Below are 288,358 nucleotides of genomic sequence, written 5' to 3'. Positions count from 1 at the left end.
TCAAGGAACTGTCTGTTGGATGCCCAGTGTGAGGTGGAAAGTCAACACGTGTTTACTACATGGGGTGGAGGTTGGGACATTTCCTCTCAAAGAACCTTGCAATACATTTTGATGTCTGTGCAGAACATCTGTAGCTCTCAAGGGCAAGTCTGGACACCCACAGCTCCAGCCAGGGCACTGCAGTACCTAAGCTCTTAAGGGAGAGGCAGGTTGACCTTAAAAATGAATTGTTAATAAGTGTTTTTTTTCTTTTCACACAGACTTTTGTGTGTTTATTCACTGAGCCTTCTCTCCAATTTATTTTAATATATGTATGCATGCATGTATGTATGCATGTATACACACAATTATTTGTATTGTGTGTATGGGTGATTTTCTTATATATACCTGTACCACATGCTTAGTACTGGACAATCAACTGGTGTGCTCTTCCCTGGAGAAGAGCACCTCCTCCACTTCCTGCTTCCCTTGAGTGTCTATAGTTCTTTATGTAGGGTTGAGGCCTCCTAGGCTCTCCCCCATCCAGTTTGGAATGCCCATTGGTGTCACCCTTGTTCAGCTCATGGCTGGGCAGTCATGTCAGTGAGACTTTATGGGTGTAATGACGTTAGTAGGAGACACAATCCCACAGCGATCTCCCTGAACCACTGAAGCTCTTGCAATCTTTCTGCTCCCCTTGTCCTCAGTGCTTCTTGAGCCTTAAGTTTGGGAGTGTTTTGTAGATGTATCCTTTGGGACTGGGCTACACAGCTCTGCATTTTGATTGATCATGCTTTCTGTAGTGAACTCCATCTGTTGGAAAAAGAAGTTTTCTTGATGAGGTGTGAAGACTACACTCATCCACATAGGATTCCCCCATCCTTGTTTATTTTTTTCTCTTTTTAGTAGGTTTTTTTTTTTTTTTTTTTTTTTTTTGTCATTGAGAAGGCAGGGCCATAGAAGCCCATAGGCCCATTAGCATTTCCTTCACTTGAGGAAATAGTTCCTTGGTCCAGGTTGTGGTCTGAATGGCCATGGGGAAGCACACCAAATATAAACTCATCATTTCCCCTCTATCTTCTTTCTGTTACAGCATCCAGTGTGTCCATCATCCATTGGAGGTCACCTTCCAGAAATGTTTCTTTTTTTTGGGGGTGGGGTGCATTTCAAGACAAGGTTTCTCTATAGCTTTGAAGGCTGACCTCAGACTCACAGATATCCACCTGTCTCTGCTTCCCGATTGCTGGGATTAAAGGCATGTGCCACCACTGCTGGCAAGCAATGTTTTATTTTAGGATTTTCTTTCTGCAGAAGGGACATAGCCACTGAAGAAGAACCCCTCTCTCCCTCCCAGGAAAGGAGATCTATGGGAAACACCAACAACTAGGTCAAATCAGATCTGCATTTCTGCCCCTCTCCTGCCACCTGGAGCCCTCATGCTGTGTCCTGACCTCTGTGCCCCAGCTGGACATGAGTCTGTTTATCTCAGCACACCACAGTGTCCCCGAGGACAGGAAATACAGCTTGTCTTTACACGACTTGACACAACAGGAACACATTCAGTAAATATTTGGGACTCATAGCTCTAAGTGCTGCTGAAACATTGTCACGCGTGCACATCTATCACTAAGAAATATCACTTAGCAAAGTGCCAAATATATGCCGTTCATGACTTAATCTAATCAGCATAACTCTGCCGTGGTAGCTGTTGTCATTTCTAGTTTGCAGGTAAGAAAGCCCAGGGCATAGCGATGAAGTCATCTCCTTCTTTGGGAGTTGGTAGCAACATCAAGATTTGAACTCAGGGTTGCCTGTTCTATGAATCTGTGCTCAGGATTTATTCTCTCCATCTAATGACAACTTTCTGTCACTGGAAAGGGACTTGACTTTTTAAATGTAACTACCAAGTGGTGTCTTTGCTGCAAGTCAGCTTGTGAAGAAGAGGCTGCAATGAGCATCGGTTGGCAAGGGGGGCACCATGCTCTCCCAGTGTCTTTCTTCATGATTCACTCCCTGGTGTCCTTCTGTCCCCCAAACTGGACCTGGTGCACCTTGGCTGGCTTGTTCTTTTAGTGTTGGCTCTATTCTTGGGTAGAGGCTCCATCCCAACACAACACAACTGGGGACTTCAGTCAAGTGAACTGGGGTACTTTGTTGTACTTGTATGTGTCAACAGAATGCTGGTCTGAGAACACCTTGTGTACCTTTTTCTATCCTTCTTGGAGCTTCCAACCCGGGGCACGGGGATGAGGCACAGACAGACGTTCTATGGAGGGGGTTGCAGTGTGTCGCAGAAGCACACAGGTCTCACATAGACCTTGAGAGCTGCAGAGCTCGGGCCGCCTGTAGTCTCTGTGAGAGACCAAGAACGAGCAGGTTAGCGTGGGCGAGGCAACAGCCTACCAAAGCCTCAGGTTATAGTGAACAGCTTAGATTCAGAGGTTGAAAATTTCCATTTTCCTTCAAAAGTACAGCTCAAATGTTCCAGAAAAAAGAAATCGTCCTTCTCTTCATGCCTGAGTTTCATACTCATTCTCTGGCTCCAGCGACAGACACACCATCTCCTGCCTCCTGCGCTCTGAGCAGTGGTTGCTAGGCTCCAGACCTTCCACGAGTTGCCTCCTGTAATGGGGTCACTGAAGGACTCTGGGCCACGCTTGCGTCACTTAGAATCCAGCTCCATTACACCAGCAAGTGACAGGTACATTTATCTGCTAGATATTCTCACTCATTAACAACTGGATACCCAAGTCAAAATTGAGTGGGCTGCCAGGCTCAATTCAGAAGTGTGTGTGTGTGTGTGTGTGTGTGTGTGTGTCTGTGTGTTCTCAAATAACGAACCTCCCAAGTGGCTTTTAGTTACTGAAAAGTTTCCTGGAAAACTTATTATGTTTCTTGTTAATTTTCCCCTGTCAATAGTAAGCAAATTAGCTGTATTTTCACTTACATCTTTTATTGTGCTTTTCCCTTCCTCCCCCTTCTCCACCCCTGCTCCCTCCTTTCCTCCCCTCACCCTCCCCATCTTGAATGTCTTGATAGGTTTGATTAATGTCTCTGGGAGAGGAACAGATTAGTTTTTCCTGCTCTGTGATTTGCATTAGCGCAGAGAGCGCTGCAGCTCATGTCAGAAGCCCTGGGCCCATGGCTTTGCTCCTGCTTGTGACCCCGACATCTGTGTGGGGCAGAGCATTATGGCACAGCCTCACTTGTAATTCAGCCTTCAACGTGGTCCCATCACTATACCTATGATCAAAGATGCAAGTTCTTCTGTTTTTCCAAATGCTGGGAGAGGCTTCCCCAAATGTCCCATCTACTGTCCTCAAAGCAGAACTCTTCTCTCCATTACGCACGATGTCAAATATTGCACGCTCAATCTTGTCTGGCTTTTCTTGTTTTTTTCTTATTCGGGATTTACGAGGGAACTCTGCAACCAGCTTCTGCAGTGAAGTGCATCTTCCTAAGAGTGGGTTCCCCCCACTAAATAACAACTCCAGAGGGGTCCCTCCAATTAAATAGTAACTCCTCCAAAAACACAGCGCTTGTTTTTCAGAGCTACAAACATACCGCAATTTCAGTCTGATGGACTGTCAGTTATTTCTGCTGGAACCAGAGAGGGTAATGGCGCTGCTGGATAGGCTGCGGTTCATATTGCCCATGGAAATGGGTATTTCTGACATTTGCTTTGCTGTCTGGAGGCAACTCTGGGAGCCTAGAAAATGTTGTTCTAACAGAGTCCACCGTGGTACATTTTCCACCAAATTACATTAGCATATATAACTTGGGCTATTGATTTCTTCTTTACTTGTTTCTGGGCAAAAGTCCAGTTTATAACAGCAGCACACACACACACAGACACACATGCATGCACATACACAAGCAGAGCCCAGTTTATTGTATGGTTTCCTTGAATTCAGAGACTGGTGAAATGACCCAAGAAGACTATGATTTTTTAGTCTGCACTTCTCCGTTTAAATCGCTGTGAGGCTACTCTCAAGCCAACTATGATACAAGCGTGCACAGTGCAAACTGGAGAGGCAGGATGGGTCAGAAGACCATTTGCAATGTCATGGAGTGTGTACTCCTGCTAGAGACCTCTTGTCAGGCAGCCGGCAGTGCTGTGCATAAAAATCCCCTGGGGCTATATTATCCTCATTTGACAGATGAAGAAATGGAGACTCGGTGAAGCCACTTGTTCCAGGTCACTGATGTAAGTGCAAGATTTGTGACTATTTCATTTAGAAAACAGCAAGTCACCCAAAGGTTAACCTCAAAGCTACCGTATGACCCGGTCAATTATTCTTACAAACACACCAAAGAGAATTAACAACATACATTCACAGAAAAACTTGCTCACAGATGGTCATAGGAACATTGTTTGTGGCATACAAGATCAGGAACAGGGCTGGGGAGATGGCTCTGTAGGAAAGGCGTTTATACCTGAATTTGGATCCCCAGAGCCCGGGTGAAAGCTGGGTGTGGCTGCACCCATCCGTAATCATCCGTAACAACAACACTGGAGGTTGGGGTAGGCATGGAGACAGTGGAACCCTGTAGTTTGCCAGTCTAGATAAATCAGTGAGCTTCTGTGTCAGTTGATGTGAGAGAGAGAGAGAGAGAGAGAGAGAGAGAGAGAGAGAGAGAGAGAGAGAGAAGCGAAATGTGATAAAGCTATAACAACACACCTGGCATCAATCTCTGGCATGCACACATGCGGAAGCACACACACACACACACACGCACGCACGCACGCACGCGTGTGCACACACAAAGCAGAAACAGTCCAGAGTCCATCAACAAGTGAGCCAGTGAACTGACATCTGTCAGTACTGCGGAAAGTGATTGACAGTAGAAGTAGAGGGTCGGATGCACACTGTTATGGATGAGAATGTCCCCCACAGGCTCACGTGTCTGGATACTTGGTCTTCCATCTTTGGGATGTGGGTCCTAGCTGGTGGCAGGAGATCGCTGGGACGAAGTCTTGACTGCTATGTCCACTTCCTGTTCCTGTCTAGCTCACTGCCTTCTGCTTTGGTTGCCGTGAGAAGCAGCAGCTGAACTCTTCTGGAGGCACAGAACCATTCTGCTCGCCTTCCCAGCCATGGTGGAGGGTGTCCCCTGAAACCGTAGACCAAAACAAACACTCCTCTTTCTGGCTCCTTCTGTCAAGTGTTTTGTCACAGCAACAAGGAAAGTCATCACCGCACATGCTAAGCCGGGATTAACACTGAAAAAAAATGACATAGCAAAAGGGACAAGTCATAAAGACCACATTTCACATGATTCCACTGTGTGAAACACCCAGAATATATAGAAACTAGAGTAAGGGATTTGGTCATGGAGGGCTTGGTGCAGACAGAGATGGACAGATAATGAACTCAGCATTTCTTTTTTTAGGGGGACAAAACATCTCCCAGAATTGATTCTAAGTTTGTTTCTAAATGGCTTCTAAATTCCTAATTGCTTCCAACATTGATTGTAGCGATGGCTGTACAACTCTGCTGGATATGCCACACATCACTGAGGGAATCAGAAGTCAGAACTCATTCAAGAAGATGGGTTTCTGTTTGTTGTGAGTCAATGGTTGTGTGCAGGGCAATAGATGTTTCCAGCTTACTGGGTTCAGAGAAGATCAGGACAATTAGAGAAGCAAGAGAAAGGCAGACAGTAAGTATTCAGCCCTTGTGACATCTTAGCCTCAGGTACACTCTCTGGTGGGGGATGGAGGCACAGCAGTGAGTGCTCCAGATTGAGGATTAGCTAGTCGAGCAGGGAGGACAGATGTTGACATAATCGCAGTAGGGAACACTGGTCAAAGTGGGCAGGAGGCACAGAGGCAGAGGGGTTAGTGATGGATTAGGGCAATCCGTCTCGTGGCTCTCAATGTTTGGTCCTTAAGCGCCCAGATGAGGGCATTTATGACAGCAGATTGTCTTCTCTCTCCCTCAAACTTTCAGCCACATACAGGGACTAAGAAGTCTGGTTGGGGAATTCCACGACTGTGTTTCTTCCCTCGCAGTTTGGTAAAAATGAAAGGCTCAAAAGGACAAAACAGACAGAGAGTAGCAGGTCTTTTATTTGGATTTCTTGAATATCGGGCATAGTTCCACTCTTAGGCATATGTAGTAGAGACTTGATCAGGAGATAAGTCATGGGAGGGGGTGGGTGTGTGGCTTGCGTTCAGATTGTATACTCTCTTAAATGTTCATCACATAGAACCTTAGAAAGATGTTGGCTATCAGCTGTTGATATATGTGAACTGTGAGATTAATAGGTATATCTGTCTGGGCATATGCATTACATATAAATACCTAAATAAATAACCAGCCTTCCTAGTACGAAAGGGCCCAAGGGGGCCCAAAATAAATGGAGAAAGAGCATGAAGCCTATGCTCATGCCTTTGTTCCCTACACAGTATCTGGTCCATTTAACAAATATTTATTCCATCTGAACAAATAGGTAATGCGTATTCTTGCTGCTTTTGAGGATGGCACCTGAGGACCTTCAGGTTCTAGATGTAAGTATACTCTCGGAGAGCTTAATCATCTCTGCCAGGTGCTTCAAGTCTGTCTTGTGAAGAGCCACCCAGAGGATTTGACATGTGACCTAGTAGGCCAGCCACACTGTCTTTACTTTAGTGTGCGCTTGGGAGCTTCTGAAGCATGCGGCTTCCAGGTGAGAAGTTGCCATAACTGATTAAGCCAGACATGCTGGGGTACAGCCTCGGTGTTGGGGGTGCTGGTTTTTTTCTCTTCAAACACTCCCCACATGATTCTAATAGGACACAGGGACAAAACCATTGGATTGAGGCATTGCTTGCATTTGCAGGCAAGAAAGTGGCTGGTAGTTGGCAAAGGTGAATGGCAGGTGTCCCCAGCATAAACAAACACAGAAGTGCCAGTGATCCTTTCAGAATTCTAAGCTCATTTTGTTCATTTATTTCAAAGTTTTAACTGATTTTTATTATTTTTTAAATGGGCATACCAATTCGTGGTTTCCTTATGGTGTTTTCATACATCCTTTGTTGTGGTTGATTATCTCCACTGTCCCTCTGCTCTTGTGTTTGTCCCCACATCACACTATGCCCACTAATCTCTCTTCCCCTTCCAAGTCACATCCAGTGTTACTTTTCTGAGTTATAGCTCCAAGACTGGACTGAGACTGTCTTCATGCAGGAGGTGAGCTTCACTCATTGGACTGGTTACCACTTAATTTAGCTAATTTTGAGTGAGACCAGAAGGGGAGGGCACCAAGGCATCCTGGCATTTCCAATCCTTACTTATTGAAATTGTGGGCTGGGCCTATGAAGGACCCTGTGGTCATTTGTGAAGGCACTTGTTTTCCTGCCATAGCTTCCTGCTGCTTCCCAGGCCACACCAAGAGTCTCTGGGGAGTTGGTGGAGTGTGACTGTGATCATGGTAGCAGATTTTATTTTGCTCTGAACCAAACAGAGGAGGGAAAACGCTCCTATATCTCCCATAGGAGGAGGGTCTCTGTCAGCGAAATAGCTCTGAGTACTCTTCCATTAGCAAACAGCACCCCTGAAAAAATACACCTGGAGTTTCTATAAGCAGCTGAATCCCTTGAAATCTAAGCTTCCCCTCAGGGAAGGAGGCTGTTGAGCTCCACACTGAGTTTGTGAAGACCAGGGAGGAATAATATCGGCTCAGGGAAGGGACATTTTCTTGTACCCGAGTCAGGAGAATTCGATTATCCCCATTTGCTCTGCTCCAAAAGGCATTTGAGCTAATGCTCCCCTGTGCCTCCTGCTGCCCGCCATCTCCTTAGGACTCACTCTGCAGCCCTGCCCTAGCTGGCTCTGCTCCTTCCCCGTGATTCTGTTGCAACCATATGTGCTCGATAGAATCTCTCACACAGGCTTATTCATTTTTGACCAGCTTCTTTATCTCGGGTAGTATGTCACAAGCACTCAGGACTATAGCTGTTGATGGTACTTTCACAGATTTAAGATGAAGAAGCAGGATCCATATAGTTCCAGAGTCAAGGAAGTCTGATAGCCGGCCAGTGAAAAATACCAGGCTGTTGGAGAGAGGAATTTTACTCACTGGAGCTGGCTTGGACTTTAGATATGAAACATTTGATTTATAGTTTCTATTTCGCTCTGATAGAAAACTCTGCTTATCCTTACTGGAAGGTCGAATGTGTTGGGCCTCTTAGCAAAGGTAGCTGTTAAAATGTATTTCACATTCAAGGAAAGGGGCTCTTGTTATTCACCGTGTTTCCATTTTAATTATAATTTTCCTGGCATCACTTTTAACAAGAATAACCTAAGGCCTGCAAGGAGTGATTTCCCTTAATCAGTTCTTAAGCCCCCTCCCCCTCTAAGTAGCTCTACAGCTCTTACCGCACAGATGAAATGAAATGGAGAATTGAGCAATTACCTGGCGAATCTGAGCACTGTAGAGTCAGCAGTCAATTAGAACAGTTCTGTTACAAGTCTCCTTTCCCCTCCTTTCTTCTTTTTCTCCATACAATTATGACCTTAACTCTTCATACTCCTGGCCAGCATTGAAGGTTGTCCTCTTCATTTTCTTCCTCCCCTGGCCCCAGACTCTTTTCTACATGGTTTCTCTCTTCTCTTAGCTCAGCCTTTGTCTCTATCCTCTTTGCAGAGAGACTCCAGACTCCTTTTCCCCTCAATTCTGAGCTTAGGTTCGAGCATCTTCTCATGCCAGGAAGACCTTTGAGATCTCAGATCATTTCTTAGATGCTAATCCACATCGGAGAAGCAGTACTTGAGCTCCTGAGCGTACACTCCCTTGGCCTTCCAGGCAAGAGCTTTATACCATGGGGTCTCAAACACTTGCCTTTCCCCATGGTGTAAAGCCCTTGCCTGGGTTTTGACTTGAGATAGTCAGCTTGGATGATAGCTCTACCTTCAGCTGTACTTGCGGTTTTTGGGTGAATTTGAACCTCTTCTGGACTAGGGTATCTTTCTGGGATGAGCTGCCATACTAGAACTTAGTTATCCATCCACTCACTCAACACATGCTTATTATACACGCACTGCATGCAGGACACCCCTCTAGGTACTGGGGATCAGGGCTTATACACTAAACATGTTACAGACTTAGGAAAAATACAGCTGTTTGTTAGTATTGCTGTAACAAAGGACCACTAATGTGTTTTTGATTTTTTAATTTTATTTTAGTTTAACCACAGAAATACATTGCTTTACAGCTTTTGAGGGTAGGAACATGAACCTTTAAGTTTTGCATAGGGATTATTGATTGGTTCTTTCTGAGGAAGAGCCTTGTTAGGCTTTTCTCCTAGGTTTGTTGATGATGTCTTCTCTCTGTGTCTCTTTACCTCATCTTCCTGTTGTAATAGGAGCGGTGGGCTAAGTTTCTAGCACCCGGCCGCCCGCATGGCTAGCTTATGTCCCGAAATAATTACACGGAAACTGTATTCTTTTAATCACTGCCTGGCTCAATAGTTCCAGCCTCTTATTGGCTAGCTCTTACATATTGATCTAACCCATTTCTAATATTCTGTGTAGCACCATGATCTGGTAGCTTACCAGGGAGATCTTAACCTGCATCTGTGTCTGGTGGGCGAATCATGGCGACTCCTGACTCGGCTTCTTTCTCCCAGCATTCTGTTCTGTTTACTCCACCCACCTAAGGGCTGGCCTATAAATGGACCAAGGCAGTTTTTTTATTAAATGAAAGTAACTCCTCCATCATCTTCCTTCTCTAGGTATCTTTGTCTGCATCTAGATATGACCCTTTAGGAAGACACAGTCACAGTGATCACAGGCTGCCCTACTTAAATATGACATCGTCTTAATTTACTTAATTATGCCTGCAGTCACCATATTCCATGAAAAGTCATAATTCTGAAGTCCTCAGAGTTCAACACGCAATTTTGAGGGGTTTGTAGGTCAACCTGTGACAGGGTGCATCAATTTGTGGGTGAAAAATGGTAGAGATGTATATGGACATTACAGACCCAGTGCCAGGTACGGTTCACTTTACTTTTGGGGTAGACACATTTTTAAGACAGCAAATATTTTTCATAGTTACAGTTGTGGTCCAGAAACTGAATTTAATAAGCACTTACTATGTGTTGATTACTTTTTGGTCATCCACATGCATGACTTCAATCCTGTAAAAAAAAAATGGAGGCATAGATAGATTAAGTGAACACTCTAAATTTATAGATAATGATGGAGAAAGCTGACCAGGTTTAACAGTGGACCTTGCCTACCCTGGATCTCTTCAGGGATTAAGATTCTGTGCCTACTGGGGCATGGATTACTATGTGGGAACCATTAGTTGCAAGTTGTCTCTTGCTCTACATGTTGGAATCTCTGCCCCATATATCTGGGATTGGAGAAATGGCTCAGTGGTTAAGAGTACATGCCACTTTAATCATGAGGACCTGAGTTCAGATCCCAGCACCCACACCAGGTGGTTCATAAATGTCTGGAACTCAAGCTCCAAGAGATATGATGCCCTCTTCTGGGCTCCGTGGATACCCAAACACATATGTGCACATACACTCACATAGACAGACATACAGACGACAGACAGACACACACACACCTACAAGAAATAAACATAGATGCTTTTATAAATAAAGTACAGTTAATAAAAACTCAGAGAGAGAAATTGGGATTCAATCTGAAGATCAGAAAAGCCAAGTAGGCAGCCACTGGCTATTACCTCAAGCTCAGCCTGAAAATGATGATTCTGCCTCCAGGAAACCTCAGAATGAGATTGACTGAGACGTATTTCCTTCCATATTATAATCCTCTTTAGGGCTGGGATTAAAGGAATGCACCATTGGGACTAAAGGCATGCACGGCCCAATTTCTACGACAACTAGTGTGGCTACTGGGATTAAAGGTGTGTGTCACCACTGCTTGGTCTGTAAGGCTTGCCAGTGGGGCTGTTTTACTCTCTGATCTTCAGGCAAGCTTTATTTATTGAAATACAAATAAAATGCCAATACACTCTTCTATCTTTCTTTTTTTTTTTCTTTTCTTTTGGCTTTTCAAGGCAGGATTTCTCTGTGTAATAGCTTTCCTCAAACTCACAGAGATCCACTTTCCTCTGCCTCCAGAGTGCTGGGATTAAAGGTATGCACCACCGCCACCCAGCAAATAAATGCTTTTCTATATCCAGGTCTTATTTATCATTTTTACTGTATCTCTCCAATATAACAATATTATTCATCTGCTACCTTAGTGTGTGTGTGTGTATGTGTGCGCGCGTGTGTGAGCCTACCTGTGCCCAAGGATGATGATGAGTATCTTGTCTTTCTCCACCTTGTTATTAGGAACTCCTACATTGAATAACTGCGTATGAATAAAGCATGTAAAGTAATAAGGTAGGACCCAGCACAGCTGTGGAGGACACTGCAGATGTTACAGCATTTTTGGTTGTTATTACCCTAAGTAGAGCAAAGAGCTCTTTCCAGCTCTAGCAGCGTGGCTCTCACCTCCGGGTTTGCTTATGGTATTAACTTCCTGCCAGAACACATCAGTGCATCCTTCCCAAAGTGAAGACGATCCTGTCCCGAGTTAGCTATCAGTATTTCATGTCAGGGTGATGTTTACTGCGGAGGTGGAACCGGGCAGGGGATTTGGAGTGGAGGGCCTGTGTCTTTACCCTGGACCACAGACAGCTCACAATTTATATTTAAATTGTTATCTCATTTGAAAAAAAATGGGGAGGATAATTTCCTGTCCAGTTTGCTTTGGAGATTGTCTTGGGGTGATGCAAGATAACGCACTGGGAAGTACTTTACCTCAGCGTAAATCCACGTGATGAAGCAATAGGAACAAGACAGCAGGCACAAACATGAATGTTAGTGTGTTCCAGGCTCAGGCCCTAATTATTTGCTGGGACTTAAGTTATTATAAAAAAAAAAGTTCCTTCGGTTTCTCCATTTGTGAAATGGCAAGAGTAATACTGACCTTGATTGGTTCTGGGAATTAAGAGGGTATTTAAGAGCTGTTGACTCATGAAACTACAGGCCACCATCTTGCCTCTCCCTCAACTTAGTCACTAAATCAGACAATGCAGTTGTACTAATTGTCCATTACAGCCATAGCAACTTGCTGCAAATTTATTGGCTTAAGCCATGCAAATTTGTTACCCTCTGCCTGTATCCTCAGGTGGGAAGTCTGGTGGGGTTGCCAGTTTTCTCGACTTCCCAGACCCACCTGTAGCTTCATGGTTAGCAGGCTCTGGGGGGCATCAGCTTCCAGACTCCTTCAGGCTGTTGGCCAAGTTATGTTCCTGTTGGTTGTAAGGCTGAGGTCTCCGTTTCCTTGCTACTGGGGGACTGGAGCGGTTCTCAGCTTCTTGTGGCCACCATGCTGCCTCCCTTAGGATTCTGTTCCTCTAGCTTCAGAGACAGCACTGGCTTTTGAGAACTGGTTGGAAGGTCTCTTCCATCCTGTCTTTTACACCTCTTTCCTTTCCAAGGCCCATGATAAAGTAAAGTCCATATGCCCAGGTCGGTCACCTTAATTTCATTTGCAAAACACTCTTTATCATGTAACCATATTGTCCCAACATAGCACGATTGCAAGTTCTAGGGATAAAAATGTTGGCATCTTTAGTGGGCAGTATTCTTTTTGCTGAAGCCAAAAGACTTTACTCTCTCTCTCTCTCTCTCTCTCTCTCTCTCTCTCTCTCTCTCTCTCTCTCTCACACACACACACACACACACACACACACACACACAGAGAGAGAGAGACAGAGAGAGACAGAGATACAGAGACAGAGAGACAGACACACATGCAGACACACACACACAAACACACACACACACACACAGAGAGAGAGAGAGAGAGAGACAGAGAGAGAGAGAGAGAGAGAGAGAGAGAGTTTTGCATTTCTTAACTGAACCAGATCAAATATCCAAGGTACTTAGCTTACTGCCTGGTGTAGAGTGAGCTTTGGATCAATATTAGGTCCTGTTTTTATTGGTGATGGCAGCACTCCCTTGTCTTCCCCTCAAGTCAGAGTCCTTTTCCTTCAGGCTGTTTCTAACTTTGGTTCTCTCCAGAAGCACTTAGCTCAGCCTCTGGTTGACCAGGGTGGCTCAGTGTCACTTTGAGGCATCTCTATAACATAGCATTTAGTTTGTGCAGCTTCTTGGTCTATTTTTTCTAACTCTTCCAGAGTTTTACTGAGTATAGAAACCAACACCTCTCCTGGCTTCATCTAGTAGAGTATCTAGTAATAGTGGATACTTAATAAATGTTTGTTGAAAAAATAATGAGAATTGATTGTACTTGTAAAAATAACTGGTCCAGTGATGATCAGTTGGAAGCATCCCTTAGCATCAACACTGAAAGCCATTCAAGGAAGGAGACTATGTGTGCGTACTGATTCTGTGCTATTGAGAGCAAGTCATCACTCAGAGACTTCTTTTTCTTCCTATAAATAACTGTATATAGATATACATTTATATAATTAAATCTATATTCCACATATACAAGAAAACATACTATTTTGTCTTTTTTCCTTTTTTTTTGCTTCACCCTCCATTTAGGTCCTTTCTCTCCACACAGTTCCCTTCTGTTTCATAACATTTATAAATAGCAATACTATACTCTGGTATCTAGAGTCCACACATTAGAGAAGGCACATGATATTTGCCTTTCCGAGTCTGGCTTATTTCATTTAATATAATCTCAGTTTTATGCAAATGACAAAGATTTATTCGATTTTCCCCTTTTTATGACAAAGTCTCATGTATCTTGGGCTGGCCTTGAACTTGTATAGCTGAAGACAACCTTGAGCTGTTGGTCCTCCTTCCTCTACCTCCTGAGTGCTGGCATGACAGGCATGTGACACCATGCCCAGTGTATGAGGTGCCGGGAATTGAACCCAGGTCTTTGTACATGCTAGGCAATCATTCTACCCCCTGAACTACATCCACAGATAATTTTCAATTTGTATATAAACCAAATTTCCTTAATTATTATTATTTTAAAGTTTCATTTAGTATATTCATTGTACATGGTACTATGTTACATAAAGACATTTTCATACAAGTATATATTATTGAGCCTATACTCCTCCTCCTTTCCTCCCTCCATCCCCCACTTCCCCTTCACTAGTTCCCTTTGTTCCCTGAGTTTCACTTCTACTTTCATTTCATAATCACATACATGATTTTATACATTTATATAAAACATAGAATAAGAAAAAAACCAAATTTGGCTTAATTTACTTAGTATAATTATTTCCAGTTGTATTCATTTTCCTGTATATAATATATCATTGTTTCTCTTTACGGGTGAAAAAAATCCCAGTGTGTATATATTCCACATCTTCTTTATCCATGTTCCAGCTGTTGGGTGCCTGTGATGCTGCTGTAATTTAACTACTGTAATTGGTGTTGCAGTAAATGCTGATGTACAGCTGTCTCTGTAGTGTAATGTTTGGAGTCCATGTGATGATGAACACATAGGCTGGTTCCATGTATTTTGTGTGCAAGCCTCTCTGTGGTACCTTCCGGTCTATTCCTAGGAGTGGAACAGCAGGGTCTCGTGGCTGTTCTACTTTTAGTTTTCCGAGGGACGTCTGCACAGATCTGTAGAGGCTGTACCAGTTCCCATTCCCGTGGACAGTGTGTAAGGCTTTTGAACATGAAATTGTTGTATTTGTAGCTTGTCCAGGCCCAGCTTGTGTGGAGGAAGGCAGCTTTAGAATAGCTGCAGAGTCCTGGTAGCTAGTGTGCTTGAGACTGTTAGGACGATTTTGTCACTTTCTCTGACTGCATCAAGGAAAACAACAACAAAACACAGCTCAACTTACTCCTCATTTGCTAACTCATTGTGACTTATTATGTCTAACAGTAAAATCAGACCCAGGCTTGCTCCTTCTAGAAACTCACAAGCAGCTCTTCCTCCTGCTTTTTCCATCGTTTGTTTTCCCCAACATGCTGAATGCTTACTTTCTATTCATTGTGTGAAGCGTCCTCCAGCACCTCAGGTAGTTAGCGATCAATAGTGATCAGACAAGAGCCATGTTCTGGGGCAGCGTATGTACGGTAGCTGTGTGTGTGTTAACATTTTCTCTGCTTCACTTTGTCAACCTGCCCATGTGACTCCATCAGCCGGGAGGCCAGGCGCCTCCTGCCTGTTCCTCGATCCCTTAACAGCTGTTTTGAGCTTGGCTGGGCCTTTTGCAATAATTGCTCCCATTCAGGGACTTTGGTCTTTTGATATTTATTTTTAGATTCAATATAGTCTCCATTATTTTAAAGGAACAGTTTTATTGTCTGAAACAAACAACCACAAATGAAACATTGGAGCCAAATCACAGGCCTCAGGACCCAGATGAGGAATAAAGAAAAATTGTTTATAGCCATAAATGCTTTCTTTGCAGTTTTCCTTCTGCCTATTGGGCTGGGGCACATTTCCTACCACCACAGACCAGTGATTAGATATCAGATTATGTCTTGATGTTATAACTGTGCTGCTCTCTGATGGTAGTGTGGGAATTCCAATTTCCTCTGGATTCAGTGCCCCATTTTGGAGTCAGCCAGGTTAGGTATGACTGTATGTCCTACAGAAGGATTTCTGTGCAGTCAGCTCTTGATGGCTACCTCTGGTTGACCTCCATTGTACTTTAAATACACACATACATACTTGATGTATGAATGTAGAGTGTAAAATGTACGTAGAACATACATTCAGCAAGTATGTGTTTAACACCCAGTGCACTGGGCACTGGGCAAAGTGTCTGAGAGATATAGAGACACATAAAACATTTCCTGATTTCAAGAACCTTGTGATCTGATAAAGGAGTTGGGCTTACACATGGAGTATAAAGAAAATCCGACTCCATGTGTTAATCCCACTGAACGAGAGTAAAGACCATCACCCAAATTTTTGATTGAGTTAAGCAAGTTTTATTTTTTATCAGACAGGGCTATCTATAAAGCAGGGTTGAGAATGAGAGACAGTGGGGTTTACATAGTTTAAAAAAACCACCAGATTTGGGGATTTCCAAGAGTTGGGGGGAGGTTTTAGTAGGAACCTGACTAACATTTCAAAATTATTTGGCGGAGCATCTTATCAGGGTGGAGGCCAGGATATGATCAGGGCATAATTTGTGGAACATGTCAAATTCTAGAAAATGGGCCAAGACATGATCAAACTTGGAAAACAGAATAAACTTCTTTTGACCTGTAGTAAGATGGCTTCTGCTCTTAAGATGGAGTCAGGTTGGTCCGTCACACGAAGCCGCAGCTCGAAGGAACATTGAGTGCCAAGTAGGCAAGAGAGTTAGCACTCGGTCCTGCACCAGTCCTTGGCTCGTCTGGCTTACGGTCAGTACCTCATGTGGGCACAGCCCATTTAGGGAAGGTGTTGTAATTAGAAATGGGCAACAAGAAAGGGGTGAACCCAGAGCTTTCTTGGTCCCTTCTGCTCACACTCTGAGCAGAACTAGACCCGAGATGGGTGACTTCAGGTGTGGTGTGAGCAAGAGCAGCAGTGATGAACTGCCCATTCACAGAAACAGCAGACAGACGCGCTCCACATAACAGTCCCGAGACTGTGAGTGCACGTGTCCTTACATGTCGCCTCAGCATTTCACCTGATCCCGTAGCTCTTGCTCCATTGGGACTCCTCTTGAGGAATCTGCTCTCCCACCTCGTGTGTGAACAAGCTCAGCTGTAGTTTACAGGCACCTTGACTTGGAGGCTGACTTCCGCCCCATCTCTTTCATTGGGCTTTCCTATTTTCTCTCAACCCATCCCAGCTGTCACCAGTGTCTTCTCACAACTTCATGCATTTGCATTGCTTTTCTCTCTGTAGAATGAGCCTTATAAGCCTGTTTTCACTTAACGTTTCAACCTACTCTTCAAGACAGCACAAAGGCCAATGCTTTAGACAGCATTCCCTGGGCTTCTTAGGCGGTACCTCCACCACATTTAAGCATACGTGTCTTATTATTTATCGTTATCCAGGTATTTGAATTTGCGTCTGCTCCCAGATGCCAAATTCTGTGTTCAGTTAGTCACTTTTTGACCCAGTGGCTTAGCATACTGTCTAGGATATAGCTAGAATTTAATAACTACTTTTTAATAACTGAAGTAGATTTGATGAAAAACTCTAAGGAAGATGTAATATAATAGTTGTCATTTTATATATAAAAATAAAACAGGCCCAGTTGCCACAATGAACATTAGGCAAAGGAATAAGAAAACACAACATGAGCAGAGCCTGAACCTTCTTCATCAGACAGGGAGAACAGAAAGGGTTGGGGTACTTTGTCATAACTGGTCCTGTGAAATGCCCTAAAAATATATCTGCACTAAAAAATTTATGTACACTGTGATTTACCCTCCTTCTGCTCCTCTTTACATATGGGATGTCAGAGATCAACCCCAGATATCATTCTTGAGGAGTTCACCCCCCTTTAATAATATTAGAGTATATATGTGTTTCTGTGTGTGCTGGTGAGTGTGTGTGTGTGTGTGTGCGCACACACATCTGTGCGCATGTGTGCACATATGTAGAGACCGGAGAACAACCTTGGGTGTCTTACTCAGAAGCCTTACCTCATTCATTTAGAGGCAGGGTCTCCAACTGAACTGGAACTCGTCAGCTGGGCTGCACTAGGTGGTCTGCAAGCCCCAGGAATCATTGTATCCATTTCTTCACCGTAGAAGCCTGTGCTGCGACACCCACTCTTTTTTAACATGGGTCCTGAGGGTGAACTCAGGTTCTCATTCTTTCCCAGTAAACCTGTTACTGACTGAGCTGTATATTTAGCCCCGATTTTCTGTTTTCCTATGCATTAATAAATCATCCATTCATTTATAAAATACAATTTAATTGTCTTTGCTCTGTCAGGCATTGTTCTAGGAACTGAGGATAGATCAAGTAATACAGACCATGGTTCCTGTGTACCTGGAGCCTACAGCCCGGTGTGAAACACAGGGAATAAACAAAATAGAAATACAATAGAGTTGGGAGAATTAGTCAAATTCTCTCTGTGTGTACATATTTTGAATGTAGAATTGGCAACATTTACTGACAGATTTAGTAGGTCTGAAAGAACAGTAGAAGAGCCGTAACATCATTAGAATTTATGACTCGAGCAACCTGAAGAATGAAGTTGTGATTGGTTGAGGTGGAGTAGGCTGGGTACAGAGACGTTGAGAAGATATCAAGGTAAGTTTCAGATAGTCATTAAACTCTGATTGGAGACAGACAATCCAACATCCAGCAAAGTGTGGCTGGTATAAACTGGAGACCTTGTCAGTGTGGAGACAGTATTCAAAGTCAGATACTGGGTGAGGTCACCCAGAGTATCCCTGTAGATAAATGCTGGAGCTTGACTGTGATCTGTCCCCCACATACTCGTTCTGAACACCCGGTGCCCAGATGTGGTACTGGGAGACATATCTGAAGGGGGCTAGCTAGCAGAAGTGGGTCACTAAGGGAGGACATTGAAGGTGACATCTACTTCTTGTTCTGACCCCGACTCTCTGCTTCAGTGCCATGGAGGAGCTGGCACCAGGTGAAAACCTGCTACTGTGAGCCCTGTTCACCATGGGCTAAACTGCTCACCATGCTTAGCATATTCTAAATTGTGAACCAAACAAACCACCCCTCTCTTAAGTTGCTTATGCCAAGTCCCTTGCTGCAGCAATGAGAAAATGAACCAATCTGGGGAGGAGACTGAGAACTAAGTTCTGAACTTGGATTCACTTAGCCACTTCTCAAATTTCTAACTCTTACACTCCCTGAGGAAAATAAACACATTAAAGGAATTCTTCTAAAGTTACTGGACTGTGGAACACATTGTCACTCTGCATAAATGTTCCTCTAGGCTTTAAGGTGGCCTATAGAAACAAGGCAGAGAAATTCCGAAATTCTCGTGGTTTTTTTTTTTTTTTTAACTTTTATCTTCTAAAGAATAGGAGGTTCCTGGAGGATTTAAGAGAAAAAGTTATGAAGAGATGTTTTGATGTGCGGAAGGTAGTTTGGAGAGGGGAGTCAGAGGAACAAGACAAAGGAACAGGTGATTAAAATAATTTAGGAAATACTGAATTTCTAAAGATAGTGGTTGAGACTGGAGACAAAGGGTTAGATAAAATGAGTGGAGAGAAAGTTGAGAATCTATAGGTTTGGAGACTAGTGGAGGATGAAAATGATTCAATACAACTAAAAGGGTTTGGCTCAGGTCAGATTTTCTATAATATTTTTGCACCCCTTATAGAGGTCTGACTTTTCTAGGGAGATGGAAGCAAACAGCTGTATACCAGAAAGGGCATCTGTAATTTTCCCAAGCCTAGCTGGGTGAGCCAGTGAGTTTACAGGCATTGCTTATAGCACCACGACTGCCTGAAAGACAGCTCTATCATTGGAAAGTGCAATACTGGGTGAGGGCACGAGAAAGGGGATTCCCGAGGTTCCCTCCCAGCCTAAAGGCTGCTCCACCGAAGAGTATTCATCCTCTCTCAACAATTTTAGAAGTAGTGTGTTAACCATTGGGAAAGACCTTGTTTTGAGTTTCCTGAGTTTTGTAAGTTTTTGTTAGCTTCCCGAGTCTTATAAATGCCCTTCCTCCCTCCAGGAGGAAGTATTTCAGTTAGGTGGAAATAGAGCCATTGTACTCTCTCTATCCCTTCCTCTAGATCTTACTTTTTCTGCACTCTCTTCCATGAGAGTCCCCGTGTTCTTTGGGGGTGATGGTGGTATGAGAGAGATGTAGTGGTGTGATACCAATGTCTGATTTTCTTTTGTAGTTATGGCTGAGCATAGGGCCACTAAGCTGCAGCTTCAGTAGCTTGACTGGCTTTGGGCTGTAGTAACAAAAGCCTTATTGCAAAATCAAATTTACCTCCATGATCAAAGCTGACAGCAAAAATTATATATGTATGTTTCGAAGGCCGTTTGATGGACACATCACATTCACTTAGTGAAATAATAGCAGTGTCTTCCCCAATGGGGCCTATGATCTCTCCAGCTACAGGTCTTTGCCTTGGTTTATAGTCCCAAACATAGATTCTCTTTTCTAGACTGATCTTTAAATCCATTAGAAATCCGTTGGTTTCTCCTGTATCTGTGTCACTATTGTACCAACAGACACATTTTATTTGGCATGTTGGTAGTGTAGCATGCCAGGCCCATAACTGAATAAGACTGTTCATGAGAATTCTTCACCAGTAGACTTTAGAATTTTCAGGAAATACAAAAACTAGTCAGTAGGGAGTGAGTTTCCAGGTCAGTCCCAGTTCGAGTTCTCCATTTTCCGCTGCCCTCCTTCTTCATCATGTGGCATGTGTGGTATTGCCACAGATCTCCCCAACCTTGATGGGTTGGTGGCTTTGGCTTACCTTGTTACCTCAGCTAATGTTCAGGAGAAACAAAGTCAAGCTGTATCTGCTGTGTTTGCTGATAAAGGCAATGTTCCAGACCTGGGCTGGCAATGTGCCGGCCACTCTGTCTCCATCTGCCATGTCTCCCACACCAGACAGTCTTAACCCCTACTATACGTTCCGGAAGGGGAGAATGTACCCTGGAGGGATGATTGCCCACTCCCAAGACAAGTATAGGCTTCTTCACATGTACTACTTACTATTTTCTCCTTATTTCGCCATGTTGTAAACGGTTGCTTAGATTTTAGAATCTCCTAGAGACTCATAAGCACAGATTTTGGCTTTTCTGTTATTTTCTCTAGGTACCTCTGACTTGACACAAATATTGCCACATTTGCCTTTAAATTGTAAAGATTGACCTGCTTGTTTGTTTGCTTTGCTCTCTTCTCTCTCTTCCTCCTGAGTGCTTTTGCAACTTATGACCCCTGTTTGCATGCAGGGTCTAAATCATTCAGATCCAACAGAGCCTCTCTCCTACATAAGGATCATATCCCACCATAGGGCTTAGCAATACTGTTAAAGCTCCATAACCAGTTCCAATGTTCCCCTGAAACAACTTTATTAACTCTCTGGTAAATACAGTGCTATGAACTGAGCGTCACACACCACCTCTCTCATGCTCAGCTCTCTGTAATGCCTCTCTTTCTTCTGTTGCCTTATACTCTTTGATATTAATGGGGACCTCAGTTGGCAATAACCAGGCATATTTGATGGCTGTATGACCTGGTATTGATTTTCCTTATGTTTCCTCATATGCTGTCTTTGTCTCAAGGAGAAATAAGTACTCATATTACCTAGTTTCTCCCTCTCCATAGAACTCAGACTGACTCCACCCATCACCATGTCCTTGCTTCTTATGAATTTGCTCTTATTTAAATATTGTTTCCATTTCAGTCAGTTCTAATGTAGACTATTTCCCGATACTGGTATTTTATTACACTAGTCCACTATGAAGCACCCCATTTCCGTGTTGAATCCTGGATTTCTCATTCCTCTGTATTAAAGGTCCAACCTACGGGGTGTCTTCCATTGCTTCTACCGTACTCTCCCTCCTTACTTTTGATTTTCCAGTGGGTTTCAAATCTTAAGATCCCAGGAAAGGCTCTTTAATACAGCTCTAATTTGTATTCTCTTCCCCTGCATCCTGCCAGCAATAAGAAATGGCAAGCCACTACCTCCATCCCATCTTTTCTTTTCCCCTACTTTTCTTGGCAGCTCAGAGTCTGGTTCAGACAACAGCATCCTTTATTCTTTGTAATTCTTCCATTATTTGGACGGGTCTGTTTGGGAACATCTCAGACTCAGTTGGGAGGACAGCTCAGCCTCAGTTGGATATGTTATCACTCATTGCAAAGGTTCTACAATTGCTTTATAACTTCCACTCCCTTCCCATGAGATGCTTTCAGGGATAGCAATGTCTTTTCTAGTCTGTCAGTTGTTCGGAAAACCCCTGTATTAATGGGGCAAACCCTAGTCATCAAACAGGAGACATGCCACCTCATACTACATAGACAAAGATGGCTACCTGGGGGTTTCCTCAAGGATACTCCACTCTCTGATGGCCTGGGTTTGGTTGCATGTCTTCTCATTCAGAGGGCATGAAACCTGCACAATAAGGAGCATATCATCGTAGACTACACAGCGAAAGGTGATCATATCAACATTGCCTCCGCTCTCAGATCAATTCAGTTGCATATCTCATCAGCCAGTTGTAGAGAGCTTGCGTCTACTCCTCCCTAACTCGGCATTGGTCCCGCCAGTCCCTGTTTGGGTGTCAACTGTGTTGCATGGCTTTTCCTGAGGGGACTTGAACACGAGACTACTTACCCCAGACGAGAACCACTGACAGACCACATAAACAGTTCTACCCCATCTAACTTGCTAAGTCAACCGATTCACTGTCCCAAGGACTCAGGCACAAGATCCAGACTGATGGAAAGGTGGTACCCAGGGCTTTGCATTGATTCTGGATGGGCCTTGATGGCTAGGAAAAATAAGATGAAAGGGACAGGGAATCAATAGGAAGCCTGTGAGCTTAGACGACCACTCCTATTCTATAACTTCATTCTTCAATAAATGGGAAAATGGAAAAAAATAACCAATACGGTTTGTTTAGATTTTTCTGTGTTGAGTACTGGCAGAGAAATTCTTGAATTCCCTGGCTATTCCATAATCTCTGCAGAGGGTGGGTGGCCCAAGAAGGGCGAATGATGCTGGACTTAGGGTTTAGATGTGGATTCTCCAGATATTGAACATATCCAGGTGAGCAAAGACCCTAAGACATGCCGATGAACTTACCGTGCTCATGGCTGGGTGAACTCATACGTGAGAGCCCCCTGCCACATAGATGATCCTTGCTGAAAAGGAACGGATTCTTTCAAAGCCAGAAGAGGAGGGTGCACAGAAGAAAGAGATATCCCAGAAGAAACTGAAGGGACAGTACTTATGACATGGGAATAAATACAGCATGAAATAATCGCAGATAAAAGTAAAAAATAATACATTTTTACATTTCATTTGTGTATTATATTTTCTGATTACCTACTATTAATTGTAAACTTTGAGAAGAATGAAAAAGTCCACCAAAGTATCCTTCATAGAAATAATCTGTTAACACTTAGGTCTCTCTCTTTCTTCCAATTAAATAATTTTGGATCTTTCTCTATCTCATCATATATATATGTATATATATATTTCCTTTTTATTTAATTTTATAACAGTGATCTCAAAATATTAAATTTGATACATAATGTTAGCTGGGGAAGAAGTCTGAAATATATTTCCATATCTATAACATACAATTTATCACAAAATTATTTAACAAAATACTAGATTCACATTTTTGTCTTTGTACTTTTTCTTGCAGTAGACAACACACTAATAAAACTTTTGTACTTCAGTTTTTTTGCTTGTATTGCTGCTTACAGCCTTTGGACGGATTCCTAGATAGCGAATTGGTGGGCCAACAAGTATGCATATTTTTAAGACCTTTGCTACAAACTGCCAGGAGAAAGGTTGTGGCAATTAGCACTCCAGCAATGCGAGATGGGTCCTCTTACCATCCTGCTGATCGTTAGGCTTCCTCTCAATGCCCATGAGTTTGATAGGTGCAAATGTCATCTTCTTGTTTTGTATTTGCATTTCTTTGATTACAAGTGATGGTGAACATTTATTTCCTATGTTTACGAGTCATTTGCATTTTCTCTTCTGGGAATTATCTAAATGGATTCTTACACCCCACAAACAGCAACTGCTAAACAGAAGGAAATACAGGAAGCCTGCAGCATGGGACTGTTGCCACGGAGCCTCAGCACATGGCTCAGAGGTGTGAGAGCTGGGCAGCTCCTCTCACCCCCTCTCTCCTTCCTATTCTGATTGTTTCCTCTCCAGTCACGGCTGCCACATGCCTTTCTCATGCCTTGGTCTCCCTGCAGACACGAAAAAATATTAAGTTAGTTTAAAAAGGATTTCGTACGTGTATGTAAAGCATTCTGGCTACTCTCCCTGTCCTCTCTCAAGTCCCTCCCACCCCTATAACCCTTTATTTTTGATACCTGTCCCTTTCAAATTCTTGACTCCTGGTTTTGTTTGGTGACAAAAGAAACTTAGTTTATCCATTTTGTCGCACCGGGTTCTAGCTGTGACTAAACCTAGAGTTAAGAATAGGGAACAAATGTCATCAGGGTTAAATTTGAGGTCAACAGCATCTCCTAGATGGAGGTCCATCTTCACCCTCTGTTAAGTTCCTGTGGCCCCTATACATTGAGGGCTGAGGTCTTCTGTAGCCAGCACAGCCTGTTGCTCCTGTCTTGGCCTGGAACTCTTGTCCTGCTGATAGAAGTTCAATTACTCTTGCCGGAAGCGTCCTTATTTATGTCACAGACACTGCATCACCCTCAATTGTCTGTTTGGCGTTTCGAAGAGGGGAGAAGAAAGACTCTAAATTCCCCCAAAGTCGGTGTTAGTTTTTAGCTGGCTGAGATAAAAGGCAGATTGAAATGGGGCTGGAGGGACCTGCCCTTCACCCTCCATCTTTGCCAGCGCTGGAAGCTCACATTGGTGTGTCAGGCAGCAGCTGGCAGGCTCTTTTATCATCATTAATTGTCCGCGGAGTTGTCACAAGGAGAGACTAGAATTCAGGTTTAATTACATCTGTATCATCTCTGATAAAGTTCAAGAGATTCTGGTGTCGGGAGCCAGGAGTGGGCTGGTGATGTGCCAAGGATACTGTGGGAAGCAGAGACCATGTGTATCCTTTGGGGAAAAGGTAAATCAGCTGATTTCTGGGGGAAGGAAGACTGGATCTTTCCCAAGAATGAAGGGAGGATGTTGGAGACATGGTGCCTAGCTAAGGGTAAGTTGGTTCACATGGAACAGGCTTGGGGGCATTCACAGGAAACGAAGATTCATTCTGGGAAACTAGTTTTTAATAATAAAAAAAAGACTTTTTTTTTTTTTTTTTTTTTTTTGTTGACAGTGACCTTCTGTCAGAGAGTGAAAACTATTTGGTTTTAAACCTATAACAGCACCCCACACCCCTTCTTTTATGAAGGGGTCTCTTGGTTGGTTCTTGATTTAGTTCTGAAAATGCCAGGACAGAGTGAGGTATCGGTGCTAATCTATCTGGCTTTGTCTGAAGAACTAAAGTACAGCTTATTGGAAAAGACGTGGTACAGGTGCCTGGAGCGTCACAAGCTCGTTTCGTGGAAATGAGTAAGGGTGAAGAGCCATCAGCGTACTTCACGATAGTGGCCCTTCCGCCCTGCTGAGTCACATGCCGTCTCATTCTGATAGTTTTCAGTCCTTGGGATCTTCCCTGTTTGCTTCCAGACCTTTGGTTAGTAGACAACGTCTGGATTTACACTTCAGGATAGAAAGCTTTGGCCCATGTTCCTTTTCTCTCCATCAGGACACAGATCTTAAGCTTATGAATGTTAACCACGTGACTCCATCTTAATTCCCACTTTCTGAAAGAAAACCCAAGACTGTTTTATAAGCTACTTCTTGTGGAATTAAGTGTTTCAAAAGAATTGTAAGGATCTAGCCCAAAAAGCACACTTTCAATGCTATGCTAATGGCTAAAGGGAGAGCAACGTATTTGCATCTTTTTTCTTTTCTTTTTTTTTTTTTTTTTGATTTTCGAGGCAAGGTTTCTCCGCAGCTTTTGGAGACAGTCCTGGAACTAGCTCTTGTAGATCAGGCTGGTCTCAACGTATTTGGATCTTCATGTCTTCTTTCAGCTTTTAAAATATTTAAAGAATAGTGGATCACATGAATGGAACCTGAAAAAAAAACTAGTAAGTAAGCATGTGTGTGTCTCTCTCTGTGAATACCTCACAACAAAAGAGGTTTGCACACATTCTAAAGTCCTCTGAAGTTAAAGTTTGTGGTCTTCATTCAAAATACAGAACTAATCTTTGCTTTGGATTCTACAGCCAGGAAGAAAACTCATAAGGCTAAGTTTGGAAAAAAGGAAATCAGACTTGGAGCTTTCAGCATTTGTGATACAGGCTGACTCAGAATAGATCCATAAGAGGCTTAGAATTCAGCACAAGAAGATTGCTATCCCAAAGCTTATATGGGATTCTGTGTTTCTGAAAGCCAGAGGCTCTATATTTGTGCTTTTGCTCTGCAATGCCAAGAACAGGGTAGATGCTCAATAAATATAATCTCACCCTGGAAAGTATTTGTTGAACATGCTAGAGAGCTTTCACAGTTTCCATATGCCTTGGTGGGCTAACATGTTAACTGAGGTGTGAGAAGAGGAGGAGGTAGGTGCAGTGTGCCAGATGAGCTCTTGAGATCACACTAGCTGATGGAGCTCATCAGAACTGCCTCCGGGGTAGAGCTAACCCAGCTCTCTCCTCCAGAGTCTGAGCCTGTGGGTGCTGGGCACCAATCTCTGGACTTACCCTTCAGAGAGAGAAGTAACAGCTTCATTTCGTCTTTCGTGTCTTCTACAAGTCCTTTTCATCTGTGCCAGGGCAACATGGACACCAGTTACTTCAGGCCACATGGCATTGCATTAGGAAAGCAATTAAGATGGTCTTATGTCACAGTTCAAAAACCAAACAAAATGCTGGGCAGTGGCGGGTGCACTTGGGAGGCAGAGGCAGGTGGCTTTATAACTTTGAGGCCAGCCTGGTCTACAGAGTGAGTTCCTGCATAGCCAGGGCTACACTGAGAAACCCTGCCTTGAGAAAACAACAACAACAAACAAAACAAAACAAAATTTTGTGATTTGAGCTTATTCTAGGCTGGAGGCCACAAATGGAGAAAGGAAACGTGAATAATATCTTATTCAAGCGTCTCTTCCCAGCATTCCTGACCTTCCTCCCACAATCCACCTTGCTGTTGCGGTCTTACTGGGGGAGTCACATACCCTGGCTTACACAGGATGGCCCCGTGTTGATTTCCTGGGCCTCATGATTAATGATTCTTGTATGTATCAGTCAGTTCTCCAGAAAAAGCAAAATTTATTATCTAACATACGCATATATCATAACACACATATTAGTTTTTATAGATGTTATATATAATGTATGTTAGGTAGAGCTAATAAAGACATTGATTTATAATATGTGAAATCAGCCAATTAATCAATTATCTCTCTATATGAAATGAAAGTAGATGGGGAATTTTGTGATGAATAGAGGAGGACTACAGGGAAGGGGAAAGGGAGACCACAGAGGATAATGGAGGAGGAGAAAGTCAAAATATCTATTTTCTTTCACATGCAACCTAAATTTAACTATATATACAAAAACTAACATTTATATGAGAAATCAGAAGGACGACTATTTGGGAAGAGGAGGGGAACAAGAGGAGGGGTGTTCTAAGTCAGCCAGAGCTTCAAAGTGAGACCCTGTCTCAAAACAAAACAAAATACAAAAGCAAACAAATAAAAATCTAAATAAACAAGAAAAGCAAAAACACAAAAACAAAACTAATATCTTGATTTATTTTGTGGAATTGGTTTGTATAGATGGAAGTTTCTGTCCTACCTGGTCTCACGGCTGTTCAATCCCAAAGAAACACACAGAGGTTTATATTAATTATAATATTATCTCAGGATTATCATTAACTAGCTCCTTCAACTTAAGTTAACCCATAATTCTTGTCTATGTTTAGCCATGTGGCTTGGTACCTTTTCTCAGTAAGGCATTCTCATCTTGCTTCCTCTGAGTTTGGCTGGTGACTGACTCTCTGCCTTTCCTCTTCCCAGAATTCTCTTAGTCTAGTTGCCCTGCCTATACTTCCTACCTGACTACTGGCCAATCAGCGTTTTATTAAACTAATACAAGTGACAAATCTTTAGAGTGTAAAAGAGCATTATCCCACAGCAGGTTCATGTGATTGAAACTGGAGATTTGCATGTCGGACTGGGGATGTAAAGACTCAGGTGAACTCTCTGTGTTGATCTAGAGACAGAATTCCTTATCTGGGAAACCCTGATTTTTGTTCTTAAGATCTTAAATGGATAAGCTGCACTCCATAACAAGGCTAATTTTATTTTATTAAATTCAATCGATTGTCAGTGTTTATCACATCTGTGTAACCCCTTCACAGTAACACCTAGCCTGATGTTTGACCAGATGACTAGGTACTTACAATGGACATATAATGTAAACCATCAAGCTCATCCTCTTTCTGAAGTCTCTGTGTATAAAGTAAATTACATGCTGCTCTCACCAGTTTTGATCCCTCTCAGTGCGTGCAGGCAGAAAATGGAGATAAGAAGAACATGTAATGTCATGTGTGTTGTATATATGTGTAAACATGTGTGTGCACATGCACATATATTTGGAGGCAGAGAGGAGAGACATGGTATGAATTTTTTAGAGGGTGTCTTAGTTTGGAGTTTGGGCCTTAATATAATCCTCTGAGTCAAGCCCCAGGTCTCGCGTCAGAAGAGCTATCTAGATGTTTTTAAACTAACCAGTAGGCCGGGCGGTGGTGGCGCACGCCTTTAATCCCAGCACTTGGGAGGCAGAGGCAGGCAGATCTCTGTGAGTTCGAGACCAGCCTGGTCTACAAGAGCTAGTTCTAGGACAGGCTCCAAAAACCACAGAGAAACCCTGTCTCGAAAAACCAAAAAAAAAAAAAAAAAAAACCTAACCAGTAGAATGAATGCTGCTGTCGGCACCTCTCTCTCTCTCTCTCTCTCTCTCTCTCTCTCTCTCTCTTAAACCAAGGCATTTAAAATAAGATCTGAGGAAATTAGGATGTCAAATAATCATATTTCTTTTATAATACCTAGATTTGAATATGTATTACAAGGTAAGCAGGCTTGAAATTTGAAGAAGAAAAGAAATTTCCCTTTAAGTCACTAAGGAGGACTAGGAGCTCAAAGCCTTTGGAAAAAAAGTTTAGAAGTTTGAAGAATTCATAACTCAAAAGAACTTGAGTCACATTTATAAATATGTAGAGCTAAGAGTAATAAAATAAGGTCCAATTCAGAGGCCCTTTTAGGGAGGTGCCTGGGAGATAATTAAAGTAACTTCATTCAGAACCAGTTTGCAATTGTCTCCAGAAAAATGGTTACTATGAGATATTCATAGACAAGCCAAGAAAATGAGCTTCCAAAGCCACACTGAAGAGAAAGAAAAGTCAGAAGAGATTGTCATGTGGTTAGGACAGCAGATTCTAGAGTCAGAAAGGATGGGCCTGAGTTGTGGCTAAGTAAATGATGACTTGGGAGGCCTTCAGGAGCATGCTGAACTTTGGATGCTCTCCTATCTTCACAGAGGAATTGGTATCTATCTGTCTCACAGAGCTCTTGCTGAAATGCTAGCAACATCTTTGGTGTGTAGTGTGCACCCAGTGAACGTTAGGCATTACTATTCAATCTAAATTCATTTCCCTAGGAGCATCATGAGCCAAAGACAAATATTTCAGATTAAGAGGCTAGGAGAAGAAACTAGTCCATGAAAGTTATTCACTGGAAGAAAGGCCCTTGGGCTGGGTATGGCTGTGCTTTTGACCAGTTACAAGAGAGACAATGGACTCTGTCTCAGACATAAAAGAGACAAAAATGAACACCAAAGGGTGAAATTCCACAAGAGAAGTGACTTTTCTTCTTCTGTTTTGTTGTTGTTGGTTAATGTTTAAATCTACTGAATTTTCTTATTTTGTCTCCAGATTGGAGAAGAAAATGCCACAAGGTTGTTTTACCTTCTGATCACGTGTGCCCTTTGCACACTTAATTCCTTATTTTTGGTATTCTTGCATAGTCTTCAGTGTCCCTAGCTGATGACCAAAACTAGAGAATGAGGGTGATTAGGAGAGAAGTTTTATACCCAGCATTCTAGAAGTCCACATTTCTGCTCATGTTCCTTTGCCCAGATCTTCATCACATGGCTAGGAAGTAAAAATCCCTGTATCCCGGTGCCAGGAAACGACTGGAGGGCATCTAGTTAGTCTGCCATATCATTTATTGATACATAATTAAAGAAGATTCTTTGAAAAATATCAGACAAGGTTTCATAGGATGTTTGTCTCAAGGTTGAGGGTTGTGATCATTAGATCAAAGCTAAAATTCAAGTCTGCATTAACCTGACAGCCGTGGAACTTCTTTGGCCAGAGTGGTCCAGATCTACAGTGTAGGCAGAACTTACTCCTGTTTGCTTAGGTCAGATGCTAAGAGAGTGATGATACTTGATGATTGTTTGATATTTCCATGACAACAGAGCCTTTCCTGATAAATTCCCAAGGTTATAAAACCCCCCTTTTCTGCCTAACCTGATCTAACTTGACATAATTCCCCTTGACATGTTTTAGTTTTCGCATTTAAGTTTGGATCAACAAAACATCTCTTGTTCTGTCCTCAGTCCCAGGCTCGTTGAGTGTCTATTAAGAAAACACAGTCCCAATGGCTTTGGGCTTTAGCTTTATATAATGCGGTGGCTTTTTACAGAACAAGACAGCATCAGTTCATGAGATATTCCTTGTATAACAATAATACAATGTCCTAAAGTAATAGCCCACACTAACACCCGTCAGTTCTCCTTTGCACATTCAGCTCCAGGAAAGGATGGGCTATATGTGTGTGACCCGATGCTGAGGGGAAATGCTCCTGTCTGTCCCTCTAAGGTTCAGGGTAACAGCAGAGCTGAGGGCTGTGTGACTTGGTACTGTTGTGGTCTAGACTAGACCATCAGGGACTCTCCCTTCACAATCTGCTCCGACATTTTCCATCTCTGGTGATGGACCAGATAATCATGATGGCTCCTTTCACCTCAGCTTCATTTGCTCTCTCTATAATGTCAGGGAAATGGCTTATGTGTTCTTCTAAACCCCTTCTCTGGTGTGAGCCCAAGACGAAGGGGAAGTATTCTAATTTTAATGTTTGAGTTTTAAAAACTCATCTTTTGATTTTGTACTGTAGGAAGGGTTATTAGCTGGGGATAATATTATCAAAAGGAAATTTTTAGTAAAGGCCGGCTGAAGGTATCCACAGACTCGCCTAGTGCCATTCGGCCTAGGTGGGTGAAGGACACCCACGGGCCAGCCTGGGTCCTCATAGTCTGGGCTGACTGAAGAAATACATAAGCCCGCCTGGCACCACAAGGCACCAGGGTGGTAAGTGCCATTATGATGGGGTGGAGAAATGGGGGAGAAAAAGAAGCAGAATGGTTCATGTGCTCTGGAAAGAGGCAGAACTAAAGAAGCAAATCCAGCGAGGGCCAGACTGATGTGGGTAGCCTGCTTGCCACCTGGGACCTGGGTGCTATCCAGGCCCAGGCTGCTGCCAAGGGCCATGTCTGAGTCCATGGTCCATACCACGGCTGGGGTTGACATCTATGACTCATGTTGCCACCAAGTGCCACAAGGATACCTGGAGTCTGGGCTGCCACCTGTGGACATGTTGGTGTCCAAGAGACATCCTGCCACCAGGGCCATGCCAATCTCTGTGGTCTACACTGTCACCTGAGGCCATGATGATATTTGGGCCTGAGCTTATGCCAATGGTTATGTCTGGGTCTGTGGCCCTGTAGCTGCCAGGGTCTGTGCTGTCTGTGACTTCAGTAACCACTGAGAGTCATGAGACTGGGAATGTGATCAGCCCCTGAGTCCACGTTGGTGTCCAAGGGCCATGCTGCTGCAAGGGCCATGCTGACCTGGGTGGCTCAAGCTGCTGCCGAGGGGATGTCTGGATGTCTGGATTTGTGGTCCTGCTGCAGCTGGGGTCTGTGTTGCTGTTCATGGCCTCTGTTACCACACAGGGGCCACAGGAACCATGGGTGTTGAAATCCGAGGGCTGTGCTGAGCTGGCCCTGCCCCTTGCTGGACTCTGCAGCAGGAGAGCTGGTCCTACCTCCCATGGGAGAGCTACCCTTCACCCCCACTCAGGAGAGCTGTTCCCACCCCTCACTGTAGGTGTGGGAGAGCCGGCCCAATGGCATGGGCTTAGTAGAGCTGGCACTGCCCCTCATCTGATGGGGGTGGTCCTAGCGGTCCTGACTGACCAGCTCAGCTACCACTCAGGTGCATATTCTGGGCCTTGGGTTGGCCCACCCTAACACCTACCCCATCTATGATCTGCTGGAGTACGTGAAGGGACTGGTCCTGCAGATGATAGCAGCAGGTCTCCAGGACTCAGGAAAAAGCAGGATGCCCGAGGGGAGTTTTGGTGAGGGTCTGGTGATGATACTGTGCCAGAGGCCAGAGGCCTTGAACCAGACCAATGGCTCACTGCAATGGGAATTTGCGAGTGGGGACAGATTGTGACACACCACAGCTCCAGATGCCATGAGGATGAAGGAAGTTGGGCTAGAGAGCAGGAAAGAGGGAGGAGCAAGGCTCTTGGTTTGCTTGTTTTATTTTTAATTAAATTTTTTGGGGTCTTCTTTTTTGAGGGATATGCAGCAGGGGTGAGGGGGTGGATATAGGGGGCCTGGGACATGAGGTATATGTGTATTGGGTGGTTTTATGTGTCATCTTGACTCAAGCTAGAGTCATCAGAGGAAGGAGCCTCAGCTGAGGAAATGCCTCCATGAGATCCAGGTGTAAGGCATTTTCTCAATTCGTGATCAACCGGGGAGGGCCCAGCCCATGGTGGGTGGTGCCATCCCTGGGCTGCTGATTCTAGGTTCTATAAGAAGGTGGGCTGAGCAAGTCATGAGAAGTGAGCACCCTTCCATGGCTTCTGCAACAGTTCCTGCTTCCGGGATCCTGCCCTGTTTTGAGTTCCTGTCCTGACTTCCTTCAGTGATGAGCAGCAAGGCTGAAGTGTAAGCCCAAAAACCCCTCTCCTCCCCAACTTGCTCTTTAGTTGCAGCAAGGGAAACCACAGCTAAGACAACGTGATGGGAAATTCCCAAAGAATCAATAAAAATTATGTTATTAAAAAAAGAAGAGAAAGAGGCAATTTTTATTTTTAAAGTTTTCTTTTTAAAACAGGTATGTATAACAAAAGAGTTTCTTTATGAGAGTTTTGTAAATTCCTCTCTTTATTCACTTCCCTTGTTCCCTCCCTTGTACCTCCCTCCTTGCTTGACCTCTCCCTCCTCCCTAGCAGCCCCTCTTCTGCTTTCCTGCAACTTAGTTAAGTGTAGAATTTGTGTATAAGGGAGAATGTGCACTGTCTTGTCTTTCTTACAGCGCCGTCTCCAATATCCCTGTTCCTGGAGCCTTTCTTTCCTGTTCTTAGCTTCATTTCCACTTTCATACCCTCTGTGCATGTAAAACTCTACAACAAAACCCCATCCTAAACAATATTAGCATCTAATTATCTTTCATCTACCTACTATCTGTCTGCCTGCCTATCTATCTATCTATCTATCTATCTATCTATTATCTATCTATTGTTCTAGTCATCCATCAGTCTGTCCACCCATCAATCTAAATTTCAAAAGGTAAACTTACTTTGTTCAAAATATATATTTCTGTGCTTAATCCCAGTCATAAAAAGTTCAAATTCCCAGGAAGAAGCAATAATGTGGACTTCTCACTTATGCCTCATATTGAAGGCTTCTTGAAACATTGTCTGCCATTCAGTAAACTGATTAAATCATGAGATTTCCTCACCTGTGGAAGCAAAGAGTCAACACTTACTCTATTTGTCACACAGAGCTACTTATGCAAGTCAAAATGAACTCATTCCCCATAGCCCTGGGCTGAGTAAGATTCTGCAAACATGCTCCCACATTGGTACTGTCCTAGGCTGTTAGAGCCGTGAAGAGCGCCCTCTTTTGCTTTGGGATTTTCTCAGTTTAATCTGTTTATTCTGGACTCTGTCCTTTGCTTGAGTTTAGGCCAATGGTGGCTTCAAAGTGCAGGTGAAGTTAGCTATAAGCAGGATTCCATTTGAGCACTTACAGAGTTTAAAGGGGACAAACCCAGTGTTCTCTTCTGTTGATCAGGGACAGAAACAAAGCTATTAGCTCTAGGTCTATGGAAAGGAGAAAAAAAAATCACTTTTCATATTGTGCAACCAACCCTAAATCAGGTCAATCTCTCCTTCATTGCTGGCTAATATCCAAGGAAAGAGGAAAGCTGATGTTTTTGTTTAGAATGGATTTTTGCAGTCTTTATAAACCAAGTCTCCTTGAGATTTTCATTAGGAGGATCATACAGTTCACCTCTTGTCCTGCCCTGAATCCTTTCTGCTGGAATAGCTGAGTGATTTTGAAAATTCTCCCTTGTTTAATTGATTGGTAAGGAGAGCTATTTTTGAATGTCACCTTCTACAAGGCAAAACTGAGATTGACATCCAGTTCAGATTTTGTGACCTTGGTTTATGCAGCACAGGGAGTAATGAGAATATGACTTTGATTACAGTTTTGACTGTGAGGAAGGCTAGGGAATGGGCATTCATTGGCAGGTGCCAGCCCTTATGAGGCACACAAAACCCATTACGTCACTGAATGTTGACAGTCTGCAATCCCGTGGAATGCATATTCTCTTATTGAGATCCAAGCAGCTTTCTCATTAGTGGCTGGTGGAGCCAGGATTATTTGTGTGAAACAAATCACACATAAAACTAATAACTTAGCATGATAACCATTTATTACTGCTTGCAAGTTTACAGCCAGCACGAGATTGCTCATACATTTACAGTCATCTTACCAGTGTATGGGTGTATGCCTAATGGGTGTAGGATGGCCTTACCAATGGGCCTGGGAGTTTGTTGACTGTAACTAGGCTCATGGGAGGAGGGCAGATGGAATTTTCTAAAGACAGTCTCATACATACACACACACACATTCCACGTGTATTTTTATAATATGACGTTGAGCTTTCTAATTTTTGTGTCCCTTTAAAAGATATTTATTCTTAAAGATTTATGTGGGTGTCTGTGTATTTGTATGCATGCATACCTGCTGACGCCTATGGAGGCCAGAAGAGGTCATCAGATCCTTTGGATTTGGACTTACAGATGGTTGCGAGCTGTCTGATGTGGGTGCTAGAAACTGAACTTGGTTCTCTGGAAGTGCAGCAAGTGCTCTTAACCGATGAGCCATCTCTCCAACCCCTCATCTTTATGTTTTTTTTTCTCTGTTGAATTCAAGAAAGTTTCTGTGACTTCCTTGACCAATAGCGAAGCAATACTTATTTAACTCCTAGGCTTAACCTTAAGAACTCTCAGATTTTATTTTCTTCTGTTTATGATGCTCTTGGAATTAACTATGATGGTGTGTAGAAGCTGAGTAGCCTCATAGAGAGGCCTTAGTTAGATGTCTAGTCAATATCCCAGCTGCAGTCTCAACTGACAACAGATTCAACACCAGATTCAGGAGCAATTTAATGATTGAGTAAACTGTCAGATGGCCCCAGCTTCAAGGTGCCAAGTTATTCCTAATGGTTGTGTCACTATGGATTCTGAGATCTCCCAGAAGATGCAAGACAGAGCAGAAATGAGCTGTCTCTACTAGGCCTGTTTAAATTGCTGTTTTGTAGGCACAAAATGATCATTGTTTGGAGTTACTGAGTTTGAGATAGTTTGTCACATGATAATAGATTAATGAAATAGAAAGCCATGTGACTCATGTTGTTTTGCAGGCAGGTAGAAGGAAGGAAGTAGAGAAGAAGGGAAGGAGGGAGAGAGGGAGAGAGGAGGACAGAGAGCCAAAGAGAGCTCGAGTGAGCTTGAGAAGCAACATAAAAGGTTTGCTAAGAACCTGGCTCAACATGTTTGGGCGATATATCTCTGGGAGGCTTGCTCTTTTCTGAAGGGAAATGGAGGGGAGTGGATCTGGGGGAGAGGGGAAGAAGTGGGTCTTGGAGGAGAAGGGAAGTAGGGGAAGGAACTAGGAGGAGAGGAGAAACTGATTGGGATGGAATATATGAGAGAAGAGAAAATAATAATAATTTAAAAAGAGAACCTGGCATATTGTTGTCATTTCTACTGTCATTTCTACTGGGCAAAAAAAATCAGGGACAGTCTATATTCAAGAGGGGAAATAGAGCTCCCTTTTTGATGAAGGGAGCTGAAAGTCACCTTGAAAAGAGCTTATACAAATGGAGGATTGAGCCTTGTGGTCATTTTTGGAACCTATTGATATATGACACCTCCTAAAGCTAAGGAACATTCAAGTCAGCAAGGGAAGTAACCCTTCAAATACTCCCAAACCTTAATGACTATGTTCTAGATAAAAAACTATAGAGATTATATTTTATAACCTTACTTGGAATATACATATGATTTAATTATGAACACACATGAGCATTTTAAATTGAATTACCCCCACAGGGTACTAATGCTTCTTCCAGGTGCCATAGTCTATCCAAGAACAACCGACAACCTCAGTCTTAGGCAAGGAACACCTCCCTTTGAGCTGTTGGTCAAGCATGTCCAAGAGACATGCAGGCTGCTGCCCTTGCTCTGGGTTACCTCCCAGAGTTTGAAGGTAAAACCCTTCAAGTGGAAGACACGGCAGACTTCGGTCCCAGGACTCAGAGGTACTGACTTAGAAGCCTCCTCACTCAGGACTAGCTCTCTCAGTGTCAAAAGTATGATGTAAGCTACAGTGGAGAATAGATATTAATGGTCTCACTCAGCTATAGAACATGCAGACTACAACAATGCCCAGCTTGGCAAGATTTCCCCAGTGGTGCAATCATAGCATTTATATTTTGGGGGTAACTAATCTCTGTCTAATTGGTCTTACAGCCTGCTCAGTAGGAGGAAACTGTAGCCTGGTACTGTAAGCCTATCCAAGAATCCCTGACTGAAGGGGTCGTAAAACTAGAGGAGAAGCTTTCACTGTAATTTCCCCAAGTCAGTATAGCGTCCCACGGTATTCTAAACACTTATCTTTATACCCCACGACAAGCATAGTTCTCATCTTTCATCAAAGAAGATTCTTTTTTGTAGAAGAGAAAAGACTACTACAGAGATCCACAGCTGGCCAAAATGCAGAGGATCAGTGACGTGGGGTGCCTAACCCTACTTGGGATATCTACGATAGCACCCCTACTCTGAAGGCTCAGGGAACAGTGCGGCAGTGGAGGTGGGGGAGGAAATAGTGTAAGAGCCAGAGGACTAGGAAAATTGCTTTGAGGCAGTGTCTCCTAGGCCTGACAAAGAGAGAGACATGCATAAACTCTGAACAATGTGATTGTCTGAGCAAGACCTACACAATGACCGTACTAGCTGATGTGTTAATGTGGGTGGGGAATACTCCACAAGGCCCCACACCTAGACAAAGTGCTACAGGGAGTCACTGCTGCTGAAGGAGGGTGAATCAGTTTTCCTTAGACCCCTGATAGACTTTTCAATCTTAAGTGGTCAATGCTAAAGTCATGCACATACAGGCAACACTAATTGATCTCAGTAGGGTGCGTGTGTAAAACAACAATAAGTACAGAAGAGGTCGTACATAGAGGGGGTGGTGGGTTGGGCATAGGAGGCGTTGGAGGAGACGAGGGAGACTGGAAATGATGAGTGTATGTCCTCATGCTTGAAATTCTCAAAAAAAAGTTATTTAAAAAAGTTTTGAAAAAAGGTTTAGGTTTTGGTATGTTCAGCTATATAGAATGTTTGTATGAAAAGACTTTTTAGTATCAGGGAAATGGTTGTGCAAAGGTTCATATGCTTGATCCGTAACACAGGCTTGTTGACCCCAGGGGATGCAGTAGAGAACACAATGCATATGTCAAAGCCTGATTTATATAGACCTTTTCATTTCTAGGTCTGGGATCACAGACATTAACTTCAGAAGATGGTTAGACTATCTACCATGAAAAGCCAGTTTCACTTTACAGACTGCATATTTAGATCAGGGTATATTTAGGGACTCTTGACAGCAGCCTGCTTTTTTTTGTTGTTGTTGTTGTTGTTGAATACTTCAGTTCATCACCAGTTCGCTGGGCTGGGAACATAGGTATGTCCTCTGGTTTAAGGTGAAATAAGAAAAAAGTTTCTTGGGCTGTTTCAGACTAACTCACTAGACTGAACAAGATTTACTGCAGGTGGGAGCTATTCAGACCAGCAAATTGTTATTAAATACTTGTTGGGATACAGTTGCTATCAAGGGGCCAAACAGAGACCTGGGTCTCCCTTCAAAGATGTTCATAGTCTTGTAAATCAGAAAACCAGCTCTTGCCACTCAATGTGTTAGATACTATGAGCATATTGGGGAGGGTTTGCTAAGACAGCACCACAGAGGAACACCGAGCATAGCCTGTGGGTTTGGAAGGATTCCTGGAAGCCCCTAGGATGAGGAGGAATGACCTAGATGTTGGGCAGGCTTTCTCTGCAGAGGGGGCACACTTAAGGACTTGGAGCATGTGGAGCACGGCGACAAAGGGTACTTCTGTGTGTATGAAAATGAAGGGAACGAACCAGACAGGAAACTAGGTCAAGGGAAGAGGCTTTAAAACTAGAAATATCTTAGCTGGGGTGGACTCCAGCTAAGACACTAAGCAACAGTGGAGAGGACACCTTAACTGGCCTTCCCCTGTAATCAGACTGATGACTACCTTAATTATCATAGAACCTTCAACTAGCAACTGAAGGAAGCAGATACAGAGATCTACAGTGAAGCACTGGGCTGAGCTATCTAGGACTAGTCCAAGAGAAGGAGGAGTGATAATATGAGCAAAAGGGTCAAGACCATGATGGTGATACTCCCAGATACAACTGACCTGAGCTAGTGAGAGCTCATGGACTCTGGACTGATAGTGGGAGAAACTGCATAGGACCAAATTAGGCCCACTGAATGTGGGGGTCAATTGTGAGGCTTGGACAGTCTGTGGGACCACTGGTAGTGGGACCAGGATTTATCTCTAGTGCTTGAACTGGCATCTAGGAGCACATTCCTTTTGGAGGAAAACCTTGATCATCCTAGATATAAGGGCAGAGGAGGGGGCTTGGTCATGCCTTGAAGTGAAGGGCCAGATTTTGTTGACTCCCCATGGGAAACCTTACCCTTTCTGAGGAGTGGATAGGGGAGTGGGGTGGGGAGAAGGTGGAGGAAGCAAGAGGAGGGGAGGGAGTGGGAGTGGGGATAGCTATGTAAAATGAGAAAATATTGTATTAAAAATTTTTAAAAAGAAAAAAAAACTAGGAATGTAAGCAGGCAGTGGTGGTGTATGCCTTTAATTGCAGCACTTAGGAGGCAGAGGCAGTTGTGTTGGAGGAGCCCACCTGTTGGTCCCTGGCTGCTCAACCCCGAAATAATCACACGGAAACTGTATTAATTAAATCACTGCTTGGCCCATTAGCTCTAGCTTCTTATTGGCTAACTCTTACATCTTAATTTAACCCATCTCTATTAATCTGTGCATTACCACGAGGTCATGGCCTACCAGCAAAGTTTCAGTACATCTGTCTCCAGCGGTTCTGTGGCTTCTCCCTGAATCTGCCTTCTCCCTCCCAGCATTCAGTTTAGTTTTCCTTGCCTAGCTAAGTTCTGTCCTGCTATAGGATCAAGACAGATTCTTTGTTAACCAATGGTATTAAGGGCATACTGAGGGGAATCCCACATCACAGGTGGATCTCTGTAAGTTCAAGGCCAGCCTGGTCTACAAGAACTTACATCTAGGACTGTTACACAGAGAAACTCTGTCTCAAAAACCAACCAACCAACCAACCAACCAACCAACCAACCAACCAACCAAACAACAACAACAAAAGAAAAACAAAAACTAGAAATGTAGACAAGGTCTTCCAGGGGAAGCAGAACAGGAGCAACAACTATTAGTTCTGATGGGTGCTAATAGTTCTGATATAGGCCCTGACCCTAGTGATCCTGATAGCCGCAATAGGGCTGGAGAACAGGACCTGTAAGGGCATGCTGTCTACTGAACTTCGCTTAACTGGATAGAATGTTGGGAAACCTAGAATGACATCCAGATTTGCACAATGTCTAGGTGGTGCTGTTGTATGACATGACCTTTCCTGGAGACATAAATATCTACTCACCCCAGACAAAGGTCCCACCACAGATCAAAGAACAGACACCACCACAGTCCAACTTTGTGAACCAAAGAGTTTTATTCATGTTACTGGCAGGAATATGGGTGGTGGATTACTTATGGAAGCAGGAATAACTCAAAGACAGAGAGTCACCAAAGCCCACCCCAGCATGGGTGACAGCTCACAAAAGCTGGGAACTTGGAGCACACTGCATGGCCTGAAGGCAGCTCAGCAGGTTGGAGAGTGTCCTTTCCAAGTGACTCAGTTTGTCTAAACTTCTTCCAGGCACCTGGGCTGGTCTCAGTCTTCTTTGCAGCTTGGTTTATCTGAGAGTTACTTTCAGCAGTCTTTTCTGTTTATAAAGTCTAGGAAAGGGAGGGACCCAGCGAATCTGGTCAGATTCAGGGACTTCCTAAAGCTAGTTTGATTTGTTTACTTTCTGTCCATGGGGGTTTCTCTGGGAAATGGAATGCTTCAATCTTGGATACAAGCACTACAAAAAAGGTACCACCATTATCTGATGGAGGGAAGCAAGGAAGATGCACAGGTTGGCTTGGGGTAGGCTGCAGGGAAGGAAGTCTATGAGACTCTAGTCTGAGCAAGTATCCTGAACACTTTAAGGCTATTTCCTGAATTGCCATAGTTCCCAATTTTTCATCTTTCTATTAATGATTTCTTGATTTCTGTGTTTTCTTTGAAAATCAAAATGGTGAAGCAGCGTCAGAGTCATTTTGTCCATAGGGTGAATTGTCACTTGTCTCTGCGATCTCAGGTCACACTGTATTCACTCCAGAGATCTTGCCATGTAGCCAGTGTAGTACCCCACAATGTCCAGCTTGGTGACCCAATGAGTGTTATTGGTGTTACTTACAGGAATCTGGGTGAGGGATTGCTTACAGGAGCAGAAAAGACTCGAAGACAGTTGCATCACCAAAGCCCTCCCTAGCATGGTTCATAAAGCTTGGAACTTGGAGCACACTGAATAGCTTGTAGCTCAGCATGTTTGATAATATACATCATAACACAGGAAGGTGACCCACTTCAGGGGTCTTGTCCTGCTCATCCTAGGGAGGTGTCATTGACTATCTGCCAACGTAAACTACTTTATATCTGTCCCCAAACTGAAGAGCTATTATATAGTTCTCCAGTTGCAGTGGAGGAAGGTTAGCTCCTTTGGCTTTTACATAAGTTTATAATTTAAAAGTTCAAATTTGAATTCGAATTCTGAGGGAAAGATATGAATTTCGTTTTACAGTTGAAGAAATCGAGGCTCAGAAAGTGTTCTCTATCTACTTAACGTGGTAGGTAGAGAACATGAGCCCAAGTCTCCCTCAAGCCCAACGGACCTGAGCAAGATGAGCTAGATGCCCAGATGCTCTAAGCAAGTTGGGAGGATTGGGCAGAGGTACCAGCAGGATGTGGTGTGACATTGGTGATGCTGGCTTCCCACCCCGAGGTGAGCACTGTCTTTGTGCTTCAGCTCTTTCCATGGCCAGGGGTTTTGTGTAGGTGTTGGATCTATCTAGTGTGCCCCTTGCTGAGGATGATTGGCTAGAGTGGAATTTCCACTGTTATTTTAGGAGCACTGTTTTTTAATAGACAACAGTGTTCTGCTCCTATGAATAGGTATTTTTTCCCTGTCACATCGTATATCTTTCCAGTTCAGTAGCTGGTGAAACTCAAGCATGGCCACCGTCCCAGGGCCATGTTTCAGGTCTGAAATCCATCAAGAAGATGTGCATTTAGCAGCCCTGCACCCACTTTCTGGGTCCACAGGGCTAGCGGTTTTTAAAGGAGGGACAGGATGAGGACATCTTACTGTATCAGGTATTCGCTTGGTGGGCTTTGGGGAGTACTCACACAAAGCATGCTGGCAAGAATATATGTTGTTAGAGGGTACCTTATGAATATTTGCTGACAACTTCCATGTCCCCAATGAAAATACAGGAATAATGTTATTCAATGACCGATCCCCATAGCTGCAAGATTATATCAAAATTTCCTTTTATTAGACCCCTCCCCCCAGAGCTTAATGAAAAACAATGACAGAGGACTTTTAGTGAGTGTAAAAAAAAAAAAAGACTCGAAGGGTAGAGGAGATAGCTCGGGGGACAAAGTGCTTTCCCTGCCTTCAAGGATGAGGACCCAAGTTTGATTTCCAGAAGCCATATTTCAAGAAGTCATGAACTCAGAATATACTGTTTGCAAAGAATCTATTAAAAAAAAAGAAGAAGAAGAAGAAGCCAGGCATAGTGGTGTGAACTTGTGACCTCACTTCTACGAAGGCAGAGGCTTGAGGATCCCAGGAGCTCACTGTTCAGCCAGCCCAGCTCACTTTGCCAGGTCCAGGCCAGTGAGAGACCCTGCCTAAAAAAGAAAAGAAGATGGGCAGAGTCTGAGAAATGATGCCCAAAGATGTTCTCTGGCCTCCAAATGTATGTGTACACATGCGTATGTGCACCCACATACATGTGCACTTACACACACGAATATGCCCACACACAATATGTTCAATAAGTAAAAGAAAAAATGTATAGGTAAAGAGATATGAAAAAAATTTCTTTTTGAGTAACCGTTGGACCGTGTCAAAGTCATTTGAAAGATACAGACCCATACATCGGGGTGAATATATGCCACATTCTCAGGAGATAAGTGACATTCTTTTCATTCATTCTAGGGAAAGATCTACTTCTAAGGACATTTCTAAGGGATAGACCTCCTGGGCTCCATTTTCCAGCCATGTGGTTGCTTCAGAGTCACAGAAGTTGAATACATCTTGAGAGGTGGCAGTGGTGGGGACAGCTGAGTCTCCACCCCAGCCAGAGAACAAAAGTCTCAGTCTTCAGTCGCAGGCCCATTTTGTGATCTTTCAATTCCTCCTCAGTCCAGTCTTCCGAGCAGGGACACCCATCAGGAGGACTTAAGCATAGCCTGGCACCTCAGGCACCTGGAGAATGATGACGTATAGGGGCCCAGCAGCTTCGAAGCTTTTGCAACTTTTATCCATCACTAGCTCCAGAGATGAAGAAATTTCAAGGAAGCCTGCTGGTTCTCCCACTGAAGACCTTTCAGGCTGATGTGGAGCTTGGAAGAAGGCAAGCCTGTGGACCATCACACTCCCTGACCCACGATCAGGCATCTGTTTTCTGTCCCTTTGAAATTCTAAAATACATACTCTCCAAGACAGTGGCTGGTATTTCGGCACTGCAGGCGACACTAGCTTGCACCGAATCCATAGGGAAATGCTCTGTTTGTTCGGAGTCCATGCGACTTTGAAAAGAGTGCCCGAACTCTGGCAGGAGAAGTCCCTAGACCCAGATCCTGCTGCTGGCAGAGTGACATTGAACAAGCCAGCTTGACTGTCTCAAGATAATTTCACACCTGTATGGAAGAGTCAGGCTCCTATACGGGAAATCTCACTTTAAGGTTTGGATGCAGTCAGACATTAAGAACAACAGTTACCATACACATGATGACTTGTGTCCAGTCAATGGCATTGGGCTAAGTAAGGTCAGGGCAAAATAACATGCCCTGCTGTCTCAAGCTCTGTAGTAAAATTCACGTTCGGAGCTGTGTTCTCCCCATCTCTGTCTTGTCATCAATGCCTCCTTCATTGCTGGCTGCATTTAACACTTCCATGAGGGAACTGCTGATTCTTGTCACCTTGATAAACACAAACTCAGATTTCGGAATGAATTGATACTTGCCCAGCTAGCCTGTCCAAGCTGCTCCTAGGTATAGATGCTGACCCTCAGCCCTCTGACTCCTTCCCCAGAGACGCAATACAAGAACAATAGATAGTAGCAAGGCTGGGCAGACAGTTACAGATGGTTTTAGTGTTGATAGTGATAATGATGATAAAAGCTTAATTACAGACACCCATTAGAATATCTGCTGTGGATGTGGATGCTGTCCCCATCACTTCTTTTATGCCCTGTGATCCTATACTGCAACCTTTTGGGATTCTACTTGTTAATCAAGCATTGGCCAAGCATGGCATTGATCACTCTGCCTTTCTTATGCATCATCCACTCTGCAGGATTCCCAGGCCCTCCTCTCAGAGCCATATATTCCCTTGAAATCATCCAAGAAGTCATGAAAGAGTATGTCTGATTATTTGATAGCCACAGCTGGCTGGCCACCTTTTAACATCAAACAACATTTTATTGGATAAGTAGTGATAATTTTATAAGTAAGAAAGTGTGTTTTGTTGTAAAAGAGCTTCCCAAACTGTTCCGTGGTCTTCAGTTCCAAGTCTCTCTGTGCCCTTCAACATCACAGCCAGGTTTAGTACTCAGTGCCACAGAGAGGGGAAGCCAAGAGGATGAGGTCCCCTTACGTGAAAACCATCTGGGCCTGGGTCCTCTCCTAATAGTGCAAACAGACTATTTCTAACTTGGATATGTTAGTATATTCATGCATTGCTAAACATTCAGGTGTGTGTGTGTGTGTGTGTGTGTGTGTGTGTGCACGTGCGCCCGAACGCGCGCTGAATTATATTGTAGACGGATGACCCACCTGGCACACATGACTGTCGGTGCTAAAAGCAGGACAACTCCAGGCAAATTAGGATGGTTTGTCACTTTAGTTGAGGGATGGGGTTGTAGTTATTTGGTTATTATTCTGGAAAGCAAGGGACTGTTTTTGACTAATGGTTTAAGGAGTAGGGTCAGATATAGTTCAAAGCTTGGGTCTACTACATGATATGAGATCCTGGGAACGTCACCCTTGGTACTTCAGTCTACTCATCAATAAAATAGTGATGCCAATTGTACTTACTTTATAGGGTTGTTAGAGATTAACTGTAAAGCCTGGTACACAGAGGGATGGCAATCACAGATAACCATTGTATCAGTATTCTCCCCGAGAAAGCATAGCCCTATCCTTGTCTTGAGTCTAGTCTCCATATGCTATCTTAGTGTCTGTCTTTGGTGCGGAGCGGCACTCGGATGGCTCTATTGCCACTTTCTAGGGGCAGTTTGTTCTATATCTAGAGGACTTGTGTCATGGCAAGAATTTGGAGTTGGTCAAGGTTGCCCCCAGACCGGCATCTATCCCACAGAGTTGCATTCTGAGTGTCAGCTATGATAAAAGTCATAACCTATAAGTGTATCCTGGGGAATCAGCAGGCAGAAAACCTGCATTTCCCTAGAGCTCTTCCTTGTAGACAGGCCACAGAAGATGGGAGGAAGTGTTACTATGGTGGCCAGACAACATGAGAGTTGGTTCACCAAATGCAGAACGGGCCATCATTGTCACCTGGTAGTCACGTTGCTTATATATGATAGTGTTGTTATATACACACACTTCCATACACTTCATGCACACTCCTGGACATATACCACTCCAGCCGACCCCCAGGAGGCACAGTACAGGGCTGGCTTCTCCAAGTGCCTGCCTCTCTTATCTCCCTCAGATGATGCTAACATTACTGACCTCCTCTAAATTTCTCCCAGTGCGTATTTCTGTCTCAGTTCTGTTCCCTGCCTGACTTTTCTTCCCTTTGCTTTGAGAAGTGGAGACCCTGCTTTGCAGGATAACAAATAGAACTGTCAAACCCATCAGTGCTGCCGCCTGCAAAGATAAATGGGGCGACACATGGAGCAACCTCTGTGGATCCCGGGGCCCCAGCAGGAACTGACATTGTGACAGATGGGGGGACAAGTGGCGCTGACACAATCAGGTCGCATGAATGTCGAGGGGTGGTGAGGGTGGTGTCTATTCCCCTGCTGGTTCCCCCTCCCCCTCTGCCATCGACACGCTATGTTTCTGGGATCATAGCAAGATAGCAAGCTCGTCTTTGCTCTTCTCAAGGCCTTGAGCTTCCTTCTTGACAGCAACGCAGGCCAAGGAAATGGGTTTTCTTTGGGGTATCCTGCTTTCTCAGGAGTGACAACTGAGTTACCTTGTAGAGAAAGCTCTTCTAAGGGGAAAAAGGACCAGGGTCAAGTTCACCTTTAACCTTTTATCCCATCACTCTTCAGCCCTCCTTGTTCATGCTCTCATTAATCCTTTCACACACAGCCAGCAGGCTCACAGGAGCTCTGGCTCCCACCCAGTTACCGCTTCCTGTTCCTGTCAATCAACACATGTACTAGAACTTTCTATCTCTGCATCAAAAAAAAAAAAAAAAAAAAAAAGCACCCCTCTGTGTCCCATTTCCCCAGGTCTCTGTAGGGCATTCTGTTGGCAGCTCCCAAACCCCATTCGTTGAGTCTTGTAGATACAAGCTCATTCCTTAGAAGGAACCTCACAGGGCATTGGCTTCCCCCAGTGGATGACGATCTACAGGATTGGCAACTGTACTCTGACAGCATCCAAATGCCTGCTTTAATTTAGAGACATGTGTTCTGAGAGGTAATTGTTCACCTTCAGTTTCCTTTTCATCATGCCTTTGGACAGAGGGGTGGTTTTGGGTTGAAGCGTTTCTTTGTTCTCTGCCTTCAATGGCTTCATAGTGAGAATGGCTGCCTGGAATGCCAGTCATTCTCTTCGTTTAGCATGCCACGGGGACCCACTTCCACGAGGTAATGCATTGACTCCTGTGATCCGCAGGAGGCAGAGGGTTGGCAGCAGCAGAGATAAAGACATGCTCCCCTGTATTTGCAAGTTCATTGCTTAGTGGAGGAGAGAAATGTGTAGGAATAACTTTAATCCAAGGTCATCTCTGAGAAGTGGTTAAAGAGGCACATTAGGAACAGGAAGAGGAAAAACAACTGTATTAGTTTCTTTTCTGTGCTGTGGTAAGAATATCCAGACAAAAAAACAACTTGGGGAGGCCAGTATGGCAGAGAAGGCATGGCAACAGGTAGGGGTAGAAAGCTGGTTAAGTACTTGATGTGTGTGTGTGTGTGTGTGTGTGTGAGAGAGAGAGAGAGAGAGAGAGAGGGAGGGAGGGAGGGAGGGAGGGAGGGAGGGAGGGAGAGAGAGAACTTGGCACTTGGTAAAACAGGCAAACAGGCATAGGCTTAATAGCCCTTTACCTGACATTTCGTTTCTCATTGGAGAATCCTCGGCACAGTTAGATGCTGTCCTTGGTGACAAGGAAGGAAACCAGAACCAACCACTCGGTTCTCTATGATTTCTAAAAAAAAGAAAAGAAAAACCTGGGTGTGGTGGACACATTTAATGCCGAGACTGGAGAGCCAGAGACAGACGGACCTCTGTGAGTTGGTGGCCAGCCTGCTTTACACAGTTCCAGGCTAGCCCAGGGCTGCATAGTAAGAGTGCAACTGAAACAGAACAAACAAAAACCCAGACAGACAGACAAATGCCCCCATCACTCCCCACCCCCAAATCTAAACCTTTGGCATGATGGGCAATAACGGAAGAAATGACAGAAGGGAGGAGCCAATACTGAATGTCTGGGAGCAGAACAAATGAACGTGAATCTTGCCCTTAACCTCTTTCAGCCTCAGTTTCTCTGCTTGGCATAAGGTGGGACTAATGATCCTTTGCCCATAAGGCTATTACGAGGCTCGTAAAAGAAAATATATGTAAAATGTTTGCCACGTGATATGATTATCCCCCTGCCTCCTGGTCCATTGAAATGGGAAGCTCTCAGAATTGCTAATGGGCTGCTGTAAAAAAGATCATGTGGCTTGTCTTCAGGAATGAAGCTGCTGAGGGATGCTTAAAGTCTGGATGATGGGGAGACTTAGCAAGATCAATACCTCTTTTGGAAAAGATTATATGCTATACTAGGCAGCAAATAGACCATTGAAACTGGATGCAGAAAGCATTTGTGGAGCCGATTAGAGATGGTTAAACATATCAACACAGGCAAAAATAAATAGTGAATTATGCACACACAGCCCCCTAGTTCTTCTTTCCTTATGTCTCTCCCTCTCTTCCCATTTTCTGGATGAGGTAAGTAGAACTGACGTAATAGCTCCTTTGGGAAAAGTTGGAGAAAACTGTGCAAATCTAGGCTGTTTAGAGTCTGTGAAATTTCTGAATAGGAGTAGGAAGAGACTTCTCATTTCACAGCAGGTGGTGGGTAAATTCTTCTAGATTACTAAGCTTATAGGCTTTCCACAAATAGCCTAAACCTTTTGGCTAGCTTTTTAAGGTTACTAGTGAGCAGTGTAGTGTACTGAAGCAGTGATTCTGTGATCTCTAGTGGCCTGAAATAATTAGATTATTTTGAGTAATGAATAAATGAGAAGTTAACTCTCTGGCTCGGATCAATGTGGTAACATGATTTATTTCTTGTAAAGGCGAATGCTCTGGAGTCTAGACCTCACCAATAATCGTGTTGATTCCTCCCTTCTCACTTAGAATGCATTTCGGGTCATTTTGGGAGAGAGGCTACCCAGTGGTGCGAAAAGAGCATATGGGCTTTAGGATCAGCCAAATCTTGATTCCGTTTTTGCTAGGTGTGTGACTGTGGGTAAATCACCTAACAGGTTAGATTCTGATTGATCGATAGTAAATAGCGTTTATCTCTTATGGGATGTACACCAATTAATGCAGTAACACATAGACGAGCACCTAACACAGTTCCTAGCTTCCACACACGAGAAACCCAGGTAAACAGAAGGTTACTTCTCTCTCCCTCCCCACTGTACTATTTTAAAATGCTGAGTGGCTGTATCAAGGTTAAACAGATAGCACACTCATTAGTTCTGGTGTAACTCATTTGTTAGGTTAAACAGGAACTCTGCCTGATAAAGTGCTTTAATGAAAATGTTTACTGAGCCTATGTTTTGGAATGTCATGAAACTTAAATTTTTTTTTTTTTGAAATCTATATAAGCACTGGCTTTCTGGACACTAATGATCTCACTTAAGACCAAATCTCTATCTTTGAACCAGCCAATGATTACCTGAGTGTACGTAAGTGTAACTAGCATCTTACTGGGGTATTTGTATTCTGCCCTGTTGTGGTAGTATATATAGTGGACATTCTAATGCCCTTAGATGAAGTATAGAAATGAAGAAAAATCAACAACCTGGCAACATTTGCTCGCTGAAGGACCATGACATTGTGGTCAGTTGGTGACAGAAGCAGATCTTGCTGGTTTGGGGTGCCAGTGCACCTCCCAGCCCTGCCAGATCCAGACTAACTATTCAGAGTGGTGTGGGAATGTATGCTTTCAGCTCCTGATGGAACATCACAGCATTGGAATTCCTGTTACGATTTGTTCAGAGCTTCAGATCTGTGAATCACTTACCTGCTGAATTGAGCAAATTGAAAGTGATCACATTAAGGGACGGTTGGTGGAGGCTGGTGCTTCCTGCTCCTTAATAACATCCTGAAAGCTAACGGGTTTCCCTGATGTTCCTCAAATCCATCTTGCCTACCTCTGCACAAATGAGCTCAGTTGGAGGTCAGGCTTATTGATGTTTAAATGAGTATATTTGGCTCACTGTAGCATCTATCTAAATGAGCACTATTTTGGTGCATTGAAACTTAATGTTCACTCTGAATCCAGGTGAGAGGGAAGGTTGTAGCATTTGAGTGAGGAGGAGGACATATGGAACACAAGTTTCTAAGCCAAAAGCAGTTGGTAATTGAATTAATGGCTTGATAACACTATAGAAGGTTAGCTCAATGTTAGCATAGTGTCTTAGCATGCCATTGCTGTGAAGAGACATCATGGCCACAACAACTCTTACAAAGGAAAACTTTTAGTTGAATTTGGCTTATAGATCGAGAGGTTTAGTTGTAGTGGGAAGGTAGACATAGTCCTGAGAAGTAACTGATATTTCTGTTTTTGGATCAGCAAGCAGCGGGAAGAGAAAGAGCCACTGGGCCTGGCTTGAGCTTCTGAAACCTCAAAATCCTCACACAGTGACACCCTTTCTCCAATAAGATCATACCTACTCCAACAAGGTCACACATCATATTCTTTTCCAACAATGTCTCTCCCTATAAGTCTATGAAGACACTTTTTATTTAAACCACCACATTGCACCCCCTGGTCCCATAGACTTGTAGCCATACCATAATGCAAAACCGAATTCAGTTCAACTTCAAAAGTCCCCACAGTCTATCAAACAATGTTTAAAAATTAAGAGTTTCTTTGGACACTCACAGTAATCTCTTAGCTGTAATACCCAGTAAAATCAAAATAAAAAAGCAGATCTGTTGACTGAGGTTTCTGTCCTTCCCAGTTCCTCAGCTGTTTCTTCTCAAAGAAATACACAGAGGCTTACATTAATTATAAACTGGTTGGCCTATTAGCTTAGGCTTCTTATTAACTAATTCTTACATCTTCAATTAGTCCATAATTCTTGTCTGTGTTAGCCATGTAGCTTGGTACCTTTTATCAGCAAGGCATTGTTGTCTTGTTTCCTCTGTGTCTGGGTGACAACTACAGACTGAGTCTTTTTTCATCACCCCACCTATACTTCCTGCCTGGCTACTGGCCAATCAGCATTTTATTAAAACCATACAAGAGCATTGTCTCACAGCACAGATCAGATACTTCCATTGTATATTCCAATGGCACAGAATAAACTTTACCGTTTCAAAAGGGAGCAAAGGAAGCACAGTGAAAAAATACTAGGGCAAAGCAAGACCAAAAACTAGTTGGGCATTCTCCAAACTCTGTATCTCCAAGTCTGATGTCAAAGTATTCTTCAGATCTCCAACTCTTTCCAGCTTTGTTAAACTACAGCATACTTCTGTTTCCTGGCCTAGTTCTGTATTCCCTGTTAGCAGCTCTCCTTGGCAGGCATTGCATAACTCTGGCATCTCTAACATCTTGGGGTTTCCAAGGCAATCTAGGCTTCACCTTCACAGCTTCATGAAATGGCTTCTTTAGGTCTCCATACAGGGACACTACTGACACACATCTGGCCTTAGTGGTTTTCCTTAGCTGTGGAGGGAGATTCCATAACACCTTTCTTCTATGCTTGACTCTAAAGCCAGAAGCACATGGCCAAAGCTGCCAAATTCTACTGCTTGCTTGGAACATGGCCCTCTTGTTCAAACACATTTTCACAAGTTTTCTGTCTTTGATTGTTTCCTTCACTGTCTAAGCTTGGCTGTCCTGGAACTTTATCTGTAGACCAGGCTGGCCCTGAACAATACAGTGGTCTCCCAATCTTGCCTTTTTGACTGCTGAGATTAAAGGTATGCACCAACCCCACCCTAAGTTTTTCTTTAATTCCTTTTCACTTTTTAAAAATTCCCTTTTACAAATTGGAGGGTTAGCTGGGCGGGATCTTGCTCTGAGGTCACTGCTCCCTTTATTCCACTTAGTATCAGGCTTTTATTTAATTGTTTGTACTTCCTGGTGCTTCCTTTCTTTTCATGCTGTACATTTTGTATTTTTCCTTGCTCAACTTTCTCCTTTTTATTATAGATTTGCATGAGTGTGGCTACCAAGCAACACAGTTAATACTAGGCTATCTGAAAACTCCTCTGCCAGAGCCGTAAACACATAGCTCTTCAATTTAGTCTCAGGCAGATTTTTTCTTTTTGGACAAGGACAGAAAGCAGTCACCTTCTTTACCAAAATATCACAAGAACTATCTCTAAGCCACAAATTAATATTTTTTCTTCTGAAACCTCTTGAGCCAGGCACCTCCAGTTCAAATCACCTTCAGCACTACTGTCTTCCATGCTCTTACTAATATTATTATTATTAAAATGTCCAATTGCTTTTGTAGACCAAAGTTCCCAAGTGTTCCATATTCATCCAAATAAAAACATGGTCCAGCCTATCATAGCAATACCCCATGCCTGGTACCAATTTCTGTCTTAGTGCTCTATTTCTGTGAAGAGACACAATATCCATGACAATTCTTAGAAAGGAAAACATTTATTCAGATCTGGCTTATAGGTTCAGAGGCTTAGTTCATTATTGCATGGCAGGAAGCATGGTGGCACACAGGCAGACATGGTGTTGGAGAAGCAGCTGAGAATTCTACATATGGATCAACAGGCAACAGGAAGAGAAAGAGTCAGTGGGCCTGACTTGAACTTTTGAAACCTCAAAACTCCCCTCCAGTGACACACTTCCTTCAATAAGGCCACACCTACTCCAACAAGGCCACACATCCTAATCCTTTCAAATAATGCCCCTTGCTATGAGTTATGTGGCCATTTTCACTTAAATCACACATATGGGAAACTTAAGGAATGTTCTACTGAAGACAGAGAAGTGAACCAATAGGTTAAGAAGTGGGAAAGTCAAACAAACCCTTTCCTTGCCCAATTTATTTTTGGTCACAATTTTATCCAAGGAACAGAAACATAGCTAAAATGGGACCCTTCAGTATGTATGCACAAGCAAGGTTCCACAGGTTTAGCAATATTGTTGGATGTCTTGTTCTTGTTTTCACTAGGGCAAGGGTGGGAGCACTTATGTGACTTAGAACTGGTTACAGACAGGTGGTGGCACCCTTTTCTTAGTCTTGTGCTGCTATGGTGCAGGAGAATTGTCTGTATTCTGTCAATCATGCTTCAAATAAATGCTGATTGGCCAGGCAGAAAGTATAGGCAGTGTAACATGTGGGCCAGGCTTGTTAGGGTTTCCGTCCTGCCCAGTTCCTGCAGCCGTTTAGCCCCAAAGAAAATCACACAGAAGTTTCTAGAAGATTATAAACTGATTGGCCCATTAGCTCAGGCTTCTTATTAACTCTTGTAACTTATAGTAACCCATTTGTATCTATGTCAACCACATGGCTCGGTACCTTTTTCGGGGGGCAGGTCACATCCTGCTTCTTCCGTGGTCTGGGAAGGACTGGGAAGAATGGGCTTCCTTCTTCCTAGATTTCTTTGGTCTATACTTTCTGCCTGGCCAATCAGTGTTTATTTAAAACATTTGACAGAATACAGACAATTCTCCTGCACCAAGGTGGGTCAACCAGACAGGAAGTAGAGGCGGGATGATGAGAACAGGGGAATTCTGGGAAGAAGGAAGCTCTTTCTGCAGTCCTGCCCAGACCACCGAAGAAGCAGGATATTACCTGCCCCACTGAAAAAGGTACTGAGCCATGTGGCTAGCATATACTAGAATAATGGGTTAATAAAGGAGCTAATATGAAGCCTGAGCTAATGGACCAATCAGTTTATCACTAATGCAGACTCTCTGATTTCTTTGGGGCTTACTGGCTGTGGGAACTGGGCAGGACAGAAACCCCAACGAGCAGGCCCTCATGTTACACCATTACCTTTGTGAGTCATTTTGTCCCCAGGAAGACTAAGTGGGGTTAGCAGAGGAGAAGGATTGCTGTAGCAATGATTCTACCTGGTGGAATGAGTATTGTAAGTTCCTGGAGAGTTGCTGTTATAAAGTTATTAAGTGGTGACAGAGGGAGCTGCTTCCTGGTTGGGCTTTCTCCACACAGGATGAGCACCTGCTCAGAAGCTCGGCACACCTAGATGTTAGCACTTCCTTTTCCCACAGAAATTTCCAATGTCTTTCCCTTATCTCTTCCATTTAAAGGGAAGGTTTCTCAGGTGTAGTCTAGTGAATTCTGTGGGAGTGTCTTAAAGTCTCTGGGTGGGGGGGTAGTCATGAGATAAAGTTGTTTTCAGAACTACAGTTGGGTGTCAATTCTTTAAAATATTCCTATCTTCTCATATGCAGAGGGGTTTCCTGGGAGTTGCATGACATGTGCTATTGTTAGAGAGGACGTAAAACAGTAGACATTAAAAAAATTGTAATTGATGGGCCTGGGCAGGTGGGAAGAAAGTCACAGGCTCAACTGGCATCCCTTGGCCTGGGTGGGATGACAGGACAGGGCAAGACAGCCACTGGCTCACCAGGTACCCTGCAGCCTGGGCAGGTGTTGCTAATATGAGGGACAGGTCTGTGGTGGAGATATGGGAGAAGCAGAATGGTTAGTGCACTGTGGAGAGAGACTGAACTGAAGACAGGGTGATATGGGTGACCTATGCTGCCACCTGGGGCCATGTGATATCTAAATCAGTGCTGCCTCTGCCGAGGGTCATGTCTGGTTCTGTGGCCCTACTGAAGCTGGGGTCTGTGTTGATGGCTGTGGCATGTGTTACCACTGGTGCCCATGGGAAAGATGGTCCTGTTGACCCAGGAACTGGAGAACTGGTCCTGACGCTTGCCTGAGGTGGGTGGTCCTAGCGGAGGCCTGAATTCACCAACTCAACTACCATATCCAGGGCTTTGAGTTGGCCCACCCCAACATCTACCCCATCTGTGACCTGCTGGAGCACGTGAAGGAACTGGTCCTGTAGACATAGCAGCAGGACGTCCATGTCTCATGGCAACAACAGGATATCTGAGAGAAGTTTCCGTGAGGGTCTAGTACCGATCATGTACGTGTACCAGAAGTCAGAGGCCTTGAGCCAGACCAACAATTCATTGCAACAACCGTTTGCAAGTAAAGCTGTAGGGGAAAGAGGGTTTACTGGTGACACACTGAAGCTCCCAAGGCCACTAGGAAAGAAGAAAATATGATGGAGAGGTGGAGGTGGGAAAATTAGAGGAGCAACATTTTGTTTTGTTTTCTCTGCTTCTGGAGTGGGGAGGCTGCAAGTATAGAGAGTGGACATGGAAAGACAGAAATGAGTGGAATTAGGGTGCATCATATGAAATTTCCAAAGAATCAATAAAAAATTATGTCAAAAATCATCTTTACTCAAAGTACTTTTATTTTAAAAATATACCTTAAAGGAATAGTGGCGGCGAATTCTGCGTCGAGTCAGTTGGCTGCTGGAGGAGCTGGCTGAGCCGCGGTGACAATGGTGGAGGATGTCCAGAAGCATTCTGTACACACACTGGTGTTCAGGGCACTGAAGAGGACCCATGACATGTTTGTAGCTGATAATGGAAAACCTGTGCCTTTGGATGAAGAGAGTCACAAGCAGAAGATGGCAATCAAGCTTCGTAATGAGTATGGACCTGTCTTGCATATGCCCACTTCTAAAGAGAACCTTAAGGAGAAGGGACCTCAGAACGCGGCAGAGTCATATCCCCATAAACAGTATCCTGCCAATCAAGGACAAGATGTTGAATACTTGGTGACAGGTACACATCCATACCCGCCAGGACCTGGTGTTGCCCTGACCGCCGACACCAAGGTCCAGAGAATGCCCAGTGAGTCAGCCGCACAGTCCTTAGCTGTGGCGCTGCCGAATCAGGCCAGAGCTGATGCAAATCGTACTGGACCTGCTGGGAGTGAGTACCGACACCCAGGAGCTTCTGACCGTTCCCAGCCCACAGCGATGAACTCTATGATCATGGAGGCCGGCAATACCAAGAACTCTGCATTAATGGCTAAAAAAGCCCCTACAATGCCCAAACCCCAGTGGCACCCACTGTGGAAACTCTATAAGGTTATCAGTGGGCATCTTGGCTGGGTTCGGTGCATTGCTGTGGAACCTGGCAATCAGTGGTTCGTTACTGGCTCTGCCAACAGAACTATAAAGATTTGGGACTTGGCTAGTGGCAAATTGAAGCTGTCCTTGACTGGGCACATCAGCACGGTGCGTGGTGTGATTGTGAGCACGAGGAGTCCCTACTTGTTCTCTTGTGGAGAAGACAAGCAAGTGAAGTGCTGGGATCTTGAGTATAACAAGGTCATACGGCACTATCATGGCCATCTAAGTGCAGTGTATGGTCTGGATTTGCATCCAACAATCGGCGTCCTGGTGACTTGTAGTTGAGATTCAACTGCACGGATCTGGGACGTGAGGACTAAAGCCAGTGTGCACACGTTGTCCGGACACACAAATGCAGTTGCTACCGTGAGATGCCAGGCTGCAGAACCACAGATTATCACCGGGAGTCATGATACCACAATACAATTATGGGATCTGGTGGCTGGAAAGACAAAAGTGACATTGACGAATCATAAGAAATCTGTCAGGGCTGTGGTCTTACATCCACAACATTACACATTTGCATCTGGGTCTCCAGATAACATAAAGCAGTGGAAGTTCCCTGACAGAGGCTTCATTCAGAATCTCTCCGGTCATAATGCCATCATCAACACACTGGCAGTCAATGCTGATGGAGTACTTGTGTCTGGAGCTGACAATGGCACCATGCACCTTTGGGACTGGAGAACTGGCTACAATTTTCAGCGGGTCCATACTGCTGTCCAGCCTGGGTCTTTGGACAGTGAGTCAGGAATATTTGCTTGTGCTTTTGATCAGTCGGAAAGCCGATTGCTAACAGCAGAAGCCGACAAAACCATTAAAGTTTATAGAGAGGACGAGACCGCGACAGAAGAAACCCACCCAGTCAGTTGGAAACCAGAGATTATCAAGAGAAAGAGATTTTAGTGGGCACTGTCTTCATGGCTGTCCCCCTGTTCCTAGCTTGGCGTTGATGCAGAAGTCACTGCTGCTTTGTACTTTACAATAAACTGCTCCCTGTGCCCATCAATATATATATATGTATATATATATATACCTTAAAGAGTAAAAAATATGTTATTGTGGTAAGTTTATTGTAATTATAGTCAAATAAATATATGTTTAAAGTATTTATTTTCAGAATTTTGGTTATGATTAATTCTTATTTTCATTTTTATTCCTATAACAAAACACAAAGGCAACTTATAAAATAAAGCATTTAACTGAGTTTGCAGTTTCAGAAGGTTAGAGTCCATCCATAATGGTGGAACAAAGGCATGGTGGTAGGAACAGCTGAGAGTTCATATCTTGATCTGTAAGTAAGAGGCAGAGAGAGAGAGAGAGAGAGAGAGAGAGAGAGAGAGAAGAGAGAAGAGAGAGGTCTGGGAATTGCATAAGTCTTTTGAAACCCCAAAGATCACCCAGTAACAAATCTCCAGTGAAGCCACATGTTCTAATCCTCCCCAAACAGTTCCTCTAACTGGGGATCCAGTATTCAAACATTTGAGCCTATTGGGACCATTCCCATTTAAATCATCACAGTTGTTAGCACTGACAAATTAAAAAGAGAGACTTTGTTAGACAAACCCGATTATTGTGTACTTCAGTGTCTTAGGGTTTTATTAATGTGAGGAGACACCATGACCATGGCAATTATAAAGGAAAACATTTAATTGAGGTTAGTTTATGGTTTCGCAGGTTTAGTCCATTTTTGTCATGGTGAGAAGCATGGCAGCGTGCAAGCAGACATGGTGCTGCAGAAGCCGAGAGTTCTAGATCTTGATCCCTAGGCAGCAGGAAACTGTATCCCACAGTGGGCATAGCTTGAGCATATATGAGACCTGAAAGCCCGCCCCCACAGTGACACACTTCCTCCAACAAGGCCACACCCACTCCAACAGTGCCACTCCTAATAGTACCACTCAAACATTTAAACGCTTGAGTCTATGAAGCCATTCTTATTCAAACCATCACATTCAGTAAATTTTAAGAAAATAAAGAGACTATTACCACTTCTCTGCTAGATTTCAGCAGTCATCTTGGGTGCAGGAGTAGCTATAATACAAGGTGGTAAACTGGTGAGAGATCCCATTAGAGTACTATCTACCTAAGCGAGCCTGGACTCCCCAATTTTACATTAGTTTGTGTCAGCAATTTAATAAAATTTTGGTATTAAAATCTGGTGGACGAATGGTGAAAATATAGTTTCATGCACCAGGGCATTAGCTTGATCAATAAATGTCTTTATCTCAGAACTCAGGTTTTACAAAAAAGCCAGCATGGTGGCACATAATGTAACCCCGCTGTTGAGAGGTTGGAGACAGGTAGACCCTTAGGGCTCATTGACCAGTCAGCTCTGTGAATTTTGTGTGCTCCAGGCCATTGAGAGAGATCCTGTCTCAATAAACATAATGTACAACATGTGAAGAACAGTGCTGGAAAGCTCTATATAGAACCCTGGAAGCACACCACACACACACATACACACACACACACACGCACACACACACACACACATACACACACACACGAGCACTTAGCACAACATACATTTGTTGTGGAATTCAGAGTCTAGTTAGGGATGGTCCTGTTACCTGCATTGTAGGTGAACTTTCATTCACTCAGTTTTCAGTTCATTAATTTAGCGAACAGGTCTTTATTGAGTACCTATTGTATGCCAAGTCCTAGGTCACAGTCCATCTTTAATTTTCTCATCCCTAAAAAGGGATGAGAAAGCTCCAATAAACCTTAAGTGCTGTAATTTAGAAAAAAAGCAGTGCCTGAGAGAAAGACACCCTGCCATAGAGCTGGGGGGGGGTTATTGGGGGAAAGAGTGTAAAGAATGCGCACAGGAGGTGCTCTTAGTGGCTGCAGCTGAGGACGGACACCCCAAGGTCAGGCCAGGACAGATGCCTGAATACTAAAAACAAGAGCCTTTTTAGCAGTGTCTTTTGGATAGTGCAAACATTTTTCTCTTCGCCTCTCTTGGGTAAGCCAATATTAGAAGAGAGAGAACATTCCTCAGGCAAGACACACGGTCTGCTTTAAGGTTTCTCCAGAACCTTCAGTGGTCGATGGTTAACTGCCTTGGCCTTTTACAGGCAGAAATTGTCAATGTAAATGAGAAAATCTAAAGCATGAAATCAGTTAGTGCCATCATATTTCCTAAATCTATTCAGTATTGGGCTCGAACTGAATAACTTCCTTCATGGGAACTTGGAAAACCTAGCGGTGTCTGTTCCCTAACAGAAAGACAATATTCAAAGGTCTTCATGCAAGGGGACTGAGAGGGATTGAACAGTGCGTGTGAGCTGGAAGACCATTTTGTTACTCCAAATGGTCCATGACTGTGGAAAAATGGCCATTCCATTCCTCTAGCCATATGTTTGCAACTTCTATTCTGGTTGGTAAAGGCTTCAACATTTAAAGCTTCATCTTGGAGATTTGGGTGATCAGTTTCCTAACTGTGTTAGTTTTTTGAAGAATATGTTGCAGCAACAAGTGATTCCAAAATCTCAAAAGTTTTTTTTTTTAAACAACTTTTGATTACATTTCAGAATGGTCACAGGTTAAAATGTTACTATTTTTACTGCAAATCATTTCTTAAACCAAGGTGTGGCCTGGAGAGAAGGCTCAGTCAGGAAAATGCTTGACATGCAAGCATGAAGACCTGAGTTCGAATCCCTAGTACTCACATAAACCATCAGGTATAGATGCTTGCATGTATGCTACTTGGGAGGCAGAGACAGTAAATTCTGAAGCTCCATGGCAGCCAATCTGGCAGCGTCAGTCAGGCTCTATGTTCAGTGAAATATAATATTTCCATAACTAAGGATGAGGACAACCGTGTAGGACACCTGATGCCAACCTCCGGTCTCTGTGCACACTCCCCTTTCCCCAAAATAAATGAAGGTGGAAGAAACAGGTGATAGCTGTGGTCACTGTTTTTACGAGTTGTGGCTTAAACATAATGACTGTTATACACAAAGAACATGACAGGTGTTGCTTTGGTTCACATTCGATTGGGCAAATCAAGTCCCGTGCAGGCCAATAGCGCCAATGGAGTAGGGAATGTGCTCCTCTCATGGGGCTTCTGTAACAGTCCCAGCCATGGTCTCTGATGCCCTTTCTCTTACAGAAGAAGAGTGCAAACACTTGAGAATTAGTACAATCTCACACACTGTTTGCAATATTGGATAAGAAAGCTTTCCTCACATGCTTCATTTTACTTTGTGATATCTGAGAAGGAAAGAGGATCACCCTTGATTTTATAAATGTAAAAACATGTTTATAACCCTCTAAGGCAGTCTGGTTCATTTCTCAGCGCCAGGGTTAGTCTGTTTTCTGCCAGGGATTAAGGAAAATGAAAGAACATAGGCCTACGAATCAGAAGCAAACAGCCACACTGGAGCAGAGTTCTTGTCCCTGACATCTCCTAAGAAGACCAACAGTCACTGAGAGGTCTGACTAATTCCCTTTCCTCTCGGAGAATTCTCTGTGGAGCCCCTGCTGTCGCGTTTCTGAGCTGGGAGAACACGGGTAGATGATGCTTTGCCATTGAACTCTAGACAAAAACATTTGAGGAAAGGGCCTGGGAATGCAGACTATACTCAAGAGCCCTCCTCTCAAATTCTATCTTCTGTTATTTTAATTTAGATCATCAATGCTTTGCAACTGGACTGCTCCCGTAGGCTCCTAATTGGCCTCTGGGTCTCTATATTTGTATCCTAGCAATATGTTCTCCACTTGAGGAATCTTTCTAAAGGATGAACTACATTCTTTTACCATTCTAGAAATACTATCCTCCATCCTTTACCTTTTGAGTTACAATTTAATTGTCTGATAATATCTTCTTTGTAGGGATGGACTTGAGTAATATATATATATATATGTGTGTGTGTGTGTGTGTGTGTGTGTGTGTAATATTTATTATGTGTTCCCCAAAACTTTCTCAAAAAGGTGAAGTGAATGCAAATCATCCTAGTGAAATTAAGAGATTAAAAGTCAAGACCTTCTAAGCTCTCCAGATCTGGTTGCTGGCTAACAATTTCACAGCCATACTTGGCCACCCAACTCCACCCCTTTATCACCACCTGAAGCCCCTCTACATCTTTGCACACTGCATTCGGTTCCCCAGTCAGTTTTCCTGTTCTTCAGCTTAGTTGTGCCCATCCCTGAATGCTTTGCCATCTTCAGTCCCTTGGCTCCTCTGCGGAGAAGGAGGTCCTTTGTTATTGTCCTCCCCCTTGGTGTCACACCGCTTTGACCTCTGGATTGCTCTCTTTTGCTTTTGCTCTGGTCCTTTCTGCTAGATAAGATCAAATTCTGTCTGAATTATTTCTCCAGATGGGCGACAGCTCCTGACAAGTAGTAGAGTCTGAATACAACTTTATGAATGAATCAACACATGATAGAGAAAAAGATGTTAGGCTATAGGTAAGGTTTGGATAAAATACAGATTGGGATTAAGTGAAGACCATGCTGAGATTTGAGATTTGCATTACGATAACAGAAATTAATTCCATTTCTTGTATTATGGGAGAGTTGACATGTTCATGAATAAAAAAAAAATCATTTTTATGTGTATTAAAGAAGAGATAGATGGACCTAAGCGTGAACTTCTTGGTATTCTTGACATGACAATAGGCCTTCTATAGATCACTCTGCAACAACTAAGTGTAGAGATGTCACCATGTCCTTGGGGTTAGCCACCTATCTTAAGCCAGGCAGGTCTGCAATGGTGAGATTAAACAAGTAATTCCATTTTTGCCTGCTGTCTTGCATCACGATTTAAGTAGAAAAATTAAATTCCCAATTCAAGCCTCTCAGCGTGGCTAATAAATGCTTCAGGTGCGTAGAACTGCATTCCAGGCAGGAAGGAGTAAAGCCATTCCCTGGGAGTGACATGTTTATTCACCTCTGCGAGTAATACACGGCTTGCACCTGGGAGGCTGGTGGGAACCAGGCAAGCAGTAGCAAGAAGAACATGGCAATCGAGCGCGCCTCTCCTTTCTTCTGTGACACAGTGCCACTCAGAAGATAATGCTTCCGTGTTAGCATCTGGTACAACTGAGTTCAAATGCTTGATTCTGCCACTCAGAAGCTTGGTTACCTGACACATGCTTCTTGTTACTTCAGCTTTGTAGACATTTTCAGCTCTGCACATTGCACTTCATCTGCTCTAACTTTGTTACTTATTTTTATTTTGAATATAATTACACACACACGTGTAGTATTAGTTACTGCTCTATTGCTATAAAGAGACACCATGACCAAGGCAACTCTTATTTAAAAAAAAAATAATTGGGGATATGGTGGTTTGCATGAAAACGGCCCCTCATAGGCTCATAGGGAGTAGGATATGTGACCTTGTTAGGGTAGGTGTGGCCTTACTGGAGGAAGTGTGTCACTGCCGGTGAGCTTTAAGGAGTCAGTACCAGTGGCTCTCTGTCTTCCTGCCACCTATGGATCCAGATGTAGAACTCTCTGCTCCCTCTCCAGCACCATGTCTGCCTGTGTGCCACCATGCTTCCCACCATGATAATAATGGACTAAGTCTCTGAACTGTAAGCCAGTTTTTTTTTTTTTTTTTTTGATAAGAATTGCTGTGCTCATGGTGTCTCTTCATAGCAATAAAACCCTAACTAAGACTGGGCCTTGCTTATAGTTTTAGAGGGTTAATCTATCATTATCTTGGTAGTGAGACCTGGATGGGCCAAGGAGGCAGGAAGAGCAGCCACCATTGCCTCAGCAATCTGTTCCAGGGCCAGGCAGGTGGGGGTGCAGCCTTGGCCTCAGTAGTTAGCGCCCAGGGCTCACCCACTGCAACTGTAGCCTCAGGGGGAAGGAAACGAGTTCAACCTGTCTTCAGACACGTTTGTATTGATTCTGTCAGTTTCTCTCTGCTCCCTGACAGGAGACAGATGACTTAAAACGCAGCTGGGCATAGTGCATTATGTCCCCATCTCAGGGCTCCTAAATCATTTCAAAATTTTAAATTCCCTAATCAATATTTTATCTGGAGATCAAGATAGTGAACAGGCTAGCTTTTCTCAGACATGTGCTCACACCATGGTACTCAAAGGTCAGTCTGGTCTGGAGGTAAATGCAGACTGTGTGTTCCCCGAGGCTACTCGTTTAGGTTGGGTAAGATCAGGAGGTCCACAGGAATTTCATGGTCGCAGTGTAATACTCCTTTCAGGTCCCATAGAGGTTTAGCCAGTTACACACTTCCCATCAGAGTAGCTTCCTCCAAACTGATTCCTTCATTCCAAGTAGCTAGCACAGTGCTGGCATGCGAATGATGAACAAGTATTGACTGAATTCCAGTTAGGAATTCAGGGTGTTTCGAAGGATATTGCAAATAGAAGACCTGAGTGGGAGGGGAGATTCTAAAACAGGCCAGCCGACGTCATGGTTCATGATCGAACATCTGGCATAAGGGAATTTACTCTTTACCTAATTGGAAAAGTCATACTATGTCTGAGCATTTCTGAAAGCTGCAAAAGTCTTCTAGACATGAAACCTGATGCTGTAGCTTCTATCCATTAGTCTTTGCTGAGACCCCAGGTTCCTAAGATCTATGGTCTCTCAGCAGAGTGCCCTTGACCAAGGAGCTTCCTCTGCACCCAAATATGGGGCTGATTGTGCACTACAGGAAGCCGAGAGAGGCTGTCAGATCTGAGTAGCGGGGATCTTGTGACATACACAGTGTAGTCGTGGTTTTAGCTGTCAGAGTTTCAGCTTGCTGTCCCAAGGAAATATGCCCAGAATTCTGAATCAGCATTATTTTAATCTTCCTAGACTAGTTGAAGGATTGACCATGAGCAAAGAAAACAAGGATTGGGTATTTTTACTGGAATGGGCTCTGTCACAAAAGCAGAGGTTATAATAACGCTTTCTTATGCTTCTCTGTTGCCCTTTCTTATCATGGTTGCTCTTGGCAGAGTTATCACACACTCTGGAGAATGGGCACTTGCCTGAGACTGCTCTGTTAGCAAGAACTCAACTCTACCCATCCTCTCCAGACACTGGGCTTGCACACTGTGCATCCCTTTAAGCTACTCTCGGCTCCTCAGGCCTGCTTGTGTATCCAAATTGCCTGGACATTTGTCAGGACACACTCAGAGATTCTTAATCAGTGGGTCTTGACGGGACCCGACACCCACAGACCCAATAAGTTCCCTGACCCTATGGCGAGTTCCACAGCTCTACTGTGGATGGGAACTCCAGCCTGGTCCAGGTGGCCAAGGCTGTCATACTACTGCCTCTTTGAATTCTGGGAAGTAGTAAGTAAAGCATATTGCAAAGCTGGTGTCACCAGCTTCCTCCATGTCACCATACCATAGGAAACAACCACCCTTATGATTTTAGGGTGTTTCGTTTGTTTAGAGTCGAGCACTCCTCTGTAACATTGGTATCACTGGCTTCCCACTGGACCCCCAACCTCCATGAGTGTAGAGAGTTCATCTGTCTTTTCTTTACTGTTGTTCCAAAGGCAGCTAGTGGGCTTGCAGCTTAGTTCCAATGCAGATATATAGACATGTGATAGGGTTTTATTTATTTGTTTTTATATATATCACTAGCCCCATTTGAAGGGAGTTTAATAAAACACTGTCCTAATTTCTAGTCGCTTCAGTATTTACTTAGGCAGTTAATTTTCAGTCATTTTAAAACTCGTACTTTTTCTCAGGACCACGTTATTCCTCACACACTCTTCTGTCTTCTACCTAAGTGGAGTAGCCCTGTGCAGAAAGCAACTTATGGGATTTGTGGGTTCATGGCAATGAAAGCCACGAAGGAGAGTTCCACTTGGTTCTTATGCTGATTTTTGTCCTGCCTGGGCCCTGGGAGCAGCAGTGGCCTCAAACATTTGGATCACAACCTCAGTTCTGACTGCAATGGCTGCCAAGTATCAGTGACTGGTGTGGTTTATGACTTGATCTCTTGGGTCACCTCATGTGACCCTGCCTATGCCTGACTGCTTTAATACTGATTTAAATTCTTTAAAGCATTGTGCTCTTTTTAGTCACCTTTCTTATTGTCATGACCAAACACCTGACAGAAAGTGACTTAAGGGAGGAAGTGTTCATTTTGGCTCACAGTTTAGAAGGGATGCAGTCTGTCGTGGTGGGGAAGGTTTGGGGAGGAGTCACAGTTCACTTATAGGAAGGACAGATCAGATGGGCTATAAAACCTCAACACCCACCTCAGTGATCCACTTCCTCCTGTGAGGTCCTATCCCCCGCGGGTTCTGCAAAGTCCCATCCCCCGAGGTTCCACAATGGTCCAAAATGAACAGCTGGGGGGCACTTCACATTAAACAGTGAAGTGGGCCCTGACTCAGTAGTGACACTGTTCTAGAATTTCCACGTTGCAATGTACGAGTGTGCGCATGTGCAACTGGCTGACTGGCCTCCGTCAATGGAGTCAGGGCTGCTCTGGAGAAAGAAGGTTCTTCCCACTCAGCATGCAGCAAGGCAACCACCTGAACAGGTATTGTGACTAGAGTAAGCTGATCCCTCTCCTGTGGCTTCCCTCCTCTTTGCAATGAGCCCTGAGCTCTCCTCCAGTTTAGCTGTGCTATCTGCTTCCCGGAGCTCAGAAAGACTCATTTTTTCAAGTGCACATGGAAAGCCAGGGTCTACTAGACTACTGTTTTTCTTGTGAATTTAAAAAGTTCAACTTGAATGTCAAGCCCATTATGTCTTAGAAAGCGTCACTTCTTATTTCTCCCAGCCCAAAGCCATGGGCTGAGGATGGTGGACAGGTGTGCAGGCAGATCACAGAACTACCAGGGATGAAGAAGGCCATCTATTCCATTTTAACTATAAGATTATATTTTACAATTTATCTTTCATTTTACTGGGTAATTCCAGTGTTTGGGACATAACTTAAAACATGTTGCTATGCTAAGGGACAACATATATATTTATTAAATTTAAAGTGTTTATCAGTTTATCGATTTCCTTTTTTTTTGTTTTTGTTTTTTTTTTTCTTTTGTTTTTCAAGACAGGGTTTCTTTGTAGCTTTGGAGCCTGTCTTGGAATTAGCTCTTGTAGACCAGGCTGGCCTCGAACTCACAAAGATCCTCCTACCTCTGCTTCCTGAGCACTGGGGTTAAAGGTGTGTGCCACCAGGGCCCTGCAATTTCCATTTTCTAATAAAAAGAAAATTTATCATCCAGCTAGGTTTTTCTTTTCTAGATGAAAGGATTCTTTTTAAAACTATTTTGCATGTGTGTGCATGTGTGCTTGTGTGTGCATGTGTATGTAAGTGTGCTGTGTGTTTCAGTGTGTTTCATGTGTATGGAAGCCAGAAGTTAATCTTGGGTACTATGCCATCCACCTCGTTCTAGATTTCTCAGTTACTTGGATTTCATTTATTTGACTATACTGGCTGGTCACTGAGTCCCAGGGGTTTGTCTGTCCCTGCCTCCCCAGAGCTGTGATTACAAGCACATACCACCACCTCTGGCTTTTTACGTGGGTTCTAGGAAATCAAATTCAGATCCTCATGCTTCCATGGCAAGACCTTTAGCAAATAAACTGTCTCCCCACCTAGGATTCTTCCTCGCTGAGAGGGGCTGAGCTAATACAGACTATAAAATGTTTAAAAAGAGAGCAAGAAATTAGGAGGAAGTATCCCCACATTTTCTTTTTCTCCTCTTTCTCACTTCCCCTCTTCTTCTCTGATGTTCTCTTGTTCTCCCCCCCCCTCAGAGATTATTAACAGGGTTTGTGTTTCTTTCTCACATGAACTAGCCAGAAGTGATAAGCCCCCCACACCCCGCCAAGGTCTGGAGTCTGACTTGGGAGGGCTGCGTTCTATTTGAACTCCATACCTGACTTTCATGCCCCTCTGAGCTCTGCCGTGTTCTTCCATTGGGGAAATGGAGCACCGGTCTGGTGAAGGTCATTGTCCTGTTGGGTCCTTATTTGTAACATGCATTGCTCCCACAAAGACTAATAGTGAGCAACCGTCAGGCTAGATCTAGTCCATCACATTTCAAAAGCTCAGGTCAAAGATGATGAAGACTTTGGACCCAAAACTCAAAGAGGACCCTTCCTTTAATAAAGGCAAGGGGACAAGTGGAAATGGCTAAAGCACACAGCCAACCACATCAGCGTACAGCAAGTGCTGTAGCGAGGACAGTGTCCAATGCTAGAACACCCCAAGGGCACCTGAGTCTGCCTGCCTGTCCCAGAAAGCTGTCTGGAAAAAGAGTGTGAACTGGAAGGCGGGTGCGTTGGTATTGTGAATAGTCTGAGCAGGCTTGTAAGTAGTTTTAAGAGACCTGACAGTGGGGTTCCAAGTAGCGACCGGGAAACCAGTGTTTAATAGCACCAGGGCAGGGAAGGAGGGCTGAAGAGAGATGTGGACCTCACCTCCTCGGACATGAGAACAGGTGCTGTGGATGTGAGAGAAGGGAGCCAAGAGAGCATGACCAAGGGCCAAAGAACCCCCAGGGACACTCAAGCCTCCAGCTTCCCCATCCACACCTCAAAATCAAAGGAAGTACTGGGAGGTAGCAGTGTATCTTGGCAACCAGAATCATCAGTATTGGGTTCTTTTGGGGTCCTGCTAAAGAGCCTGCAGCTCTCTGTGCCTTTCTGTTCCTCTGCTGCGATGGTGCTTGCTGCAACTGCTCCCTTTAGAGGCTCAGCAGGTGGCAGTCACCTTGCTAAGTACCAGTCCATATTGCATGTTGAATTCTTGAGATGTCTGTGAGGGGTGCACTGCTTTCTCATGGTCCAGATCAGGAAACAAGTTCAGACAGGGTAACTAACTTTCTCAAAGCTCCAGTGTCCTATCTCCATTCGGACTAGAGCCAGGCTTCCAGCCTCAGGTTAAACATTGTTACATTGTCCTCAGGGGCCACTGGAGCGCTGTGTTGACATCTCCCAGGAGCTTGCAGCGGTGCTAAGTGTCAAGCTCTTCTGAATCAGAATCTGCATAGTAATCACAGCAACACACACACACACACACACACACACACACACACACACACGCACTGTGAAAGCTCCGCTGTAAGTCACACACCACACATATCCATCTCTGCTCAGCACTGGATCTGTTATCTTCTCTGCCTTTGGTGCTTGGCTTTTTCTCCTCTATCCTTTCTCTAAGGAGACTTGAACATCCTTTGCCTCATCTTGCCGAGACTCTGATGACAAGAGACATACATTTCGAAGTCTTGATTAGTTTTGCGTGCTACTTGAAGTCTCCCAGAGGAAGGCTTCAGGGAACCTTGCTATGAGGCAACAAGGCTGTCTTCCTTGGTGACACTTTGCCCCTGAAGATCTGGCTATGGGCTCTGTTTCTGTTACTCCCCAACTGTGCCTATGATGGGATTCAGATCACCTCGCTACCGTTGCTATCACCGAGAAATCACATAACTGACAAAGTTACCCTTGATGGGGAAGTGTCCTTCCCCATGATCATGTTCCTGGGGACATTTGCCATTTGCCTGGGTAAGACAAGGTACTCAACAACTGATGAGTGTCTCACTCAGTTGCTGATTGACAAAGCATCATCACAAAGTTATTTTTTATTCAAAATTTTCTACATTGAGCCATGCATTGGGTTTGACGACTCTTATTTTACAGATTATGAAACTGATTCTTGGAAATGTTAAGTGACTCAGTCAAGGCCTAAAAAGGGGTTAAACTTGGATAGAATTCCACGTTTAATTCTGAAATTGATAGTTTTTTCACCTTCTAGTCACACTTCTTTTTACTGGCACAAGGTTCTTAATTTCCCTTAGTCAGACAGATTTGTGCAATTTTGAATGTTTTTCAAGTTTAGGTGAAGGGGTCCTTAACTTTCGGCACTGGTCAGAATCAACTGGGGAGCTCGTTACGATGTCGATTTACTGAACCCCATAGTATGTACAGCTCACACGTGCTAATAACACGCGTCTCCCCAGCAATGGCACAGCCGTTCTGGATTATGACTGTGGCATCCACACCCCACATAGGTTTGCAGCTGCTACTGCAGCTGCCAGCACAGGCCGCACATTGAGCTCAGAGCCTTAGTGAGGCAAAAGGCAGGGAGTAGGCGCAGCCAAGTTTCCCTGTTCCCACCCCCAGCCTGTGGTTCCTGCAGGGCAAGGTTGCTGGCATGCCTCTGACTGTTTATGGCTTGCTGGATGTTATTTCCCAGAAGAGCACATCGTTGGTTATTTGAGCTTTTTTCAGTGCAGCTTTCCCTTTCTGCGGGCAGTGTTTAGGTTGGTCCATTGTCCCACATTCGTGAGGGTCACCAGCTGTTCAGTATTATAAGTAAAGCCTGGAATTGGAGAGCATGCTTATTTATGGTCATTTCCCAGGAACCAGAAACCCAGTTCTGAGAATAAAACAAAATATCAAGGCAAGCCAAATCCAAACAAACAAACAGCCCCATATCGTCCGCCATAGCAGGTGCACCTAAGATCTCTGAGATGTACAAAGGATTCACCTTTTCCTGATGTTGTTTCGTCATTACACATTGCTGCAATCCAAAGGGGTCAACTTTGCACTTCCATCATGGACATCCAGTGCCTGTGGGTGTACCAGTGGAGGTTCCATTTCATAGAGAACCATGTGGTGCTATGGCAGAGCCATGGTACGCAGAATACGGGCACTGGACATTGGGTCGTGGAGCTACAGCCGGCTATGAACCCTGACTCTGCCATTTAGTGGTTGGGTGTCTACTGGCATATTAGTTAACTAGTCTCAGCCTTATATTCTCTAGAATCATGGCAAAGATAAAGACATTTAACGCACAGGTATGACATGGGCATCTACTTGTCATAGCGGAGGGAGGTCAAGTTAGAAGCAACAGCACCCGAGAATAAGGCAGAATTGGTGCGGCCTTATTTCCAAGTGTGGAGTGGGTCATATTTGTGATTTGTTTCACTGTGGGAGAAATGGGTTTGACCAAATAAGAAAAAGCTGCCTCTGAATCACTCCTCCTTCTGTCAGTACCTCCTCACCTTTGATCTTGTAAATAACCCTGTCAAACCATTAATTATCTGCTCACTCAGCTAAAGTATCAGCTCACCAACTAAAAAGAGAATTGTTTCTTCAGTCCATCACCCTGTATTGAGGGTGAGTATACTTGGTTCTCATCTCCTGAGGAAAAGTTACCTAACGCTGCTGTATGAATGTTGGCAGGCCTGGTGTCCTTTCCTAGGAAATCAAAGGAAAATAGTGGAATTGGGAGAAAAAAGATAATGGTATGTAACATTTGACACACAGTAGGAGCTCAGTAAAAGGGAGTTTTATATAGAACTGTGACCTTCTAAGCCATGTAGCTGATGGAATAGGAGCTCTCTGAGGTGGGTAGCAGGGGATGTACGTGGAACTGACTTGTGGATACCCAAGTCAACTCTTAGAAACTTATTCCAATGGCTAAGACAGACTGATTAATTATCATTCCAGAAAAGCAAACAAAAGGGTTATCTCTGACAAACAGGATGAGGAGATCTTCCCATCTGGATTCTCTTGAGGATCGTCTACGATTGGTGAGAGGAAAATCACTACAGTGCAGAGTGAGTGGTCACAGAGCCAAGGAGTCTCTGTGCCAGTATCTGTGCGAATGAGGGAAGGGAAGTGCGTTGGGGGTCAGATGGCTTCTGTCAGCAAGCATGGTAGTCGTGATGTAGTAAGGGGGTGCATCTCAGTCTGTTTGGGCTGCTATCAAAAATGTCACAAACAGAGTGACTTACAGTTCTGGAGAAGTCTAAGACAAAGGTGAGATCAGATTTGGTGTCTGGTGAGAACTTTCTGTCCATCTTGTAGATGATTTCTTCTGGTGTGTCACCGAAGGTGGAAGGGGTGAGCTAACTCTATGGGGTCTCTTTGTGATCTTATTCATGGATTAGAGCTTCCCATGAGACATTCTCCCCTCCTAAGAAACCTCCCAACATGGTCCCTTGGGGGAAAAGATTTCAACAGGTTTGGGAGATGACATAAACGAAACAAGGAGTTTCACCACTTTAGGGCAAACCATTGATTCAGACTGCTGTGGCTCACACTGAGGATCAGACTCAGGGTAAGTAGGGACATGGGGCAGAGTCTTCCCTTAGCTCTGTGTTCTTCTGGGCTGCCATTGATCGAGAACCACCTCTGGCCATGTCTGATCTTTGGACATTTCAGTCTCCATTCCTTCCTTTGATTACATTAGACACCTTAGTCCTTATCTTGACTCTTGTGTTAGGTAACTCCTTCCTTCCTGCTGCTCCCTTGGCTCCTCAATGGCCTCTTTCTTTTTTTTTTTTTTGTTTTGTTTTTTGTTTTGGTTTTCGAGACAGGGTTTCTCTGTGGTTTTGGAGCCTGTCCTGGAACTAGCTCTTGTAGACCAGGCTGGCCTTGAACTCACAGAGATTCACCTGCCTCTGCCTCCCAAGTGCTGGGATTAAAGGTGTGCGCCACCACTGCCCAGCGATGGCCTCTTTCTTAAAGCACCAACTTTTGAAGCTTCTTTCCTCACCTGCATCTTTGTTTTTTAATTAATTAATTTCATTTTTTTTTGAGATAGGGTTACTTTGTGTAGTTCTGACTGTCCTGCAACTTTCTCTGTAGACCAGTCTAGCCTTGAATTCAGAGATCCACCTGTCTCTGCCTCCCGAGTGCTGGGATTAAAGATGTGCACCACCATGCCCGGCACATCTTATTTTTGATGCTCACTCTCATTCTCACATGAGGTAAGAACATTCACACTTCATACATTATTTGCCTTCATTTATGGATGAACCTCAAGTTTTGTTTGCTAACCAAAAACTCTTTCCTAAATATCTGGATGTACTCTGGATATCTCCTTTTTGGTTTAGCTGGATCGTCACACTGACATTCCAACCAGCTCCAGGCTCATTCCCCTCCCATCCACACTGCCCCTGCTGCCCATATTTGTTTTCAGACTTACCCATTAGATCGTGTTTTTGGGAAGTATTAACAACTCACTAATATCCACATTGTAACTGCTTCATAGAGTTCAAAAGCACCTTGATGATGGGGGTTTCCTTTGCCAACTTTCTTCACTTTTCTCCTCCTTATAGCTCAATCCCTGTCTATATTGACCTTGTTTTAGTTTTTGGAATGTATCGTGTAACTCCTTCTCTGTGTCCTTAGACAAATCTTCCTCTGGACATGTTCTCCCTCCTCTAGCTAGGGATGAGTTCTTTTTTGCACCTCCTCTACAAAATGGTATCCAGTACTCCAGGGTGTCAGCATTCATGGACATGGCTGAACAGTTGCCATGGGCTCAGAAGGGCTTTGCATTTGACTTCATGTTTTGCTGTTGTTGAACGAAAGACCTGCATTTTTATTGTGCAATGGGATCCAGCAGTTGATATTTGGTCCTGCAAACACCTCATGACAACATTCACAGCAGCGTTGTGGTGTAAGAACTCCTTGAGAACAGGGACTGTGTCTTGTTTCTTTCTATTTCTCAGTGTCCAGGCTTGGGAAAGACATATAGTAGGTGCATTACCTGACAAAGGTGACATAGTGAAGGAAGGGCATATTTTGACTACAGAGCGACACAGTCCATCACGTCAGTGAGGGTGTGGCGGCAAGCATGGAGGAGGCTGGCTGAGGTGAGTGTGTAGTCTGGATGCAGAGTGATGACCCCTGGCGCACAGATCCAGCTTTGGCTTCTCCTATCTTCTCTCCCCTTCTTCAGTCTAGGACTTTAGCTCATGGGAGGAGCCTCTCACACTCAAGGTGGGGCTTTGCTCCTTAGTTAAACATTTCTGGGAGCAACCTTGTAGACACAATCAATAGTGTGTTTCCATGGGGATTCTAAAGCCAGTCAAGTTGACAGGGAAGATTAACCGTCATAATGGGGGTTCAATAAATGCTTATAGAAGGAGCAGATCATATTTGTGTCAGACTGTGAGGATCATGCTTTTGTTTGTGTTTAAGGAGATCATAGTAAAAAGAGATTTGATGTAGGCATGAGAAACTGACCTAGTTTTCTTTATTTTTGCTAAATTTGTCTCTGTGATCCAACCTAAAACTGTTCAGCTCTTTAGCCTTAATTTCTTTTTCTGTAAAATGAAGTGTGTGTGCCAGGCAGGTCTACAAGAGCTAGTTCTAGGACAGGCTCCAAATCTACAGAGAAACCCTGTCTCGAAAAACAAAAACAAACAAATAAAAAAAAAATGAAATGCATGACTGAAAAGATCAGTGCGAGAGCCCTGGGGGACTGAGGCCCTCCCTCAACCTCTGCCTCCTGCTCTGGCTTCTGGTCCTTCCTCCAGGGCAGCCTTGAGCATTCTCTGCTGTCCTCCTATCTTTTATCTCCTTTCTCATATTGTTTCTCTTTTATTTTACAAGGCAAGGCAAGGCCATACTCTTCATTCAGCAAATACAACATTTGTTGACATTCGGAGGAAAAAAATCTGAAGAGAAAAGTCAAAGATCCTTCAACATCATGGTGTTTGAATATTTAAAGACTGTGAGTGTTGGAAATGTTGACAGGTTCCTTGTCAGGCTTCCTTCTGAGCCCTCAGCCCATTATTTACACTCTGAAAGAGAAAGTAGCTCTCTTCAAGGGGCCTCACAGGGAGCAGATTTGCTCTTCAGCTTGCCTGCCTGCCCTCTCTTGCCCTGGTACAGTCGTTTTCAGGAAAATCTCATCAGGTCCCAGAGATGGGGGTGGGAGGAGGTGGGAAGCGAGGAGTTCAGAGAAGAACTGAGGTGGAGACTAGGGTGAGGGGACCCAGAGACTCTCATCCCCTGCATTTTTCTCTGTTGGGATTCTGCATAAAAATTCCACTGAGGAAACAAAACAAGACAAAATAGACCCCAACGCTCGCCAATGCTGGAGAGCATCCGTCTGTTCATCCAGAGGCTGAGCTCGATGTTGGTTTGGAGCCCTGGCGGGCTGTGCTGGCTTTGGGGCATGAGTCTTGTCAATGAAAAGGGATAAAAATTATTAATGCTTCCTGTCTTTACTCTCAGCCAAATAATTATAGGGAGTCGGGTTCCTGAACTGGCCCCTCACCATTTCTTTCTGGCCACAGTCTGGGTCTTGGCTGGGGGTCAGATGCCTTGGCAAAGGTTAGGACAGAGCTGTCAATAGCGTTGGCACAGATGTTAACTGACAGTGGAACTTATTTCTTTGTTCAAGGGTCTGGATTCTTGCTCTGTGACTGTAGAGTAGGGGAGGTGAGGAACCCTTGCTGTTTTTGAGCCTCAAGATGTAACATCCTTGTGGACTCTGCAGAGAACCTTCTATGCAGCTCTTGGAAATGTGACACTCAGTCCTTGGAGACCAGAGGAAGGCTGTGGCAGGGAGCAGAGGCTGTGTGACCAGTGGGGGGGAGGGGGCTGTCACCTGACTTAAGTAGCTCTTAGACAAATATCTGGGCTCTTCCCCGTGCTAGATCCTGATGGGCAGAAAAGCAGTTTGCATCTTGTTGGGGAGAAAAATATGTATGTGTGTATAAGCATGTATGATTTATGCATGCATGCATGCATGTATGTATGTATGTATGTATGTATGTATGTATGTATGTATTTTTTTGTCCTTCATTCTGTCCCCTAAATAAGCCAGACATTGGGGAAAGGGCCTTGGATGCAATGTCTTTCTCCCCTTCAGGAAGGCTCTGAGGAACAAAAGCTTTTGGTAGAGCAATTAGTTTATAGTTACAGCAACAGGAGAAACGTGTGTCTCATTAGTAGTTGTGTGATGGATTCTGGCAGAAAAGTACTCCTGGCTATTTGAGATATATCTAATTTGTTTGGATATACGGGGAAGAGCAGATTGCAATTTCTTTCTTTTTTTCTTTTTAGGTTTTGTGACAGGGTGTCAGTATGGAGCTCCGTAGACCAGGCTGGCCTTGAACTCCTAGAGATTTGCTTGCCTCTGCCTCCTGAGTGTTGGGATTAAAAGTGTGTACCACTATCACCAGGCTGCAAATTGCAGTTTCTAGTGGTAGAACCTAAGTCCCCCTTCTAATGAAGAAGGACTCTCAGACCCCAGACTCCTATGGGTACAGAAACTGGGGGTGGGATGGGGTGTGCAGAGCAGACCCAACTTCCAGGGTCAACATGGCAGTGCATGAACAAGTCACGTGATACCCAAGCAGAGTCAGAAAGGAGGAAGAGGGAGGGGGTTGAGGAATAGTAGGAGACTGAGGAGGGAGTAAAGGAGATAGAGACTGAAGGTAAAGTGTAAGCTTCTGGAAAGAGTGTAGTGCACAGAAAAGCCATCAGGGTTCTGGATATATTTCTGTGCAAATGCTGGCTTTCTGGGGCTTCAGCCTTAGGGAAGCAAGGCCATTGTGAGATCGCTGAAGGGCCTCACAGATGGCATCTGAGCAGAGCCCTGAAGTGCCAGAACCCTCTGTCAGGTGAAAGGGACAGGTGAAGCTGGGATACGTGTGGGACTAATTCGTCAACACGGTCCATTTTCACGTCCTAGTCTTCCGGAATCCTTCTATCATGTCTATGTTTCTCTTTCCCAAACAGAGCTACTGAGCACATGGATTTTGGGGTGCCCTGGCAGGGAGCATGGGTTCTGATATTTCACACAAAATCCAGGTGTCTACTTTAGACAGGTCCTGGTCTTTTCTGGGATTTGGAGGAAAAAACAAGCCTCTTTAGCCCCAAAAGTTGAGTAGTGGAAGGGCATATTTTACATTTCCAATTATGACACAATCTGGTGTGTGTAGAAGTGGGAGCCTGTTGACTTTAACAGCCCAGCTGTTCTTGCCTTCCGGACAGCAGTCAAAATATCTTCTGAGCAGAGGGGTGAACATTCTGAGGTTCTAATGGAGTCCTTCAGGATGTCATAGAAGAGCAGTGTGCTATGCCAATGCGGCTCTGGGGACCTCTGTGTTCCCTGCCTGCACGACACAGATGGGAACCACTAAGCCCCATTATGTCGGTGCAAGGTCCTAATGTCATTCTTCTCTGGTAGAAAAAAAGAACCACCCCTTTCTCAGTTTTTGAAACAGAATCTTACACCATAGCTAAGGCTGACCTGGAATTCACTATTGTAGCACAGTCTGACCTGAAACTTTAAGCAATCCTCCTGCCTCAGCTTCTAGAGCACTGGGATTACAGACATGAACCACCACACCCGTCACCCCATCTCTTAAGATGTTTTCAGGCCTGTGTCACAAGGGTGTCATTTACCCTGGCTCCCCACTGCCTTGTTTGCCAACATCTTTCAGCCTCTCTCTCATTCTCCTTAGGAGGCTGTAGGAGTTTAGGGTAGAATAACCTCCATTCTTTCTGACTGTCATAAGCTCTCCTTGCCTGCTTTCCCCAGCCCTTCAGTGTTTGTCCCTCCCAGCCTCTGATTGCTGGGACAGGGCTCCTCTCCCTTTCTCTATGGGGAAGAGACAAGATCTCTCTGACAACTTGGGTTTGATTTTTAATTAATCAATTCATTTTTGTGTGAGTGTATGGTTGGTATAGTATTATAGTGTGTTTATGTGTGTTTGTGTGAGTGTGTATGTATGTGTGTCTCTGTGTGTATATGTGTGTTTGTGTGTGTGTCTGTGTGTGTCTGTATGTGAGTGTGTATGTGTGTGTGTGTGTGTTTCCATCTGTGTGTGTAGGGTATGTCTGTGTATACTGAAGCTAGACGTGATGGTTTTCTCTCATTCTCCACCTTATTCCTTCGAGACACAGTCTCTCGCTGAACATGGAATTTGACTGGTGGCCAACAAGTCCTAGAGACTGAGATACCCTCTTGTCTCTGCGGTCCTTATCCCCCAACACCAGGGTTAAAGGCACATATGGTACAGCCTTAGAAAAAGATTTACTTATTTATTCCTTATTGTCTATTATTTGATGCAGCACTTTCAAGTCCTGGAAACAAGTGTGTCTTGTGTAGGCCCTGCCTATTTTTCCCCCAACACAATATTTTCATTGATTCTTTGGAATTTTCACATCATCCACTTCTTCATACTCACTGGCCCAGTCCTTTCAATCCACGCCTGCCCTTTTGAATGCCCCCCAAAAGTCCAGTTTGTGTTATCTGTATACTCACTGTTCAAGCAGTCAAACTCTCAGGGTCCTGCCCCGCAAATAGAACTAAGTTCTTCCCCTCCCACGCTCTCACCAGAAGCCATCAGTTACGGGAAATTACACTTCAGCATCCTTATCACAGCTTTTAAGAGTTCTCTTTAATGGCTTCCTGTTTAGTCTGTTACTTCTTGGGGGGTGTTGGGATGGTGGAAGGGGTTATCACAGAAGCCCTTCCTGTCCCTCTTTCTCAACTGTGTGTCTGAAGTCATCAATATCACTGCAAAAGTAGTTTCCTTGATCTTTACAGTCAGTGGGAGCCGGATCATGAGCTTCCCCATGGTTTCTGGTAGCAGCACAAACCATGAACACAGTCCCAGGCTGCAGTAGGACCAGGGACCCAGTCAAGGCCCTCAGAGGCCGCCTGGACCACGATATCAACATGGCTTCAGGCTGTGGCATAATCTCTGGACATCTTGATGGTGTTAAGTGGTTCACACAGGCCACACATACAGGGCCCTCAGTGGCTGCATGGACTAAACCATTGACATCAATGTGGCTTTAGGTGGCTTCACATGGCGCTCATATTGACTTGGTGCCTTGCCTGCGGCATGACCCTTTAGCATCAGCATCACTTCAGGTGGTGGAACTGACCATGGATACCCGCATGGCCTTGGGTGGCAACATGGTGAACAGACTTCAATATGGCCTCCAAGCAGTATCAGGAGGCCCACTCATGGCTCTTAGTGGCAGCACAGGTCCCAGTCACAGGCCTCAACATGGCCTCAGATGGCTGGCTACACAGGTCACTCACATCAACATGTCCCATGCCAAGGCTGCAAAAATCTGGGAACATCACTTAGGTTTCAGTAAGAGGCCTGACCATGTACACCCACATGGATCTCAGGCTTCATCACATCCTGGGGCAGCAGCATGGACCACAGGCACTAACAAGGCCTCTGGTGGCATTATGGACCACTGTGGCCCTTTGTGGAGGTCTAATCCAGAAAGTAAACCATTCTTAGACTTCCAACATTGCAGAGCCAGGATGATCCTGAGTGACTGGGAGGTGTACTCGGGGGCTGAATCTGAGTCTGTGTAAGCTCCAGGCTGCTGCACACCACCCTGTCACCGCATTTCCAGTTATTTCTCTCTTTATAACATACACACCTCTCTGTTCTTATCTTGTTCCCATGTCCCCATCGTGCATTTGTTCATTGTAGTAGTGCTTGCCAGTCAGCCTGGCCGGATGGTGACTTCCACTGCCTGCCAGATTTATGTATTTTGACTGTATGTGTTTTGCCTGCATGTATGTCTGTGCACCATATGCATGCAGTGTTTGCAGAGGCCAGAAGAGAGTGTAGATCCTACCAAACTGAAGTTACAGAGGCTCCATGTCACCATGTCAGTACTGCCATGTGAGTACCAACCAGGTCCTCTGCCAAAGCAGCAAGTGTACCATTGCACCAGCCCCCACCCATACCCGGCTTTTATTATGTATGTATGTATGTATTTTTACTTAAAAATTTCCACCTCCTCCCCTCCTCCCATTTCCCTCCCCCTCCCCCCATTACCCCTCCTCCTCCCTCTCTGGTCCAAAGGGCAGTGAGGGTTCGCTGCCCTATGGGAAGTCCAAGGTCCTCCCCACCTCCATCCAGGAGGTGAGCATCCAAACAGGCTAGGTTCCCACAAAGCCAGTACATGCAGTAGAATCAAAACCCAGTGCCATTGTCCTTGGCTTCTTAGCCCTCCTTGTCCTCCACGTTCAGAGAGTCCGGTTTGATCACATGCTCCATCAGTCCCAGTCCAGCTGGCCTTGGTGAGCTCCCATTAGATCAGCCCCACCATCTCAGTGGGTGGGCGCACCCCTTGTGGTCCTGACTTCCTTGCTCATGTTCTCCCTCCTTCTGCTCCTCATTTGGACCTTGGGAGCTCATTCCAGTGCTCCAATGTGGGTCTTTGTCTCTATCTTCATCCATCGCCAGATGAAGGTTCTATGGTGATATGCAAGCTATTCATCAGTGTGGCTATAGGACAGGGCAATTTCAGGCTCCCTCTCCTCAGCTGCCCAAGGATCTAGCTGGGGACATCTCCATGGACACCTGGGAACATCTCTAGAGACAAATCTCTTGCGAACCGTAAAATGGCTCCCTTAATTAAGATATATACTTCCCTTCTCCCATATCCACCCTTCCTCCATCCCAACCGTGCCATTCCCCCAAGCTCTCCCCATCCTCCCCTTCTCACTTTTTTCTCCCCATATTCCCTCACCCCCATGCAGATGATATGATAGTGTACATAAGTGACCCCAAAAAACTCTACTAAGGAAAATGGATTGCTCGTTTGAGCTTCGGTCCTTTCCTAACAGCTGGCAGCACTGTACCCACTTCCTGGAAAGACTCGCACTATCAGTTAAGCCTCCCACACACATTTGTTTGCTGCACCCTGGTGCAGTCTGTATGATTTTCCCTATAGTTATACCAGAATTTCATGAAATGAGAACTATCCTCCTCAAAGTCGCTAACCTATAAATCCTTTGCCTGTGCCAGTTACATGTTTGGGTGATGCAAAGAAGGGCTCTCCACCAAGATTCCATATGTTCCTGCTCGTACACAAAGATAGCAGAAGGACCAATATCTCAACATCTTAATACATTTGCAAGATAACTTCTTATACTCAGATGTGGCTTTTCAAAAGTTGTCAAGAAGTTATTGTCACCTCACAGGACCCTAGTTTTAGTTTTGGAAAGTTTCACTGGAGTAACTAAATCTTCATTCCCAGGATATTACTGTGAGGTAAACACCAATCAGATTGCAGTATCAGCTTTCAGTCACACAAGAAAGTGATTCATCTTTCCATTGTCCTATTCACCTTGACCTTAAACAGTACCTACTTGCTATACTCTAATAATTCTTGGTTACTTCACACTTAGAGATTAAACTCTGCTATTGGCCAAAGATATCTAAAAAACTAACTGTAGGCCATAGACAGGATTCCACAAGAGAAGCTCATAGCATGCTGAGTAATGGACACAATACTAAAATAGACTGTGTCCCAAGGTATTCACTTGAAGGAGATGTTATTAGTTGGGGCAGTGGACACTTACCATAGCCATAGATACCTGTTTGCAGGGATGCTCTTTAGAATAACATTGGTGACTATTCTTTATCCTCCCCTTCATATCAAAGGCCAAGAATAATTGAATGCTGGAAAGGATCAAACAGCAGGAGTGAGTGGCTCAGCTTCCTGGGTTCCACTATAAGATTTGCTGGCTTGCAAATCTCTGAGCCACTTTGGAAAGGTGTATGTGGGTGAGTCTGATGAATTGGGGGATTATCCATTAGCAAGTTCCCTTTCACAGATTCAAAGCCTCATGATCAATAATATTGGTGATATTTTCAATTCTGTCTATATGCCTCCTGAGTATCTCTCTGATTTGATTTTGATCTCTATGTGAAGCAGAAAAAGGTGTTATTTATTAGCACTCTAAAACTCCATCAACTGTGTTCATTTCACTGTATAAATTTCTCTTGCCTTTATATGAGACCAGATTTCTTGCTTTATAGTTATGCCTGATATAGTAAAAAGTAAGGAGTCACAAGAGAGGAAATACTCCTTGGTCCTATTCCTTTACTTAATTAACTTAAAAATTCCTCTAGGAAAAAAAAAGGGGGGAATGCAACAGACCCCTTTTCAGCTTGTAGAATGAGTTATTGAGCAACTATATGTGACTCTTGCAAAAGAGGGTGATCTTTTTCAAGAATTGATGGGAACAAAATTTTGTGCAGCTTTTAATTATCCCTAGATTTTTCTGTGTGTGTGAAGGGGGGAGGGAGGGAGAAAGAGAGAGAGAGAGAGGGAGAGAGAGAGAGAGAGAGAGAGAGAGAGAGAGAGGAGAAAGAGAGGGGGAGGGAGAGGGGGAGGGAGGGAGAGATGGAGAGAGAAATGGAGAGAGAAAGAGAGAGAGAGAGAGAGAGAGAGAGAGAGAGAGAGAGAGAGAGAGAGAGAGAGAGAATACTCACTGATTCAGACTGTCTGATAAGTTCTATGGATCGTTTGGCTTCTACCTTCCCACAGCTGAGATTACAGGCAGACACCACTGCACCTGGCTTTTCTGGGGGTTCTGGATTGAACTCAGGTTTTAGAGCTTGCACAGTTAGCATTTCACAGGTTGAGCTCTCTTCCTAGCCCTTTCCTTATGTTTAAGTCTGAAAGGGGTGGGAGCACGCTGTTCCAAATGAGCAAATCTTATGTGATCATTGCTTTCCACCTTTGTCTTCTCACTAGGCTGTGCTTAGTGAGAATCTTCAGTGTGGTATTCTGGAGAAAACGGAAAGGATTTGAGGGCCAGTGTTGTACCCGAAATCTTGGATGATCTGAGTCTTCCTGGTCTCTGTGGGATCTTCCTACCCCAGGAAAAGAAAATGCTCAGTTAATTTGTCTTTGTGGATAGGGCAAAGAGAACAAGGCCCTCATTCAGAGTCAACACTGACCTCTGTTCTCCAGTTGGGAAGTTAGTGTGGGAGGAGGGTGTCCATGTCAAGCTACACTGGGCTGGACTGATCGTATTTGCAGATTTTACAGCTGAGCCCCTGGCTCCCACAAACACACAGAACTGTTGTAATAAGAGCGGCGGGGCTGCGTCTCCGGCACCCAGCCGCCCACATGGTTTAGCTTATGCCCCGAAATAATTACACGGAAACTGTATTCTTTTAATCACTGCCTGGCCCATTAGTTCCAACCTCTTATTGGCTAGCTCTTACATATTGATCTAACCCATTTCTAATATTCTGTGTAGCACCATGAGCTGGCTTACCAGGAAAGATCTTAACCTGCATCTGTCTGGAGTGGGAGAATCATGGCGACTCCTGACTCAGCTTCTTTCTCCCAGCATTCTCTCTGTTTACTCCACCCACCTAAGGGCTGGCCTATAAATGGGCCAAGGCAGTTTCTTTATTAAATGAAAGTAATTCCTCCATCACAGAACAAAAGGTCCTACCATGTTTTCTCACAGAGTCCCAGTGCTTCTTCCAAGTCTATCATGAAACCATCATTAGGGACATCACCATCTTTCAGCCCATCAGGACAGGCTGATGTGAACTGGAAAAAAAGTGTAATACAGTCTCATTTTAACTCAAGACTGGTCTCTTAGATAGACTTCCTGCTTTGGTGGCCTCGAAAGCTCATTCTTACCCAGCCCTAACTCATCTCTATTTGAACTTTCTATAACTACTGCTGTAGTTTGCGCTCTCTCTCTCTCTCTCTCTCTCTCTCTCTCTCTCTCTCTCTCTCTCTCTCTCTCTCTCATAGTTGGGCTTGGTTTGGGGCTCACCGTTTTCTGCTGTCTTTTCTCATTTTTTCCTCTAGATCTTACATAACCCCTATAAGACCCAAATCTCAGCCCTGCTCATTGGATTGGGGACTTAATCTGAGGTCGGTTGTCTCTTATAGATGGTGGAATTCAAACAGGGGTTTCAACAGCCAGTGTGACAGAACTTGGGAGCTGACTTGGAGGAAACCTATGCATGAATAATAAGCAATCCATTTGTAGGAGTTGGCTTGAGAGGTCACAGAAAAGGTTCAGCGCTAATGGTTTCTGAAAACTCCAGAGTGTTCCAGAATTTCTGTACACTTTCTTGAAGTTCACACGAACGTCTCAAAGCAAAATTAATTTTACTTTTATTCTCAGGACAGAATGATAAACCATGAAACAGGATGAACAGGAAAAGAAGTGAGGTTGTCAAATAAAATGGAGACAAATTCTGTCAGATTCTTTGCTGCCCCACTGTCCTCGTGTATGTTGCATGCAAAAATTAGGACAAAACAGGCTTAGGTTGGGAAAAGGATTTTAAAAGTCAGAAGGCATGCCTCTTGATGTCTTAGATTCTCCTTCTTCAAATTCCAAAGCCAGACACATTGGTCTGGGGGTTTATTTTCCATTTCTAGGACACAGAAGGAAATCCAGGGTTTTATAACTCTAGGAAAATTGGGAGAGAGCTGATCCACAATGCCCACTTTTCCTGTACTAGGCTGCTAGGCACACACCAGCACAGAGGGGACTGCGTGGCCCCTGGTGGCAGGTGTGGGACCAGACAGCTGATACTGCAGCTCTGTCTCTCACTTCCCACAGCCAGGGAGGGGAGGAGAAAGTGAAGTGGGGCTCCCCATTCATGCTTTTGAGGTGATGCCGATGAGGATGCTGGTAGAGCCTGTCAGCAGAGTGCTGGAAATTTGTTAATGTTTGGCTTGGTGCTTTGAAATGTCAAGTTGAGGTCAGCTCGTTGAGAAAAATGGAGTGTCCATATGTAGGTATTCACTATATTCCTCTCAAATTTGCAATAGAAGGAGTGTAAGTTATGTATTTAAAATAGTATCCAAAAACCTCACAGAAGCAGTTATGAAGTATTTTGTTTTACTGGCAATGGGACAAAAAATAATTGGGCATTAAATCAAGAAAATGGGGAAAAGAGAGCCACAAATCAAGAAAAATGGTGGAAATCAGGTCTTAGTGGAGAGAAATGTGTACATATGAGCTGTCTGGTGTTCCAGAGATAGAAATACGGGTCCCTCCCGCCCCCGACTTAATCCTTTATACTCAAGTCAAGGGTTTGGGGGGGATGCCTGCTCCCTGGGGTTCCCTGACTTGTTCCTGTCCTACTTGGTGAGAATGGAGAGTGACGGTTCAGCTGCGGCTCCTATTCTACACAGTTGTCGTTTGAGATCCATGCTGTCACTCTGTCCCTAGGATTGGCATCTCATTTCCCTTTCTCCTGCCTCTGATTTGGCAGAGGGTGACTGCTGACTGATGATGGTTTAGAGTCTGCCCATGGAAGAAGGATGCAAAGGCAGTCTCCAGAGGGCACTAGGACCCTGCCGATGGGCCACCTGGTTTCATGAAATCACGCGGAAAGCATGCCTTATTATCTTGTCTACTAGATACATAATTCCCATAAATTATAAATTAAAAAATAAATAATAAACACCTTTTTAATTGCCTATCCTCTTTTCCTCTTGTCAATTAAAGTGAACTTGCAAAGCTGCTTAACACAGGAAAGCTACACAGACTTCAACTCTTGTTAGATGTGGTACAAGCCGTTACACTGATTTTTTTCCCCCATAGCTGCAAGGATTAATCACAGATAATCATCACAAAAGAATCACACCCATATAAATAATATAAAAATAGCAAAATGCCCAAACTGGAACTACTGAGAATGAAGAAAACCACTTAGAAATGAATAGCACCATGTTAGCACTGCAGGAGTTGGTGGGGAGGGGGAGCAGATTCTCCATCCCACAGAGCACACATCATCTCTGATCACAAGTGTGGGACAATGCACAGAACCCAGTGACAGGCCCGGGATGGAGATGGCCTTTTACTCCCTGTCCTTCAAGGTGTTACTATTATTATTTTTTGAACGTGGCTTCTAACTCATACTGCCCCTGTGTATTTTAGGTCATTAAATCTTGGAGGCCAGGGAGAACATACATAATGAAGAACGGAGCTGGGAGGAACCTTCCTGAAGGTTCAGCCTCGAGTTCAGGTTAGACACAAGGAAGGATTGTTTCAGTGAAGGTACAATTTGATGATGCAGGAAAATGAGAATCTGTTTATGTAGATATAACTTTAAAGTGAAAATCTGTTTGCTCCAATGACTTTAGGCAAGGTTTGGGGTGGTAGGAGGTACAGGACAGCAACTTCCCCTTGCCTTGCTGTCTGTAGTGTCTTCCTGGAGCACAGAGAGTACTTACACTAAGACCACAAAGAAGGTCGTTATGGAAACAGCTTGAAGTGCTGCCTCTGAGTGATGAACCAAGGGCGGGATACGGCAAGTAAACAGTCATGTGATGGATGGACTGTGCCTTGATTACAAGTGGGATGGGGGAACAGCACAGTGGGCCAGGTGGGGGAGAGTGATGGGTGTGCTAGTCCCCGATCCTGAATCAGCAGTGAGTCTCTAGTGGGATGAGGGATGGCACAGTGGGCCAGGTGGGAGAGAGTGATGGGGTGTGTTCCCTGATCCTGAATCATCACTGAGTCTCTAGTGGGATGGGGGGACAGCACAGTGGGCCAGGTGGGAGAGAGTGATGGGGTGTACTAGTTTCTGATCCTGATCCTGGATCAGCAGTGAGTCTCTAGTGGGATGGGGGGTGGCACAGTGGGCTAAGTGGGGGAGAGTGATGGGGTGTGCTAGTCCCTGATCCTGGATCAGCAGTGAGTCTCTAGCACCTGTGACCAACGATAAGACAATCTCTGATGCTGGGGTGCAGGAGAGGCGCAGTATGTAGAAGCCCCATTCCATCCTGCCATAAGCCATCATGAATGTGATTGAAGGGCTGCATTTGTTCTTATAGCGTGGGTGAGCCCTTTCCAATTGCTGAAGTAGCCTGCAAGCCTGGAAGGGAACCACTTACACATGCTAGTGTTAAGGTTTCCAGGCTGTGGCAGGTGGAGACTGTACTATATACACTCTCTACCATGTACACTGTCTACCACATACACTCTCTACCACGTACACTCTCTACCATGTACACTGTCTACCACATACACTCTCTACCACGTACACTGTCTACCACGTACACTCTCTACCACATACACTCTCTCTACCACGTACACTCTCTACCACGTACACTCTCTACCACGTACACTGTCTACCACATACACTCTCTACCACGTACACTCTCTACCATGTACACTGTCTACCACATACACTCTCTACCACGTACACTGTCTACCACATACACTCTCTACCACGTACACTCTCTCTACCACGTACACTCTCTACCACTTACACTCTCTACCACTTACACTCTCTACCAGTACACTCTCTACCACGTACACTCTCTACCACGTACACTCTCTCTACCACATACACTGTCTACCACGTACACTGTCTACCACGTACACTGTCTACCACATACACTGTCTACCACATACACTCTCTACCACGTACATTCTCTACCACGTACACTCTCTACCACGTACACTCTCTACCACGTACACTCTCTCTACCACGTACACTGTCTACCACGTACACTGTCTACCACGTACACTGTCTACCACATACACTCTCTCTACCACGTACACTCTCTACCACGTACACTGTCTACCACGTACACTCTCTACCACATACACTCTCTACCACTTACACTCTCTACCACGTACACTCTCTACTGTGTACACGCTCTACCATACACTCTCTACCAAATACACTCTGTACAATATGCCCTCTGTACCAGAGAGGTGGAGACTGGCCCATATACAGGCTCTTCTGAATTCCATTCATAAACAACACACAATGAATGGGTGTATGCCCAGGTTAAGAAAATGTGTTTGTCTTTCTACTATGACTTCAGGGATATATGAATGGTGGGGCCTTGGCCCAAGGGAGGGCCATGTGTGGAGACCAGAAATTTTTAGCTTACCTAACTCACTGTGTTCAGAGTTAAGTACTTGGACTAAAGCTCACAGGGGCTGGTTTGAGGTTTGCTTTGCCAGAGGCTATCATTTCTAGTTCTCCCAGGTGAAGCAAAAGAAAAAAATGGAGTTTGAGTGAGATCTCAGCAGACTAAGCATCCTGAGGTCTGATGTTATCAGGGTTAGTGATGCCAAGTGAGTATCTACCCAAGCTGAACTGACTCAAAATTTGAGTTTATGGCACTATCCCACCCATGAGTTTCAAAGGCACTAGAAAGATAGCATTAAGAAAGGAGAAGGCTTTCTTCATTCCCTACACCCATAACCAGGCCTTCCTGCATGAGATATGAGTCTTGCCTGAAATCTTCTTGGAGACCCTCGGCCCCTGTGCTTATTGTGTCTGAGCCCCAGGGTACTCCTCAGAGTGCCCTGTGACCACCTGCCGCTCTAGGTAGCATCTCCAGGTGTTCTGCACATCGCTTTTCATTTTAACCTTCAGGTAGTTCCTCTCTTCCTCCTTCGAGTCTCCCGGTTTGTTGTTTGTGGAACTGTACGGCTGTCAGTCTCAACGACAGCAAGACGAGGCGTCTGTGGGCTAATGAACAGCTGCGGGAAGATAATTAACGCTCTGCACCTTCCTCGCAGCCTTTACCACCTCACCACGACACAGCCGGGAACATCTGTGCTTCCCAGCAGCTGAGCTGTAAACCAGCCTCCCTTGCTCTTCACAGAACAACTGTCAGACGTTCTGGCACCCACATTAAGGGCAAAACTTACAAGATGCTACAAAATACGAGCTGAGTTATTCTCAAGCTACAGATGAGGGTTTCTCCCCTGACACGAGACCTCAGAGCACTAGCCTGGCAGTGTAGCTGGTATGAGGTGGACGGGGAGATGAAGGGAGGTTGGGAAAGCCAAGCATCCAAGCATCGAGGGATCCATTGATGTACTTCCAGACTTTTCTTTCAGGGGTGTTTTCTGAATCTGCAGGCTTTGAATCAGTTCAGAATTGCTTTGACAACCCCCAGAGGGCTCGGCAGGGTAATCTCAGATTTCCTAGTATCTCACCCAGGGGCAGTCTTCAAAAGAATATACTGCACGGCGCAGAAACTGTGCAGCGGGACACTGGTGGCGAACACTTGGTGCATCTTCCTAGTGCGGCTGAGCTGAACAGCCGACCTGGTATCACCCATCATCTTCTCCAGTGTCAGACTTAGCACCTTTTGAGCACCTGCTTTGTGCCAGAAATAGGTTTATGTGCTTTTGATAATTTTTGCACAGGAAGGGCATTCTTCACTGTAACAAAATATCCAGAGCTGGGTGACTAATAAGAAATAAAGTCCCATGGTTCTGGAGCCTACAGATGAGGGTTTCTCTAAAAACATGGTGTGGGTTTCATGCTTCCACTTGGTGTGGAGCAGGGGATGAGAGGGCAGCTGGAAAAAGGAGGAAACAAGAGAAGGGGCTTCATGGTGTAACCTGTGAGAATTAGCATCCCCTTTCTTGAGAAAGACATTAATTCCTCTTAATAGTCTCATTACCCTCCAAAGTCTCCACCTTCCAATACAGCTGCGATAGGCAATGGGATTTTAGCTTGTGTTTTTTATATTTCCCTCAACATAACATTTTTTTAAGTAATTATTTTGGAATTTCATACAATACACCCCCATCACATTTACTTCCCATTCCTCCCAGGTCTACCCACCTTTCACCCTCCCCCACCCAAAAAAAGGAGGAAAAGAAAAACTCTCCAAGCCGGATTTGTGTTGCCCATACTCATTGGAACATGGTTAGACTCCCAGTGGCCAGCCCCTTAAAGAAAACGGAGTCCTTCCCCACCCCACTGCCAGACTCTTTCAGCTGTGAAGATTTGCACTTCAGCATCTTTATCTCAAATTTTAAAGAGTTTTCAATATCTTCATGTTGTGGAATATATTTTCACTATGTTAAGGTGTGTTACATTTGTTTATGCTATGGAATATTACTTTAACTGTGTGAAGGTGTGTTTCATTTCTTTATGCTGTGGAATATTACTTTAACTGTGTGAAGGTGTGTTATATTTGTTCATGCTGTATTTGTTTAATTATGTAAAAATGTGTTGCACTTTTTTCTCCTTGCCTGCCTAGGGATCTGATTGGTCTAATAGAAAACTGAATGGCCAGTATCTAGGCAGAGAGAGGGCTATGCGGGGCTGAAGGGCAGAGAGAATAAACTGGAAGCACGAAGAAGGAGGGAGAAAGAGAGGGACACGCCCTGGGGGCAGCTGCCAGTCAAACAGGAGAGGCAGAAGGAAAGAAAGGTAAAAGCCCCAGGGAAAATGTGGATGAAGAGAAACAGGTTAAGTTTTAAGAGCTAGCAAGAGATGAACCTGAATAACAACAAGAACTCTGGCTAAGGCCTAGCGTTTATAACTAATAATAAGTTTCCATGCCACGATTTGGGAGATGGTTGGTGGCCCAAGAGAAAACCTGCCACAGCTTTAGGTCTGGACTGTTTCTCTTTGGGGGTGGGGTGGGGTGAGGAAGGAGGAGAGGTTGGCACAGAAGCCTTCAGTGTCTCTCGTTCTCAGGAGTCTGCAGTTACTGATGCTGCAGCAAAGGAAGTTTCCCCGCCCATGGCAGCGGGTGACAGCATGGGCGGGTCGTGTGTATCAGCAGGGTTTCTGGGAGCAGCACAGATCGCAGACATCAACATGGTTTCCAGCGGCAGCATGGATCGTGAAAGTCTTTGGAGGAGACTTAACCCTGAAGATGAATCATCCTTTGTCTCAGATATCTTGTTGTTCAGAGTCAGGGTGATCGTGTGGTTTAGCGGCAGGTCTGGGGCAGGACCTGTAAAAGGGCCAGACTGTTGTAAACTACCTTACCCTCTCAGCCTGCCAGTATCCCAGGCATGGCCACAGTGTTTGCAGACAACACTGTGGCCAGTGGGCAACACCTTGGCCCGTCCTCTCCTTCCCCCAGCAGGGCAACACAATCTGCCATGCCATACTGCAGGCCAGGCCTGCAGGCTGAGTGGTGGCACTGGTCTAGCAGGGCAGCTAGGGTGAGGTGGACCTGGTGGTGGCCTGAGGCCTGCCCCCACTTGGCAATGACTGGCTCCTTTGTCTGCTACAGTTGCACCCCATACCTGTGAGACACTCTGTTCTGTTTTTTCCTGCTCTTTCTCAGTGTTCCTATTTCTTTTTCAGCTTGTGTTTCTGACCAGATAAACCCTAACAAAGACTTATTAAAGTTATTTTAATAATAATATTAATTGTTTTCTGACTTGAAAATGCTACTTTGTATATACCAGATTTTAGTTCTATCTGCATTTATAAGACTTCGGTTTCTTTTAAGTCTTGCTTCCCCCACCCTATCATCTGCATATTTCTGGGTTAAACCCCAGGGGCTGTCTAGCCAGTGATCAAGAATGGTCCTTTCAAATGTGTGCTCCAGTCCCAGCATACTGATGATGTCCTACAGGCCCCCAAGGGAGGCTACCCTGATCCTGTTTTCCTAACTAGGATGCTACCTTCTGACGCTCTCACTGATACTGTATGCTAGATTGCACTACATCCCTGTGTCCTGCTGTAGGATTGCTGTACCTTGAGTATCACAAATGACCCCATGAAATAGCTTCTTTTCTTCTATTTGCTCCTCCTATTTTATACAGGCAAAGTTCAACTCAAGAATCATATACCTAGGATTCTCCATATTTCCCAATGCCTATTCAGTTGCTAGTTTCACAACCCACTCTTCCAATGAGCTACTCTATCTTCTTGCAAATCATCTCCCATGCAAAATAATATCTGGCAGGTATGAGATGTGAATGTCACAGGTCCCATGTAGGCCCGACAAGACCACTCTGCATCAAACCATTAAACTAATGTCAAGTCTCAAATTGCCTTGCTCTGGGGCTGTTTATTCATGTTATGCAGGAGATAATGCTTCCTTATGCAAATGTGGTCCAAATAAGTTTGAATGGGGTCAGGAAAAGACTAGCTAAACCATCTCCACAACCACCTTTGCCCAGAGGAATACTTAGCCTCGCTGGTCCTGTGCTACCCCAAGGAACCAGGCTTTGAGCTCTGCAGGAGACTTGAGTCTGCGAGAGGACGGGAACACAACTCAAGTTTGTGCAGTGAGGAAAGAGCGGGGCTTTCTCAGAAACGGAAATCAGATCTTAAAGCTTAGCACCATTCTAGCCTCAACCAAGCCCTAAAGGCAGAACCACAGAGGCCGTGCAAAGGAAGGGCCAAGTAGGCTCCTGGCTGGTGGTCACCAGTCCTTCAGGGAAGAGGCCCAGCCCAGGATCCTCAGAATTCACTGCCTCTCTAGAGAGTCTTTAGTTCTCCCTGAATCCTCTTTTAACCTCCATAAATCCCTAAATTAAAAACAATTCTTCAAATATTGCAAAGATATAGACACCTAGCCATAATTGATATTCCACCTCACACAATTTAGTCTCTGATAGCTAGAGATTGCAAAATGATTGCCTATTAAAGAGGTTTAATTACTTTTTAATGTACCAAGTCTATTCCCTTCATTATCTAATTTTATATTTTTTCTTCCTTTCTTCCTCCGCGTGTAGATTCTTTTCAACCTTGAGCCTGACAAACTCCTTCTGCTAACTGGAGTAGGGAGGATGGAATGAAGGGTGCGTCCTGGTCCACAAGTCACTCCCAGTCTAGTGGAGGGATGGACAGGTAGGTGACATGACATCTTTTGGACAGAAATGCTGTAGATGCATTATGATTCTACAGAAATTTCTCTACGGCCCCTCATCAGGGGTCAGTGAGGGATGGGACTAGGGACCTCCGAGTAGAGGTGGTTCTAAAGTTGAGTCTTGAACATGTAGTGTTAACTAGGTAAACACTGTTCTTGGAGAAAACAACCTGTGCAAATAAAATGAAATGGAGGCTTGAGGCTTGAGGTATGTCTGATCTGAAGAACAGCTGTTGCATCCACCAGGGCTCAATTTTCAGGCTTGGTGAGAAGTTAGAACACTGAGAACCCTGTTGACTAAGAATATCACTTCCAAGGAGACTGTAGTTCATCCCAGTGGTAACAAGAGTCACTGGTGAGATTTTTTAGTCTTGGATGCTGGACGATCACATTTGGGGTTGCTTTTCAGAAGGCTCACTTGACCTTCAAGATAAATGGAAGGTGCATCTCTCAGTATTAGAGCTGAGGAGCACCCCTGCCCATGTTCTATGGGGACAACTTTCCATAAAGCACAGAAGAGAAGCCCATGCATATAGGAGTCCCTCGGTGGGCTCCATCCTCTCATAGGATAAGATCTTCTACTAATCAGTTCTCACTTTACATGCTTAATGGACATCATTCTGTGGCTCTATGGCCATCTGGGACAAAGTGAATGATGAAAGAAAAAAGTAGAGAGCTAGTTAGGCTTCAGAGAGAACCCTGGAGTGAGATTAGGAGGTCGGTGTTTGGCTTAAGACAACCTCACAAGCTGGTCAAGTAACAATGCTATCAGCCTTATGAATTTCAAGATATATATATATATATATATATATATATATATATATATATATATATATATAAAATCTAACACACTGTTATTTAGAGAGAAGTAATACCTTTTCCGCACTGTTATTTTTGAAAACGTGATATATTCCTCTATTGTGCTACCTGCCCGGAAGATGTTTTTCTAAAGTCAGGCAGAAGAAAACTTACACCGGCCTGGGCTGAAAAGTGGATGTCTGCTACTCACAAAGCAATCACCATGACAAGTGTTTCTAATTGCCGTTTTCTTTCTCCAAGCCCTTTCTCTCTGACATAGTGAATTTCTGGTAATCTTGGGTTATTATCACACTGAGCTGCTAACCTGAGTCTTGACACTCCTCACGGAGACCTGTGTCAGACATAATTACCGTGGAAGTGAGGTGGCTCTTCGTTATTAGCAGTTCCTGGTGTTGGTATCCAGCACTGATTAGCAATTTGGAACAACACATTTTACGGGCATGAGTTCCTCATGAGCCTTGGAAGACAGCGCACATTGTTCTTCGTTTCCTTAGCCCTCCTTGCCTAGATTTGCCTGTGTATTTGGAGAAGGCTCCTTTTATGTTCCAGTGATTCATTTATTTCTCATATTCTCTCTCTCTCTCTCTCTCTCTCTCTCTCTCTCTCTCTCTCTCTCTGCCTCCCCCCCCTCCAATTTTTGTTTCTAATCATTTGCAGGTTTTGCTGATGAAGTTGTGAGAACTTACTGTTCTTGTATTCTGAGAGCTGGGACAGGGCCATTTAGCACCCACTGACACTGCGGTCTTTGCCCCAAAAAAGTAGGGGAGAAAGGTATAGGCTACTGTTTGCAAAAATGCTTACTTCCAAGATACCCCGATTTGTGCTTCACTGTGATCCTTTGCCCTGTGAATCAGCCAAGGAGCCTGTGCTGGCTAGAAAGTAGGGGAGTGGAGTTTATAGCCACAGTCCTGAAGGGCCTGCTTAGATGTCGCTTGGCTCAGCAGCTCAGCACCGACTGTCTATACTGCTGTTCTGAAGACTCTCTCTTATTGGACACTGAGCCAAGTCCGAAGGGTTTCAGGGAAGGAGTAGGAACACGGGAGAGCACAGCGTCAGGGTTACAAGACTTGTTTATTTCTTTATTAAATTAGGTGAGCAAGGAAATGTCAGGAAATTAGGCATTTCCTTTGCTGGTCTGTTTATTCATTTTGAAATTCATTTAAAGCTAGAATCTTAATCCCTGAGTGTGCTGAAGATACTCAGTGCAATATTGTGTTGCTATGCCTTATTCAGATGCATCCGTAGTTCCATTTTTGGGACACAACTCCCTCACTCTAACTGTGAAAAGGCAATCGTGCTAGGATATTCCTAGTAATTAGACTGGCTGTACCGTGGGACCAGATAGGTTCATGCTGTAACAGCCTCTTGTGATGTGTTGTTCATTTATTCTTTCATTCAATAGACATATTAAAATATTTCATCATGCTGGGTGAGCATGAAGGTGTTACGATATTTATTGACAACCGATTATGTTGCAGCAATACATGTATTATCAGAGTATCTGTGCTACAGAGGCTAATGATATGGTCTTTGAACTCAAAATGAGTTGTTTGGAGTCTCAGTTCTAATGATTATCGTGTGTATCTTTAGAGACAATCCACCAAGACATTCAATGCACTTATCTGTGAACCGGGGGCCTGGTTAACTTCTGTCTGGAAAGTTGTTAACAGGAACAAGCGACCAAATCCACATTCAATGCTGTGCTGTCTCATCCTGAGCCTACATCACCCCTTTCCATTTAATCTTTCCAGTGACCTTGGAAAATGGGTGTGACTGCAATGTTACTGGTTTATACCTTACGTTTTACAGTTTTAAGTTGCTATGTGAAATTCACTGTTTTATAGTTGAAGAAATGGAAAGGCTGAGATGTCATGGAGTCAGGACCACAGCTTAGTCCAGGTCTTCCTTGTCACCCTGTGTTTCTGCCACTTGCCTTGTGAGCTTCACAGCCATGTGGAAGGAAGCCCTCTTAACTGTCTGTGTCCAACTGTCCCTGCTGCCCTGTATTTTTAGGTTGACTATATAATTTATATCTGCAAGCCATTTTCATCTCCTTATTCCCTATGGACTTGGTGCCTTTTTTATCCTTATTAGCACTTTGACCAGAAAGAGGTGTAAGGGGAAAGGAAATTTAAACCACACAGCTACACATATTTTTCTCCTTATTAGCAGCTCTTAAAAAAAAGGGTGCAGTGAAGTTGACTTTTAGCTACGATGATGACAGCCCTAGATTTAAATGAGCCAGGTTGCCTCTCCTGCTGCTACTGTGGATAAATTTGTCAATTGTCTGAGCCTCCAGGGCTTGTAGTCATAGAGACCCCCTGAGTTCCAAGCCAGCCACTGTAGCCCCTCTGGCTTGTGACTCTCCCCACTTGTGCCCCATGAGAGTGACCCAGCATCACTGAAGGCTCTTCATTTTACATTAGAAATGGAAGGGCTGCTAGCCAAGGCAGCCCTGTTTGCTAGGACCACCATGCCGTGTAGGTGAGAGAGCCCAGGATCTGTGAGAAATGGTGACCCTGAGCTGATTTGAACTGGAAAAAATACAAAGCTTGAAATCAAAACATGGGAGCTGTTTCCTTTTATTCTTGCTTTATTTTCAGATCTTGCTCTCTTGTTGCGCTCCAAGCTCCTTGGAGAATGCAGGTTCTTCTCTGCCTGGACTTCCCGGGGTTTCTCGGCTGCTTGTTATCTTCACCATGTTCAGCCAAGTCTGGGCTGCAGGTGGCAGAGGTGGCCTTGCAGCCAGGCTGCTGTTAACTTGTCAGGTGGACCTCCTGTTGGCTTTTGATCTTGAGGGTGTCAGTAGAATGCAGTGTTTGAGAACTTTGGCCTGCTCAACTTAAGCCCTCTCTCTGCTCTGTTTATCACAGGCCTAGGCCATGTCCCTTTCATCAGTTGTCAGTTTCTCCTGTGACCTGACTTCCAGCCACTGAGTATAGGCCGAATTTTGGTGATGTATGTGATACTGGGAAGCCACTTGGGAACTGGGAATGGCAATTCTACCAAATGACATCAATTTCTTGTCTGTAGAAACATGAGGCTGCTCTAAATGGCATCTGTGGTCCCTTTGGCACTAATTTTCTGATTCTATAACTGTCTTGGAAAGTTCCTCTGTGGGTTTATGGATCCAAAATGCTGTCTATAAGCAGAAAATTAGGTAACTTGCATATAGACTAGTGATTTCATTTAAAAAAATTTAAGACAAAGTCTTAGTAAGCTTAGGTTGGTCTCAGACTTGTATGTACCCCAGGCTGATCTTGAAGTCCTTTCTCCCCATCTCAAGTTGTGAGGTAACAGGTGTGCACCCCTATGTTGGACTAGGATTTCAAAACTATATTACATCCTCATAGGACCTTAGTTTCTGATATATTGTGTGAAGAACTGGCATGTTATAGGTGCAAATGCTCCAAGAAGCCCAGAACCCACTCACTAGTATTTCAAGACTTCTCTGATATAACCAAAAGTAGCTTGTTTAGTTTTAGGAACACAGGGTAATTTTCTCTGAAAATTTTGGGGTTGTGTTTTTTCATGCTGTGTGCTTAGACTTAACAATAATTGTTCTTTTGTAGCTGAAAGAAAGTTCAGTGACATGCATGAAAGGTTTTGCTAAGTTTAAAATGAAGTTTTCCTAAATAAGAACACACTGGGGAAATGTGCCTCTGAGGTAGAGATAGACCAGCATGTTCTACCCTCTGCTGGAGTCCTGACTCTGTCTTAACCAGATCACGGTGGAGATAGACCAGACCAGCATGTTCTGCCCTCTGCTCGAGTCCTGGCTCTGTCTTAACCAGATCACAGCGGAGATAGACCAGACCAGCATGTTCTTCCCGCTGCTCAAGTCCTGGCTCTGTCTTAACCAGATCATAATCACCTGAGGGCAGGACTCTGTTCCTACTACCCAGAGTGGTACCTGGACAGATCTTGGGGCCTGAGATAAAAATACGTATCAAAGTATTGAATGGTAAATGAAGTTATAAAAGCAAACAGTTGGGTGTCTCTGGCACCTGGCTTCACTTCTCATATCCTTCTCAGAAAATGCGGGATTCATCTCTGGGTTAAGATGCAGAGCATAGAGAATAGCCGGTCTAAGAGAACTAACCCTTGTTATCTACATGAGGCTGAGCAAGGGATAAGGCCACTGGACCTTACAGCTACTCTTTGTCATTCACGAGGATGCTGGGAAATTCCAGGCCTACCTTTTTCTGGAGCTCAAGAGTGACCAGGGAAACCCATCACAGTGGGGCAGCTTCAAGCAGTTTTCCTGTTTGCTTCCACACGGCTCTCCCCGACCATGAACAGGTAGACTTCGCCTTGCTGAAAAGGCTTGAGCTGTCTCTGCTTTGGAAACCCTATGCAAACAGCTGCTGAAGACTGGAGTCAGTAGCTCTGTGTCACAAAGAATATTTAAGAAGCTTCTGTGAACACAGCGGGCCTCAGTGTGGGTAATATAACCTGCAGGGTCTGATTGGCAGCCCCCTCTCTCTTGCCCCATTTCTTCTACTTCAAAGGCATTCAAGTCTGTTTATTTTCTTCTCTCTCCCACTCCCACTATGATGAGGGGCTGGATAGCATTTTAACAATCTGAGAAAGAACATTTGGAAGCAGGGAGAGAGAGGGGTGAGCTCATTACTAGATGGAGCTTTTATAGTTGAGCCTCAGGGAAGAAGAAAAGAAGAACATCCATGTTGTCCTTTGTGAGGAAGAAAGGAAGGGAGATGTGCTGAGGGCTGGGGGACCCCAGGGCTCAGAGCCTGCTGGATCTATCTGGGCTCAGACATGGAATGTCTCAGAAGGGGTTACCTGAAGCCAGTGCTCTTTCTGTTGGGGAAGGGGTTGGCCAGGACCCTCTGGTGAGAGGCCAGGACCTCTCCTTGGTGACATGGGACACTGTGCTGTTTAACTTCACTCCCAACCTTCCCCTTCAGCAACATCTAAGTTACTCTGCATCTCAGAGATCATAAATGGACTGGAAAAAAAGAAGTTAGCAGACAGGTCTCTCTTCAGTTCTGCAAGACAGCCATGCTATATGAGCTTAACAAATATATTTTAGACTCTGCTGGGTTTCTGATTACAAAAGTCATGCTTGTTCATGGTAGAAAATAGAAAAAAACCACCTAGAAGAAAATAAAAATCACCTGTAATTCCCTTTTTCAGGGATAGCAACTGTAAACATTCTGGTGTGGGGTTTCGCAGCCGGCAAACATATTTCTAACAAACAGGATTACAATAGCTGGGTTGTTTTGCAACTTGTTTTTTTATTTTTATTTTTTAACATATCAGTTATTTCTGAGCATTTTTGTGTCCTTAACAACTGGTCTTTGGCGTGTTGCATGTGTGCCACTCACTGTTGGCTGAATCTCTGGAGCTGCAGATGCTGTCAGGAGCCTGGGCTGCATGTTCGCATGTTCTCCTGCCCCTAGCAGTGATCTTAGGTGTTGTTTATTTTTCACCACAGTGTCCCATTCCAGAGGATACAACTTTCCTGTTCACCAAGGCTAAATGTGTTGGCCCTTGCTCTTGGTCAGTCTCTTTAAGACCTTATGTGACGGTTTAGTAGTCTATCTTCAACTTGACAGGATCTGGGATCAGCTAGGAGACAAGCCCCCAGGCACATATGTGAGAGATTATTTAGTCTCTGGGCATGGAAGGAAGAGGGGTGGAAGAACCATACCAATTTGGATGTCATCCAATGGGTAGATCCCAGGCTGTTTAAAAAGGAGACATTTTAGCTGAGCATAAGCTTTCACTGCTTTTTGCAATGGACCAACTATCTCACGATTCTGCCCCTGTGACTTCCCTACCATGATAGATTATAATCTGGGACTGTGAGCAAAACACACCCCTTCTTCCCTAATGAAGTTACTTCGCTCAGGGTATTTCATCTTAGCAGCAGAGAAGTGACTAATACCCACTGCTTGCATTTCTTTCTGATGCGCAAGCTTTTCATAGCCATGTTCTATCATGGGAACATCCTAATGTGTCTTGTACCACCACCTACTCTTCTTCAACCACTGCTGGCTGTATGATGGGCATTTCCTGTAAACCATATCCATGGTCATATGATTCCCCTGTTCAGAAACACTTAGTGTCTTCCCATTGTTTACCATGTTTAGTAAATTTTGCCCACAAGACCACTTTTTACATGAATTAATTTCTCATCCATGCATAGAAAATCTAATACTTTTCTTTCTGTCTTCCCACACCATACACATAAATTAATCACAGCATCCTCTTGGCCTTCTCTGATGTTCTCTCTCCTTCTCCTCTGTCTTCTCTGCATCCACTTTGCCTCTTATCCTCTTTATTTCTTATCTGAGTTACACAGGGATCTTGTCCAGGCTGTCTTCAGTGCCGTTTCCTCTACATTGCTTCTGCACATAGAATGATTGCAAATGGGGGAAAAGGCCACTATGCTGTCTTGAAATATGGTTCCCTAGTGGATGTGGGAAATGTCCTAATTTCCAAGTGTAGCCTAAAGGCTTTTCCTGACTGGACCTGCATTGAGTCCCCTTACTTCCTCCTTGATGTGGAACTTGAATCATACTGAGTACCCTTTTCTTTCTAATGCCCCATGAGGGCTCTCTACTCTGGTACCAGTTCCACTCCCTTTCAATTTCTCTGTCTTCCTTAAGAGTCTGCCCCCTTGCCTTGGGTGAAAGGCTCATCTTGAGCATTCCTCAGCTGCATCTCCTTCTCTTCATGCTGACTTCAGTAGTATTGTATGATAATTGTTCTCATCACTGTGAAATCAAGAGCCTTTAGGTGGTATTTTATTTGTCTTTGCATTTCCCTGATGCTCAATACAGGGATAGAGCAGATTCACTCAATAATGCTTTTGTATGTTTCATGAATGAATAAGTAGCTCAATATTATGTAGTAATGTATCAAAAATGCAGACCTTGAAAGAAGAGGGCAGTGCATGCTGATAGTCCCTTATGGGCAATACAGGCAAAGGAAGTGTGATAAACAGTCGGTTGTATCTCACATGCAATTCCCATGATTGCTTTACGTCTTCATTCTTCCGTTTGCTGCTTCGGGCTATTTGTACTGCCTCTTTTTCTGGGCGTGTATAGCCAGGGTTTCTTTGGCTATCTGTGCATGTGTCATAGCTGAGGCATTATGCTGCCACTTTGATGGTAGGCCCCCTCATCTGGGAGCCTGAATGATATCATGACAATCCAGGGGGCTTCTCTGACCAGGGACTGTGATTAATAGTGGTGGCAATGGTAGTGATGATGATGGTGATGAAACAAAAAAATTTTATTTGTCTCATCCTGTCCAGGAGGTGAAGCATGTCTTTATCCCACAATGGTCACAAAGTATTATCCTTGACCATGGCGATACTCGTCTGGTCCACGTCACTACACATTATTACAATCATTCCCGAAGGGCCCCCTGCTTTCTTTCATTCAAGGCTCACTCCACGGAGTCAATCAGTCCAGGCGAACCTTCCTACTCAGTCTCTCTAGCAGCCGTCTGTACGGAGTCAGAGTTTTTGCCACTCTTTGGCTTTGCCTGTACTTCGGACTCCCAACTCATCCTTCTGTCTCTCACTCGTACCATTCTGGCTGTTTTTGTCCAATTTCTTGAACACCTCAGTGCCTTCCTCCCATCAGCATCAACTCTTACAATATTCCCTTTGCCTGGAGTTCTCACCCTGGCTCTTTGTATGATTGATGGCATCCCTTGCTTTACACCTTGATCGGAGGCCCAGACCACCTGCCCCTGTGTTCTGCTTCTGCAGATTTTTTCATTTTCTCCCTCGTATTTTCTCACCAACTATAATCATGAACTTATCTTCTGGCTTCTTTGTTATTGCTGATCTTCAATTCTAAGCTTTGGCACTCACCAACTGAATAACCTCAGGCAAATTATGTAACAGGGCTCACCCCAGTGTCTGCTTCTGAACATGGAGTCATGGAGAGGATTCAATGACAGCAATGCACAGCCTCGCAACAGTGCCCAATGTTTAGTAAATGGTCAACAAATGTTACCCACTATTATCGTTATGATTTCCAAGAGCACGGCCTCTGAATGTTCTGTCTGCTCCTGGCAGTCCCTATCGTACATGTGTCTCAGCAGCTGGTTTATCCTGAGAGCTATTGCTCTGTGCTCGGCACTGTGTTCACTGCATGGCAGGAGTCAAAAGTCACTTAGGTCTTTAGCAAGGAGGCGGAGAGAAGACTCAAATTGCTTAAGATCTCCAAAGATAATGAGTAGGGTAGCTAGGATTCGAACCCTTTGGTCTAGCTTCAATATCCATGCTTGCTTGTTGTGGAGACTTAGCGGGAATGTTTCCTGACTATAGGATGAGAAGATTATCCTTCAGTGTTCCTGACTTTCTCCCTGAGAACATGCCCCTGCACAGCCGCCAGGGTGCTTCCAGCTCTGTATATCCACAACACCCCCGTGTCACCTTCTTTGGATGGAAACATGGCTTCTCTGTTCCTGGAAGGAAGGAAGCCAAGTCCCAGCCAGGGTGGTCCCGGAGTGTTGGAGGCAGAGGCTTCCCACCCTGGTACAGTAGGCATGGGCTTCAGACAAATGCACTGTGTGCAAGCCTGCACCTGCTGCCTACCAACCTCCCGCTCCAAGGAATTCACTCTGGGCTGATTCTTCTTTTCTTTTCCTTGACAAAAGGCAAGTACGGCGTAGGGAGGAAAGCCTTTATTCTGAGAACTGTTCAGTGCATAGCTGCTCTCACTATTCCAGTGATCAATCCACAGGGCCTGGCAGTGGGGCAGAGACTCTGCACAACACACCCTGGGCTCTAAAGCCCCAATTTATTTAGCAGTGTTTACTTTAGCTGCCCGTTGAGGACTGAGGGGCGTGCAGCATGGGGCAGATGTCATCCAGGCCTGAAAGGGACCAGAGGAGATGCTGCGTTGGACAGATTTCAGTCACATATAGGCCACAGTTTCCCTCCTAGCCCTCGTTTCTCCTTTTGAATGAACAGAGCATGCTTTGGATTTGTGGGGATTCTTTTGAACATCCTTCTGTAGGATGGATCTCGCGTTTGTGTCTTTGTTCTGTGCCATGTCATTAGGCGTGTCACTGGACATGAGGCGTACTGAATGTGTAACTCTCAGTGTCTCCCAGTGAGGAAATCTCCCCTGTGAGCCTGGACTCAGGGCCATGCAATGCTGTGTGGGACAGGAGCTGTTAGTTGTTGTACTTGCCTGAACACTGGGTGCACGGATGGAGTGTAAGCTTATTCTCCCCTTGTCCTGCCTCTCTACTGCATCTCTTCTGGTCCCTCTTGCCCTTTCTCTGTGTCCCAGGAGTATGATATCTATGGAAGGCTTGCACAGCTTCCTTACCCCGAGATCTCCTGGGGGCATCAGAGGTCGTCAGGGCAAGGATGGTGGGATGACATGTTCCCTGTCCTCTTCCTGTCATTCTCCCACTCCTCGCAGACCAAGGCTCTGGCAGAGGCTGAAGTCCTCTCTGTCATACTTTCAGAGGCTCATCTTTCTCTGCATCCAGGGGGACCCAGCCGAACGCTGGTTTTATCCCTTGCCCCTTCTGGTCTGAGACAGGCAGGGCTTCTGACTCTTTTCTGATCTCTGTGAAGTCACTTTCTACGGCTTTGATGCTGTTCCCCTGATGTTATACACACCCTATTAATAGTCCCACAAGTGGATTCTGTGCTCTCAGACCTTCAGAGGCTGAGTTTTCTGCTTTCTGACAGAACCCTGACCAACAGACAACCCTCAGGGGGTGGGGAGTGGGGGTCTGGCAGGATGGGAAAGATCAGACACAGAGACTAGGGAGAAAACTGAGGCTCACACTCAAGACTGCATGTGTGTTTTAAATCAGGTCATATGAGAACCATCAAATAGCTCTGAATAGAAAATGGACTTGAGCATACGTGTGTGACACCAGTTTCTCAAAGATCAGAGGCTGCGGGAAGGAGGGGGAAGCTAATGCAAGTGGCAGCTTATTAGACTTGTGACAGAAAACCCTTTGGAGTGAGTCCCTGTCTCCAGGACCAGGGATGCTGAGAGCATGAGGTTCCAGCAGCAGAGGAAGTGGAGTTGGAGGCTTAATCCACAGGAGCCATCTGGGTTTGCAGATAATAATACGATTTCAGATGCGTTTTGTAGATATGTATTTTTTATTATTTAGAAACGAGTAGAGGCAGCGGGATCTATCGCACGAGGGCATCTCGAGGAATAGAGGACCAGAGAGTTCAGAGAAGACAAGGTTGAGGGGACAAAGAATTTGTGTCACACCGAGGGCAGTTCTGAGAGCAGAGAGGAGCGCCAGGAAGGTGAAGCCAAGGAGAGCCTGGTGAGGACTCCCTCTCTCCTTTGAATCCCCTACACAATGGTAGGACTTGGTCTTGAAAGAGATTAGCTGAAGCTAAATGCTTACTGAGAAAAAGACCCTGTGTTGTGCTGGAAGCTAAGCTGAAGAAGGCCACATCATATTCCATTTCCCTCAGTTCCAGCCCAGTGAGCCTGTGTGCATCCCACCACCTAAACACAGATGTGGTGCTGGGGCGATGGCCACAGGCCAGGAATCAGCAGCTGTCCGTCTTTGCCTTTTCCTTACTGGTGTGATCTACAGGGACTTGAAGCAACAAAAAGAACTCTTTGTGGGTCAGAAGTTGAACAACCTTGTTTGTTCCTGTTCCTCCACTGTGGTTGTCTTTGTTTCCTTTAAATAATGACCCATTTCCTTTCAGTGCAGATTAACAGTGTGAGTTTGATTGGCGGACCATGTTGGGAACATGGAGAGGAGAGGACAAATGGGCTTTGATTCCCTAGTGGTTCTACCAGCTGGGGAGTTTCAAAGATTTCTTTTTAAATCTCAATTGAAGACGGAATAAAGGAAATTGTGCAGTGATGAAAGCATGTCTGGAACGTGGAAAAGTGACGAGGGAAGAATTTCCTCAGTGGGGCCAGAGAAGATTCTCTTTCTTTGGGGGAAGGGGTATTATAAAGACACACGCTTGCCTAGAACCATTAGACACGTGAGTATCTTGACACTCAAAGGCTTTCCCACTAGACTCTTCCATTTAATAAATTGTCTGGCCTAACTATGAGCTGACGTTCAGCTGATAAGCGCACATTATCTCATTTTATCCCATGAGATAGAGGTTGCAGATAGTTGCTTCCCTTCTTATCGATCAGATGAAACCGAGAGGCCAGTTCTCCTGTCCAGTGTCGTGCAGACGATAAACTTGGTTTTGCACTTGACTCTCCCTTGTCTTTACAGTTCTTCATAATGTACAGCGAGGTGACACGCTACCATTTATTGAGTATTCACTCTGTGCCAGATGGTGGACTAGGCATGTCCCATAGGTTAACTCAGTTAAATCTTACACCAGTCCCCATTTTCCAGAGGTAGAAACTTAAGACGCTTCCTCAAGTCTTCTAGTTTTACCAAGGTAGAGAGGGCAAGTTTCCTGCAATTTTAATTCTAAGGACATTACAAGCTCATCCCTAACACCAGGATGAGAAGAAACATCGAACGTGAGTGTGCCCATGTCCCTGCATGTAGAGATTGTGTGTGTGCCAGGGGCCTCCAGCCTTGAGTACCACAGCATCTTTAACTGGTTGCCAGCTTCTCTACTTGGCAAACAGAGACACCATTTCTCAACTAGAGCCAAACTGTTTCTCCTTCCACGTTTGTTCCTTGTCTTGGCCAGTGCCACCACGTAGGCTTAAGCCACATACCTGCTGTTGAGTGTCGACTCACTGGGGCCGGGTCAGTCAGTAAGGGGCTTGCTGTGGGAGCATGTGTCCCTGAGTTCGGTTCTGAGCACTCACTGAAAAGCTGAGGAAAAGGAGTAAACAGTCACAACCCCTGGGTTGAGGATCACTGAGGTTGGGTGGCCAGCTTATCTAGCTGAATTGGTGAGTTCTAGCTTCATTGACAAACCTGTCTCAAAAACAAGTTGGAGAGTGACTGAGGTCAACCCCTGGTTCGACGTGTGTACACACCCTCACCCCCTCATTAGGCTTTGTCAGCATCTAAACCTTTCCATTTCTCCCCACACTGGGCTCAGGCTAGTCTTTCGTTCAACTAGACCTTGGCAGTAAAATTTTAATGACATATTTCAAGCATTTCATTTTCTGTTTCTACAGACTGTTGTTATATTATTTTTAAAAAGTTACTGTTTCTTCAAAACTTTTGTGAGTTTCCTGTCATTCTCAATTACAAATTATTATATAATTTCTAATTGACAATCCGCTAATTGCTAGCTTCTCCTTCAGGCACTGGATATGCCAGAATGAAACTTATAAAATCCTGTCCTTGTTCACTTGGAAATTCTTTCAGTCTTACATGCAGAGTCAGGTACAATTTGGCCCAGTTCTTCCTTCCAATCTTTATTGTTCCTTCTCCTATAGGTAATGTCTGCATTGCAAACCAGTTCCGGTGAGCATTCATGGTGCATTTCCAAGATGTCATGCACCGTTTGATGGTTGCTTCAATCTGATTGTCCTCTGATACCCAGCTTCCAATTTCTTCGTTTCTCCAAGTTCTGGTGAGATCATCCCCCTCTCCCAACTGCTCTGGTCAGAATTAATTTCTTCTTTACTTCATCATGTCGAGGATGCGTTTCTACACTGAAAGTATTTCCCATTCTTCATGTTTTATGTATGTTTGTTTCCTCTCTCTAGTCAGATCTTTGAGCAGAGAAAGAGAATATCTTTATATTCTTGGCACTTCTCAGTCCTTGGTGCACAGTGGGCACTTAATGAAACTACCCACTTTGAAATGGTTAGATGCTGAAATTCTTGGTGATACCCTACCCAGTTCCCTGTAAACAGACTTTCCCCTTTCTAAGCCTCCTAAAGGAACATACAATGGTCTTGCACAGTGGTGCTCAAGTCGAGGAAAGCGGGTCTCAGGCTCTAGGTGGCAGTGTTACTGTGCTCAAAGTGCGGGACTTGTCAGGCAAGTAATGAGACTGCATCCCAGGAGCCTTTTTTCTCTCCCTCCCTCCCTCCCTCCCTCCCTCCCTCCCTCCCTCCCTCCCTCCCTCCCTCCCTCCCTCCCACACCTCCCTCCCTCCCTCCCACACCTCCTTCCCTCCCTCTGCTCTTACTTCTTTAGTTTTCTCCTCTCATTGTTTTAGTCTCTTCTCTCCATCCCGTATTCTGTTCTTGCACTAAACCTCTTTACAGATTTTTTAAAAATCCCTAGGTGGAGTTTTTGGATTGAAGATAACATGCAAGTCCCCCTAGAACCCTAGCCTCCTTCCGCACACACTGTAGAGCTTTAAATTTTAATATTTCTGCTACAGGCCTTTTATATTTTGGCAGTCTAGGTGGATATGATGTTCAGAGTCAGGGAGGTAGGAAGCAGCTGTTTTTGAAGCAGCCTAGGAAGTAATTGGGAATGGCCTTTGCCCCTATCTCCAGCTGTCTGTACCCACTGTGTCACGGTGTCTGGACTCATCATGGCAAAGGGACTCAGTGAACCTTCTACTTTGCCAGGCGGATCTGGAGAGCACTTGCTGACCAGATTTAGGAAGGAAGGTGACTGTCTTAAAAGATGTTTCAATTCAGCTCAGGACAGAGGCAGGTCAACCTGTGAGCCTCATTCAGAGAGGGAGTTGGAGAGCAGGAGGGAGCTGGTGGCGGAATAGCAGAGGCATAGGAATGCAGATCCTTCTACCCCTTCTGACTACCTGCCTATTCTCTCATAATGCCCACTGCTGCAAGGAGTCAGTGTTCAAAGTGGGGGATGGTGGCGGAGGAGGAACAGCAATTTCAGCATGAAAAATGTCATTTTGCCTCAAGCAAACTGCCTTCCTAAGGCCTCGCTCCTTTGTGTGGTTTGGATTAGGCATATCCAGAGGATCATTTGCCCAATACTAACAAGATGGCTCGCTGAGCTCATTTGTTAGCTGATGTAATGGGACTTCCTCTCAGTGGCAAGAACAGCAGCCACCTAGAGTCACTGATTGCTATTCATCTGTCACCAAGGAGGAAAGTCTCCTCCTCATATGCACACACATTTGCACACACACCATAGAATTAAATTTGCACTTGTGGGTTTCTCTTGAAGAAATCCAGTTCCACTCACTACCCCTCCTTCTTTTCTTTATTTTTTTCCCCTTTCTATTTTAGGCTTAAGGCCATCTGGTTTAGGAGACAGGCTCTTCACTCCCAGGCCGCTAATGAATCCTACTCTTTCTTTCCCTGCCTAACTCCTCAATAGTTTTTGCTTCCCGAACATGAGCTGTGTTTCCCTGCTCTTCTCCTTCAGGTGTATAGGTTCATTACCTGGGACACTGAGGAACTGCACATTTGTTATTGCTCGGCGTTTGATTTCATTTTTAGCACCTTGAAAAAAAAAACATATATGACTTTAAAAGAGCTTTATTTGATTTTTCTGTTTTCTTTGAGAAATGTGTCCTACTGCTGAACCTGAGAACATATGCACGTAAAAAACATTATACAGACTGAGCAGGTTGTATTTATGTATTTAGGAATATATATCACAACAAAGAAGAAGAGGCCATGAATTTGAAAGAGAGCAAGGGAATAAGTGGGAAGGTTTGGAGGGAGGAAAACGAAGGGGAAATGATGAAATTATAATTTCAAAAAAATATACAAAAAATATTTTAAAAAATCTTTTGTATTCTGTCCCAAGTTTTCAGTCAAAGCCATTGATCTTGGCCAGTTTTTGTGTGTTTGTAGACCATGGTGAGATCCTAAGTATTCTTGATTCTGTGGCTCTGTCCTCTCGTCACATGCAGGGTTTTCCCTGGGAATGCCTGAGGCAGAGGGAGACAAAGGGCAGTGTACCGAGGAATCTGGAGGATGGTCACAATCTTAACAGCTCTCCCAAGTGGCTTGAAAAATACACTTAATTTTCCTTTTCTTTCTCTTGCCTTCTCAGCATGTGTTTCAAAGTGACTCAACAACTCCATCCCTGGGACTGCTCGCCACCTTCTGTAACTGTCCTGACTCTCTCTTTTCTCAGATTTCCTGACATTTGACAGTAGTTTTGGGTCTCAGGCCTTCTCTGGAAACCCAACGAGGCCTGTTTGCAGAGCTACCTTCTGCCAAAGGCATTTTTAAAAAGCAGTTTTCTTAGAATTCAGCTACATGGAAAATGAACTGCATAGAAGATGCGGCGGTCCCAGAGGGCAGCCAACACACGGAGATGTGCTGTAGAGGCAGATTCTTTGCGGAGAGCTTGCACTTCTACCTTAGGAGTGCAGCTCCTCTTCCACTGTGTGGCACTGGGGACGTCTTTTCACTCGCTTCCCTGGGTCTTTCTTTACCTAGAGTAGAGATAATCCTAGTAGCTCAAAGGGCTGTCTTGAACATCCCCTGAGATGACAAGAGCAAAGTGGTTAGTACAGTGCCCCGATGATGCTGAGCGAGCAGGGGTTGCTGCTAGTGATGAGGAGGATGTGGCTTCATGCTGCAAAGTCACTTCAGAGATCATGTGGCCACCTTCATCTTCCAGCTGAACACAGGCCACTCTGCAGCTGTCCACAGCCACCCCACCAGTGGATGATAGCAGCCTCTGCCGGGAGGCTGGCTTCCACATTCTGTACATAGCGTGCTGTCTCCACAGGTTCCCCTCCTCCGTCAGCTGATGGGATTGGGTAGCGATGTGCTACTTAACCACTCATTCAATAAATATTTATTGAGCAGATGAAATGCTAACTTTTGGGCAGATCCTGCTTTCAGCGACTCCACTGCGTCAGAGGAAAACTTGAGCACTGGTTCCACGTTGTGGTGTTCTTCCCAGCTTAGCTGTTCTGCTAGGAAGCCAGCTGAGAGGTTTCTGGTGGGTTCTACTGCTTTAGCTGGAGGGCTGAGAGGAATGTGTGGGTAGATTTATTTTTCAAATAATTCTCCCTAGAAACCCGCATTGGCTGACTTTGAGGAACAAATGGATCTCATCAGTGGTACGGACTTGACCTTCCCCGTTCCTTTGGACGACATCTGCGCCCACATTGCTCGCATTCTTGGGTACAGGGAGACAATTTAGAGCTATTTCTAGGAAACCTGTGCTCTTCCCTTTGGCATTTTGCAGGAAGGAAAGTATTTTTGACAGGAACACAATGTAATCAGATTGTAACACCCCAGACTCTGGCCGAGTGGCGCCGGGACATAGGGAACACTATTTGGAGGACACAGTTTTAAATAAACATTTCCCATGGAGGGCTTTTTGCTGGGAACTGTTGGCTGTCTGGGCTTTCAGGGATTTTGGCTCATATGCAAAGGGAATGTCCTGTGTTTTTCTCACTCTGTGCTGAGGCAGGAATGTGGGCTCAGAGAACATTCTTGCTACCTGGCAGCTGGGTTGCTGTAACCAGTGTTATCTCCTTTCATCATGGGAAGGGAGAGACTTTGGGGGGGTGCCTAGGAGTAAGAGACTAGGTAGTACAATCCATTTGCAAATAAATAGCCTTTATGTTGTTTTGCTTTCTTATAATAGAATTAATAGATGTTCATTGGAGGGAAAAAATCAGGAATCAGATAAACAAAATTAAGAAAAAATGATTAAAATACTACCAGCTTAGAGATGTTTATCTTTCCAAACCTAATGGGGCCATACTTGGGGGTCAGAAGATATCACTGTCATCTGTCATCTACTCTCTCTGTGTCATTAATTAAAACTAAAATCAGGCAGCTTAATGAGAACAGAAATGTAATACTGAAGAAACTTCATATCTGCATACTCTGCTCACAATCATATTGAAATGCCATTGAGTCTTATATTGACCTTCCCACTTAGAACTTTTATTTTAAATTAGTATGCAAAGTAATAAATATAAACATAAATGCATTGTAACATTTTTAGATATAATTTATTTTTGTGGGCCCTACTCTTCCCTATTCTTTCCCACCACCCAATTACTCAGATACCACTGGGGTGGGGCTGAGTTTTGCTATACTCCTTTTGTAACCAACCCTTAGACTCAAAAAAGTGTAGTGACTTCCTCTAGTTGAAAAGCAGGTGAGAAAGTTGAAATTTGAATGAAAGTTTCTGGGTTTCCAAACTGACAGTCTGCTAGATCCCAACTACCTGCCCACGCTGTGGTAGTCTTACATGCCAACCGTGTGGGTAGCAAGCCACTCAGTTCTCAGTGGCTCACAAGTTCCTGTTTATCATTGACGGATCTGCAGACTGATAAGGGTTAGATGGTCTAACCTGGGCTAATCTGGAGGCCACTGCTTTAGACTTGAGGCTCACTGGGCTTGGCTAAGACCTCATCTTTGGTTCAGGTCTGTTCCATATATGTTTACTTTGCTCACCAAATTGAAGGGATACTCTTCTCTCAATAGTGCCCAGAAATGCACGATCCAGAAGAAACCACATAAGCACACGAAGCTTCGGTTGCTGTCATGGCTGATGACATTCCTTTGGCCAAAGCAAGTCAATCCCTACAGGCAGAAGGGAGTTCAATAACAGCACAAAACACTATAGTCTGGTCTCTTCCTCACTGCTCTACAGGCAGAGTTTACTTTCTGCCATGCCGCACCTTCAAATGTCTCATTCGGTCCATAGCAAGCTTGAAGTTTGGGATCTTGGAATCACCCCAATTCTTGACATGGCTCCTATTGACTAAGATACCCACAAACTGAAAAGACAGGGGATTTGCCTTTTAACCCCCCAATGAGCAATGTTGACTGGAGTTGTGAACACTGCCTCACGTATTCTGATTTGAAGCAGGCAATGACAGACATACTGTAATATCTGACTCACAGCCATTCTGAAATCCCACTGTGTAAGGGAAGCCAAGTTGCTTCTTTCTGTGGGTGCAGAGGATCTGTTCACTCACTGTGAACTATGGAGGGCCAGATAGTAAGTATTTTAGGTTTTGTGGACCATATGTATCTGTTGCAAGTTTAAAAGGGGGCAGTATGAATAGCATATGAATGTGTGTGGAGGAGGGGTTATATTCCAACATAATATTTCCAAAACCAGGTGACAGCAGGGCTTTACCTTGGGTCACAATGTGTTGACCCGAGGGTCAGATCCTGTTCTATCTCTGGGGGTAGCTTCTCCTCTAGTGATCTTTGTGTCGTTTGGCTCCGTCCTCCAGGAGGTTCTTCTTTTGCTGTGGCCACCTCTAAAGAGGACTTTAGAAGCCCAACCCTTTCTCTCTGCTTTTAGAAACTGGGAGGGCAGGGATGATTTTCCATTTCAAACAGTTATCTCTGACTGATGGCATTCTATCATTATAACTACTTTGAAAGGATTTGATCTCAGTCAATTCCCTGCTCTGAAAGTTATACCTATGATGCTTTTGAGAGCGATGTCTCTCTTTTTCTCTTAAGACTGAATTTTGGCTACTTTGGCTATATTAGGTCTCTGTAGGATTGTGCCTTTTATGTTTCTCGGCTCAAGGGCATAGTTAGGCATCACTTAAGTTCTTAAGAAGTTGTTATAAAGGACATGGCAGCCACACCCTTGAGAGTAATCAAATGGTGGAGTGAGAGATAATTTCCATCTCCTGACATGGAAGCCCTGGGATTTTTGAGCTCTCTCTATTCCCTCTCAGTTCTGCTGGAAAACTGGTCAGTTCTTTTTTACATCCCCCCTTTGTCTTGTATACCTTATCCAGCCAGAAACAAGTATATTACACAATAAATATTCTGCCTGGACACTTCCTTCTCCAATGCTTCAAGTTCATTAGGCATATTTTCTGTCTTCTAAATCATTACAGATGAGTTTCGCCAAGTGCTTGTTCTTGAAATACCATGGGATGGCAGGTTTCCAGCCTTCCATTACAGCTTCCTCACCATCTGCCTACTCCCCAAGCCACAGGTACATATTTTAGAGTTTCACTCTGGCAGTATCCTTCTTCCAATCCCATTTCTCCATCAGCCAGTTGTTTCAATAATGTGATACAATAACTGTCTTAAACCCAGTGACCGATAGCAAAGAGGCACTTAGGTTCACATTCCCAATTCTCTTCAACAGATCTAGCCTGCGCACAGCAAATGACACTGCTTTAGGCTGCACAGAGAGTGGAGTTAGCCTCATGGTACGTTAGCTTTGGGTCATTCTACATGTGTTTGCTTTCAGCTCCGGCTATTCTTTGGGGCTAAGTTCTTCTTAGAGTGTACTTGTAGCAGGAGCCCAGTTGAACCAGTCAACATATCTAAAGCTTCTGTTTGCATTGTGCCCACTAACATTCCATGTGCAAAGGAGATTCCATGGCTGAGCCTATCACCTGTGGTGTGAGAAGGTCACTCTGTCTATGGTGGTCTGAATTCTTTTATGCATATATATATATATATATTCATGTGTGTGAAGGTAAATATGCATATACATACACACACATATGCCTCAGGAATGTATCAGTTATCATCCTCAGTAACACAGTCTACTTCTTTTGACTTCTCACTGGCCTGGAGCTGATCAATTAGACTAGCCTAGCTTGGCTGGCCAGTAGGCCCCAGGGTCCCTCCTTGCTCTATCTCTCCATTGCTGAGATTATGAGTCCACACCACCATGTCTATCTAGTTTTCCCTTCTTCTTCTTCTTTTTCTTCTTCTTCTTCTTCTTCTTCTTCTTCTTCTTCTTCTTCTTCTTCTTCTTCTTCTTCTTCTTCTTCTTCTTCTTCTTCTTCTTCTCCTCCTCCTCCTCCTCCTCCTCCTCCTCCTCCTCCTCCTCCTCCTCCTCCTCCTCCTCCTCTTTCTTCTTTTCATGGGTTCTGGAGATTGAACTGAGGCTCTCATGCTTATAAGGCAAGTGGTGTACCAACTGAGCTCTCTTCCCAGCCCAGGGTTTGAAGTTTTTGGTGAGTAAGAACTCAAATGATGACATGAGGATTGATTTTTAAATATTTAATGTCAAAAAGAGGAGGAAAAAGAAATGGATGTTTATAAAGTCCACTGTTTTTTTCTTGCTTTTTCCTTACAATCCTCTATGACAAAGTCCCCATCAAAGAGACACAGGTGATATGAGCTGCTTCTGGAATTTGTTCTTAAAAAGAAGTGGGCATGCTCTCTCATTGCTCTTTCCAACTGCCAGCTGTCTGGGATGTGCCTGCATCACGAGACGGCACGCCACTCATTTTGATGATGGCAGGCTGACTCTGCAGTCACATAGCGCTACAGGAAGAAAACTGCAAAAACAAAAACCTTCCCTTCAGTCACTTACTTAGTGTCTTTGTCAAAGCGTCTTTGAATTGTACATAGCACTGTTTCTAGGCTGTTACACAGTAAGAGCTCTTGCTGAATTAACTATATATTTTAGGTATCATTATAGTAACTTTGTTTTTTAACTGATAGAGATTGTATTGCTGCTATTTATTCATGATTATTTTAGGGTTTAAATGAGACAATGTGGGAAATTCAGAACCTAGTATACTTTATTAATAATGGAAGTTATAATAAAATAAAATTATGTTATATTGATATTTTAATGTTATGCAGAATGGTGTTATAATTAATAGGTAAGATGGATTTAGATTGATTTTAAACATAACTACAGAAAATATAATAACATATATTTTTTAAATACAACATATACAATGGGATTAACATAAAAAATTCTTATTATGGATCAGGCACCAACCATTTTCAGTACAGACCAGATAGTCCTATGGAATTGTCAATCTTAGCTTCCAAAGAAGCTTCTTCTGCCTTCATCTCCCTCAATGTAATAGTTGTCTTTATCTTTTTCTTCCTCTTCAACTTAACTTCAAGTGATTTTTGTTTAGATAACCTTGAGAATAATGAGGAGTTAGAGGTGTCTGAGTTGAAAAGCATATGACTGTGATTTGCTCTTTTCTTTTCTTGAGACAATATCTTGCTGTGTAGCTTCCAACTCCCAATCCTCTTGCCTTAGCTTTCCAGTGCTGGGGGTATAGACATACACCACCACAACTGACTTTTGACATTTGTTGAACTTAGTTGGAATGTTATATTGGTTTCCAAAATAAAGGAATGGGCACATTTCACCATACATTCTGTCACTGTCTGCCAGAATCCTCGCAAATGCATGCCATTTGTATTTGAGGGTATGGGGTAGAGTGCAGGGGGTTCAAGGAAAACTCAATACCATTTCTGGAAAGTAAAATGTCTATTTAATAACCCCCCTATACATTTGGAAAAATAGTACATTTTCACTGTATACTCAGGGCTTATGGAGGGATGTCATGAAACTAGCGAGGAGAGTAGCTCTAGCGAGGAGAGTAGCTCTAGTGAGGAGAGTAGCTCTAGCGAGGAGAGTAGCTCTAGTGAAGAGAGTAGCTCTAGCGAGGAGAGTAGCTCTAGCGAGGAGAGTAGCTCTAGCGAGGAGAGTAGCTCTAGCGAGGAGAGTTGCTCTAGCGAGGAGAGTAGCTCTAGCGAGGAGAGTAGCTCTAGCGAGGAGAGTAGCTCTAGCGAGGAGAGTAGCTCTAGCGAGGAGAGTAGCTCTAGCGAGGAGAGTAGCTCTAGTGAGGAGAGTAGCTCTAGCGAGGAGAGTAGCTCTAGCGAGGAGAGTAGCTCTAGCGAAGAGAGTAGCTCTAGCGAGGAGAGTAGCTCTAGCAAGGAGAGTAGCTCTAGCGAGGAGAGTAACTCCAGTGCATTAAAGAAAATCTGTCCTTCACTCTACAAGTGAGCATTTATTGAACAGTCTCACAAGCCCCCACTTTCTTGACGGCACACAAATGAATGAGTTGCATTTTCTATCTGCAAAGAGTTCACTATCCAGCAGCCGCAGGGAATATATGTGTACATGGAATTGCTCAAGAGAGTAGACTTGGGTGTCCGTCTAATTGAATTCAGAAGTTTGGTTTGGGGCTTAGCAGCTTTGTGACCTGGGACAGCTTGCTTAACCATTTGTGCCTCAGTTGCTTCTTATGTCTTATGGAGATGCTGCTGCTGAAAATTAACAATAATAACAATAATATTAATAATAATACTCCACAGAGTGCTTGCAATATTAAATAAATTAATAGAGGTAAAGTATAATGTATAGCATGATCATGCAATTATGTATCAGTCATTAGTCATCAACCAGAAAGCTTGGTAAGCACAAAGCATCCTGTCTTCTTTGCTTGCTGCTGTATCTTTGGTAGCTAAATTGGAACTTAGAATCAGTAGGCACAGAACAGGTGTTTGTGCAATGTTTGGGTTATTGACTACAACAGCACCCTGGCTTTTGATTTCTTCCAGACTTTTTAGATGGAAAGTTTTTATTAAGTACTTGTTGATCTTCAGACTCAGTGCTAGGAGACTCCATTCATCACTCGATCTATGGCTCCACAGGTCTTATGGGTTAAGTGTGTTCATCATCATATGTACAGAAGCTCCAAGAAGTGTAGTAATTGGCCTGAGATCTCGGAGACACTAACTGGCAGATTCAGGATTTGAACTCAAGAATTTCATTCTCAGAGACTTACACCTTTAACCACTGTCCCCTCCTGCCTCCCGAACGCTCTGGAGATGGCTGCATTGATGAGACCAGTGTGCTGAGAGATACCAAACCATGCTCCCCCACACAGGTGCCATTCACAGAACAAAGGAGTCTGGACGCGATGGGAGAGAGACAGAAGCCAGCACTTGGTATCTTGGCTGCCATGTGGGCTTCACATGGTTTATCAGCTGAGAAGTAGAGAGCAGACTTTGGCTCCCAGTGCTGAACGGCTCATTGCCTCCGCTGCTCCTGTCTTCCTTCATGTTAAGAAAACAGAAGATGCAGTCAAACTTTGAGTTAATGGGTCTGCTGCATTCATTATTTACCCAGGGTGGTTCTTTATCACAGAGGCTCCTAAGTGTTTGACAAAGAAGGCATCTCATTAGAGCCTGCGAGGTTATGGGTTGGCCAGATGGTTGCTGTTTTCTCCTTTTCCTGGAGAGAAACGCAAGTGTTTCAGCAGCAGCTTAAATTTCGAGGACTCTAGCAGGCAAGTCACGCGGCTTTCTTCCTGCTTCCTGCCTTACGCTTTGGTAAATGTGAAATCAGACACTTTCTAGTCTCCTGCTGACATGTTGGTACTGTGGAGATGGCGCTCATGTGCACTCGGGTCCTACAGAGACAAGAGGGGCGGTAGGTCATAGTCACAACCAGTATCCTCAACCTAGCAGTGATTCTCCACAAGTTGACAAAGGAGGTGGGAGATGGGGGGATGACCCATCACCTTTGGTACTCAGCTTGTACTATATATACTAAGATGTTATGCTGTATCAGAAAACTAGTTAAATGTAGGGGTTTCCCCTTCTGAGATCCAGGGGTGAAGAGAATCAGACCCTAATTAGTACTGGAATACGAAAAACTGTATTACGGTGCAAAATGAATGGGGTATTAGTTTGCATCCTTTATGATGGCCAAAACCTAATAATCACAATAATAATCATCACAGAATAGCAGGAGATATTTATTGAGTGCCTCTGTATGTCTCTGTTGAGACATAAAGTTTATGGACATCCAATTTAGTCACCAGACCAATCTTAAGAGGTTTTCATGTAACAAAAATTAAGCATGTACTCCTCATTGTTTTAGGTTGTTAGGATAGGTCTGGGAATAAACAGCGAGGGAGAGCAAGCAGTTGTCATAATAAATAAATTACATAGAGCAATAGTCGGTGAGAAGTGCCATGGAAGAAAGAGTGGGAAACGTATTTGCAGCAAGCAGAGGTGAAGTGAAGCAGTCCTGGAGGAGGTGACAGTGCACAAGGATCTTGTGGAGATCAAGGAGGAAGACGGGATGATGGCTGGAAGCAAAGACAGAGCTAGCACAAAGGCCAAGAGGTGGCAGCATGCTGGGTGCTTTTGAGGGGCAGTGTGGGTGAAAGGCACTGTTGAGCCGGTTGGGAGATGAGGTCAGGAAGGTACTGGAGGGAGGCAATGGGGAGCAGCTAGAGGATTCTGAGCAAAAGAAGAAGCTCTGGTTCACTCTGGAAGCTGTGGCAGAACAAAAAGTGTAGTTTTCCTACATTATGTTCTAGCATAGGTTGGGTAATCTTTCCAAAGTAGCAGCTAATATGTGGTAGAGTGAGACAGTCCCCATGTCTATGTGACTTCAGACCTCACGGCTATGAGTGCACCGCTTGCTCTGTGCTATGAGATCCAAATGACCCTTCCTGCACACAGGCGATTGTGTCTTTGCTAGCCTGGTTCTACCATGCCCAATCAACCATGCTGGGGTAGCCCAGAGGTCTGATCTCTTGCTATCAATGCATCTCTTCACCTTGCTTGCTCATTTGCAGATTCATCACACAGCAAGACAAAATGCTTTGAGAGTCCATCTTTGCTTTCCACTGCCCCATAAGGGAGTGGTGACACACGGACATCCCACATCCCTCTGGGCCCTCTTTGGGACCAAGACTGATGCCAGGCATCAGACATTCTTAACATGCTCTTCAATGGCCCAGGGAGTTGATGGCAGAGAGATCATGGCCACTCAGTGTGAAACGGGGCTTTATTTCACTCCTCCTCCTGGAGTTAACACTCCTCTCTCAGCAGGGACTCCTTTAATGAATCAATTAAGGAGGGTATTATTATTGGAAGCTGTTTTCAGGCCAATTAAGACCTTTCAGCATGTCAGTAGTGATAATAAAAGTGAGTTAAGTCTCAATTTTTCTTTATTAAGATGTTTATTAGAAGATTGAAATGTTCATTAGGTGAAGAAAAGTGATACCATTTGTCTTTGCTCATCAGACGCACAATGGAACCTTTGATACCACTTTACTGTGGTTGTGTGTGTGTGTGTGTGCATGCGTGTGTCTATCATGAATGTGTGTATGTATGAGTGAAGGCACATGTGCATGTGTTACTGGGTTCTAACTCTACTTTGACTCCATATAACAATAAATTTGAGTTATAAGTCAGGGTGAAATTCATTCTTTAATTTATTTGTCTCAAGATTTCATGGTTGACTATGAGTGAGATAGAGGGCCAGTGTCCAGAATAGGGATGAGCCAAGTATGGGAGGTTGGGAACATGGCTGCTTATCTTAAACCAATTCTGAAACTTCATAATTTTGGACCAAAAATACATGTAGAAAAGTAGAATTAAATTATTTAAATCTTAATATTTTTCCCCTTCCTTGAAAATAAGAATAATAGATTTAGCTAATGCTTCTCATGTAAGCCTTCCTGATTTTATTGCCTGGTCAATCACCATCCTTATTTCCAAGAGCCTTTTACACTTAAAAATCTGATATTTATCATACCCTACAGGTTTTTATACCATTTTTGTACTGATCTTGTATGTGTTCATAAGAATATGAAGTATTGTTTTGTTCACCTTGAAATTTACTAGCTTTTGTTAGTTTGCTGCTCTTAATGGCTTACTATATTTATTTTCTTGGATATCGTTCTGAGAAGGTCTGTCTTAAGCAACAATAGTTGTGCTTAAAATAAATTCCAGTATTATAACCTTTGTTTTATTGATAATTTTATCTGTATATCTATGTGGTATATTTGGAGTTATTTTATGTTTGTTCATTCTTTCTTCTTGAATTCTATTATTTTTCCCCCTTTATTTTTCTGTTGGTTGGTAAGTTCCTTCATTCTCACCAAACTCTTGTATTTCCTCTGCTAGTTTGGAAGACTACAGCACTATTCTTTCACTGGTACTCTACCGTACCCTTTAAAAATGTGCTCTTCATGCTCTCTCTCCTTCTGCTCCTCCTTTGGATGGTGAGACTTCAGCCCGGTGCTCCAATGTGGGTCTCTGTCTCTGTCTTCTTTCATCGCCTGATGAAGGTTAATATTCAGGAGGATGCTTATATGTTTTTCTTTGGGTTCACCTTCTTATTTAGCTTCTCTAGGATCACGCATTATAGTCTCAATGTCCTTTATTTATGGCTAGAAACCAAATATGAGTGAGTACATCCCATGTTCCTCTTTTTGGGTCTGGCTTAACTCACTCAGGATAGTGTTTTCAATTTCCGACCAGACCACGAGGGGTGCACCCACACACTGAGACAATGGGGATGTTCTATCGGGAACTCACCAAGGCCAGCTGGCCTGGGTCTGAAAAAGCATGGGACAAAACCGGACTCGCTGAACATAGCGGACAATGAGGACTACTGAGAACTCATGAACAATGGCAATGGGTTTCTGGGTGGCGGGGAAGAGGCAGAAATCTTTAAGAAATAAATAAATAAAAATAAAAAAAGAATTGACTGTATAATAACGACTTTAACAAATAAACTGGAGTGCCTGGGCCTACAAAAAAATAAAAAAATTTATTTAACATAATTTTTATTGATTCTTTAGGAATTTCATATCATTTACCACAACAATCCCATTCATTTCCTGGTTCTTTCATATCCAATCTCTACTGCTATAGCCTCCCCTGCAAAATATAATAAAAATTATAAATAAAAACCCTTTGCCCTCAAAAAAAAAATGTGCTCTTCACTGTAAATGTTGATGAAGAATCTCAACTTATTAAACAGCACTATGATGTGGGTGTAAAATGTTTGTAACCCATCTTGCTCTTGTTGTCCAAAGTTTAGCTTTACTCTTTTAAACACATGAAATGTTATCAATTTGTTATGGTCTACAGTGTTAGTTAAATTTTATGTCTTGTATTTTATTGACCCTCTAAATTCCCATTTTTGTTGTTGTTGTTGAAGTGCATTCTTCTGTGGTTCTTGTTAAGGAAGATATATGGGAAATATGACACCTTTTTTTGTAGTGCAAAATTACCTCTTCTTGGTTCCTACTGTTGAACACATGCATTTTCTCTCAGCATTGCAAAGCCCTGACTCCGGTGTCACCTGTCCTCTCTGTTACTGCTGAGAAGTCGGCTGTCATTCTAAGTACTTTTGCTTTGTAAGTAATCTGGCTTTTCTTGGTGTAGCTTTTAAGAGCTTTCTCCTTCCCCTTCTTTGTGATGTTCTGCAAGTTCACTAGGCAGGTCAGACATGTGTTCACCCTCCCTCTTCCTCTGCAGTTGTTAGAGAAGTTTGATTTGATGACACTCACAGCAAGTCTGGAAAATCTTTGGTTCTTATCTCTTTTATTTTCGTCTGATACATTTCTCATGTGTTAGAAACCTCTCATTCTCTTCTATGTTTTTTTTTAACTGATTTGTATCATATTTTTATTGTTTTTGTGATACATTCTGAGTGAATTTGTCAGTATAGTTTTTTCAGTGTATGAGCTTCCTCCCTGCATGTTTATTCAATAATATTTTATTTATAAGGGTTTTAATTGGGATTTTGTTCCTTTTTAGTTTTCCTATCCTTATAATTTTTAGCACTTCTAAAAATAAATAAAAGTCATTTCTGTGACTTTATTAGTTTCTTTGAACTGATAGTTTCTTTGAGTTCTCTAAGCAAAGTCCCTCTAGTTTTTGCTACATGGGTTCATAAAGTGAACTTAATATGGAATGGATTTATGTTCCAGTGTGTTGGTTGTTTCCCCTAGCATTTGATTTGTGTCTTAAGATTTTAGTGTGATGACCAAATATAAGCCTTTCTCTGTCTTTTTGCCTCTATCTCCTTTCTTCCCCCTTTCTCCTTTATTCATTTTGTTAACTGGCTTTGCCATTCCACTCCATCCTGATCCTGGAAGCTGAGGTTAAATTGTTTATATCTTATTATGAGGGACACAGCTGACAGCACAGATCACATCACTGCCACACACTGCTGTGTTCAGTGATCGGTGGGGAGGACATGCTTAGTCTTTTAGTCACTCCAGGACTATAGTTTACAAAGTCTTTGGCTATGAGGAGGCAGGGGAAGCTTCTTGCCAACCCCCTGACCTAAAGGAACAAGTACTTATCATTTCTGTGTCAACCTCCTGACTTCTAACTATAATCCTCTGTATGCAAATCCAGAATCCAGTAAACTAAGACTTTAGCCTCACACATAATTTTGTAATTCGATTGTATTTCTTGTCTATAGAGACCCTTATCTTGGTGACATTTTGCTTTAATTTTTTATTTTATCTTTTACTGTTAAGATCATGAAATAGAGGGTGCTACAAAATATAAAATTCTTGTGCACTCTTTGATTGGTTTTCTTTTAATGGTTTATATTCCCTCTTTTTTAAGTCTTTTTTTTTTCAGAAGAGCTTCTAATATATTCTGTTTCTCATCAAATCTAAGAACAGACCTACTTTCTAATTAGTTCTTAATGCTGTAATCTCATGCTCATTCCTTTTGTAGAACTCTGCTGTGGGCCATCTGCCACTTCAGAAAGCTCTTTCTTGAGAACTTCAGGGTTTTATAGACCCATCTGAATTGGTTTAGGCTTGTCAGCTCTCAATTTTGACTTAGGTCTGAATCTCTAGAATGACCACTAACTGGATGTTAGAACTTGGGTGACAGGAACACTATGCCTTAGTTTAATCAAGAGTGAAATAGAAATGGCAATTGAACTGATGTTAAAAGTTTGTTAGAAGGAGACAGTGTCTATAATATGCTTAGTTGGTTTTAAAATTTTCATTTATTATTATTATTATTAATTATTGTCTGTGCATATGCACATATGTGCATGGCATGATATTAATGGGAGCAAACATAAGAAGACAACTTTGTGGAGGTAAGTTCTGTTCTTTCCCCTTGTAAGTGTTCCAAAGATTCAGCCCAGATCATCAGGCTTGCATCACTGAGCAGCAAGTGCTTTTACCCACTGAACTATATCTTGACCCTTCGTTTATTTTTTTACAAAAGCATTCAATAGCATTGAATATAGTGATTATTCTTATATTTATGAATAACTTCAGATGTAATCCATCAGCATGAGAATGTTGCTAACGTATTATTCAGAATAGAAGACAGGGAACAGGAGTAGGTTATTGTGAGGGCACTGTCATAGGGAATTTTAGAACGGAAACCACGAAGTAATAAAGAATAGTCTTTGGTACAGTTCTATACTAAATATGTTATGACTTTTAATAGTTACAAGATAAATGGTTCTTTTACATTCTAAAATCTGATGGAAGAAAGACAGCATTCTAGTTTCATTGGATCAAAACCTGATCTTAAGCCCAATGGGAGCAGGGGCGCTGTGGAAAGGGTACTGTTATTTGTATAGGAAGATCTGATTTCCTGTGACTTTGCCTCATTACTTAGATCACTGGGTTACTGATACCATTTCTTCAAGTTTTGATTTCCTTATCTGTAAAACATGAGAGATAGTTCTGTTCCTTAAGGCAGGGTTGAGGATGACCTGAGATGATGTGTCTATCACTGAGTGATATCTAAGAAGAAAGGCGAGACAAGAAATTTGGTGACAAGTGCTCCAAACACTGTCCTCTCGAACCCTAGCCTCAATACACACTTGGCAGATTGTGTTCCTCATGCCCATCATTAGAAATTCTCCAGGCAGGAAGTAGCAGAGGACCAGACTGTGAATTGATAAGGCTAAGGTGGCAGAACCCATTTTACACCTGCGTGATAGACGCTGCTCTGAGGATAAAGACTTTCTGGACTGCCTAGGGTTTGTATGATCCTAGAGGTGGGGTATTTCATGCTTAAGACCTGGAGTCTCAGTGTTCTGAGATGGGACATGCAGTGGATCTTACTTTCTCCTTGATATTCTTTTCTTTCTCAATGTCAAACTCTTATGGCGGGCTTTTCAGTAATAACAATACTGCTTCTCACGGGAGTTTTGTCTGTCTCTTCTACATTTTTTTCCACATTGATCTCTCATTTCACTCATTCATTCTCTTTCTCCATATATATATATATATATACACACACACACACACACACAAACATACACACATTATATACGTATGTGTGTATAGTATATTTGTGTGTTCTTGTACACATAGAGGCCAGAGGACAAGCTCAGCTGTCATTTTTGATACACAGTCAACCTTGTTGTATGAGACAGGTTTTCCCACAGGCCTGACATTCACCAAGTAAGCTAAGCTAGCTGGCAGGTAAGCTCCATGGATCCGCTCATCTCCAGATCTTTAGTGCTGTGATTACAAGCGTGTGCCACTTTTGACATTTCAAAAAACTTAGTTCTCGGGATGAAACTCAGGTCCTCATGCTTATGAGACAACCACTTCTCTGAGCTGTCACCACTGTCCCCTGTTCGCTTTTAAGGCTCCTAAGGAGAAGGGTAAATAGGACTTCTATTTAGCATCCAGTAAGGGCACCCTCTCATGACCGGAGCATGGAGAGTGCCAAGTCCCTCTCAGATTTCTTTCTTCTACTTCACTTCTAATTTGAATGGGTCTTCATTGCATTTCCCAGTCTGCCATTTTAAAATCAATAATTTCCACTGTGGGCCATCTGTGGTCTTAGCCCTAAACTTGTTAGTATAATTTTAAATGCAAATTCTCTCCAGGCTTACGAAAGCTATGTTATATTACATCGTTAGGATGGGTGCTGTGGAAATGGCTTTATGCATTATCAACACAATTCACACTTGCCATGTTAAAGGAAGAAAAATACCATAGCACTTAAGGCATTCTACCTGTTCAGCTTAGAGAGAAGTTACCAAATGGTCTACCTGAGTTGGCTGCTGCACATCAAGTTTGGACAACTTGTTTTAGCTTCAGAGTCTTAGTCCCCCTCCAGACTTATGGAACTAGAATCTCTGGGGATGGCACTCAGTAGTAAGGTCTTCCATGTGGCCCTGAGCAAGTCAACGGTAATTCTGATGTCACTTACAGTTTGGAAATACTGGATCACATGGGCCATGTATCTGTTTTAATGTTTTGCTGAGTTTAGTACCTCACAGAATCTTAGACTTTCATTACTATTTGAAACCTAGGGGCCTTTGGCCTCTTTTTAATTGTTGCTGAAAGAGGGAGATGCTGGATTTTGCAGTATTTTGATCTCCCCCTGATCAATATGTGTCTTGATTTTCTACTTCATTAAAAAAAAAATCTTCAAACCAAATAAATAAAAGGACAAGGTAAGCAAACCATGAGTATAGCTGGGGCTCTGACCCCTGCATAACTCGGGAGATGATAGGTGTTTGCCGAGAGTGGGAGAAACAGATGGCTAATTTCTTTCATATATTATAGCACTTTCTTTTAACCTGGCTGAATACTGGAATTATTCTCCAGAGTAATTAACTCAGAGTTTCTGAGGGCTGGCCCCAGACAGGAGGTGTTTTCCTTCTAAGTACCCAGGAGATTGCCGTATACAGTTTGACCAAGGAACCCACATACTGGAGGAGGTGTCAGATGAGCAGCAGGTTGTTAGTGCCCATCCCTGGCTAAAAATAACTTCCCATTTCTCATCTAAACAACCAAGCAGGGCGGCTTAGTCTCTGACACTTCTGTAGAGTCTAGGCAGGAGTGGGGAGAGAAAAAAAGAAACAGACATGATTTAGACTTTAATTGAGAAGGAAACTGCAAATGCTGGGTGAGCGCTTTCAGATGTCCTGGAGTGTACAGCGCTCGCCCCACCCTGCTCTCCTACTGCTAAGTTAATGGCTCTGAAGTTTACCCTAACATAAAAGAATGCAAACCAGGACTGCGTTATTTACAACAGCAATAATGTGGAGCCACTGTGATGAGCGCATATGGCTGATTGTAAGGAATCTCACTCTTACCTTCTAGATGGAGTGTGGGAGGTGAGACTGAGAACAGGGGTGGGCTCTCTGTATCCTCACTTGACCCTTACGCTCCTGATGTATGTCCGGCTTGTATCCACCAATGAACTCAAGTCTTCAGAAGGGGAAACTTCAAACCCAGATTTGATTGTCTCTTACATTACGCTCATGTTACAACGATAATATATCTACTGTACACACTACTCTGTCCTGCAGTATGGTGTAAAGTGTGCTGCATGTGTGTGCACACAGATGTGTTGTTCAGAGACCCTAATGCAAGCATCCTTTGGCCCTTCCTCTTTCTTTACCTCCCTGTCTTCTACCCTCCCTGCCACTTACTTAAAAACACTGTCGTAGTCAAAACTTATGCTGTGGTCTAGTAATGAATGCTCCTAAACTTGAAGATTTCAAGATGCAAAGGATTTGTTACTCACAAAGTCACATGATAAATGTTTAACAAAACCATTCAAGTCATTTGTTGGAGTCAAACCATTTCTCTTTATTGACTGGAGGCTCAGTTTTAGGAACCACAGTTTCTGAAATGCCTCCTCTCATAGGAATTGAAGTCTGGAAACAGGTCACATGTCTTCAGGCATAATTATTTTACGTCTAAGTTCTGGCCGTACTTATCCATCTTATCTGCTAATACTGTTCCTTCACAAGGAAGCTGAAAGGATTCTCTATTGTATTTCTTGGCCCAGTACAAGTTCCTGCGTTCAGATTGTCTAACTCTCAATAAGAGCAGTGCTACCGGGGGCCACCTGCCGTAAATGATCAAGCCCAGATCACCATTAACTCCCTCTGAACCATGGCAAAGTAAACAGTAGGCTTGTTCTGCCAAAGCAACTTTGAAAAACAAAATCTTCCAGTTCAGTTGTTGGAGTTGAAACCAGCTGATCATCCTTTCTGTTTCTTGCCTACTTCTGTTAGACATGAAGTTTGCCTTTATGAAATACCGCCTGCTGCTGCATTGTCCCCCATGCTTTGAGGGCAGAAGGCATGTCCTCTACCACTATTGTTTCCAGTCAAGTGCCCAGTGCCACAGGCAGTCCCGTGCGCTTGCTGGTGGAATGGACTACCCGCTGTTCTGCCTCCTTCCTGTCTCCCTTCCACCACTGGCTTTTGTTCTACAGCAGCAGCCTGCTGGGAAAATGCTCACTTCTAGCAACACTATTCTAGTTCAAGTTAGAGGAGAGAGCTCTGACCTTCAGAGCATCAAGATTTAGCTGAGGAAAAATTCTGAAGGAGAAAACGTCAGCCACTGGCTGAGTCACTGTCTAACAACAGGGCACTGACAGCGTGAGCAGTTCTGCTGGGGAGCCCTGCATCTGCAGAAGTGACCTGTCTTCTTTCTTGAAGGCACTATGGGACGAGAGTGGCTGAGCTGAAGAGGTACCATGGGCTTAGGGCAAGCTCGGGCTTTTAAAGACCTCAAAAGACCAATCAGAAACAGCCCAAAACACTGAGCTGAAAACCAAAGCATGACCTCGGCGGTGGAGTTCATTGAATGTGCCTCATAGAGAAGGCTGTGCTAGCGGCTTTGCAGAGAGAGCAAGGATGCTAATATGCGCACACTGGCTGCTTTTAGTGGAGCCTTCCGGGCACCATGCCACCATTGCGCTTTCTCTCCTACCCATTTATTTATTTATATTGTTAATTAATGGAAATTTTGACTCCCATTAGACATAGAGGACTCACTAATAAACAGTCACAGTATTAGGTGGGCAGGGCCACCGGGGAAGGTCAGGGGACCCTTCTCTCTGCTCTTGAATTCCAGACGCATGGCCCAGGCTGTAGAGGAAACACAAATGCTGGATCCACATAAGAGCTCCACACTGTCATTGTACCATAAATATTCCACTATCTCTGAGTCTCAATCTCTCTTTCTTTCTCTTTTTCTCTCAATCTCTCTCCTTTTTACAATCTTATGGTCTAATTTCATAGCCTCAGGTGGCTTAGAAGTCACTATGATGACAGATTGGCCCCAGAGTCATGGCAGTCCTCTTGCTTAAACCAGTGCCAGCATTACAAGCAGGAGCCACCATGCCTGGCTGAGTTTATTTTCCTTTAGCTTTCGTGAATAAGTTTCCTCTGCTGAGACCAAGTTAACTCACCTTTCTGTTCCTCTGTGAAATAAAGTAGCAATGCCTACTTCAGAGATTTGTTAGAGGACTTACTGAAAGGAAGCCTGGCATGGGATCGGCCCAGTGCAGTGCCTGGGCATAGCGAGTACACACTGCTGCCAGCTATTCTTATCATGATCAAGAACTTACGTTATGTGCAGGTTAACATAGATCCTCCCCAGGGAGTAGCCTGGTAATCAACTTCCCTCAGAAAAGCCCTGGGGTCTCCCGCTTTGAGTTTTGGCACCTAATTCATAGGCCAGGCTCTTGTGGGTTAACCATGGTGAAAGTCAATTTTTTTGCTCTTGTGCACGAATTTTCTGTGCAGTTATAAACTAGGGTTGTGGCGTTAATGTGGGATTTGGGTACAGCCAAAAAGTAATCAATGAGCACAGTGTGACAGAGTGCAAAGAGCTCAAAGTAACCCACGACACATGGCAAGAAGGCCCCCATCCCAGTATCGGCTCTCCAGAAGGCTTTCTAGGACTCCAGGTCTCCAGCTGAGGCAGGGTCACAAGAGGCCTGACTGGAGTTCACGACGGACTCCCAACTCCAGACTTAGCTGTGGGAGCCGAGTCAAAGCCTTTAACCTTTCTGTGCCTCAGTTTCCTGACAGAAACAAAGCAGCTAGTGAGTGTTCTCACGCTAGGGTGGAGGAAAGAATGGCATGAGAAAAGGAAGTGATTGACAGCGTGCTTGGCAAGGTCTCAGAAATGCTAGCTGTAATGATTCTGTTTTATCAACCCTTGCATTTTACTTCTCACCCTCCGAGGACTGGGATAAGGTACTTTTTGAGCTTTGGGATGACTCATGTAACAAATTTTAGTAGAAGCCCCAAAGGCCATTTCTAGGTCACTGTACAGTTCAGCAAAGATTACTGGCTGGATATAAACTAGAGCCACCTGGGAAGAGGGACTCTTAATTATCTCTATCAGACTGGTCAGTGGGGGCGATGTTCTTTATTGCTTATTGATGTGAGAGGGCCTGGTCCATTGGGGTCAGTCATTCCTGAACAGGTGGACATGAACTATATTCGAAGGTGATGAGCAAGCCAGGTGAGCAATCCAGTAAGCAACTTTCTGATCCTGCTTGAATTTCTGCTCTGATTTCCCTTAATGATGGACTGTGATCAAGATGTCTAAAATAAACCCTTTCTTCCCCTAGTTGCTTGTAGCTAATGTTTTATCACAGCAACAGAAACCAAAGCAGAACACTGGCCCTCGGTGCCCTGGATCCTCTGGATTCTCTCTCTCTCTCCCTCTCTTTTTGTCCAATGAGACTCTTCTCTCCATCTTATTTGTGAAGATGACTCCACCCATCTCCGAAGAACACAACACCTAAAGCCTTTCGTGTTACTCCCTCGAGAAATTCAGACTGCTGTGTTTTAGTCTAAAATTGTCAGCAGCTTTTTGAGTTGAAAGGATCCGCTAGTTACCTCAGACATGCTAGTGGGCTCTGCTTCCAGAGAAAAAAGGCAATTGGAGAGACAAGCGAGGGGGGAATCGGTGTTAAGAAGGAACTGGGGCGTGATTAGAAAGCATTGTGACTCCTGCTGGTGCATTCGCACCTTGCCTTGACTGCCTCATCCACTTTGCGGCTCACCTAATCTTGGACAGGACACAGCAGAAATAGGAAAGGTTCCTGGGAGGGCAACACAGATGGATGTGGGAGAAGCAGTTCCTTCCACACCAAAAGAGAGGACACCTTTAGTGTTGAGAAGAGGGAAGGAAAGGGGTGAACGCTCTCCGAGGTGCTGAGTATAATGAATGGGGCGCAGCAAGCCAATTGCTGGCTCCTCCGTGCCCTTTCCCCTCCTCCTCGGAGAGGCAGCACTTGACAAAATTAAAAGGGAGCAAATTTAGAACTGATGAAAAGAAATGCTTTCCACACAATGTATAATTAACCTATGAAGAAACCTAACCCGCTGGCTATTAGCTGAGGTAGGTGGTTAGCTGGGCTTTCAGAAGGGTGGAAGAATAACAGCTGCTTTTGCAGTTACCCTGGTTGAGGCTACAATTCCTGAGGTAATTCATCCTCTGCTGTAGGACGTGAAATGGTCCCTAGCCTGAGAAAAAGTACATCCCTGGGGATGGGAAAAATATTGAAGTGAGATTGGGCGTTTAGGTTGAGAGGATATTAGCACCGTAAAGGGCCGCAGACAAAATCCAGGGTGGCTCAGATCCCTGACTGAGGTAACATAATCACTTAGCGGAAGAGTCCGGAAGAAAAGATTTTCTCTCCTCAGACTTTGCCTCCTCCACTACCTCCTATGGACCCAGGAAGGCTTCAGAGGTGGAAGTAGGTGCCAGTTTTGCTTCTGTACTGGTTTTCATCCACATCTGTCTTTATAGTCTGGGCAGTGGACATTTGCTTTGTGTTAAAGACAGTCAAGAGGTAGGAAGACATCCACACAAGCTGGTCTGGGATGCTGTTCAGTGTTTATTAGTTCTAAGCAGGAATTCTGACCCACTTTAAGTCCATTCAATCTTAAGACCCCCACAAGGAGCAATGCAATAGCATTGTATTAGCTAGGTTTCCATGGCAATAGCCAAAATATCTGACATAGACAACTCAAGGGAGAAGGACTAATTGGACTTGTGGTTTCAGAGGGTTTAGTCTGTAGCTGAATTTCTCTACGCACTTGGGCGGTGGGAGTGTGTGATAGGGGAATCCTATTCACCTCATAATGGAGGAGGAGGAAAAAGAGGAGGAGAAACCCAGTCCCATGTTTGACCTCCCTAGTGTCCTATTTTCTTCATCTTGGGTACAATACATTCAGCATACAAATTTGTGAGGGAAGCATCTTATATTCATACCCTAAGAAGCATAGAATAAAGTAGGTGAACTTTGAGTTTGCGAAGGAGGTATTAACAGATCCACTGGTACATCTTAGGTTCATGGCCTTGGGTACTTTATTCAGTTGCTGAATCTCTGTTTTGTTATCTCACTGTTTTCTTTTATAGAGATATTTGAATGTCAAATGAGAATAGCAAAGCATTTAGCTCAAACAGTACAGTGTAACCATTTACAAACGGGTGATTGAAATGATTAGGACTGAACTTGCATGGGGTAACCTATTAAGAAGAAAACTTGCCTTAATTTTTTGGATTTGTTAGCTATCACTCACTTTATTTATTAATTTTGATTTTTGATGTGACAAAACACCTGAAACAAAGCAGCTCAAGGAAGGAAAGATGAGCTTTGGTCATGGGTTGAGGATACATTATAGCACGGTGGGCAAGGATGATGTTGGGGACATGAAGCTGCTGGTCACATTGTATTCATGGCCATGAAGTAGCGAGTTATGAATTCTGGGACTTATCCGGCTTCTTCCTTTTTTTTTTTTTTTTTTTTCCGAGACAGGGTTTCTCTGTGGCTTTGGAGCCTGTCCTGGAACTAGCTCTTGTAGACCAGGCTGGTCTCGAACTCACAGAGATTCACCTGCCTCTGCCTCCCAAGTGCTGGGATTAAAGGCGTGCGCCACCACCGCCCAGCCTCTTCCTTTTCCTTTTAATTCAGTCTGGAACCCTGATGAATAAGACCTACATTCAAGGCAGGTCAGGTCTTTCATTCTGAGCCTAAGCTCTCAGAAAATAACTTACAGGCATACTCAGAGTTATATTTCCCAAGCAATCACAAACTCAATCAACTTGACACTGAGGATTATAACTTACAGATCTATCTATCTGTCTATCTATCTATCTATCTATCTATCTATCTATCTATCTATCTATCTATCATCTATCCAATTCATTGGTCTATTTCTTATCTGTTATTCTTGTATTCTATCTTTCACTCAACAAAACTTGAATACATAATGTATACCATGTTAGGTTCAGGGTGCACAGTGATAGATGAAATACAGCCCTTTCTCTCCTGTAGTGCACAATTAATTGGAAGACACAATTACACACACACACACACACACACACACTACAACTCCACAGTGCAATATGACAATCATTACATGTGGACATCTGCGAAGTTTTGTGGACTTTTAGAATGATCTTTGGTTTATTTAACAAGTAATTATTAATAATGCAAGGGTTGGGGAGATGGCTCTGGGATTTAAAAAAATGACTGAGGATTTGGGTTTGAGTACCAGCATACACATGGCACTTACAATTGCCTATAAATCTAGTTCCAGAGAAACCAATGTCCTCTGATGGCCTTCCTGGGTACCAGGAATGCACGCAGTATGTAAATACACATGCAAGCAAAGCACCCATATACATTAGATAATATGTTTAAAATTTAGAACAAATTAACCACATACTTCTTCAGTAACAGGAATCCATCACATTAGTGGTCAAATAAATCTCACCTTCAAGGGAAGTGGTGTTTGGGAAAGACATTTTGTGCTTTTTGGGAATTACAGAGAGCACTCCTAGAACCCGAGCTTTCACCAATAGTACAATCAACCATAGCTCCAAGTAAGCACTACTTATTACAAGGAAATATTTTGAATCACTCAGAAGGAGTAAAAGATAGCATTTGGTGTCTGAGAGAAGCTGGTCAAGAAACCTTAGTAAACAATGAAGAATGACTCTGGAGAAGAGCCAGGGCTCTTCGAGGAATGTTCCAGGTCTCATGCTCTCCTGCCTTAGAGGTCTTATCCCAGATCCTCACATTGTAAGTCTATTGGGTGGTACAATTGGCCTCCATGTTCTCCAGTATATTATTTCTGTTATCATTTTGCTTTATGTATTTGTTTACTGTAAAACTTAAAATTATTTTCTGATTTTGGCTTAAACATTATTTATGATGGGTGAATTTTTGGCTAGCATATGCATACTCAGGAAGCCTCACGGGATGAGAAAATTACAAATGATCATTTTTATCATGATTTTTTTTGATAAATACAAAACTGAGCAATTAATGAAAACTGACATAATATTGCATCTTGCAGACCTTCAATTAGATGCTAATTTCAATTTGATAGTGTCTTCTCGTGTTTGGAGCCATGTTTCCTTGTTGTGCTTTTTAGCTCTAGAATATTTGTAAGGCTCTTTGTAAAGCCTCGAGATAGACCTAAAAAGCCCCTGGGTAAGCAGGCTCCAGAACCAGCAGCAAACTTCTTCCCCCAGGCTGGCAGCCATCCTCAGGCTCCAAAACCAGCAGCAGACTCCTTCCCCCAGCCTGGCAGCCATCCTCAGGTCAGCGGTCGTCCTCTGGAGTCTCTGAGGATGACCTAATGGTTTGGATCCCATCAAGTAGACTTAAGAGTGTGGCTGGGCATCAGCTGAGTGGACTAAGCAATTGGTAGTGGAACACTTCTCAGTGCTCAGGAGAAGCTTGGATCCTTCTTCTCTGTCCTGCCTTATCTTCTATGTTCTGCCCTCTACCTGCTTTTCATCTCCTCCCGATGGTTTCATCTATAACTGAAGTCAAAGGCTCTCTACACCCTGAACCAGTCTGCTGATGCCAATGAAGACATTTTTGGGATCAGTGAAGGCCTTGTAGAAGCAGGGTTGGCCATACATCTAGAATCAATTTCTACACATAGAAATCAAGACAATGGTGGAGAGAATTTGATTAAAACAGAAAATTCAGTATGTTTGGTATATTTGTTTTCTTTACAGACCGTCATTGTAATGTCAGAGTTGCCTGTGTGAGATGAGCTTTTGAGTTTTTGTTCTTGGTATGGAAGTATGTAGTTGAGAGAGACCTCTAGAATGTTCTTTTAGCGGTATGGTACTCTTTTGTAAATGTTCTTTCCCTGCCTGCATAGCGGCTATCCCACCTACATCTTCATTGCAAGTCTTCTCCTGTGCATCCCTCCTCGACCTCTAGGCTGATTCAAGTACTCCTTCTTTTGTGCTTCCACTGACCTTAGTGGAATTCACACAGCCATTAAAGCCATGTTCATCTTTATTTGGTGTGGTTTGTTTGTTTGTTTTTTGAACTTCTGGTTCTCGTAGTGAGTTCTTTGTGGGTAAAGCCTGGACCTCTTCCATTATCTATCTTTAATTCAAGCATAGCATTCAGCACTCAGAATGGGGTAAAGGAGCGAGTTAATCTTTCAGAAGCCAAGGGCCCCTCCTTGTGTCCTGATGTTGATTTCTGACATGACCATTGTCACGTGGAAACCAGAGCAGCTGTGATTACCACCCATAATAGACATTCAGATGATTACTGTATTTATAGCCCTGCACGGAAGCAGGGGAGAGTCATCTTTGTCTAGCCAAGTCAGGGAAGACTGCACGCTTTGTCCATTTCCAAGAAATCATGATGAACCCTGACAACACATCCTGCAACAGCTATTCCTCCCAAGGTCACCAAATTGTAAGTAATCAGATTTAAGATCTACCACCACCACAGGTATTAAAACAAAAAGAGGATGAAGAAGCAAAGGTGCAAATAGGAATAAATTCTTCCCGCAGTGAAAGTAAAACAAATCAATATCACTTCTCAGTGTCCAGAAATGCTTAATAGGCAAAGACCACTGCCAGATTATTAAAAAAAATGTTTGAGTGGCAGAGAATTCAGATGTAAGCTGCAGGAATGAAGAGCCCAACAGCTTTTCTCATCTCGAGAAGAGAGAACTCTGTCTTCTGCATTGGATGAATCTCAGTCTGTGAGATTCCTAGAAGTGCTGCTGCGGTTCCTAGGCCTAGCTGCTTCACACCAGCTGCTCAGGGTGGCCAGTCACTTCCAGCTGAGGTTGGAGATATCTCTTCTGGCTCTTGCATTATCTTGAAAGGCTCAGGAGGGCTATTAACCCTCCTCCCACCCCCTAGTTCAATTCATGCACCACTGTTGGATTAGAATAGGCTCAAGTTCCTGCTGACACCCTGCCTAGGTTTCAAGACTCCTTAGCAAGCTCCTTCCTAGGCCTTTCCTCTCAGGTTCTGTGCAGGGTTTACTGGACTCCTGTGTGTCTCTCTCAGACTAGACTGGTGCTCTCTCCTCTTTAAATACATTGTCTGTATCCTACAGCCCAATTCAAATTTGACCCTTCACTTTTCGGAAGTCACTGATTTGTCCTTATCTTCTTCTACCCCTTGACTATGGACATATAGAAAATAACTCAGTAATTGTGCATATAAATGGGCACATTGAAATTTTGTCTTCTGGACATGACATAAGCATTGCCATCTTGAACTAAGGGCAGTTACTTAGTCACAAAAGACACAAAATCAGGCCTATTAACATCCGTTCACAGAAGGATAAGGGGGGGTTCATCAGAATCTCATTTGAGATTCCCTCCTTCTCCATCAGCTGCAGAGTCTTGTAGCTGTGCATGGTCTCAGGGGCTGCTAGGGTTCACAGGGCACAGGACACTGATGCAGCTGTGTTTGATTCTCCCCTGCCCCTGTAAATAACCAATAAACACATTGTTTCACTATTCTGTATTTGGAAGAAATAGTTTCTTTGGTTAGTTTCCTGTCTGGGGTAAATAACATTTCTTTGTGTCTCTCATCAGGACTATTGGCCTCTAGTCCTTTATTGTGTCCTTGTCAGATTTTGGAAACAGGGTAATACTGGCCTCAGAGATGGAATTTGAAAGAGTACTTTCTAATTCTTTCAAATAGATTGGGAATTAGCATTTGATTTTCTTTAAGTTTAGTAAAATTCAACAGTGAAGTCAGGGTTTCTATTATGAATCATTATTATTACTTGCTATTTAGGTCTCTAAATTTTTCATGTGTGCAACAGTTTGGCATTAGAGGCCTGTATAATATTGTGTCTATTTAGCAGAATAACAGTAGTAGGTTCTTACTCTAGAACCCATGACAGGATCTTGGGCCTGGCAGCAGGGTCAGATACAAGTTTTATCTTGTGGCTCAGACCTTAGTGGTTGGTTACTTCCATGACATTAATGCCACTATCACACCAGTGGGCATATCTTGCCAGACTGTTTGCAGAGTTTGTAGCTGAGTAAGACTGATGATCACCTTTTCCTTCTGCTACCATGAACAGTATTAGCATTATGAGAGCGATCCAATGGGGTTGACGCTTTCAGGTGTGTACGAGCTTGATATTTCTGTGGTGGATTGGAAGAAATTGTTCCCTAAGAAGTGGCACTCTTAGAAAGTGTGGGTTTGTTGGAGTAGGCGTGGCCTTGTTGGAGGACATGCATCATGGTGGGGAGTGTTTTTTTTTTTCAATATTTACTTATTATGTATACAATATTCTGTCTCTGTGTATGCTTGCTGGCCAGAAGAGGGCACTAGACCTCATTATAGATGCTTGTGAGCCACCGTGTGGTTGCTGGGAATTGAACTCAGGACCTTTGGAAGAGCAGGCAGTGCTCTTAACCTCTGAGCCATCTCTACAGCCCCGGGGAGAGGGGTTTAAGGTCTCCTTTGCTTAAGCTAGGCTCAGTGTGATAGTTGCTTCTGTTGCCTGCTGATCAAGATTCAGAACTTTCAGCTTCTTCTCGAATCCTATATCTACCTGCATGTTGCCATGTTTCCCATCAAGACAACCATGGACTAGACCTCTGAAACTTAAGCCAGCCCCAATTAAATGTTTCCTTTATAAGAGTTGCCTTCTTATGGTGTCTCTTCACTGCAATAGAAACCCTAACTAAACATAGCCCAAAATGTTTAGAGGTTTCTTGGCACTCATAGACCAGTTGGTCAACAGTAGGTAACTAAGTCCTGGCACTGGGCTTTGTTACCTTTGTTATCTAGGAGAGGTATTGTGGGAGACTTTTCATATCCAAAGCCTAACAGGACAAGGGGATGAGTAAATAAGTTGTGTTTGTACAGGGAATTATGTTTATCTGAAAATAAATGAACTAAAGCTGTACAGAGGAATTTCTTGAACACAGTAGTGTTGGAAACTTTATAAATGCCATCCATAAAGTTGTTTATTTTTATTTTGTGAGTATGAGTGTTCGGTTGCATGTATTATGTGCTCTACATGCATGCCTGGTACTTGAGGAGGCCATGAATCCCTTATAACTGAAGTTACAGATGGTTGTGGGTACTTGGAACCAAATGTTGGTCTTATGCAGAAGCAGAAAGTGCTTTTAACCACTCTCTCATCTTCATTTATTAAGTTTAAAAGCACACATATCAATTAGAGGAATCTATATAATAACATAAATATATATATATGGAAATAAAAAGCTACTAAATTCAGGATATACAATATTAAACACAGGAGAAGAGTGAGCAATGGGGAAACACAGTATTGGCAATATTTTGCTTCTTAACTATGAGGTGGGTGCATGCATAATCACTGAATTATTTGTACATCTAGGTATGGTATAACTATAGCTTTAAAATTCTCTTTTGTAACATTTTTATCAATAATTAAGTATTTCATACAATGTTGATCATATTCTTTGGTTTAATTTTTGATGCTCTATAACTTATTTCCAAAAGCCATTTTTAAGACTAAAAGTATAATTAAATAATTTACCCCTTCTATTTTCACCATCAAATCTATTCCATGTACTCCCCCTTACTCCTACTCAAAATCATGGCCTCTCCTTTCGTTGTTATTCTTGACTGTGTGTGTGCAATCATGTATGTGTGTCTATGTGAATGCACACACACGATACCACCTGCTTAGTCCATCTATTGTTACTTTATGCTTATAATTTCAGGTCTGTCATTTGGTACTGGCTAACAAATTAGGAGGTATATCTCTGGGGAGGGCTATTTCTCCCATTCTAGATATTCCTTTGTTGCCTCTAGTTCTTTGATGGGGCCTGTGAGACTTCCTCTTTCAATGTTATTAGGACTGTTGGTGTTGTACCTCTCTGGTCTTTTCCAGGCAGCCACTTGCACATACTCCTGCACATGCATTCTCTCTTTTTCCCTCCTTAGAGGAAATAAGGTATAAATAGTGCAGCAAAATAGAGTGACAACAGGAAGGAACTGTGGAGTAGGAATGATTTGATTGACAGAGTAATTTCAAAAGCACAACTTGCCTAGGCCAAGTAATATACAAAATTAAAATATATTTGTGTTTAATGATTTATCCTTATTAGATAGCTCAACCTCCTACTTTCTCTTTAGTGTTTGGCTTTTGACAAGTGGTGTTCATTAACATCTTCACCAGAGAAGGAAGAGCTCAAATCAGTCCCTTTGGATTCTAGTGAAGATAATTTAGTAAAGGGCTCAGTTGGGGAGGAGTTGGAAACAACTCATTTAAATGAGATTTGGAATTACCCTGGGTTTAAAATGATAGATTTTTTGAATAAAAACATAACACAGAATGTGTAAATTATTTCAGGTGTTTTAGAGTGTATGGCTTCTGGAATTAGCAAAGTTTTTGAATAATATGTAAGAGTCATTTCTATCCATGGCTTTAAGAAAGTAGACTGTGGAGATGTTTGATGTAATTGTTATTCGGCACATAAGATCTCTTACCACTAGGGAATGGGCATGGAGATTTTGTTTTTTTCTTAATAGCAGGTGTAGATTTATAAAGATTCCTTTACTCTCCTTCCTGGAGCCCATTTGGACAATGCATGTCCATTAGCAAGACAGTAACTATAACAAAATGCATAAATATACTAAATACAAGAGAATCTATTGTGTGCTATGTGCTGCTCTGGGCCTTAAGGGAGATTTCACTAAATTCTTTTAACTCCCATGAAAAGTAAATTTTATTACTTCCATTATTTTGTAGATGAGGAACTGAAGAGGAAAAGAATTTCATTGTAAGTTTGAGAACTGGGGTTGGAAAGCAAGATGTTTAATTTTAAAACCTGGACTCTACTTTTTGGTGTAACCTTTAAGAAAGACTTATAGTACCAAATACAGAATCATTTCATTCCCATGAAGCTGCATTTCCTGGCCAAAATGCAACCTCTTCTTTATTTTACGATGCTTTGTGTGGTCATTTCACAGGAGACAATAGGAAAAGGGTATTGTGGGGAGTACAGCAGTATGTCAGTTAGACATTCTGAAGGTCTGGAACGAATTGGGAATAAAATTGTGGCTACATGTTGAGATCTTTCCTTTGTAAACATCCCTTGTTTCTAAAACATCCACAGTGACTGTTGTTGAGTATTATTTAAATAAGCAAGTGTCCTAGTTTCAGGAAGCAGAGAGGTTTTTTTTTTTTTTTCCATCAAATTTACTGCACATCTGTTTAAGGGATGTAGCAACACTGTGCATAAATCTCCAATCAAAATATTACAGAACAAGCCAATTTTATAATATTAAAAATGTATGTGGCCAGACACAGTGTGTAGAAAATAGGATATTGCCACGTGGTGCTTTTCTGTTCTGCTTATATTGGACTCTTTAGCCTCAAATTATATCTTGTTAAAAAATCTACCAGACAAAAATGCAGTTTAACTTGGCTCAGAACAATTAAACTGATGTAATATAAGTATGTCTGTATAATATGCCAACATTGCAAATGTATTTTATAGCAATGCGTTTTTGTAGCATCTTAAATAGATTTTGAAACATTCAAATTATATATGCATTACATGGAATGATGTTTTATGGGTATTGGATAATATCCTAATGTCGAAGAATTAAAAAACACCTTTCCTAGAAAATAGTTAATTTTTTATAAGCAATAAGGAATCTTGATTTGCACGGTTCCTAGTAAACATTGCTACTCTATTTTGTTGGGCACAGTCCTATTCCAAAACCTGAGGACATCAGGCAGCTTCCCACCTAAGTTGGATTCCATTCATATGCCAATCTTGCCCATATCTCATTTAAATGCCCCTATGAGATGATTCTTCACCCCGTTTTATAGTTGAAGAACCTGGGGTTTGAAAGTTAATTGATTTTCAGAACATCTTCACACAATGCAACACATTTATCGTTTTATTCCAGTTGCATCATCCTAAGTACTTCTTATACCCGTGCCACATATATCAGACAAACTGTATCACAAACTAAAAAGCAAGTGGCTCTTTCAAGGTCATCAGTGGTGGGATAAGGCTTTGGACAATGAACTAGAGTTTTCCACTAAATTAAATAGAAACCTGCACTGTGAAACAAAAATCTCTCATTTGCTTTTTTCCTGTGAAAGAAGTCAAAAGAAGACATGGATGACCAAGAAGAGAGTGTGAAAAAGATTAAGGAGGAAAACATGGGATTTTTTTTCCATCAAGCCAGTCTCTATGGGTTTACATCCAATTCTGAGGAAGAGATCTAGAATTAGGATGTGGGATTCACACAAATGTTGGAAATGTCTGGAAGCTTTCTTGTAGGATTATATAGTTGTGTGATGGTACTAGATGTGTGTGGATGTTGGGAAGATTTTCTCTCTTGAGTGGCTTGTCTTCAGCTCCAAATGGTACTATCAAAGAGACATACAGAGTAGTTTTATATACATGTGTTGTAGAGTATTATTTTAAGATATGTTACATTTGTTTTTGCTATGGAACATTTAATGGTGCAAAGATGTGCTGCATCTGTCTAACTCTGTAAAGCTGTGTTACTTTGCCTGTCTAAAGTACCTGATTGGTCTAATAAAGAGCTGAACATCCAATAACAAGGCAGGAGAAGGAATAGGCAGGGCTGGCAGGCAGAGAATATAAATAGGAGAACTACGAGGGGAAGGAGATCAAGGAACATGAAAAGGAGGAGAGGAAGAAGACTCCAGGAGCCAGTCAACCAGCTACACAACAAGTCATGGAGAAAGAAGTAAAAAAAAAAAAAAATCATAGAGAAATAGAGAAAGATAAAAGGCCAGAGGTAAAAGATAGATGGGATAATTTATGTTAAGAAAAGCTGGCTAGAATCAAGTCAAGCTAAGGCCAGTCATTCATAAGAATAAGACTTAGTGTGTTTTATTTGGGAGCTTGGTGGTGCCCCCCAAAGAGTAAAGAGCCAAAAAGTAAAATAAACAACCAACTACACACATGGATATAGTTGTATCTCGCAGTGAAGGAGTCAGCATTTGGTGGGTGCCTTGTGGGCAACATTGCTAATGGGACTGGAGCAAAAGAGATAAAACATTCGCTGCAATATAGAAGTGAAAGGCCGCATTCCTCCAGAAATGTCCAGAAAGGTTTGAGTGAGGCATAGCACTGAGATAAAAATAGAGATAGAAACTACAATTCATGACCACATATTGAGAACATTTTAAAAGGGAAGCACCCCTACCCACCTTTGGAGGGTAGGGGTTGGTATAGGTATTGGAAGTTAGAGGGATTAGAGAGAAGAGTATGGGTTTTGGTCATAGGGCTGTGAAGTAAGGTCAGCACAAACAGAGGATTCTAAAAATGGCTAGAATCAGATGAGAACAGAAAGCAGGTGGATGTAAGTCCCAGGAGGTTGAAGTTGTATGACTTAAAGATTTTAGAACAAGCCGGGCGGTGGTGGCGCATGCCTTTAATCCCAGCACTTGGGAGGCAGAGGCAGGTGGATCTCTGTGAGTTCGAGACCAGCCTGGTCTACAAGAGCTAGTTCCAGGACAGGCTCCACAACCACAGAGAAACCCTGTCTCAAAAAACCAAAAAAAAAAAAAAAAAAAAAAAAAAAAAAAAAAAAAAAAGGCAATAGGGACAGCAGAAGCCAGCCTCAAGAAAGAAAATGAGAAAAGAAACTTGCAATACATTGATTTACATTGGTCCGGAGCTTTAAATTCAGGGATGCTTACCCAGCTTAGGATATAAGTTTTGAAAAGCTCACTGAATTAGTTCTATGAACTTTCAATCCAGCATATCTGCTTTAAAGTTAAGTAAGAGTGGAGAGAGGCCAATTGGCTGGGAATCCCAGCGGAAAAGAGAACAGGTGTTATGCGTGTAACTGAGTGAGAGAACTGGAGAGTGGGGCTTTGTGTGATTTAGATAGTTTACTCTTTGGGTAAGAAAAAATTTCTGGTGAAAACGAAGTCTCTGAGTAGAGACAATCTCTGTGGTTGAGAAAAATCAGAGTTTGCTTGACTATATTGGTTAGGAGACTGTCAAGACAGTGATACAAAGACATCATGCAGTGAAGAGCTGCAGGGATTGGAGACAATTGAGCCGAGGATGGTAACCATGCCACCAGAATGAGATCCCGTCTGATGGTGGTCTGGGAGTTGGAGGCAAGCGGATTCAGGGCCTGACTTCTAGTTCTGAATGAAGTGAGTGGGTGTGACTGTCCACTTGTGGTGGTGATAGAAGGTTCTCAAGGGACGATCACACTGAATGAAGTGAGCGGGTGTGACTGTCCACTTGCGGAGGTGACAGAAGCTTCTTAAGGGACGATCACTGAATGAAGTGAGCGGGTGTGATGTGGGAGTGTCATATATCAATCTGTTGATTTCATTGGTTAATCAATAAAGAAACTGCTTGGCCTGATAGGTTAGAACATACGTGGGTGGATTAAACAGAACAGAATACTGGGAAGAAGGGAACTGAGCACAGATGCCATGCCGCTCGTCGCCAGGGCAGACGTGATGAAGGAAGTTGCCAGGTCAGACATGCTGAATCTTTCCCGGTAAGACTGGTGCTACACAGATTACTAAATATGAGTTAGGCAAGATAAGTCACCACCTCGCAGTGCTACACACATTAATAGAAATGGGCCAAGCAGTGTTTATATGAATACAGTTTGTGTGCTGTTATTTTGGGGCATAAGCTAGCCAAGTGGCTGGGAGCTGGGTGGCAGGAATGCAGCCCGCAGCTCCCTTCCACACGGGTATGACTGTCCACTTGTGGTGGCGACAGAAGCTTCTCAAGGGACGATCACATTGTGATGAAGTGTAAAGAGACACTCGCTGAAGAAGTTAAGGACAGTGGGGGTTATTAGACATGGAATAGAGACTTTGGAGAGTACAGGGCAAGGATTTGGGAGGTGTGTGTTTCAGAAGTGGGACAATGGGAGAACAAATCCCTTTCTTCTGTCCACCCCCTCCCCTTTGTTTTCCTCCAATGGGATCATGTCCCCTCTTATACCCTTTCAAATTCATGGCCTCTTTTCCTTTGATTATTATGACTGCATATATGTATATAAATATATAAATTCATCCCTCAGAGTCCATTTAATGTTGCTTGTATGTATACAATCAGAGTTATCGCTTTCCTTTCCTCTCTTCTACTTAGTCTATTTTGGCCACTCAGCCTTCATGTTATACTCCCCTCCACCAGGAGACCTGATCACCCACCTCATGTTGGACTAGATGTGGCATCTCTTATAGAACTTTACAATTGTCAACACCTCCTTCTCTTAAGATTCTCTTTATCACCTGTGTCATTAAACTAGACACATAATGTGTGCTCCTGTTTTTACAGAAAGTATCCAAGGGCAATCAGTTCAGAGAAACATTCAGGCAAGACTCATGTCTTTTTTACCATCACATCCTCAGTATCTTTCATGATAGCTGGCCCATAGAAGAAACTCGATAAGTATTCAGAGAATTATTGAGATAACAGCAACTGAATTAGGTCAGTGCTGCAGGGGACTGAAGTGAAGAAATAGATTCCAGTGGCACAGTGCAAGAGAACTGATAGAAGCTAGGAAATTTATTAATGAGTGTGCATGAGTGCACAGGAGTGTGTACATTTAGTGGAATAGAGGAGACTCAAAGCCTTCCAGGTCTCAGGCGAGAGTCTAATTATTAGCACAGACAGAGAAGAAACGTGGAGATATAATGGGAGAAGAAACGATAAGTTCAGAACCAGGACTGAGATAAGAAACATAGATATCAAAGAAACAATTGAAAATGGTTGCCTGGGGTTGGAGGTGGTAAATTAAAAGCAAAGGAAATCAAAGGAGAAAAAAGGAACAAAAGGAAGAATCTAGAAGGTTATAATGTAAGAACAATTACATTTCCTTCTCTCCTACAGGCATGGAGGAGGGGAGGATTCTTATTTGTTACCATTATTATTTTCATTAGCACAAGGGCACTACAGGTTTGCTTAGGCTGAATTTTGTTTTCATGTAAAACACCATCAATTCTGTTACATCATCATAGACCCAACACTCTTGAAAGGGGATGCGTGGGTGTTGCCTGTGTGTTGCAGATGAGAAAGAGGTGTACAACCTCTTTAAAATCACAGCTTGGACAGAACAGCCAGGAGAGTGTCCCTTGCTCTTTGTATTGCATCTCCCTGCTACCTCCCAGAAAGCAGAGGGCAAGGGGAATAAGAGTCTTGCATAGGTGGAAAGACTTCTTCTTTGTTCTCATTTTCAGCAATGTACTATAGATTTGCAAGACTGCTGTGGATGTCTGTGATTCTCTGGTCTTTGCAGTCTTTGTCATAGTGAGAAGTCACTTGGGCAATCTGCCAACCTGGTGTGACATGTGGCCATTTGTAACAGCAAGGTTACAATTTTGCCAACAGCTCCATAGTCTCATCCCTGAGACCCTTCTTGCTCTTGGGTGGGCACTATCTATGTTCTGTGTGATTCACTTGTTTCTGAGTTTGTCAGTTAAGTAGAAATGCCTAACGGTTTGCCACATTTCTGCCCCCTTTCCTATGTTCTAAAGGAAAATTGGGGCTAAGAAAATCTTTTAATTTTCATTCAATCCAATATGCTTTCTAAATTCTATTTTGCTTTCTTATTTGATCCATAAGTTATTTAGAGCTGTTTTATTTAATATAAAAAAGTTTGGTACTATTTCCCGTATATACTACCTTAAGATATTTTGAAGTATATTTGTTGACAGCTTCAATGTGCATCTAATGTATTTTGGTCAAGTTCTCTCCAATTACTCTCGTGTTCCACTCCCACACCGTCTAAACTTCTTCCGATCAAGTCTTTCTCTTTCTTTCGTGTTTTTAAAAATGGTGCACAAAGTTTAATTAGAGCTGCTTGCATGAACATGGGCATGGGGTTATTTTCTGGAGTATGGACAACTTACCAGTGGGTGGGTCACTGAAGAAAAATGACCCTTCTTCCCCGACAGCCACCAACAAATGCTCTTGAGTGAGAGGAAAGACTTCATGACATTTCCTGCTTCTGATACAGACTTTTCAAATTTAATTTCCATTGTGGTCAGAGCACATACTTTGCATGACTTGAATCTTTTAAAATTTAGTGATATATATGCAGAGGGCTTCATCTTTGGGGGAATCACATCTATGATGGTCAACCAGCCATGCCTGGACGAGCAATTTCCTGCTCTAGGGAGACGATATCCGAATGGGTTTCTCCTCATAACACCTCTTGCTTCCTGTCTTCATCCTCAAAACCTTTATACCCCTCAACACCCACACCAGCCTCTGCAGAGCAGGCATGAAATTCACTTGGCCTATTTGACAGAGTTGGAGGGAGGAGTATGGGGTTAGGCTGAATAAAGCCAGAAGAGAGAGGGAGAGGACTGGAAATAAAGTAGTAATCCAAGGAAGGCTGAGCTGTGGCTATAAAGAGATATTTTATTTTTTTTTTTGGCTCATAAACTGACTCAGAAGGCAATTCAAAAAATGTTTTGAGCAACTGGAGCACTTCTGGATGAAAAGTGTAGCCCTAGAGATTACTTTGAATGACAACACTTACTTGGATATGTGAGTTCCAGAGTGTTTCAGGGAAAAAATTAATCATTATTTGTAGTTAGACAAATAACCATTTTGGTGAACATTTTAAACCCAGCATAGCACAGACTTGAAGCAATTATTCCTTTGATCGCTGCTTTCAGACAATTTATGTCAAAATAGCTTTCCTGTCTAGTAATGACATCATGGATGTTTTCTCACAGTTTCCTGGTCACCTTTGGTTATTAAAAGTCTGGCACAAACTTATTCAATTTCTAGTCTGGTTTCTGCGATTGACAACAACTTGAGGATCTACAGTGAGGAAGGAAAGAATTTCTTCCCTCCTTTCCCCTCCCTCCTTTGCATTACTTTATTTTCCAGCAGGTTGGCAAGAGAGACAGAGATTAACAAGACAGATAGATCAGATTCTGCTGTTGCTTATGATCCAGTTCTATAAGCCAGGTGTGTGTGTGTGTGTGTGTGTGTGTGTGTGTGTGTAGGGAGAGGGTCTTTATGATGAGTCCATGTGAGGGGCAGACTAGTGCCAACATTTTCTCATTGGTTGCTTGCTTTTATAGTTCTGAAGATCTGTGCTTAATGGGAGTAAGTTTCCACACTTTTTCCCTTCTGTCTTTAGTTTCTAAGAATAATTGTTGATTCCTCCCTGCTATTTAGCCTGGAGGATCATATAAACCTAAACTGAAGGGAAGGAGAAACTGGTGACTCTTCTTCTTTATAATAGCCAGAAGTGTTCAATCTTGCTGTGATAACCAAACTCCTCCAGATTGCAGTAGTTTAAGACAACACAGGGCAATTCTTATGTGGAGTGCTTCTCTATTGTTTGCTGGCAGAGAGACTGTGCTCATGAACACTCACCTATTCAAGCCACCATGAGAATGGTACAGGCACCATGGGAGAAAGAACAGGCTCTGGAAGGTTTTACCGGCAATTTGACACTCTGACCTAGAAGTAACACATGGTCCCCAACCAGATAAGTCCTGACAGAATGTAAGAGTGGGGACATAGGACTCCACTCTATGACCATAGAGGACAAACTATAGCTCAAATGATTGCCATACTAACTCTGTTCTAAGCCTCCTATGCTCCTCTAATTTCTGGTAACATAGAGAGGTTGGGGGGCACAGAATGTAGGCAGTGAAGATGGGCAGAACCTCCAGCATCCATCCCTTACCAAGAAGCCATTTTCATAGATAGTTTTGGGGGGAAGGACAATCACTGTATTTTGAGGCTATGGCCATTGATGGGATTCTATGCTGGCCCCACACCCATACATGTATGGGCAGCACTAATTAGACTTAGTGTGTTATTAAAAAAGGAAAAAACCCCAAACACACGTGAAGTTAAAAGGGAGAGTGTTAGGGTTATAGGGGGAGATAGAAGGAAAAATGGAGGTAGATATGATCACAAGTTCCTGTACATATATATGAAATTTCCAAGAATAAAGAGTACTTTGACAATGATGTAGTAGAGGACGAAAGAAGAAATTTCAAGGCATAGATTTGGTTTATATCTGTTGAGACTCAAGTACGCCATGTGTAGGTGAAGGATGAAGGTGAGTTCAAGGCATAGACTTGGTTTATATCTGTTGAGACTCAAGTACGCCATGTGTAGGTGAAGGATGAAGGTGAGTTCAAAGGTCAGGGGGAAACTACTGACCATGGTGGATCTAGGATTGTCTGGGAAAACTGGCCTTGTCTTACTTAAAAACACCTGAGTGTCAAGTGATGCGATTGCAACATCTATCCTTATGGTGGGGGAAGTTCCTAGTGAGAAAAATGGATCAAACTCAGAATTAAGAAGCAGCTGGTGTGAAATCTGAAAGCCTTTTAAAATTCCAGCACCAAAGCGAGGGAGTTTTGTCACCCATTTGCTGTTAAAATGACACCATCATGCCATCTCACCCGGCGTGACGTTTCTTCCTTTGGCACTTTCATTCCGGGAAGTTCTGAATCTCCCTAGACCACCACATCCCACCCCACATTCATTTCTCCCCTCTGCACCACTGTCCTGGGAGACACTGCATCTCAGTTACACCTTCCTGGGCTGGACTGGGTGGCGGTCGGGGAGCAACGTCCAGTACTCTTAGAAACTCACTGGTCATGGATCTCGCTAATATCAGAACAAGAGCAGGACAGGAAGAGTTTATGGCCATGCCTGGAGGTAACAAGATTATATGAAGGAACTTTAATTTGTGTTCACTTCGTCTGATTTTAGTCAGTGAGATATTTAGTAACTTTTCGGTATTTGGTGGAGCTAGGGGAGCAATGTGTCGATTCTGGAATCAACGTCTGAGACATATGGATTTGAGCTCCTTAGGCAGCAGAAAGTAATTTGGGGAAGATAGATGTGGGGGGAGGGACAACTGAACAAGCCCTGATCCCTTACAATTCGTACATGACAGTCTCTCGGCAAATATTTTGCAAAAGGATTTTCTAGATGAACTTCAGACTGTAATAGGCTCGGTTGTATGGCTGGAAGAGTCAAGAAAATGATTTTTCAAATAAAAAAAAAAGAACCTTTTTTCAGATGACATTTAGACCTGCAGTCTCTTTCACTAGCATGTCACTTTGCTTCATTTGTTTTGATCAGACACAGAGAAGAAAGACAGTTAGAGGGTATAGGACTAGAGCATGCAATCCAGGGTCTGCCCTAATACAACCCAGAACCTAGCCAGTGTCTGCCTCTCTTACAGATGTGATAGCTCTCATGCAAACCCCAGTTTAAAATACTACTTCTGTTTAAATACGAATGACCTGGTCTAGAGAGTTTTTCAACTAGATCTCCTCTCTTGGCTGAAGCCCGCGTCTCTATAAACCCAAGAACTATAGGAGACTTTCTGGTTCTTATTCCATTCTATCGTTCACAAATGTTTATTTGAATTTTTCAGACCTTATTTTTGTAAACACAATCTTCAATACAAAGAAAACTTTAATGTGATTTCCTTTTTTATTAGTTTTTTTCGGAGTTTCCCATGATGGGTTTTGATAATATTTACCCACCCCTCTCAGATCCACCTCTCTTTCCCCCACTCATTCACAATTTTGTCTCTAACCTTCAGTCAGATGTGTAGCTGGTAAGATGTTTTTCCCATTCTGTAGGTTTCTTCTTCACTGGAATGGTGGTGTTCTTTGCTGTAGAGAAGCCTTTTAGTTTCATGAGCTCCCTTTTATTAGCTGTTGGTCAATGCCTGTGTTATCAGGGTCCATTCAAAAAGTCTTTTTTTTTGTGCCAATGATTTTGAGCATTGTGCTTTACTACTTTCTGTATCAGATTCAGGGTATCAGATCTCATGTTGAAGTCTTTGATTCATGTTGAGTTGGGTTTTATGCAGGGTGAGAGATAAGGATGGAGTCTCATTCTTCTACATGCAGCTATCTAGTTTGACCAGCACCATTTGTTGGAGATACTGTCACTTCTCCTCTGTATATTGTTGGTCTCTGTCAAAAACAGGGTGGTTTTAGGAGGGCAGGCTCGTGTGTGGGTCCCCAGCTCTGTTCCACTGGTCAATGAGTCTGTCTTTATGCTATGTTTTTATTGCTATAGCTAGCCCTATAGTACAGCTTGAAATCTGGGGTGGTCCTACCTCCAGCAGTTTTGTGGTTCTGGATCATTTTTGCTATCTTGTGTTGTTTGTGTTTCTATATGAAATTAAGATTGTTTATTTTCAGTTCATGTGAAGAATTGCTTTAATGCACTGGCATGGTGTAATCTTTGTGGTCAGTGTAGGTGGCCAGCACACTCTAGCTTGGGTGATAGATTTGGCATGCTATCTATATGGTAAAAAGTTGGTTTGGAGCACAGGAACAATCATTCTATCACTGTTGGTGGCTGCTGGCTTTCTTACAGAGGCAAAGTTGAGCACAGCTTATGAAGCCCCAAATTTTTCCTGTTTATGGTGCTGTGCAGAAAAATTTTGAAAGCACAGGTCTAAATTACCTGGCCTAATAATGAAGAGGAACAATTTCAATAGAAATACCCTAGAACCTTAATTTTCCCCTCGTTATCTTTCTCTTTTCTCTCCATCTTCTCCTCTTTAGTTAGGAATCCCCAGGGAGTGAGGAAATGATCATACCCTTTAATTTATAAATATTATTATGAGTCCAAGAAAGACTTTTGTTTGTGTATTTTATCTCTATATTTGAACTCCATCAAAAATAGGCATTCATCTATTTTTGAAATCTGCATTATTTTATATACTTATAAAATGTAGATTTCAGCTTGTAAAAGTAGATGTAGTTTTAGCTTTTGAAAGTCATATTGAACCAGACATGGCAGTACACACCTGTAATCTCAGCAATTTGGAAAGTGTAGGAGAGATCAGTCATGCGAGGTCATTAGGAGTTTGAGCCTGTGTTACCCAGAAGCCTGCTTCAATGAAACAAAGCAGAAGGATAGGTATTTCAATATCTACTTCTATTTTTATTTTTTCTAATGGCTATGTTTTGCAAACCTGTTCGGTGTCCAAACATAACTGCCAATTGTAATGCTATACAATACCGTACAGTGTGTGCCACCATCCTTTACTTCATCGGTGGCTGGTGGCCACATCTCTGCCTTCTTGGCAGTCACCTGCCAAATCCAGGAGCTGCCATGTGCCCCGGTTACAATGTTCCTTAAATTGTGCATTACAAATTGGTCTCTTTTTAGACCTGTGTGAAAATTTCTTTTAGATATATAATCTATAAATAGACCTGCCAACTTGTTTGGTATATTATATTTTATAAGTCACACAAGACTTGTCTCTTACAATGGCATTGAGCTAGATTCCCATGAAAAGTACATAGACGTTCCATTATACCTGCCCTCGCTTTTCAAACATGTGGCACTATCAGGTTTTTTAATTCTTTCAGTATAATTAGCATTGAGCAAAATCTCAATGTTTTTGCAATTTGCATTTTTCTGACTGCTGGTGAGTTGAGTGTCTCTTAGTATGCTTTTCAGGTTTCGAGTTTTTGTTGTAGGAATTGACTGTTTTCAGTAGTTACCCATTTTTCTAATGGAGATGCATTCTTCTTGATGCCAATTTCAGTCCTATATTCTAGATAATAATCCCTTGCACTTTTAAATATTGAAAAACATCTGCCTTTTAATTAAAATAGTCCAGAGTGTTTTAATGCAAATAAATACTAATTTTTTTGTTGTCTAATATTTATGATTCATTGAGTTAATGTTTTAAAATTTATACAAAACTTTTATTGAGGAAGTTACTATACTTATATAAGAAGCATAATCTGTGTATGTGTTTGTGTAGCTGTGATGAAACACTCCTGAGAATGACGGAAAGGAAGAAAGATATATTTGGACTCACAGGTTCAGAAGGTTCATATAGTCCATGATTGCTTGGTCTCATGAGCTTGGGCAGAACATCCTGGCAGTGGTGAAGATATGTGGAGGAGGAGACTGTTTATTTCATGGTGTACAGGAAGCAGATAGAGAAATACAGGAAGAGGTCAGGGCAAGATATAGCCCCAAAGGACATGCCCCCAGTGACCCGTTTTCTCCAACAAGTCTACATCTCTGGCTTTAACCATATCCCAATAATGCCATCATACTATGAATCAATCAACAGATTAATCCATTGTATAAGATCAGGGCCCATTGCTTGTCAATCAAACCCCAAATACAAAAGACCATGAGGAATTTTGGTATTTAGGTCATAAAAAGGAATTAACTTATTTTCTTCATTAATTGACAGTATTGCTTTATTTTATGATATAGTACTATTATGTCATAAGTCCATGACAGCTTTTTTAGTCTCTGTTTTAATGTGAATGCGATAGGGTGTTTAAGTATACCATCTCATAGCAATATTTTGCAGGGAATGTTCACTTCTTGTAATCTTCTCTTTTAATGACAACTTATTTATTTGTAGAGATACTCTTACATATTCATGTTAAAGTATGTTTATCATGTACAGAAATTTGACTTACAATTTTAATTTGGTTGATTTATATGTAATTAGGAGGTAATCAACATCTTTAGACTTTTAAATTACCCCCTCTAAGAGCAAGAAATAGCTTTATTTATTATATTTGAATTATTATATATCTCTTTCTCTCAGTTTTTGTTTTACATTTTCTTATAGAAATCTGAGCATAACCTTTCAGATGCTTTGTAGTTTTGTTGGTATTGTAACTGTTATTTTCCTGTTTTAAAAATGATATTTTCATGTAGCAAGAATAATAAAAACCCAGAGAAAGATATTGGTGTTCAAACTGAAGACCAGAAAAACAAAGCAGGCAGCCACTAGAGAGATCTTACCTCTACCAAGCAAAATTCAGACAAAAGGGCAGTTCTGTAATGTGCTCCACCAACCTCAGACTCCACACTCTAATGAATTCCTATCTCTTCCCCTTTATATTCCTTTCTCCACCCACCATATCACTCCTGTCTCCACCTCCCTAGTGCTGAGAATAATGATGTGTGATCTCAAATGCTGGGATCACCTTTCTATGAGCTCTGTTTCTCTTTTAGGCAGATTCAGTCTTGTTTAGCCCAGGGTGGCCTTGAACTCACAGAGATCCATTTGCCTCTGTTTCCTGAGTCCTGGGATTAAAGGGGTGTGTCACCACTCCCTGGCCTGTGTGGCTGACTAATATGGCTGCTTTACTCTCTGATCTGGCAAACTTTATCTATTAAAACACAAACGATATACCACTATATTTTTATATTGAGTTTTGCTCTCATAGGGAAGTCATTTTGATTTCTTTAGGTTGCTCTTGTATATAGATTTATGATGGTATTCCTGAATAGGTTATTACATCTATTTAGAGGATTGTTATCACTTTTCTTCCTATCTTTTTGCCTCCTTTGCTATAGTATTGACATCATGTACCAAGTTCAGATAGTGGTACTAAGGGAATATGCCTTCCTTCATAGGTGTCCACAATTAACTGAATTTCTCTATCAATTGACATTATTAAATGCTGTATTTTATAATATACATAATTGTAAACATTTTTCTTATTTGAATTTGGAAAATTATATTGTTGAGTTTTCGGCACATTCTTGGACAACAAGAATGCTCACTCAAGCTTGCTCACTCACTCCCTCACTCACCATATTGCTGGTTCTGTTTTCTATTTTATTTAGTATCCTTATATCTGTTAATAAATGGTATGGTTCTAGAATTTTTTTCATATTGTTGCTATCTGCTTTCAGAATCAATATTTTTCTTATAAAATTATCTAGATGACTTTCTCTCCATTTGTGTTTTTAGGAATAGCATTTAAGACTGGAAGTCACAATGTTTTGAAAAATTTTTGGAATGAAATTGTCCTATAAACGAGCTGTGTCAGGAAGTTAACATCCAAAGGGTATTGTGCTTGTTGCTTGATAAGAATAAAATATGAAGACTGCTGGAATGTCTGATCGAGAAGAGAAGAGGAAAACTGTCTCACTCCCTCAGATGAGGAATTTCTGTTGCTATTATCATCATGTCCCATTGCATTGATTTCTGCACTTACTGTTATTTTCATTTCTCTGGGTTTGTTCCAAGCCCCTTTTCAACCTTTCTTTTGCTCAATGCTCAATTAATGTTTATAACTTTTCATGTTTTCTGAAAATTTAGTTAAAGCTACAAAATTTTCTCTTTTCTAATGTCCTACAGATTTTGACAGGTGGCGTTTTAATTATCATTCACTCCCAAATATTTATTTCCAATTTTCTTCTTTCATGTTTAACACAAGAACTGTTTAATGAAATGTGATTTTGATTCCAAATACACGGTGACTGTCACCCTTTCCGATAATTTCTAATTCCATTTTGGCATTGTTGAAAAACTAGTTTGTTTGATATGGTTCTTTGGTAGTTTATTGGGATCATTTTAACAATATAATTTGTAGTTTATGTTTGTAGCAGGGTTAAACTTAGATCTGCATTTCTACTTATCCTGGGCAGAGTTCCCGTGCAGATCCTTTCTCCTTGATAGGACTTCCTGGTTGTGGTAGTTAGGCTTTTGCTATCTCTATTTTCTTTTGTTTCACCTATTGATTCTAATAAATTTGTCACTACAACCCTTATCCATTAATCCCCTCTCCTCTGTATTCTAGGTTGCTGTTATTTATATATGTGTGTATATGTCTATTAGCTGTGCCGTCTTTTGTTCTTCCCCTTCTGTTATGAATAGCTGATATTCTTCTTCGCTACCTTTCAAAATCTTTAACTTTGAATTTTATCTTGTCTAGATACTGAAGTGTAAAACACAATGTCTGCTCTATGCTCTACGAGCTATGTGTTATGCTACATCAGCCAGGAACTAGGTTGGAGATTTAAACACACGAAGTCGTACAGACAGAGACATGGGGACACAGGTCATCCTGGAAATAAGAATGCCAACTTTATTGTGCTCCAGGGAAGCTTAACTGATGGCCACATCCAAGCTCTTGGGATTTCCTGCTGTGAAACTTACCAGAATTCACTCCCCTGCCATCAGGAACTCGTGTGGGTCTCGGGAGCAGCAGCAGACACAGAAAAACAAGTTGTTTTGCTCAGTTCACTCCAGCAGGCAAAGGATCTGAGGCAGGCAAAGAAAGTCAAGGGGCCAGGGGTCTGCAGCCCCTAACACTGAAGATCACTAAATTTTTTTTAGGTTCATGTTTTACTAACATATATTTATCATACTTTTATATCTAACCTTTGCATGTGTGTGTGTTGCAGGTGATATTCTGTTGGCTTAAAAAAATTGAAGAAGTCCCTTCCTTTAATTAATGATTTCAATTAATTTATATTTATTATAATTACCTATAATAGACCATATTTCTATTATCTCACTTATTTTTCCAATTACAATATTTCCTTTTTGTTTCTCTTTCTCTCTATTATTTGAATATGCTGATAGTCTTTAAATGCAATTATACAACAGTACTTGTATTAATTTAACCTGCTGATATTTAAAGACTATTTACTCACCCCTCTTTATCTCCCTCTATCTCCATCTCTCTCCTAACAAGGCAAATACATTGACAACTCTAATATATCCAAATCATTATATCTGGTCATATTGATATGTCCTGGAACTTTGTTTTTGGTAAATATTAATATTTTTCTTTCCATGGCTTTTCTTTTTAGACAAAAACCAAAGAAAGAACTAGGAGTACTCAGTGAACTTTAATTTCAGTAATATCTGCTGCATCTAGTGGGGTTATTTCTCTTTGAGAATTCTTCCATCATGTCTTTTACTGTGGTTCTTGATTAAACTCTATGATACTTATCTTAAGAGTATTTTATTATTCTATGATAGCTAATCCCAACTGGATTGGATTGAGAAATGCCTAGGAGACTGGTCAGGCATACCTATGTGTGTTTCTGGAGAACTGTGGTGTCCTGAGAATAATCTCTTAATGGGTTCATATAAAAGAGACATTTGTAGAAGATAGTGAAAAGTAGGAGAGAAGGGCTGGTTGGAAAGTGTAAATGGTTGGAGGCAGGCCTTAGAAAGTGTAGCTTTCTAAGTGGTCCATACCCTTCTTTGGACTCTGCTTCCTGGATGTTGTGAGATGAACAGTCTCTTCCTCCACATGCTCTGCCAGCATGATGTGCTGCCACACTGCAGGCAGAGAAGGGACAAAGCCAAGGACTGGGGACTGGAGCCTCTGAAACTGTGAGCCAATGTAAATCGTTCTGGCTTGAGAGTCTGACGAGAAATGCTAGTCATAAAGATGGCAGCAAGTGTGAAGAGCACTTATTTAGTCTTATTATTTAGCTCTTTGTTTAAAGTTCTTACAGGTGCCTTATGATGCTACATCTTTGTCTCACCGCTTTTAATGCTGTTACTGAGAAATCTAGTAGCAGCCTGAATCTTTATAAATGGTTTCTTTTTTCTCTCAAATTTTAAACTTATGATGTGTTTTTGTTTTAATTTTTTGATATTCTGAGTTTTCTTGATGTGTCAGATAAATTAATAATCCTGATGGTTTTCCCTATTTTCCGTCACCATGTTTGGAGAAGACTATCATTTAATATGAAATTCTACTTTCACTTTCCTCACTTTAATGCCATTTAGCTTGTCATCGCTGCTAGAGCTGCAGCTTTCCTTTTCAGATTTTATGTTCAGACTGTGAGTTTAGACTCTTTCAGGGATACCGGCTGCTCTGCTACTGTGCTTTTGAGGTGCCAAAGGTCAGTCTCTCATGTGTTGGTCTTGGTGAGCTGAAGGACAGAAAAGAGGTTCTTTTAGGCTAGAAGGTGCCAGTTGACCTAGTTTGTGCCAAACCTGTCTCCTCCCCCATTAGCATCTTCAAGTCAGGGCTCCAGGTCAACTTTTTCAAGTTCTTCATTCTCCCGCTGTGCACTTATTTCTCCCAGGGATAGTATGGTGAGGAACCATTCCATCTGTGCTCATCCCCATCTTGTCCAGAGCTGGAAAATACTTTGGGTTTGAATATCACCTCATATTTATGAGGTAAGATAGAGTCTCAAGTATCTCCGTTGTGAAGCCCAGATGAAAGGCAAGACAAAAATCAGGGTCATTTGAAGTATAATGATGGCAGTGTTTTAATTAAAAAAAAAATCTTGTTGAAAACTTAGAAGAACTGCCAGGACCCAGGCAGTGAGCCGTGACACAAAATTGTGCACTGGGAGACCCGCTGAATTCAAGCGGTCTCTCAATCTAAAGTTCAAAGCTGAATCCGCGCCACAGCAGATAGGAGATAGGCCCCTGTGCTGTGGGGCTGCGCTCAGGGGTGGAGGCAAAAAGCCCCATGTTGGGCACCAAAATGATGCGGCATAATTGACCAGCAAATAGGATTAATCAGGCTAACTTTAATATCAGCTTTATTAAGGGAAAAAAGGGAATGACTTACAAAACCAAGGTTCCAAGGAAGAGCAGAAAAACAGAAGGGCAGGCGGGGAGCACACCTGCAATATTTATAAATAAATAATAACTTCAGGGGATCCCGCCCCTCAAGCAAGGTGATTGGCTGGGCTTCCCCTACACCTGTGGGTAAAGAGAACACACCCTCGTACTTCCTGGCTGAAATTCCAAGGCTGCATTGTAGACTGCTTTGAATCTTAGCAGCTGCTTCTAGAAAATTTTTTTCCATAAACCCACAAGATACACATTACTACCTTTGATTATTAAAAAACAAAAAACACACATTTATTTTTTGCCTAATTTAATAAAAACAGAGCAGTTAAAGAACACGTCAAGTATAAAGTAAAAGATATACAAAAAACTTGAAAACATAAAATAAATTTGGCAGATTCATGCACAGCTAAATAACAAAATACTTTTTTTTTTTAGTGTAATTACACCTCAACCAATACTTTCGCTCTCCTTCCAAGACAGTTACGCCCCATTGAGCTCTCTCCTTGAGTAAGGGAGCTGCAACATCCTCTCTCCTTTCTGGCTGGGTGACAGAGAAGTCAGCTTAAACCTCAGTATTCTTACCTATACAAAGGAGATAATGACATCTGCCTCACAGTGGTGATTAGGGTCAGCTCTAATAAGGCCTGCAAAGCGCCCTGCACAAGAGGATGTGCAATGCGTGATGCTGTTCTTTCTTCCTGTTTTTTAAGATAGGTGCTCTGCTGTCATTCCCAGATGAATTGTTGGTGAGTACACAGTTTTCTGTTAAACTGTATCAACTGATATGTTGCCCAAGTTTCACTACAATGACACAGCACAGACAACAGAAAATGGTATGTGTGCTTGCCATGGTGGAGCAAGCTGTCTACACTGTTATAGACCAAGGTTGGAGGGGACTGTATTGGAAGAAATAAAAGGAGAGTTGGAGGCAGAAATGGGGATAGTTATAAACATATTTCATCAAACACCTGATTCAATTCTCAAGTTTTAAAAAATAGTTTTGCTTCCCTAAAAATATAGTTTTGTTTAAAAACCATCAAAAGAATTACAGAAAGACACCTTTGAGAAGTTCATGCAATTCGAAGATTCTAAAGAATGTATGTGTAGGTAGAACACATGGACTTTCATTTCTTTTTCTCTTGACCTTGGTTCTTTCTTCATGTGCTTAATGGCTAAGGTAAGATTGCTTTGAATATCTAGTTACATCTAAAGAGAGTTTAAATTTAAAGTCAAATGCCTGAGCTACAAGTTATCTATGTGAATTTTCTTTTTTTATTGTTTATATTGTACTATGCATTTTTCTTCACTCCTCTCCCTTGCTCCCTTCTCCCCTTCTCCTCTCTCCTATGACCCCCACACTCCCAATACACTCTGGAGATTTTGTCTTTTTCTCCTTCCTATGTAGATCCATATATTTCTCGTAGGGTCCTCTTTGTTGTCTAGTTTCTCTGGGGTTGTGATCTGTAGGCTGATTTTTCATTGCTTTGTATCTAAAAGCCTCTTATGAGTGAGTACATATTGTATTTGTCTTTCTGGGTCTGGGTTACCTCACTCAATATGTTTTTTTCCCCTAGATCCATCCATTTGCCTGCAAATTTCAAGAGTAGTACTCCATTGTGTAAATGTACCTCATTTTCTTTATCCATTTTTTTTTTGGTTGAGGGCCATCTAGGTTGTTTCCAGGTTCTGGCTATTACAAATAATGTTGCTATGAACATAATTGAGCACATGTTTTTGAAGTATAGTTGAATATCCTTTGGGTATATACCCAAAAGTGGTATTGCTGGGTCTTGAGGTAGATTGTTTCCTAATTTTCTGAGAAATCGCCATATTGATTTCCAAAGTGGACTGTTCAAATATGAACTTCCACCAGCAATGGAGGAATGTTCCCTTTACCCCACAACCTCTCCAGCATAAGTTGTCATTAATGTTTTTGACCTTGGCCATTTGTACAGGTGTAAGATGGAATCTCAGAGTTGTTTTGATTTGTGTTCTTCTGATGGCTGAGGATGTTGAACATTTTAAAAAATTTTAGAATCCTCTGTTGAGAGTTCTTTGTTTAGGTCTATACCCCATTTTTTTAACTGGATTACTTGTCCATTTGATGTCAAATTTCTTGAGTTCTTTGTATATTTTAGATATCAGTCCTCTGTCCGATGTGGGGCTGGTGAAGATCTTTTCCCATTCTGTAGGCTGCTGTTTGTCTTGTTGACCGTGAATTTTCAATAGAAGCTGAATAAAATAGTTAATTCTGTGTGTACCAAAAAGATTCTAGTTGGTCCAGGCACTCTGCTATCTCACATGACAAAGTGTTTTGGCATTTGTCAGAGGTCAGGCTCCTTACTCATGATAATGACTGTCCAATAACAATAATAATCTAGTAAGAACCATGAATGAATATTTGTGATTCTTGACCATAATGGCTATTCATAAACATTAATCATCTTATCTTTGTATGTGTAGGAACATATATGTGTGTATGCATGTGCACATGTATGTGGGTATTTGTGCACATGTACATACGTTCATGTGGATGCCAGAGGACAAGCTCAGGTGTTTTGATTTTCAGGGGTTGCTCACCTCTGGTACTCTTCTGCTCTCTGAAATTATGTCTACATGGTTTCAAAACTTACGTAAGGAAACCCCCATAGACTCCAAATTTTCCCTTATTTAACCCATTGTTAGGGGCTCTTCAGGACACAGACATGGATAAAAGGTCCGCATCCATCTAAGTCATTTCACTAGTGATCCAGGGTTATATTAATTAAAGCTCTGTTCTTCAGTAAGATGAAGAGCTGTGGGGTATTGCATTTCTTAGTTTCTTGCTTTAAAATAATTAATTTCTCCACAGCTCCTCAACAACTGCCCCTCCTCTGGTGCCGAGGCAGCAGGCTAGGCTGGAGCCTGCCAGCAGAACCAGATGCGGGAGGCAAGAGCAGCCTTGCTTTTCTTCACAGCGTAAGGAATTTAGTAGCTTAGGGAGAGCAGGAACCTTGCTGAACTTTACCCCTGGCTTTGCCACTGGGGTCCAGGTGTCCACTGTAGGGCTGATTTCTTAGACTTTGCCTTTGGTAAGAGGGGAAGGATCCTGAGACGAACAATGACATGGGATCTTCTGTTTATTACCGGTTAGTTTCCAAAAGATAAGGGCAGGAGAAGAAGACTACAGTGAGAAAGTGAGCTGGTGGAGCTTGGCGGTCCCTGCAAGGCTGAGATTTCTGTTTCTGCAGGTTATCACTCTCCTATGGGGTTCCATGTCTCCTCAGAACTGAGGAGCACAGTACGTATTTCTGAAAGTCACAGTTACGAAGGGGCATGCCCTGCACCATCGGTGTAACCACTGTTGTTGTGCACGGCTCCCGTATGCCAGCTTGTGCCAGGCGTATCCTCAGCTGCTCCGACTTCCTCCAGGGCTGTTTAACCTTGACTGACCTTGGCGTGTAGGGTACTTCAGAAGTAGATTGTCTTCTCCAGAACTCCCTCAAGTGCTTTAGTTTGTATTCATTTCATTCATCTGACATCTCTTAAGATGGGTGTGACCTCCTGTTTACAGCATATATAACTGAGATCCAGGGAGTTGGTAAATCCTTAGAACCAGAATGGGATTCAACCTCTGATTTGACTCCATGCAGTTTTTCTGGGGGCAGTGAGTCCTGTCAATGGTTCTGCTCATGCAAGTCCAGAGGACAACTGTCCTTAGCCCTGGGGAAACGCATTCCATAATGAGCAAGGATGGTGGCCATCCCAGGAAGAATAGACAAACCTTCCACTGAAGGCCTCCCTTAGATTCCGTTTGAATTTGACTTGTCTGATTTATGGAAATTAATGAGCTACTAGATCTGGACCTGGTATGCCTTGATAAAAAGACTTATTTTTAGTGCCTTAGCATTTAAAAGAATCTGTTATAATTTCATGCTTAAATAACACTGAATAAGGGCCTGTGTTTGTCTGGCATAATTGGAAGAAGCAAAGGAAAAGGGAAGCATATTTCTAAACAAATGGCACGAATCCACTTGGGGGAGGCATTTGAAGACAGAGGGCCCCCAAATAAAATAAACATCCAGAGTGCTGTCATCTCTTTGGGGAGCCTTGTCCACAGGCTGGAGATGACTCTGAGGATACAAAGACCCCCACAGCCAGGATCGAGACAAACAGGTGACAGGACAGGAAGCCAGGGGAGGTGGCCTTAGTTAAAAGTGTGGCTATCCATCAAAGAGCCAAATAGGATTGCTTGAGGCTGAAGCAGAAGAGGCAGGAGGGAGTGTCCTTCCCATCTAGGACCGTCTCAGGGATGATTTATTGACTTGTCCTTTTGCTTTAACATCAGCATCCCGTGGCCTCTGAGACCACCTGTCATGGTACCTGAGGCAATGGGGAAAGCAGGCTGAAATTAAGACGCCGGGGAGAGATTAGGGACTATGAAATGGTACAGTGCTGCATTCCTGATTTAGGCATAGCCCACGTGACAGACTGTCTCCCACATTGCACTCTCCGGTGGCCTCTTTCAGTGGCTTGCAACTCCTCACCCCTGCCTCTCCTGTGGCCACGCCCCTCATCTACCACAGAGGCGCAGTCCTGACTGCAGCCAGCCCTTTTTGCCCATGGTGAAATTTTGCTCTTTGTGCATTTGCATTTCTGCTGACTGCAAGGATCAGTTTAATTTCATGGGTGTCATTTCCTTCAAGAAATCTCTGTCTGAGCAGCGGCCCATCGAATCCCCGATAAAACATATTTTCCTACGGTAATGATTTTATGGGCCCATAAGTCATGAATTTATTATGATCTCAGCCCCTGCTGCTGATTGCTGTAAAATGCAAAGTAATTAACAGCGAGCGGTAGCAGTTATTCCCACCTGGTAACGTGTTCCTTCGTTCGTTGATGGGTTTGATTAAAGTAATGACTAAAGAGTGAAGCCGGGCTGTAAAATATTAGCATGATTAATGCTGTATCCCAAATAAGAAACAAAACTAACGTGGTACTGTCTGAGAAGCTAAAAAAAAAAAAAAAAAAAAAAAAAAAAGAAATACACAATCCCTCCTCTCTCCCCACTCACACTTCCCTTAAGCAATTGTTCCAGCTCATTTCGGGCACGTCTTCCTTCCTATTAAATAATGTATAGACTCCAAGGCCAGGGGCCTAGCGGAACATATCTTGAGGTGTTCATAACACCCAGAGTACTGGTGTTATATCCGACACTCTCAACCCCCAACTTTCCTCTTGGCTTTTTAGGATGGAGCTGAGTGGGGATGTATTTTGAGCTGCAGTCCACAGTCGCTGAAGAGTTCTCAGTCACTCTGCTGTAGGCAAGGCGCTGCTTCACCAGCTAATGGAAAGATGGGCAGGGATGAGATGGGCTTGGACAAAAGATGAAGCCCAGAGAAAGCTGCAGGATGAGATGATGTGCGGCTAGGAGGATGGTGGCCAGAGAGATGGCGATGAAGATGAACTCGTAGGCTCACCTGTGCAACATTAGGAGCACATTAGTCACTACGTGAGCACAGGTCTTGGGGTGTACAAGAACTCCTACAAATACCGTCAGTGGTCCCCACTTAGCTTTCTTTTATCTCCATGCTCTGAAGAGGCTCTGCACCTTTTGTGGAAGGCCAAATGGGAGACTCTTTGGGTAGTGAGTTTGAAGGAAGCTCTGCCAATGGAATGAGTGCCCAGTCCTGCCCTCTTAACTCTGAGATTCATGTTATAAAGAACCAAAACACCGGAGTCAGGCATTCCTCTCCAGGAGTAGCTCTGGGCAGGTGGTGGCAGGGAGGGCCAGCTATGCCAGGGATGGAAGAGGTGGTGTCCTGAACAAGTAAGAGGGGTGTGTTTGCTTCTCCAGTGGCTGTGGAGCTGAAGTCTCAATTTTGTGAGTTGGGGAAGAAAGCAGAGGAAGAAAGTTGGGGTTTGCAGCAGGCTCGTGTGGAAGGAGACTCCTTCATGTTTGGCTTTGGAAAGAGAGGAAAGCCTTTCTGATGAGAGGTTTGGTCAAAGGCTGGAACACTAGTGCTTCAGGAAGATGAGAGTCCCTTTCCTTAACTTCTTACTGGATGCCAAGTGGACTCTAGGCACAGGAAAGCAGTCTTTACTATTTAAAGAAATCTCCTGGTATAGAAACGTAAGCTAAAGCAAAAAGGCAAACTTAATTGGCAAAAGGCAGACATAGGAGGCCTGAGACCTGAGGCAGGGACTCTTGGCCATGGTGGATTTGAGAGAGGCAAAGAGGGGCTGGAGAAGTAATATCATGTTGTCTGCTTCAGTGATACTATGTCCGTCTAAGTTCTCTGAATCCCTGGCAGATTTGGAAGGGAAAGACCTTCTTTTATGAGGACAGATAGGTATCATATACCAACTTCAAGCAGGGTAGCAGGGAAAATGGTCCTATTAAAGTCACAACTCCTTTTGCTCAAGGAAACTTCAAAACATTTAGGAACTCTAGGAGCCTTATTCTTAGATTAAGAGTAGTACTGTATAAGCCTGTTTTGAAGATTCTAGGACCTGGGCTAGCGCTGGACGCTGGGTATGTGCTTGGCAAGAATGAGCAAAGGTCTGGCTGCAGCTTCTGATTTCACATAGACCAGAAGTGGAGGTGCATTTCTGTAATTATAGTGCTCAAGAGGAGGAAGTGGGGGGTTTAAAAATTCTGGATCATTCTTGGCTGCACAAGGAGTTTGCTGCCAGCCTGGAATACCCGAGACCCTATCTAAGAAAACTTATATTTGAGGACCTAACGCATGGTTCAAATTTCCTCTCAGGAAAGAGCAGATAATGGGGGCAGACCCTAAATAGTGCCCAGTCACTTAACAGACTATGTTTCAACGCTAAGTTTCTGGAGGCCCTGTTTTCAAATAAACAGGCCCCCTGGTTGTGCTTGGACAGTCAAAGCAATACCCAAAATATTGGCTTGCTATCAATCCCAGGGGCTTCAGCAGCACAGCTTCCCACATTTCCTCCTTCAGCAGAAAGATGCCTGCTTTCCAAGGGGAAGGTCTTCTTGAAGCAGAAAGATGAAGTTATGGACCAAGAGACCAGAAACAGATTTTCACTTCCTTTCCTAAGCATTTAAAAAGCATCCCTGTTGCATGATGCTTCAGAAAAAACAAATATGAAGAACTTGGACTGTTTTTGCCTTTTCCTCGCTGGCCATTTCTTCTCTCAGGGAGAGAGGAAGCGAATGTTATTGAGATCAAGGTGTGGGCACCAGGAAGACAAATGCACAGCCCTCTCTCCCTCTACCACTGAGCAGGTCAAAAAATGATTGTGTTGGGCATGAAGGATTTACGTTTGCCTTGAGTCAGTCAGAGTGTCAGGGTAAATCAAGGCTGACATTTTTAGCATCTGGGAAAAAAAAGCAATTGCGTTTTATGTCTACATTTTGCTCAGCTAATCAAGGTCCGGAAGAGAGTGTGCCCGGGGGAACTTTTCCACTTTTTATCATTTAGGTAGGGTTTGGTTTTCCCCATAGAAACATGGGGCAAGTTTGTAAAGGCTTTGGTTTAGAGTATGGGGAAAAAGGAGAAGGTCTCCTTGTCAGACTTGATTTGGAGAGATTCATTGGCAAATGTCCCAACGGTAGAGGAAAGGGACCTCGGCAGGGCTAGATGAGAGTTATCTGAGCAGTCTTAAGGACAGCTCTGGACAAGGACATGCAAGACTCTCTATAAAGAGTTTCTTCTCTCCACAGGCCTCCATCAATACCCGGCACTCAGCAGAAACACTGGGGGAAAACTAGTTGGATGCTTTTGAGTAAACTGACCATCTGCTAATTGTCTCCTAATCAGTCATTTAACAAAAGCAGTCAGAGGAGTAACTACGTAGATCCATTAGCATTCTGATCCAGCCAATGCATATTGACACAAGCTGTAGCTAATACGTGTAAAGGGAAAAGAAAAAAAAAAAAACCTAACAAATTAGTAATATTTCTTTTTAGCTTTCTGTTTCCAAATTCAATTATTGGTTTATCTAAATGCTTTGCCTTAGTAAATAAGGATGCATTTAGATTTCAAAATCTTATATTTTCTGCCACAGATTAGGTTTAGTACGTAATAATTCCATGTGTTGATAGACAGTAATTGTGACAGCTAACTTTTAGTGAAGAGGGGTGTTGTGGGATATTTAACTACGCAAAGATGTGGTACATTTGTTTTTGCTGTATTTGTTTAATTATAGAAAGATGTTTTGCTGTTTCACCTAGCCCACCTAGAGCACCTGATTGGTCTTATAAAAAGCTGAATGACCAATAGGTAGGTAGAGGAGGGATAGGTGGGGCTAGCTGGAAGAGAGGATGCATAGGAAGAATCTAGGCTAGAGAGAAGAGAAGAGATTGAAGGAGAAAGAGAAGGAGACATCTGGGGCCAGCCAACCAGACACAGAACAGTACATACAGAATGAAAGATAGAAAACCTGAGGCAAAATGTGGGTGAAGAGAAACTGGCTAATTTAAGTTATAAGAGCTAGAGGGATGAGTTTAAGGCTGAACATTTATACTAATAATAAGTCTCCATGTCATGGTTTGGGAGCTGGCTGGTGGCCTGGAATAAAGCTGATACATTGCCTTATGAAATCTCCAAGGCCCTTGGACCCACTTACAACCTTTGTTTTACCAATAGGGAAACTGGGGCTTAGTGAGTTTGGCTGATGAACTCAGGGTTCTATCGAGCTCTTCCAAGCTGGCGGCAGCCAGTGAGGATCTTGAACCAAGGCAGTTCTGACTCCACAGGCCTCTCTCCTAGCTTCTATGTACACGGTTTCAGATTTGATCATAGCGGAAACACACAGCTTTCTTATAATAATGTTGGAAATAAAAGATCCAACAAGAACAGATTGTTATATATTTCTAGATTTTGTTCTTTCTGGCTCTGAAAATGTTTGGCAAGGAGCTACAATTCCTGATCACGTGCATTCACAATGAGAAATACGAGCTAAGTGCATTGTGCACTTCTCAGGTGCCAGGCCCTTAAGCTCTTTGTAAGAGCACACTCGTAAAAGTCCCACGTAGGCCTGTGGGTCTCTTATGATCCTGTTTACCAGGTGAAGCAACAGAGGAAAATTTTCAAAGAAGCGACATCCAGGATTGGAAGCTTGGGAGCAGCGTTAGGACCTGTATCCTTAAATATTCTTCTGGATAGTGATAGCGGTGACTGGCCCACGAAGTGTGTTCTTGGTGAAAACAGTTTACCTTGTGTGTGTGTCCTGACATAACTGATTTGTGATGTCTGACTTACAAGATTTCAGATTCTCTCTCTCTCTCTTTTTAAGTTTTTGTTTTTTGAGACAGGGTTTCTCTGTAGTTTTGGAGCTTGTCCTGGAACTAGCTCTTGTAAACCAGGCTGAACTCACAGAGATCCGCCTGCCTCTGCCTCAGGAGTGCTGGGATTGAAGGTGTGTGCCACTACTGCCTGACCTCAGATTCTCTCTCTCTCTCTCTCTCTCTCTCTCTCTCTCTCTCTATATATATATATATATATATATATATATATATGTATATGTGTGTGTGTGTGATTTGATTATGTGCTAAATCACATAAAAAAATCAGATCCCTCTTTATTAAAATAGCATGAAGTGTAAATTAATCTATGGCATCTGTACTCTACTCTTGGTTTAAAAGAATATATATATTATATGTATATATAATGTGTGTGTAAGAATATACATTCACATGTGTGAACAACATGTTGGTGTGATTGGAAGCTAGAGGTTGACTTTGGGTGTCTTTCTCTTTGGTCACTTTCCACCTTAGACATCAATATTTAGACCCAGTTCTTGCCCGTTTTGCTGGTCCAGTTGGTTTGCTTCTGGGAACTGTGGTCTCTGCCTCCACATGGGCTTTTATATAGTCACTGGGAATCTGAAATTCTGGACCTCGCACTTGTGTGGCAAGCACTTTACCTATTGATCCACATCTCAAATGCCATTTTTCTTAAAAAATATTTTTTATTTTTAGTACATATAATTTCAAAGGAATATGGAAGAAGAAAATATTTTCTGCGATTTATTTCAATCGGTGTTTTCTTGTCTGGCGCCCTCAAGACCCTTACAAGTCCTGTAAGGTGGTAATGGAGATCTTTAAGTTATGTTCAGCATATGAAAAAAGCTGAACTAAAATTGATTTACTCAAAATAAGGTGCTAGAGAGAAAATCAAACACCAAGTCCATGGAATTCTATTGTCAGTGAGGTAATGTGAACTATTGCACACTGGCTGTTTCTAAATGAATAAAGATAGGGGAATAGAATATTCTCTACTAAAGGTTCTCAATTAGACAAAATAATATCCAAAATAAGAACCTTCTAGGGAAAAGAACAAAGGGAGTCTTTGGAGACAGAAAGACTGTGAGCCCCTGACACAAAGATTTTTTTCTTCCCCTCGTTGCCTGGTTATTTGTTGGAAATTTTGCAAAATACCTTTCAAAATTCTATGATATAATATATGTAAAGTGTTATGCAAATACTAGTTTTTGTTATTAATATCAACAGCGATAGTTATGGTAATGATCTTTCCAGAATCTGTGATTTCAAGTAACAACTTTATCAGGAACCTTCACTTTCCATCTTCCACTCCCCGGGTCAGATCTGTGAAGTGCTGCGGCTTCTAAGTGCTTGTGCCTACACAGTGCTGTGCCCCGCCCAGAGTTGCAGCAGGCTATGTGCGCATTGCACACCTCTGTGTGGGTTGTGTTGCTGCCCCCCTTCTTGCTCTGCCCAGCTGCACATTACAGAAGAACTTGGTTCAGAAAACTTACTTGAAAGGGTGATGAAGCATTTGGGTTGAGGTGTGGGTTTTCACTTCCGCTTTTTTTTTTTCTTTTCTGCTATTAATTAGACAAACTTCACCACCAAATACTCTTCCACGGAGGATGGAGCTCTGTGAAAAGCAAGATGTGAAAATCTGGATGTCATTGTTTTGTGTGTCTACCCACACGAGACTGCACATCACGATGAGGTTGTGAAGTTGGACACTGCTAGATGTGCTTCAACATGCAATGTGATGCCAAAAAGGATCCAATTTCAGACCTCCATCCTTTCAAACTGGTTGTTTCTAAACACTTTAGAGAGCGTCTGAGGAACGCTACTAATTGGATAGAGATTAGCACATAATCAAATCACATCTGCTTTAAAAAATCAGAGCCCTCTTTATTAAAATAGCATGAAGTGTAAATTAATCTATGGCATCTGTACTCTACTCTTGGTTTAAAAGAATAATAAGTTGAGCGAGATTGGAGTTGCTCTAATCTTTAATTGTTACCAATCATTTTTAGCTCTGTTTATGTATTCTTTCATCTCCTTTCGAAGGGAACTTTACATTCTCTTCTGGCTTGCTGAGGCTTATAAAGTATGTCCTAGATCCTCCCCCAGTTTCTGCCTCATGCTTATCATAGGCAAGCCCTGAGGTCTCACGAGCCCCTCACTTCCCCTCAGAGTCCTTTTCTCTCTAGACGTTCCCTCTGCTTCTCCTTTGCAGAAAGCTATTTTTCTTCTTTAGCTGAGCCTCAGGGGCTGTAGCTCCCAAGCTTCTAAAACAGTGGGACACCCCTCTTGATGCCTTGCGTGCAAGGTGACCAGGGGCTTTTGGATCCACAGCGGCCCCTTTTCCATCCATCCTGCCATTTTTCCCTTCTCTGAAGCTCATTTCCTTCCCACTGAGTAGGTCTCCCAGGCAGTATCAGTTTTCACAGACTGCCAAAAAATTTTCCAACACTTAAAAAAAATCCTTTCCTCTTATTCTTATTACTTAGACTGAATCATGTAGTGAGAATTCATTGTATAGGAAAGGGAAGCATAGATCTGACCTTCACAGGTTGCTATGTTGGGAATGTGGTTTCATGCTGGCTTGTTTTTATGTCAGCTTGATGTAGACTACAGTCATCAGACAGGAGGGAGCCTCAGTTGAGAAAATGACCCCTTAAGACCTGGCTTAGACAAGACTGTAGAGCATTTTCTTATTCAATTATTGATCTGGTCCAAACCCATTGTAGGTGGTACCATCCCTGAGGTGGTGGTCCTGGATTCTGTATGAAAGCATGCTGAACAAGCCATGATGAGCAAGCTAGTGCACCCTTCCATGCCCTCTGCATCAGTCCCTCCCTCCAGGCTCCCTCCCACCTCGTTTGAGTTCCTGTCCTGATTTCCTTCAGTGATAGACTATGAATATGGACATGTAAGCCAAAGAAACCATTTCCTTCCTAACTTGCTTTTGTGGTCATGGTATTTCATCATAGTAATAGTCACCCTAAGACATGTTAGGTGGAGATATGAGTTCATATGAAATGATACCAACTTTTCCAAGATCATTTCTGCAAATCTGGTGAGCTAGACCTCAACATGAAATATACTAGCGACTGAAAGTAATATGCCAAGGACTCACTTTATAGACGAGCAAAAGTAGGAAGATTATCGTGTTTTCAGTTTAATGAGTCTAAATCTGGGCTTCCTAATTTACTTCTGAGTCTTAGCTTTCAAACCCATAAAATGGGGATGCTGCTTACCCCACAGGAGTGTCTGAATAAATGCAATTTTGTGTTTAAAGTGGCTAACAGACTATATGGTAGGCCCATGGGAGTCATTACTGCATAGTAGGTCAGGAGTGTAAAGATGAGCTTTGGGCTCTACAAAACTTTATTTTGTCACTGCAGTCATGTCTTGAGCGAACTCTGAACACTGATGAAAACAGATGAGAATGATGTTGCCAGCAATAAGCTCCTTATGCAATCTCAGTCTTTGACGTCAGCAGAGCTGTACATTAACTGTGTGCACTGGGTGCCTAGGGAACTTTGTCTATCAGGTGGCAATGAGGCAGGAGGCAGGAGGCAGTCTTGGATTAATTTCTTTTGGTCTTCAGGCAGTGCCACTGGTAGAAAAAGGACATGACTTCAGTCTTTAGAAGCTAGGAAAGGGAATAGAAGATAAGTCTCATGAATGATCCACAAGTCAGAAAGAGTCTCAGAAGAAACTCAACCCAGCAACTTCATAGAAAACCAAGTGCAAAAATGAAGATTGAAAAATGGGGGGAAAAGATGCAAACTTAGGGAGACTACAAGTATTCATGAAAATTAGAGATCTGTTGGAATTTCAGGTAAAAATCAAGATGGTAGAAGCATATGTGGGAAACCCTATCCTTAGTGTGTGGTGTTGATTCTAGAAATGGCCATGTTGGAGTGTGGGCGAGGGGTGCATTCAGTAGTGAATGCGGTCATGTTTTCTCTAACAGAAACTCACTCCTCCAAATGCTTCCAGGATCCTATGTTTCCCTACCACAGTCTTCCATGCTCTCCTCTATTCAGCACTGTCAATCTCTCCCTTCCTTTCCATTCTTGGAAAGCTGCTGGTCTTTAGTCTGTCCTGGAAACCAGAAGAAACTGTGTGGTGGTGGGGGCAAAGGATGGCAGCCACAGTGAAAGCAGCAACAAGATAGAGGGGCTTACCAGCAAGAAGTGAAAGCCGGCCGAGAGCACTGCTCTTTCCCAGGCTCTCTCTCTCCTAGACCCCCTGGATCACTGCTGGAAAATTATGCTTGTTCTGAGGAAGGGTCTTCTCCCCTCAGTTGATCCTTTCTGGAAACACCCTCACAGACCCATCTTTTGTGAATATGGATCCAATCAATTTGATGATTAAGGTTAACCATAACAAGTTTGGTGGAGGTGGTATGCATCTTTAATTTCAGCACTCGGGAGGCAAAGGCGGGTGAATGTCTGAGTTTGAGGTCAGTCTGGTCTATGGGATGAGTTTCAGGACAGCCAGGCCTATACATGAAACCCTGTCTCAAAAAACAAAACAAAAACAAAACCAAACAAACAAAAAACATTAACCGCTACAGCTCTGGATCTCTCGTGTCTCTCCCAGTCTGCTTCTGAGGTCATGCTTCCTAGGTCATTCCCACAATCCCTGGGGCTTTAGGTGACATCTGTATCCTGATGGCTTAAACATTGATGATTCTGGTCCAGAAGTCTCCTTTGAGAGTTAAATACCCAACTGACTTCTTGACATTTCTACATGGTACATCTCCAAAGAAAAGTGAAAATTGTGCTTCCCATTTTCCTTCCAAACTTGTCCCTTTCCCCGAATACCCTACCTTCTTAAATGAGGCTACAATTAATACAGTTGCTCAAGCCTTTGGCCCCCAGTTCGTTAACAAATCCTGTCCTACCTATCACACTGATTCATTCGTTTCTTTCAATTAACAGTTACCACCGCTTCTCCTTGTTTGTGGTAATTATATGCTATAAAGTTTCTCAGAACTCTGATTTAGTGAGTACTGAACCATTGCTGCTAGGGAAAATGCAGGTTAGGGTCCGGCAAGCTCTGGTTCACAACATTTTTGTTGTCATTGTTAAATAATCAATACATTTTATGTGCGTTTCTGTTTAAAGGCCGCTTTCTTTAAGAAGTGTTGTCCATTCACCCACATTGACCTCGCAGTCAACAGCATGACAGCTCGTGTCTGAATGAATCTTATCTAACACTTGCCTTTTCCCTGTAAGGCAAATCACAACCTTGCGTTTTCCAACACTAGACAGTGTCTCGGCTTTATGCCTGGGCCATCTTAAAGCAGTAGATGCACACACTCGCAACGTCACACAAATATGAGAAAGGCGGCCCTGAAGTCCTCAGAAAGGACACCGAACTTCGATGTGACCACTGAAAAAGACGTCAGAGCCTGATCTTATTTGTCTCAGCTGTGACTGTCCACCACTCAAGATTTTTACCTATCTGCATATGTAGGTCTGCAAATGAAGGCAAATGTGCCGTAAGCGTTGATTTTGGTGGCTGCAAAAAAATATGAGTAGATTCACAAATATGAGATCTGCGAATAGTGATGTTCAACTGTAGTCATGTTTACATACGAGATTCTGCTGGGAGCTGAACACTGCTAAGCAAAACACACATGGTCCTTTTCTTCACGAACTATAACCATTTAACCCCCTGAGTACACCTGGAACCCATTTGCTTTTCTCAAGTTCTTCCACTGTCTCCCTTTGTTCCAGTTAATTTTCAACGCCAACTTGACCAGACTAAGGATACACAGGGAATGACTACAGCATTGCTCTGTTTGCAGAGGAGGTTGCTGTGTCTATTGGTGGACTGAGTGTGTGAGTTCTGCCCTGGTTACAAGGTAGGGTTCAGGCAGAGGAAAAACACAGAGGGAAGATGAGTTTCTCTTCCCCTGTCCTGGAGCTGAGGTGTTCTCTCCTCCCACTAACTTCAGTCTCACAGGCTATCTGGCTTTGGATTCTACAGATTAGCTAACAGAATCTTGGTTCTGAGGATTGTGGCCTCAGACTGAGGAGTGCATTATTGGTTTTACTGGTTCTGAGACTTCTGGACTTGAAAAGGGGCATGCGCCTGCCATTCCTGAGTCTCCAGCCTACAGGGGCTGTGGTGGGATGTCTCATGTATCTATAATGAAATAATTACCCTAATAACCCCCCTCAAATATCTAGCTATCTACTTACATATCGGTTTTTTTTCTCCCTGGATAACCCCGATTAATATTTGTCATTTGAACAATTCCCTCTTAAGTGATCCGCTCATAGTTCAGTCCTTTTAAATTCCTTTTCCAGTTATGACAGGAGTCATTCCTTTATGTAGAAACAGCGTTACTCTACTTCCCATAGTGATTTCCCACCCAGATACTTCCCAGGGCGGTGGGGTCCTGTTTACCTCTGCCAGCTCATCTTAAACCACAGTTCCCTCTGCACGCTTCCCTCGCCCGGGCTCCCTTTCAGATTTTTATGTGCAGAAAGCTTTTTACTGCTGCTGAGTCTTTGCACCTGCTGTCTCTGAGCCTGCAGCACTCAGAGAGCATCCATGTCTCCTTGGATCTTCCTCTTAGAGCACCTCCCCTGAATACCAAGCCCTGCTTTGCTATTCCATACACAACCAGACCTTGTTTATTTTTTAACCTTCTTTTATAGCACTTATTTTTTTTCCCTTACTGGTTTGGGATATTACCCTCATTAGATTTTAATCCCATGAAGATGGAGATTATGTTAATTTTGTTTATCACTCGTTCCTCAGCACCCAGTACAGTGCCTGGTTAAGAAAGTGTGTAATCGATATTTATTGAATAAATTGGTCCATTACCTAATAAATTCCTTAAGAGCGCCAAACAGTGCTGTGGACCAGCTTGTGCTAGCTCAGGCAGAAACGCTGGAGAGTTATTTTCATCCAACTTGCTTTTTTGCCCTACTTCCAGTCGCACGAGGGATCCTGGCACATTCAGTAATGACTGACTCACGTTAGGCCCTGTTACAGGTGAAGAAGTGATGTCACATGGGCCGTGTCTTCTGAGCTGTCCCACATAACTAAGATACCCTGGCAGTGGCATGTTGTTCTGTCCATCACTCCTAACATACTTTGAGATCCACAAAAGAGGGCTAATATCCACAGCTAGCAATCTCATGAAGTGCTGTTTGGACCTCACCTAAGGAGAAGCTTTGGAGCAGGTAGGTGAAAACCAAGCAGGCTGCCTGGGTAGGTAGCCAACATGCAGTCTTCAGAAAGCTGGAAGCCACTGCCGGGAAGCCTGCACAAAGGGTTCTTATACTGTGTCTGGAGTTTTCAGAGTGTGATCTGTGTACCGTCTACACTGAAATCACCCATAGTGGTTAGAGGACAGTGAGAGTCAAGGACGTTAGCCTTGAATGCTTTTTTTTTTTTTTTAAAAAAACAAAAACAAAAACAAATAAACATTCCTCAGACTCTACCCTTAGAGATGCTGTGGAGATACAGTGTGGGCCCCTGAGCCCTGGGAATTCTAGCCTAGAATAATTCTAAGGTCACGTTATCTCTTTACAGTTGGGACATGATATCGTGATTATCTGGTCCACATCCTCCTGTCAAATGTTTATTGACAAGTTCCAAGTGGCAGTCACTGCTCTTGGATTTGGAGGTTGTGACTAATTGATGTATCATCTTGACTGGGTGCTTCCATTTAGATCTTGAACATTCTCGAAAGGCACACAATGAAGTCTTGGTCTATCCATCCTGTGTCAGTATGTGAGGTTGTAGAAGCACTAGGCAGTGGGTTCTGGGAGAGGTAAGTTAGGCCATTGAGAGTATGTCCTTGAAGGGGCTTTTGTGACCCCACTTCCTTCCTCCCTTTGCTTTCTTTCCTACCGTGAAGCGACCAGTTTTGCTCTGGTAAGAGCTCCCTGCTGCCATCAGGTCCAACTTTGGGGACAGTGTGTAACTTCATGAAAAAAATACAGAAACATCTGTAACTTCATTTCTCATCCTTCCCCCAAGTAGCCCTTGTCACTATTGCCGTTATATTATATAAAATCTGTACAAACCTAATGATGCAATTTCTTTAAATAGCAAGATCCATTTTATAAAAATTAAAAAGGAAAACCATATTTATATTTATGTAGATACCTACAATGTTCAGTGACCTTAATGTTTTCTATAAAATCTGTCCCTCTACTTAGCAGTATCTTATTTTACTCTAAGAGGCATTTGTTAATTGCTATATACATCTACGTAGAAATTAGGTTTTAATCTCAGTACTCAGGCGGCAGAGGAAGGTGGAGCTCTGTGAGTCCAAGGCCAGCTTGGTCTGCAGCAAGAGTTCTAGGACAGCCAGGGCTACAGAGAGAAACCCTGTCTCAAAAAACCAAACAAAACCAAAATTTTCACCTTTAAAGAAGTGAGTTTTGATTCAGTTTTTGACAACTTCATACTTGTATATAATGTTTGTAATCAGATTCCCCCTCTATTAATCTCTTGTCCTCTCTCCTATAGAACACCTTCTCTTCAACTTGCCCCTCTCTTACTTTTATGACTTTTCAAATGACCCACTGAATTTAATCGGCATTGCTTGACTGAGGGTCTGTATACCGGAGTTTGGGCAATGTACCAGTAGCTACACCACTAAAGAGAATGACTCCCTCTTCCCTGTGAACACACTAACAAGGGAGAGTGGGATTGAGTCACTTCCCCATTTATGATAGAGTGTTGATGGGCCCAGTCTGGTACTAGTCTTGTGCAGGTAAGCGTAGCTGCTATGGGTTCACGGTAGCAGGGGTTATGTGAATATGTTCAGAAGACAGCGTTTCACAGCGCCTTTCCCATTCTCCTCTGCAATGTCCCCTGGGTCTTGGAGAGGATGATAGAGATGTCCTATTTAGGGCCTGAACACTTGTTATTTATTTAATTTATTCTTAGGACCTGGACCAGTTGTGAGTCCCTACATTAACTCCTGCCCATTGCAATGGCAGAAATGTCTCTGACCAAAAGATGAAAGCTGTTCTTGTCTATGGATACACAAGCATTTATACAGGATTTTGGTAATATATCCACTTACCTAGACAATTACAGATTTCCCTCACAGAATTGGGGATCTTTTCAACCATGAACTTCTGAGCAGATTTATAGTACCAGACATGAATTCCCTCTTAAGGAGTTGGCCTCAATTACAGTCAGAACATACTTAGTCGTGTATAACACTCATGCCACTATTACACTAGTGAGTGTATCTTCCTGGTAGTCCAGTATTGTAACAGGTATCATTCATGGCTGTTAAACTGTTGATAACTTTTCTTCTCCAGCAGCCTAGATAGTATGTCTGTTGTTGTGAACACTAGCCAATGGACAGTAAGTGTCCAGTTTAGTTCCAGCTTCATTTCACTGTGTCCTATAGTGTTTTCAGCAGTTGAAACTTATCATATATGTCTGGAAGATAGCCAACAGCGATAACAATAACTTGTACTGCTTTGGAGACTTCTGACTCAATGACTCCATGACCAATGACTCACAGGGAGATAGATACCTTCTTAAACATGATAGTGGGATTTTTGTTACATATTATTTGGCTCCTTGGAGCATTGTTATCTATTTATTCAGGGTAATTCCATTCAAAGACTTTTTTATGTTTTTGAAAATAAATTATATGCTTAGTAAGTTGATAAGATAGTTTCCATGTTGTTTTATAACATCCTTAGTTTTTGGTAATTATCCCTCTCTACTTTTCCTTACGCCCCTTCGTCATTCCAGTTTAAAAACTCTTAGGAAACTTTCTCCTACTTTCATATCACATACATTTTGCTATCACCCTTATGGCCTCTTCACCTTTTCCCCATGGTTCTCCTGGCCACTATGAATCCCCATTCCAACTTAAAAATAGAAATTGAATAATTTGAAGCTAGGATTTGCATATGAGAGAGTATATATGCTGTTTGTCTTTCTGGGCTTGGATTAGATCCCTCAATATAATATTTTCTAATTACATCGATATTTCTGCAAAAATCGCAAAATACAGCTTCATTTTCTGTACAGTAATAAAATTTCTTTGTGTGTATATGCCACCTTTTTATGATTTATCAACCTGTTGACCATTCAGTCTGATTCCATTGACATACGTGTCTGTTTTTGTGTCAACACTAGGCTGATTTTGTTACTATGAAATTAGATAATGCCTCAAGCATTATTATTTTTGGTTTGGATTGCTTTGACTTTTGGTGACTTTTTTTTCGTGTGTGTGTGTGTGTATGTGTGTGCATGCATGTGCTTTTAAGAGTGACCTTTTTATGTTTCTGTGAGGGTCAGGAAATAATTTTGATTAGAACTGTAGATTGCTTTTGGTAGGATGGACATTTTCATAATATTTTTCTCATCCATGAGCACAGGAAGTCTTTCTAGCTCTTAGTGTTTAAACTTTTCATATGTCCTTTAGTATATTAAAGTTTTCTTTGTAGCAGTATTTTTTATTCCTTTTTATTATTCTAAGTTATGTTTTTTTAAAAAATATTTATTTAAGACTATAGTGAATGATGGTTTACATAATGTCTATGGAAAAATCTATTAATTTTATATGTTAATTTTGTATCCTGCCACTTTGCTGAAGGTGTCTGTCAATTGGAGCTTTTAGTAGAGTCTTCAAGGTCTCATGTAAATCATATCATCTACAAAGAAGGATATTTTGATTTCCTTTCCTATTTATATCCCATTTACTTCCTTTTCCTTTTTGTTTCTTTTATATTAATTTTACTGAGCTATACATTTTTCTCTGCTCCCCTCCCTATCTCTCCCCTCCCCTCCCCTTCAATCCTCTCCCTTGGTCCCATGCTCACAATTTACTCAGGACATCTTGTCTTTTTCTACTTCCCCTGTAGATTAGATCCATGTATATCTCTCTTAGGATCCTCATTGTTGTCTAGGTTCTCTGGTATTGTGATTTGTAGGATGATTTTCTTTGCTTTATGTTTAAAAACCACTTATGAGTGAGTACATATGATAATTGTCTTTCTGGGTCTGGGTTACCTCACTCAATATGATGTTTTCTAGCTCCATCCATTTGCTTGCAAAATTCAAGATGTCATTATTTTTTCTGTTGTGTAATACTCCATTGTGTAAATGTACCACATTTTCCTTATCCATTCTTTGGTCAAGGGACATTTAGGTTGTTTCCAGGTTCTGACTATGACATGCAATGCTGCTATGAACATAGTTGAACACATGTCCTTGTGGTATGATTGAGCACCCTTGGGATATATACCCAAAAGTGGTATTGCTGGGTCTTGAGGAAGGATGTTTCCTAATTTTCCAAGAAATCACCATACTGATATTTAAAGGGGCTATACCAGCTTGCACTCCCACCAGCAGTGCACAAGTGTTCTTTTTACCCCACAACTTCTCCAGCATAAATTGTCATCAGTGTCTTTGATCTTGGCCTTTCTTACAGGTGTAAGATGAAATCTCAGAGTTGTTTTGATTTGCATTTCTCTAAAGACTAAAAATGTTGAACATTTCCTTAATTGTCTTTCAGCCATTTTAGATTCCTGTTTTGAGAGTTCTCTGTTTAGGTCGGTAGCCCATATTCTTTTTATTGGATTATGTGATCTTTTGGTGACCAATTTCTAGAGTTCTTTGTATATTTTGGAGATCAGACCTCTGTCTGATATGGGGTTAGTGAAGATCTTTTCCCATTCTGTAGGCTGTCGTTTTGTCTTGTTGACTGTGTCCTTTGCCTTACAGAAGCTTTTCAGTTTCAGGAGGTCCCATTTATTAATTGTTTCTCTCAGTGTCTGTGCTGCTGCGGTTATATTTAGGAAGTATTTCCCTGTGCCATTGTGTTCAAGTGTACTTACCACTTTCTCTTCTATGAGGTTCAGTGTGGCTGGCTTTATGTTGAGGTCTTTGATCCATTTGGACTTGAGTTTTGTGCATGGTGATAGATATAGGTCTATTTTCATTCTTCTAGATGTTGTTCACTCTCTCCATATCTATTTAATATAGTTCTTGAGGTTCTAGCTAGAGCAATAAGACACCAAAGGGAGATCACGGGTATACAAATTAGAAAAGAAGAAGTCAAACTCTCACTATTTGCTGATGATATGATAGTTTATATAAGTGATCCCTGCTCTCTCCAAAACCTTTATCATGAAGGGATGTTGTATTCTGTCAAAATGAGATGATCATGTGGTTTTTATTTTTCAGGTTTTTATGGTGGATTATATTGACAGATTTTTGTATGTTGAACCATCCCTGCATCTCTGGGATGAAGCTGACTTGATCATGGTGGATGATGGTTCTGATGTGTTCTTGGATTCGATTTGCCAGTATTTTATTTAGTATTTTTGAATCAATGTTCACGAGTGGAATTGGTCTGTAACTCTCTTTTTTCATTTACTTCCTTTTCCTGTCTATTGTTGTAGCAAGTTTTATATTGAATGAGAGTAGAAGGGTGTCATGTTCCTGTTTTTAATGGAAATGCTTTGAAGTTTCCTCTATTTTGATGTTGGCTATAGGTGTATCATATATTGTCTTTACTGTGTTGAAACATGTTTCCTCCATGCTTGTTCTCTGTAGGGCTCTTATCATGAAGGGGTGCTAGGTTTTTGTCGAAGGCCTTTTCTGTATCGATCGAAATTATATAATCAGTTAGCACAAGTTGAACCATCCTTATATCTCTGAAATAAAGCCAGCTCGGTCATGGGGAGTAGCTTTTCGATATGTTCTTATACTTGATTTGAATTTTGCTGAGAATATTTACATCTGTGTGGATCAGGGAGATTGGTTGATAGGGTTTTTTTTGTGCATGTAGGCATGTAAGTATGTGTGTGTGTGTCTTTATCTGATTTTGATATTAGAGAAATACTGATTTCAAAATAGAATTTGGAACTGTTACTTCATTGTGTATTTTATGGACTAATTTTAGAGCATCATTTTTAGGTCTTTTAAAAAGATCTGTTAGATTCTGCGGTGAATCCATCTGGACCTGTACTTTTTTAGTCAGCATTTTTTTAAATTGTTGCTTCAATCTCATTGCTTGTTATCAATCTCTTGAAATTATTTATCTCATCTTAGTTTAATGTTGGTAGGCCATATGCACATTAAAATTTGTACTTTTTAAGTTTTGTTCAACTTAGTAGAATACTGGCTTTTAAATTGGTTTTTGAATTTCATTGATATCTGTCGTAATGTCTCACTTTTCACTTTTATTATGTTAATTTATTTTTCCTCTTCTCTTTGTTAATTTAGCAAAAGGTTTGTTGGTTTCTCATTCTTGTTTATCTTTTCAAGGAATCAGCTATTTGTTTCCTTTTTAAAAAAAATTCTATTTCATTAATTTCTTCTCTGATCTCAATTATTTCTTCTTGTCTCCTCTTTTCAGGTTTGTTTGTTACTATTTTTTCAGAGCTTTAAGCTATATTATTATTATTATTTATGGCAATTCACTCTAAATGTTTTTAAAAATATAGGCTCTTAGATCTAAAATTTATAAACTTTTCTCTTAGGGATAACCTTCATTGATTTTATGAACGTTGTTTGAATGTGTCTTCTGGCATCTTTGGACAATGAACATCTGTGGTGAACAGACAAACAAAACACACATATGCATAAAATAAAAATAAATCTCAAAAAATAAAAAAATTAATAAGGAAATAAAAATTTCTACAATTGGATAAAAATAAAAATACAACATAACAATGTACCCTGGAACTGGAGGTATAGACGGTTGTGAGCTACCATGTGAGTGCTAGGAATTGAACCCAGGTCCTCTGGAAGAACAGCCAGTGCTCTTTCACTGCTGAGCCATTGCTCCAGTCCCTCCTTGATTTCTTCAATGACACATTCATTATTTTATTATGTATTGGCTAAACTCCATGAGTTTGAATATTTTCTTTAGTTTCTCTTGTTGATTTTAACCATTATTCTTGGAATCAGATAAAATTTATGGATTGTTTTACATTTTTTTGTATTTATTGTGACTTGTTTTATGTCTTAATATATAATCTCTTTTAGAGCAAAGTTTCATGGGCTATTTTGAATAATGTATATTAATAGCACTTGGGGGTATTCTATTGTGCCATTGCAGCATTTAGAGCGTTGGGATATTCTATTGTTATGTGTTGGGTCTATGTGATCTATGATAGCAGCTAATTCCAGCATTTCTCTGCTATTTGTTTTTTGTTTAGACATTTTGTATATGAGTGAGAGTAGATTACTGATGTTACCCACTCTTATGTTGGGGTTAATATGTGACTTCACATCTAGTAGTATTTGCTTTATAAAATTGGGTGCATTTATGTTTGGCTAGTGTGTTTACAATTGCCATGTCCTCTTGAAGGATTGTTCTCTTGATCACTGTGAAGTGACTTGTTCATTTCTAATGTTATGTTTTTGCTTAGTCTATTTTTTTCATATATTAAAAGGTAAAGTGTGTGTGTTTAGGCAACAAAAAGATGGATCTTGTTTTCAATCCCAATTTTCTCATCTCTGTCTTTTTATTGGGGAGTTAAGGTCATTAATCAAATTTATTATGGAAAATGTATATTAATTCCATCATTTTGTTGATTTTATATTGTTTTCTTAGTTCTTCATTATCTAACAACTTTTCTAGCATCATTTTTATCCCATGTAACACCTTGGTTATGTTTTTACTTTTCTTCATTCTGATTTATTTATTCCTGTATCTTCTGTAGGTTTGGCTTTATGGTCATATATTCTTTTACTTTATTTTTATTATGGAAAGTTCTTGCTTCTCCTTTAATTATAGTAGTTAGTTTTCCTTTAGAAATTGAGATACATCTCATTAAGTCCTTGTGACTTTTGAAGTTTCCTTTGAAAAATATGCTGTTATTCTGATGGATCTCCTTTTATATGTTTCTTAGTCCTTCTTTCTTGAAGCTTCAAATACGAAGCTTCAAATATGCATTCTTTATCATGTATATTTAGTGTTACAGTGTGAGTAGTTTTATCTCTGGTGCTGTCTATTTGGTGTTATGTATGCCTCTTGCACTTGCACATCTCTTTTGTCAGGTTTAGGAACTTTTTAAACCCAGCAACAGACAAAGGTCTGATCTCCAAAATATATAAAGAATTCAAGAAACTAGATGTTAAAATGCTAATTAACCCAATTAAAAAATGGGGCACTGAACTGAACAGAAAATTCTCAACAGAAGAAGTTCAAATGGCCAAAAGACACTTAAGGTCATGCTCAACCTCCTTAGTGATCAGGGAAATGCAAATCAAAACAACTTTGAGATACCATCTTACACCTGTCAGAAGGGCTAAAATCAAAAACACCACCGATAGCCTTTGCTGGAGAGGATGTGGAGTAAGGGGTACACTCATCCATTGCTGGTGGGAATGCAAACTTGTGCAACCACTTTGGAAATCAATGTGGCGGTTTCTCAGGAAATCTGGGATCCACCTACCCCAGGACCCAACAATACCACTCTTGGGAATATACCCAAGAGATGCCTTATCATACAACAAAAGTATATGTTCAACTATGTTCATAGCAGCATTGTTTGTAATAGCCAGAACCTGGAAACAACCTAGATGCCCTTCAGTGGAAGAATGGATGAAGAAAGTATGGAGTATATACATATTAGAGTACTACTCAGCAGTAAAAAACAATGACTTCTTGAATTTTGCATGCAAATGGACGGAAATAGAAAACACTATCCTGAGTGAGGTAAGCCAGACCCAAAAAGAGGAACATGGGATGTACTCACTCATATTTGGTTTCTAGTCATAAATAAAGGACATTGAGCCTATAATTCGTGATCCTAGAGAAGCTAAATAAGAAGGTGAACCCAAAGAAAAACATAGTTATCCTCCTGGATATTAACCTTCATCAGGCGATGAAAGGAGACAGAGACAGAGACCCACATTGGAGCACCGGACTGATATCCCAAGGCCCAAATGAGGAGCAGAAGGAGAGAGAGCACGAGCAAGGAACTCAGGACCGCGAGGGATGCATCCACACACTGAGACAATGGGGATGTTCTATCAGGAACTCACCAAGGCCAGCTGGCCTGGGTCTGAAAAAGCATGGGATAAAACCGGTCTCGCTGAACATAGTGGACAATGAGGGCTGCTGAGAAGTCAAGAACAATGGCACTGGGTTTTGATTCTACTGCGCGTACTGGCTTTGTGGGAGCCTAGGCTGTTTGGATGTTCACCTTACTAGACCTGGAAGGAGGTGGGAGACCCTTGGACTTCCCACAAGGCAGGGAACCCTGACTGCTCTTCGGGCTGCTGAGGGAGGGGGAGTTGATTGGGGGAGAGGGAGGGAAATGGGAGGCGGTGGCGGGGAGGAGGCAGAAATCTTTAATAAATAAAAAAAAAAAGACTACATTAAAAATATTTTTATGCCATCTTCTTCGTTTATTCTTTTCATGATGTCATAAAGATCTTGAACACTCTATTCAAGCATTTAAAATATTTTTTATTATTTTCTTTGACTGAATTCTTTAATTCTTCTTTGTTTAAAGCTGTTGTAGTTTATGTTCTACATAATCTATTCTGTTAGTGAAATTTTCAACCGAGCTTTTTATTTGACTTATTGAGATTTTGATCAGCAGCATAATTTTTATTTGGGTTTTCTTTGGTATTTCTGTCTTCTTACTGAATTATATTTTCATTTCCATAATTGACTTCCTTATTTCATTCATATGTTTGCCTGTGTTTTCTTGGAATTCATCCAGAAATGTATTCCTGTCCTCTTTAATTTCATTCAGGAGTTTATTTGTATCCTATTTGAATTCTTTGAAATATTTATAAATGATCTTTTGAGTTCTTTGAGTTTTGCTTAGGTTCCTCTCAATAGCTGCCATTACTATGATATTTTTTTGATGAAGACATATTGTTGTAGTTTTTCATATTCTTCTCTTAAGTGTTGGGACTTGTGCAATTGGAGCTGGTTTGTTTGTTCAGGTTTTAGTATTACTATCTGGTCAATCTGCATGGATTGGGACTTTTGAGATTTATGCTTGTGGTTATCTTGGCCTATCAGATTTTCTATTGGTTAAGAAATGTTTGAAGTTCAGTTGGGGATGCTCAGAGATTCATGGGTAAGGTACATGCAATGATTATAGTTTATCTAGGAAATATACTAGCATCTAACCAAACAAGTAAACATCTATGCAAGTTGGCATGGGGAGTGGTAGGGTGCTGACATCGGTGGGGTATGATCTCTGTCCTGGTGTATATTTCACAGAGTCCTGTGGTGGAGATGATGGTACTGGGGTCTATTTGGGTGTTATCTGTGACATGGGGAGTAGGAAGACACCATTGAATCCCATGGTGGTAGGTGTTAGAGAGGAACCATCTGAATTATAGTTTCTGACCTGGGGAGTAGACAGATTTTTTGGGGGGTTCTGTGGAGGCATGGGTGTCAGTTGGGATGTTATCTTTGACCTAGGAAGTGAACAGGTAGTCTGAGGCGTCTTACTTATGCTTGCAATGGTTGTTGGGTTTTAATCAATTGAGGCGTAGCTTTTAACCTGGGGATCTAATCAGGGAGTGGACAGGTGCATTGTAGTCTGTACCTGGTGGTAAGCATTGGGATGCTGGGGATCAGCTGGTCGTGGCCTCTAGACCTGGAGATCTGATGGACCCCCTATAGGATCTTATAGTATGATAAGGACTGGGGTTCCAATGTTTAGCCTTATTTTGAGAAAATGTCTCACACTGTAGATCAGGTTAGCCTTTAGCTCCTGAAGATTTTTCAGCTTTAGCCTTTTGATTGCTGGGTTTATAGGGGAGAGCTACTTTGCTTTATCATAAATATTTCTTTCCTTTTCTTTTAGCTTCTAAGATTTTCAGCAAGAAATCTACGGCTATCCTTCTTCATTGTCGTTCACCTGTATGTGATGTGCTGTTTTAATGTTTCTGCATGCTTATGATTGTATTAGTAATTATTTCTATTTTTGTTGTTCTTGATCATGTAATCTTATGTTTATCATCAAACTAGGGAATATTTTTATCCTTAAGGTTTAAATAGATTCATTTTATGTTCTTCCCCCTTTTGCTCTGCTACCAAATTTATACATATGTTAGATTTTCTGCTATTGTGTCTTTGCTTTAAAGGCTAGATCATATTTTCTTTCAATTTCCAGAGTGTGTATTTCTGTTCACATGTCTTTAAGTTTTCTGTTTGTCATCTACACATCCTATGACTTTCACATTTCAGGTATCAAACTTTTCAGATCTATAATTATCAGTTTTTCAAGATAAATAGATTCTCTAATGATATTTCCTGTCTTTGATTCAAGTATTTTTCCTTTGTATCAAAGAGTATCACTATAGTATACTTGTAAAATTCTTCTTTGTTGATTCTGCTTTCTTTCTTTCTTTCTTTCTTTCTTTCTTTCTTTCTTTCTTTCTTTCTTTTTTTGATTTTTCGAGACAGGGTTTCTCTGTAGCTTTTGGTTCCTGTCCTGGAACTAGCTTTGGTAGACCAGGCTGACCTCAAACTCCCAGAGATCCTCCTGCCTCTGCCTCCCGAGTGCTGGGATTAAAGGCGTGCGCCACCACCGCCCAGCTGATTCTACTTTCTTATCCATCTACCATTTTGAGATATACTCCTTCAAATTTGGTGCCGTATTTTATTTTTCTCGTGATTCTTCATATTTTGATGGTTCTCTGAATGCCAAGTACCTTTGATTTTACCTTCAACATTTCAGCTTGATTTTTCCTGTGGCAACTCATGACTCAGTTATATACTCTGAAATGCATTGAGTTTTTGTTTTACCAGAAAGTTAATCTGATTGGATTTAAACTTTAAAAAAATGCTCTATACAGCCCAAAGCTCACTCTAGTTCTCTTACCTTTACATTCTTTTGGTTCTCTCTGGGCCTGCACAGTTCCATAATAAACCAGATGAATGAAGAGATGTCTCAGCAAGTTTGTTTTCAGCCCCCATTTTGGGAGGCACATAAGCACCTATAACTCTAGCTCCAGGGGACTAAGTGCCCTCTTCTAGTTTTGGTGAGAACCTGCATGCCCATGGCACAGTCTCCATACATATACATGTAATTAAAAATGAAATATGTTTTTTTAAAAAGGGTGACATTTTCTATTTGAAGTTATTATAACAGTCTGACTTTTTTGTTACAAAAATGGGGAACTATGCAATCTAAGGGCTTCGACGTCTTCATACTCCTCCATCTGTCTGCTCTTGTTCACTCTTCAGTGTTGGAACTCTTCTTTTTCTGCATCTTGCCCAGAGTTTGTAGTATCTTCAGGACAGATTCCGGACCCCTATGACCCATATTCTTCTTAGAATAGATGGACGTGAGGGGCGAACTCGGCAGTTAAGGTTTTAGTGGCACCATGCCAGACAGAAGACACTACCTGGTGACCTTAACCGCCATGTGAGATATTTTGTAGAGATTAATGAAGAAGGAAGAACCTCTGATTTCTTTCTGTTGGTGGCAGTTGAGATTAGGAAAGCGATTAGAAAGGAAGTGATTAGCCTCGGATGTCAGAATGATGCAGGTCAGTTCCATATTAGAACTTATTTGACCTTTGGCAGTTGATAGATGCTCTTCTAAGACTCCTTGCGGGAAACTTAATGTTTTCCTACCAGTTGTGGTGCCAAAGAATCAATAGAACTAAATTTTTAGAGACCTCTGGTGTCTCAAAATAGTTTCTTCTTCTCCCATGTATTTTGGGAAGTGGCCTAGTTTGCCTCTCAGTAGACATATAATCTTTCTTAAAAGTGACATCAGGATTTTACTGAGCTCAAGGATAAATTATAATTGATTAGGTTCTAAAATAAGGTGCTATCATATACAGTGCAGAAGCAAGGATTTAGGAAAGAAAGTCCTGGTTCTAGGCCCAGCTTTTCTGATATTCACAATGCATTCTGGACCACTTATTCTCTCTGAACTTGTGTTCTGCCTGTGAAATAAGAATAATACACCATTCCCTATCAAGAGTTGTGAACTAGGCATACAATGATGCTCACAGAGCTTTAAAGAACCAACCAGTCCCTTCGGCATAGTAAACATTCAATAAATGTTATCATTATCGTTGCTGTTACTCATCTAACAAAATTGAAGTGAGCATAAAATCTGTGATTTTTAGAAAATTTAGAAAATTGAGAAAAAATTCACAGGGAAGAAGGTGGAGTAAGGAGTTGTGGGTGGGGCAGGGGTCAAATCATCTTCTGTAATGGAGAGAAAAGGCAGCATTTCCTGATAGTGAGGTTAAGCCATCCATGGCGGAATTTGGAAGAACCATGTGAATTCACCAGTGGGATGAGGCAGGCCCATCCTGGGCATTTTCCACAAGGGTTAAAGGTGAGAGTAACTATTTAGGTTCATTATAATTAGGTCTTGGGAGACCTTGTGCAGCCTTTCAGACTTGTACCCATTTTTTCCATGTCTTCAGTGTGATGTGCTTGTGTGGATCATATTTTGATGTTTTTCTGTCAACTTGGCAGCTTACATGAATCTACTGATATTTTAATTATTGTCTGTGGTCCCTGGCCCTGTGCCCTGCTGGTCACTGAAAGCCTGGCGGAGCTTCTCGTTCTCTGTCCCTGGCACTGTCACAGCTGCAATATGTAGATTTAAATTAAGTCTCTATCATTCTGTTTATCAGTAAGACTCAGGAATCAAAAGCTGCAGTGAAAACCTGGTAGCTCAAGAAGACTAACAGCTAGCTGACCTTACGTTTTGGCTGGAGATACTACAAAGGACATCTCTCTTCCCTCATCCCAGAACCAAAAGGACTCCCAAACTCTACTCTCTACCCCTTTCTGTGTGTCTTCTCTATTCAAATTTCTGGCGATGACTAAATCTGGTTAACTTGTCATTGGCTCCACCCCCAATTCAAGATAAACTTATTGGCAATCTGGAGAGTCACAGTGTGATCAAAATATTCCACAACAGTATCTTGATATGGTCACAGTCCTGTTGTTTGGGGGCAGGAGGTGATCCCGTGTCTAAGGGCACAACTTCTTAAACTGGTTATGATCTCATAGGTGACAAATTTGGCAACTGTAGACGTTTTCTTAATGTGGGACAACTGAAAATAACTCAGAATCAAATCATAATGAATCTGAGGTGTATCTGGCAGGGCTCATGCATCACACCTTGCAATACCAATGAACGCTTCCTGGAACACTGGGCTCATAGTCACTATTGCATGGAATGAGTGAGAGCATCTTTTCTGTACTTAAGAAGTTTTCAGCTTCTAAGAAAGATAATGGTTTATTGTGGAAGACAAAGTCAATATTTTCCTACTGTTATATCTCAAGGCTTAAATATCCAGTTATTATAACTTGGGGCTGTATTATACTAGTAAGCTTTTACTTTAAAAGAAATTAATTGAGTTGCTCACATGAGTTTCATTAAAAAAAAGTTAAGTGAATTTTTGGTTTGAGATCAACCAAATTTGAGATCAACAATTTTTGAAATGACCCTCAGCATACTTCTGCATACTTATGGGAAGAGGCATTCTTAGTGGTGATGATCTTGACATCAAAATATCAGCCAATTCTGAACAATATTGATGATGTTCTCTGTATTAAATACTCAGTTAATACCCAATATTTCACATGAAATAATCACACACATCCATTCCATCACCATTCAGATTTTATTTTGCTTTTAATATGTAGTAAAAATATACAAATACCGAGTGGCAGTTTTAAAGTAAATGTATAATTTATTTTCATTTAATGTTTGAATTGTATACCTATTTCAGAGATCCGTGTTTCCAGTGTCACATAAAAAATTTCCCAGATGAAAGGTGTCATAAGCGGAAGAAGTTTAAGAAGGTTTGTCCTAGAAGATTTGGTAGCATCCTCTGCCTGCACTGAGGACCTGGAGGTGGGGGAATACCTTCTGGGCTATGACGGAAGGAGGTCTCTGCCCATCTGGTTGGCACATGGGTAGCAGGAGAAGTGGGAGAGGGTCAGAGGGAAACAGTCACATCTAGAGACAAACTAGAACTGGTGATGGTATAGGGCATGGAGACTAGATGATCCTCAGCTGAAGAGAGAGACAGAGGGAGGTGGCAGGTGGACTTAGCAACCTCCAAGGGCTTATGGGATCAGCCTTCAATGGTTCCCTTCTTCAGCCTGAAAACAGCAAGATGGCCCCTGTAGCTTTTCTCCTCCCACATGATATTTTTGATGCATCTGACTGTCTTTTCTCACTTTCACATGCCCATTTCCTAGAAGTGTGCCTGGTACCAAACAGGGGATTCTACATACTTGCTAAATAAGTGGATATAAAGAGTTACTCAAAGGTAAGCCATGGCTTCTTGAGGAGAGGGAATTGATTATTCATTTAAAGAGGAACCAATGAAACTGCCTCATCCCAGAAGGCATTTCTCCAGAGCCTTGCATATCTTTCTAGGGATAAGATGGAGATGGCCTCATAAAAGAGAAAGTGTGAAGAATACTTGAATGCATTGGCACAGGGAACCACTTCCTAAATATAACCCCAGCAGCATAGACACTGAAAAAAACAATTAATAAATGAAGCCTCCTGAAACTGAGAAGCTTCTGTAAAACAAAGGATACAGTCAACAAGACAAAAATAGCATCCTACAGAATGGGAAAAGATCTTTACCAACCCCACATCTAACAGAGGTCTGATCTCCAAAATATACAAAGAACTCAAGAAATTGGTCATCAAAAGAACAAATAATCCAATAAAAATGGGATACAGACCTAAACAGAGAACTCTCAACAGATGAATCTAAAAATGACTGAAAGATACTTAAGGAAATGCTAGCATCCTTAGCCACCAAAGAAAGGCAAATCAAACAACTCCAAGATTCCATTTTACACCTGTAAGAATGGCCAAGATCAAAAACTCTGATGATGACTTATGCTGGAGAGAATGTGGGATAAAGGGAACACTTCTGCATTGCTGGTGGAGTGCAAACTAGTACAGCCCCTTTGGAAATCAGTATGGTGATTTCTCGGAAAATTAAGAAACAATGTATCTCAAGATCCAACAATATCACTTTTGGGTATATACCCAACGTATGCATACCACAAGAAAATGTGCTCAGCTATGTTCATAGCAGCTTTATTTGTAATAGCCAGAACTTGGAAACAACTTAAATGCCCCTTGACTAAAGAATGGATAAAGAAAATGTGGTACATTTACACAATGGAGTATTACACAGTGGGGAAAAATAATGGCATCTTGAAATTTGCAGGCAAATGGATGGATCTAGAAAATATCATATTGAGTGAGGTAACCCAGACCCAGAAAGAAAATATAATATACACTCACTCATAAGTGGCTTTTAGACACAAAGCAAAGAAAAACCAGCCTACGATTCTCAACCCCAGAGAACCTAGACAGCAAAGAGGACCCTAAGAGACACATATATGAATCTAATCAACATAGGAAGTAGAAAAAGACAAGATCTCTTGAGTAAAATGGAAGCATGTGGATCATGGGAGAGGATAGAAGAGGAGGGGGAGGAAGGAAGGGGAGTGGAGAAAAGTATTTAGCTCAATGAAAACAATTTAAAAATTTAAATGTTACTTTCCAGGAAAAAAGAAGGAGATGGCATTGTAACTTTTCTCTGAAAGCTTTGCCTGGGAGGTCTGCCTATAAAATTTGCTAAATTGGCTTGTGAGGATCGACAGTTGCTGATAGAAAATGACTTCCTAGAAAAAAGGACCTAATAGTTCTTAATCATCCATCTGAGTCACCCTAAGAGGGAGACAGTCTGGGAGAAATGGGTTCCCAGCGGACTACGGTGTCCTTTCTGTGTCCGTGGGCAGCTGAACTCAGGAAGGGTCCAGCTGACCCTAATTGCCCTGACACCATGCTCGGAGTCTGTATGGAGCATCAGAGCAAGTCTGCAGCTTGGTTCCCTGTGTGGCTGGGTGACAAGCGGGCTCCCAGGCTCCTGACAGGTTGCCAGTGTGAGCTTCCTTCCAGTGTCTGCACAGTGCCCTGCTGTGGGAAAAGAGAAAGCAGTGATACATCTGTGCAGGCACAGGCCCATTGGGAAGACAGGCACTGGGACGGCAAAGTTTTTATTCTGTCACCTAATGTAAAAATCAAGGGGACATGGTGAAATCATAAGAAGCAGATGAAAGCCAATGTCTCTGGCTTTATTATGTACTGTGGAGCTGGTCTTATCGTGGCAACAAAATTATAGGTTTTTATAGTACCTTTCTTCCCCGGGGCAAAGTGTATTTCACTGTCTAGTAACAGGCTTCCAACTGAAAAGCTCTCACTTCTGGCATCACTTACTCTCTCTGTAATGTTAATCTCTCCCTCTTTTCATTATGGCGAACAGAAAATAGGTTAAGAAATACGATAGTCCATTATTGGCATACACAGATGCACAGATGGTATGTGTGTGTGTGTGTGAAATACAATCACTAAATATTCAACAGAATAGGAAGATGTGTGATGCAAGGAAAGAACGGAACTAAAGAAATAAAAATAAAATATAGATCATTATAATTCACATATGGTGATGGGGGAGGAATCAGGGCCAGTTTGCATTCTGGAAACAATGAACAAAAGGAAGAAAATTTTCTTTTTTCTCCTAAAGGCTATTTCCTCCTCAGAAGAATCTCTCTCTCTCTCCCTCCCTCCCTCAAAGACATCACCACCAAATAAACACATATGACGTATAAAATTGATCTCAGAATGACAACCTTTCAAAATAAGTGAACAGTTTTGTGGGTTCAAAAAGCTGTAACAGCCCACACTGGTGAATTTCCATTTAGATTTTCATAGCTGTGGTGCTCACAAATACTAAAAACAAAGTGTCGTTTGTATGTGAACTGGCCCCCACATGTTCCTGTTTTAAATACTTAGCCCTTGTCTGGTAGTGCTGTTCTGAGAGGGTAGAGAACATAAATAAGTGGGGCTTTCTGAGAAAATAGGTCACCAGGAGTGAGCCCTTGGAGGGAGATTACCCCTGGCTGGTTTTGGTCAGTTCTCTGCTTACTGGTCCAGCCATGCTGTGAGGAGTTCCATCATATACTCACCACATAAACATTTTCTCTCTTTTTGTACATTGCTAGCATTTTATTTTTTAAATACATTTTTAATTGAGATAGTGCTGCATTACTTTTCTCCATCTCCCCTCACAGGAGCCTTTCCTTCCAACTCCTCCCATACCTGTCCCCACTCCCAAGTTGTTATCTTCTTTTTCTCTTATTATTATTGTTATATATGTATGTATGCACAAATATATAAATAATACCAGCTGAGTCTGTTTTTGCTGTTTGTGGGTTTGTGGATTCAGAGCTGACCATTCTGCAGTGGACAACCAATCCTGGGACTCATGCCTAACTGTCCTTCTGGGAGAGGCTAATTATCCTCCTCTCAATAGTCATTAGTTGCCTCTAGTTCTTTGATGAGAGTGGGACCCCAAGAAAATGTTCTCTTTCCATGTTAGCATGTCCGTTGTTGCTCCCATTGCTCTGATCTTGTTCACGAAGCCATTCTTTGGAGAGACTGTTTCGCCATAGACTTCCTGGTATTGTGGCTTTTATTTATTGATTTTTTTTATTGAGCTCTATATTTTTCTCTGCTCTCCTTCCCGCCTCCCCCCTCATTCTTCTCCCTCTTCTGTGATGTTCCATTTTCTGTAGATGCAGGAGCTGTGATCTAGATGTGTTGATTGTGGTTGGTCTCTGCATTGTGTCTAGTTGTGATTTTTCTGTGAGGGCCTCCATTTGCTGCAAAGAAAGACTTGTTTGATTCTGTGTGTTAGGTACACTTATCTGACTTATTTGTGTGTCTAAGGACAAGATTTAGAAAGCAGTAAGGAATTACATTGATCTATCAAAGAGGCAGTAGGAGATTCTTTTCCTAAGTCCATGGCCTCACTAGTCATGGCAAGTTCCCTATGCTTATATTTGTTGTGTATGATTTAGGTAAGTATAAAATATTATGATTCCTTGAAGCTTTTTCAAACAAATACCTTGGTGGCATTTGTCCTGCATCCCTCCTTCTCTGTCTATACTGACTTCCTTCCTCATCTTCAGTTGGAACTCCATCCCCATTTTTCTGTTTCCTGCTTCATATTGTCTATCATCAAAATATCTTGGAATAAGCTTACTATGGAGGTAAAAGAGTTCTACAATAAAAACTTTAAATCTCTATAGAAAGTGATTGAAAAATACACTAGAAAACAGAGAGGCATTCCATATTTATGGATTGGTAGGATTAATATTATAAAAACAACCAGTTTACCAAAAGCAATTCTATTGGTTTATGTAATCCCAATCAAAATACAGAACCATCCTAAAATTCATATAAAACTATAAAAGACCCTGGATATACAAAGATTCTGAGAAAAAGGTAGAATATTGGAGGGTTAGCTTTTCCAGACTTCAAGACATATGATAAAGCTATCATAAATATAACAGCATGGTACTGCCACATTTTTCTTTTTAAGTGGCTTGTGTCATTCATATTTTCACAGCAAGAAAAAAGTTAAATACAGAAAATTGGTACCAAGAAGTGGGGTTGTTGCTGAGATAAGCATTACTCCAGGGATCACAGGCTTTTGGGGTTAGTTTGTTGGAGGAATGAAAAGAGTTTGTGCCCGTGGGACAGAGATGCCCTAGAATTTTTGTGTGGAGCTTAATGGATACTCTGATGGGAGTTCAGAAAATTGAATGCCATAAACATGTAGGCAGTGAGAGCCCAAATAGCAAGGTTTCAGGTGGTATAAATAGAGTTTCTGTCCAGCCTGGTCCCGCAGCCAGTCAGTTCCAAAGAAACACACAGAGGCTTATAACAATTACAAACTGTTTGGCCTATTAGCTCAGGCTTATTACTAACTAGTGCTTTAAACTTAAATTAACCTCTAATTCTTGTCTATGTTAGCCATGTGGCTTGGTATCTTTTATCAGTGAGGCATTTTCATCTTGCCTCCTTTGAGTCTGGCAGGTGACTGCCTCTGCCTTTCCTTTTCTCAGAATTCCCTTATTCTGGTTGCCCCACCTATGCTTCTTGGCTGGTCAATCAGCATCTTATTAAACCAATATGAGTGACAAATCTTTACACTGTACAAGAGCATTTCCCACATCAAGACAGAAATAAGGAACCCATTGATAATTGGGCTAGAGACCATTGTGTTACATTTGGCAAAGAATCTGGCTATGTTTTGTTTGTGTTCTAAAGGTCTGAGTGAGGCAGAACTAAAATATACTGATCAATAGTAACAGACTTGGATGGTGGGATTGCTCAGCAAGCACAGACACTTGGTACTATGTCTACAAATTGAGTTCTAGGATGCACATGGTAGACGGAGAGAATTAATTCCCACACGTTGTTCTTTAACCTCCATGTGAATGCATGAATACACACACACACACACACACACAAATAAATAGATGCAAAACAATTAAAAATTATAATAGACTTACTTGGAGAGGGAGAATTTCAAGGCAACATAACTTTCAGGCTAGTATATGGTTATTGCTCTTTGCTTTTAGGTAAATTTATTCAGGGCAAAAAGTGTAGAAGAAATATTGAAAAGAACGATTTGAAAGTTTGGTGAGGGGAAATTCATTAAAATGTGAACACGGTAATGTAAACTAAGTGACTATATAAGGAGATTGGCCCCATCAAGAACCTTTTATTTTGCATTGAGGTAATAGGAAAGGAGGCTTGAGGTCATGAACCCACCATCAAAGTTTTCAACTGTAAAGTTGCAAACAGATTCAAAAGACTATCCTTTAAAAAAAGAACATAGTGCTTCCACAATGCCTTGGTGGGAAAAAGACCATGAAGTACTTCCCATATTTAGCTATACAGACAACTCAATTCAGGAATGGTTAGAGAGGCCACCTACCCTGGAACTACAGGAGCTGGCATTACTGTGCTCATTATGTGTTGTTTTGATTCAGTCGTTTCTTGCTAACCTCACATTCTTTGCTGTTGGAATGAGGATATTTACTCTGCTGTTGCATGTTCTAAGTGTGTAAGTTAGTTTTTTATTTGATATGAGCTCATAAGTAAGGATTTCCTCTGATTCTCAGAAGAGACTTTGAACTTTTGAACAGCATTGGGAATATCGAATTGATGAGGTCTCTTGAAGTTAGGCTAGAGAGTTTGCTTTACAAAATGGTCCTGAGTCAATGAGTTAATGTGGCAAGGGATGGGACATTATGCTTTGAGTCTAAAATGCTCCTCACAAGCTTGTGTGTTTGAACACTTGGTGACCAGGTAACGGTGATATATTTGGAGGCCATAGAATCTTCAATAGGTAAGCTATAGCCTGAAGAAAGGCTACTGGATGTGTACTGGAGATACATTATTTCTGACTGGTTTTGGCCTCTTCTTTAACTTATTGATCTGATTGGAATGAGCAGTTCTGCCACATAGTTCTATTTCCACCTAGCCACTCTGCTATGCTTCCCCAGCACAACAGACTGCTCCTCCAACCTGGGAGCAAAAAAAATATTTTTCTCCCTTAAGTTGCTTCAGTTATGTATTTTTCCACAGCAAAACTAAGATAGATCAGAATTGTTAAGCATTTATGATGCTTCAAGGAAATTACTTACTGAAGATTAAGAATCAATCTAACAGTAAAAGTGAATATACATATATATGTCACAGTGCAAACCCCTCTATAGCACAATGCTTCCTCATATTCTAGGGAAGATATGGACTTTCACATAAATGAAGCTGACTCACAGATGGTCCTATATGCTTATGTATTATTCATTGGCCAACAGTCAGTAATGCTTTGTCCTTGCCCACCCCAAATATCTGCTGACCCATAATATCCATGTGCAATTGAATTTGGCCAGAAATCCCACCAGGTGTGCCTACTTCTCTTACCAATGAAATTGCTAAATAATTAGCTGGTCTGATACACCATATAGTTCCTGCCCCTGGCTGAGCAGTCAACTAGAAAGCAGCTCCATCTCTCCAGTGAACCCACTGTCTAGTCAACTCACCAACACTATCATTACATCCTGGGCTGACTCAACAATGAGCCAAATCGTAGATCCTGTATCTTTTAGGCCTGTGGCATAGCTGGGTAGCTCAGGTGTTCCTGAACATATTCGTTTTGTTTGCCAGGAGGCACTTAGACACAGCTGACTTCACCATGGCACTAATGAACACCATACCTAAAGATGACAGTTGACCAGGGGCACCATACAATCTGTTAAAAACCAAAGACAGAAGTCTAAAGCCAAAAATGGGGGCAGGGGGTAGATGTCACTTCACATATAATGGACTCTCTATTAGATTAGTAGATTTTTCAATAGGGTCTGTGGAGGACTGGGGAGAATGTTATGATATATTCAGAGGGCTGAAAGAAATAGACCTTCTATTCAAGAATAATACACCCAGCCAACCTCTTTCTGTTATATAAACACTCCCTCTCAAATAAGTAAATAAATAGATAAACAAATAAATGTAAATATAAAAGGATGATAACCATGACGAAAATATAAAATAGTATAAAGCCAATCAATATAAGTAGATATACAAGTGAAAAAGAAAAAAATTCAACCTTATCACTGTAGAAAAGCTATCAAGTCACAAAAAGCTAGTAAGACAGGAAGAAAAAGTGTATCTAAAGCAAAAATGTCAGAGGTATGGTGTTACCATTAACAGTAGCCTTGTAAATGGATTGAATTTGACAATTGAAACATCCAGACTGATTGAATAGGTAAAAACAAAACCCAACTATCTAGTGTCTGTAAGAAATTCACTGGTAATAATATTGAATGTGAAAAAATAGAAAACTATACAAAAGCCAAGTAGAAATGAAAATGAGCAGGGATATCTATTTTCATATCAGAAAGACTAAAAAATAAAAAATTAAGAGGAGACAAAGGTTATTATATCATGACAGGATGATCAATTCAACAAGAAGCTATAATATATAATAAATATACAATATATACAGTGCTGAACCACTCACATATTAAGCAAATGTTATTAGATCTAAAGGGAGAGAAAACCTCCAATATAGTAACCATTGAGAATTTCAACACTTGGTTTTGTCAGTGAACAGATCACAAAGCATAGAACCATTACATTAAGCTGTCCTGCAGGACAGATTTATTCAATAATAGCTGTGTTCTTCTCCTCAAAATATTCTTCAGGTTAAACCATTGCTTTGATAAGTCACAAAAAGTCTCAACAACTTAAAAAATTAATACCATGGCATAAATCTTCTTAGACAATGGAATGAAATTAGAAATCAAGAGCATGAGAAACTTTAAATGCTCTTGAATGACCAATTGGTCAATAAAGAAAATAAAATGGAAATTTAAAGGTCTTGAAACAAGTTAAAAATGGGAACATAATATACACATACCTATATATAGCATATAGTATAAAGCATAATCAATAGTAGGAGGGAAGCTCCTAACACTAAATGTCTGAATTAAAAAGTAGTAAAAATAATTAACAATCTAATGATGAATCTTGAAGAATTGGTAATGCAAGAATAAACCAAATGCAAAATTAGTCAATTAAAAACCACAATTAGTATTAGAGTAGAAGTAAATAAAAAGCTAGTTTTTTTTTTTGCAAAGATGAAAAATTTAACATCCTTTAGCTAGACTTAACATGAAAGAAATGAAGCAAAAGTACATCAAATCATGGAGCAGGAAATTCCAGTACCAGATGTAGGATAGCTCCTTCTGAATTGTTGGTGAGGAAGCCTCCCCAGGTTCCCAAATGACACAAACTGTTGCCAGTGCTTTTGGTGCCTACCAGAACAAATAAGTCCTTATTACTGAAGACAAAACACACTTTGGATATAGGACACAGGAAAATCCAGCTGAAGTGAATTGTAAGTTTCTTCCCTACTGACCAATGTTCATATTGGCATAAGATGATACTGAAGTTGGGAGGGAGAAAAGGCATTAGTGATGTAACTAATTATCTTGGACCCTTTGTACTATAATGACAACTTTCAGCAAGACATGCTCAGGGTATGGTAATGGCATGATAGTTACAGGGACAACCAACCATTCCCTGATAGCATCTGGGGCAGAGTGTCTGGTGGAAAATACAAGTCTTGTTCTATAAACCTGGTCAAAATTCTGTGGCTAGTGAGCTCATGAACCCTATGGAGGAATTTGCTAATGTTTTGATAAATGGACATGTAATTATATTCCTTTCTACTCATATTTACACCCACAAACTGATGCAACCCTCAGCCAGAGTCATGGAAACCACGTTTAGCAATAGGAAACATTCAAAGTAGAAGCTCCTAACTCATCAAAGTGCTAAAAGTAAGAGAATTCTGCATGCTCAGCCTTACATGGGACATCTGGATCACCTACCTGAGGCTCAGGGAGCATGATGGAAGCAGGGGTGGAAAGATTGTAAGAGTCGAGGGACAGGGAGAGTGAAGTGAAATTCTATCTTCTGGATATGACGTGACTATTACAATTATGAGCACTCAGCAGCTGTGATTACTTGTTTAAGGCTTATATGACAGAGAGGAGGAGGGAGAGAGAGGATAGGAGAGAGGGGCAGAGACAGAGAGAGGAAGAGAAGAGGGAGAGAAGGAGGTGGAAGTTGGAAAGGAATGGAGAGAAGGAGAGAGGGAGAATGGAGAGGGAGAGGAATGAGAGAGAGCGAGGGGGAGAAGGACAGACTAGATAGAAAAATGTTGTCACTGGTTGTGGGAGTGGGAAGCAGAAGATAAGGTAGTTAGGAGAGAAATATAATCACAATACATTGTTCACAAGTAAAAAATGTCAAAAATAAAACTTAGAAATTCCCCCAAATTTCTATATTCCCTAAATCTATCTACAGATTTAATAAATTTCTAAAATAATGAAGGCCTTCCTCATAGAAATAGTAAAAATATAATCCTACAATTCAGAATGGAGCAATGGCTCAGCATTAAGAGCTTCTGTTGTTCTCATAGAGCTTCCAGGTTCACTTCCCAGCACCCACATTGTGGTTCACAAACATCAATTCCAGGGCATATGGTGCTTTCTGCTAATTTCTGTGGACACCAGGCACATATGTGGTACATATACATAAATGCATGAAAAGTATTCATATACATAAAATAAAAATAAGTAAGTCTTTAAAAATCTTAAAATTCATTTGGAATCACAAAATACTACAAGAGACAAAGCAGTCTTGAGGAAAAGTCTGGGGGCATCATAATACCTGACTTAAAGACATAATACAAAACTCAGGCAATCATAACAGCATAATATTGGCATACATGAATGGAACAGAATATAAAACTCAGAAATAAACCTGCGCATCCAGAGTCAACTGATTCTAGACAAAAATGGAAGTATACATTAGAGAAGAAAAATCTATTGAAGACAGGGGTGTGCGCAAATTGGACATATAAATGCAAGAGAATGAAACTAGACTTTTAGCTTTTGCTACCAAAAAGAAAAAAAAAAATCAGCTCCAAAAGACTTCGATGAGAAGTCCTGAAATGGAAACCATAGAACCACTAGTTGAAAATGATGTGGCTGTCCTACCAGGGAAGCATGTAGGCTGGCTGTAGATCTTCCCCTCTCCTGCTCCTCCAGAGTCAGTCCCTCAATCTCATCCCAGCTCTACAGCAGACCTTCTGGGATGACCTTTCTTCACTGTCTCCCCCATTACAAGGAGATTATGTAAGCAGATCCTGGTGGAACTCTGCTTTCCTCCCTCCTGTGAGCCCATTCAGACCCCCAGCCTGTCCCTATTCCTAAATGTTAGCTTCTAAAACCCAGAAACACATTTTTGCTTAGAACCGCCAGTGACCACACCTATCAGGGAAATACACAGCTATCACACTCTCCAAATATCCAGAGAGGAAACAGAAACCAAGGAAAAAACAGCCACCCAACAAAGACAAAATCAGATATCAGCACCTAGACGTATAATCATTCCAATCCCAGATACCTAGACAAAAGCACAAAAACACAATAAATAACAACCAAGGCAATATGTCTCCACTAGTGCCTAGGATCTCTATCACATCAGGCCTTGACTATTCCAACATACCCAAAGCACAAGAAAAAGAGATTAAAACACCCATATGAAGACAATAGAGGTACTTAAAGAGGAAATAAATGCATTCCTCAAAGAAATTCAGGAAAATAGAAACAAACAGAGGAAGAAAATAAATCAAATCATTTAAGACATAAAAGTAGAAATAGAATCAATAAAGAAAACCCAAAATGAGGAAATTCTGGAAATGAAAAGTTTATGAATTAGAACAGGAAGTACAGAGGTAAACTTCACTAACAGAATACAAAAATATGAAAGACAGAGTCTCAGATGCTGAAGATATGACAGAAAAAAATGGATACATCAGTCAAAGAAAATGTTAAATTTAAAATACTCCTAACATAAAACATCCAGGAATTTTGGGACACTATGAAAAGATCAAATCTAAGAATAATATGAATAAAGGAAGGAGAAGAAACCAAGTTCAAAGGCACAAAAATATTTTAAACAAGTTTTTAGAAGAAAAACTACCTAACCTAAAGAAGCATATGGCTAGACAGGTACAAGAAGCTCACAGAACACCAAAGAGATTGGACTGAAAAAGAAATTCTCCTTGGCACATGATAATCAAAACACTAAACATACAGAAAAAAGAAAGAATATTAAAAGCATGAAGGGAAAAAAGACTTTAGTAACAAAGGCAAACCAGGAGAATTACTCCTGACTTCTCATTGTAGACTCTAAAAGACAGAATGACCTGAACAGATATACTGCAGATTCTAAAACTACAGATGCCAGTCCAGACTAATATACCCAGCAAAACACTCAATCACCATAGATGGAGAAAATAAGATATTCCATGATAAAGTTAAATTTAAACAATATTTATGTATAATTCCAGCCCCATTATAGGTACTAAAAGGAAAATTCCAACCTAAGGAGGTTAATTACAGCCACAAAAATACAGGAAATAAATACTATCAGACCAGCAAAAGCAAAAGAAGGGAAACACACACACACACACACACACACACACATGCACTATCACCACTATTACCACTACCATCATCACCAATAGCAACAAAATAACAGGAATTAACAACCAGTGATATCTCTCAATAGCAATGGTCTCAATTCCCCAATAAAAAGATACAGACTAACAGAATGGATGAAAAAACAGGATTGAGTCTTCTGTTCTATCCAAGAAACACACCTCAACATCAGGGATGGACATTACCTCAGGGTAAAGGGTTAGGAAAAGGTATTCTAAACAAATGGACCTAAAAAGCAAGCTGGTGTGATCATTTTACTATCTAACAAAATAGACTTCAAACCAAAACTAATTAAGGGAGATAGTTACTATATACTTTTCAAAGGGAAAACCCACCGAGATGACAGTTCAAGTCTTAACCTCTATGCAGCAAACACAAGGGCACCCAAGTTCATAAAAGAAACACTACTATAGCTTAAATCACATATTGACTCTGACACAGTGATAGTGGAAGATTTCAATATTCCACTCTCATCAATAGACAGGTCATCCAGACCATAACGAATCAGAAATGCTGGAGCGAACAGACATTATAAGGCAAGTGGACTTAATGCCTATTTACAGAACATTTTATTCAAGCACAAAACAATATACCTTCTTTTCTGCCCTCATGGAGCTTTCTTCAAAATTGACTACATACCCTGATATAAAATACATCTTATCAGATACAAGAAAATTGAAACAACACCCTGTCTCCTATAACCACCACAGATTATTAAGGCTGGATATCAACAACAACATGCAGGCAGTCATGGTACTGGGGAAGGAGCTGAAAGTTCCACATCTGGATAGGCAGGCAGCAGGAAGAGACCACTAGGTCTGGCTAGAGCTTCTGCAACCTCAAAGCCCACCTGTCAGTGACATACTTTCTCCAGCAAGGCCACACCTCCTAATAGTGCCACTCCCTGTGGGCCTAAGGGGGTCATTTTTATTCACAGGTAGTAAGTGAAAGAAGTCAGGAACAGAAAGACAAATACCACCTGCCCTTGTTTTCCATAGAAGCTAAAAGCACTGATCTCAGAAGACAATAAATTAGTGAGTTCCAGAGGCTGAGAAGGGTAGTGGGGAAGGATAGATGGTGGAGTGAGGATGGTTCATCAGGAGGAGTGGAATTGGAAAGCAAAATAGCTTCCATGTTCTCTAGCTCAGTAGGAAAGCTATCACTGACAAGAATTAATTATATACTCCTAAAAAGATGTCAGAAAGGTTTATGAACATTTCTAACACAAAGAAATGGCAAATCTCTGTGCACAGAAAAATAGATAAAATAAATAAATATATAAAATATATATATAAATATATAAAATATATAGGGTTTTGTTAATTAGAAACACATAAAAAAAAAACTCAATCGTTAAAACTTTAAGGTACAGATTTTTCACAGATAGCTGGCAATGCTATATCTTCCAGTGTGTCCTGAGACAGAGAGGGGACTGCGTTTGACAGTGATGCTAAGGGAGGGATAGGTGAGAGCCACTGGGATTAGCAACAGTTGAACTGTGCAGTTAATTCCAAGGCAAGGCAGCCTCCCTGTCACCACTGATCACAATCTTCTTCAATTCTATAAGGGAGCAGTGGCTTCAAAGACCTAGAATATTAAACTTCAGAAAAAGCACATTTAAGGAAATTAATCAAATAAATATGGTGCAGAGGGAAAAAGTATTAAAATCTGTAACTGGACGGAATTTGGAACATCTGAATAGACACCATAATTAAAGAATCGTGGATTACAATTGCCCTGGAAGAGAAGATTGCAGATGGCTCACTCCTTGCAAAGCGGATTTACAAAGGGTGGTTTAAAGACCTATGTGCAGGGAAAAATCTGAGTTGGAAACGAAAGGGACAAGAGAAACTCCAGTGAGGATATGTGACTCGGGCTCAGGCAGCTAAAGGCTGAGGGAATTAATGGGAGCAAATGAGAAAGAGAAAGCCTGTTCTGAAAAGACCAAGAAAAAATGGAGGTAAGGGAAAAGGGAAGCTGGCTGATGGACGAGGATGATTGCAAGATTAAAGAGGACTTTGAGGCTTGCTGAGGTGCAGCCATGTCCCCTTATACTCCCCTCTTTCAGCTCAGCTTTAGTAAGAGAAATGAAGAAAATGAGTCCAGACAATTAAAAGGCACGAAGACTTCTCCAAAGAGATTTTGATGATATGCAGGGAAGGAAATGTTACAAGTTTGATTTGCTGGAGAAAGAGGGCAAGCAGGGAGGCAGTGTGGGGTGGAACTCACCTTAAGTGGGTTTTGACGTTTTTATGGAATTCAAAGAAATAGGCAACAAATTAGTCTTTTGAAGAACTGGAACCACCTGAGAAATGAATGTATGTCCAAACTGGTATCAATGTTTGGTGGAAAAATGACTGTGATCTACAGGGAAAAAAATCTACATGAAGAGGAAATATGACTGGTTAAACATATATGTCTAGCTATTCAAATTGTTATTAAGGGAATGCTTTGGAATATAAACATCAACATGACTGTGTGACATGAACAGAAATGATATGCCCTGCCAAAACATCCTTTATAAGGGATAGTGAAAATATTAAATTTGTGTCTGTAATTTTTTTAGCCTTAGAACTGCTGTAAGGGATTTTTGACCCCTCTGCACACCTGAACACACTAGGACAGAGACGCCCATCTATTTCATCATTTAAAATTCTCTCTCTCTGTCTGTCTGTCTGTCTGTCTGTCTGTCTGTCTGTCTGTCTGTCTGTCTATCTGTCTATCTGTCTATCTATCTATCATCTATCTCTATCTACCTATCTACCTATCTATCTATCTATCTATCTATCTATCTATCTATCTATCTATCTATCATCTATCTATGCATGCATGTATGGACAGCATATGTGTCATGGCAGGTTTGCGGAGGTCAGAGGACACCTCAAAGAATCAGTTTTCTCCTTGTACAATGTGGGCCTTGGGGATTGAACTTAGGGCCTCAGGCTTGGCAACAAATGCTTTTACCCACTGACTCAACTTGCCCACTCTCTATTCTGTTTGGCGTCAGGGGTTTATGAATCACAATATGCCAAAAAATGCTTTTCTTTTCTTCTGTCAAGGAGTCTGACATTTTCCAAGTATGACTCTCCCTTAAAAGAAAGCTGTATTTCCATTGAAATGTACTCATGTTACCTGGGGGAGGTAAAATACATTGCTCTTAAATTCTACTTAATAGAGGGATTGATTGGATTGATTTTCTTAAGGAATAAGATATAAAAGTTTACAGAAATAGTAAGGGCTAACATTTACTGAGTTCCAGTGAGTCATGTAAGATTCAATATTTCTCCAGACAAAAGGCTTTGAGAAAAGACACGAACATAAATCCATCTTGATGATGAGAAAAAGTAGACATAAAGAGCCTAGATACTTGTTGATGATTGTTTGGCTCATGAAGAATAGAGCTGAGGTTTAGGCAGATGAAGTGGACTGGGGCCACATAGAGGGGATAGGACTTTGAAGAAAGGGATGGACTTAAAGACAAGGCATAAGGGAAACCACCCATCTTTTAGTAGAAGCCTCTTATGATTCTCTTATACTTGGGTGGAGAGCCTTGTGTTCCCACTGATGATAGGAAATTCTCCATCTAAAGCCCCAACGTTTCCCATTTTGTTAGAGGGCAGAGTTCTAGGAGAATGAATCATTGATTACACATGTTCAATAGAAAGATGAGGAAGAGCTTGAGGAAGTGAGTTAAGGGGTTATGTGGGGTTCTTGCCTTGGGAAACCACAGGAAGCCCAGGGCATCTCAAAAATTCTTCGTACTGTCTGGTCCCCCATCATCTATTCCAAATTATTTATTTCTGTCTAAGAGAAGTCATTTCATTTTCCATAAGCACAGGGAGGACAGCTATCAACATGTAAATTTTGTTAAATCACACAAATGCACTCTATCCATGACTCCACACATTTGCCCACCTATTATCTTGCTAGGGATTAGATGGAGCAAGTTATGAATGTCTGTCTGAGAAATGAGAATAGGCCTGTTTTGGAAACACTGGAACCTCAGATTGGAGCTGGGACTCACAGTAAGTCAAGCATGAAAGGGTAGCTTCAAGCCAGACACATTAGCACAGCTTTGAGGCTAAGGTCCTCTCTGCTCATGGTAGACCACTGGATGAACTGGTGGAAAGTGACAGGTGATCTCTTCCGTCTTGACACTCTTGTCGCCTAGTCAAATACATGTTACTTTAGCCCCTTTTTCCTTTAAATATTTATAACATTAAGGAGTGGCTCTTTTAGAAGGAGTTCTCAATGGTGAATTCAACTGTCCTCTACCCAGAACCCCTCTGTAGAATGGCCAAAGGATGGGAACCTGTGCACTCTACTACTCTGCTCATGTGATGCTCACAGGAAGACTTACTATGTTTGGCATTTGCACTGTGTAGCATAAATGGTAGTTGTATTTATGTTTGCTTTGCATACCTGGACAATGGGAACAGAGTGAACAGTGATGGGAAGAGACCTACTGGAGCTGAAGGACAGAGTCGTGGGGAGTGAGCTCATGCGCCGTTCGAAAGTCCCGCAGTTCTAACTATTAGGGCAGGGAGCAATCCCGAATTTGGGGGTTCAATTCTGGGTAGCTCCCAGAAGCAACAACCATCAGCTACTAGAGATAGATTCTATGCAAGTTCAAGGCAAAGAGGGTCTAGAAACCATGGTTAAAGCACACAGGGAATAGAAAGTAAATACAAGTAAGTTGATGTGTTCCATACAGCACTGGATACGAGAAGAATGGGAACCGTGAGTCCCCTAGTCTGTGCTGTACATGTATTGACTGTCCAAGGAGGGCTGATTTTATCAAGGGCAGGCTCAAGCATGGGCTGGTAGGGAGAGTTGTGCAGGGATGTGTTTGTTTCCAGACTGTAGGACAAAGGCTAGATAAACAGTTGTGTGTACAAGAAAACAGAATGAGACAGAATCAGAGTCAGGATGAAGCAGTCAGGAAAGCCAGAAAAGGGGACAGTCTTGGTGGTAGGCTGGGCAGGGTCAATAAAAAAACAGACAAGATCTAGGGACCCATTGCAGAGAGTTGGGGGTGGATAAGATCTAGGGGTCCACCGCAGAGGATTGGGGCTGGATAAGATGCAGGTATCCATTACAGAAGGTTGGGTACAGAAAAGGGGATGTATTGTTACCTGAGATCAGCTACTAGAGTACTGAAACCTTAACGAATTTCCAGGAAGGTTCAGCCTGGATCTATGATATATGTGGAAGAGAGCATCACTAGACACGGACTTCCTGTTGTGTGGTTGATTCTTTTGAGTACCTCTGAAAACCCAGCTGTACCCGCCTTGTTGTTTATGTCAAGATGTGAAGGAGCTCTTCTGGTCAGGAGCGCTGTGTCTCCTGGGAAGGAAATTCAAGGTCCTGGCCTTATTTTGATAAACTAGTCTCTCAATCCTAGGGAAGGCTTTGAGTTAGGCTCTGTTGGGGTTTTTATTTCTGGGGCCATTTAGGGCAGATGTTGTAGGGGTGGTAGTTGAATGTAAAAGCTCATCTTCACACTTGACTCTATTAGCAAATAGTACTATTCTGTCTTCTACAGAGAAGCAACGATCCAGTCATGTAACCCTCCAGGAAAGTAGTAATACTAGCTTATTGATTTATTGATTGTTCTCCTCATTCATTCAATGAATGCTTATTAAAACCTACATGGCATGATGCTCTGGATGCAATGCATCATTGCCCTCTAAGAACACTGCAGGGGAGGATGCCAGCAAGTGAAGTAAACAGCAGGAATAGAGCGGTGTGAAAGCCGAGAGAAGAGGTAGAGAGGTGCTGTGTGACCGCAGCAAGAAGGCCAGGGAAGTTGGGAGGAAGTCGCTGGTCAGTCTTGGCCTCTAGAACTGTTCCTGGTGTTGTCTCTACCCCACCCTCATGTATTCTGGTCCTGAATTCTCTCCTGCTTTCCAAATGAACACCTCCGCATAAACACAGTAAGCAGTGATCAGCGCACACATTTACCCAAAACACACTAATGTGTTATCGTGGAGGCTCCATGCATTTGTAACCCTTTTATCTCTAATTGTGGTAGGGAAGATTAGTTCCTGCTCAAAGGAATTTCAGACTTCAGGAAAATGGGATATAATAGGTACTTTCCTCTGTTTTTAAAAATTGTGAGCAGCTGTGTGAGGAAAGGACATACATGAAGTATGATTATAGAAACTCTATCCGGTCAGTTTCTCTACATGGTCTAACACATGAAAAGCAAAAGACAAACCCCAAGCTGAAGGAACATTTGCATCACATGTGAGAGATTAAAGGGACTTTCTCCTTCGTGTAATAAGACCGTTTTCAATTCGTGAGGGAAGAGAGAAACAACAGTGGAGAAGTATGGACAGAGGGCAGAAAGGACAAGACAGTCCATTAATTTATAGTCTTTTTATTTGTAGGACTCCAACATGAAAAAAGTTCAGGATTGTTATGGAAAATTGACAAAAGAGTTAATTTGACACATTATAGTGATAGACACATTATTATTGTGTTGCATGATAATTAGGGTTAATTTGCATACAGCCTATAATTAGTATTACTTTTTAGCCATCTAAAGTTTTTTTTTCACTTTTGAAGTTTCTTCGTAACTTATTTTTGTGACAATAATTATTGTCAATGATGTCAATTTCCCTTCAACATATGCTCTAGTGCATGCATACATGCAAACACTGTACACATTCATGTGTACAGGGAAGCCATAAATGTCCTGGACAAATTCATCTCTGCTATCTCTACTCTGTTCCCCTCCTATGTCAGAAGCTCTGTTGGTGATAACAAAGTCTTCCCTACCTCTCAAGCTGATACTTTACTTAACAATAGGACATTCCTTGTTCCTTCTTTCTTCCCACATTGCCAGGTGTCCCTTTGCAAATGATCTCAGTTTTGACAGTATAAGCCATCTTCCTAGAGATCAAATGGTGGCTGTACGGAGGGCATTTGGTAAAGGGCACAAATATGTCCATGATGGTATCCTGGAGGGTGGTTGTAGGGGTGAGGACAGGAAAGAAAGAATGAACAGTGTGATGCCATGGATCAGGTAAGGTTGGGGAAGGATCCCAAAAGGTCAAGCGAGGGTCTTGGAGACCTCTGGCTCCAGGTTCAGGGATTGCTATTGCAGGCTTTTTCTACTTGCAACCATCACAGTTCAAAACTTTAGAAATACATCAGCACAGAACAGCCCAGGAACATTCACCTCATCTGAGCATAGGCTGCTGAGCAGGAGACAGGTCATCCTAGACACCTCCATATGACTCATTCATGCCTTGGTCTCACTACGACCATCACAGCTTTTAGTAGACCTTCCACGTCTACACTCTACATTGCTTAGTTGATGCATGGAATTCCTTAATTCTATAGCTAATGATAAGAGGCTTAAAATTGCCTAGGAGGATTTATGCATTATTATAGTGTTTTGGCAAATTTTAAAACAGTCATGAAGTTGTCTTCTGTTTTGATGGACTTGAGAGAAGCCCATTGAAGGCACAAGAACCAAGAAACCGAGATGAATCCAACCACCCTGGAAAGGGTCATAGCAAGTGACAGCTACTCTGGAATCGGAATGATTTTCATGGCCAGGAAAAACTAGAAATACCTAAGGACTGGGACCTCTGGCACATACTGCAAAAACATGATATGGCTGAGCTAATGGGGGTAGCAGGTGCAGATCACAAGGGAGAAGGCTGCACTTGCTAATAGCAAGCAGCTGAGACTGTGACAACCCCAGCATCCCTTCACTCCTTACAGTGCATCTCGAGCTCATGTCCATAGGTCCCAAGGTCATAAGAGTCTGGTTTTGTCTTTTGGTTCTTCTAGAAACTATTGGTTTCTGCATTTATTTTCTTTCTTCCCCTCCTATGTGTTTATGTATGTACAAATGTACATGTATATACCTGCACATGTGCACAGAGGCTTGAAAATAATCTTAGGTTACTTCCATCTCTTTTGAGACAAAGTCTCTCATGGGCTTGGAGGTCACCAATTAAGCCAGGCTTCTGGTCATTGGACACTGGAATGGTCCTGTTTCCATACCCCTTCCCAAAGCATTTGGATTATAAGCATACATACACCACTTTGTCTATCATTTTTACATCAGTTCTGGGCACAGCATTCAAGTCTTTGTACTTGCAAGGCACGCATGTGCGTTACTGATTGAGCCATGGCCGCAGCCTAGTTTCTGCAGTTCTCCTAAAGACAGCTGGGAAGGAGTGAATGAAGAGGCCCAGGATGTGACTCAGCTGCTAGATTTAATGACCAGTAGCAGTTTGCCTATGATTCATGTTGTCATTCACAGAGTTCCCCTTTATTTTATGACTCATCCTGGATTCGTATGTCCTGTAATTGACACTGAGAATGTGTGTGTACACACTTGTTCTGCTACTGTAGTCTTTGCAATATTTTGTACCAATGCTATTAAATAAAAGTGACTGGACTTAAACAACAACAACAAAAAAAGCAAACCAGGAATCGGGGGTTGAAAAGGTTAATGAGAGACATAAAGGGATGTGGCAAATGGTTTGCAAACACTGCTTCACACTGAGGTTATTTGGATACTAGGAACCTACATGACTTCCTGGAGGCAAAGGGGGATATTTATTTATTGTTTTCTCTCAAGCAGTAAGTAATAAAGAGATGAAACCACAGGGTTATTGAATCATATTAGCTTTCTGCTTTGGCCAAATGGAACTTTAATTTTCTAACTAGAGATAAGCTCTTACTCTGGAGCAGAGGAGGGCCTGTTCTACAGTGTTCGCAGAAGGGAACTTGTTCTAGAATTTAGTGGATCCTGGGGGAAATGGCCCGGGCTTGGATGATGAAGGGTGGGGGAGGGACACTGGATTCAGGATAAGCCAAATCTCCTAAGTGGGCTGTAGTGGGAGCTGTGGGCTGTGTTCCTGCCACCCCAGCTCCTGGTAGCCTGGCTAGCTTATGCCCCAAAATAACAACACACAAATTCTATTCATTTAAACACTGCTTGACCCATTTCTGTTCATGTGTGTAGCACCCCAAGGTGCGCTTACCAGGAAGATTCTAGCCTACGTCCATCCTGGGTCAGAGCTTCATCGCATCTGCTCTGGAGAAGAGAGCATGGCGGCTGTCTCTCAGAGGAGCTGCCCTGCATCTGAGCTCACTTCCTCTTCCTCCCAGCATTCTGTTCTGTTTACTCCACCCACCTATGTTTTAACCTATGAGGGCCAAGCAGTTTCTTTATTTTTAACCAATGACCTTCCTCCATCAGTGGGCCAGCTGGATCTCAACTGACACCTGTGTGTGAACATTCTAAATTCTAGCAGACCATGGTTTGCGTCCCATGCCTATTCCTTACCTCACATTGAAAATTCAAAAAGTAAGTCATCAGTATTTGATTTCCTCTCAGCACTCATGTCCAGTGAGATCTGAGGTTGTTATGTCCAGGTCCTAAGACTACCAATAAGACCACCAAGGAGTCAGTTTTCAATGCAAACCCACGAGGGTCTTTACTGACAAGCTTGAGCTTGGTTTGAAGCCCAATACTCTGACACAGCCCCAAAGTCAGGGGAGAGAGTCTTCAAATAAAAAAACCCCACAAACAGGGAGTTACATGCATTGAATTTTTGAGATTAGGTCAAGGGAATATGGGGCAAGGTGATCTTTAAAATCATTGGTGCAAAGCCCTGCTTATTGCCCTGTCTTCCGATTGGCTGTGTCTATGGTGTTTGCTCATGTTGTGCTGCCAAAGCACATTCTGTGGTTTTTCCTGGAACTGGGTTCAATCCCCAGTCACCAGATAACCTAAGATGGAGGTCCTTTTTCAAAATGGAGTCTGTGAGGCCAAGTATGTTGTCCTAGGTCCTCACTAGGTCAGCTGACTTGGCTCTAGAGGAGAGAACACTGATTATTGTGCACACATAATCTAGGGTAGACAACCTTGAGCAGGAAAAAAATACCAAGAACAACAAACCTTCTTTAAAACTGACATTGGTCTCAAAAATGGGAGGCCTCCTTCGTGCAATGAGTCACACATCCAGGCTCTTTTCTCTCCATTCACAGACTCTGAACTCCACACCAAAGAGGAGGGAAGCTGGAGAATCTCACTGTTGACATAGATTTCTGCCCTGCCTGTTCATGCAGCTGTTCAGTCAAAGAAACACCCAGAGGCCTACATTAATTATAAACTGGTTAGCCTATTAGCTCAGGCTTCCTACTAACTCTTGTGTCTTAAATTGGTCCATAATTCTTGTCTGTTTAGTCATATTGCTTGGTACATTTTATCAGCAAGGCATTCTCATCTTGCTTCCTCTGTGTTGGATGGCGACTGTAGAGTGACCCTTTCCTTTTCCTAGAATTCTGCTGTTCTGGTTTCCCTGCCTATACTTTCTGTCTGGCTACTGGCCAATCAGAATTTTATTAATCCAATGACAAACTTTACAGGGTACAAGACCATTGTCCCACAGCATCTCACTGAGGATATTTGGGCTCAATTTGGAGGGATGCATTATTTCATTTCACATTTCCAGAGCTAAAACCAGTCACGTGATTCTGCTGATGTCACAGGTGGTTAAATTGTCGTATCTTCCATGTGGTCTGAAAAGGGAGAGACAGTTTTTCACATTGTGACAGTAATTTTGAAAACAGGAGATGGATTGGTTATATCATTGTTATTAATTAATTATTTATTCCTTTAAGACACTAGAATTCAGAGAGGTTAAGAAAGCTACTAAAGAGCTACCAGGACAGGATCCAAACAAGCCAGTTTGACTCCCATATGTGTGGTTAGACTTTTCCCTCTGTTGAAAGAGTTAGAACAATTGTGTACGTTATTGCCAGTGGTTCAAACAAAGCCTATTGTTTGCCTTTTATTTATTGATTTATTGCATTTTATTTCCATTACTCAGATTTAGTCACCATCTCCCTACACTTTTGGGCACATGCTTAAATTGTTTCAAACATATCTCTATCTCCCTATCTCTCTATTTCCTTAGTATCTTCCTATTAATAATAAAGTCTCCATCTATCTATCTATCTATCTATCTATCTATCTATCTATCTATCTATCTACCTATCTTCTTATCTTTATCCATATATCTATATACCCGTTCAACAGTCATCCATGTATCTATAAATCATCTGTCTATATCTTTTTTTCACAACATACATTCATTTGAATGACCTATGCTCTATTAACTTTGACATAATACTCACTCATCTTAAATTTGTGATTTTTTTTTGAAAAAGCCTCAAAAAGGAATGCAGGAGAGAAACAATCCTACATGTATATGATCACATAACACAGTTTAAGTCTTTTATTTCTAATGTTCCTTGAATTAAGAGTGTGTTAGTGTGTTAGTATGTGTATGTGTTTTTCCTCTTAACAATATTTCCCATTGCCTCATTGCTTTTCCTCTACTGACCATGGCTTATTTTTACATAGAACAGTAAATAAATGTCATCAAGCCTCAGTTTTTCTACCTATGAAATGGAAACAGAACTTCCTTATACCACCCAGAGATGTCTTGATGTTTAATTACGTTAGAAACAAATCTAAAAAGAGCTGTGATTTCCTTGGAGGTTAGGGCTTTGCTGACATACACTCTTATCATTCTTATTTTCTTTGTGACAGGTTTATAGCCTGTGGGACTCACTTGGTACCTGCCACTTGCCTTACCCCTGATGACTTACTACACAGCTTTGTCTATCATTTCATCTTACTGTCAAAAGAGTATAAAATCAGGCTCATAGGAGATAGGGTTGACAAGTCATTGTTTCTTCCAGGTCATCATAGATGCTAGGCTGCCTTCTGGATAAGCAGGAGCACTGTAAGAGAGGGTGACACACAGTCTCCATTATTTAATCACTAGCTACTGAGTGCAAAATACACTTACTGTGTGTCATGTATTAAGACCTAGGAATACCTGTCTTGGTAATTGGACTCCATCTCATCTGTCTGTCTTCCCCAAATCCTGTCTTCTCTATCCAGGCTCTCTAAACTAACCTCCTCCATTACTCTCATCTGGTTCATCTTTTTTCTTTCACCCTTTTTACTATGAGACAGCACACACATCTGTTTATTATATACTGTCTATTTCTCCCTCACATCACTGCAACAGCTGGAAAGTCAGCATCATGAGAGTAAGGGTTATATTTGCTCTTCACTGTTCACTTCTTTGTGCTTAAAACAGTGCTAGCATCACATTTACAGAGTGGATGGAGGTAGGTACTTTTGATCACCACTTCTGTCTGTCTATCTGTACCACAAGTGTGTGTCTTCTATTGTGTGTGTGAAGACAAGAGGGCATATTAAGAGATATCGCCCACATATTGTCTCTAAGGAACAGTAGTTAGTAAAGCAATGCTGGGTGCCTATGATGAAAGGACCCTATAGTTATCCAGGTCTCTCCATAGGGGTTCTAATTGCATTCAGTGTACAGTGCCTTTAAAAAAAAATCTCCTTGTGCACTATTTGTGGGCTGGCTATTTTTCTTTATTCTCCTTAAACTGAGACTCTGCTTCAGCAGTTAATGGCTGTGGTATTTCACTTTTGAGTTAGTTGTCTGGCATTTGGTAGCATGGCAGAACAAGCCCTGTGTTTAGCTTATCGACATCCGTTTGGTTCATTTGCCGTTTAGACCGGCTCTTTCTCAGCCTGTCCAACTTGTCTTTAACTGTGTAAGTCATTTTAACCTGAGGTACTCTGCAGATGTATGTTCTATGGCAAATGCCATATAAATTAATATTATGATGCTAAGACCAATTCCATTTATCTAGGGATTGGCAGTGATTTACTTTTTATAGGTAAAGTTTTATTCAACTCTTAACAGTGAAACATAAAATGGTTACAATTGTAATGAAATCTATAAAAGCACAGAGGATAGTCTTGGGTAAAATGTCTTCAGATGGCACCTCTGGGAACAAAATGAGGAAAGCTTTAGGTAGTTGCTCTCAAAGGTCCTCCTGGGATTTTGGATGACTCTGGCCTATGCCTTTGAACTGGTCTTATATGTAACTATAGATCTCAGTTACCAATCAGCACCAACATTTGAAACTCCATGTTTATAAATGATATAAAGGGGCACATAGTATAGTTTGCTCCAGAACATCTCCTAAAAGTCATATGATGAAGGCATAGCCGCCTATCTATGGTGTCATTGGGAGGCAATGAATTCTTTAAGAGGTCGGGCATATTCGAAAGGAGGTAGTCACCTGGATATACCATTTCAGGGAATTGGGACTTTGGTGTCTTCATTTTCTATTCTTTGTTTCCTGATTACCATGAGATCAGAGAATTTGCTTTACCACAGACTTTTGATTGTGGTATTTTGCATCGTCCCATCCCCAGAAGCAGCAGTGCCCAGTGACATGAACGGAAACTTCTGAAAGTGTGAGCTGAAATCATTCATCAAGTTGTTTACACCAGAGCTTTTTGTCAGTGTGGCAGAAAGTAGACTATCAAAGACAAAGTTATTTCTAACTTTTTCCTAAATATGAAATAGGTTGAGTAATCAACAAGGGGCATGGTAGAAAACTGGTCTCCAGAATAAGATAATTTGAATGCATTTCAATGAATGGTACTATTTTCAAAGATAGGGCTTATGAAAATCATCTGTGACAATGAAAAGTACAGGGATTGGCATCATTGAGGCTCCATGCTGACCCTAAGGTCTGAATGAGTCAGGAGATCAAGTGATTTCTAGTGCCAAGGCACAACAGGGAATTTGGAGACTGTCACTTGGCTCTAACAGCTAGCTGACAGTCAACTTTCAGCTGTGAAACTGTCTGGAACTCTCTCCCTTCTTGCTTTCTGCCATGGTTCTAAGCTGAAGCAGCATCAGAGGATAAGAAGACTTACACTGGTAAAACTTGTGTGGCATAGAGTAACCATAGCACAGCGAAGAGTGAGTACAGACAGGGTTGTTGGGTAGCAGTTTTCTGGGATAGAAACATTTCATCCTGCAGAAAAGCTCAGAAGATTGGAAGTGAGCATCTCAAAAGCAATCCTCATATTCCTACAAGTAACCCCAGTATAACTCAGTGGTTCACCAAGTGTGACTTTGAACAGGTAGCTCACAAGAGCTTACTGTCTGGCTAGCCTAGGCTAGCCAGCATTCCGTCAGTGAGAGACCTGATCTCAGAGAGTGATGAAAGAGGATACCTGATGATGTGCTTATGTATTTGCCTGCCCTTCTACCTGCCTACCTTGCTATCTTTATCCATCCATCCATTCACCTATCTATCTATCTATCTATCTATCTATCTATCTATCTATCTATCTTCATCATAATCATCATCCATCATTTGTCTGTATCTTACTTTGCATGCATACACATGAGTACATGCCTGTATACACACACACACACCATTCCTTGTACACATACATACACCCACAAGCTACAAATAAATATGTTGAGAGTAAAATAAAATATTTTTTCCACAAAAGAGCACAGAGTTAATAAGTATATAACAGAATAGAATGTCTTTACAGTATTTAAACCAAAGATCCCTCTGCAATACCCCAAAATGTTAATTTTTTAAAACTCAGAGAATCAGTTTGCAAATGGAAAAGGTTAGGAATATACAATTCAGAGAAAACCCAATGGCTGTAATGTACCTGAAGAAATGCTCCAAGTTCATAGGAATCACAGGGTCGAAGGTTAAACCAGCCATTAGATGTCACTCTCCTCACCCTGATGTCTGTTAGCTCGTTTTTACGCCTTGCTTTTCATTGAGGATGAGATCTCACAGCTTTTTGCTGCCCTTCCTCTGCCCTTCCTCACACCATGATGGTCTCTTAGCCCACCAGAACTGCCAGCCTAAATGAGCTCCCCTTTCCATGGGCTGCCTTTGTCTTCAGGTGTGCAGAGCAATCGCTCTTTTTCAGACTGCTGTCTCCCCAGCCTCTAAACTCATTTTTTGGCTTTATAACCTTTGCTTTGGAAGTTTTGATTAAGAAATTATTATTTCTTAACATATAGGATACATAAATATTATCATTTCTCCCACAGTTTTTTTCCTGTTTAATTTATTAGAATTACGTTTTACATTAGGTCTTTAACATACCCATTTCCCAGCTCTTTTTGAGGAATGAGTAGACATCCAGTTTTATTCTTCATGTTAGGAGCCAGTTTGCCCATCCCTACACACCAAACACCGTTCTCTCCCCCTTTGACTCATGCTGCCACTGGTGTCCTGAGTTATTTTAACACATGCATGCTCTCTCTGATTTCCCACTTCATCGATGGAGCAGTACTCTCCCATTGTCCATTATATTCTTACTCCATCGTTACTCTGTCTCCATCACTATGGATCTAGGATTTTTCATTACTATAAACTTTTTACTAAAAATGTTTTAACATATATCCTTCTATCTACCTACCCATCAATTTCAAGGTAAGATGATAACATCAGTGCATTTTCCCAATTATACATCAACCTGTATATTATTGAGTTAAATATTTATAGATTTCATGTAAATTTTGTGTATAATTATATGTGTGAATGTCAAGCATACATTTCATTTCATAGAGTTATCCAATTTTTGAAACTACTGTCTTTATACTGGAATAACCCACACAAAATAATTAACTTTTTCCCTCATGTAAATCAGTAAAGGATATCTACAGAGCACAGCATCTTCTATGTGTTTACCACATCACTTCAAAAGTGGCCAGCACATAGTTCCACTGTGGAGATTTTTTTTAATTTTTATTTATATATGTGAGTGTATGCTTACATACATGTATGTAAATCTACATGTTCCTGGTGTCTGCAGCGGCCAGAAGATGAGTTAGATCCTCTGGCTGAGTTTAAAGATGGTGGTCAGCTGTGTGAGAGTGAGAGGAACTAAGCCTAGGTCTTCTGAGAGAGAAGCAATTGCTCTTAACCATGAAGCCATCTCTCCAGCCCTCAGAGTCGCTCTGGTTTCATGTATGGTCCGTCTTCATATCCCTACACTGGATCGTTTGAAACAAATTTCAGGTGTTCTCTCACTTCATCAAAAAATGCTTTAGTGTGTTGCAGTCAAAAAAATAAATCTAAACCTCACTATCACTTTATCATTGTGGTGTATTTATGCTTAATTATACAAGCAAACATTTCATTGGAATTCTTCATGTATGTTTAACACAAGGTGACCTAGAGTTTCAATATCTTATTTATATTTAGTTTTAAATAAAAGTGATTTTTTTTCTTGTCTCAAAACAAGCCTGGTATTTTTTTCTAGGCCTTATAGTTTGCTTGTTTTATTATTATTACTTTAATTTATTATTTTGAGAACTACATACATAAACACTGCACCTACATCATTCTTGTCTTTCTCCATTCCCAAACTCCTTCTATGTCCTCGACTGCCTCCAAATTAATTACCTCTACTTCTTTAATCATGTGTGTATATGATATTATACATATTTACTTTATTAGACAAAGTATACATGGGATTGGACAATTTATGTAGGAGCTGACCCCTGTAGGAAACTGTTTCTTGGCAGTCATTTCCCTTGAACTTTTTTTTATGGTTTAGGAGTGACAAAATCTTGGATTCTCAGCAGAGGTTACCTTGAACTCAATCTAGACTCAAGTACTTAAAACATTTTTAGGAGAGACCTTTTCTCATGTTTAACATTTAAAAATGTTTTTGCTCTTTTGATTTCCTTTATGCTTCTTTGGCTGTTTATCAGTCTGTGTCTTCTTGCTCATGATTTTCTCCTGTGACTCTCAGTTGCACTTATAATTGCTTTCCATTATATTCCTCATGTATTTTATTTGTTTGTATCTACCTCTTATTTTCTTTGGTGAAGTTTTCCAGAGATTTCCTCCAGTATATTTAATGAATCAGCCTCAAAAATGAACACTACACTTCGCAAAGGTGTTTAACCATTTTTAATTTGCTTAACTCTTTAGCTATCTCTGAATATTCTTATTTGATTATATCACACAAAAATGAACTTACTGTGAGTTTTTGCACACTAAAACTCTTAAAACCTCTTTTGTCTTTGCTATGTCATGATGTTTGAACAGTACGAATATAATTTACAACTACTTTCCCTCCAATACATTAAAATTATAAAGCACTATCTTTTTCTTAGCATACGTCTTAGTTAGTACTCTATTGCTCTAAAGAGGAACCATTATTATGGTAACTCATAAAATAAAGTACTTAATTGGGGCTTGCTTACATTTACAGAGGTTTAGCCCACTTCATGGACTGAGGGGCGCATGGTGGCACACAGGTAGACATGGTGCTGGAGAAGTGTCTTAGAGTTCTACATCTGGATCCATAGGTAGTAGGAAGAGAGTCGCTGAGCCTGGTTTGGGTTTTTGAAACCTCAAAACTCACCCCTAGTAACACACTTCTCCAACAAGGCCACACCTACCCCAACAAGGACACACTATGTAGTGAGATTTCATTTGTATTTTAATAAATAAAGCTTTCCTGAAGATCAGAGAGTAAAACAGCCCCACTGGTCAGCCTTACAGACCAGGCAGTGGTGACACCCACCTTTAATCCCAGTAGCCACAATAGTTTGCCATAGAAACCGGGCATACCTTTAATCCTGGCCATGGAGAGGAATATAAGATGTGAGGAGATGGCTCTCTCACAAAGTCTCATTTTGAGATTCTTGGAGGCAAGATTGCCATTTTGGACTGAAGTAGAGGTAAGAGCCAGGAACTGCCTGCTTTGCTCTCTGAACTTTAGGCAAGCTTTATTTATTAAAATACAAATGAAATATCACTACCCCACTCTCGGATGACATTCAACCACATGGGCCTATGGGGGCCATTCTTATTCAAACCACCACAGCAAGTATTAGTTATCCGAAATAATGGGCTCATTGTAATATCTTCATGCTTACATGTCATGTGCTTTGTTTAATTTTATCCCAGCTATCGCCATCTGTTACCCATTCTCAACGTCATCCTTCCATACCCTAATAGTTTCCTTTTGATGCTCATGTCCTTTAGTTTTCTGAGTTCTAGGTATAATGTGATACTTATCTTTCTGATTCTGGCTCATTTCACTTTCCATGATTTCCAGTTCCATCTGTTTTCCTGAAAATCACAAGATTTTTCTCTTTTATTTGTGGCTTAATAAAACTTGACTGTGTACATTTGCCACATCTTCTCTACCCATTCATCTCTTTATGGCCTCCCAAGCTTATCCATAATGTGCGTACTGTGAACAGCATATCAATAAGAATGGATACGTGGGATATTTACACTTCATTGACTTTGATTCTTTTGGGTATATATGTTGAATGGTATAGCAGGTAATGCAGTAGTTAAATATTTATTTGTAGAGGAACTTCCATACCATTTCCTATCATGATTCTACCAATAGACACTCCAACCAACTGTATCTTCTACCTGAATTTCTTGTTTTTTTTTTTTCCTTAAAAGTAGCCATTTTTATCAAGATGAAATAGAATCTGAATATAGTGTTGGTTTATGTTTTCTCCTTAAGTAAAGATGAATAACTTGCAAAAAATTCTCCCAGATCTATTGTCTTTTCATTCTATCAATTCTTTGTTCTTTTATAATTTCATACATGTATAAAGTGCATTCCAATTTTAATTGTTCTGCTAGTTTCTCCTCCAGTTCCACTGCCCCACTACCAGTACCTTCTCACACTTGTGGCATTTTGGTTGCTGTGCTCTTGTTTGTATTATTTTGTTTATTTGGTTCTTTTTTCTTTGAGAATCATTGACTTTAATAGGGTCATCTCTGTGACCCTGGGTAAAGAACTATCAGTTGGAGCCTACTGGGCTCTTCAGTGTGTTTATAACTGCAAGTAATGTCTGTCCCTCACTCAGAATCCATCATTAGTCCATGGTTCACCAAGGAAGGATAGGGCCCCATATGTTCCTTCCAAACCCATAACTGACTGTTGTTAAGTCTAGTCATTTATAGGCCCATTGTAGGCAAAGTTTGGGGATGTCAAGCTTGAGCTTTGCTAGAAAGTCCTCCTTCCTGGCTTGATTTCATAGTGCTAGAAGACGCTATACAGTCATACCCAGCCGTGAGTCCTGCATTTACAATATTAACTTGTATGCAAGAAGTACTGCTGCTGCAATAGTTGTCCATCTGTCATGTGGATAACAAACCACACTATGATTGCATTCATGCTTTCTCAGAATGATTACATATGAACACACACACATACATATACATACACACACACACACACACACACATATATATATATATGAAAGAGTTTACTATATTAAGATTTCATACTACCCCTCAAATAATCCTCAATTTTGGCTGCTTCCCTCCCTCCACATTTCTGCCCTTATCCCTCTCTTCCCTCCACACTTAATCCAGCTGTTCCAGCCCCCCTCCATCCATAACTATCTATTCTGTTTCCCTTTCCTAGGGAGAGCTATTCATCCATCTCCCCAGTCACTTATTCTATACCTAACCTTTGCTTGTCTACAGACTGTTGCTTGGTTATCATTGATCTAACAACTGATATCCATACATAAGCAAATGCATACCACATTTGTTTTTCTGGGTCTGTGTTACCTCACTTTGAATGACTTTTTCTAGTTCCATATATCTTCCTGTGAATTTAATGATTTTACTTTTTTAACAGCTAAGTAATATTATATTATATAAATGTACCACATTTTATTTATCCATTCTTTTGTCAAGGGACAACTAGGTTATTTCCAGCTTCTGGCTGTTATGAATAAAGCAGAAATGAACATGGTTGAACAACTGTCTCTGTGGTAGGGTTGCAAGTCTGTAGTAGTTTGAAAGAAAATGATCCCCCCAAAGAGTGGCACTATTAGGAGGTGTGACCTTATTGAAGGAAGTGTGTCATTGTGGGGTGGGCTTTGAGGTCTCCTTTGCTCAGGATTCACTCAGTGTGACTGTCAGTTGACTTCCTGTTGACTGCAAGATGTAGGACTCTCAGCTGCTCCAGTACCAAGTCTACCTGCCTGCTGCCATGCTCGCAGCCATGATGATAATAGACTGAGCCTATGAAATGTAAGCGAGCCATACCAATTGAATGCTTTCCTTGTAAAAGTTGCTTACACATAGTGTTTCTTCATAGCAATAAAAACCATAACTAAGAGCGTCCTATTGATACATGCCCAAAAGTGGTAGAGCCGAATCTCGAGGCAGATATATTCCCATCCTTCAAAGAAACTGCCCCAGAAACTGAAGCAATAAGCACAGGGCCAGCAAAGGTCAGCATCAGGCCAGCATCAGGTCTTCTGCATATGGACATTGCTATTAGCTTACTATTTTTATGGGACTTCTGACTGTGTGATTGAGTGGGTCTCTGACTCTTTTTCTTGTTTTGGGTTTCTTCGTCCAGCCTCAATGTGATTTTTTTTTTTTTTTACTATATCTTACTATATTTAATTTTGTCATGTTTGGTTGTTATCTCTTAGAAGCCTGTTCTGTTCTAATGAGAGTCAGGAAGGGAATGGATCTGAAGGGGAGGTAGGGAGGAACTGGGAAGAGTAGAGGGAGTGGAAACTGAAAAAAATCAGATATATTGTATGAGAAGCTATATTCAATAAAATAAAGAAATGAAAAAAATGAATACAGTGAGCAAAATGGAAACACCAACCTGACCCACAACAAGAATGGAAAAGGAGCTGAGATAGTGTAGGGTAAACTAAAGAGAAATAATTCATAGATTAGAGTGGTGATAGCAAAGTACTAGGTGGAGAAAGGAGGAAGGAAAGGAGTAAAAGTAACGCAGGAGAGGAAAACATGTGGGATGGGAATGAGGAAGACAATAAACAGAATACAAAACAAAACAACAGGGCTCATGGGGCATCCTTGCTGAGGAGAGGAACTGAGATGCTTACAGTTTTCTTAGGCTTCTTGTTTGGAAATTCTCCAGCTAGGTGGGAAGCAAGGAGTTGTTTTCTTCCTTAGGTTCAGACAGGTCAAACAGAAAGGGCTATATGAAAGATGACCCCTGCCCTACATTGTCTGCTGGCATGAAGGAGCTAAGAAAATGGTGCTCGTTTTTTTCCATTGACCTTCCCATATAGACCAGACTTCTGCCAGCTGTGTCTCGGGGAACCTCAACCTTGTACCAGAGGTATCTCATTGACTTTTGGGGGGAAAACAGGTAAATGCCCACCAGCATACATGCTCCTAAAATATCCCTGGGATGCTGAAAGTAGAGAATGTAATAACCTAAAGCAATTTCCCCTGAGAAAGGGGCACCAAGGTGAGATCAATGATTGATCCTGCCCATCTCAGCAAGGCAGGATCTCAGCACCCTCTGTCTGTGGCTCAGAATAACATGCAGCTGCTCTTGCTCCTTTTCTCAGAGCTGGGCTTAGGTACCAAAGGAAGTGTTACTGTGCAGTGCACACTTTACTTCTATAGAGACCTGCGTCCAAAAATTTGCACCTGAGTCACAAATAGCTTCCTGGATCTGTACTGATCCTTGGAGCTCAGTGGAGAGGAGAAGCTGTTAGGAGTTGGAGGTGTAAAAATGGGACCCCCAATTCTTGCATCTATAAAGTTTGACAGTAAAACCCTTGTTAAAAAGTTCCTCACTACAGCACCAGAGATCCAGTTAGTCTTGATCTTATCCATAAGGCAAAGAGCTGACAAGAGCAAGGTAGGAAATGCAGGGGCCCCTTCTCCAGTGCTTTCCTGCTGTGCAGACCTCATATATTAATATATGTACACATTATTAAGACATATTAATACATTAATACAGATATACATAGTTTGTATTTATATATGTATACACACAACACACCTTCTTCTTCTTCTTTTTTTTTTTTTTACTGTTTTTCAAACTCCCAGATCCCACACCTGTGATGTTCAATTAAGTTTTTCTTTCCCTTTCTGCTTAAGGTACCACTTAGAATTTCTTCCCACTATGTTTCAGAGTATTTATTTTTTTGTTTCTTTTGTAAATATAAAATACAGTTTTCTGGATTTTATCTGGTATTTATATCTAATTATACCCCTTTCATGCCTTTTCTTCCATATATGGGAAGCCATGTATCTGATATTTTGTTTCAGTCTCATAGAGGTATAGGCATGTGCAGGGCATGAACTGCCATCCTCACTCCCATGATGCTATCTTTTGAAAAGAAGCTTCGATCATTGCCTTTCTGACAGTGCTCTGGAATATTGTAGCATTGTTTTGATGCTTACTATTTCACTGAAGACCTTCTACCTTCCTACTTTCAAAATTCTAGGTATTTGGGGCTTATAAACCCCTGTCCTTTATAGATGTCTCCAACTCTGCCTGGCAATGCTTGTTGGGGAAAGATAAATATCACTTTCTAGTCTCTATCTATGTAGAAACTTTTTAAAATATTGAGTGCCAGAACATAGGCCTGTAGGTCCTGTAAAAAATACTTTGTAGTGTTCCTTGTACTAGCTCTCCTCTGAGCACTGCTCCTGGTCAGGTTTCCCTATTCTAAGTTTAATCCTCAGGGAGGAAAAGTCATGGGACAAACTGGACTTCACAGATTCATTGTCCTGGGAATGTTTGTTTAAGGAAGGGTAGTCAGTGAGGTCAGATGCTAAAGCTGAAGGGTGCTGCTCCTTGTGCAGGTGGGTCCTCCTCATGGGACAGAGGATGGACAGTCACTGCTACCCAGCTCTGCTGCCAGCTGGGTGCTCTGGTTGGAAGTCCCTTCCTGCTTGAGACAGAGGTTACTCTATTGAAGTCATAACGTCACCACGTGTTCTAGTGGCACCCTGCTCAAGGGTCCTCATCAGTGCACCTGTTCTCAGATCCCCTTGGCCAGCACAGGTCTTTGCTGTCTTGGTGTGACTTTGGATCTGGACTTTAACAGGACTTCTGCAGGATCAGTGCTGGTGATGGACCTCTCAAAACAATGGAAGGCAAAGGGAAGGGTTTTCATTCTCCCTCAACCTCAGGTCTCTGAATGCAATATCCCTATTAGAGTCACCTAGAACAAGAAATGTCTATCTCCGCAAGAGATCCACATGCTCCTGCAGTAGCCTCCAAGTTTTTCTCATTCTATCCACATTCTCCAGAGTTGAATTTGAGGAAAGGGACAGCTCATCCTTTTCAAAGGACCTGGACTTCTTGTCTGTGTCTTTAAAAGTTTGTTTCATGTGACTTTTGTTTGTAAATGTTTTCTTTAAACAATTTTGTAAAGACTTTCAAGATGGGCGGTGGTGGCGCATGCCTTTAATCCCACACTCGGGAGGCAGAGGCAGGTGGATCTCTGTTAATTCGAGGCCAGCCTGGTCTACAAGAGCTAGTTCCAGGACAGGCTCCAAAGCCACAGAGAAACCCTGTCTCGAAAAAATTAATTAAAAAAGACTTTCAAGGGTCAGGAGGTCTACAAATGCACATTGATTGTGAATCATGCACTTAGAAGAGGAATGAGGTAAAAGAGCAGAAAATGCTCAGGCGACAAGCTTAGAAGACCATGACTTTATCCCCATCCAGTCAATTATCTTCCTGAACGCTGGGTTTCCTTGTCTATAATCGAGGCTGGTGATTGCACAGCCATGCATCTTACATGGCTGCTGCACCTCTCAGATGAGGTACTATCTACGGAGGGCAGTCTGTACACCGCCTGCCACAGGATGAGAGAAAGTAGCAATATTAACGTGAACCAAAGAGCATCTGAAATGATGTTAACTCTCCCGAGACAGGATGTTCTTTGGCTGGGAAGGCAGTAATCCCTCCCCTTGGTGACCTAAGTGAATTTCAGATCCAGCTTCAAAGCACATCAGGTCTCGGCAGCAGAGAGTGGTGAAGCTATTCCAAGTCTCCAACCTCCCTGAGCAGGAGAAGGTTGGCATCAAGGACAGGAACATTCAATTGCATTGAACATGGCCTGGACTGGCTCCAAGTGGGTAATTACTTTATGCTTACTTACAATTTCCCCTTCAGCTTCAAAGGGATAGAGCATCCCTCACTTTCTGGACTAAGGGGGCCAGGCAGTGTTGGTAGGCATATGTTGAACAGCTGCCCCAGTCACCCACCTCAGCAGACACCGCATTTTAGTAATGAAGTCAGGGCTCCAGGTGAGCAACGTGGAAGCACATTTCTTTGATTAGTGTTCAGGACAAATGTGGTCTCTCTTTGAAGGGAAGAAGGGAGGGTACTTAGCATGTTTTCTCTCACCGCCATCAGGCAGGAGGGCAGTGAGCAGGTTCTTTGAGAGGCGGTTTCCAGAGGTGCTCTGATATGAATCTAATTGAGAAAATATGGTAATTTTGTGAGGTCAGTAACCAGAGCAATTACTCTTCGTTTACGAACAATGTGTACTTTTGAAAAGTGGGACAGAAAATACAGTGTGATCTATGAAATGTGTCCCCTGCTATCATGTGCTATAAAACCGAAGACGCAGAGTGGCATCAGAACAAGCTCCTAGAAGGTGACACCAGGCAGCGGGGTTTCCCGTGGTTACAAGTTTATCGGGAGAGGTTTCAGGTGTACTGAGGTTTCAGGTGATCATCAGCCCCGCCCCCGCCTCTCACTGTCCTCTGCCACTTAACAGTGATTTTGGTCGGGGTGCTTAGCTCTTCCACACTTCCGATTTTTTCATCTGTGAAGTACTGATAATATTGGTGCCTCTCTCATAGGGCTCTTGTGGGGAAAAATGAAAATAATGTCTCTGGCACATGAAAAGAGATTAATAAATGTGAATTATGATTATTGCTGTTGTTACTCTGCTTTCAGGTCTTAAAAGTCATTTTCTTCCAGTAACTTCTGCCCTCTCCCAACACCAGACTAGGAATATGGCTTTATGTTTTCATATATATAAAACACTATGTGTTTCCGATAAAAAGAGCTATTTGGGGAGATTATGCATCATGGTCTCTGCATTGTGTTCATTATTTCATCACCACATTTTAGCAATAAGAAACTGGCAGAGAGAATGTGCATAATATATGTGTTTGGATTTTTATCTATAAATTTATCACATTTGATATTTGTTTATGTCATTATCGTTTCTACTAGAGCGTAAGTTCTGCATGACTGCTAGCCCTTACTCTTGCCAAATCTGCCACCAACTTCTGTACCAGGCCACCAACCAGCTCCCAAATCATGACACATAGACTTCTTATTAGTTATGAAAGCTTAGCCTAGCTGAGGCTTGTTTCTGGCTAGCAATTTTAACTTAAATTAACCTCTTCCTCTTCATCTACCTTTGGCCTCAGGTCTTTTTACCTTGCTTTCCTTCTGTATCTTAACTTCAACTTCTTCATGTGTCTGGCTGGTAGCTTCCTCACTTCTGGCCCCTGGCATGTCCCTCTGTCTCTCCCCCCTTCTCTCCTCCTTTTTTTTCTCTGTTCCTCTTGAGCCTAGATTTCTCCTCCCACTCATTCTCTCTGCTTGTCAACCCCGCCTATCTTTTCTCTGCCCGGCTATTGGCCATTCAGCTCTTTATTAGATCAGTCAGGTGCCTTAGGTAAGCAAGGTGAAATAAATGCACCATATATTTGATAAACACGCATCCTTACATCATTAGACAAATACAGCATAAACAAATATAACACGCCTTTACACAATTAAAGTAATATTCTGAAGCATAAGCAAATTTAACACACTTTGCCTAGTTAAAATAACATTCCACAACAGACTTACAATGGGGTCTTCCCCCTTTCTGACAGGTATCAGGACCCACAACTCTTACATTTTCACTTCTCAGTTTCACCCCAAGGTACATCATCTTCCTTTGTGTTTTTGACTTCTTTTCTAAAGTCCATTTCAAGGTTAGTCGTATCAACATTGCCTTGCTGATAACCTAATCTACTCTCCTCCCTCTCACTTCTGCCGTACCATGAGCCTTGCTCTAATCCTCCTGTCTGTCTTATTGTGTGCCTCGGTCAGAGCCTCTGCTTGTAGGTTGTAGAAACTTTTTCCAAACTATTTTTAAACAGAAGCAGAACACACTGGAGAAATGCAAAGGGCTCATAAAATTAGTGAGAACATCAGGACCAGATTTAGAAAATAAGAAGGATTTAAAGATTCTATGACAACCCCCCCCAACACACACACACACACACACACACACACACACACACACACACACACACTGCAGTCTCTACTGATCCCATAGTTCAGGATTTAAAATCATGGGTTCTGATTGACTTGGTGTAAGGTTTTATAGGGCAACAAGGCGTGGGTCCTCCAGGATCTGACTCCCCTCAGCTTCTTCAGTGGCAGATGATAATGGAAGGCAGATGTTAGGAGTCACCTATCCCCCAGACCACATACACACGAGGGGAAGGGCATTCATCATAGGAAAGAGAGCAGGTGCCTGGCAGAAAACACATTACAGTTGTCACTGTGTGTTTCATTTGTTTGCTCTGGATCATCTTCACCAATCCCAATTTTCCAAGGTCAGAGCCTCTCGCAGAATACAGTACTGGTCCATTTAAATATCACATAACTATTTCCTGGTGGAGACTCTTTTGTGTCCTTATGAATTCTGGACCATGTTTCCATAACAGAGGCCTGCCTGGTTCCCCTGGCTAGACACCGACCTTAAGAATTAGGGACAGAGAATGCTTATGAATAATCATACCATTCCCGTCTTACTTTCAGCTTGCCGTCTTGGCTCTAGGCAAGCGTACCTCTCCAGCTGGCTCCCCCTGAGACTCCTTTATAAGCCAGCTCTTGTGTTCTGGATCCTTGATCACATCAATGCATTTACTTACCTTTTAACTCCCTTCTACTCTTTCAATTTTGAAATTTTCTGTCATTGCCATGGCCTGCACTTCTCAAGAATTCCTTGCTAACAGCCCACTTCTGGGCAGCAGTCTTTCCTTCTGCTATTGGTGGGAATATTCTGTGGTCCTAGGACCATCCAGGAAACTTACGTGGCTTTAATACGGACACATCAGCAGTCTTGAGACTGCTCATCTAAATCCATCAAGACTATGCCCTGAGCCTGGATATTGTCACCCTTTGTTCAGTCCTTTGAATTTTGGGAACTCATGCTTGTGATGGAAGGAAGAATTTATCTAATATTTTCTCTGTGATTTTTTTTTTTTTTAGAGCATGGGTTCCAAATTTGTTTTTTTACTCACTCACCTTCTTCTATTCTAATAAATGACCTGGTTTACTTTTCCTGAAGAACTATCTGAATCTTGGTCCAGGTTGGTCTAAGGCTTGCCTTGCTTCCTTTCGGCCATCATTCTTGGTAGTACTTTCTGAGGCCTGGATGCTTATCTTGTGAGATTCTGATCCAAACTCCTCTTTGGCACAGTTCTCTGGTGTAACCTGTTTGTATGTTGGTGAAAAAGCTCCCAAATCCATCTTAAAATCTCTAGGAAAAGGAGTTATACTTGTGGGCAGCTCGGTAAGAATATAACCAAATTGGTCACTGAACCTTTTCTTATAACTACTGAAGTGCACTCGAGTTCATCTCTGATACCCATCTCTTCTTTTGAGTGTTCTCTTCAGCTCCTGTCCGTGCCTTCACCACTCGGCCCGGTCTTTGTCTTTTTGATTGAAGGCTTAGAATTCCTCTCAAGTGCCCTATGCTATGACTCTGGACTCCACTGTGTTTCATTTTTGCTATTCCACCTGGACTGCCCCTGGAAATACTTGAACGTGTGCTTGCCTTCTCTTGGTGTTGTTCTTCCATCAGCCTGTCTGGAGGATGCTAGCTGCATCCCAGTAGATACGTTTATGTCTGCTGTGCTTCACATATCCACCTTCATGTCCATATGGCATATTCAAGCAGGAGATGCATGCACAAACACACTCACCTAAAGCTTCACCTCGTGACGTCTTCTCTCCCAGCTGCCCTCCCATCTTCTTAGCAAGTGATGCTTTGTAAGAGTGCGGAAGACATCCGTCAGGGTTTCCTTTCCTTTTACAGCCTTCTCCCACAATGCCTCTGCCTTCATCCTCCTCCTGTCTCAGAGGAGGGGGCCCTTCATTTGCTCCTGGCCCTGATAGGCTGTGCTGGTTTCTCTCTTTCCAGGATGATGTTCTATCGGGCATTCTGTATTTCATAGGCACTCCAGTCTCTCTTCTCTGTGAGACCCTTATCATCTGCAGCTTGATCTTTTGTCTCCAATGGAATGGTTCCTTGTTTACAATCCTTGACAAAGGCCTTCACTACGGACTCCACCCACGTGCTCCACTTCCTTCCCCTACTTCACTCTGAATGCCAGGTGTCTGGCTTCTATTGTACCGAATTACCCAGTTCCACTTTCAAAGTTCACTGTTACCCCCTAATGACCAAACATCTCAGACTTTGTGGGCTCTCTCTTCCCACTAGCATCAAGACTGCTAGAACAGTTGAACCCTTCTTTCATTATAGAATTAATTTCTCTTTTACATACATCTTATTTATATTGAAGCTCTCAAGTGTTACTTAGCCTTTCCTATGTGTTTGTTTCTTCTTGCTAATTATGTATCCTGTGAGACAAGGATCTGTGGGCCATATGCAGTTATACACCATTTTCCTAGATCATCTAGCATTGTGCTATGTATGTAATAGATATAGAATATTTTCCAAATGACTAAATAACACTATTAAGAGTCATTCATTCCTGTCTTACTTTCAGCATGCTGATAGCTCATTTAGGATAAATGCTGTTTATGGCCATTCTGTTAAATTTTGTGATGGAGCATGGTGCCCATTTTTTAAAGAACTCATTGCCCACCGAGAAATGTACACACATAACCATGTAATTCTAATACAATGATACGATCAGGAATCACTTGATGAGGAGTGGCTCCAGGGAAGGGTTATTAGAAGAAATAAGAGATTTAGCAAGGCAGAGAGAAGGGAGAAGAGTTCCTGACAGAGTGAGCATCACATTCAAAGACAGAGAGCATGACAGAGAATGGAGATGAAGACAGTCAGGTGGGTGTGTCTGTCTAGATGGTCCAGCCATTTGAATTCCTTCCCCATTTTCAAGTGTTTTGCTTCCCTCTAATGCTTACTCTTCCCACCCTTTTGACTGGCAGGTAGCAACTGCTTTACAAATAGAAGAATTGGGGTATGTAGAACTGAGAATCACTACATTAACAGCAGCTGAAAAATCGTCTCATCCTGATGCAGTTTCCTGTTTAATTCACTACCGTAGCAACATGAGCAAACTGGGCAAGATATAAAATCATAATTTAGAAAAACCTATTAGAGAGCAGCACATGCAAAGAAACCCAAATGAGTTATATTCAGGGGAGAAGGAAGCATGTGGCGGTGTGCATCCCGGAACAACAGTGTGTAAGGGAGCGATCCATCAGATGGGGCAAAGAGAAACCCAGCTCATTTCCCTCCGACTTGTAATGGCCACAGAGAGGCTGGTGTGATGGTATCCTTGCTTATAAAACATGCCAGTAACACCTGCCAACTCTCTCTTTAACACATGGAGAGTGTCTTAGTTGCTTTCTATTGCTGTGACAAGACACCAGTACCAAGGCAACATACAGAAGAAAGATTTCAATCTGGGCCTTATAGTTCCAGAGGGTGCATCTATGGCCATCACAGCAGGGAGCGTGGCGATAGGCAGGCAGGCATGGTGTAGGAGCAGCAGCTGAGAACTTACATCCTTATTTGAAAGTAAGAGACAGAGCTTACTGGGAAAACCATGGTCTTTTGAAACCTCAAAGTCAACCCCCAGTGACACACCTCTTCCAACAAGAGCATACCTTCAATCCTTCTCAAACAATTCCACCACCTGGGGACCAAGCATTGAAATATCTGAGCCTATGGAGCCCTCATCCTTCAAACCACCACAGAAAGGGCGGCAAAGGCGGTGATGGAAAAAGCTGAGGAGAAACCTTCTGAGAAGTATACAGTTTCCCAAGTGAAAGGCAGACACCAACTGCAGTGCGGTGTCATGGTTTGCTGTCGTCTGGACACATGCAGGTGAACCGAACAAAGTCCCAGCCAGATCCATAGGAACTTCTTAAGGGCAAAGAAACACCTCACTGAGGGTGACATCAAGATGGGAAGAATGTGTAGGAATCTAAGGGATACCAGCTTTGTATCAGATGTGCACCAGATGCTTCTAGAAGGCTTGGCAAAGAATAACAAGACAGAGTGAGTCCCTCCTGACATATCAGGGCTTTACTTAATCCATTGCTGTAGCTCTCCAAAAACTAGATACAGACAGATGAGGTCAAGAAAAATTCCCCGAGGCACAGAGTGAAGTAGGACTGGAGAGGACTGATAATTCCCCCAGATGAAAGCTGCTTGCCAATCTGCAGGTCATCTGGCTCCCACCATTCAGAAAGGTGGCTACTCACATACGAAGTGTGAGAACATCTCCAGGGGCTCTTTCATACTCAGTCCGAGGGGAACTCTTCCAATCTTATCCCCCAAATATTTAAATCCAGTTGTAAGCTGAATCTAACTGAAGATATAACAATGCCCAGTTCAGCAGATCAGCTTGGCAGAAGCGTTTGCAATAGGAACCCAGCAGAAAAGACTGTGCACATTTTTGAAGCTCAATAAAGGTATTTTTGTTTGCACATAGTGCACAGTGGAAAAGTATGGGGTATGTGAAGAATCAAGAAGGTGCAGTATGTAATCAAAAGGAAAGGACTCAACAGAAACAGATTGCCGTATGACAAAATGTTGAAATTGCCTAATAATTTAGAAATGACTGCAATAAATGCCCTAAAGGCTGCAGCACAAAAGGTAAACTGTGTGCATGGATCCATGAGAGATTTAAAATAAACTATGTTGAAGGACTGATGCCTGGATAAGTAACATGTGGCTTAAATAAACAATAAAATATTACTCTGCCATGAAATGAGTTAACATAGATAATGGAGAAGAAGATATATAGGAAATTATAAGATAAAAGGATAAATAGTATGTGTTCACATTATACCTGCATGAAATATCTATAATAGATAAATTCCCAGATACACAAGGTAGATTAGGAAAAATAGATGTTGGGGGAGGTAAACAATTTTCTAATCGCTGAAGGAGAAATATGGGTTCACCTGGATTCTTTGTGTTCGTCTCTTTGCTTTTGTTTTTAAACATAACAAAAATATTTATAAAACTGAATTATTCTTTCCTGAAAAAGAAATCTCAGCCCCAAAGCAGAAAATAGAATTATATTCCCATGTTTGCTTCACTTGGGCTGCTATAGAGGTAATTGGAAGAGGCAGCAGCACAGGCTACATCAGGAAAGGACAGCGACACACAGAGTGGGTCTGCTTGCAAACACAGGGTTATTTTGAGCAGGGGCTTTAAGAAACTGGGACTGAGCTGAATTAAAAGGCGAGGCCTGCATGCAAACAGTTTGATCATGTCTGTGAGGGACTTCATGTTCCCTTTGTGCTTCTGGGCTGCCAGGCCATTCTCTGTGCCAACAGCCCTGTCTCTCACAAGCTGGAGGCAGATTCTTCATTCAGTGAGTTAATTTTAAATGAAATGAAAACCCAAGTCATAATGTTTGGTTCACTACGCAGGCAACAGGCACTGTCTGCCTCATTAATGATTAACATGGCAGCTGATAATGTCTTGCAGCTGGTTGACCAGTTTAATGATGCCAGAACCTGGCTGCATCCTCTTCCTGCTCTGACCAATGCAGGGACTCCCTTTTCCTCACAGTGGTATGAGCTTGGTAGATGGTGATTGAGGACATAGATTATAAAGGAGAAGGCAAAATCTTTCTTGTATTACAGCAACTCATATAAATCTATAAATATTTTTTTGGGTCTGATGTAAAGGTTGTAAGACTTTGAATGCATTTATGTGATATTGAAAGTAGAAGGTTAGCTACCAAAGAGACAAGACAAGACAAGGTGTTACAACGTCGGTGGACCCACTGGTGCTGAAGACCAGCCTTAGGACACCTAGGGGATGCTCCTTAGTTAAGTACAGGACCAAAGAACCATTCCTCTGAGGGGTGCACAACGGACCCAGAAGTGAGGGAGCAGGTGAATTGCAAAAAGCTTGCGGCCTCCATAGCGCTGGATCTGAACACCAAACATAATCTGCTTACACTTTTTAAAATGAATAGGTATGTATATATTTGCATGTGTTTAGGTGCATGTGTACATGTGTGGGGTGTGCATCTGGAGAGCTATGGTTGCTATCAGGTGTCTTCCTTCATAGGCCTTCACATTATATATTGAATTGGGGTCTTGCTAGCCTACCTTACTCCAAGGATCCCCTATCTCTCTTAGTATTAAAGGGGGACCACTTGTCCACATAGATTTCATGGATACTCCTGCTTCCCTGATAAATTCTTTACTCTTTGAGCCATCTCTTCAGCCCTTGACCCTCTCCTATTTCTGCAGAAAGGCAAAATGCTCCCCTTGATATCTTTTCAGAATAACAAGTCAGGGATTGAGAAGCATGCTGAATAAAATTACAAGATGACTCAGTGGTTAAGGAGCTCATTGTGCAAGCGTGAGGACAACTGTTCCCACCCTGATCCTGATTTCTACCCTCAGAAGTCCTCACTCTGATACACATTGCCCATTTCTCAGCCTCTGTTTGCTTTCTGTGTATTCTTGAACCTAGCACCCCAAATGGCCTTGACTGGCTCTCCTGGATTGCTTTGTCGAGCAATTAATAATTTGCAAGAGCGTTGCACGGCTTGCTAATAGGAGGTACCATATAAATAGGAACAGAGCTCCAATGTGAGGCCATTTCTGTCCTGGATGATGCCCTCGTTTACATTGATGCTGTTGATATTCTAAGCTGTGAAGACTGATTTTGAGTTAAGTGCTTGTACACTTAATTTGCTTTCACTTAATGCGCGCTGTGACGGCCGCCTGCTCTGTGACCCGAGTTACTCATTTTTTTAGCACCCGTGGCTGCAAGGACACCAGAGGAGAGTGCATTGTTAGGCATCACACCACCCTCTTCCCTTCCCCAGCCTTCCCTCTGTTCATAAGGGAACACAGACACGTGCGTGCGCACATATGGGAGCCGCGGCACCCTCCCCACTTCTGTTGGAATGGAGCTTCCACACAGTACCAGAACAGACACTATTTCACTTGGAAGAAGTGTTCCATTTCTACCCTTCTGAAACCTTGTCAGGGTAAGAAAAACAGAAGCTGCGACTTTTCAATGCCATCTGGTAAGTTAGATTGAGCATCAGCACCGCGGAGCGTGTCTGCTGTGTGGAAACAGGCCGTGCTAGGATTGAATAGCTAACATTCCCGTGGGGCTCTCTGGGAAAGGAGGCATTTCTGAGACCTCCTTACTAAAAAGAATGCCAGGAAATAACATCGACCCCCTGGAACATCACTAGCCCACTCAGATGCACTTGTCCCATACGAGGCAGCATCGACATGCCGAGTCTTCTGTCACCAGCCTGCATCCTGGCAAAGCCCTGGTTCAGTTAATGAGGAGGTGAATAACTCGTGTGCATGTCCACATGCGGCCATGACATCTAAGTCCTCTGCGTCCCACCTCTGGGTTCGCTTTTGTTCTCACAGTGACACTGGTGGAATCCAGGTAACTGTGATAAAACGCGTTATCAGAGTGAGGAGCGAATGAAAGCATCCTTCCCGTGTGCTTCCTCCAGCGGGGCTGTCGCTGACTTTTGAAATGGTCAGGGTTGAGTGCTAAAATGAACAAGGGCCAGCTTAGGAGGAGACCAAAACATCTGTCGGGGCAGATGGCAGCGTGTGGTCTTTTCACGTGCTCACTGTTCCCTGGCACGGGGGAGCCAGAGCAGAGGAGGCTGGTTCAGGCCCGCTTCCCTCTTCCTTCCTGGCCTTGGCCTGTCTGGGTGCTCCTGTAGAGTCTTACTCGGATGTGCTTCTGTGTTGTTCCTTCTCCTCCTTTATCTTACCTAGCCCCTAAACTGTCCCTGTGGTTGAGAGAGGCTCTAGACAGCACTTTGTGGATTTGGGCAGGTAAACTACATTTCCCAGGATTCCCTTTCATATATGTTTCCTGTCAGAGTAAACCACAGGCAAGCTTTGAAAGAAAAAAATGTGAGGTTGCAGACTTTGTCAGCACAAAGATGTGGGTGGGTTTGCAGTACCTCTACATCCTGTTTTCCGGGATTATCTGGCTCTGGGCCAAGCTTGAGCATTGAGCTCCGTTTGTCTGTCTTCTGCAGGACGGCTATCCCGCCAAGGTGAGAGACAAAAGGACTAACAGGCATTTAGAGTGGGTTCTTTCTTGTTCTCATGGTCTACAGTTTCCTGTAGTCTTTCAGCCCCAGTGTTAGCCCCAGTGTCACCCGCCCTGGGCAGTTAAGGAAGTCTCAGGGTTGCACAAAGCCAAGTCCCTGTGATAAGGAGCGTATCTACCATCATCTGCAAGTCTACTCACCTGTCTGCTATCAAAATTGCCTGGTGGATCCGCTTGTCTGATAGAAACCTGACTGATTCTGAGATAAAGACATTGAATGACTTAAAGCTGAATCCCACTCAAGCCTTGGGTCTTAAGGATATAGCACCCATGAGCAGAGTCACTCATTCAGGTTTCCTGTTTAGATATGGGAAGCAGTTTGTGTTTATATACTTCATTTATATATCTACATCTACATACATACATACACAGCTATGAAATTATGCTGCTACACAGGAGACTGTCAGCGCATGGCACAGGCATTTTTGAGCCTCTTGTCCAGTGTCCCCTACCTCACACCTTTCCCTCCTTCTCTGCCCCATTCCTTCCCTAGCACTTACATATTTGTGGAGCCTGAACATGGGCTGACCCTGACCCATCCAAAGCCCAATACACCAATTTCTCTGTAAGATCTGGGTGGGCAGGAGACTTCAGGGAAACAGCTCAGCTGGGAAGCCAGTGTGGTAGACCCCGAGAGTAGCCTCTCCAGTTCAGGGCACATGAAGCGGGGAACATAATTTGCTTTCTTTCACTGTAGTGGGATCATCAGAGACCTGTCGCTCAATCCAAGATCAGAGGCTGTTCAGAATAAGAAGCCAGCTTGGTCCAACTGCTTCTCTCTGCCCCACCTCCGGCCCCCTGCCGACAGCTGGGAGCTATCTGGGAGATTAAGGCTCAGATGCCTCTCTCAGAGGACACCGGACAACCTCTTACTCCCACCACAAAAAAACAGAGCTTGAAAACCCCAGTACTTCTGACTAATTACCCCTAAGTCCCTCGTAGAATGTATGGTATGTTTTACATTTGATGGATAGCCTGATGCCTCTTGGTAATTTCTCAGTATAAAATAATGATAGTTTGAAAGGAATTCAGCAGCTACTATCTAGTTCCAATTCTTTGTTATTGTTTTGCACCAGTTTATTGGTTTCCCAAGTTAGAACTGGTAGCACAAACAGAAGGGGTAAAACACCACCAAGGGGACGATTCGTTCAGTGTTCATAGCAGGTGTCTCCATTAGGTTTTGCCTAAGAGCCACATCCAGGTGTATCAAATTAGTTAAGAGGGCCATGGGTTCATTTGCATGTGATCTGCATATCATTTCTGAGTCCTTAGGTAAACAGTGATGGTGTTTTGCAGGCAGGTCCTTGTTTAAATTTCATTGCTTCACACTGGAATCCACATACATGGAAGAAATTTCAAGTGAGCGAGAGAAAGAAGAGAGCTGTACAGGAAAAACTCTGTTCTGCTGTGCACTGGGGGTTTGTAAAAGTGGAAGCCCTCTGGCGGGAAGGAAAGGAGCAGGCATGGGAAGCCTATTTTTGTGAGACCATCTCATCTGCAGGATGGACAATGATGAAAGTAATATGTTTGAGGATGGTGTTGGGTTTGATGTGCCACCCGCCCCTTATGTGACCTCTCAGACCCAAAATACCTTCTGGATTCATCCATTTTATCTCTTACGTAAATGTCAACACTGATTTAATTCACAGTTCCTCAATCTATGTGGAAAAATGAACCGAAGCCTTCCAATGCCAAGTGTTGCTGAGTAAAATAGCATTGCACGTTCAGAGGAGGCTTCCACTACCGTTTAGGGGAAATCCAATCATCCCAACATGGCCCCTCTGCTCTCCCTACCCAACAGGTCTGGCCCGCCCACTCTTCCCATCATTTCTTCTGCTGCTATTGGATTCTGGGGTGCTAGGGTGTTTGTTCTTCTTGGCAGGCGCCTGTGGGCTTAAAAACACAGTCTTATTCTTTTTTTAATTTCTTTTTTTTTCTTTTGGTTGAGTTGAAAGAACATCTCCATGTAATTTCCTTAGGGACTGACATAGTTTTCTCTAACTTTTTTTCCTTTCTTTTTCTGACTCTGTATTTTCTCTGCATTTGCCATCCTGACCCTTTCTGACTCTCTTGTCTCTCCCTCCCACGCCCCTACTGTGGAATGATGGGGCTCTCTACTGAGCTAAAGAGAGTGTCGAGGCAGCAGTACAAGAAAGGCAATGTTATGGGTGATCCCTCCGTGCACGGGGCGGCAGGATGTCGGGTATGTCACGCTAAGAAAGCTGGAGGCCTGCAATGATGAGCACAGACTCTTGTAATTACACTCCATAACACTGGCCCTGCTACAGAAAGATCCCACGCCCAGAGGATTACGTGGGTTTTGTTAAGACGGCTGGGGAAACTGAGTGACAGTTGCTACTGGGGCTGCAGGAGATTTGTTGGAGTAAAGGGAGGCTGAGTTGCCTGGCTGGACACAGAGAGCCAATTGACCAGATCTGCATGAGTGCCTGAAGGCAGCAAGGACAGGGAGACTAGGAAGCCAGGGTGCAGTGGGATTAATTGGGTTGTCTTCCACAACAGAGCCAAGCAGACTTTATAGCAGACCCCAGGGGAACCAACAAAGGAACGATTTTGTATTATTCTATTTGACTTGTATTTATTGTCCTTCCTCCAAGGAGTGCCAAGTACTTTCTACTCTTCACACGGTATTCAAGAGTTTGTGTTTCTGCCCTCACCTGGAGCTGTGGATGGGTACTTCAGATATCAGGTGTTGTGGAGCCACCTCCAAAACCCCAAGTTCAGTCCCCAGGAATTTCCCTCTAATCCACATAAGTCTTTATATCTTCCCATGAGGTAGAAACAATCAGAAACTTGATTTATTTGATGAGCCAAACTCTCAATGAATACAAAAGACATTAGAACACCCTAGTAGTATAGAATCTTCAATACTCTTGGAGATAGAATCATATGATTATATATTTTGGATATTAATTTTTTTCCTGCAAGTGCTTAAGAACCCTCAGATCTGTCTTATTAGAATGCCCATGAGTATTCTGGGGCCATCCCACGTGAACTGTATTTAGTTGGGCTTAGTAGATGCTTGAATGTTGTCACCACTGTTATGATTTCGTCTCTTTAAGAGACAAGCCATGCCCACTCCCGGCGACCCCTGCCCTCCTCCCACCATCTTAGATCTCTCTTTGTCCCCTCTTGGCGCACATGCGTGTCTCTCCACTTCCCCCCTTCTCTGTCTCTTTCTCCTCTTCTCTGTCTCTCTGTCCCCCTTCTCCTTTCCCCCTCCATAACCCCCTGAATAAATATTCAACCTCACTCTATATGTTGTGTCTATCCATGTCTCTGTCTCCTGCCTGCTGCCACATGGCCTGCTGGGGACCCACAACCATCTCTGCCTTGGGACTGGCTGCTCCCAGAGCCCGCTGCCTGCCTACTGCCGCCAGGGATCGCCAGCATTTTTAAAAACCACCACTTCTGTGGAGTTATTATCAGTTGCTCCAGTATAATAAGAACTTCCAGAAATGTTCCCACCACTGACTATGTTGACTCACCAGCCTCCAAAGCTGTAGCAATGGAGGTTATGCTACAGTAGCAAGTCCCACGGTGCCTAGTACTGGATTTAAGTGGTTAGAATGGAGAAAACAAGGTTTCATATATAGTTTTTACAAATTAGACCATAGGATATTCTTTTAAAATTTGCAGTTCCTAGGAAAGATGTTTCATGGAAGTTTTTCTAAGCTTTTCAAAAGTCCTAAACATTTGCACAATATATTCATTATTTTCTTGCTGTTGTGACAAACAACTGACCAAGGCATCTAAAGGAAGAGAGGGACATTTTGGCTTCTTATCTGAGAGGATATACAGTCCCTCAAGGTGGAGAAGACATGGCTCTGTAAATGTGAGATAGCTGGCCAGCTGACCACATTGCAGTCCAGACACAAACAGGATGAATACTGCAGGTCACCTGGCTTACTCCTTGCTGCTTTTTATTCATTCTCACCCTCAGCTCATGAGATGATCCCACCCACACTGAAAGTGGGTCTTTTCTTAGTCAAACCTCTCTGAAAATGTCCTCATAGACTGGCCACTGTCATGTCTCCTAGGTCATTCTAAATCCAGTCAAGCTGACAGTGAAGATTAGCCACATCACATGTGAAGGCAGGAGACTGCTTGTTCATTTCCCAGTCACCCAGCCCGAATAAACACACAGAAACTATATTGAATGAAATACTGTTTGGACTGTTTGCTCAGGATTCTTATTGACTAACTCTTACATGTTAAATTAACCCATTTCTATTAATCTATGTATCACCATGGGGCTGTGGCTTACCAGTAATGTTCCGGCAGCAGCGTCTTTCTCCTTTGGCAGTTACGTGGCATCTCTTTGACTCTGCCTACTCTCTCTATGTTCCAGCCTGGCTGTATTCTGCAAAGCCATTGGCTGAAACAGCTTGATTCATTTTCCAATAAAAGCAACACATATACAGAAGGACATCCCACATTGCACATGATGCTGCTAATTACAAATAATTATGAAGCTGAAACTTTTTGAAGTTACTAGTAATAAAAAATGCTCATCATCACTGCAGGAAAAAAGTAAGATTAGCTTCCTATTCTTTAGGAACTGAAATAAAATTGCTGCCATAGGAGGAGGTGATTATATGTTTAATAATGTATGAAAAATGAAGCAATGTAGGGCTGTGTCAGGCAATTAGTAGAAGTGATAGGTTACTCGAAATGTTTATAATGTATGTGACATTCATCAGCTTTAAAAAATGTATAATTGTGGTTCATTTTTCATACTAAGTAAACATTTGCTTTTATGCTTGATGTAAAATTTATAGTTTTCTTTCATAAAAGAGGAATTCTCTGATTGCATCAGTATCAAGTCTAATGATCCAGAGCTTTCCTCTGGGTGTTGAAGTTGTCCTTGGGAGTCCTGGCTCCTGGTAGCTCGCCTGTGTCCCAGAACAGCTTTCTGTCTGACTGACTGTAAATTTGGCTTTCTAGTTGCAGACAGATGTACCGAATCATTCTTTCAACTCCTTTTGCACACAATACAATCAATCCCCAGTAGTATCTTATCTTCCTAAGGCCTTTTTCCCCATTCAGTGTTAAAACCTTCTGAGATTTAGTGGAGAGCTCCCTAGGACAATCTGATTGTAATTAAAAATTGGATACTATCTAATTGTCTGAATTTGACCAAGTCAATTTACCTTCTTTTGACCTCAATTTCCTCATGTTGGCGTAATTATGATAGTCCAATCTCTTATAGGGTTATGGTGGGCACTACTGGGATTAAAGGAAAGGTTAAAGTACAGCATGTTTTGCAAATAGAAGAGATTATGTTTTATTTATAGATGCAAAGCAATCATCTTCTGAGGCTTGGATTGTAAGTACTTAACTGTAATGCCAAGTGAGGTGATACTTTCTGCATTTGTCCTTTTGACAATCGTAGCCACTTCATGCTTTAGAGGTTTGATGCAAATGGACATGGCACCTTGACTGTGGCATCTGTGACAGGCAGGCCACCATAGATCTCAGATGTGGGAATTATTAGAGGATTGGTGTGCAAAAGGGGGCTCAATTCAATTCAAACTGATGGTCCTTTAAGGTGAGTAACTCCCATTTCACCGAATCCTCTAATGCTTCTAATTGACTTGAAAGTATCTTGTCTGTCCTTGGAAATGTCACCCAGCCCTTTTCAAGAGTACTTCCAGGCAATGAAGATCAATACGTCGCTTAGGTTAAGCATATTAGGTAGTGACTGACAGCTCCAATGAGTGTATGCTCCAGCTCCTAGTACAACTTCTGAGCTCAGGAGCTGTTGAAGCCTATTCTCATCTATGAACATATGTTAGGAAAACCTGGAAAACCCTGTTGAGAAGTAGTGTGGTGCTAGAAACAGTAATTTATCACAGATGGCTTCTAGGATTAAGGGGTTGAGGGTCAAAGTCATTTCTAATTTAAGTGGTCATTTCAGGGCACCTAGTATGTTCCAGACACTGTGTTGTACATGCCTGCTGAGATCAAGCTTGCCCTTCCTTGTAATGAGCTTACAGAATAGCAGAGGTAAACATGTGTACAAGCTTCTCATTCATGTTAGCTGGACCAGTGGCTCTATGGGAAGTCAGAAACGCTTCCTAGATTCAAGGAGAGGGATATAATGTTTTAACTCTTTGGTATATAGTTCTCTTAATTTGAACACTGAGAAAGCTTGAGTGAAAAATAAACCTAAGGGTTGAGAAATTAAAGCATTGACTTACGTTCCAGCGCAATCCAGAAATGGCTCTTCATTCCTTCTCTTTAGACCTTTGACACACTTTCCCATAACATGTTGGTCACTGTACCTGACTTTACTTAGAATGAATAACATCTCCCTGTGAACTTCAAGGATAACGAGGTCTAATACTGTGGGAGTTTATATTTGCAGAGGATACTGTTGGCTTTCGAGGGCAGCATTTTGGTCTACAGGGAGCGTTAATGCTCACCTTCAGTTTTACACTTAGTTCTTCAGAGACTCCTTTGCAGTGATTCAACTCTGAGGGGTTGCTATCTGAGGATGCAGGTGACCACAGAGGTACCAAAATGGAGACTAAGCATAAAACCTTGGCTTCATGGGTTGGTGCCCATCTATCTGGCAAGACAATGCCTACTGTGGCATCCTATTTATGGGACTTTCATCCTTAAAAGTTGAAGGACAGCAGAATGCATAAATTCAGATAGAATATCTTATTTTGGAAAGAGGAGAGTGGATGTGGGGTCTCACAGGTTGGAGCTGAGGACGCAGATTCTAGTCCCACTTTGGTCACAGTCAACTTGGCCTTGTTTTCTTCCTCTAGTCTAATCCAGTCCATGCAAGGCTGTGCCCTCCCCAACCTGTCCTACACACCCCAACCAGGGTTTAGGGTTTATGTACATTTACCTCCATGCCAAATTCTGGGTTCTCTGTGAATGAGTTTTGGAGAGGAATACTAATAATGATAGTGAACCTGTCCCAGGCTGCCTTGAAAGGTCACTCTGCTTGTTGGTAATGCCCCACTCCCTCCTTCCTCTGTCTACCTAATTCTAAGGCTCTATTCTGATTCCTCCAATCTCTCCAATGGCTGGCTGTCTTTCTGGCTAGCTCTGGCAACTCCATCAGCTCTCCCCATGCTAAGTTTCTGATTTTTCAGATATTTTAACTTTCTGTAAGATTATTATTAGTCATAAGAATAAATATCCTTGTTGTTTATTCTTATGTAAGACCAGGTACATTATTTTTATAAATAAAGGGATCCAGGAGAGGTGCTTCTTAAATTTTAATGTTCATACAGATCTTGGGAAAAATAAAGACCTGTATCCAGAAGCTGTAGCTTCTGAATTTTTAACAAGCTTTCAGATGATGCTGACACTCATAGTTCATGGAGTTGGAGTAGGAAAAGCCCAGAGACTCTCACAAAGGGCATCAGATTTGGGCTGAGGTGTTGAGAAAAGACGAGGAAAGGGAGTGTTCACTGGAAACTTCTGAAGTCAGGAGCATAGGCAAATGGCTGTGCTACTGGAAGCTTGTGAAATTTTTGGTTTGATATTGTAATTATGGTCATCCCTTGATTTCCTCTAGAGTTAATGGTGATAGTGATTAAAACTTACTTTGCCTCTTGTTGTAAGGGGAAGTGGAGGAGGTTACATCTTCCTTACATCAACATTAGAAAAGAGAAACCTCTGTCTTGTTCTGGGTGGGTCATAGAAGATCTAGAGGACCTGGATCTTCAAGTGTATGCATAGGCAGGAGGGGGGTGAGTTGTAGGAATCCCAGGATAGAGCAGAGTCCTCCTCTTTTGGGATCTTTTAAGTTTCCTACTTCCTTCATCTTAGATTATAGGCTCATCAGAGATGGTGGGTTTCAAGCAGAAACCATTTTTCTGTTTTCTATTGTTACTTCCATAAAAAATAGTGAGAGCAGCAGTGCTTGGCACTTATTCAGGCCCAACCTTATCTTGCTCAATGTGCAGTAATATGCTCAATATGCACAGTAATTGCAAGACCCTTCTTAACATCTGATATACTTAAGGTTTTGCTTATTTATTTTGTTTAATGTCTCCATTAAGTAGACCAAAAATGCTGGACAACCTTTTTCACTGCTTCTCTGCTTCTGGAATAGACCTTATACACAGTAGTCTCTCAATACATATTTGTCAAGCAAGTGATTCGATGGATGAGAAAGCCAAGAAAGGTTAAGCAATTTGCCCTAGGTTACCCACATGATAAATACTGCTGTCAAAATCTAAACCCAGTGCACTCTACTTTAAAGCTCTTAACCACCCATAGTTCCATAAACCTGCCGTGTCCATCATTGTTAGTTGTGCTGTAGCTTTGTCGTTTCTGCTCCTGACACTTCAGTCTTTGGGTAGTGAGTTAAGAGCATCTGTGGATACCACCTGGGTACCTAACCATTTGTCAGTGACTTCTGGGAGGTCACAGTAGAGATGCCTGAGAAGCTAGCTTCAGTCATTTAAGGTCCTTGGTAATCCAAGATAAAGGGTATCGGGAGTAAACATCCATGGTTAGCAGACGAGCAAAGGGTAAGATTTTTCTATAGTAGGCCCAGAGAAACTTTTCTCTAATCAGGGTTGTCACTCATTTAGACTTAGAGGAGAATTCACTTATTTGTTATTCCCTTTGGCTCCCAAAGAAAACCTCACAAGGTTTGTTAACATGTTTAACTCAAATGTTTGAGTTAAAGGAGCTGAAGTCTCCAGGAGAAGCAGTCAAGCAAGACTAAGCTATCGAGACTCAACAGACAGAAGCGGTCGTATTTTCCATATAGGAATAGTAATGGGGGGCTGCTGGTACTCCTGATGACCGGCATCCACAGCTTTGTCACCAGAGCCTTGGGATGGGATGGCAGCTTTAGAAGGACAGTGGAAAGTACAATAAACACATTGGCAAAAACAAGTCTTCTGAGTCAGAATTAGCTTTTTTTGAATCCTCTGACAGAAGATGAGAGGCACACTAGGTTAAGCGTCTATTGAGCAAGGATGTCAAATCCCAATATGCCCTTGGCCAAGGCTCCAGAGGATGGATATTGCAGGTCCTACACTAACTCAGAGGTAGCAAGTGACCACACCTGACAGGTGGAACTTTCTAAAAATGCTCTTGGGTAAAAGCAGGAGCAATGGACATAAAACACTGTATGAGATCATACTTGATTTAAATAGAACATCCCATGCCATCAGCCAGTTGTTATTCATAAAGGGGGTTGAAGAAAGTTGTTATTTTTTTCTGGACAAAACTATAACTTCCCATTTTTGTTATTTATTTGTTTGTTTGTTTATTTATTTATTTGTAATACTAGTGATTTAACCAGAACCTTATGAGTACTGGACAAGCATACTATCACTGAGATATAGTCTCAGCCTCATTTTGTTATTTTGTCTTACTCTGAGACAGAAGTCATGAGTTATGGAGTTGACATCTGAGAATCACCTAGACATTCATCATATAATTAAGACAAGACACCTTCTTATTGGTTTGTTAGAGATTTACAGTGATTTCCAATAAAATAATCTTTAGTGGTTTTTATTCAATGAAAAGTAAAATCCAAAGTTTCTTAGAAGTTCTTCAAAATAAAAGCCCTTTGAGTCATCCTTGTGATCTAGGTATCATTCCTCCCCCCAGCCCCGTATCTGACTGGTTTCATGAGGTGAGAAGGAGGACTTTTATATTCATGTAACCCAGTCTAAGGAAGAGTTGCTAGAGCTTAATGTTTTAAAGACAGTGTTAATTTTGAGATTCTTTCCACAAAGTATTACAAATATAGAAACAAAGGCACAGAAAAAAAACTCTCAAATTCAGGATGATCAGAAATTTATACCTTACCTTCAACTCATGAGCACAGTTTGTAACAAAGAGTTGAGGCATATTCTGCAGAAGGTACATTCATCACAACAATCTCCAAAGCCAAATGAAGGCCCAGCTCCATCAGGAATAACGAATGTCCAGGCTGTTTCACACCATAATTTATTTCTGTTCCCCGAGTTCATCACATGATCTGCCACCACTGCTCATTTTCTCAAAAATAATTTCTCTAGATGTCTATGGGCCTCCAGTCCTCATTACCAGGAACAGTAAAGAATTGTCATATCCCCTCAAATAATTTATCCTACTGTCCACAAATCTCTTCAGGACTCCACAAACAAAGCAAAATGCAAAGAGCAGAATATGGTTGTTCACCAGTGCACAGGCATGTGCTCAAGAACATATGAGGAGAGGTGAATCTAGCAAAGTAGTGGCCTTGTACTTTAGCCAGGAGCTCTGATTTTACATCCACTTTAAATACATATGCTGTGGTCTACAGACAGAATCCCTATATTTTTAATATGAAATCTGCACAAAGGCTTATACAGATTGAGATAAAAAAAAACACTAATGACATTTTATACTGGAGAGGATGCGGAGTAAAGGTAATACTCTTCCATTGTTGGTGGATATCAGTATGGCAGTTTCTCCAAAAATTGGGAATCAGTCTACCTTAAGACCCAGCAATACCACTCTTGGGCATATTCCTGAAGGATACAGATCCATACCACAAAGACATTTGCTCAACTGTGTTCATAGCAGCATTATTTATAACAGCCCAAACCTGGAAACAACCTAGATGCTCCTCAACCAAAGAATGGATAAAGAAAGTGTGGTACATTTACATAATGGAGTACCATTCAGCAGTAGAAAACAATGGCATCTTGAAATTTGCAGGCAAATGGATGGAACTAGAAAAAAACCATCCTGAATGAGGTAATCCAGACACAGAAAGACAAACACAGTATGTACTCACTTATAGTAGATACTAGACATAAAGCAAAGGATAACCAGCCTACAGTCCACAAGCAGAGAGAAGACAGGAAAAAAAAAGGAGAACACTAAAGCCAAGCACTCCCAGGAAGTACCACAAGATGATATAGAAAGGAGCTAGTTTTACATTTCATACCAGATACTAGAAGGATTGTTGCAAGAAATGCATGTCCAACCATCTCCATTCATGCTTGCTTCTGAGTCACTGATGTCTGTAGTCAGTGCCAAATGGTAGGAAAGAGGCAAAACCCAATTTCATTTGTTTACAATGGCCTGAGTCAAGGTGTTTATGTATTTTCTTGCACTGACTTTCAGATAAATACTATGTTAGGAAGAACCAGACAGAGAAAATCATTGTGAAAAATTCACCATAAGTATCATCAAACTCAATAAAAGCCAGTTTCAAGGAGGATGTCTGGGCAATGTTGCTCCCATGTTTAAAGAAGTAAATCAAACACAGCTAGGGAACCCCAGAAAAAAGTAGCTATAATTGGCATTTGGGGATTTGCTCACCATGGTCCAAACACTCATTGAGTTTCTACTTGCCCAGTTGTTCAGCTTGATTGGAGCTGGTTATGTGTCATAATGAAAGAGTGACCATTAGCTTTGACTGTCCCTCCAACCCTTTCCCACCTCTGTCTTTGATTGCTGCTTTTCCACCAGCCAGAAAATTTCATCACTCTTTTTCCTCGGTGACTGTCCTGCGCTGTCATTCTAAGGTAGCTCATTATTCTGTAATTACTTACCCATCGCTTTCTCATGTTTGACTTGAACATAGTTGCCTTTGACGTTATGCCAGCACACTGATGGCCACGCGTAGAAGTTGAATAGATTTAGAATTTAGAGAAAATTTTGTTTTCAAATATTGGTCTGAAAATGCTTTTAATGTCTATGTCTGTATACACATGCATGTTTATGTGTGTATGTATACACACATATACACACATGTATGTGTTTAGTCTTTTTTTCATGGGCTTGCTGATTTTAGGCAGTTTAAAAAATATTTACTTCACCCTACAGTCTAGTGGAATGGTAGCGAAATATTGAGTTTGAAGTTAATTAAACTTAATTAATAACAGTTTTTAATTAATAAACATTGACACAACATGTTTTCCCTCAATGTTGCACTGCTTTTCTTTCAAGGTATTTGGAACACTCCCTTGTGCACCAGGATAGACTTGTTTGCTAAATTTTGCCCATTTTCTGACAAACCACATCTCCTTAGAAAGCTTGCTTGCACTTCCCATTGGTAAGGCATATCTATAAAATTCTGAAAGTTCAGAAAAACGAGGAGATTGGCTCTGTCTTTACTTCCGAGTGTCGGAAAGTGAGGCAATGTGTTATTTGAATAACGAATGTGCATGACCAAGTAAGGCACAGGGATTTGTTCTGTGCCCAATTATCTGCTGGCTCAGCCGCGCTTGTCTTCTGTGCAGTAAGTGCTGTCCTTGGCTGTATGGTGCAGCCGAGGCTCAGGCTCACGAAGGCTTCACTGCTCTTCAGCGAAGGCCAGTGGACCTTTTCATCACGTCTGTCTCTTAAGTATGCTAAGACATCTCTCTCTTCCCTCTTATTTCACATGCTTTAGAAGACACAGGGAGATAAAGCCTCCATCTTCCCTGTCTTTGACAGAGAGTGGTCCTGCTGAATCAGTCTCTGAAATTAAGGGGATATAAATGCACCTCAAAGTGGCAGCTGCTGTGTTTTTGTGATCTGTGGGAAATTAATTTCTTATCAGGTGGTGTTGGATTATCCATTTCCCCTTGTGCCCTGTCTCGAAGAAAGCCAATAATTCTACCAGGCTGCTGTTACCTTTACCTTTTCTGTTTTTTCTCTCTTGTATCTAGTTTTGATTTCAGTCTTGTGGGAAAAAAAGCCTTTGGCATAGTGTCTTAAGGCTCCTCACTGGAGGTCACTGGATACTCAAGGATTCCCAGGTCTTAGTCCATTGTTCTTAGCTTTAATTTCTCCTCAACCTATACAACAATATTTTAAATTTTGTGAACAAACCGAGGTGCATGGGAGCAGGAAGAATGAGAGATGTATGCAGTCAGTTTTGGGGAGATTTCTTATATATAGTTCTACTTGATCAGCAGCCTTGTATATGGGCTCCTTTGCAGCCCGAGGAAACCATCGGAGGTGCTAGAAGGGGACGCACCAGGGTAGAGGTAAGAGGCAGTAACGCTGTATCAGGTATTATAATCCCAGCTCATGCTTCACAGGATAATCTAAAACAATTTAAACCAATTATTTTAACTTCAGTGTCTTTTGGGATATATCCAAATTTTTCTCTGTTTTTTTTTTTTTTTTTTTGATCTAGGAAAAGGAATCATTAACATTGGTATGAGACTTCATGACTTTTAGAATGAATGCTTAAAGATATACTATTTCATGTAATTTTTTTTTCAAAACGCCCCTGTGAAATAGGAAAATCGGGAAGTTTTGTTATTATTACCTGTATATTTTCTATAGCTAGTTTTTGCTTTTTATGCTTATGTATTATGTGTAACACCAAAAATAAATTGATTTTACACCAGATTTTGACATTCTGATGCACACAGAAAAACTGAGGCCCTGGGAGGTGAGTGTCTTAACTACAGCGCCAGGATAAACGTTAAAGAGCTGAGTTCTCATGCTTCATCTGTCCATAGCCTTCCAGTATTAACCATTTGACTTTGAGATAGATGCAGATTTACATACACTAGCAAGAAGTAATACAGAGCAACCTACTGCATCCTCTATTCAGCTTTCTCAGGGATCATACCTTCTGGAACTACAATCAATGTTCCCATTTGGGTATCAGCATCCATTACAGCTGTTGAGATACAGCTGTTGAGATACTCCATCCACAAAAAGATTCCATTCACCTCTCCTCTCCATTTCTGTACTTGTTTCTGATTTCAAGAAAATTATCTGGACAGATACTTGGAAAAATTCTCTGAAGAATAACTCCTGGGTTATTACATCGGTTCGTCCTATTTCATGGTTGGGAAGCTTCCCATGGCATGGACATGTCACCATGGTTTAGTTAATCATTCACTTATTGAAGAACATGGGCTGTTTCTGGTTTGGGGTATTTTAAACAGAGTTGGTATAAACATCTCCATAGGGTTTTTTTCTTAAAAGTTTTATTTTATTTTTAATTATGTGTTTTGTGTTGTGTTGTGTGTGTGTGTGTATGTGTGTGTTACATTCACATGAACGCAAGTGCCTATAGAGGCCAGAGAGGGTGCTGGATAACCTGGAGCTAGAACTGCTGAGTTGTCAGCCTCCTAGCACAGGTGTGGGAAACTGATTGAACTTGGTTCCTGTGCAGCAGCCGCAGGTGTTCGTAACCGCTTGGCCATCTCTCTAGCCCATTTACCCAGAGTTTCATGTGGACATATGTTTTCATTTCCCTAGGATTAGTGGGCGGAATTACACTTTCTGAGTTATATATAGCTTCATGTTCTCCTCCCCCCTTTTAGAAAATGCCAAGCCGTTTTCTAGAGTGGTTACAGCATCTTACATTTTCACCAGCAGTGCATGGCATGATTGATCTGCTTCTCTACTTGCTCTCCAGGCTTTGTTGTGGACACTATTTTTAATGTTAGCTGTGCTGGTGTGAGCCATTAGTCTGGTGTTGTTTTAATATGCATTTCTCTCATAACTGATGATATTGTACATTTTTATGATCTTGTGTTTTTTCTCTTTAATGAATTATCTCTTTATGTATTTGCCTGTCAATTTGATCCCCCTTTTTTTTACTTTATTGTTGAACTGAAGGCCTTTTATATTCTCTAGATAGAATATGTTCTTCATATAGGCCATGTGGTCCACCCAGCATTTCTCAATTTGCAGAGAACAAATTCTTAATTTTGATGAAGTCCAATCTGAATTTTTCCTTTGGTGTATTGCGTTTCAGTGGAAAGTCTATTAACTCCTTTTCTAACCCTAAATCCTGATGCTTTAAAACATTTAAAATAATCTAATTTATTGTTTTGTATTTTATGTTTAGGTCTATGACCTGTTTTGACATGGATTTTCATGAACTGTATGAAACTTGAATCGAAATTCTTTTGTTGTTGTTTGTTTATAGCAATATGTATATGGTTGACCCAGCAACATTTGCTGTACAGTCTGTCTTTCCTTCATTGAATTATTTTTACACCTTTGTCAAAAATAAATTGGACATATTTTGGTAGGCATATGTTTAGTTCTCCTATTACATCTTGTGCTGTGATGAAACACCATGATCAAAAGCAACCTTGGGGGGGGAAGGGATTATTTGACTTACTATTACATATCAAGTTACAGTCCCTTAAAGGCAGCCAAGGCAGAAACTCCAATGGAGCAAGAACCTGATGCAGAGGCCATATAGGATTGCTGCTTACTGGTTTGCTCATCATGACTTGCTCAACCTTCTTTCCTAAAGTATACAGGACCACCAGCCCAGGTGCAGCATTCCACACAATGGGCTGGGCTCTCCCCCATCAATTACTAATTGAGAAAATGCCCTATAGACCTGCCTAAAGCCTGATCTTATAGAGGCCTTTGCTCAGCTGAGGTACCTTCCTCTCAAATGACTGTAGTCTGAGAGAAGTTAACATAAAAGTAGCCAGCACACTATAGAAGAAGTAGCCTCAACTGAGAAACTACCTTCATCCGATTGGCCTGTGGGCATCTCTATAAGGAATTTTATTGGTTAATAACTAATGTGGGAAGGGCCAGGCCTCTGAGGACAGAGCCACCCATGAGCACGTGGTCCTAGTTGTATAAACGAGCAGGCTGAGTAAGCCATGCGGAGCAAGTCAGTGATCAAAGCTAATCTCTGCCTCAGGTCTCACCTCTAGGGTCCTGCTTGAGTTCCTGTCTTGGATTCCTTTGATGGTTAACTACAACCTATAAGTCAAATAAGACCATTCCCTCCCCCAAGTTGTTTTGGTTATAATGTTTATTACAGCAGCAGAGAAGCAATTTAAGACACATTTCATTGACCTGTTTCTATTCCTGTTCAAATATCACACAGCCTTGATTACTGTAAATGTTTATTAAATCTTAGAAATAAATATGATTCATATGCAAAATTGTTTATCTATTCTAGTTCCTTTAACTTTCCATATAAATTTGGTAGTAGACTTGTTCATAACTAGAGTATGTTGCTTAGCTTGCAATAGATTTTCTATCAAGACTGTGTATCAACGTAGGAACAACTGGCATCGTCTCTATATCTCACCAATCTTTTAATTCATGAACACAGGCTGTATCTCCACTGTTTTGCAGAAAGCTAGTGCAAATTTTGTTTTTCCGAGTCACTGTAAATAAGATTCACAGTTTTGATGTAAAAACAGTCAATAGGAATCTAATTGAATTTTGGATGTTTCTGTGTCTTCTAATCTTGATAAACTCACTCACTGGTTCTAGGAGTTAAATATTTTTTTTCCAAATATTTCATTGATAATTTCTTTGCAGAAAAAAATATCTAAAAACACAGTTCTGCTTTTTTTTTTCTTTCTAATCAGTTTACTTAAATCAAAGTTCAGCTTGTTAAAGTGAGACCATCCCTAGATGGTGTGTCCTATTTCTTGTATCATAACATAAGATGGGGGTGTCTAAGGTCTCATGTTGGTGAGGCTGAGTGCCTGGTGAGATCATGGGATTGGATGGATTGATATATTTTAATCTTTCATGTAATAGATTATGAAATGATTAACAATTCATTACAGAAATTGTAAAATTAGAATTATTTTAATTCCATTATAATGCCCTTGCATCTATTAACTGGAGTGTGGCCAAGAAGCACCAGTTCTTACTAGTCATTAATTTTCCTAAATATAGTGCCTACGGCAAGGGCAGAGCGTTTTTTCAATCCTTCTTCATTATCTTTATCATAACCAATGGTTTTTAATATTAGTTAGAGATCATGTGTTTTTGTGTTTGTTGTGTTGCAACTGAGTGTAGTTATTATTTCTTTTAATGGTCACTTTGTTTCAATGCCAGTCACTGGAAGTCAGTTGAATTGGTCTTATTGTTCTTTGAAATAACTCATTTGATTTTTTTAAAATTTCACTGTGATTATACATATTACAAAATTAAGCATTTTAACAAGTTTGAGTGTACAACTAATTGCACATTCATTGCAATGTCACTGAGTTACATATACACTTTTGTATAGCTATGGCTACAATCTGCTTAAAAATGTTTTCACCAATAATTCCACAGCAATTCTGCACCTGTTAACCAGTAATTATGGTCTGCCCCGCTCCCTTCATTAGTATCCTCTAATTGATAAGCTTACCTAGTTGAGATATTTCATATATGTGTAATCATTCACTCTTATCATTTTATGTTGGGTTTACTGTACTTAGCCTAATGTTTCAAAGTACATATGTTTTTGCATGTATCCTAACATCACTGTTTGGCTAGATATTTCCCCCTTGTTTATATAGCACATTTTGTGTATCCTTGTATCTGTGGATGAATACTTGGCACCCATTTGTCTATTGTGAGCAATGTTGCTATGAACATTGGCATTTACTTATCTGCGTGAATGCCTGTTGTCTGTTATTTTGGACATATACCAAGATGTGGATTTCTATATTATAATAATTATGTACTTATATGTTTTAGGAACTCTGGAAATGTTTTTCAGAGTGGCCTCAGTATTTCATATTTTCACAGGCAACACACAGAGGGTTCAATTCCGCACTTCCTGATCAACACTTTTTGCTTTTCACTTTTGAAAAGTTACAAGCTATCCTAGTAGATTATTAGTGTGATTTACAATAAAGTAGATTATTATGGTTTTGATCTAAATTTACTTAATGACTGATGATGTTGACAATGCTTTATTGCTTATACGCTATTGGTATGTATTTTTTAGAGACATACATACTCAGGTCCTTTGTCTGTTTTTAAGTTAGGTCACACTATCTTTGTGTTGTTCAGTTGCAGGGCTTCATCATATATTTGGGACAGTGATTTAACAGTATCTCCCTCCATCCTCTGAAAGGTGACTTTTCAAAACTTTCTTTATAGTGTTCTTTGATATATATGTTTTAATTTTTGATGAAGGCCAACTTTCATATTTTTTCCTTTGTTCCTTATGTGTTTAGTGTCAGACCTAAGACTTGTTATGAAATTCAAGTTCATGAATACTTACCCCTCTTTTTCTCTAAGAATATTATAATTTTAGCACATACATTTATTTTTTATCATTTTGTGTCAGTTTTTATATATGGTGTAAGATTGGGTGTCAAGACTCGTTCTTTGGCATGTAGAAATCAAGTTGTCATACGGCCATATTTGGATGATTTGGTACTATTGCCAAAAGATTATTATGAGCAGATGTATATAGATTTATTTCTGGAATTTTGCTTCTATGCCACTGCTTTGTATGTTCCTTCTTAGCAAGGCACTACCCTATGTTGATTATCTTAGCTTTGTAGCAAATTTTTGCAGTGTGAGCACCTTATTCCTTTTGAGGATTGTTTTGCTATTAGGCTTCCTATAATTTCATTTAAGTTTAAAGATAAAGTCTTCCATTTCTGTGAAATTTTATTGGAATTTTGATAGGGCTTGGGATGAATGGTGTTAAATCCTCTCCAAAATGTGAATGTGTAAGTATCTTTCTAGTTGTTTAGGTTTTTCTCTTTAAAATTTCATCCATGTTCCATAATTTTCAGTGTAGAAATCTTCTCTGCCTTGGATAAATTCCTCCTGAGGCCTTTTGTTCTTTTGGATGATGCACTTCCTTTAAAGACTGTTTATCACTAGTGTGGAGAAGCACATTGAGCTTACTGTGATCTTGAAATAAATGAGAATAGAGAGTATGTTTCTCACAGTATTTAGTAAGAGCAACTAAATAAATGAGAATCAAGAGTATGTTTCTCGTAGTATTTAGTAATAACAACTTTACTCGTATATTCTCTGGCATTTGGATACTCTCTAAGTGTTCATGAATTAATTCTAATTTAGTCATAGGTTTTTGGACTTGTATTCTGCAATTCTGTTGATTTTATTAATTGGCTGTAGTAGCTTTTATATTCACAGATATTCTTTCTATGTAGGTTCAGATATCATCTATAAGAAATATTGTTTCATTTCCTTCCTATTTAAATGCCGTTTATTTTGTTTTTCTTACCAAATTGCTCTGGCAAGAACAGAATTCCAAACTCAGCACTGCAAAAATACTTTGTCAGGAAATTCTGATGTCTATGTTATTATAATCTTGGTATCTTAACATGGTTTTCATTCAATTGATATATTTCTGCTTCTTGATGTAAGTGCAGTTACTTACATCTGGATCTTTGAGGTACTATAATATTGTTACATGACACTAGATCTTATTCAAATCATGGTTTTAATTAGTTTTCTCTGTCATCCTTTAGAAAGAGGAAAGGGATTACCTGGGTCATCAATGCATGTGGGAGGCAAAGTTTATTGCTAGTTGAGACCCACTGAGAAGACTCCACTAGTTCTGGGAAGGATGGGTGATCTGCTCTACTTGGATACTTACCACGTGGAAAAACAGAAGTATCTCATCACACATTGGATGGCCTATCCTACATCATGCTGAGATGATCTCTATATTCCTGGGTAGTATGAAATTTCTGAGTCTCCACTAGGCTTCTCTGGCAGTCTTTCAGTAGTGGATGGGAGTAGTTCTGGGTTCTGTTCGATCAGAGGTGGAGATCCAATTTCATACCAGTAGCTACTATGACATGGTAGTCAAGTGTGGAAACTTATTACCAACTGAGAGTCATGGGAGAACTTGTGCTTTTCTCAGCCGCCCTGGAAAGTGCATTGGACAAGAAGGTTAGGTTTCCTTGCTACTGACTTTTCTGGAATTTTGACTTGGCCTCTCTAGCGTAGGTAGAAGTGAGGCCACAGTTTTAACTGCTGTGTTTTTCTGGTAAAGAATGTTTATTGTATAAGCCTTGGCAGGTGTCCCTTTTCTTGGTCAAGAAAAGATTTCTTCACAGAGATTTGGGGTGGTGGTGGTGGTGATGATGATGATGTTGTTGTTGTTGTTGTTGTTGGTGGTGGTGATGATGATGTTGGTGGTGGTGGTGGTGTATGTGTGTTTTTCTGGGTATTGAACAAGGCTTATGTATATGAGACAAGAGCTGATTTGTATGCTTTTATGGGATTTCTGTATCACATCTTCTTCAGGAAAACCCAGAGAACTCACCAGTTTATGATTACTAGTCCCTAGATGCTCTAGTCTGCTTTCTTCTTTATACCTTTTAGAATTTTCTTGTGTTTATTTTCATGCATCTTCTAGAACTTTCATTTTGTGTTTAGTGAGAGGAATGAGTTAAACTACATGTAATTGTAAGAAAAAACAAAATATTCTGTGTACTCTAAACCTGACTTTCATTTGCTTCCTTTCCAGGCTAGTAGCTCCTTATTAAATACCTGGATCAGTGTTTTTAAAAGTGTAGGCTGTGGTCCATTAGTGAGTCATAAAATCAATTTGATAGGTCATGGCCAATATTTAAAAATAAAATAGAACAGAATAAATTGGAAAATAAAAGTAAATATATTGTATATAGTGAAGATAATGACTGTTGGAATATATTTTATGTTTATAAGAGAGAGAGAAAGCAAGGCAGAGGCAGATATCTATGACTATTAGGCTACAAGATAAAATTTATTGCTTTTTAAAACTTTCTTATAAAAACCTTTTTAATTTTACATACTAGCCTCCATTTCCCCTCCCTCCATTTTTCTCTCTACTCACGTCCTTTCATCCCACCCTTATCCACTCCTCAGAGGCGGTAAGGCCTCCCTTGAGCAATCAATAAAGTTTGGAATACCAAGTTGAGGCAGCACCAAGCCCCTCCCTGCTGTATCTGACTGAGCAATGTATCCCCACCATAAGGAATGGGCTCCAAAAAGCCAGTTCATGCCCCCAGGATATAAGTCCCGATCCTACTGCCATGGAGCCCTAGCAGATCAAGCCACATAGCTGTCACCTATATTCAGAGGGCTTAGTTCAGTCCTGTGCAGGATCCCCAGATGTCAGTCCAGAGTCTGTGAGCTCCCACTAGCTTGAGTCAGCTGTCTCTGTGGTTTTTCCCACCATAAGCTCGAGCCCCTTAGCTCATATGATTCATCCTCTCTCTCTTCAGCCATGCTCCAGGAGCTCAAGCTGTGGATCACTTGGCTGTGGATCACTGCATTTGCTTCTATCAGTTACTGGATGTAGGTTCTATGATAACAATTAGGGTCATCACTAATCTGATTATAGGAGAAGGTCAGTTCAGGTACCCTCTCCACTATTGCTAGGAATCCTAGCTGGGATCATCCTTGTGGATTCCTGGGAATGTCCCTAGCACCTGGTTTCTCCATAACCCCATAATGACTCCCTCCATCAAGACATCTCTTTCATTTCTCTTCCTCTCCATCCCTCCCCCAACTTGGCCATCTCCAGCCCTCATGTTCCCATCCCCTTCTACCGCCTTTCCCAGTTTACCTAGGAGCTCTTAACTATTACCCTATCCTGGGGCCCTTCATGTGTGTTCCTCTTAGTGGTCTCCTTTTTAAAATCCAGTTTCTCTGGGGTCATGGCTTGTAGCCTGGTTATCCTTTGCTTTATGTCTAATATCCCCCTATGAGTGAGTACACACCATATTTGTCTTTCTTGGTCTGGGTTACCTTATTCAGGATGTTTTTTTTTTCTAGTTACATCCATTTGCTTGCAAATGTCAAGATGTCATTGTGTGTTTTACTGCTGAGTAATGCTCCATTGTGTAAATATAAAATTTTATTTACCCATTCTTTGATTGAGAGGCATCTAAGTTGTTTCCAGGTTCTGTCTACTTTACAAACAATGCTGCTATGAATGTAGTTGAGCAAATGTCTTTGTGGTATGATTGTAAGTCCTTTGGTAGATGCCCAAGGGTGGTATTTCCGGGTCTTGAAGTAAAATATATTTCTTAAATGTAGGTTATAGTTTCTACATTATAGTGCAGAAGCCTATTACCTAGATGACAAAGAGCTAAGTTGTACAAAGGGTTTCAATGAGGCTCATTGCTGTCCTTGTTCCAACACCACAGGCACTGACTGGTTGGAGAGAGGGCTATACAGACTAGACTGGAGATTTCTACACTAGTGTTTTCTGCCACAAAAGGAATAATTAGGCACAAATGAGCTCAAAACCATTCTGAGATTTAACCCCAAAGACTTGACCCTAAGGGATCCTTTATAGTTTGAAGATGGCACTTCAGGGTTTCTTAGAGGGAACATTTGGAAGAGACTCCCCTGTACTACAGACATGGATTACTCCAAGTGAAGTCTCCCAGAAAGAGTAAATCCATGAGGGACATACTTAATTTGGCCACTAATCTTTATGTCTGAATCAGAATCAAGGCAGGGAGAGAAAGAATGGAAGAAAGGACAGAAACTGTATTTAGCAAGAGAACCTATAGACTTCTTTCTTGTTGGGGAGGAGGAAAATTTAAAAATATCCAAACAAAACAATGATAAATTGAACATTATATGCCAACTTGTTAAAAAAAAAAAAGACTGGAGGCAGGTATATGTGCAACTGTATTAACAAGACCTGGCAAAGTAGCTGGATTTCTCTGTATCATCATAGGAGACTCAATGTAATTAGCTGATGAGATCCTAACATTAGATGTTTCATTTTTATTAAACATATGCGTTGTCTCCATTTGGCTTAAGTCAATACTAGGCACTTTTACATGGTTACCATGTCAATTCATTGGAATCATTCCCAAAGTATCACTAACTCCATTTCACAGGTAGGAAGGATTGTGTTCGGAGAGATTAAGACTCACAGTTTTCAATTGTCACAGGCAGGATCTACAGTGAGGTAAATCAAAGCCAGGTCAAGCATGTCTCCCACTCTACTGTAACTACCCTGTGAAATAAGATCATGAGAGAATCGAAAAGGATTCCATGAAAATTCAGAGGCTCAACTACATTTTTAAAGGTCTGCAGACCCATGGTTGATATGTAGTCCTGGGGAAAGGTTTTATGATATAGTTTTTTTTTGTTGTTTGTTTTTTGGTTTTTTTTTTGCAGTCTTGCTATTTATAAAAAAAAAGTGTCCTCTTCCCTAACACAAATTTTATTGGTTAAAAAGAGATCACTGTGAAATCTCCCAAAGCATAAAACAAAAGGTGAAGGAGGGCAGGAGGCATGAGCTGTTTCATCTCACACGGAATAGTGCACTTTCAGAAACAGCAGTAAATTCAATCAAGGGACACACGTTTGAAACTGTTTAAGCCTTTAACAAATATTTGGGACAGCGGTGCTATTATGGGGAAATGTATTGCCAGTGATAAAAGAATCAGTAGAGATAAATTCTGACTAATAAATCCTGTCATCTTATCAACGGAGTAGAAAGTACTCAGGGAACAGGTTCATGATGTAGGATGCATTTCAGCACCGTCTCTTCAACATCTGGGCTGGGCGGCATAGCCTAAATGCAAACATCAGCCCTCCAGTGCCATTTTGTGCTCTTCCTCAAATGTTGAGCTATCAAATAAAATCCTAAAGACACCTCACAAAGCCCTCCATCAGAATCAAAAATAGCAAAGTGATTACAGGGCAGATTAATAGGGGCACAGCTAAGGTGGAAAGTGCAGACTGAGCAATGCAGGTAGAAAACTTAATAATTGACTGGGCTCTGGCTCCAAGTGGTGGTAAAGAATTCTTTGGAGACAGTATTTTACAATGCAACACAATTGCCTGAATCAGCTAGGCTGGTGGTTTTGCTCGCTGAGTTGCAGGGGCGGGGGTGGGGTTCTGGAGGGATTCGGACTTGTAAATAAGCTACATTATTCACTATTTAGAAGTTTAATTAAAAAGGAAATAAAATCATATACTGTAACCTTACTGGAAAAGATGTTTAAAAATCATTCTAATGCCACCTGAATCATTACAGCAAAGAAGAAATCAGAGTCTAATTGCCTTTAGGGTGTTTACATATGTTATCACAGAAGCTCGGAGAACAAATCAAGTCGGACTTAGGCATTTTTTATTTAACCCGCTTTCAGCTTTCTCTTTCTAGTTTCTCAGATGCAAATACAATATCATTACAGAGGTAACTCAATTTACACAGATGTATTCCTGAAACCCAGATGTGCTGTGTGCAAACCAAATTGTTGTGGATCAAATTATGTTTCATCTCCTAAGGGAACTTGTTATTTAAGCATCTGCAATGCTTGCGATGACTTCAAAGATTGGCATTTATGTGCCAACTGGTTACCTCCCATAAGTTGGTGTGTCTGTGTTTTGTCAGGGTCATGTTTGGGCTGTGCTGTGGGGAAAAATAAGTGTCAGTGACTTAATACAGGGAAGACTTTTTTCTTGTTTTCCTGAGCGTCTGACCCAGGTCAGATGGTTCTCCTGTAGCCTTGTCTATCAGGGATCCAGAGACTCACACTTTTTCTTCAAGTAGCTCCAATACATCAGCATCGTGTAACCCCACACAGCTGCGCAGATGGAGGCAGAAGCAGTAGTGAATGCTTAGAAAATTGCAAATGGTTTGGTGAATACAGTCTGCCTTTCTGGTATCCATTATCGTGTTGCTGCCTTTGTGGGTTTTGGAAGCGTCATTGAGACTCTATGGAAGAACTAATTGAATTTCAGATCTCTTGCTATATTACACATTCAATGATGCCTTTGCACACAAATATCATTCATTGTTGAAATAATGATAAAGCTAATCTGGCCATTAGATTTAGAAGCCAGAAGAAGAAAAATCTATCAGCTAGGATTGCAGACCTTTGAAGGAGTTCTGCTCCAACACAGTGGTCTCTGCACCATGCCGTTGGTCCTACAATCCTTGATGTCTAGTTTCCTTTATTTTGTCTCCATGGTATCTGCAATGGTTAACTTTGGGTGCCATCTAGACTGGGCTAAAGGACTCCCCCAGTGTAGGCAGGTGCTATCCAGCTGGTGAACCACCTGGGTAAAACGGAAGGCCAGAGGACATCTGCATTTACTCTATCTTCTGCAGCTGGGCCTTCCTTTGTGTTTCATCCTCAGATGCCAGAGCTCTATTCTCCCTGGACTTTCACCAGCAATTCCCCGAGTTTGCTGTTTTTGGCTTACAAATGAGCTAAACCTACCAGGCCCCCAGCTTTCAGATGACATCCTGTGAGATTCCTCAGCTCCCATAATGTCAACTTCCATAATAAATTCATTCATATATGTCTCCACACAGTTATGCACCCCTTGTAAATGGGAAGTTATCAGAGAGAAGTGTCATTAAACAATTGTGTTATGAAACACCCTAAGAACCATCACGAGTTGATATAATTGAAAGGAACCACCATTGCATATGCGGTCTGCTGTCCACAGAATCATCGCTCTGCGGTGCACATCCTGTTGGCTCTGTTTATGGGAGATCTCTGCTGAATGGGCACTCAGGTGATTTCTCTAACTTGGTCATCTTATATACTTGCATTTGATATGCATATTACTGACGTCTTAGCCCTTAGCCTGGCTCTGATAATTTGCTATCTTCATCTTTGATTCAGTAAATGAGTTATATGACCCTCCCTCCACCCCCCTTCTCTAATATTCTGCCCTTATCATGGACCCTGAGTGGAGTGTGCTATACCATATTTTCTAAAGTTTGTTTGAGAACATCATTCCAGAAATTCTCCTCTACCTTCTCCATCATTGGTATCCCCTGCCTCATGAATATTTCTGTATACAAAAGCTCATTGTTTCATATTATAGAAAGAAAATCTCTTTACCCAGTTCTTACGAGAGTTACCCTTACTATTGCTACAAAACAGCTTGCTTCATTTATCTATTCCTATACATACCTGCAACTACCCCAGTGTGATTTTTATCCACAATATTTTGACCAACTGTTTTCATCAACGACACCCTTGATTTCTGCCTTAATACTAGTTATTCTTGTTTTTTGTTTGTTTTGAGTTGAATAGAGTCCTGGAATCTAATTTTTGAAAAGTTTGTTTATACTTAGTATTTAAAAAAATATTGCATGACTTATCTGTTGGGTTTTCAAATTTTCTTTTGCTTTTAAGCAATTTCAAAATTGGCTTGTTTGTTCCATATTCAGATTGCTGCCAGTCTATAAAATCTTGCTTACTTCAAACTTCCTAAGATAAATTACATGCTCATTTATTCCTTATTTCTACAATATTTCCTTCTGTAAGTAGAATTTAGAATTTACTTTTTGAAATGATTTTACTTTTATGTTTATGGGTGCGTTGCCTACATGTATGTATGTGTATCACATATATGTGCCTGGTCCCCATGGAGGCCAGAAGAGGGCATTGGATCCTCTGAAACTGTAGTTTCAGGTGGTTGTAAGCTTCTATGTGGGTGCTGGTAACCAAACCCGGGTCCTCGGCAAGAGCAGCAAGTGCTTTTAACCACTGAGCCTCCTCTCCAACTTTAGAATTTACTTTTCCCTAGATATTACTGTTATGATATCTACATACATTTAAACTAAATACTGTCATCCTATCTCCTGAAGCATGACCCTTCAATAAAATGGAGTACAGTTATTTGGAAGAATCTAGTATCCTGTCTGAAGCCCAGTAAACTTGCTTATAAAAAAGTTCCATAGTCCTGGGAGTCGGGTAATGGAAAGATGAGGTGGTAGACATTCAAATCTCTCTTGATCTTTAATCCTGAATGCTAGGTTACTACTAGGGAGGAAAAAGTTCTACCTAGAAAAGTCTAATTTTCTGAGTTTGAGAGCTCAAGGAGGCCTAAACTGGCAGCTAATACAGGGCTGAGTACCAAACACTGTCCTGAGAGTTTCATTTTTTCAATCGAATTCTTACAACATCATATGATGTAAAAAGTCTTCAGGCATTCTAGCCTGAAGAGAAGGACACAGCACCAAAATTCCTCTAACATAAAACATACACAAAGTGGTAGGACTGGGATTTGAATAGATGTTGACAACCACCATGCTATACTCCATGTCAACAATACATATGGCATTTAAATTTTTTTTTCAAGTAAAATTTTAGGACTCATAAGAAACCAAGAGGTCAGGTTGTCCAGTGACTTTAATGCATGTCAAGGATTCTTAGGTATTCTGGGGGAAATATTGTACAGGCTTCCAATAACAAAATGACAGGGCATAGGCGGGCAGGGAATAAATGGATCAGGACACAGCACACTTCTACCCATTCCATTGTCCTTGGGGGTTCACACATCATTGTTTCATTTAAGAAAGAGTTCACACAACATCCCTTTTTTTGTAAAAATGATTGTTTTTGAAGTCTAAGTCCTTATATTGCTAAGTGTGAATTTCAAAGTATGAAGCTACGACTTGGCAGCATTAAGAAGACTGTCTATCTCACTAACTGGGGATGACTGTCTCCTTGTGTACCATGCTTGCAGTCTCAATCTGAATTGAGCAGCCCCCATGAACAGTTGCATTGTTCTGGGATCTAATCTGTTTGTATGGATTAACTGAAGATGTATGTACAGTTTGGAAAGAAGATTTAAGGCAGAAAACACAGTTTTCTTCAAATATTAGGGACTATTATAACTAAGAAGAGAATACTCCAGATTCAAAAGTGATTTGGTTTTAAGAAAAGTGGTCCAATGATGGGGTTCCAAAGGTGAGGGAGTAAGGCCATTCCTCAGATAGATTCAAGCTAGGCAGCGAGACTGGGGGAAGTGCTGCCCCTAGTGCCTTCTCTGATGGTTGGAAGGTTTGACTTCCTGGCCTCAGAGACCCCTTTAAACTCTTATGAGATATCTAAGAGGCCCTCAGTGCAAAGGGTTAGCCATTAAATCTTTATACTCCATTTGTGTTACAAATACTATTTTAGATCATATTCTTTATCCAAGGTCATTTACCATCACCCTTGATATAACTCAATAGATGACATGATTCTAGCCATTGCCAGTTGATATAACAATATATCAGCTCTAAACATAGAATTCACATTAGATTTGGTTCACAGATCAGAGCGTTTTAGGACTAAGAGCTCTGAGGTCCTTAGAGACAGTCTACTCCAATGGTTTATTGTACAAATGACAGAATTCAGGCTAAGGAGCACTATGTCTGCCCTATCTTACCTCTGCCATTCTCCTCAGCCTGTTCATTCCTGAGCCAGTATGAACAGAGCCAGCCCTCTTAGTAAAAGCCTTCGACTTGTCTCTGGCGAGGCTTAGAATTTTGCTGAGCAATGTTAAATACAAGTTATTAAATATCAACTGTGTACCAATCATTGTTATGAGTGTTTTGCCGACAGTACAAAAATTGTGTAAGCGAAATTATTTTCCTTATGTACAAGACAGGGAGATGAGGCTCAGAGAGGTGATGTGTGTTACCCAGCAAGGTAATGTGGCAGCCTTCAAATTCTAATCTGTAAATGTCTGACCACAAAATCTATGCTATGCATTGCCCCTCAGCCCCAGCCTTTACCTGTGAGCCTCATTGGAGGACGCTGATTCCTCATCAGACTGATCCTCTTAACGTGAACGTCCTGGGTCAGACCCCATCTCACTGCGCACAGTGGATGTGGAACACCTGGTCTGCTGCTCAGGGCCAGTCTTGGCAGCTAGTCATTGACTCCATCTTTGAGGTGGTGAATTCCACTTGGTGTGTGTGTGTGTGTGTGTACATTTAAATTCAAGCTTTACAGACAAACAAAATGAATTCCCAGAAAACAACCTCTGTGTCTTCTAGCTTATGATTACTATGGAAGAACCTGAAGATAATATGAGATTGGTAATTCCTTATGAAGCTAGCGATATTTCCTTCTTAAAGAATATCAGTTTATAGATTCAAACACTTTTCATTCATTTGAATTTTTTGACATTTTCATCAATGCATATAATGTGTTTTGATCACACACATTCCTAGTGTCCCTCTCCCCCAAGCTTTCTCTTCCCAGAAAGCTTATTGTCTTTCATGTCTTCTTGTGTTTTGTAACCCACTGAGTTAATTAGAGCTGTTTTCATATGCATGGGTTGAAGATTATTTACTGGAGCGTGGGCAACTAGCCAGTGACTACATCACTGAAGAAAAGGACTCTTCCTTCCTCAGTAGCCATTAAGTGCCAAGGGGTCCTCAGGGATGGTTGAAGGGCTGGTCGCACACAGTCTTGTTCAGGTAACCCCAGGTGCTGCTATTTCATGAGAATAATGGAAAGGCAATTTCACATCCAGAAAGACAGCACGTTGCAGCACGCGCCCCCTTCCTCTGTTTCTTATATACTTTCATACCACCCTCCTCTGTGATGTTCCCTGAGCCCTGGATAGTGTCAGATAGATGTCTCTTTTAGGACTGTGCACTTGACAGTCATTGCTTTCCAGCCCTTTGTCCAGTTTCGAATCTCTGTTGTAACTGCTGTCCACTGTAAAAACTTTCTCTGACCAAAGCTGAAAGCGGAACAAACTTGTGGATAGGAATATAAACATTTAGAAGTTAGTATTACAGCAGGCCTATTTTTCAAAACAGTAATGTTATCCACTGTAAACCAACGCTTCTCCAACTCAGACTGATCGCAGTGCTAAAGAAGACAGTGGACAACAGTGTCCTCCCTAAAGTGTATGATCTTGTTTCATGGGGTTTTGACTGGACTTACAGGGCTAGGCAGGAATTCCTTCCTACAGAGTGCAAAGCTCTCAAATCCAGTCTGAAAGTGGTTGGTGGCCTCTGCAATGGTTATGTCACTATTTTACCAATGGACATGTATTGCCTGTTAGGTCTGTATTGTAACACGCAGGGTCCACAGCTACGCAATGTAAGACTATTGACATTTTCCCCAGAACTATGCCTATGAAAGGGAGCCATAGAGAGGGAGCTTCCAGCTCAGTTACAGCTTGATTTCTCTATACCCTACAACTGAAGTGTGTGGCGGCTTAAGCCATAAGGTCTTTCCAGTCATGAAATAGTTTTAGCTGTGTTTGCTCTGGATAATTTGATGTCTCTTCCTCCTCCTCGTTCTTTTTTGAAGTTTTTAAAGACAGGATCCCCCATGGCCTAAAACACCCTATGTAGCACAGGACAGCCTTGAACTCATGCCAATCTTTGTGCCCCAGCCTCCGGAGTGCTGGGATTACAGCTGTGAGCCACCATGCTTTTCTTGTGTTCTATTCTTTATGAACACTGAATTATTATAGCCTTGATCTTTGTCTTCCATATGTATCAGCTCCTCATGAATAATTTTAATAAAAGATCTCTTATTTTGACTCATTTTTCTCTTCTTTGTATTTAGGCATACAAGGTGAATTGTATATTATTTTGCATACACAAAATAAAATGTAATTTAAATGTAGGAAACAAAATTATAGATTCCAATAAACCAACAGCTAAGAAAAAGAACATTTTCAATAACATGTATTTTCTCCCAGTCTTACTCTCTTCCTGTCACCTAGAGGTAACCACAATACTGAATTCATTTTTAGATATTTCATGTCTGATGATACAGATTTAGTATACTATATGTGTATCTATTCCTGTAAAATACAATGTACACAGTACGTATATATATAGAAAATATGCCTTGTTTTACTTCTTATATAATTTACTAGAATTAAAATTTAACAGTAATCTTCTGCTATTCACTTTTTTATCACTTCCCTTTCTTCTATAGCCCATTCTAGAACAGGCATAATTTATTTCTATTAAAAATTACTCCTCTCTATTATACCATCATAGCTTGTGTTGTTTCCAGTGATGAAACATGTTTTATTGAATAATGAGTTGTAAAACTTTGGGTTCTACATGAGTAAAATTATTTGGCAACAGGTTATTACCCAGTCTATTTTGGTGAATGTTGCTTGTCCACTTGGGAAGAATGTGTGTTCTGTTGTCTGGGACTAGAATACTCTATCAATATCAATTAACTCCAGTTGTTTGATGGTGCTGTACAAAATACTCGGCAACTTTTCTTTACTTATTCTACAGCTTGCTGGGCAAAGAATGTTGACAATTTCTAGTTTTATTATAGACTTGTCAGTCCATGAAGAAGTGTCCTTAATTTATGATCATCCTGAAGTTGTCAATGTAGCTATTTTAGATGATTTATTCTAAGTGATGCATTTCTCTTCATTGTTATACTTTTAAACCAGATAACTCAATTTCTTGATTACTATTTGGCATGATATACTATCAGAATACCTATGTTGTTTAAAGTTTCCAATAGTAGCATATGGTTAGGTGATATTTTTTCTGTACATACTACCAATCTCTGCCACTTAACAGTTACATTGAAACTATTGACATTAACAAAAGTAATTGTTTGTTAGGGCTATATCTGCTGTTTGTATTCTTCCCCCACCGTGTGTGTGTGTGTGTGTGTGTGTGTAGTGTGTGTGTGTGTGTGTGTGCGTGTGATGTTTCCTAATGTAGGACCATTCATTTTTGTACTCCTAATAGTAGACATAGCCCATGTTTAATAATTTTTTTTTAATTTAGCAAATTTTGTACTCCTGCTTCTTGTTATAGTAATGTTCTTTAGATATCAGTTAGGTAAAGATCTCTGATACTATAATTCAATCTTTTTGTTTCAAATCTTCTTACCTTCTTGGGCTTTTGAAATATTTTTTCCTATTTCCATCTGATTTTTGGAGTTACACAAGAGTCCTTGAAGAACTGCTGTTTTTCCTTTTTGTTTGTTTGTTTGTTTTGTTGTTTTGTTTTGGGTGCCCTTATCTCTGTATAAAATGAACGAGAACAGCTATTTCCATGGTGATGAGATTCCTTACCTGGGGCTATGGTAAAATTTTCCTTTATGGGTTTTTCCTTTGTCTTTCACTTTAGGTTTATAATTCTCTATGAAAGCATCGCACAGTTTGAGATTTATTCCCAGATGCTTTATTTTGATTGCACTTACTAAATACATTTCAAAATGAATTCTTTCTCATTGCTGCTTAGCAATATGATATACGTATACATATTTTAGTCTAGATACTGGGTTATTCTTAACTCTGGTAACTTACAAATTCATTTGAGTGGGTTTTTTTTTTTTTGTATATAATCATATCATTATTGCCTAAGACAGATTTTGTTTTTTCATTCAGATATTCAGATAGCTTATTTGATTTAGTCCTACCATCCTGGTGAGGGTCTCACCTTATGTGCTGGACAGAGGCTCTATGGCTCTTGTTTTTGTTTGTTTGTTTTCTTTTGTTTTTTGTTATTTTGTTTTTATTTTTAGAGTAATCTGTCCTGTGTCTTATTTTATAGAAATTAATCCCAACATTTCTGCACTGGCTGCTTCCAGGGTTCTGGTAAGAGACCTGTAGTACTTTTGAATGAGAGGTGTTTCCTTAGGAAACAGTGTTTGAATGCTTGGTGCCAAGTTGACCGTGCTGCTTAAGGAGGATTAGGCAGACTTCCCTGTTGCTGGGAGGATGTTACCAGAGGCAGCCTTTGGGACCTTGAAGGCTGTGCCACGTCCAGTTTTCTCTGTGTGTGTATTTTAGGCTTGCTTTGGAGTGTGAGCTCTTAGCTACCTATTCCTGCCACCATACCTCCCAGGAAGGACTCTTATTCCCAGAAGCCATGAGCCAAAATAAACTCCATTCTAAGGTGTCTTGGCAGTTTATTAGAGTAACAGAAAAAGTAACCAATACAGTACCCTTTACGTGGTTTTAAAAGTGTGTTTTACTGTTAAGGATTTTCTTGTGAATGTGTATTGATCTTTGTCAAAGACTGATCGTGTAATACAGATCAGCTAATGTGTAGTGCCATTAAAATTGAAGAGTCCAAGAATAAGAATATAGAAACGTAGATTCCAGAAATAAGACTGTAGAAATAAAGAAATACAAGTTGTAAGCCTAGGAGAATGAGAGCAGGCTGTTAGCAGCTTTCTCAACAGCATAAAGATTAACTATTAAAAATGGGTTACTTTGCTTTACAACCCATAGCTCTGTTTGCAAACTGAGAGACCCTCTGCAACCTGAGGGTCAGCTTTCAGATTACCCCATGGCCACTCATGACCAGTAATGGGTGTGAGCTGAGCTAACGTTTGCATGATGGGGTGTACTTGACTTTTCTCAGTTGTGCATTGCCCCATACCCTTCCCTGCTACGCGAAACTGGGGGTATCAGGAGAAGTGCAGGGCCATGGTAAACACCATCAGGGAGCGTCAGGGAAGAAGGATGACTTCAATACAAACACCAGCGTAACTAAAAGCTCTGTTAATGGGAATTGCAAAGAAAGGCAATTTGTATCTGAGTTTTATCTCAAAATTGTAAAATTCCTTTGTTACTGCCTAATGATTGTTGCGTCTTGCTATAAAAAGGGGAGTCCAGAAACTGTCCCTTGCTGCAGCTTTTCAAGTCCATCTCTGGCTGTGGTCTCAGGTAGCTGATAAGTGTTTTGTGCCACATGGAGATTTGTTTTTATTTTTATTTATTTTTGTTTCTTTCCTGGAATAAAGTTTGCTTCTGGTTTAATAGACTTGGGTGGTCTGTCCCCATCATTGTGTGACCCCCATGGACCTGACAAAATTATTACCTAATGCCCTAGCCATCTTTGTAGTTTTAAAATAAGCCAAATTTAGTAAATATATATTTATCACATCAACTCCAACCCCCATACACGTGTATATATATATAGGTGTATATATCTAGTATTCACACACACAACACACACACACACATGCATGCGCGTGCACACGTGTGCACAGATTTCTAACATATGCTATGTGTTACTATTTTTTTTTCATTTTTTTATTAATTAATTTATTTAATTATTAAAGATTTCTGTCTATGGATCAGGTCTCAAATACAAACAGAAAAGGGTTGGTTACTCCTGTAATGGCCATGTCTCCTTTTATACTTCATAATTTGTGGAGACTTTTTTCAGTGTCATGAAATAAATTTCTTCATTTCCTCTATGTCTACAAAATATGTTTCTGTGTGAATGTATATAATGTATTTCACCATGACTTTCTTTGAAGGATATAATATATCCAATTCTTTTGCTACTACCAACAAGGAACTTTGTACATAAATCATTTTGCACATGTGCTGAGGCATATTAGAATAAATCTTAGAAGCAAAATTATTGAATCAGATCAAACAGGGAACACACACAAATACTCATTCATTCATTCATTTTGGATAGGCTACATATGTTACAAAATTTCTAAGAAACAAAGGAGTAAATTAGAAATAGAAAAAAATTCTTCCTTAAAGCCCTTTCACCAAGTTCCTCTTCCCAGAGGCAGCCAGCTGTATCTTTCCTAAGATGGGCTATGCATATATAAATATACATGCATATAAGGATCATTTTTCTTATGTTTCAGATTAAATCCCAGGGCGCAGATATTATAAAGTTTCTCTTTCTTGACCACATAATAATCACTCGGCTCAGTGAGAGCTCTTCGTCTGTACCTTTTGTGCTCTTTTGTTGCTGTGCCCGGCCCCATACAAACATATTTGTACGTTTTTTCACTTCATGGGAGTGCTCGCTCCCCACCAACTCTTACAGTATACTTTGGGGAGAATTGTAGAGACTTTATAATCATAAATTTCCTTTGTCCAAACATTTTAAATGTGATTCAACTTAAACAGTTTATAGACTGATGCGAAGACTCTGCAGCCTCCTTTCTGCATCTTCTCAGGGTACCTCTTGTCATTTTTTTTTTTACTTTAAGAGTTTATATTTTTTCTGTCATTTATTTCTCTTGTTTCATACCTTAGTTTGATGAGGTATCATCTTTGGTATCATAAGTCGAATTTTCTATGCCTGAAAATATCTATATTAAGGACTTGGATAGTATAAATATCTAATTTAGAAAGTATTTTCCTGAATAATTTTGCAGGCAACATAGCTATCATTCTTTAGTTTCATGTTTTTATAGATACATCTGAAGCTATTGTAATTCCTGATCATATTTACACCTGTTTAGGTTTAATTTTGGAAGTTTTAGGAACTATTTTTTCTTCAGTGGGTTAAAATTTTTGAGCACCATGCCTCAGGGTGGGCACAGTTTCATCACTGTGTGGGATCCTGCCAATTTGGAAAAATCATGTGTTTTGTAACTGTAAATCTTGATTTACTTCTTTATTTCTCCCTCCTGTTCCTCTTCCTGCCCTTCCTTCTCCTCCTCTTCCTTCTCTTTCCCCTCCTCCTCTCACTCTTCCTCCTCTTCTCCCACCTCTCTGCTGTCTTTGTTTAGGAAATGCTTTCTCCTTTTTCAGATGGTGAACATACTGAAATGGCCCTCTGATTTGATTACTCCTTTCCCCCCATCATAACGAATCTATTACCTTTCAATTTTATTGGAAATCTTCTTTAACTTTATTTCACAGTCTTCCTTCATGGTTTTAAAATGTCTCTATCAAGTATCCCTCCCCCCCCGCCCCCCGCGCCACGCACATGCCATGTTCCTTTTACTCCAGCATCCCAAGACCGTTTAGTTAAAACACCCATTCCTCACATCTCTCACAAGATTAGCGATAACTCCTCTGAATTATACAATGTTTTTCTTTCTGAATTGTCATTGCGTTATCTAAATTGTGCCTCCTTGCTTGTTCAGTTTGTCTTCCCTCAGTGCTTGTCCTATATATGGGATAATCTAGTGGTTGTTAAGGATTGAGAACTACAGCTGAAAACTGAACTGGCAGCGCTCAGACTCTGGGTGGGTCGCCACCATCTGAGGACATCACTTAGGGGGAGCTGGGAAAGGTGGATGTTGAGGCAACTTTTTAGTGTAGAACTACTCATTTTATTTACTATACTTATTTTATCCCCTCATGGCTTCTTTACACTTTACTCTTTTTATTTTATTTTTCTAACTTCCTTGGTTCTTTGTGTGCCCTACCAGTCTCACTCCCTTCATTATTTCTATTTAACATTTCAATTCATACAGTTTTCTTTCAAGCTTCGCTTCTATGTGCTACAAAGTTTCGTGAGAGGGTCTTCAGTCATAAATATTCTGTAACTCCTATTAGGGGTCGTTCCTTCTTTATGGTGCATTATTTCGTGTTTGCCTCGTCTATGTATCTGTCTGTGTTGGGACTGACAGGTTGAGAACGGCTGCTGTAATTCTTTCATTTTATTGTCTGCTGGGATGGTGACCATTTTAGCATAAATAACCATTATCATTAATAAAGTGTTTTTACGGAAAGCCTGATATGAACACAGTTTGCTACTTTTATCAATTTTTTTTTTTACTTTTATCTTTGTCTTTCTATTTCAGGCATAGCTCTTAGACACATCACACTCTGATCAATCTGTTCCTTTTATGCAGTCTGTCTTGATCTATTCTAATTATTCAGATAGTCAGACATATTTTGTTTCCTTTATCTTGTACTTTTTTCTTTGTTTTACTTTTGCCTTGTTTTCTTTCTTCTCCCTTTGTACTTTTATTTATTACCTTACATATATCTTTGTCTCTCTATTGGTTTGGAAGATACTTCTTACTTGGCTCCTTTTCTCTTTGAGACTACCCTTAAAAATTTAAATGTGTACTTAATACAGTATAAAGTTAATTAATATTTTTATAATCTTTCCAAATAATGAGACCATAAAATAGTTTAATTTTAGTTATCTCTATATACCTTGCAGATATTTCCTTGCTTTAGATTTTTCTTTATTGGCATCATAAATTATATACCTTATTATTGTTTTATAGAATCACCTTTTATTCAGATTTATTCATATGTTCACTTCTATTACACTCAAAGTGTTTCTAGGTTAGAATTTCATTTTGCTATTTTATTTCTTCTTAAAACACATCCTTTAAATTTCCTTTAGTATATGACTCCTTAGTTGTTTTATTTATTTGTTTTTATTACTTTGTTGAGAATTTGATACACAAGTTTTAAGTAAATCTATGCCTCTACTCCCCATACTCCAGTTCCTCCCTTTCCATGACCCATTACCATTTCCTTTCAATTTCATGTGATCTTTCTTTAAATCCACTGAGTTGACTTACTGCCTCTGTGTGTCTAGGTGTGAGGCTATCTATTGGAGCATGTGTAGCCTTTTGGGGGGGCACAACCCTGAACAAAACCTCTCCCTCTCCTAGTATCCACCAGTTGTTAACAGTTCTTCAGCTAGGAGTAGGGTTTCATAACCAATCTCCTACTAATGCTGAGGTTTTGTATGAATACATCTTGCTCAGGTCTTGTATACTACAATCATAGCCACTGGGAGTTCATGTGTATGACTGACCTGTCATGTGCAGGACACATTGCTTTGCTTTCTCCAGCTCTCACAATCTTTCTACCCCTTCTTCTATGGTGATCTCTGAGCCTTGGGTGGAAGGGTTGTGGTGTTGATGTTCTGATTAGAACAGAACAACCTTAGTCTCTTAGTCTCTGAATTCTGACCAGTTATGAGTCTCTGTGCTAATTGCTATCTACTACAAAAAGAAGCACATCTAATGAGGGTTTAGAAATTCAGTAATCTATGGGTTTAAAGATAAATACTTAGGCAGTTAAATACTATGTCCATCTAGCAGAATAATATTAGTGGTCCCTCCCTAGGGCATATGACCTACCCAGCCATGGGATTTAAGTCCAACTAAAGGTGCTAGACACGAGTTCTAGCTTGTTGAGGAGGCCTTAAATCCAGTCAGAGAGTAATTGGTTACACTCATGGCATTCATGCTGCTATTGCATCAGTGGGCCTATCTTGTCAAGTTGCTGACTATTACAGCTGGCAGGTTGATAGCCAGGCAAGACTGTGGAATGCTTTACTCCACCAGTAACATACACAGCGCATTCCAGTGCTATAAGAACTGCTCAGTGGGAATTAATCTTTCATGTTGGCACCAACTTGATTTCTCCATGTTCTATGGCTCAGATCTGTGTAGTCTTCAGCAATAGGGTCTTACTATCAAGTTCTGGGGGCTAACCAAGAGAAATGATAGTTGCTTGTAAAGTTTGGGGTCTTCTACAGGATGCCACTGATCAACAGTTCAAAAGTAGGTCACCTATACTTGGCACTTGGCCTTTTGCTCAATATCCTATCATCCTGGGAGGGAAATCATTCCACTGTTATGGAGCAACCCCTTTTAAGATTCTAAAATGTATTCATATATATAAATATATATATATATTTAAATATATATATTTAAAGATTCTACAGAAGTATATTTTCATATGGCTTTTTCAAAGATCTTTAGTGTTAGTCCCTCCCCATAGTCCTTCCATCTCTCACCTCATTCAACCCTTCCTTCTTGCTTCATTATTCCCAATTCCCTCATCACAGTATCACATTTTATCTTCTCTCCATTGAAAACTCCTCCTCCATGGCTTCTAACTTGTTTCCTAACTTCTGTGAAAGCTCCAACTAAATACACATTTCTAAAGAGCCATAGCAAATATCTATATGTAAGAGAAAACACCTGGCATTCATCTTTCTTGGGTCTGAGCACTTCATTCCTAATTGTTATTTCTAGCTTCATTCATTTACCTATTTCATAATTTCATTTTCTTTACAGTTGAATAATATTCCATTGTGTATCTATACCCACTGTATTTTCATTACCTATATGTCAGTTGATGGACATCTAGGTTGTTTCCATTTCCTGGTTATTTTGAATAATAGCAATGTATAGCAATGAGCATAAATGAGCAAGTATCTCTGTTATAGGATTTAAAGTCCTTTGGGAGTATGTCCAGGATTGATATAGCTGAATCATATGGTAGATCTATTTCTAGGTTTTTGAGAAAACTCGATACTGATTTCTGTAGTGTCTGTGCCAGTTTTTACTCCCACAAACAGTGAATGAGGATCTGCCTTTCCCCACATCTACTCTACCATTTACTGTCAATTGTTTTCTTTGCTTTTATCATCGACATTCTGACTTCAGTAATAATGAAATCTCAAAGTAGCTTAGATTCACATTTCCCTAATGCCTGAAGACAATCAACATTAAAAAAATTCTCAGTCATTTGTGTTTCTTTTGGTGGAAAAAATCTCTATATAGTTCCACGTTCCATTCTTTTTTGGACTGTTCAATTTCTTGGTGTTTATGATTTTTACATTCTTTGTGTATTCTAAACACTAACCCTCTGTCAGTTGTACAGCTGGTAAAGATTTTTTTTTCCCGTTCTGTAGGATGTCCTTAACATGATTCTTTACTATACATATGATTTTAGTTTCATGAAGTCCCACTTGTCAATTGTTGGTCCTAATTCTTGTGTTCCTGGAGTCCTATTCAGAAAACCCTTTTATACTTCTGTAAATTCAAGTGCATTTTCTACTTTCTCATCTGTCAGGGTATCAGCTCTTACACTGAGGTCTTTGATCTGTTTGGAGTTGAGTTTTGTACAGGATGAGAAACAAGAATCTAATTTTAATCATTCATTGAATTATCTAATACAATTTGTTGAATATGCTGTCTTTTCTCTAATGTATATTAGAAAACTCCTACAGCTGAACTTGTAAACACATTCAGTAAAATGTCAGAAAGCAAAATTAACACACACACACACACACACACACACACACACACACACACAATTAGAACCTTCCTGCATGTAAATGACAAACACCAAGAAAGAGATCAAAAAGTAATTCCATTTATAATAGTCTTAAAATAAAATAGCTTGTTATAAAACTAACCAAGAAATAAAAAAAAAAAACAGGCATTGAAAATTCCAAAGAGAGAAATTGAAGATATCAAAAAAAAAATAGAATATTTCCAAAGCTCACAGACTGGTAGGATTAATTTTGTGTGCATTGACCATCTACTAAAAGCAATCTATTGATTCAATGCACTAGCCCATCAACATTCCATGCATCTCTTCACCAAAAGTGAATACACAATGTTAAAAAAAAGCATAGCATCAAGTACATCCTGAACAGTGAAAACCCTGCTGGAGGTATTCCTGACTTCAAGTTATATTACAAAGCCATAGTAATAAAAATAGCATGACACTAGAATAAAAACAAACACACTGATCAATGGAATAAGTCCTTAGTTATTTTAAAATTCCTTCCTCTAATCATTTTAACTTAATAGTTATTTGTAATGTTGATTCTGAAAGTTCTGATATCTGAAGTCTATTTTGTAGCTGCTGTTCTTAGTTGCCTTTTGTTAATAGTGGCTTTTGTATCTGAGTTTTCTAGCATTTATTGTGTGCTCATATTTACTGGAATACACTCCATGGCATTGTGTGAAGTCTGAATGAAAGGATCTCATTCCACCCCACCACTTGTGCTTTCAAAAGAATTTGTCTTTGTGTGTGCGCAAATGTGCACACATGTGCACACACACTAGTGCATGAACACATGTATACATATGTATGTATATGTATATATAATATACATGTAGTTTGTAAGTATTGTTTTATATATATACATACACATATATATATTTTAAAAGATATTTATCCTGACTTTTATCCTTTGATATATATGATATATATATCAAAGTAATAATAATAACAATAGCCCTGGAGGATGAGGAGATAGGCATGCAGTTAGGTGGTATGTGAATCAATAACTTGCATTTCACCAATGATACAGCACTACTTGCTTAAAGTCCAAGTGAGCTTCAGGCCATGGTAAATAGAGTGGTGGAAGTAAGATTAAAACCTTGGTATGAAAGTAAACATCGAGAAGACTGAGATACAACACATGGGAAGGGCACATAAGGATTTTAACACTGTAATAAACTTTGTCAACTTTGTCTATCTGGGAGGAAACCTCAGTTTAAAGGAGGGAACTATTTCTGATGTCAAGAGACGTATAGGAATAGTGTGGGCTGCATTTCAGGTACTAGGAAGGTTTGGTTAGCAAGAGACATAACAGCGACAACAAAATTACAAGTATATGAGACACTTGTCTTGAGCTGCCTTCTTTACAACTCTGAAACATGGTCAATGAAACACTCCTCAGAACAGCAGCTGAATGTGTTTGAGATGGCATGTCTCAGGAGGATTCTAGGTGTCACACAAAGAAATAAGGTGCACAATGATGACATTAAGTAACATCTCCAGTCAGGTGGTGGTGGTGCATGCCCTTAATCCCAGCACTTGGGAGGTAGAGGTAGGTGAATCTCTGTGAGTTCGAGACCAGCCTGGTCTACAAGAGCTAGTTACAGGACAGGCTCCAAAGCTACAGATAAACCCTGTCTTGACAAAAAATAAAAAGAAACAAAAAGAAACACGAAATATCCCTATCTACAGAAGGAAATAAACTACAGGATACGGCAATGGCACTTGAGATACTTCAGCCATGTTGTGAGAATGAATGATGGCAGATGCTTAAAGATAGCACTGCTTGGAGGAGTGCACGGGATAAGGTGAAGAGGAAGATCTAAGAAACACTTAATAGACAGCATAAAGGAAGACTGTGGAACCTTGCATATTACAACAACACAAGTGTCTAGGACTTCCCAGGACAGGAACACCTGGAGAACCACCATAAACGGGCTGCCTATGAATGCTTAAGCATTGCCGGTGCATGAATGATGAATGATGATATATGATATATATGTATGTTTTTAAATTATTAGTCATATACTAGTTACTGTCTGATTCTGACTTGATGAGTTCTGTGAAACTCATTGCTGTGCGATTTTGTCACTGTGTGGACACTATAAAGTATGTTTACACAGACATAAATGATATGGACCTACACTGAATATGACCTCTTGACAACAAGGCACAGTAAGCAGAACATAAGGTGTATGAGGTGGCTGTATACCTAACAGAATACACCATTTTATAAAGAACTTTTTAAACATAAAGGACACCATGGAGTAATGATGAAAGGTAGATAATATTAAGTACATGACCCAGGAACAAGGCGTTTATTATTATTATCAAGTATTGTATAATATGTAAATGGATATTTTTGTGTTTTGTGCCATTAGCCTTGCAGTGAGTTTTTTTTAAAACAAAGATCACCACCAACATGAGTGATGTATTGTACCACAGGAATGCCATTAGTAGGTCACAGGAATTTTTCCAGTTATGTATGATGTTCAGGACTCCGCTGTTGACTCCTGTACAGCCTTAAACCACACTCTTGGTGAGCTGTTGTTGTGGAGTGCACGATCATATTTATCAAGAGAGAAATCAGAGGATTTTTATGTTCTGAGGCTGAGAAGAATCTCTTATTTAACAATTTTTCTCTTTTTATGGTTCTTCTTTGAATGTATCAAAGGATGTTCATATGGTTTTATCCCTGTTCCTTTACTGAGTTCTTTCTTTTGCTTTAGGAGTCACACTCCCCACAGTGTTCACACACACAATGTTGAACTAGCTCATGCAATTAGGTCTCGCCCATTCCGGTTTTCTCATGGCCACAACCAGATTGTTTTCTTTCCTTATCCCTGGTCTTCTTGGGGAAGGTTAAGGTGAGAGACGGTAACAATGAGGATTTAACATTGTATTTCCTCAGATTTCTCCTTCCCTGAGTACACTGTTTACCTGCTTCTCTCAAAAGTACTAATGGTCATCTTCTAGCATGCCCTAATAATTTCATTGAAGGAATTTATTCAAAAAAACTAAGGAGTTATGTCAGCTCTTAACAATCTTTCTTCATCTTTGCATAGATGTCACACTGCTTTGTATTAATGTTTGCATGTTCGTAGCTATGCTCTTATTTCATGATGATTTTTAAATTTATTTTTTCTGAGTTGTTCTATAAGTCTATAAGGAAATTTACGGAATGCTTGTATTTGCTGGTTTTACGAGGATGACTCTGTGTAATGTTGAATATCTTAGAATATGCCAGAATGAAGTAACTGCTTTAAAAATAAGAGTAGCGGAGAAGTCAAAGAAGTAAAATTGTTGTGTATCTTTTTATTTTGACATCTGTTTACTTTTTCCTGGCATCCACTTCTGTCCTCTTCAGCTAACTCACACAAGGCAGTCTAACATTTGCCCAAAGTCAGATCATCCCAGTAGCTTTGGCTCATATATCTCTCTAGCAGAGATGACAAAATATAGCCTTAAATTCATGCTTGTCTTTCTGTCCATCCTGCTTGCTGCCTTGTCACTGCAAAGGGATCTTAACTCAGATTCTATTTCCCTTTTTCCTGTTCTGAGGCAGGCCATGTGACAAGTTTTCATCAGCGAAATCAAAACAAAACTAGTGTTGCCACTTCAATACCAGGGATACTGAGAAAAGATGTGAGCTTTGCGTCTTTTACTTTCCTATTTTTCAGAGTGGTACAAAAGGCTGTGAGGCCTGGGAGGAATAGCAAAGCCACAGAATTGGGTCTCCCTGTCACAAAATGGAGAAAAGCAGCTTACCTACCAGGAATGCCTACATCTGGCTGCTATTTAAGTCAGAAACATGCTTTCCTGGATCCTGAGACTTTGAGGTTGATTTGTTGTAGCTTTCTCTATTACTCTAATGTACATAACCTTGGTATTCATTCTGGGAAGACCTATTTGTGTTTCAGTTGCTGGTCACAGACTCTAGGAGATTATACGAGATGCTTCAAAGCTTCCTGAGTGTGAGAATATAAAGGTCTTCCATCAATCATCTTTAAAGCCCATGCAATTCTGAGTCACTGAGTGAAAGTTTTGGACACATAGCTTTATGTAGTTTTTCATTTTATTTCTTTAGTTTTTGTCTTTGGCTGGAGGATGCTTCTATGGTGCCATAATTAAGAAGAATTACTCCTATGTAGTCGAAAACATTTCTGTAAAAGGACAGGAATTTCATTATCTTTTTGTTTTGTTTTGTTTTTTTTCGAGACAGGGTTTCTCTGTGGCTTTGGAGCCTGTTTTGGAACTAGCTCTGTAGCGGAATTTCATTATCCTCTCTCTCTCTCTCTCTCTCTCTCTCTCTCTCTTTCTGTGTGTGTGTTTATGGTGTGTGTACAGTATATTCATGTGTACATGTTGATCTGTTTGTGTGGCAAGTAGAAGTCAACAACAGTCTTACCCTCGATTGCTTTCCACATTGTTATTTGAGACAGGGTCAGGCTCTCAGTGAACACAGAGCTCACCAGTTGGGTAGATTAGCTGGCCAGGGAGCCCTTAGATTCCACCTGTCACTGTTCCCATTCCCAGTGCTGTAATTAAAGTGCAAGAAGCATTTTACAATGCTGTTTAGTTTTTACTTGGTGGGAGGTCTCAGTCCCAAGTCGTCATGCTTGTACAAGTGCTTTATTGGGCAAGCCATGTCCCCAGTTCCTATGTAACTTTTTGGAGACATTTTAGAAAATACTTCTTTCAGGCCTGAAGAATTTCTAAATGTTTTATATCTGATATGTTTTACTGCACCAAAAATTCCTTTTATTTAGCTTCTTCTAGTAACATGGTGTATGGTCTAATGCTGTGGTGTTTGAACTCTGCGAGGCTGCCGTCCAAGGATTTTGGAGGAGATTTTGATTAAGTGTGATGTTTCCCTCATTTTCTTCCTGAGCCTGAACGTGAGCCCAGTGGATCCTAGGCAGGGATTTCTCTATGCCTTCAACAGTAGTTCCTGATAAAAACTTCTGGAGAGAGTGATCTAACTCTTAGTTGTGGGCTTTAACTGTCAGTATGTTTTAACTGACAGATGTTTTAACTGAATTTATCAGATCTCAAGTCGAAAGTTAATATAAGTCAAGGGGAAGAGGAGATGGAAACCTCACTCTAGTTCTTGTTGCAATGATGGAAGGACTTTTGGTTTCTTTTTCAGACACTCAGAACTCACCCTATGAGCCTGCTAGGTGAAGGTGTGTGTGGGTTAGGTAATAGTATCAAGAATTGTCTCGTCTGTCCACAGTAACTAAGTTACTAATAAGTTCCAGAGTAACTAGGTTACTGTGACTGGTCCTGAGATAGAGCGGGTGGAAGGAGAGTGGAACTGATGAAACTTGGCATGTGTAGATTTAAGAAGGTACACCTAGGTCTTGCGAGTGTCCCCTAACATCACCTACACACCACCGTCACTGATGCAGGAGGAATCTTCGCTTTCGTCTGCCCCTTCAAGTTTATGCAATGGTTACCTCTTCTATTTTAAAGGTTCAAATGTTTAACTCTTGAATATCTCCTTTGAAAGCATTTCCCACTAATTTGACAGTACACACTAGTTAACTGAAATTACAGAAAGAGACACTGTTTAGCTGTTCCTTACAGCTGGGTTGGGAGACTCTAGTCGGGATGATGTGAGCACAGACTTAAAGGAATTCCCAACTGTAATGGAATCAAAGACTGTGACTCAAGGGTGTTTAATTTGGGCAGAGTTCAAGATTATATTTCCCTCTAGTTGTTAGGGAAGAAGTTCTGATTAACTCTCACCAAGGGTTAAATTTAGTGATGGGAATCATGTACAAATAAGACCAGCAGCATCCAGAGTGTATTTCCTGAAACACACAAGCAGTGAGGGTTGGGCTAGCTGTCTGAGATATCCCCTGAAATTTCCCAGTGCAGCTGGATTTCCCCTCCTTTGTGGCATCCAGGCCTATCATTACTAGATCACTTTGCTCCAGGCCATGTGACAAGCATACTATGGGACAAACAACACAGTTGGAAGAAGAATGGAAAAGGAACTGCAGTTTTTCCTCTTTCATTCTCTTATCAGAAAGATTGCAAGTGTTATGCTAAATTCTGCCTATTAATTTGGGTATAAATAGACCCCTTTTTCTAATCCAGATGCAGCCTTGTGTCCCTCTGTACAAGGTTGGTGGTACTCTGTTGTGTCTTGGGAGTACTAAGTTTCTACTGGGAAGAATGCAGGCAAATCAGCCCAGCTGAGATTACATAAAAGGAGAATGAGAATTGGAGAAAGTGTGTAATAGACCTCAATATCGTGTTGAATGTGATTTTTAACAAAAGCATCTTACATTTAGCTCAATGACTTCAGATCTTCAGGTAGTAGCTAAATGCATTTTCTTATAACTTTCCCAGCCCTGGTCAGAAGCCATTTTGTAGGCGAGGTAATTCTTCTGGAAAGGCATAAGCTGCTGAAATCAGAGGCTTACAGCTAGATCTCAGATCCTCGCTGATTTATAGTTAGAATCTCAGAGGCTTGGGTCCAGCTAATGAGTGACTGGCTCTCCTATGGGGAAGTTCTACTTCCTACATCTAGGAAAAACGCCTTTTATCATGAAAGATCTGGTGCATTTTTGATTAGTCTTTGTATTTTTTTTAAACTATGTTACAGCTCCAGCATCCTTGGACTCCAAAGCCTACCAATTTATTCTGTATTTATCTTAGGCCCCACTTTTCTTCTTCAGTGCTTCCCATAGCTGCTTCTCCTGCTGTCCTTAGATATTTTGACCTTGTAGAGAAGCATTTCCAGGAGTGCTTTCATCAGATCTATGAGTTGCCTAACAATAAGGGGCTTCAGGGTAAATTTAGATTGAGAAACAGTGTGTACCACATTCCTCTCCTGGAAACTTGTGATGTTCTTTAATAGGATCTGAAGGAAAGTTTTTTTTTTATATTTGTTTAAGTGTATATATGTATAGCTACTTACTTAGTATCAAAGCATCTATTTAGTTTCCTAAGAATCACTAGGTTTAAAAATTTGCTTTGGGTGTTTTTACTATAATATCACAAATTGCAAAGCTTTATTTAGATCACTACAACATCCAAGTTATTGAGGAACAGGCATGGATCATAAAATTCTCTTAAAATACTTGTTCTTTAAGGCAAACATTGGAAGCACTGGATAATCATTTAAATAAAAACGAAAGGAGTCAGAAGTTTATTAAAGCACAGACTGAACAGAGTAACAGGGCTGGCTGCTGTCCACGGTGTAGAGGTGCTGAAACAGTGAGGCCCTGGGCGCTGCATAAAAATGGATCCCCGACAAAGACCTTAAAAGTAACTGTACAGAGTGATTCATGGGATATCTGCATAAAAATCCTACCCAGTACAACCACACAAGAGATAATGTGTTCTCTATATATTTTGGAGATCAGACCTTTGTCTGTTGCGGGGTTGGTGAAGATCTTCTCCCAGTCAGTGGGTTGCCTTTCTGTCTTAGTGACAGTGTCCTTTGCTTTACAGAAGCTTCTCAGTCTCAGGAGGTCCCATTTATTCAATGATGCCCTTAATGTCTGTGCTGCTGGTGTTGTACGTAGGAAGTGTTCTCCTGTGCCCATGTGTTGTAGAGTACTTCCCACTTTCTCTTCTATCAGGTTCAGTGTGTTCAGACTGATATTGAGGTCTTTAATCCATTGGACTTGAGTTTTGAGCATGGTGATAGACACTATCCTGAGTGAGGTGAGCCAGACCCAAAAGGAGGAACATGGGATGTACTCACTCATATTTGGTTTCTAGCCATGAATAGGGGACGTTGAGCCTATTATGCGTGGTCCTAGAAAAGCTAATTAAGAAGGTGAACCCAAAGAAAAACATTCAGGCGATGAAAGGAGACAGAGACAAAGACCCACATTGGAGCACCGGACTGAAATCTCAAGGTCCAAATCAAGAGCAGGGGACAGAGCACGAGCAAGGAACTCAGGACCGCGAGGGGTGCACCCACACATTGAGACAATGGAGATGTTCTATCAGGAACTCACCAAGGTCAGCTGGCCTGGGTCTGAAAAAGCATGGGATAAAACCGGACTTGCTGAACATAATGGACAATGAGGACTACTGAGAACTCAAGAACAATGGCAATGGGTTTTTGATCCTACTGCTCATACTGGCTTTGTGGGAGCCTAGGCAGTTTGGATGCTCACCTTACTAGACCTGGATGGAGGTGGGTGGTCCTTGGACTTCCCACAGGGCAGGGAACCCGGATTACTCTTAGGGATGATGAGGGAGGAGGACTTGATGGGGGGAGGGGGAGGGAAATGGGAGGTGGTGGTGGGGAGAAGGCAGAAATCTTTAATAAATAAATAAACAATAAAAAAAGAGAGATAATGTGGTAGGATATGCACATGTGGGAATTAACAGACCTTGGGCTTGATGTCTTTGCTCCCACTAATTGGATGCGTGAGCCTAGGAAAGCCATTTAATCTACCATGTCTTATTTATCAAATAAGATAATTGCATGAGATGTAAGCTCATTCTAAGTTCTAAAAGTTGTAATCAATAATAAGTTTCCAGGTAGGTCTTTGCATGAGTACAGGATAAATCAAATGGGGCATATATTTTCCCTAGGCCTTTGGGCTCCTCTGCTTCACTTTTAATTCTTGGGAGATGATATACTTCTAAGCCATATGTGTTACACTAATTGGCATGAACACTGTTTCCTGTGCCAGTGACATACTACAGATTTGAGAAAAAGAGTGCCGAAGCCAGCAATGCTCTAAGCATCTTGGAATTACAGCTACCTCTATTGAGAAGTATCTTCTTTCAAGAAGGCCATTTTTTAAACTATGTGTTTAGCCCACTTTAATTAATAGGCATTACCTTGCCCTCAACTCAGTTCTAAGTCTTTGAAGAGGGGTTGTTGTGGGCAAAAAAAATCTGACAAAATTTCTTACTCCCATGGAGTTTATATTTTAGTGGAGGAAGACAGATAGTAAACCATAAGATCGATAAATAAGTAACATATGTAGCAAAAATAAATTGTACAGCATATTAAAAAATTATAAAGACTATGGGCAGGACAAGGGTAAGGGACAGAGGCCTAGTAGTAAATGGAGTAGCTGTTGTGAGCATCATTGGAGAAAAAGACCTTTGGGTACTGAGTTGAAGGAGATGAAAGTGACAACCGCATGCTTATCTAGAGGAAGAATAATATGGTGGAGTGGATACTCAGCCCAGGAGACGCATCTGCCTAGATCAGCAAGGGAACCGGTGAAGCTAGAGTGGTGTGGCTCAGCAGATGTGTTGCAGGATCAGCATCTGGCCTGCATCACCCAGCTGATAGCAGAGACCATTAAGCCTTCTAGGGCATCTTTGACGCTTTGCAGCAGGATGGACCAACTTCAGATTGTTTCCTTGTAGGAAGCCTTCTATGAGACTCCCTGCCTGGCCTGCGATGTGCAGCTAGCACCTGCGAATCAGAATATCCTCTCTTCCAACAATAAAGCATCCAGTCTTTGTGTCTATAACAGCTTCCCCTGTAATTTATGCTTTCTGTGGTGAGTTTAAATGCTGACTCTATCATTATCTGAGTTTATTACCATTTCCATTTGCATATGTTTGATGGGAGGAGTGGCAGGGATGGGAAACCTCTGGATAGATTCCAGGTTGGAAGTCTGCAAGTTTCTCATTACCCTTACTTCCCCTTTGTCTTGTGATTTCCTTAGGGCCTGGGCCAACGTCAGTGGTAACACAAAGCTGTGACATAGGTCCTCAGTAGTTCTGCTGCTTGTGTTGGGTCTGCCTGCTTAATTCCTCCATTTTTGCATCCTTTATGACTTCTAAGAGACAGGACAGTTCAGTGGACCTTTCTTTCATCACCCCCATGAATCATTAATCCTGCTTCACAACTAAGAACAGAAATTTTCTCACATCACCTAAGCCTGACGGGTATCTCTTGAAGGGCTGGATTTTGCTTCTATCTTTCTTCCTTTTATTTTGACATTGAGAGGAATTGTTAGTATTCAGAAACCTTAAAAATTAGTAACAAGATATGCAGCACCTTCTCAGAGAGTCAACCGTTATCTCTAGTGCTCACTTATACCCCACGATAGCTCTGCCTACTTTCTCGAAATCACCGCTCTATATAGAAATCCACACTACCTTTTACCACTTGAAGAAACATTCTGGTGACAGCACCATGTTGATATGACTCTCCAAATTGTTCCTGGAAGCTAGGAAGTATCCCAAGCAACAGGCAGGGTGGAAGGAATTGTTGCTCGGGGGCCAACAACTTAGTTTATCTCATAAGTCCGTGATTTCCCCATTGCTTGCATTTTGAAATAGTGTGCACAGGTGCCCCCTTTGATTCAGTTTTAGCACTCATCATGATTTATAGTCCCACCGCATCATATCCAGATCACTTTGTTTTTGCCCTTGCCTGCTGAGCTGTGGTCTATGATTGGGGAGTCTGAGCCAGGCATTTTAAGAATTCAGAGTGAACAAACATGTCTGTCTCCCACACATTTAATGTAATCAACAATGAACCTAATCTATATTTCTTTGAAAAGTGACACTTTAAGCCTACAGAGAATACTAAGCTGAATGAAGAGATGTCAATTATTAGACACATAAAATCCATTGCAAAAGCTAAACTGAGTAAGGGAATTTATGACAACTTGTGATTTTTTTTACCCTATGTTATTGCCATAACTATCATCATCGTCCTCATCATTGTCATCATCTTCATTATTGTTATCAACAGCATCCTCATCATCAGTTTGCACAATAATCAACAGTTAGTGGATATTTATTGTTTTGTCAGTTATACTGACAGGCATGGTGTAAGAATAGACTCTTAATTATATCAGCTACCTTAAGAATGCAGTTCTTGTCTCCTTGGTACAATTCAAGAAACAAGATACCCCAAAGATTTGTGGAGGGTTAGTAACTTGTTCAATAGCTCAGCCAATCACGTAGTTAAATGTTATAATAATCAGTATAGATAGTGTATTAATCTGACAAAACACTATGACAAACATACCTGAAGGAAATAGTTTAAGGAAGGGAAGATCTATTGTGACACCAGGTATCAAATATTACAGTTCACATGGTTGCTCATTCTAATATTTCTGGAGTATACTGTGAGCTAAACAAGCTTCCTACACTTGGAGAACGCTACACTGGTTGTGAGTGTCAATGGAGGAGTCCAAACACACAGACACAGGACAGCCTGTGTGTCAGCTCTGGAACAGAAATTCAAATGTTTTATTTAATGCACCCTCATATTGGAGTTAGCAAGGAAAATACAAAGCAGAGAAATGACAACAATGTCAGCTCCCACTGTGCCTGGGCTAGCAGTTCCTGAAGGTTGTGCAGGATGCTTAGCTCGTGCACACAATTTGGGCACTGGGCTTCTCTCCTATGCGATCCTAAACACTTAAAGAGGAGTGAGCCTGAGGACCATTGACATACATGATGCTTAAGCAGAACAGAGGAACACAAATAGAAATGCAACTGGACAGACAGCTCCATACAAGGTGATAAGCCACCTACTAGCTGTGTGGGCTCTTAATCTTTTGCTAAGGCAGGGTTCCATTCCCAAGGCCCATTTTTTTCCTCAGTCAAGCAGGGACTGAAATATTGCATTCAGGAGATTGCCTTTCTAGGAGGTTGTGTCACCAGGAAGTTTTCCTAGTGCATTAAGATAGAATCTTGCCACGTGCCTGCTGTTCAGACACGTATGTATCTACTGCTCAAGCAAGCTGTCTCTGTATCACCCTTAGCCCAACTTCTTCTCCCTTTGTTGAATTCTTTTCTCAGTCTTTTATACCCAGCAGTCACGTTTGACTGGCTGTTAGGTAGGTGACTATGAACAAAGGATACAAAGATTTAATTGTTAAGTCTGAATCCCACCTACTCGGAGAAGCTTCCCTGTCGCTATGCATATCGCTCCCTCCTCTGTGCCTGTATTACCCATTGTTTCTAGTTCCATCAATACTCATATTAGTATTCTGAATAAAATGTGTGCTGTGCATTGCTTGCTTATCCTTATCCTTACAGCCTTTGGCCCTTGGAAATACGGTTTTAGTCTTTGTTGAATCATTTGAGATTTCTAATAGTCTTATATGGTTAATTCTTATTGTTCCCATTTTACAGACAAACTGAGGCACAAAGAGATCAGTTAGTTACTCAGGGTCATCCAATTGGTAATTGGCAAAAGCCTATGTATTCTGATAACTGCCATCTGGGGCTTTGTCCCATCCATTTGTCAGTGCTTGACCTTACCACTTCATAGCAGCTTACCAATTAGTGACCTCAAAGGTAGGATGCACATCCTGTGTATGTCTTGTTTGAAGCCCTGCCTCAGTACTTTGTTTGGCTCCTAATAGGCACCTACGAAACTATTTGATGAGAGCATAGTTAAAGATGGATGATCACTGGTGGATAGGTGGAGGAGCATCCAGGGCAAGCTGTGCAGGTATGTGTCTTTGTTTTAAGATGCTTACTGAGCCTTTCTCTCAGGACACAGAGGAAGGCAGGGACACAGGAGAGAGATTGCAGGGCAAAGCCTTGCCTTACTAATGGATTGCTTTGAACCATGGTTGACACTCTCACTGGTCCAAAGGAAGAAGGAATTTCATGGACTTCTAACCTCAATTCTATTAGCATCTATAATCCTGCTCTGGTTTTCTCTCATTTGAATTGCAATTATCTCATCCTCTTCTGTCCCTTTTTAGTTTGTCCATTGAGATACCTGTCAAATTTATCACAACAGTCTCTCTCTCTCTCTCTCTCTCTCTCTCTCTCTCTCTCTCTCTCTCTCCCCCGCCCCCTCCACGTTTGCCATCCTTGCTAAAGTTTTTTTCAGTGGAGGCTTCTTGAAGGAATGATCTTGTTTTAATCAATTTGTACGCAGTAAGTAGCACAGAGTCTGGCCCAACATGGGCTCTCAAGCCATGTTTCTGAAATGTAAGATGCATGGCTGTCTCTGGATCTGTGGGGAAGGCGGATTAAGAAATACAATAACAAATAAACAGAACCTGAACAAATAACACGTGCAATTCAGGGATGGATCTGTGGCTCAAGGAGGCCAGAAGCCTTGAGGTCTTCTTTCCAGTCCTTGTTGCTCTCTTTCCCCCCTCCAGCTCTAGTTCCCCCATAAGTGATGCAAACAAACACTTCTCCCAGGGCTGGTTAAGAAAGGCTAGGAACAGGATTGGGCAGGGTTGGGGGCAGGGAATTGGCGAAAACATAAAACAATAAAGATGATTTAATTTCTATCTGATTGCAGCAACCAGCTGGATACGCCATCCATTATTATACCCTAGAAGTTATTAAGGAGCAGCTCTGTCATAGGCACCTTATTAGCTGGGGATTTATGGGGCACTGAGCCACGGGGGGGGGGCGGTATTGCTATTTTACTCACAACATCGGATGCGGATGCAGACATGGCGTTTGTCTGTCTACCAGTCCTAACCCTTCTCATGCTTTCACATTCTTCGAGCCTACACAGCCTCTGGTTCAGAAACATTTTGGTTCTGAAGCATGCATGATGGTATAGAATTTCATTAACTGGCCTTCCATCCATTTTGTGTGTGTTTTAACACCTGTAACTATCATTCTACTTCCTAGACAAAAAAAAAAAAATAAATAAAATTCCTGGCTAATTTAAATATTTCTAGAGTTTTCCATATTATATTGTGCCTCCTTTGATAAAGCCTCTGGTTTTAGCTGATTTTTTAAGAAAAAGGTTTGACATTCGATTTCATTTCAGCTAGGTCTTATGTTACAGCCCCAGAATCCGAATCCTTCGATCCTTTGGTTTATGCTTTTTCTTTCCTCCTTGAAGTACCCTTGAAACTGGCTGTCAGCCCTCCCTTAAGGAAACTTCCAGTTTCCTACCACTGATCTCTGGACTTAATGCGAATAAGTGCGCTTCTCTTGGATGCCTTGACATTAAAGGCAGATTTCTTTTTAACACAATCAGATGCTTTACTCATTCCTTGAAGCAATTTATTCCTAATTATAACCAATTATAATGTGTGATACCAGGAAATAAAAAACAAATTACATTTTTAAATTTGAAGCCTGGGAAGGGGAAAATGACACTGAGCAATCATGTCAATTTTTTTCCCTTTGAAGACCAGATTTTTAAAGAACTAAGCGTTTCCACATTTTGATCCCTTGAAGTACCAAAGTGACAACACAGGCAGGAAGAGATGACACGCGGAAAGTGGCAATTTAGTTATTTACCCAGAAATGCAGAGTTGGGTGTTATTAATGAGCAGCTAGATCACATTTGACATTTTACAAAGTGACTTACAATTGCACCTGCACTTGCGTGCACACACACACGTGCAGAGAGACTGCTGGTGATGAGGAGGGAAGAGGACAGAATTGGGTCTCTCCTCAGGGGACTCAGTGAGTACAGAACAAGAAAAGCACAACGTGAAATAGACCAGCAGGAATTAAATCCACAAACTACGAGAGATGGCTGTGATAAGTTGGTATGCACACACATGTAAAGTCTACCTATTTACAAACGCACATGCGTGTATAGTCTTAAGTCTTTTACAGTTTTCCTGCCTTTGTTAGGGTTTCTATCGCTGAAACAGAGCACTGTGATCAAAGGTAACTTGGAGAGGAAGGGGTTTATTTTATCTTACAGCTTGTGATCCATGATGTAGGGAAGTCAGAGCAGGCAGGAACTCAAAGCAGGAACCTGTAGGCAGGAGCTGATGCAGAGGCCATGAAGGAGTATTGCTTACTGACTTGTCCTCATTGCGTGTTCAGCCTGTTTCCTTCTACCATCTGTACTGGAAGGTGGCACCACCTGCAACAGGATGGGCCCTCTCATATCAATGACTTATTAAGAAAAAACCCTACACACTTGCTTATGGGTTCCACTGGTGGGAGCATTTTCTCAACTGAGATTATCTTTTCCCCAGTGACTCTAGCCTATGTCGATTTAACATAAAAACTCGCCTACACAAACTCAGTAGGCTTAAGTAGCTACTGCTACACGTTCTGAAGGCTTAAGGAATCAGGGTGTCATCCAAAGCAGCCCTGCACTTTAGAGGGCTAGCTTTTGTTGCCCTCACTTGACTACTGAGTTTCACTATCTCTCAAATGGCATCCAGGTAGAATTCTATAGATTTGTGTTCCTTTCACAAAGCGTGTATCAAAGCCTGCTTAAAACTGAAAAGAATTCAAAGACTGTGGGTCTAATCATCTCTTCCTAAAGATGGTAAGGGCCAGAGAGGAAATAGATCTGCTAAAGGTCCCATGACTGTATGTATGTATTTGTGTGTGTGTGTGTGTGTGTGTGTGTGTGATGGGAGTATATATATGGAAGCAAAGGTGACTGTTTGATGTCTTTCTTCTGTCACTCTCAATCTTTATTTTTAGAGACAGAATCTCTCACTCAACCAATATTCCTTAACTGAGGTAGGCTTCCTAGCAGTGAGCTTCAGGGACCCACCTGTCTCTTTCTCCCACAGATGGATGCTGCCATGCCTGGTTTCTCATGTGGGCTCTGGACTTATGTGGAATCTGAACTCAGACACTCATGTTAAATGGCAGGGACTTTACTAAGCCATCTATCCTTCTTATGACATTTTAGTGCCTAAAAGCATATCTGCCTACCCATAGCTCTAACTACAACTGCACAATGTTTGATGCACCTCAAGGGTACCCAGATGGCACAGGGATGCGAGTGATAGAGAAGATGATGAGTGTGTGATACCCTCCATCACATTTACCCCCATAGATGATCTTTGATGGTGATGGAGAATGTCCTGAAGTTGAAATCAGTAGCCTTACTTACTTCTTTTGAGTCCAGGACACTCAGACGCTTTGCTTCTCTCTAATAGATCAGGAGTTGGACTCCTGACTGTGGGGCGTATAGTAAGCAGAACTCCCCAAGTGGAAGTTTCATTTATTCTGAAAATGCTGAGTGTACAATATATGCAAGTCTCTTGTCCTGCATTGGAAATGCCACAGAGAGGTAATGCTCCCCCAACCCCCTGGATGTTATTTTCTGTCAAAGAGATGGGATCCATAGTCATTACGGGTGCAGATTTAGAGAAGCTGCTCTAGTCAGGGGGTGTCAGCCCCCCCCCTTGATTCATCAGAGCTTCCAGCATTCCTTCCAGATATTGGCGTACCCTAAGCCTACTAACTTCTCTGTGAGAGAAATCTGACGTCTGTGATATTTGACTATGTGCCCCCTGAGCCATAGCTTTGCCATTTAACAGTAGACCCTGCTGGCTCTCTTCAGTGAGAAGGGCAAGCACTTCAGGCCTCCAAGTCTGTGTGACCAGCTGGAGTTGCCAGTGCTTATAGGATAAAATGAATTAGGGTTCTCGATCAGGAAAGATGTATGAAAAGACAGATTTAGTCTACACGGGTAATACTGCAGGTCACAACTGAGTGATATCAGAGGTGCAGGGGCTGGGGAGGGAAAAGGCAGCTTTAATCGGAGAGAGTGATTATAGAATCTAATTAGCTTCTCATTTTCATTTGCAGAAGGAACATTCAATTCACTTAACACCACTCTACAGGTCTTTCTCCTCTCAGCTGTGCCCAAGGGAAAGCAAATTCCAGTATAATAAGACATTTGGACAGCAACAGATCAGAGAGAGAGAGAGAGAGAGAGAGAGAGAGAGAGAGAGAGAGAGAAAGGAGTGAGGACATTCTAGAAGTGGTAAGGCCTGGGGCATAGTCTATGCTCTGCCTCTGAGAGCTTTGTGACCCAGGGAACACTGCCTTGCCCCTGAGGACACTAGGCTCATCTGTTAAATGAGCAAAGAAAATTAAATCACTTAAAAAAAATCTCTTTAAATCCAAAATACTGTGTTTGACTTTTGCTGTGTATTGACAGCCTGCTTTATTATGCTACCAGTTAAATTGTGAATTATGAGAATTATTCATCACAGTTCTACACAGAAGAATTTGAGTTTTGTGACAAGCAGGACTGGATTTTCATGGTGTCTCTACTTGCTTACTCTGGCCTGTTTCCTTAGTCTTTCAAATACTCATTTTATAAAACTAAGACAGTAAAATTTGTTTATAGAATCATTTGTAAATTAAATGGACTAATGTGTTCAAAATACTTTCGCCACCTTTGGGACAAGACTCAGTGAATATTTAGCCATTATGATCTACTGATCATGTTTACTATAAAGTTTTAGAATAACTTAGATGCTTTCTCTACATGTAAAAATGTATGGTGGGGATGGGTTTCCTGTTAACGAATTGCTCAGATGACATGCCTGGAGAAGTTTAATGGTGGGAAGCTAAGTAATGGAGCAAGGCTGAAATAGCTGCATGGAAATAAAGCATTTAATGTGGGAATAAATGAAGTTGCCACCCAGAACTAACAGCCAGAGTTGTGGCTGGGCTGTAATTAATGAATACGCTGGCCAAGATTTATAAGGATATTTTAAGGAGTAACTACACTGCATGGAGTTCTGGATTTTATGCCCGGGCTGAAGTAAGATCAATGAGAAATCCATCAGGTTAAGATTTAGTGATGGGAAGGAAGCTTCCCCAGCATTGGGTCTGCCACATGTGACCACCAGGGAGGGTTTCTTTGGGGCAAAGAGTCAAAGAGATGTGGGCAAGGATGTTGAGATCTTGGAGGAAAAGAACAAAGAATGAGCGGCTGTGCCTCTACTCCTGATGTGGAAGATGGAGAAAGGAGATGCTGAGTCCACATATACCCAGGTAGCCCTCAGGGGGTACCAGTTAGAACTGCACTGAGCCTTGTGTGTATCCCATTGCCAGAAGCCTGGGCGTACTCTAGATGCTTGTGCTGGACACTTGAGATGACACGTCACTAAATTGTGAGCTGTTTCTGGGGGTGAGAGGGGTGGCTATCATCTATGACATTCAGCCTTGGTTCAAAGTGCATCTATGAGGCCTACTTGTAATCCAAGTCCCTTTATATGTGAGACTTTGCTTTGTAACTTGTGGGGTTTTCATCATCACCTTATCATAAGACATCTGGGGCTTATCTTATTTACCTAAGAGTTCTGTGGTGAGATTTGGTGATTAAAAATAATCATATGTACACTCAGTTCCTCTTTGCCTTTTGTTCAGGGAAGAACAAAAGAACAGTTTATGGCTGAAGCCTCCTTCCTCTTGAGTTCCAGGTTCAGAATCTAAAACAGATATCAGCTTATTTGGAATCTTCCATTTTCCCTTAGTCCATGCCTAGCACTTCTGTACCATATCAGCATTGTTCATGTTGTTCCTTCTGCCTGGATGTCCTCTTAGAAGTCTGGCTTTGGAGTTCACCCCTAGTCCCTCAGTAACCTCTGCTGTGTATAACCCTGGAACACAGTTTATTCCTCTCACCCATGTCTTAATAATAGGATTACTCTTATTGCCTTGCTTGCATTTTGTAGGTGAAGGCCTCTCCATTTCATGACTCTCTCATTCTTCAGTCTAGCTGCTAGGTATTTCTAGGTTTCAAATGCATCCTTTAGCTTTGTTTTCTAGATATGACCTTATTTTCTTCTTCTTCAGTGATGACTTATTCATAAGCAGAGCATCTGGTAGTGACCCTTATATTTTCCCCAGTCCCAAGGATATACTCCTTGTATTTGTATGAGACTTTACATACTATTAATAGTTATAAAACAATTATCATTGACTGGGTACTAACTTTGTATAAGGTTATGTGTTGGACACTGAATACATTATCTCATTTTATGCTAAATTTTAAAATCATACCCTTAACACAGAAAAACTAAGGCCCAAGGAGCTTTGAATGCTTGCCTAAGGTCACACAATTAGTAGGCTTAACCATATATACCAGAGCCTGAAGCCTATCTTTTAATAATCACACCATGTTTTATATTCAAGATCTGATTTGATTCCTTCAGTAATCTTATAAGGTAACTGTCATTATCCTTAAATTACAAATGAAGAAAAACAGGCCCAGAAAAGTTGGGTGACTTGCCTAAGGCAATCCAATTATAAAATCGAAAATTAGAGCATGAATACCGGTGTTTGGATTCTACGTTTAGTTCCCAATCCATCCAGGATGCCGAGGCTCCACGTATTTTCCCCATTACCACCACATCCCAACTCTGACATCATATCAGTTCAGGTCCGTTTCCTTCACCTCATCTTTCTCCACCTGAGATGCCTTTGCAAGAAAGAGTTATAAAGGGAGTGTGATCTCCTTCTAGAGAAGGAAGGTCTAAGTGAGTCAGTCCTATCTCAACCCATTTTCTCTGTGAGGGACGAAGAAGATGGCTGTGTGGGTTCGTTTTGCCACCATGTGTTAAGAATAGATAGTCCTTGCAAAACCTACTTGTCTTCTCTCTGAAAACTCAGGAAACTAATTGCATAATGCACCAGCCATTTACTTGATGAATGGGTGTTTATTACATACTCACTGAACACA

The 288,358-nt window shown here is 41.7% G+C and overlaps 1 pseudogene; it reads left to right on the top strand.

The window, feature by feature from the left end:
• Positions 1–54,342: 54,342 nt before the first annotated feature.
• Positions 54,343–55,949, top strand: LOC130874906 (pleiotropic regulator 1-like; annotated as a pseudogene).
• The last annotated feature ends 232,409 nt before the right edge of the window (positions 55,950–288,358 follow it).

This window comes from Chionomys nivalis, chromosome 5, assembly GCF_950005125.1.
Source record: "Chionomys nivalis chromosome 5, mChiNiv1.1, whole genome shotgun sequence".
NCBI classification, from domain to species: domain Eukaryota; kingdom Metazoa; phylum Chordata; class Mammalia; order Rodentia; family Cricetidae; genus Chionomys; species Chionomys nivalis.
Note: the sequence above shows the minus strand (reverse complement) of the source record. Positions and strands in the feature narration are given on the sequence as shown.